General features: G+C 44.1%; 2 protein-coding genes, 1 long non-coding RNA gene and 1 other non-coding gene across 6 annotated transcripts; 1 reads left to right on the top strand and 3 right to left on the bottom strand.

Moving 5' to 3' along the window:
* Positions 1-6,864: 6,864 nt before the first annotated feature.
* LOC128455216 (neurturin) lies at positions 6,865-16,719 on the bottom strand. Of its 2 annotated transcripts, XM_053438899.1 has the most exons (4): positions 16,584-16,719; positions 16,005-16,475; positions 10,096-10,387; positions 6,865-9,713 (listed from the first exon to the last, which is right to left on the bottom strand). In XM_053438899.1, exons 3-4 carry the CDS (start codon positions 10,358-10,360, stop codon positions 9,277-9,279), a joined length of 702 nt encoding a protein of 233 aa, XP_053294874.1. In that variant the 5' UTR covers positions 10,361-10,387; positions 16,005-16,475; positions 16,584-16,719; the 3' UTR covers positions 6,865-9,276. The 2 variants fall into 2 exon arrangements, with proteins under 2 accessions (XP_053294874.1, XP_053294873.1); XM_053438898.1 differs by lacking the exons at positions 16,005-16,475; positions 16,584-16,719 and adding an exon at positions 10,862-11,550.
* Positions 16,720-23,445: 6,726 nt separating this feature from the next.
* LOC128454056 (receptor-type tyrosine-protein phosphatase F-like) lies at positions 23,446-179,670 on the bottom strand. The gene is given in 35 exon segments (XM_053437215.1): positions 23,446-23,830; positions 24,737-24,872; positions 25,186-25,340; positions 26,406-26,531; positions 27,691-27,817; positions 31,017-31,195; positions 32,986-33,271; positions 33,792-33,946; positions 34,716-34,835; positions 39,747-39,922; positions 40,208-40,331; positions 43,860-43,957; positions 49,220-49,332; positions 52,976-53,121; positions 59,620-59,841; positions 61,022-61,100; positions 62,704-62,951; positions 64,065-64,165; positions 64,872-65,444; positions 65,766-65,883; positions 68,971-68,997; positions 73,953-74,146; positions 76,110-76,415; positions 79,551-79,695; positions 80,259-80,392; positions 80,681-81,262; positions 82,153-82,422; positions 89,317-89,427; positions 93,525-93,650; positions 93,653-93,712; positions 112,582-112,723; positions 113,706-113,851; positions 125,386-125,560; positions 179,233-179,322; positions 179,469-179,670. Coding segments are annotated over 33 exon segments (5,694 nt in total). The 5' UTR covers positions 125,486-125,560; positions 179,233-179,322; positions 179,469-179,670; the 3' UTR covers positions 23,446-23,761.
* Positions 117,780-178,576, top strand: LOC128454057 (uncharacterized). 2 transcript variants are annotated; one of them, XR_008341594.1, is made up of 3 exons: positions 117,780-117,909; positions 121,186-121,247; positions 178,252-178,576. It is a non-coding gene; the product is annotated as an uncharacterized LOC128454057 (long non-coding RNA). The 2 variants fall into 2 exon arrangements; XR_008341595.1 differs by lacking the exon at positions 178,252-178,576 and adding an exon at positions 143,962-144,085.
* Positions 179,671-185,386: 5,716 nt separating the features above from the next.
* On the bottom strand, positions 185,387-185,459 carry trnat-agu (transfer RNA threonine (anticodon AGU)). Its single transcript has one exon. It is a non-coding gene; the product is annotated as a tRNA-Thr (tRNA).
* Between the last annotated feature and the right edge of the window lie 42,754 nt (positions 185,460-228,213).

Below are 228,213 nucleotides of genomic sequence, written 5' to 3'. Positions count from 1 at the left end.
TTGCAAAAAGTAAGTTGATTAAATGTGTAATGTTCCCAATATTCAGCTATATTCGGTGAATATCTCACCAACACTGACGAACAAATGGATATAGTTCAAATACTAGAAATCTCACTTCAGCACATATCTCCACCGAGGCCCAACAGTCCCCTGAGATTCCATCAAGCTGCACCAGATTCCAAACACTCGGTGCTATACATGTTTGTTTGAATTAAGATCCATTAATCACTCCTGAAGAAAGACGGTGAAAAGTTTGAAAAACGCCCTTTGTCCTGCATTGTTAAAGAAAGTGATTTTTGCATAATCCAGTTTACAAACAACCGACGGGGGTGAAAACATAACCTCCTTGGCTGAGGTAACATGCGTGATTCCGTTTTGTGTAGTATTCCATTTGTTTATTATATTTAATCATTACCCCGTGTCATTGCTTCACCTTGCTCCACTCCTCCCTCTGATCCAACCATCAAATCCTGCCACTCCCCATCCCAGCCCCGCCCCAAAGCCCCTGCAACACTCACACACTCACACACCCAACAACACACACACACACCCACCAACGCACAAGCAAAAACATCCGGCAATGACCAGTCCTTTTTCTTTGTTTAAATACATATCTGACTGGAATTAGAAGTATTTTTAAACCGGAGTGTAAAGGTGTCAAAGTGCAAAGAGAGGAAGTGGAAGAAGAATCCTGAGGCAGAGATAACCGTCAGCTTCCCTACTGAGGCCTGACGTATATCTCTGTGTGGCATCAATAACACGCTGATTTCTGATTGCTCAAAAATGCACCCGTCTGCTAATGGTCCAACCACTCTTCAGAACACGGGCTTATCAGCTGCATCTCCCAAGCAAGAGGAACCAAGTGGGACTGTTTGCAGGAACTCGACCAAAGGACGTGAAAACCAGAGGACAGTGGATCCTCTGTTCAGCCGCGCTCACAGAATGACCGTCATTCTTTTGCAGCAGCAGAGACGGTTTCTTATGAGATCTATTTAGAGACGAAGCTGCCAAGTCAAGCAGCTTTTGCTCCTCTACCACCGCGGCCTCGAACTGAGAGCGGCCAGTCGGAGATCTGAGCTGCAGCAGCATCTGGACCCCGACAGACGATAAATTCACCCTGTTCACATGTCTCACATGACAGTCGCCCATTATGAGCGGAGCTGTAGATTGAACAGTTCCTCTCTTAGCGTCCATTCATTAACTGCACCACTGATTCCTGGAGGGTCGCGTGCGGCAGCTGGAGCCAATTGGGCGAGAGGTGGTGTCGTCTGGACGGGTCACCAGCGAATCACAGGGGCCAGCGCACTCACGTTCATGCCTCATCTACGTCAAATCACAGTCTGCGATCAACCTCATCCCAAATCCAGTCAGTTAGAACTCCACGCTGGACGATATGGGATTCGAACTGGGAACCTTCCCGCTGGGAGGCGACAGTACACCATGCCGCCGTCTCTATGAACTATCATATAATTTAGGTGAATTATAAATTTCTATCTAGGTATAAATGTATTAAATATGAATTTGTGACATAAATGAACATGAGAAGTCAACAAGTACGTTTCTGTGACCTGTGCACATCTCCACTTTTAAACAATGTTTCCACAACCTTATGTTTTACAGTAGATTCTTCTACTCGAGTTAAAGGGTCACGCCCCAATGTTTTAATGTAATCATGTCTGGGGGGGGGGGGGGGAAACGGCCTAAATGCATTGTGTGAATGAATCTCTGGGGAGTCCCGAGCTGCTCAGGAGGACGAGAGCCACCTGCTCGCTGCCGTTGTTCGAGTCCTCCTGAGTCACCGCTGCATCCTCCGTCCCCGCCATCTTTCTCCGAAGACGTCTCGAGCTGAGGCAGCGAGCTGCAGCTGGACATGGGAGGGGGGTTTTGAAAAGTTTGGCATGTTTATTGTAGATCTTGTCAGCGCTGTTACCAACAACAGATGTCCTGTATACACTAACTCTGTTATCCTCCAACACGCTAGGATGTTGACACGGATATATCGAGGGGGTTTCCTATTAAACCCCGCAAACACAAATAATCATTAATTTTGCCCAGAATGTGCTTTTTCCCCCCCCGACAGCTCGGTTTACAAGACGAAGGAAGATTATCCAGGAATCCTCACGTAAAACAACGGAGAACCCAACTGGGACGCTAATGGGCGAAGGGGGTTCACTGGGTGTTGCTGGCGTGGGGGGTTCACCCTGTTGACGTGAAGTCCTCCGGAGGCAAAGAGTGTCACCTCCTTCAATTTGGACCTTGTAAACCCCCGCTGGCCAGAGGTCTCACCTTCTATTATCACCCAGTGAAAAGAACGTCAGGAACAACAAATAACTGTAATGATTTATTTTTTGTTTTTTCTAAATGTCAAACCACAGAATGCCTCAGATTCCTGGGGATGAATCATACTTTGTGATCAAATGGCTGCCATGTGTTATTACGCTGTATTTTCTTACATGTGTTTCTTTTGATCGTACTTTCTTCTATCCCCGAACGTCCCCTGGATCTCAGCCGAGCCTCTGGGGACATTCTGCTTGAAGAACATTTACCACAGTGGCAAGTAGCGGAAATGTCTGTTTACATCCCAGACGAAGTAGTTCCACTTTAAGGCAGCTATAAACATTTTAAAGCATATTTTGGGCGCTTTGAGATGGAAGGAAATTACACATAGAAAACAATGTAAATAAAACCTGCTGGAGGAATGCTGTCCAGGTTTTTCTATTCCCCCTGGTCACTGGTGTGAAAGTTTAATTTCAAGAGGAAATTCTCCATTTATCAGATTTTCAATTGCTCCGAACGCAGAGTGTTGAAATCATTTCTCCTCCCGCAGCTGCAATAAATACAGTTACATCACAGTCACATTCAAACATGTGCTCCACTTGGCCAAATAAACGCCAAAGGGAGAGGATTATGTTTTCACTCACAAATACACAGCAGTTTAACAGGACCGAGCCGCTGCCACGTCGTTCTGTGTGACCTGTCTCTGATCTCTAAACTCAGATAACTCCCGTGCTGCCGCCAAACGCCTGCAGCCACCGTATAAACTCCAAGGTGGCGGTTGTCTTGTTTTGTTGGGATTCGTGTCTGCGGGGCGTAACAGGCTCTTCATCTCCTCGCCTGTGCACCTCAGGAGGAGGCTTCTCCTGCTACCCGGGAGGTTGAAATATTGCGATAACACATTAAATCCCAGATAATTTACATCTGCAGTGCAGCAAAGTGAGCGGATTCTTTGCAGGGGTGGGCCGAGAGGGAAGCGAACCCTTTTACCCACGTCTCCAAGTCGGGACTGGCATCTGCAGGGCGGCATATAGCTCAAATAAATAGTGCTCTTGAGTTACCTCCACATGATTTATTCCCAGAACACACAGTGTAGGACAGATGTATTGCTGCTGTCACATGAAAACACTCAGACTCGAGTTTTGCATGTTTTATTTTGCCTTTAAGTCAAAGCCAAATTCCTGCTCGGATACTCACACTCTGTTATATATATATATATATATATATATTATTAAACTGCGGGGAATGTCTTGAAGTGCTGTCATTAGATTTCCTCTGATTGGAGCACATTACCAACGAACCCGCCCCCCCCCCCACCTCTTAGTGATATCCCAGAGTGCATTTCAACACAGCAACAGACCCCTTTTCCGGACAAACGCGTTGACTGTTCCAGGTGTAACTAATTAAATCAATGATGGGTTTGTAGCGTGTCGGTGTGTCGGTGTGAGTCAGCGGCACAACAACCTGAGCCTGACTCACATGAAAGGAATGCAGATACAATTAATGATATCAATTACACGTATGCTTTACCTGCCATGACACGTTTAAATGTCTGCAGTGGATCAGACCTATAGAGAGTTGTACCTGGCGAAACCCCCACAGCTGTGCCCCTCAGTCAAAATACACGATGTCCTGTGCATGTGATTGTTTTCGCTTTGCTGCGTTTAGCCTCGGCGGAGACTTCTGTGAGTTGAAGAACACATCTGACCGTCCTGTGTAATTATATGCTCGTGCTAATTTTCATTCTTTCGTATAATTTCCTCCCAGTCTCATGTCAGTTGTGTCTGTGGCTGCATTTATAAAAATCATGTTAAAACTAGACCGGCACTCAGTGGAGCTCGAGCCTCTGCCAAGGCCCAATACTCCCCTCACCTGCGCCAAAATTTAATGCATTCTTTCTTGGCCCACGTCCCATCCTCCCACCAAGTTTCATGAAAATCTGTTCACGAGTTTCTGCATAATCCTGCAGAGAAAGAAAATACAGACGGGAGAAAACATAACTTGATTGTTGGGGGTAAGAAATGTCACTTACCTCCTGATTGTTCCTGCAGAATTACAGGTTTCGATGTTTCTTTCTGGGAAATTGTTGCCTCAACCCAAAACTATTTCGTTTGTGATGCTCACGGCATCAGAGCAATTACATTTAAATCCAGGTCTCCATGACACTTTGGAAAAGCTCAGCTAGAAGTTCATAATAAACCTTAAACAAAGAAACCTCAAATCGAACTTCCAATAGGGAATCAGCATCGACACACAGAACATACTTGGTCAGTTATTACCCTGATACCAAGTTCTTGCATACTCTTCAAAAACTCTATAATCTCAAAATTTTTATCAAAAATATTTCAAATTTAAGCCAAAAACTGCCAATCCAGTGGAAAATTATTAGAATGTTTTCAATTCTAGTTAACAATTCTGAGATCTAAAGAATTTCTTAAAATCACAACCTGAAACTGATAATCTAACTCTAAATTTCTTAAATCTAAACTACAAACTCTTAAAATCGATACGAAAACCCTTCAAATCTAAAGTCACTATTTAAATACACTCCTGATCAAAATCTTGAGACCAGTTAAAAAATTGCATGAATTTGCATTTTGCACTGTTGGATCTTAGGAAGGTTCTAAGTAGAGCTTCAAAATGCAAAAAGAAGAAATGGGAACAAGAGACCAAAAGTTCTGAGCAGGCAATTTATTGAAAACAACAATTTAACTCAAATAGCCTGTTCATCAGCTGATCAAAAGTTTAAGACCAAAGCCTTTAAAAGCCAAAATCTGTGCAAAAATTTGGATTCCATGTCATTTCCTGTCAAGTAATCACACTGTGAAGATCTCTTGATGGCAAAGGCAAAAAAGCTCACCGTCTTTGAGCGTGGTAGGATTGTTGAACTGCATAAACAAGGCCTCTCACAACGTGCCATCGCTGCTGAGGTTGGACGCAGTAAGACAGTCATTTAGCATTTCTTAAAAGATCCTCAGGGTTATGGAACAAAAAAATCAAGTGGTAGACCCAAAAAAATCTCACCGGCGCTGAGCCGGAGGATCCGAATGGCTGTCCGTGAAGACACGGGACGATCCTCGTCCCAGATTAAGGCCATTACTGGTGCTGACTGCAGCCCAATAACCATCAGACGGCATCTGCGAAGGAAGGGCTTCAAAAACAAGAAACGTCTTCAAAGGCCACGTCTCCTTCAACGCCACAAAACTGCCCGTTTAGACTTTGCAAGGGAGCACCAAACATGGGACATTCAAAGGTGGAAGAAAGTTTTATTCTCTGACGAGAAAAAATGTAACCTTGATGGTCCTGATGGCTTCCAACGTTACTGGCATGACAAGGAGATGCCACCTGAGATGTTTTCTACGCGGCACAGTGGAGGGGGCGCCATCATGATCTGGGGTGCTTTTTCCTTCAATGGAACAATGGAGCTCCAGGTTGTGCAGGGGCGTCAAACAGCAGCTGGCTATGTGGAGATGTTGCAGCGGGCATCCCTCAGGACTGAGGGCCCTCGTCTGTGTGGTAACGACTGGGTTCTTCAGCAGGACAACGATCCAATTCACAATGCCCGTCTGACCAAGACTTTTTTCCAGGAGAATAACATCACTCTTTTGGACCATCCTGCGTGTTCCCCTGATTTTAATCCAATTGAGAACATTTGGGGATGGATGGCAAGGGAAGTTTACAAAAATGGACTTCAGGTCCAGACAGTGGATGCCCTTCGTGAAGCCATCTTCACCACTTGGTGCAACATTCGCACTAGCCTTTTGGAAACACTTGCATCAAGCATGCCAAAACGAATTTTTGAAGTGATCAACAATAATGGTGGAGCTACTCATTACTGAGTCAGTTTTTGACACTTTAATTTCTGTTTTAGGAGGTTTTTTTTTTTTTTTTAGCTGTGGTCTTAAACTTTTGATCAGCTGATGAACAGCCTACTTCAGTTAAATTGTTGTTTTCAATAAATTGCCTGCTCACAACTTTTGGGCTCTTGTTCCCATTTCTTCTTTTTGCATTTTGAATCTCTACTTAGAACCTTCCTAAGATCCAACAGTGCAAAATGCAAATTCATGCAATTTTTTAACTGGTCTTAAGATTTTGATCAGGAGTGTATCTCATTAGGGTTTTAAATTTCATTGAAATATCTTAAAATCAAAACCAACAATTTGTCACATTTCATCGCAATTCGTCAAATCTAAACCGAAACCTGTTGAAATCTAATCAAATTTTTTAGATCTCATTAGAAACTAATTGGATTTCTGAAGATCCTCTGGCACTCCACCCAAATCCTATTAGTTCCTTCTGAAGATTAAAATCTAGAAAAGGAAGAAACTAGGGCGGGGGCTGGTTTCATTCACAAAAAGACGCTCAGTGGTTTCTTTGGGTATTTTTTTTTTTTTTTTTTGCAAAAGCTTGTCAAAATAGACTAAATGGGTCATTTGTCTGGGACTATTTTCTGCTGCGGATTAATCCAGTGAGTATTTCTGGACAGTGTCGTGTGCTATGTGGTATTGACTCTAAATAAACTTCAGTGGCTGTTTTCATGTCAATGGAGGAACACGCAACTCGGTACAATGACGGTGGAGATTCAGGACAAAAGGTGTAACTTGTGTTTTTATTCATCAGTTCATCCTCCTGCTGCTGTGATCCTCACACTTCCTCACAGCGTTCACTTCTTTATTAACAGGATGTTGCATGATAACATTTTTATTAATACGTATTTCTTTATTTATTTTAAATACAGTCTGAGTACAGAATATCTGACACCCAAAGATCAATAGTTTGGGAGAAATGATCACTGTCATACCTCTGAAATAACGTTTATTCAGCAGTCAATATAGAATGTTAGATAAAACATTTTTTGGCACAGTTGCTTAATGATAATAAGCTGTCCCTCTTCTGTGTGGTAATCTAAATAAATATGCAAAAACCATAATTTACGTCCCAAATAAATACAATATAAACTACAATAAAGATGCACCGCATCCGCGCCCTGCACTGCACCTCCTCAGGAAAAAAAACAGAACAATATAATTTATCGTACTTCAGGCAAACAGTTGCAACGGGTTCAAACCAAATAATGATTGAAGGTGAAAAAAATGCTTCATAATTAATTTCAACAGCTTAGTTTCCCGCTAAAAGTCTACGAGGCAAAACAACAAGGAGGCATTCGATTGGCCAATAGAAGGCTGCTCTGATCACAGCAGGCTACGGGGGGGGGGGGGGGGGGATTAGCGGCGCCAACACATTTCAGATCACGTCTCGACTTCATAGTTTACTGTCAGCAAGAGAAACACAAAAGAGCGTTCTCCTCTTTCACACGTGAGACTTTACAGAAACTCTGTGTAAACATTCACAAGTTACAACCAGAGACGATCACAGAGGTGTTAACACGCGAGATGTCACGATAGATGAATTAGTCATAAACTGTTTATAAAGATGGACGACAGGTCTCCGCCTCCTCCCGTTGGGCAAAGATGAAGTTACAGTGGTGACGCCATCTTGTTTTTTAAAACGTCGAGTCCTGACCAATCGCTAGCTGACGGTTTGTTTTCATAGCCTCTCATAACTAATTGAAAACCAAATTTATTGGAGAACGAATATCAGTGTGACACATGGCACCGAAAACAACAGAAACAATCTTTGAGAAAAAAATGATTTAACTTTTACATAAATGTTTTTGTAAGCTATGAATCAAGCTTACCCAAACTTTTATGTAAAAGTTAAATTGTGCCCAATAATTTGTTGTTGTTTTTAGTTGCAGCATCTGGTTGGTGACGCTTCCCAGTCAGCTTGCTCTCATTGGCTATTACTGGCTTCTGTCGGGGCCGATTATCGGAAATATCAACTAATTCGGGAGTTTCCATGCTATTGCTACGATTTGGATATTTATGATTCCAGATCGGGAGGCTCTTATTCAATCGGTTGTATTGAGATTATTTTATGAACTTCCAACACGTGAGGATTATTTGGGCAGATAATTGTCTGAATATCCTCTAGTGGGCAGCAGCCTCAAAACGGAGGAAGCAGGGTTGATGCTGTGTACCGCAGCCAGCCACCAGAGGGCGATCAAGAACGCTTGGTGTCCCTTGTGGGCAGTTTTCTCGTCGTCCATCTTTATAAACGGTCTGTGATTTAAGTTTGTGAATGAATTATGCTCGTTGAAATTGACTTGGTGTGTTTTGGCAATTCTAGGGGATTATGGGTAATTGTAATACTGGGTTATTTAAAAATAAAAAATAAAAAAAGGACTTGTGATTTACTATGAAGAGCAAATGGTAGCAATGTTCATATTGTTCACGTGTGTGTTGTGACGCAGGTCCTCGCTGTTAATCTACAAATCATCGATATACAAAACATTTATTAAAAGTGGGTATCAAACCTTGAGCTATAGAAAAAAGTATTTTCTTTCATCATCAATAACACTTCTTCTTATACCTGTGTAATAACACTGCAATCAGTAACAGGGATGCAACAAACACAGTCGTGCCCTGTGTCAATATAGCTTATCACGAGAAGCTATAATTAGGTCAACGGAGCAAACTGTCCCGCACAGAACTTAAAGAAAACCTTGATGCTTTCAATGTATCTTTGTTTGCTTGTTTGCTTGTTTGCTTGTTTGTTTTGTTTGTCTGTTGACATTTGAGCCCTTTCTTTTGCCTGAAAGGTGATTCACTGAAATGCTGCTATGTTGTTGTCAGACCACAGTACACAGTGTTACTACACAGATAGAAAAGATGATAAAAAACGTTGTCATGTTCTGTCTTGTTTTGGTTTTACATTGGAATCCACACAAACGTCCCGAGTTGTGGTGACAGACGCATTCAAAGTCTGTCTGTCTGTCATGGCCGCCGTGCAGCAGCCAAGTACATATTCCCTTCTTCTCCTCTTCTCCTTGAGTTTATATTCCAAAGATTTCTGCGTTTGTCTTTTAACAGCATCCCTGTTTAACTCATCCACCCGAGGCCGAGAGCAGCATGAAGAAACAACACGTCCGTTTCTCTGGGGTCATACGCAGCCGCAGTTCTTCGCCGACACGTTGTGTATCGTGTGGTAGCGGCTGTTGTTGTCCAGGAAGGAAAAGTCGTTTTCGAACGCCGTCGGCCGGCAGCAGGGCCCGTTGCCGACCTTGTCCTTGCGGCCCTTCTTCCTGAAGCCCGTCCGCATCATGTGCTCCATGGTAATGTCGTAGTTGTGCCGGTGGGCCAAGCACTTGCCGCTGCAGTAGCGCAGCAGCACCGTCTCGTCGCTGTCGTAGCCGAGACCCAGTTCGCTCACGGTCATCTCCAGCTCCCTCACGGAGCAGGGCTTCGGCCGCCGCGCTCTCTTAGTCCTGCGGGCCTGGCTGTCGCCCAGACGCCAGCTCTTCCTTCTCTTCCGGTCGAGCAAGCTGCCAACCACATGCTGGAGCTCGCCCTCGGTGAAGCTCTGGAACATCATGGTAACTGAAAGAGGAGATAAGTCGACCATTATGGACAGGTGACGAGCGGTGTATCTGATTTTCTGTGGATAAAGTTCTCAAGAAAGTCAAGGTTCAGATGATTCACAGATAAAACATGTTGTCGTTGGCAAAAAGGTTCAAGGAACAAAATGTTTATCGAGATCATTATCGGAGCTTGTGATGAACTTTTGATGTATTATCATCATCATCATCAGAACAAGACACCTGCAGAATGTAATTGACAGCAGGTCACAGTAAATGACATTAAAACCAGTTCTCTAAACCAAACAGTCAGGTTCTGAGTGTTGGGCCTGAACCCCGGAGACCTCTTCACACGACACCTGGACAGGAACAGGAAGTAAACAGGAAAAAAGTGTTTATCTTACAATCAGTGAGGAGAGAGTTCACGTTGTCCGCCGAGCGGGTTCTCCGATGGGATCCGCCCATCTGCCGGGACAACACCGCCGGTGGCAGCGAGGTTCTGGGCGTCGATCCTGACGATGAAGACGCTCTCGAGGAGGATGAGGACGTGTGTGGATACTTTGTCTTGGGTCTGAACTGTCCGACGGCGGCCATGTTTCTAACGAGGAGGATGGACAGGGCTGCGCCACAGAGCATGAAGGCAAAAGTAGCACCTTTCCATAACTTCATCTTAGAACACGGAGGAGCATTGAAACTCTGCGGAGAGAAAGAACACGTGAGCGTCAGTCGTCCGGAGCGTCCAGAGCGGTCACTCATCCGAAACCAAGTAAACCAGAAGTCACAGGAATCACAGAGAACGGCGTCATAATTGATTTCGTCTGTGCCGTCACATTTCGGTGACCCCCCCCCCCCCCCGAATCCACGTCTCTCAACGGCGGCTCTTTATTTGACTGTCAGTTGACTTTCTCCTGATTCTGCTGTCAGCTCGTTTTCACACCGAGCTCTGAGTTCACGATCTGTGGGCTCCACATCACTTGCTGACACCTGAGAACGCAGTGTGTGTTTAAAGTTGCATCGCCCGAGGGCAGAAAAACATCTCGGCAGATTTTTTTGGATTCAAACAGAAGGATGAGTTATGCAAGACCCCCCCCCCCCCCCCCCCACCACCACCCACCCACACACCCCTTCTCCCCATGGAAACCTCTTCAAAGCTTGTGTCATTTAAAATACCTGATGTGAATTTAAGCGTCCTTTCATGATTCCTGAAGAAAACAACACACCCTTTTTGTGCAGATTTTTAAGAAACGTCCTTTTAAAAAGAGGGAAAATCCATTCCTGTCTTTTAAGGAATCTCCTCACCGCACCTATTTCCTATGCCGTGTATGATTAGAGCCCAATGAACATGTGGGCTTGAACATCCCTTTATCACAGCCCCTCCCTCCCAGTGCACACGGCCCTGCTCACTTATTCTTTAGGTTTTTCTCTTTCCTCACGGTCAGTCCGCAGGTATTTGAGACGTTTTACAACCTGACCTCTTTGTATTTGTTCGTATCATGTCACCAGTGAGCAAAACATTTCCCCAGAGCCGGAAACGGTAAACGGGCAGCGGCTAACAGCAAATCCAGACCGGCCTTGTTGCAAAGTGTTTTACCAGACTGGATCCTGGACGTATACAGACCGCTGGATTGTTTACAGTGGGACAGAATGTCACATATCTCTGTCGGGTATAGAAACAAATAAGCTGCAATGAATGATTTCTGCACTTTTGAGCTGCTGTTTGGAAAATGTTTTGGTTTTTCTTGTGTGATTGAACCTTTGCCGGGAAGTAGGTTAGAACTATAGGAGAGCTGCAGTGCGTGTGAGAGTTTTGGACGCGGCAGTGGGAAAATACAAAGACGCTGCACACACGAGCTGCAGTGGTATAAACAGTGTATAAACAGGTAGGACCAGTCCTATCAGTCACAGCTTGACTCATCTCTCAAAATTCCATATGGGGTTTGTGAGTGGCCTCTGCACAATGAAGGGGTTTTCATTTGAAAGTCAAACATTTCAGCTCACGAGCTCGTCTGGGAATCAAGCGTGGAACCACGGCTCCTGCAGAAAGAGACTCGCCGCCCGGCTGCAGCTCGGTGGAAACTTTCCTTTGGTTTCTGTCGGTTCGGCACCAGAAAGCTTCTCGTGATCATTTCCCCAATTAAAACAAAGAGTTTATTATGATGTGAAGCGAAAGGATGAGGTCATTGTTTTCTTCTTCTATTAATCGCTCAGTTTGGGATAATTACTCAACGTCCTGAGCCCGTTCGCTCCGAGGCTCATCTCGATAAAACAATTAGCTCGCAGAAGACAGATGAGTCCTCCGACGCCTCCGACACTGGACGGTCGTGATCTCATGTCCCTGAGGACTCTGTGATTGTCATAATTGCTCCACTCTGAAACACATCAATTCTATCTTCAGTCGATTGGCACCAATAAAAGTGCCAAGGAGCATTCTGCCGCTCGCTCAGATGGTCGCAGATGATTAATCAGGGCAGACATTTAATATCCACCACTGGCCCCGGCTCCCCAGGACATAAATACACAGATATCGATAGGGGGAGGGAGCGCCAGTGTTTTTTTAGGTGAGCAGCAGAGGGACACGAGGGAGGAGGAGGAGGAGGAGGAGGAGGAGGAGGAGGAGGACGCTGCTGTTCTCCAGCAAACAGACAAGAGCATTAACAGAGGATATGGTGGAGGCCCCAGAGGAATCGGCAGCAGAAGGAAAAGCCATCGACAAACAAGAGACATTAAAAAGTGCAGACGAGCCTCAAAGACAACCGGAGCAGCTCCCACGCAGCCGCAGCTTGTCTGGCCCGGATGTGCCCGTGCACGCCCGGAGGCCTGGTCAAACGTGTGAGGGCCAGAACACAGAAACCAGTCTATTCACTGGGAGAAAAAGGCAAAGTTCACACGTGTGAATTCCCCACTAGGAAGTTGTTTTGATAGCGAGAGTGGTGGTGAGGAGCAGGTATGTAAGAAGCAGCACACCTTGTGTTAGCTGTCAGTCACACGTCACCTGAAGGAGCTACCAGCTGAAGGAGAACAGGTCATTAAAGCGTTTGAGGCAACGCGGGAAAAAAAATGCTCGGGCCAAGAATTCCCCCAGTGGCTCAAAGCCATTCCTCAGACATTCTGTATCCTCGGAGTCATGCGTCGCAGCCGGATCCTAAACCGCGCTCTTGTTGCCACTCAAAGGTCGCATTATATCAGATCACACCAAAGAAATGAGTGTTTTCAGAGGAGTAATCGGGTCAGTGGCCGTGGCGCTGCTAAGCTGGACGTTAATGTAATTACAGTAGCATGGCACTGGAGTCCTCCCCTCCCTCCAGCGCCAGAGGGGGACGCTCAACAGAATGCCACGGCCTATATGGAAGATGAAGTAGAGATCTGTCACCATGAGGATAAGGGGCGTCTGTGGTTGACACTTATGAATGAAGCTGGCAGACAGGAGGTGGGAGGAGGGGGGGGGGGGGGGGACATGTCAACTCGCTTGGATCTGGACCAGTGTGACGTGATGACAGAGAGGAGATCACAGATCGGCGCCAATGAAGAGCATCTTTGTGCGAGATACAAACTTTTTATGTGCCACCAGCTCTGTGGCGTTTAGCTGCCGGACATACAGCCGGGTCTGTCTGGCCCCCCCCGCTCCCACGCCGTGACTCACACACGCCACCAACACACATGCACGAGGCTTCACTTCCCCCCAAATCACACGACGCGCTGATTGTGCAGCGGAGATTCAAGGCAAAGTCCAATCTTCAGCCGTTATCCAGACACCCACTTCACTTCCACTTCCACAAACACACACACACACACACACACACACACACACACACACACACACACAAACACACGCTCTCCCTGCAGCACCATCACATAACACCAGATAATCCAGTTTACATAATGCTGCTGCCACTTGATGTCTACAAATGTCCGCTGGGGCGAACTCTGCCCCACCTGAGGCGTCCACCTGGAAACACACGACTGCCACCGCCACTGTGTGTCCTCGGCTCTGCCCATGTGACCCGGCTGCCTCTGAACACACCCCGCAAATACCTGCGCCCAAAAGATAACAGGAGCGTAACAAACAGAGGGGAAAGGCACCTACTGTGTCGTTGTAAGGAAACAAGGTGCTTGAGTGAGTCCTAGAGGGGCCCTGGTCTCGTCTTCCCCCTCGTAAGTGAGCATCAGGAGGCCTGGGGACAGCTAGAGAGTGCTTGGGGAGGTAATAGGGACATATTCCAAAGATCAGGGCGGGATTAGCACTAATGCCTGCCGGCTTTATCTGCAGTCACGTGGGTTAACACCTGGCTGCAGCGTTGGTGGCGGAGCCCAGGCCCTCGCTGTGTGTGTGTGTGTGTGTGTGTGTGTGTGTGTGTGTGTGTGTGTGCGTTAATCCACCAGACACCTCAAACTCAGGGGTTAGGCCAGCATGCAGAAGAGCACTTCTCATTTTGTCCATCTGAAAACAGCTCTCCCTGCCTCTCATTGGAAATAGTGCCGACGGGAGAAAGCGACATGGTCTGCGGGCGAGGGGCTGTTGTGGTGGCACCGTGGGGGGGGGGCGCAACAGGGCCGTAAAATAAAGTGGATGCTCCGAGCTAGGATTGGCGGTTCTAAATCCAGCCCCGGGTTCTAATGCAACTGGGGAAAAAAGGCTTATAGGTTAGAAAGTGCTGTAATTTTTTTTCGTTGGGCATCCACTTCAGTCGGCTTGCGGCTGTATCACTCAGTAACCATAGGATAATTAAAGCAAGACCGGCTCCTTGTTAGAGAGAAAGCTGCTGTTCATTATTGAAAAGAGAAAGAAAAAGATGTGGGAGGAGGAGGGGGGGGGGGGGGGGGGGACATGTGTGGGTCAGGATTTCTTACAAACATTCTGCGAATTCTAAACACGACTCCTGCATCTTATCAGCGTGCGTAGGTGCGAGGCTTCAAAAGCTCCCGTTTTATTTCGGAGGGCCTATTATTGGGTCCCTGGGATTTATACAGATTAATCCAGTGACCCGACAGCCTAACACGAAAACGCACAACTCAAAGCTGCTGCCCTCAGGGTGGCGTTCGACCAGGTGTGACGGCGAGATGGATTGCAGGCCTTTGACACCTGTCCCAATTTGTCTGCCCTCGTCACGGCCCGGGTGGAGCCGAGGTACCGAGCCTCTAAAGAGCTTCTCCTGATGGACAAGGAGGTTCTGCAGGGAGACGTCCCCTCACTTCATCGTTTTGTTTCAGCGAGCCGGGGAAAGAGAAAGATTGACGCCGCTTTGTGAGGACGAGTCGGCGAGCTGCTATTCTGGCTGCTAATCTGTCCGTGCCAGATCCTCTTTTAACACACCAGCGCCGGCTCTAAACCCATGTTCAACATGTTGATGTTGCAGCTACAAAAGGTTGACGGCCATCTGGCACACGTTGAATGCCGTTTCCAAATATGACCCATGCCGGCAAGCACAAGCAAGTACAGACATCTGAAGTATGATGATGTTTTACATCTTTAAATGTGTGTGGTTTGCTCGGTGCAAAAACAAATGTTCATTTTCATGAGTGCACAGTGTATATTTGAGGTAGAATCTTGCAAAATGAAAGCTGCACAATGAGGAGCGGTGCACGAGTGCAGCTTATCCCGTCAGGTTCCTGCAGTTATGACCAGCTTTGGCAGGTTATGAAAGTTGAGCAGCTCAATTGACTTTAGGCTTAACCTCGATCTGGCCTCTCGGGGCTCCGCGAGATACCGAATAATCTCTACGTATGATATGGGCTTAGTGAGAGGGGGATCATCACTTCAGTAAAATGCCCATAGCGAGTATCATCAAGCTTCCCCTCCGGGCACTTGCCATTATAATTTCAGATAAAAAAAAAAGTTTGAGCCAATTATTTACAGCATTAAAGGTGCAGCACTGCAAAAAGAAATTAAACCTAATTAAGTATTATTAGATAGAATTAGTGTTCGGTGAGACGTCGGAGTGGCGCTCGAACCTTTGGGAACAGAGCGCCGAGGCAATCACACTTGTCAATGATGAAAACCACCATCTTGGTTAAGTGTCACGAAAGGAAAATATTCCTCCCTGAAAAAATAAACATTGTAGCGAGAGATTCAAATCCTGTAAAAGAGATTAAAAGACTATAATTCATTTCTTTTTTCTCGTCGTTTTTCCCGACACCGGTGGCGTCATCGACATCTCGTGGGGGGGGGGGGGGGTGGCGCCTGCTGATACAGATAATCTAACGTGTGCTTTCTGCCACTCGAGCGGTCGAGCGAGGCTTCCCCCGTCAGCGGCACCTAACGCCTTCCCCATAAGCTGCTGGCTTAAACTAACAGAAGAAGATGTGGCGTCCTTACCGTTCGGCCGGCTAATCCAGACTTAGCTGCGTGGCTTCGTCTTCAGCTGACCTCCACAGGCAAGTGCTGGATAGGTAAGTCCATCATCATCACAGGCGAGGCGCTGGGACAGGAATCCCGCTTGTTCCCCAGAAAAGCATCACTACTCCCTGTGCCTGCAAGTAGGGGAGGTGTCCGGACTTGATTCAGGTCCAGGCTGTGTTTCTCTTTTATCACATTTGTACCTCCAAAGAACTCGGCTGTTAAGTGGCAAAGATCACTATCAGCATTCCTTCAGCTGTTGGCAAGGGGCTTCATGCCTTCATGGCTTCACGGGCAGGTTGATCCACTCAGACAGACGAGAGGGCGGCTGTTTAGAGAAGCCCCCCCCACGACTTGGCATCTGGTTCACCTCAGACAACTCCTGTCATCATCGCAGAACTTCTTGTCGTCCAACTTCCCTCCAGAGAGGAGCAGGCTGCGACGCAGGACCTGAGGAACAGTGTCAGGTAGGGAGCAGAGGACTTTTAAGATTCACTCCACGTGCTGGGAAACTCTCTCTCCTTCCTCTAGAAATGTTTTTGGAAAAAAGCTCCTTACCCTCTCTCCAGCAGCAGGTCTCCTCCTCAGCTGCAGCCAGGGGAACTCTGCGGGGCGAGAAGATGGGCGAGGGTGAGGAGGGAGAGCGTGGTGACTGTAAGTGGAGCACAGAGCTCCTCTGATGCCTCGGCCTGCCTCCCCCCCTCAACTGTTGCTCCTCCTCCTCCATAGTTGTGCTTGTGGGCCGAGTCGGATTACTCCTGACATGATAATCTCTCTGGCTCTAGCTCCAGGAGCACTAAAGGATGCTTTGGCCTGGCCGAGGGCTTACATTCACCTTCTGCCGCTCGAGAGGCTGCCATCTTAAGCGGAAGATTGATAATAGCCTCAATTGGGCAGATCGGTCCGTGTTTTCCAATCTTTTAGGAGGAATTAAGAAAGTGTACAATTGGTTTAATGGTGCTAATGCAACGTTAACCCGAGTTAGACGGAATTATCACAGCAGAGGTATTTCATGATGATTCAATCTACAGTTGGCGGCGGATAAAACCGCGGCTGTTGTTGTTCAGGATCTCACGTTCACGTCTCCTCCAATACAAACCAGAGTGTGAGCCCCTGAGCCTGGAGCGGCAAATGAGGAACAGATGGTTGTGCTTTGGGAAGGTATCAGCTCTCCAGACCCAAATCTAAATAAATAGCCCGTCCACGGAGGAAATGCGTCAGGTGTGTGGGGTCGGTCAGGTATGTATACAAAGGCCAAACTGATTGGGGACCAGCGGAGGGATGGAAGGGAGGCGAGAGGAGGGAGGGGGGGGGGGGGGGGGGTGGATACAGGTGCAGCTTTGGAGTCTGATGAACCTAGATTTACAATAATGACCCAAACACAACTGACGGATCAGATCTGAGCATAACACGCCGACACAAAGCAGGAACCTCCGGTGAAGGCCGCGTCATAACAGGAAACAAATCATTTGCTCACAAATATCTCATTCTGACGCCGTGAGTCACTCGGATACCCTGACGCCAAATTAAACACAAATCACACTGTGTGGAACACAAACCCACACGCAAACTCTGCACGACTTCAAATTCCTTCGGTGTTGACGAATCGAAAAATGCAAAAAGAAAAAGCGAAGGACTCTTTACCCAAACGTTGCCTCGCACAAGAAATGTGCGTTGACGGATCTGGTTTGTTATCTCAGGACCTAAAGTCGAGATTAGGTGTAAACCCCGAAGTAAAGCCGACTCAAATTCTCTCCTTCCCTTAAACCCCGGAGAAAACCAGAGGGGATTTTTGCTCTTGAAGTTCGGCAGGTGCACGCGAAAAAAATCAATGAAATCATTAGAGTTATTAGAACTAACTTGTTTGACATGCACCTCAATTATTGGCCAGAGGAGGCTGCGTAAATACATAATGACTTCCAGTTAGCAGGAGGTATCAGGCTTCCTTGGCCTTGAGACGGAACGTTCGGCACAGAAACATTTCCTGATACTGGGCCGGAACCTTTTCGACTCTATACATATTGTTCACAGATGTGTACGGTTTTCATAGGCCGACCTCGGCTGTAATAAAACCCAACAGCTGTTAATTGCCAAATCAAGTCAGAGACAAGAGAGTGATACATCTGATCCGTATACAACCGGGTCTCACTCGGCAGCTTCACTTGCATTAGTCAGGGAGACAGTCGGCATATACAAGAGGAAAATAACCCAACAAAGAGTGTTTCCATTTTGAACGAGATAGAATCCCATACACATCGAATTGAACCTTTTCCACTGGGCGTGGATGAGTGAAGAAACACATTTTGTTTAGGTTTGGGCAAGATTTTAAGGAAGCCCTCAATCAGTTACACTATAAACACTCCATTCCAGTGGAGGTGTCATTAGAACGGCTGGAAATAAGGCACAAATGTTGCTACTACGCTCGTCTTGCACAAGATGTGGTTCGCTGATTGGACGAGGATCCTTCAGCCAAATGTCGTCTCGGCGAGTGGAAAACTACTTTTCGGAGAAGCCGAATCTAAACAGCCGTTTGTGTAAAAGATGCACTCGGACAATGAGGGTCTCTTTTTTTCCTGCGCAGCGGTGAAAGCAAACACGTCCTTCTGGGAGAACGTGGTCACAAGGTAGAATCCATCCAGGCTACAGAACAAATATACAACGCAATTTGTGCAGTTTGTGAGCAGCCGAGTGGGGGCCCCCGGGAGGAGGAGGGCAGGGGCCCCTCGTGTTTCACAAGACGCTGGTGTTGATCCAGAGACACTTTGACCCCAGCTCGCCTCAGTTTGTGTTACAATTTGTCCCCTCAGCTACTTTCTATCATGCTCCACTTACATGCGTTGCGTTTACTTCACACACACACACACACACACACACACACTGGAGACATGTGAACCACGTGTGAGCGTTGGAACGAGATGCATGTGAACGCGGCTAAATGCTGCCCCCTCCTGCCAGAAACTCAGAACTGCATGTCACCCATTATAAAGAGCCTCTCACCATAGAGCCTCCAGAAGTTAAAAAAAGCTTTAATTGTGAATTAAATACAACAAATATTTTTGATTTGCTCCAGCAGCGTCACGACACGTGGCCGCTCCGTTAATCTGCCACAGTGACTCAGCAGCTCAGGTGGCTCCGCTCCGCCGAGGAGAGAGTTTGATCTCTTCTTCTTCTAATCTGCTGCGTCCTCTCTGCCTGGAAACCGTTCTGCTGCCGCCAGGGCCAAGAGGGCTGACGCAGCACCAGGAGTGCACGTACAGGTGTGCACGTGCACCGAGCTCCCAGTCTGCAGAGGCCACAGCTCATCCCACTGGACCCCTGGTCGCTGGAGCTGGAGGAGATCTGCCTGAAGCTTCTCTGAGGCCAGATGTTCAAAGTGTTCTGGAGCTGACGTGCGTCTCCCGTCTCCTCGTGAAGCTTAACTGGAGCAGAAGGCTCCACCTGGTCTGAATCTGCTGAGGTTTGAAGAGCATGTGTTTCATGCTTTTCTTCTGATGAGTCCTCCCTGCTGACGTGGTGCTGAAGGTCTCCAGAGGCTCCACACACACAGACCTTCCCTCTGGACTTTGAAGGCCTCACAAACTGCCACTCAGATGTCAGACCTTGTGACGCTGTGAAGTTCTTGTCCACTGAGCGTTTAGATGATTGTGTGTGAAGGTTAAAGTGACTCCAGGCCTCAGTCTCCTCCAGTTTGCTCCTCAGAGATGTTCCAGGCGAAGAGGAGGGAAACGTCTGTGTTGTCTTCACTTTCAGGAGCTCTGAGGACTCTGCTGCTGCTGGAGTCACGTGCCCGGCTGTGGCCCGTGTGAGGAGCTCGAGGATCTGCTGGTTCCTCTGCAGGTTTGAGCAGGAAGTCTTCAGGTGTGAACTGTGTCAGGTGACCAATCCAACAGATGGGCTTCAACAAGCAGGCAGAGCAGCTCAAGTTCACTCAGATGTTCTGACTCAGCTCCAAGACAACACATGACTCAGCATCAGGATGTCCTGCCATGTAGATCGTTCAGTCTCCTGTTGGATCGTTCACATCATCTCCTCAGGTTGAATCACACTGAGCTGCACGGGAGTTTGTTAGTGAAGGAAAGAAACAGCAGGTGAACCGAGAGCTGAAGAATCTAAATGCTCCACCAGTGATGATGATGATGATGATGATGATGATGATGATAAAGATAATGATGATGTCAGTCGGTTCCTTGGGATCCAAAACAAAATTGTAAGATGCTAAAATGAGAACTCCACATTACACATCATAACCCTACGAACTCACAAACAGAATCCTCTTTAAGAACCAGTACATTATCACGAGATAACTCGGGTGCATCGGGATCATCATCATCATAACACATCAAAACAACAGGATCAGTCATTTCAGTGAAAATACATCAGATACAAGAAGATCTGTTTGTTTCTATGTTTTCATCAGGAAGGAAAATCTTAATCTACAGGATTGGAGATAATGAAGTTTCACCACAAGAGCAGATATTTACATTCACTCTCGGAGAAACAGCGAAAGTCAAAATGAGTTCAACTTTGGTTCTTCTATTGTCAAAGTTTTAGACTCCAAAACTAAAAATATATACTTAGTATTTAGCGGTTAATATTTTTTAGTAGTATCCATGGCATCATAAGCAAAGAGCTGTTGTGAGGTTGTGTATGACATCACTCCTTCATTGAGCGAATTCCCTTTTGTTGCGTCATCAGCTGTTGTGATGTGAGGGTGAAATATCTAATTCCACAAAATGAGACTTGAGCTTGAAAGGATTTATAATAGAAAATACCGTAAATATCATTTAAAAATATGAATTTAAACTTTCAAATCTAAGAAACTAAAAAGGTGAAGTTAAATTACATTGTGTGAGTTGGAATATGATTACTGAGTTATTTTGGACACAGACTGAGTCGATCTGATCAATCAGGATTTGACACTATAAAGTAGTTGTGGTTAGATATTAGCATATTTAAGGTCTGATTAATGTGTGTTGTATTTTCAACAATAAAATCTCCTCCTCAAGACTTTGATTCATTAAATATTTTGTGTTATTTGAGTATAAGTTTATACACCAGGCTCCATTCGTGTGTCTAATTTTTAAGTTGCATCGTTGAAAGAAGTTCCAGAAAAGCCTTGAAACAAATGACACATTATATTGAAGTCAAATCACAGTGTTCATACATCAGATGATATATTCAGGCAGAATAACAGGCGACATTCGAAGAGATGAAGTGAGACTCACGGAAAAGGAAAAAGAACAAGTTAGAAATCAGTCAGAGGAGAATCTACCTCTGCACCAAAGTTCACACATTTATAAACATTAGTTCCCTTAATATTCCTTAATTGTCTCATCAGGATCCATGAATTATTCCTTCAGAAATCATTGAGAACGTCAATAAACGATCGTTGAAGAAAGAGAAAAGAAATTCCTGGATCAGCACCAACATGTTTTATGGGTCCTTCCCGGACTCAAACCACATCCTTCCACTAAGTGCCCTGGAGATTTGTTCACAAACAAACCAACAGATGGGTGAAAACAAAACGTCCTTAGCGGAGGCACAAAAATAAAAAAAAACAACAACAACAACACCTTGAAGAAAACAAAAAACCTCAGAAGCCGGGGATTTGTACAAAAACCGAATTATTTAACTTTATTAACATCAATGTTTTTTCTTTTTCATCAACAGTTTCTTTTTAAATTCCAGTTCTTTATCAACAAATAGAAAACAGACTGTGTGTACAACAGATCGAACCCCTACAGCACTAAGCATTCACAAGGTAAAAATGAACATTTTGTGTTTTTCGCCAGCGTTTTTCAAGTCCCCCCCCCCTTCTTCCTCCCATCGCCGCCTCCCCCACTGGCCGCCACAAGCACCACCGCGACATATAGGCCTCTTGGATCGGACGCTCCCTCCTCCTCCTCCTCTTCCTCCTCCTGCGGCAGAGGACGTGTGCTTGAGTGGTGCGGTGGCCTGTGCTGAGTGAGGAGCTGTCCGTCTCTTGGATGGGTGGAGGGTGGTGGTGGTGGTGTGTGTGTGGGGGGGGTTGTGCTGCTGTTGCTCATTCAGATGGACGACCAGCTGTCAAAGTTACTATGGTTTTACAGTAGATACAATGGTGTTTCCATTAATACACACTCTAGGACAGCAGGCTCTCTGCAGTGTCTCTAGTGTCGGTAGATCAGCAGAATTAATCCTTTTTAACAATATACTTTTGAAGCTGTGTATATATCTTTGTGTAATTGTACATATATATAATCAATCATCAATTATATATATATATATATTCATAGTTCTATTTCTGTATAAAATAATATCAGGTATTCAGTCCAAAGGGCTGAGTCTCTTTCCCTCGGGGAGGAATGGTTGATTCTGTACAGGTGCCAGCGTCGGTGGCTCCACTTCTCAGCCCATACGAACCACTCCCGCTCCGTTCAGTGTGTGTCTGTGTGTGTGTGTGTGTGTGTGTTTGTCAGTGTGTGAGCGTGTGTTGGTTCGACTCCAGCGAACTGTCCAGGCTAACAGGCAGCGAGGAGCCAGGGAGGGACTTGAAGAGCGTTAATGTTCAGAGATCAGGGAGTTTTCTTTCTCTGTCGACTACCCCTTGGGTATAAAAGTCTGTTTTCCTCAGGTAAGTTCTCCGCCGCGGAGCATGAAGGCCTCAATGCCATTGGCTTCTGATGAAAAACAAACAACAACAACAACCAAAAGGAAAAACGTAGAAATCATGTGCTTTCCATTTCTGTACACCTCTTATTTCGTCTCTCGTTAGCCAATTCACTTGGTTTTTTTCTAGCTAGCTACCAGGTTTGCAGAAGGACACCTTAATCAAGTTTGTGCTCGGAAGTCAATTTTCTCTGATTATAACTTTTTTTTTTTTTTTGTTAAATCGGAAATGGCAAGTGAAAAGGCAAATTGTTCGTGACGTGTTGAACTGAATAAGACCATGAAACACAACGTATATGACACACGATATGAATAAAACAATGATATGATAAAATAAATCCGACAGCAGCTCAGAGAACAGTGGTCCTCTTGTATTAGTATCTAGGAACGTGTTAAAAATACATGTCCCTTGTGCTAAAGTACCCTAAGATAAAATAAAAAAAGTACCGATTATGAAAATAATGCACGCCCGAGGCTGGGGCCGTTTTTTAAGACAGGAGAAAAAATGTCTGATGTTAAAATGATTATTAAAAACATCCACAAAATAAAAGAAAAAGAATAAGTATACCAAACAATAAGATAATGACATAATGAATCAATAATATTGACAAGTCGACTAACAGAAAGAAAAAGTGAGAGAGAGCTCTCTTAGTGCTACCAGTAGCCTTTGACAATCAGGGAGGTTTGGCTCGGACGGAGCCGAGCGGCGGGGGCGTGGCCCGGCGGGGGGGGGGGGGGGGGGGGCGTGGCCCGGCTCCGTCGCGTCTGTACAAGAGTCAGAGTCTTGGTGATGGTTCCGTTATTCTTAAAGCAAAAGAAGTTCACGTGGTTGGTTACAAGTCGTGGACGCGAATCTCTGTGATTGGTTGAAACCCGTCACTGGGTCTGCAAGCACGTGCCATTCTCCTCCCCTCCGGTAGCTGCGGGGGGGGGGGGGGGGCTATTTTTTTTTTCTTCGCGAAGGTTGGGGCATGGGGGTTGGGGGTTGGTTGGGTTGGGGGGGGGTCAAGTGAGTGGATGGTGGCTGAGATGGGACACTTGGCACACTCCTGAGAGGTCTGACCAGGGAAGCTGCTCGGAGGGAGTGGTTACGTTGCATAGTGGTCAAAGCTCCCCAGGTACTCCAACGCTGCCCTGTAGCACAACTGGTACTGGTCCTGAGGAGAGGAGGAGGAGGAGGAGGAGGGGGAGGAGGAGGAGGGGGAGGAGAAGAAGAAGAAGAGAGTGAGGACGTCTGTGTGCATCTTTTAAAGATCATTCATTCTTGTGTTTATGGATTCATTTAAGAAGGAAACCTTAAGTAAACACATTTTCATTCTGCGTCTTGGTTTTATTTCATACTTTTCTTTCTAAAATCTCATCTGACACACTTTACTTTATTATTGTTAAGTATTACAAGAAACAAAATGTCAACCCACATTTATCTTTGGGTTAGTTAAGATTAACCAAATTAATAGAGTGACTCTGTAACTTTAGGCATAAATGAAAGATCAGTTTCCTGCGTCTACATGTGTGGAAATAAATTTTTTGTATTTCATTTTCTTTAAAGTTTAATATCCCTCTGAATAAAATCAGTAGCAAACAACCTAGTTTCATGCTGACGCCTAAAATGAGTCGTCCTGTTTCTTTGAATAAACTGTGGATTTCTCCGGGTTTGAACCTTCTTGGAAACATTTAAAATAAACACAAGTTCCATATTATATCTTTAAAATGACTGTGAACTCATTTTAAATGAACACCATGACACTTTCCTCTGATCGGCTTTATTATCTCCTTTCCCTGTTTGCTATATAAAGTATTTATCAATCCTTAATTCCTAGAAAATAATAATCACAGCTGAGCCTCTGTGATGACACCAGATGAATTTGCGGTGTGATATCTGATCCGCCTCTAAAACCTCCATTAAAGAAGGATTTGTCTCTAAGTCTTTGTTTCAGAGGAGCTTTACACCAAAAGGACACTCAGATAACATCATGTTTACACATTCACAATATACAACACTGACTTTGAGAACCCGCCCCGTCACTGTGGGATTTACACCCTTGTCTGTGCGTGGTCCTTACCTCCGTCTGCACCATGGCCGGCCGCTGGGTGCGAAGTGTCTTCACCGTCTGGAAGAGGTCGACCACGCCCTCGTACCTCATCCTCTCCAGCACGATGCTGAGGGTGATGAAGACTCCGGTCCTGCCCACCCCGGCACTGAGGAACACACACACACACACAGATACTCATCACATATACTGTCGGAAGTTCTTTATGACTTTATGTTCAAAACACAGGAATTAATCCTCAGAGTACTTTCAAATAATGGATTATAATACCTAATTTGATTAGAAAACATCCTATATGTGTATATGAGAATCGCTGGATGCTCTTCATCACACCAATGGTATTTTAAGGAGCTCTGTGACATCAGTAACACGTGTGAGTCTGTTCAAAGCACCGGAGCTGCTTCCATCCATTGTGTCTGTCGGCTGTGTCTTAATTTCAGGATGAATCTGAGCCGTCTAACCTGCAGTGTACAGTGATTGGTCCGTCTTGTCCAAACTGCTCCTTGGTTTTGTGAACTTGTCCGATGAAATCAATGAAGCCCTCTCCAGTTTTTGGCACTCCTTGCTCGGGCCAGTCAGTGAACTGGAACTGGCGGATTGTTCTGGACTGGCCGTCCTGGGGGAGAAGGAGAAGTTTAAGTGCATTTGAAAGGCAGCGGAACATCCAGAGAAAAACTAGATTGATGTGAATTGTGTGTTTTAACTCAGCTCTGCTCACTTTACAATTTCCATTCATCTCTTTAATAAGATAAAACACACATCTCTGTGGCCTTTGCTCCTATGTGCACTCAACAAACACAACAAAACACCACAGCCGTGTCTCTCAGGTCGTCCCATGAGTGTGGAGCCCCTGCTGGTTTGTTTAACAGCAGCCATCTAATCACCTCATTAACACCTGAGATGTGATATTAATGAAGTTGACAGGCAGGAAGGAGAGAAAACCAGCGGGGCTGTGGCGTCCAACCACACAGCCCCGTTTCACACGTCTCACAGCACCGAGGCTTCAGCTTGTGGGACTCAAAAGCTTTTTTTTGGTACAAATCGAGTCTTTATTTCCAAATCTCCCTCTGTTTAAATGTATGTACACACAGTATAGATATGTAAATGTAGGGGAAGCAGTGGGATGAGTGTGTTGCTGCACTGGGAGCCTTGAGATCACAGTATATAGTGTATTTATATCTGGTGGATACTCCTGCATCACAGGGAGTTTCGACTCTGGCCCTCGGGGATATGAGGCTGTGCTTTTCATGTATTTTCACAGTGATCTCGAAAAAAAACACATGCACTTACACACACACACCTCCACAGACACACACACACACACACACACACACTGACACACACACATATACATACAATCCATGGAGCAGGCATACTGTTTACTAAATCTGGATAAACATGTTTGATGGCACATTCACTGGATGTCAACCTGTCGGGAGAAATAACATGCGATGCGTTCACATCATCTCCAGCTCGGAGTCACAGGTGTAATTCTTAACACTTAGAGCGACTGTCAGCATTTGAATGAAAACAAGAATTAGGATGGATTTGGGTTGGATGGTTGTGTTTGAGGGAAAATGTAGATATACCCTCATCCCCTCCCACACACCCACGCACACACCGACACACACACACACACACACACACACACAAACACACACGTAGAGCGACTCCAACATACCCTGGCATCTGTGACTTTAAACTCTCGGAGGATGTACTGGGGCATGTTGTACTCAGCCATTGGATCCACGACAAAGTACTGGTACCTGGCTGAACGCTCTGCCGGCCAGTACTGATGACACTTCTCCTACAAAAGAAGAAGAAGAAGAAGATGAAAGAAGAAATATTAAGCATTTCCATTTTAAGTTTTTTACATAATAACTGCCGGGGTGTTAATAGAGAAGGTTACTGTACGGTGTTAGTCATATTATCTGCGGCTGTGAAATATGGTCTGATTCATGTTCAGTGGGAAAATATTTACATAATTTGTTTGTGTTCTTAAGCGATGATGTCTTTTCATAAACTCTGATTATGGGATGAGAGGGTGATAAAAGCTGTGAAAGGCGGTCGAGTGCCGTCGGAATCACGAGCATTAACATGACAGAACAGCCCAGTCGGAGACATTATGGATTCAATCAAACAGGTACAGATGTAAATGCGCTGATGTTTGTTTTTCCTTGAAAGAAATAAAACGTGTAGAGTTCTGGGAGATGCGTTTATTTGCTTTTTGAGATCTGAGACCCTGAAAACATGAAGCTGGAGTCAGCAGCTGTTTACTCGTGGAACATCGATGTGATATCTCGCCCAAAGGTAAAAAAACATGTGTTGACTAGCACCTTCTTTGTTTGTTTTTCTTTTGGTATCTTAGCCTTTATTGGGCAGTAGACAGAGCGGAGGCAGGCAGGAAGCCACAGGAGAGTCAGAGTGAGGGTACAACATCCAGCAGAGCTGGAATCAAAGGGAAACCAGAAGAAAGTACAGGGATGCACGTCTGGCACACCACTGGTTTCTGCCGGTTTCCAGCAATTGTGCTAAAGCAAATTTGTGACCACGATGCATCGACTGCACATGCGTACAAAGCAGCTTTAAAGGCACATAAAGAAGTTCCCAGCTTTCATAAGAGCAGCATATACCTGTAAACAACTAATCTCAATTTTAATGAAAGAGTAATACAGCAGGAAATGACTCTATCCTTGGAATGCATAATATAGTGACAAATGGGCACAGTAGCATGTTTCAGACCAGAGTCATTCCCTCCATGCTGATAAGGTAGCAGATTTTTTATTTAAGTTACTGCTCAGAGCTGGAATGAATGAATATTTAAGCAGTGCTGAACCAACTTAGCATATAAACATCCTTATCTTCCATTGAAATGATCCAGTGGGTCTCATACGTGTAGGTGTTGCATGCGTTGATGTGAACCACAGTCGGCGTGTGTGTGTCTTTGTGTGTGTGTATTTATTTACCCGTCCCATCTCTCTTAGCTTGGTGAGCATGACGACGATGGTGGAGTTGTGCTCCCACAGCATCCTCCAGAAGTCCTCAGTGGTCTCGGCCAGTGGGCCCTGGGTGGCCAGGTAAGCCTTCTGCTGTCTGAGGACGCAGATTCACACAGAGGAGGCAGAGGGTTAACACATTGGACAGAATAATTACAACATTTACAGCACAAAGTAATGACCAGGGGAGGATTTAGTTGTTTAGGTGTCACTACAACCCTCAACATGATAAGAGACACACAGAGGATATGAGACGTGCAACTAAACTGACTATTAAAACGATCAAACACGTTCTGACACAGATCCATTCAAATACAATTGTAGCGCAGCTTTCTCTCTTAGTCCATTTTTTGTTCAATGAAAGCCACCATCTGGGGGATTTGTTATATATGAGGCACCTTCAACAGACCGACTTGTGGAAAATCTGATTCAAAACCCATAAAAGGCACGTTGTTAAAAGCATTCAGCTGCAAACTGACGATAAAGAAATGTTTCCGTCGTCCTTGTACTGTCTGTCAAATCGCCTCTGCCATAATGCGGACGACAAATTCCTACTCATTTAATGAAGATAGCAAATAATCCCTGGCAGCAACGCTCATCATTGAGCTATTTAAGCCTGTATAGATCCTCTCCCTCTTCCTCCTTCCTCTCTGTAACACAACCCAGAATGAGAGAGCCAGCCCTTGATATGCTCACAGAACTAGAGATGAGCTCATCCTCCGAGCTGCCGGAGATGTGCTTGTGTCCTACGTGACTTTGGTCCGGCCGAGCAGTTATTCTGGCAAACAGCAGGTGGCAGCAGCGCACCGATCGACAGCGAGAGAGAGAGAGAGCCAGCTGAGTAATCCCACACAAATGCATGCGTGGGGGCGTGCATGCACACACTCACATGTTTGTGGCACATGTAAGCTGCATCCAGGTGTGCGCCTCTATGCGTGCAGCAGTTTGTTCATGTATATTCAGACACGCTACCATGAACGCACACACTCGGTCACACACTGAGCCACGGCTGAACCACTAATGAAGGTGCTGCAGGCAAAGCTCTAATGTGGAACCGGGAGATTAGAATATCTTCAGGGCCTCGCTCGCACAAATAAAGAAACAACAGATCGGTGGAGAGGAGCAGAGATGGTGTAAGAAGAGATGAAGGCTGCAGAGAGAGGAATGGAATTTAAAAGATGAAAACGAGGGATGGAGTGTGGGGGGGGGGGGTGCAATGCAAAGAGTGGAGGTGGTGCTAAGTACAAAGAGAAGATGTAAGGAGGAAAAAACGTGAGGAGGTGAAAAGCACTGCTCTCTCAGCTGGTCACTGGAGTTGCAAAGTAGGACTGACTGCTGAGGAGGAAGAGGAGAGGAGAGAGGAGGAAGAAGAAGAAGCCAAGGGAAAGGAAGGGAATGAGGATGAGGAGAAGGGGAATTAAACAACAGAGTCAGGCAGTGAAGAGAAGGAGAGCAAAGCTGAGCAGGGGATGAATGCTTAATTTCAAATTGATAGGGTGGACCCCTCCAACCTCTCCAAAAAAAACAGCCCCTAGCCAAAACAAAAACAATTCTAACCGTATCACACAATACGGACTTCCCTGCACACATTGTCCCGACGAGCGCGCTGCCAAACAGCACAGAGCGCTCCCTGCATCATCCCACATGACTGTAGTGCTGGAGGACATCGTGTTTCATTTCAACCTCATTACAATGCTAAAACTCCAGCCTGCATCAGAGCACATCCAGGCTCGCGCCCCTGATAGCATAGCTGGAATCAATGGTTCGCCTCTCATTAGCTTAGCATATTATTGGCTTTTCTTGAAGGCGCTGGGGTGAAGGGCACTGGAGGCTCCTGTTTAGTTTTTATTTATGCCTGGGCTTTAAAAGCAGCTTAATTACACAGTGCCGCCGGTGAACACAACAGGTCCCCACCCGGATACGTCTGTCTCTGCCACGATGTCGGGATGGGAAATTAAGATGGTGAGTGGGAGAAGAGGGTGCCGGGAGAGAGAGAGAGAGAGTGAGGAAGTGCACAGAAGACAGATTAGGGAGGAGAATGGAGAGAGACAGAGATGCAAGGGAGTAGAAATAAAAAGGGAAAGGGACGGAAAAGGAGAAAAGCTGATGACATAGAGGAGGGAGGAGTGTAGAAAACACAGTTCATTACATCCTCTCCCGCTGCAATTATGCCATTTACACAGCAACAACAGAGGGTCGGCCTCTGAGGAGAGCCTCCTCTTTAACAACAGGGCCGGAGGAGGAGAGGGAGCTGGGGGCTGGGGGCTGGGGGCTGAGGGGGGTGGAGGTGTTGTCTCCGCCGCATCCCCGTATGAAGCAAAGCCTCCTATGGACTGAATGGCATTTCATGGCTGCTAAATCCATCTCCTCGCTGTACACTCCACCCGCAGAAGAGTCGGCTCTGTCTTGCTCTGCCTGTACTTATATAGATATAAAACAGAGAGCTGCCTTTTCATCTTCCTCCCTCTAGGAAGCAATTTGGACTCGCGGAGCACACGAGGACATGCGGCAGCTTCGATGTGAAAGTGGTAGCGGCTCAGCGGATGAGAGCCACATCAACAGAGCAAGGAGTGATTCTTTGCAACTTGATTCTGGCCACTGCAGCCTCATCCTCAGTCCCCTCCCATACATCTTTATCTGGTCCGCTGTGGATATACCTCCTGTATTTTTCACACCGGTAGCAATCTCTCAGAGAACAGACCTGTCACATCCACAGCAAGTGGGCAAAGTGTGTCAGGACAGTGATGCAATTTCTGTCGTGTCGAGTCTTTTCGCGTCGTGACATTAGACTTGACATTATAAAAAAACGACTTAGGTTAAATTGCTGACTCTCTGATTTAATTAAAGGATGTTTTGGCATTTGATCAGTCTCCAAACCCACACACATGAAAACCTCAAGCATTCATGTGATATGAGCAGAGGAGGAGTAACATTTCCCCGGAGACGTTTCCTGTGACCTGATGCCTCTGCTGTTCTGATTGGTCACTTTGAATACAGTAGAGTATTATCTCTCTATTTAAGCAAGCAATTTAGAAATGTATTCCAACCCCACTCCAATCTCTAAGTTACATTTTCTCAAATATATTCAACTGGAAAAAAAACTAAATATAAAATATCCAAAAAATCCTGGTTGAAATTCATGTATCCACAGTTACTCATACATCAATAGTTAGATATCCTTCCTTCTGGGTCATTGTCCAGTTTCAGATACTCACGTTTACATTTTGGATATCCAGAAGGAACATTATTTGGAATAAAGAAGTCATTGCATTCAGCTCAAATCTCTAAAAGTTTACCTGTAGCCATCGATGCAGCTGGCGTTGATGTAGTCGGAGCCCTCGACGCCCCGGATGGGCTGCAGGCAGACGCGGGTGGACTCAAAAGGCATAATGTTGACCAGGCGGTTCTTGAACTTGTTGCAGGGTAAGTTGGCGCTGATGAAGCGTGACGTGTGGGCTTTGGAGTTGGCCAGTCTCTGTTTATTTTTAAAGAAAGCAGACATGAAGAGAGAGAGAGAGAGAGAGAGAGAGAGAGAGAGAGGGAGAAAGAGAGAGAGAGAGAGAGTAAAATTTAGTGACCCGTGACCTGAAGTAAACAAAGACAGAAGTCTGACACGTTTCCCTGACAAGGCTTTATCCAGACGTAATGTTTTCCGTCAAGATAAATAAGAAATTCAGCCGAGGAGGAGGCATCGGAGTCGAGAGGAGGCGTGACAGCTCCTCTGTTTGGTTCACTCTGCTTTCTGTCAACACGGCTGCAAAGCATTCTGGGAGTTAATCAGCACTTTGGAACACACCCAGGTCCACTGTGCCCCAGACATTCAAGTCAGAGCAGCTGTCAGTACCAGGTCAGTCTGGACACATCCATGATATTACCTCATTTTTTGAAAATGCATCAACTCTGCTTCAGATACGCCTGCGCCCACACGACTCTGGAGTTTTAGAGACACTTAGATTGAGAAGTTTGGAATTGCTGCTGGCCCTGTTTTAGTTTTAAACTCATTAGATTAGGTCTGTGGATGTTTTAGTCTGACAACAACGCTTTAAAAGGAAATAGTAGAAGTTAGGATGTAGCCTCAGTCCTCCTTACCTGACAGCTCTGCTCTGTGGTTATTGTTTCCCTTTTCTTTGTTTGTAAAGCTCAGCCTACACTCGCTCGCTCCCAGAACGACAGATTGTTTTTCTTTCTGTCGTTTTGCTAATTTAATTGCGAATAAATTACTTTGTTATTTCCTACACCGCCTTTGTCTCCTGTTTTGGTGTTTGTCTACTAGCAATTAAATATCTACTGGAGTAACAACATGCCGTTGACTTGTCTCCCCAGGCGTCCCAGAGCTTCCTCGGAGGACTGCCTGCGTTACAGGGCTCGGTGCTGGCAGTGGACAGACCACAGATGGACGACACAGGAAGGAGCTCGGACAGTCATGGTTACGTCGGGAGAATTTGTGTGTTGTGTTGCAGCCAGACTGTGTGGGCACGAAAAGGCTGTGGCCCCCTGTACACGCCACAATCATCCTCTCGCTCTCTCCGTTATCCGTCTTTGGCAGAAGTGTAGATGTTATTATTACTTCAAACAGAATGGATTATGGACACAAGAGGGCTGATGCTGCACTGGGAGGAAAGTGTGAAATAACATCACAGTTGATGGCTATTGACAGACGGTGTGTGTGTGTGTGTGTGTCTGTGTGTGATTTCGAGTAACCTTGAACAGCAGCTGTGTGTCTGTGTAAGTGCCAGTCACGTTCTAATTCTCCATGTGTAGGTGTGTGGATGTGTTTGTGTTCTGGTGCCTGAAAAGTGTTTTTCTCCGTGTTCTGATGCTTCTGCTGTGACGTTACAGCACCGGTGCCAATACAAATGTTTCTGCATCGACTTTTTTTTGTTGGGTGTATTCATTATTTCTGACACTGAAGTGCGGTGACACCACACTGAAGGTCGGCCTCTGCAGTGTGTTGTAGTTTGACAAGTGAAGACAATGAAGGGAAGAGTCCAGTCTGCTGCTTTCAGTTCAGGGAAGATGGAGAGACCGAGGCAGACTGGAAAGACTCTTAATTATTAACACTTCCTGTCCAGCCTCACCCCTGTGAACTACCCAGTAAACTAAAATTTAAAAAAACAAGCTGTTCTTGAATGTGTTTTTGTTGAGTTACACGCTTCATTTCCTCCTGTAGGAGTCAAGGACACGACTAGTGGAGCTCATTCAGTGTGGACTGAATGAGTAATCAAACAGAGTAATACATGACTGAGGTGTGTGCTCGTCAGTCACCTTGAACTCCAGCTCCATGGCAGTGACCGTCTCGCCGGCCGGGGGCTGGGTGAGCTTCTGGATGTGTGCGTACAGGTTGCGGGCCAGCACCTCGGTGTTGCCGCAGGTGGCCGCCTCCAGCAGGGCCTCGTGGATGAAGATGTACTGGTCCTCGGTCTGGACCATGTAGTTCCTCTGGGCGCGCATGCACGTCACATGGCCGTAGATGTCCACGGACTTCTCGTGCTTCATGCGCTCCAGCATGGCGTCGATCACGATGAAGCAGCCTGTCCTGCCCACGCCCGCACTGGAGGGGAGAGAGAGATAGAGGGAGAGAGAGGAGGGGTTAATAATTTAATGTTTTACTTTTGTGTAGCAGGTAAATGTCTTGCGTCTGTTTACAAGGCATTATGAGATCAACTGAAAACACAAAGACAGAACTAGCTCTAAAGCACAGCGTTGAACTGCAAATCAAAAGAGTTAATAGAATTTAAGCTTCAAATAACATCATAATTATAAGGTGTTATTATTTAACTTCTGTAAGCTTCTCATCTCGTGTTTACCTCTATTGCAATTTAGGCACTATATGGGTGTCTATCAAAATCTGACTTCAATTATATAAAGTGTGATTGTATACTAAAAAACACTTTATTCTTTAATTTTCCTCTTCAAATTGTAATGGGACACATAAAATAGGTTAAAGGATAATTATGCTAAAGCTAACATCATAATTGTTATTTGCACATTTATATAATATTGAATTTACATGTTTTATGGCACCAAGAGATATTTTGCAAAAGAACCAATTCCTTTCCGTGGGCACCAACCTGCAGTGGACCACCATGGGCCCTGCATCTGAAGGATTGCAGGACTTAACCCGCCGCAGGAAGGACAGGATGGGTGTCGGGTACTCTGGCACTCCGTGGTCTGGCCAGGCCATGAACTGGAACTGTCTCACCTCTCTCTTCTCACTGGAGCCGTTCTGCAGGAGAGCGAGTGAAGCATGTGAGTGTGAGCTCGGTAGGAGACTGTGACATTGTGAAAAATGTAATTGGCTGCTTTTTTAAAAGGGAAACCTGTCATGCTAGGATCAAATGTTTTGAGCAGGTAGAGGTGGCTCTGTCTGATGAAGGGGAATAGTTACAGTTTGAAAAGAACAAGTAATTTAATTGTCAGAAATGGAGCTATTTTAAGCAAAGGTCTGGATTTGGCTCATAGCTTTGATAGCAGCACATTACGTGCTCTACTTTCATGGCTGTGATTATTCTGCGAGAGTAAGTGTAGATAAACGTGTGTAATTTCAGGGTTGAACTCCAAAAAAACAGTTCCGCGGCTTTTCACCACTCCTGATTGAAACCAAGCAACTGCTCCAGCTGGAAACTTCCTTTAATTTAGAATTATAATGTTTTTGAAATTATAAAGAAGTAATGGGAAGAGGAGGAATTAAAGGAACCAGGTATCAGTAACATCAGCGCAGCACTGAAGTCTATGAATCAAAGTAAAAAAAAAAGCAAATCTTCCGTTGGCTTTGTCGAGAGCAAGAGACAAATCTCGGACGTTAAAAACCAATTACACTGGTGAAAAAAAACAATTCCAGTGGTAATAGCCTTTATCGGCCTTCAGAAAAATAAGAAATTACATTTTAAAATATGACCCCATTAATGATGAACCGCAATTACCTGCTGGGAACACGTCCTTCATGACAATCCCATGCTCTATGTGCAGCTGCAAAGAGAAAGGCAGCACTGTACCTTGTAGAGGGCGAATGTACGAACGCTGTAAGTAGCCAGCTCCACGGTGTCCAGCATGGTGACCTGGATCATCCCATAGGTCTCGGTTCCTCGCACTGGCCAGTACTGGTCACACTTCACCTGGCAGAGGGAGAGAGAGAGAGAGAGGGCACAGTGTGAGGAGTGAACTGCCTCCCACATCCACCGTGAGGCAGGTGAGAGGCTCGTAGGATCACACTGATTAGCGAGGAGGGAACAGAAGAGAGGTCAGGCTTTGTCCACAGACTAATTAAAAGCTGGAGACTCTGAGTCAGCTCCTCTATCCTTTAAAAAAAAAAACAAGCACCAGCATATCAGGCGAGTGCATCAGTGTGTGTCTGCAGCTGAAGCAGGAATCAAAAGGGCATTAAAAAAAAGCCGACGTCGTCTTTTATCGGCCTGTGATCATTTTCAATGAATTAATTGTCAGGTGGTTTGCAAAGCCTTTGTGATTTATGCTTTTTGGGGCATTTGTGAGGATTGGCCTCTGCATAGTGGAGGCAGACGTGTCTCAAAGCCAGTTCTGGTCTGGGGTGATGGGACAGCAGGTTCAGCCACCTGGCTCCATATGAGCAGAAAACACATTTATCTGTTGAGATCCTCCAAACACTGGCACTTACTCCACTGTGTGTGTTAGAGAGTGACACACTGGCCTTTGCTACAATCTTTTTTTGACTCGTTGTGGTTGGCACGGCTTAATTGGCCACAGTCCCTACTCAGATATCTGCAAAGAGACCTTTTTCACCACAGTGATGAAATGGACGCCTGGCTGTCTCTGAAGTTTGGCTCCGGTCGACGGTAAAAATGTCTTTGCTGGAAACAAGCACACAACTGTGCTTCATTTGGATGTTTTTACACCTAATTCCATAGTTTCTCATAAGGTGAGGAAGTTTGAGTCGAGTGGCATCATTATCTGAACACTCTGCACAGCCGGATGAGCTCTGTTAAGTCTTCTGGGTTCAGAGCATATCCATGTATATGTCTTAAACACCAAACGGCATGGTGGTACAGTGGGTAACACTGGATCTGGAAGAATCAAACTGGTCCATAGGTGTGACTGAGTGTGAATGTGTGTTTGTCTCTGTGTGTTGGCCCTGCGACCGGTCCAACCCCCTCACAGGATAAGAGGTATAGACAGAGGATGGTCTTAAACACTTTTGGAGCTTCCATTCTTTCCCCTACAGATCTACTCTGAATAGATCTACTCTTTATACGCTCAAATCCAATTTGTCCGTGTAGAAAGTGGACGAATGCAGGCCCAGTTCTAATGTCAGGATTTCTGGGACAAGGACCTGCTGCTATCGATTCGGATCACATGAGGGGAAGAGATGCGATGCGGGTAAGCTAATCATATCCATACTGCAGCACTGAGCTGACATTTGGAAGGACCTTGGCTGTCTCGGCGAGCTGCTGCAAATCGACAGACACAATGCGCTGAAATTCACCCTTCATATTTCACCCTTCATATTTCACCTCGTCCGGTGACAAGCCTCCATTCAGAGGCAGATGGAGACATTGCAGGGGAAACTCAATTGACTGATAGGGGACCGCTCGCAGTACAAACATATGGATTAGCAGTCACCCCAGTAATGAATATCTCTGCGCAGTCTGAGGTTGGGTGGCATAACCTCCCTCGGAAACACACAAACACACAAACACACACACAGATTCTGCTTTGAACTTCTCACGTGTCATCACCTGGCTTTCTGCAGGATGCACAGATGATATGCACACACACACACACACACACACACACACACACACACACACACACACACACACACACATTTAGAGACACACGCCTCTATCATCGTGAGGACACTCATTGACATCATCCATTCCCTCGCACCGACCTGAACCCGAAAATCAAATCTTCACCCTCAAAATGCCCTTTGAGAAATTGCGGAAAAACAAAATTGTGAAATGTTCCCACTGGAAGGTCTGTAATTCAAACTGGTCCCCACAAAGATAGAAGTTCAGGTTCTTGGGACACAACACACACATAAGTGAGTAATATATTTGGTCTCATTTCAAGTTCTGACCTTTTAGGGGTTTTACTAACTTGTTATGATAGCACTGAAATCATCCTTCTTCCGGATCTTATCATGTTTGTCAAGCTCCTGCTCTGTTTGGCCCGAGACATCAGTCTGCCTGGGTGGTGGGAGGTTGACTCACTCACCATATGTGTGTGTGTCTGTGTGTTTGTGTGAGAGAGGGAGGATGTGTATTTATGGAAAGGGCCGGGACAAAATAGCAGGAATCCCTGAAAATGCAGCAATAACTGATGTTCTGTAATTATCTTATTAAATGACTTCTCATTATCAACTTGCAAACATTATTTGTTTGATGTAATTTGCATTTTGATAGCATTGCTCCTCTTCTTTAGTAATTATTAAATAATGTAATTTTCAACACAGAGTCAATTTAATCATTTCAATTCACTGTTTGTTGAATCGCATTACGCTAATTGACATTCAACTACACAATTACTCTTCAGAATAATGGATATTGTGAGTTTAATTAATATAGACTTTTGTTTAAAGAGTAATATAATGTACATATTGTAATAATTTACAAAAACGTTTAGCTACTAGCGTTAATTTATTTTATTTACAGTAGAATAAATATCAGCGATGAAACTAGAGACTGTTTTAAAGGATTAAAAACAGAGTTAGTCACCAGCTTCTGGTTTGGAACTGCTGCTGCCGCTACGCCTCGTGAAATGATGTCACATGAAAGATTTCAAAGTACTCAGATATAAGTTGGCAAAAATGTTTCCGCCCCCAGCAGCAGCAGGGCAGATTTGGTTCTTTGAGTCACTCTCCATAGTCCCGGAGAGCCAATTGATTTTCAGAAGTGTGTAGGAAGTAGGGGACAGGCCGGGCAAATGTTTTCATTTCAAGTCTCCTCCGTGTTCTGGAGGGTTCCATCGTTTTGTGCCCGTGGAAAGATGTGTGCGGCTGTGACTCTGGGATCGAAGCACGAGCGCTCGGTCCTGCCACTCACACACATTACAGACTGTACACAGAGGGATGAGAGGAGGCTGTATCCTCACTGAGATTCACTGAACGTGTAATAAAGGTCGTCCTATCTGGCCCTGCAGGTATTCTCAAAGGTGCCACTAAATGAGCTCTGCTCCAACAAAGACTCATAATTTGACTTATTGATTGATATCATCAATAACTAAAAAAAAAATTAAGCTGAAGATTGTTTCTTGAAGGATTTTGAATCTTAACTTGACACTGGGTTTTTTATTTATTAACTCACTTTAAAGGAAACTCAACTTTAGGTAAAGATTTTTCTCCCGACATAAAAAAATCAATTTCTAAGACTCTGGAAATTAAATCTTTTATTTACAATCTCTATTACTTCCACGTCTTATTCTGGGGACTGTCTTCCATCAGGGAACCGTATGCACTCACTAATAATGCACCACACACTGGCAGGGACCCACGCTGATTTATTACCTCCAAGGAATTCATGAACACGGTTTTGTTGGTGGTAATTAAAAATTATTTTGAATCTCAAGTCGCCCGTGTGCTCCTTTTTTAAAATCTGCTTTTATTAACTTGAATGTATTTTAGGATCACACGTGTTATTGGGTGACAATACTCTAAACTCCAACTTCAGAGTTTTCATTATAGCTTTCAAGAGCCAGATTCAGAGAGTGCACACAGACACACTCCAGATTTATAAAACTTTGGCACGGTGCTGCAAAGCATAATATGTAACAATCACGTTTTGAACTCTCTGTGCAATTATCTAAATAATGAATGAAAGATAATGTGCATTATTATGAGCCTCTCAATATAAATACAATGTTATATGCATTGAACCATCTCCATACTCTCAGTAGAGGGTATGTGAGTGTTGTCATCACATGCAAGGTTGCAGTGGTTAACTCAAACAAGTAATGGGGGGGGGGGGGGGAGATACTAAAAAAGCTATTTGTGCAATTTTAGTTGGCAACAGATTGAGAAGGAGTTCATGGAGAAGTTTTTAGAGATTGCTGGAGAAGAGAAGCAACATGAAGCGATACTGTCCACAGACAACCACAACATTCTTTGAAGTGTTTGTGACTTTGATCAGGCTGACAAATCCTGCTTTAAAGTAGGGCTGGGGGTCTGGATGCCTCCAGGCTTTGTTGGGTCTAACGTTACTCCTCTGCTGTCGAGCTACATCAATATATACACACCATGTCAGGAAACTCAATTTCTGGCCATATTTCAACTCTCAGTGACTCAAATTGTCTAATATGTCACTGTACTGTCGACTTCAATGGTCTTAAGTTCTACATGAAAGTAAATTTGTTTTTCCTTCTTTTGTTGCAGCTGTCCTCATTCACTGCAGCCTCCTGGTGTTCGGGCTGAGTAACAAGGTAAAGGATGTTGTATCTCATGCAAGGTGACATAAAATAATACCTTTTTTTATCATCATCTGCAGAGAGCAAGTTTGTTTTGGTGACATTTCCACGACAGGAAATGTATTTCTGGTTTTTCTTTCTTTCGCTAGTTGATTACCAATCTCACAAAATCCAGACCTATCACCAGGGCGCTGGAGAAAAAGGTCTGGCTGCATCGTTTTATCATTCTGCTCTAAGGAAACAAAAAACCCAACCTCGCTTGTTTGTATTTCTTTCACCAATTACAGTCTGAGGTGACGCTAATCCCAGGACGCAGGAGAGATGCCCCTGTAAATAGTGTCGGGGAGGAACTCGTTTAAGTGGAACATTTACAGGGAGGGGAACACTGTCAGTAAAATGGCTAATTCACTGCAAGGAAAATGGTGTAAAAGATGCTTTTCTACTGAGTAACTGCATAATCCAAATGTGTTGGTTGCTGGTTCTGAGGGGATCTCATTGTTTACCCCTATCAAAGGGGATTTTGAGTAAGTTTCTCAATAATAAATTATGCAGTAATCATTCATATGTTGTTATTGTTGATAAATAATGTAAGTAAATCATTTGAGTGTGTGCAAATCAATAAATGAGTGCATCAAGGGGTCTCTGCTTACCCGTGACTTCTCCTCGAGTCTCGTCATCATGACTATGGTGTTGGATCTCTGCTCCCAGACCATCCTCCAGAAGTCGCTGAGTGTCTCTGGCAGAGGCCCCTGTGTGGCGATGTAGGCATTCTGCTTCCTGTAGCCGTCGATGTAGTTGGAGTTGATGTAGTCACTGCCTGGAACAGCTGCGACAAAAAACACACAGGGCGTATATCACATATGGTACACAGTACGGTTATTTGATCTGATAATATTGAACTGGTGGTGAGTACTTTTACGCTCATTGAACAGACAATCGGGCTCTGAATGGTATTTTCCGATCAAATCAAAACACTCTGTATCAAAGGGAAGTGGGCGCACGGGAGATTTCTGAGCAGCGGCTGCTTTTCACACACAGTGTCCTTGGAACCGGTGGAGGAGGCCTCCGTCAATGGCCGCCTGAGGGGTTAAGTGGTTACATGAGCTCTTACCGTCAACGGAGGTGAGCACCACTCTGGAGTGGTCGTAGGCGATGACGTTTGCATAGCGATTCTTTGGCTTGTTGACTTCCATGTTGGAGTTCTCCCAGGTAAACTGCTGGCCGGGATCAATGGACTGTGAGGGCGGGCGGGGATGAATAGAGGGGGAGCAAACAGAGAAGATGGAGAGAGGACGATTATAAGAGAGTGAGTGGACAGAGAGAGACACAGAGCAAAAAAAAGAAAAGAAGAAGCAAGGGGTAAGATTAAAAAAGCACAAAGGGAGGCTCTTGTGTTTAACACTGGTGGAAGGGATGGGACAAAATTACACCGCTGTCTGCTGTCACCACTTCTAAAGCAGGACAACAAAGCCTTTAAAACGTGTCCCCCCAACGTGTCCCTTCAAAAGCCACAGAGGAGGGCTACAGGTAAGTGGTTTTAAATTGTGTGGGACACTGTGCCCCGGCTGAAGCCATCAGTTAACAAAGTGCCATATTGCTACACGGCGTCTGCTGTTGGTGCATTAGCAGGTTAATTATTTGCACGGCACTCGATGTCTTGAATGCTAATGAGGCAGAAATATAAGAGCACTCGTGTTTTTTTACGCTCTCACATCGTCTCCATCAATTGAGCCGAGAGAGCCCGATGAATTCCTCCAGCTTCCAAACCAACATTATGAGAACGAAATTAGGTTTAAGCAGTTGCAGGCAACCGCGAATACTTATTCTGTCCCTTTAGGATATAGTCCTACTGAATTACACGATTCTCCAAAGTCACATGCCTGACTGCTCGCGGTAACCACTGTTCTTCTCATACTGTTTTCTGTCTTTTCTCATTTTTCCTTTCCTTATGCTCTATTTTTGTTTCACCAACTCCCTTACAGCTCCTCTCTGCTTTTAACCCTTTCCATCTGATGTCATTTGTCTCTCGGGCTAAGACGACAGCCGACTGCATACCTATCGATCTAGGGGGAGATATGTGACGGCCTCCCATCTCTCGGCTCAATAAAGTCACAGTCTCTTGTTATTCTCTATCGATCTCCACTGGCTCACACCGGAACCTTGTCCACTAATTCCCCCGGACCTTTTGACTCGCAAATCCAGCAGGACTCGGAACGACTCCTTTTGGAACTCTTTCACTTACTTGATGTGGCTGAGGCACTACATTAATTATTAGAGATGATTGTTTTTTGTCAAAGCTTGACAGATAAAACATAATAATTATTATAAGTGGATAAAGGATCGAATAAAGGGATCAAGGTGAGGTCCGGGGAGAATTCAGAGCCATGTTATGATCAGTGAACCAGCACTATTAATGGTGTTGTCCTGGTCTTGTTGGTTTGCCCGTCTATAACAAGATAGAGTCACGCACAGCAACGTGGCCTCAATACTATTGTACAACAGCAGTGCTCATTAATTTATCCTACAGAGTACAGTGACCATCAATAAGCGGTTTTAGATCTGACTATTTAAGTTACCAGAGAAAGCCGTGTATCTGCTATTTGACTTTGAAACAAGATGTGAAAAATGTGTATGAGTGCTCATATTCAGGAAACAGCTCCAAATTGCTCAGTGGAGAGAGTCATGCGGGCATAGGCCTATTGCTGCTGATGAGCTCGGCACTGCCAATTTCTCTGTCCATGCCTGCCAGCGTGAAGAGAAAGATTAAATTTGCAGTCAAAACGTGTCATATCCATATGAGAGCTCGGTGAACACAGCGGGGCACACTAGCCCGATGACAACTAGCAAACAAGTAAGGTAGAGGTGGTAGGAGGAGTAGAGAAGCAAACGGCAAAGGTATTCTCGCTCGTACACTGGAAATGCTTTCAAATGAATATAATGATGGCGTTATGACGAGTGCAGCGTGATATTGCTTCCCGTCAGGAGGAGCTGCAGCAGGCCTGATTGACAAATCCTGCTCATTACCCAGTGTGCACATGGCTCAGTGTGCTACGGACTGGCGTTGGTGCTATAGGAAGTGTCAGGCCGACTGAAACATCAGGGAGACGTAGTGGTGCAGCCTCGACAAATTCCGAAGCCATGATGGTAAAGCACGGCGGGAGCAGCCGGGCGAACGTGAGTGTGACAAAGCACCATGAGCTCAGCCACAGCGCCTTGTTTGGCGCGGGGACGGGTGACCATCTGCCGGGCATGGAGGGGGTCTTCCCTGGCTCGGAATGACTGGTGCACGGAGGGAAAGGGGCCAAGCTGGTGGCCTGCAGTCAGACAAGCCACTTCTCTGGCTTGATTCGTTTACACTAACTCAACAGGCCGTGAGGGCAAAGTGCTGGAGAGGCACTGAGCAGCACAACCAAGGCCTAATTGTCTCCCCAGTTAGCTGCTCGTTTCACAGCCAACCACATCAAAAATCATTAAAACAAAGTGCAACTCGCCATACATGGATAAAACATATATTCTAACACGTCTTTCTCAAGCATTATAATGGCCCCTCTCAGATTTGAAGACCAAAGTTTTATTCCGTCTTCATTGATATAAATGGGGTGGATGAAATGATCATATCAGTATAACACAATACAGCTTGACAGCACAACAAACCACATCCTCCATAATGACCATGAAGTTGAATAAGTATCTCTAAAACTAATTTAACAACCTTTGTGAGGGTTGGATTTATGCATGGTGGTTCCGTTAGAGCGCATTAGATTGGAACTGAGAATGTAATCACATCTCAAATCGGAATGAAGGTCTAAATCATGTGCGAGAAAAAGCACAAACATGAATTACTAATAAAATAAAGTACCACTCACAGCTGTAAATGTATTTTTTTTAAGTGCGCAACACTAGTTAAATGATAGAACAGTTATATAAGGCTTTCAGATGGATGTTTTTTTTTTCCCCACAGCACTGGACAGAGCAGAAAGCACAACAGTTATGAAATGTTGGCTAAAGTTTGAGGCTTGTAGTGATGCTCGGGGAAAGGTCACAAGGCCACTAAAATACATTTTCTATTTCTCTCTGGAGTGTGAAATTGCACTGCCAATTTCATACTGTAGCAACACATGCTGGTCACAGACAGAGGCAATCGAGTAACCTTTTAGGTGATGGTGAATATAAAGAAAGATCTACAGTCACTCCAGCTGCCTTGTTTCGATCCATCAATCTAAGGGATAGACTTGATCAGACACAACGGATCCAACGATCACAGCAAATAAATAAAAGACGCCCCCTTGTTTTTCTGCATTCAGGGATGCCTCGTCTCTTGATCTGGCCTCGCTTTAGTCCCCACACCAACCATGTGCCACTTTAAATGCAAATTTGCTCCCTTTTTTGGAGGAAGAACACTGACAAGAGATAATCCCTCACAGAGCTGCATCGCAGAGACCGCCTGTGAAATAACATTCTTCGGGGAAACATCAGGACGCACACAGATTGCTTAAGCAACTCGCCACCTGCTAGTTTTGTGAAAAAGCATCTTGCAGCATTTAATGTAAGTGTTGGTTTCCTGGTGGGATCGGTAATAGAGCTGTAAAAATGACTGAAGAATGTCTGCGAAAGACGTCTTCTATAATCCATTTGAATACATGCATATGGGATCAAAGAGACATAAACACAAAATGTCCTCCCAGACACAATAACAAAGAAACACATTTATACGCTTTGCTAGACACTGATACGCTATGAGCATAATAGCACACGGCTCTTACCTCATACTCCTGGGAAAAACGGAGGCCGTCGTTCGCCTTGAGTCGCTCGATGTGGTCGGACAGGTCAGCGACAGTGATGGGCGGGTGCTCCCTCATTCCTGGGAGAGGAAGAGGAGGAAGAAGAGGAGGGAAAAGGACAAAGAGGAGAGTGAGACCAGGCTGTTCCTCCTACATTAGACATTCACACTGACACACACAAACATTGGTTGGACCACAGGGTGAGTGAGGCTGCCGGTGGGACCATGAGGTGGCTGTATAACAGTGAGGAGAGTGCACTTTGTTCAACAATGCATGAAGAGAGGGAGAGGAGAGAGAGAGGGAGAGAGAGAGAGGACACAGGTTGAAACAGGCTGGTGACATTTGGTGATATCGTCATGCTAAGTGAGGAGGACAGAGGTGGGGCTGGCTCTGCGATGCACATGAGTGACTGGGTGAGCATGCTCCTGGAAGGAAGCAGGAGGCAGACATCTCTTGACTCCACAACGCTCAATCGGTGGCAGAGGTGGGATCAGAGCAAGAACCCACAAGTCTCTACAAATCAGTCACACTGTCACTTCCCAGGGAAAAGGAAAAAAAAGTCACTGGTCACCAGCCAAAACTCATTTCTTTGAAAATCCCTGTCCCTACAATAGACTATCTTTCGGCCCAGCCTGGAGCGCTTGGGCTGGATTAATTTCAAACAACCCCCCCCCCCCCCCCCCCCCCCCCTCTCTGCCGCTCTCGAGATTCCTCATCGCCGGGTTATTGGATGATTTATTGCTAATCTACCGACACAAATTCCCCCTGTGCCTCTGAACTTGGCAAGGCTCGGTGCTTAAACGGATTGCCGGGAACTTGCCTTATGTGTAAAAAGTTAACTGTATGACACGCATGAAGACGCCCCCAAGTTATACATGGAGCATCATTAACCTAACATAAAGCCTTGAAGTCACACAGAGATCAGGATAACACTTTAAAAAAGTGGAAATATTAACATTAGTGCCTTTGGCTGAGCGCTTCTGTGAGGTCACGGGTCACGCTTTTAGACTAGCCAGCGCTGAAAGCTCATTATAGCCGCAATGCTAATGGCTAATGCTCGGTAACTACAGCCACTGCACAAAATGAGACCTGACCAATTAGATTAATTTAATACTATCGCATGGGGGCACAAAAGAGCACATTCACATTAGTGTGTATGTGTTTGTTCGGCCAGGTCTTTTATAACCACGTTGTATGCTAAATGGCGAGTGAAGTCATAGATAACAAGGCTAATGTACAGCGAGTGTAACTGTCCGTATTGCTCAACCATCCGTGAAGCCATCTAGTCTTGTGCATTCGCACCAAATAGGTGTTGAGGGAAGTTCACGGCCTAGAGTGGACCTCGCTGCATCCTTGAAGTGCCAGAGGCATCAAGCTTGTGGGCTTGTGATGTCTGTCAGGATTGCGACATGGGAATGGGATCGGGGGTGAGTGAGAGAGGAGAGACTGCATGTGTGGGAAATACACAGTAGGTGAGAGAGCAGACTAACTTGGAGTGTTGGGGCAACGATGCGAGCTGGGACCTGTGGAGAGAGGAGAGTGAAGGAAGGAGGAAGAAGAACACTCAATCAATGGGGACGGCTCAGGATCAGACCAGGGCCTCACAAAATCCGCAAATAACCTATAAAAGCTGGTTTGCAGCTATTAGTGTTCGCTCTCTTAGGACAGTTCAAGCAGTGTATATAAGGCTGTGACACAGACACGCATACAAAGCTTGGATTTGTATGAGTCTTTTTCACCTTGTGAGACTAAGAGAGAGCCTTCATAGCTAAATGTGGCTAGTGGAGTATTTGGGTGTTTTTTTCCATGGCAAGATAAAAGCACAAAACCTAACAGGAGGTCAAAATGAGGAAAGGTGTGGTCCGAGCCGAGAGTACAAAGGAGTAAAGTCCACTGAGTACACATGGGTCAGCACGTCCCCACAAGTGCACTTTGTCCTGCATCCATGACTCCTGCTAATCTTTATCTCCTCATGACGTGATCCAGTCATCTGTCAGGTATTTTTATTATCTTATATCTATGATAGTAGCTATGTGTATTTTTTAACGCTTGGCTGCACCTCAATGACCTTTAGATGGGATAACACATCCGATGCAAGATGGTCTCTCATCACAGAGGGCAGTTTGGGTGATCGTTTTACCTTTTGACTCCAAATTTGACTAATCTGGTTGTTTATTTCGAGCCTGTATTACCATCTGATTGGCTGCATTATTTGCTCCATTGAACTTGGTGGGTACAACCTTATTTTCACTGAATGAAATGATGCCCAACACTACGACCCAGGTTACGAGAGCGGAAATTCCTTTTGAAATGCTCCCCTGGGAATACTTACTGCAAATTGCCCCATGCTGTAAATGGCCCTGCACGCTTTATCTGAAGCGTTCAAATACATAGTGATCCTAGTTAGGTATTTGGAAAAAAAAATCTGATCCAGGTCCGGGAAGGAAGAATCATTTATTTATAAAACAACATAACTGCTGCTGGAGAGCCAGAAGCTACAGCCCAGGTCTGTTTAAAGGATAATTCTGGTATTTCTACACCAGGGTCAAAAATAATAAATCTGTCTGGGTCTAAATACTATAAATAATTAATGAGGAAAAAGAAATGTTTTGAATGAGCTGAATATTTAGTTATAACCTCAAAAAGACAGCAATTTAAAAGTGCTCTGATATGTTTAGATTTTAGAGTCTGGATTCCTCGAGATAAATGTGAGTCTCGTTCAGGCAGAAATCTCATGAGAGTTGAGATTTTGCAGGAAACTCACTATGTAAACGTGAGAGAGAGTTACAGAGGGCAGGCTGCGACAGAGCAGAGTAACAACACTGAGTTCGAGGAGGCGTAGCTTACTGCTGTTGGAAAAAAGACTGACCACAAAGTTTGCAAAGCTTTCACAGGCTTATTTTGGTCCATAGGGACATGTTGAAGTTGTGGCTACTTGTGCAACAGGTCCATACACTACACCTTTGTTACCATCATGTTTGCAGTGTTTCCACCACTGCCAGTCAAACAGGAGAAGAAATCCAACACTAAAGCACTTACTCCTGGAGGAAAGTGCGGTTTCAAGAGCAGAGAGAAGTGCGGCAGGCCCAGTGGAGGTAATGTTATTAGCTTAAGATATTCTGTTGACATGGCATCAGTACTTTGACGTGGACAAATGCCCCAGGGGATTACATTACAGCCGCTTCGCAGTTTCCATATATAGTGGTCCTGCTCAATAAAACATTTTTATCCCTATTAATCATTTACATCCAGCAATGGGGAAATAGAGCTCACGTTTAAAGTACCAGAAATACCCCTTAACAAAACCAACATGCTGGAGACAAGAGCTACAATCTGCCGGAGCACTTAACAACAATCAGAATCCGAGCAGACATGTTCACCTGCTGCGGGCGAATCAAAGTGAGAGAGGAGCGAGAGACAGAGGGACGGCCTGTTCAATATTCACTCAGCTCAGTCTCAGACATGAGATTTTTCATAGTCACAAAACAGGAAGGTGGACAGGGGTGAGAAAGAAAGAGATAAATGTTGACGTGTGAAGACAGAGAGCAGAACAGAGAGAGAGAGAGAGAGAGAGAGAGAGAGAGAGGGAGATGAAGAGAGAGGGAGAGAGAGAGAGAGGGAGACAGAGAGGGAGAGAGAGAAAGATTACCCTACAGGGAGAAATGGAAGACAAAAGAGGAAAGAGGTGGAGTGGGAGGATGGAAGAACAGGCCTCCTTTAGAGCTGCAGCATTGCTTAATTCCTTTGCAGGGGTTCAAAGGGGTTGTGTGTGTCTGTGTGGTTGTGTGTGTGTGTGTGTGTGTGTGTGTGTACGTTGAATGGGATCTTTAAACACACAGAAGTGCACAGACGCTTGTGTGCGCCGGGGTTGACATTTTCTCTCAGCTCCATTGTTCCCTCTGCCTGGCTCACCTTGACATCGGAGGCAGCAGGACTCATTACCAGCTGGGTGGAATGAAAGGAGCTCATGGAGGAGGGAGGAGCGAGGACCGGGGGGAGGGAGGAGGAGGGAGGAGATCGGGAGGAAAAATGAAGAAGGCTGATGCTGAGGCGGACAGCCCCCCCCCCCTCCATCACCTCCACCAGAACCCGCCCCACTTCAATAACGCACGCGTTTGGAATCTGAATCATTCGGCCGGACTCCACTGATTCTGATCAGAGCTGAATATGATGGTGAACACGATTCGTTTATTTTCTCTCCTATCAACCCATTTTTCTTTTGTGTGTTTTTTTTTGAGAACTGGTCGGATTTCTTTAGCCCACGGAGAAATAACAAAATAAGCAGGACACATAAATTGCACACAGCAACATCTGTTACAAGGCACTAATAAACAAGAGACCCGTCTAGAGAAAGAGGAGAGGAAGGCAGGTGTTCATTGCCGAAGCAGATTGCTTCTGGAGAAGCTGTTTAGAGTTTAGATGAAAAAAGAAAATGAAATGTCCAACCATTAAAAAAAAGGGTGAAAATAAAATATATTAAGGAACACTATTATAGTTACGAGTCACCTTTAGAAATCATCTGTTTTTAAATTACTGCCTGATGAATTTCACGTAGCGATTGTGTTTTCAAATCCCTCGTCACAAAGGCAGAGTACTTTTTTATTCATTTTTATGAAAGAACCGTCGAGTGAACCTGAACTCTTCTCCAACACTGCTCTGATTAAAATTCACAAACTGAGAGTACACAGTCACACATTTCAACAAACATGCCCAGTACAGCAAACTTTTCTCACTCGCTCTCCCATGGACATATATACAGGTTCATGGGAGGTTAACTCTGCATTCACGTCCTGCCTGAGCTACTGTTATTATGAGTTTCCAAAGTTGCAATCATAATAACCGGTCAAGGCAGATGGCCGCCCACACTGAGTCCGGTTCAGTTCGAGCTTTTCTTCCTGTTTAAGGGCTAGCTTTTCATCTCCATTGTTGCCAAGTGTTTGCTCAGAACAGTTGGGTTTCTCTGTTATACTGAGAGCTCTCAACATTACCGTGCAAAGTGCCTTGACTAGTGAAGCGTTAACATCAATTTCCAAGTCCTAATTAGGGCTGGGAAACAATATATATATATCCGTGTTGGCACTTGCTTCAAGTACATATATGCCTCACTGTTGTTCAGTGTCATTTCATTTTAATGTAAAGTCAACCACACAATCAGCTCTTTAATCACAAACTGTCTTGGTGATGAACACAGTCCTGAAGATGGGACTTTCTCCCGTCCCTACCATCAATCCCATATAACCTAAATTCAGCAAGAGTTCATTTCTCAGGGGCAGTTGAGGGAAAGCTTAGCAAACTGGACCATGCATAGATAGAGCTATGATTGTTAGACCATCGTTTGTTACCTGGGGTCTGGTAGTTGAGTCTTCTCATCTCCACGGGGTCGGAGGAATTGGGCAGCAGGGAGTCCTTCACCCCACCTGAGTGGTCGTCTTTGGGTAGAGGTGACGCCCGTTTCCTGTGGTAGCAAAAACAGGAAGTACAACGTTGAGGACACTGTGGCGAGACAAGCTAATTGCTCAATACAGGGGCGGTAACATGGCCGTCAACATTCAAAATTTACTAACTGAGAATAAATTCATGTTTCTTCTAATTGGTTGGAAAACAAGACCAACGTCTTCACTGTGCTGCACACTTGATGAGGTTAATTGCATAGTTAATGGTTCTCAAAAATTATTTTCTGAGGACCAGCAATTCAAGAGACAGTAGGTAGCAGGGCATTTCCCCCCCCATTAGTTTGCCAACTGGAGTTTAATGTGTTTGAAGAAACGCCATCATTTTCCTGGAGTGGGCTAAGTTGAGTTTGTTTGTTGCTGGATAGGTGACAGCTGCTGTGTGGGAATGTGTACTTGAGCGTGTGTGTGTTTGTGTGTAGCAAAGATCTCAAAGTGTGATTTTCTTTGCTGGGTGTGTGTGTGTGTGTGTGTGTGTGTGTGTGTGCGAATAACCACACATTGTGTTTACTGGCTTTCCAGATTGAGAGGAAAGATGCTGTAATTAGCTCATCAGCTGGGTGGCACAACACTGGGTAATTAGACTGGTTCTGCAGCACCTGCACTGCCAGGCCTGGCCCGGCTCAGTCTAACATAGCACAGACACGAGAGTACAGCTCGGCCTGGCTCAGCTCAGTCGGCCGTGAGTCTGTCCATCGGGTGGAGAGGGGGTATAGAGAACCCATCCTGCCTTTAGTCGGATGTTCAGACAGGCAGCATCTGTTGACATACACACACAGATGTACGCTTTCCCACCTCTCTCACTTACAGCTGCAGACTCACACAGATACAGCTGCAGACTCACACACGCCTCCTGACTGCAAAAGGAAATGGGCGGAAGAAAGCAGCAGGGTGCCCTGTGGAAATTTCACAACTCATTGCACTCCATTTGCAAGTGGCGAGCGTGGGTTTTTAGGAAGGAGCGGGGGCCTCCTGTTTGAAACCCAGCGTGGTGAGAACACATAAAGCTGGGGGTGCACACGCAGCCTTAACCTGGTCCACCTCAGCCATCGGGGCCCTGGGCCTCTCTGCCACCTGTTAACTTTTGCAGCAAAGGCTTAAGCTAATGCTAGCAGCGTGACGGCTAATCTATGACAAGCATCTCTTCCTCTCCAGCCGAGAGCTGAGCCAGACCGTATCCGGTTCTCCCACTGCTGGTGCTGGGGGGTAGCTGCGTGTGTGTGTGTGTGTGTGTGTGTGCGTACGTGTGTGGAAAATGTGGGCATCTGGGATCTGTTCTCCACAACCCTCATCTCTAACTCTCCCCCAATCAGATGCCAATCTACGTGACACTTCAGTGCTGGATTTAAGTAAACATAGCAGCCTTCTCAATGGGATTATTCTCCTCGGGCTCGAAGTGAGGGTTAAGACGTGTAAGAATGTAAGTACACACAGACTTATACACAGTGTGTGTGCCGTACGGGGAGCACTTAATGAGGGTAGGACAGGGCCCTTTGTTAAGACTCCTGCTATGAGGAAGCAGGCGGGGGGGGGAGGCTAAAAGTGGAGGAATGGGTCTCGGTGGAAAATGTCAGCTTAAGAGATGGGAACATTTCTTTTTCAGCAGTTTCCTCATCTGGCATTTACTCCACAATGGCCCTTTCAGCAGCAGGTGATGCCTTGGCATATTCAGATGGGGCCAATCTTGAAGGGGTGCGCTGACACTGGCTGGATAATGAAACACAGCACGGAGTCAAACCATGGCAGACAGGACGATCTGAGGGGGAACACTGGCACTAGATGTGGAACATGCACTGCTACACAGACGTGACCTGGGGTTCCTTTAACCCCAGTTATCAAAGGGTGCAGAGTCAGTTGCTCCTCGTGTAATTCTTGTAAAATGGGGCAAATCAGATCAGGCAGAACAGTTTGAAGACGTGCCCTTGTTTTTATATTTGAGTGATTATTTTTTTTGGAAGAATAATTGAAGGAGAGAGAGGAAACTGACTCTGCAACCATTAAGGGCTGGTGGACACCAACAACTTTACAACACAAATGAAGGGGTCTTGGGTGGTGGTGGTGGAGGGGGGGATGAAGTTGTGACTGACATAACAGTAACAGTACCCACCTTTCCTGTTTGCTGCTTTCATAGAGGACAAAAAGAAGGGGGTGGGGGGGTTAATATGTAATTCTTTCTCACATGGACCGATAACTTCCTCACTTTATGCTCTTCTGACTCTGTGCTATTTTCAGAAGGTTGAATTTACTTCCTCCAGAAATGTAAACCACAGCATAGAAAAGTTATCCTAATAATTATTGGAGACTTTCTGAACACAACCTCGTGATGACTGCGGTTGGTGCTGGTGAATATGCAGGTAGCAATAACAATCCAAGCTGAGAGAGTGATTATTCCTTTGCACATTTGCTGCCAGTCCACTGTGACAAGGGCACACAGCCACCTCCCACAGTTCCTTCTGTCAATCTGTGTCTGTGTGGAGAAAGGGCTTCCAAACAGAGGACGTGCTATTCAGCAGTGAGCTGTCTCCAGACCTATTATTAACCAGTCCCTTTTCTCAGTCTGCTGGTGATGGCAGCCACACGGCTGTCTGCGAGGCTGTGGATGGCAGGCTGGAGGCTCGTGTGATGGGAAATGGGACATTTTGTAACGGTGCCATTAAGAGAAGATATGCAGGTGGGACTTAATCAGGAGGAAGTCCAGAGGTAAATAATGGCTTACATGTAGGTAATAGATTCCTAAAATGGTATTTTTTATAGTGTCTAAAACCCATTATGTTATCGTTAATGAGGTGATATCAACATAAACAACTGTTTTATACCAACAAGCCCAAATAATGGATGGTTGTATTTAGGTCTGCAACAAATGATTATTTTCATCTTTTATATATCAATTTATCATTTGGTCTATACATTTATCTTGTTTTGTTTATTTTGAGAAGTCACCTTGACATTTTATCAGCAGCAGCTACAAATTATTTCAAATTTTTTGTTAATAAATGACTTAAATAATTATTCAGTTATCAAAATAACAAAGAAGATATTAACCAACTGAATAATGAAGCATTTGCTGTATTATTTTAGATGTATAATAATATCATTTGTCTGTGAATCCCCAGTTCTTTGTCTGTTTGTGTGTCAGCTGCACACGGGCACCTGAGGAGCTTTTAAGAGATACAGCTCGAGCTCTTAGCTAAGCCCTCTGTTGCAGCCTTCTGTTTGTTACCTAAAATGACCAGTGGGGTTGGCTGAAGCACACTTCCCACTCCAACCTAAAAGTTACCGACAGCCGAGCTATACTTTTCATTAAGAGGTCAATGTCAGCTGCCTTTCCAGCTGACACCTCATATAGTAGTTCTGTTAAAGAACAGCCAACTGGGGCCAGAATCCTTCAGGGAGAAATGAGAGTTTTCTGAAAGACAAATCAATTCGCCTTTGGCTCCTTTGCAATTACACCGTATATTATTGTAAGGAAATTGGATGTTACAGTGTGGTGTGTGAGCAGCCTGGTGCGAGGGGCAGAGGGGAGCATGTCTCATTATTATTCCTGATGCAACTAAAAGAAATTTACAATCACACGTGTCGCTGCAGCTCGACCTCAAACAAACACAGAGAGGAATAAGTGAGGAATGACACATGGGCCCAGCCTCTTACTTCTTAAAGAGCAGGATGGCGATGACGATGATGACGATGAGGACCACGGCCAACACTGGGCCCATGACCCACAACATCTCAGGCTGCTCGCTCAGACTGGCTGGGACTTGGATCGGGTCTGAGTAGGGACTGGCTGAAAACGTCATCTGGGAGGAGACAGAAAACAGAAGGCATGAGACACTGTATAGTTTTTAATTGTAAAGGAACCATATGAGGTCATTTATGGTATAAAAATTTTGCAGTTTTGATTTGATTAGGTAAAGAACTGCTGGTTCTTAATACTAGAACACAACCTCCTGCTCACTTATATATCTAAACGAGAGAAAAACACAACAATTTATCCCAAAAATGTAATAATAGACATTTATTTCACAGGATCTTCTGTACCTGTAACAATGCTGGAAAAAATTGTATTTCCTGCCCCCGGAAAACGGAGTTATTTCATGTTAATAATAGAGCCCGGTTCATGGTTGCTGCAGAACAATACATAAAACTGTCGAGAAAACACAAAGGACTCCTTCCCAAAAACAATAAGCACCTCGGCTAATGACGTTATTATTATGTTTCTATTAAAGCCTTGCATGACATTAGAGGAAACTGCGACTGCTGCTGACAGAGCAAGTGAGAGACAGGAGAACCAGAGAGGTAGAGACGGAGAGAGGATTAGTGTGCATGTCCCTTGGCCGCTGAGATAAATGGGGGCACAGGAGAGGACTCATCTCTTCTTCATTAGTGTTCACACCGTGACGGAAGAGGAGGAGGAGAAGGAGGAGGTGACTGTGAGGGTGCGTTTCCACCTTGGCTGTAAATTAGACATCTCCCCCGCTCCTTCATCTACAAATGACGGTGCGGGGGGGGGGAGGCAGGGGTGTGCAAGTGTGTATCCGAAGAGTGGGTGCACGAGGCAACGCAGCCAGTGTGGCGTTTAAAAAAAAAAAGTGTTCTGAAAGAAGAGGGAGTCCAACTGGGGGAGAGCAAGGTGACAGGTAAAAAAAAGAAAGAGGGAGGTGCGAGGCATCTGTCGTTTAGAGCTCAGCGTGCCTCCTATTGAACGACGATGGGAGATGTAGATTCGGGGGGTGTGTGTGTGTGCGGAGGGGCATGGGTGACAGATCGCAGCCCTCGAAGGGAATTGGGCTCACAGCATGCAGCGGGAGTGGCGGGGCGGCAGGCAGCAGTAATCCGGATCATTAGCCGCACAGCAGCCCGCTCCTCGGCACACAGGCAGATATTAATTAGAAAGATAAGCTGTGATGAGCTCAAAGACCCCTGCACTCTGTCACATAGTTGTGTTATCTCTCTACTACTCTTGGGCAAGTGGCAGACATTTTTTAATGGTACAGCATGTCTCAATCATGTACATGCAAACCGGCACACTCTGCAGGAGGCACGGACGCAAGATAACTCGAGTGAGAGAATGAAAAGTTTCACATTGGTATCATAAAGCAGTAGTTTACAGCTGCAGTAGTTTTCCAGTTGTCTTTTACACACACAAATACACTCATCAGGCACATTAGACCAGTTCTCTCGGGATCTGCGTGCCTCCGGGAGGAACCCATTATCTAAGAACAAAGAGAGAGGACACCGCGGTGGGACGACACCACAAGGCTTCCTGTTCCTTCGGGACGGCCCAAAAAAGGCTGCAGGATGTGGCCCTGCTGGGAATCCTGGGAAAAGAGAGAAAGTTTTTTTCTTCTTCTTCTCCCGTCGTAACAAATGACTGCAGCTGTGCTTTCAGAGAGGAATATGGGGCGGACGGGCGAGAGGAGAGGGCCCGGCAAAGAGAGAGAGGGCTTTTTGTCTGTTGGTCACGGAGAAGTACTGGGATCATCCATTTGAACGGCTCTAATATCTGATAAAAGCTCAGTCACGCAGCTCCGAATGCTTCTGCCCTCGCAGGGCGGCATCACAGTGGAGCGATGGTGCAGTGATGGAATGTGTGAGGTTGGGAGTGAGTCAGAGAAAGTGAGAGACATTAAAGTAACGGTTATATGTGTGTGTGTGTGTGTGTATTTTTGTGTACAGTAAGCACGTGGGCAGGTTGTGTGTATGAGAAGCAGAGTCGGCTGCGTGTTGATAAAATACCTGGATTCCTTCAGTTCAGAGGACAACAAATATAAAATCTCTTTAAAATACCGATAGAGCAGAGAACTGAATATAAAAGATTGAGGTCATTCTGCCTCGAACATTTACTGCAAGGTGTCACTCAGACAACAAAAAGTGATGACAGATCTCTTTTTAGAGTTTTGCATTATCTCTGACCTTTAACATTTTTTATAATATTTTTTAAGCAACTTCATTTAAACAGGCTTCACAAAGGAAGTGAATTAAATTGTTATGACCTATAAAACAACCCCGTCCATGATGAGAAGAGGAGAGAAATGAGCGTTCGGGCTCCAATTGAGATCTACCACTGTTAAGCAGATGCTGTATATTCAAAGCATTGTGCGTGAATGATAGTAAAAACGTATTTGCATGTGTAAGGAAGCGTGCGCATCTGTCAGTGAAGGAAAGAAAAGGTGTGTGACTATGTGTTAAGACTAAACAAATGTGTGTAGGAGTGTGTGTGTTTGTGTGTGTGTGTGTGTGTGTGTGTGTGTGTGTGTGTGTGTGTGTGTGTGTGTGAGGATACACAAAACACCAGCTTTTCTGAGCCTTTTTCTCCAGCTGCTCTGAAACTCCAGAGTGTTTGTGTTTGTCGGGGTCGCAGCGGCTCAGAGTCGTGTGCGTACAGGTGGGTTGAAAGTGTTTGTCTGAGGCACAGTAAGAGAACAGGAGATGGAGAAGGAGAGAAAAAGAGTAAGAGAGAGAGAGAGAGAGAGAGAGAGTGTGGGTGATGAGAGATGGCAAAGAGTGACGAGACAGAGAGGCAGAGAGAGAGAGAGAGGCTGAGGCAGAGGTGTTGTGGTAGCAGCAGTATTTCAAGTCTGCTATCTGGCCCGTGGGCTACACAACTTCCCCAGTCATCCACTGCGCCGCTGTCCCCTGAGCATAGGATCCGCGATGTGCAGAACAGGCACATTAGTTTCAACATGCCTCTGACCTCAAGCGCACGTCTCTCCCAAAAAAGGCTTGAATTAGCCGCAGGGATGTGCGCCAGACAAACACACAAAAAAAGCATGCAAGGATTCCATTATGTATCTGCTGTTGTCTCTGCCTCCACAGGGAGGCCGAGGAGCCAACGTCCTCATCGGTGCTCAACGTAGGCAAAGGGAAGGGGAGGAAGAGAAAGCAGAGGTGGAAAAGCTGAATGGGAAAGATGGTGTGTGTGTTTGTGTGTGTGTGCGAAGAACAGAAATGTAGCTGCCGGGTCTAGTAGTCTATCCTGTAGGATGACCATTCTCCCTCACACTCCTGCACTTCTCTCTTCCTCCCTTTCTCTCTGCTCCATTTTATCCGAACATGTCCTCCTTTTCCAGATACTGCTCTCCTCCCTCCTCGGCTGTCTGAATACAAAGCAGCCCAGATATCTCGAGGCATAACTAGAGGGAGAAGCCTCCAGGAGGAAGTGACAGAGCAGGTTGAACAGAGGATCCTGTCAATGTTGCCTATTTTTTTTTACCACCCTTGGAGAAAGGTTGGGCTTGAAGAAAACACAACCATGATGCCCATTGATATTGTTTGTCAAAGGCTTTTACATTTAGGATGAGCCAGTTAAGGGTGTTTCTGAGCCCAGGGCACCGACAGACATTAGAGCCACTAAGCCAAATCTTGTTGAGAATGAGTTGAATATAAATTCCTGGACAACGATACAAAAGGAAAACGTTGGTGAACACATCTGAACACTCTCTGTTTTTCCCGGTTCCTCTCCGTTCGCCCCACTCTCACCTCGTCCTTATCAAAAGAAAAGCACACATAGGCACAAATCTACCCTTCTTCCACAAGTTCACTCTCTCTCTCATCCCGGCTTCACACGCTGGACGGGACACAAGACAAAACAATCTCTTGCTTCCCTCTCTTCCTCTCTCCAGCACCACCCTCCCCTTCGTCTCACATCACACAATATTTCATGCTACCTCCCTCCCTCACTCTCTTCTTGCATTAAACGATACTGTTTATACACACCCAGCATCTATCATCCCATTTCACACTTCCCCCGGCTTGTTTATCTGCCTTGGGTGCTGGGGAGACATGAAGGCACACTCACTGTTTCTTTCTCTCTCTCTCATCCCCCCTTTGCCTTCCTTTCCTTCTCTTCCTCCCTCCAACCACTGCTGGCTGCTTGTGGCCATTGATATACGAGGGCTTATTAAACCCTGGCGGTCGTTTTGATCTGCGCTGGGGGAGTTTGGGTGGTGGCGAAGAAGTGCAGTAAAGACACAAGTCATTTACTCCACTACTTCTTGTCTCATTCTCCCGGGTGTTGAAGATCCTGCTCGAGGCAGCTTCTGGCGACTGCTCGGTCTCCCAGCTCGCTGTTTTACCTTCTGTACTCGTTTGTGTTTGGTAATAAATGTTTGCAAGTGCCGTGTTGGGGGTGACAAACACAAACACTGCTGTGGTATCTGAGATTCCCAAAGAGTGCGTGTTGGGGGAATTTGTGCAGCAATCAATGAAATCCTGCCTGAAGTTGCCACATCGAGAGCTAAGTACATTTTGATGTAGAACAAAAAAAATGGTTATTGGGAGAAATGAGAGAATTAATCTGTTTACATGCACTTTAATAATCTTGCTACTGTAAATGATGTGGTTATTATACTGTATGCAGCACTTATTGGATTTCATCCCATCTCCCAGAGTATTTTTGAACCAACCAAGTTTAATTTCTCTGATCTGTCGTTCAATGGGAGTTCTCTAGTTTTACTTCCTTTAAACATAGATGCAATGGTCTTGGGTGTGGAGGCACTACTACAAGCTAGGACCCCTCTTTCAATCCTTGTAACAGCATCTCCCTCTATCTTATGGTTTGTCCAGCAAATTATGATAATTTAATACCTTGTGTTAAACTCTAAACTGGGGCTGCAAAGATCTGTACAAAAAAGGAAATCACGATTTTCTCCAGGGTTTTTCTCCTGGGATCATTTTTATTCACGCATCCATTACACAAACTTGTCTCTGTTTTTCCTCTCTGTCATTTGCTATTTCTCACTTGGTCTATTTCATGGCTGGTTTTCTGCCATCAGCATCACATGGGGGAACAGCATGTTGTCATTGGTGGAGGGAGAAAGCTAAGATAACGTAGCATTACGGGGTATTTTAGGTTCTTTGGAGAGTGGCATTTGTTTTAATGCAGCTTTTGCCTCTAATTCAAATGCAGCAGAATCTTCCTTATACAAGATAACACATAAAGGTGTTATTAGAGATCAAGATTTTAATGAGCTGCTTTCTCGGAAACCAGGAGTGTTGTTTACACGAAGTTGATTAAATTGGGTCACTGCATAGCACCCAGCGCCGCCGATAACCAGGTTACTGAAGTGAAGGTAAACACACGGACTGACTCACTGAGCGAAGCCTGATTAATCCGAGTGATTAGGTTTAAAGGTGGGAGGGTGCTGCACAGTTTAAGGAGGGGGAGAACACAGAAAGAAGACAAATGGTGAGCGCCGCTGATCCAACACGGTGCGTCTGGCAGGTGCAGGAACAGTGTTGTGCTGCAATGGGGTTTAAGCATCTCCTTTGAAGTGGAGTGTATCATGGCTGCCCACTGTAGCCCCCTTCGCACCTCCCTAACCCACTCAGAGTGAAGGAGTGGGGGATTAGGGGGAGAGGGTGGGGGGTAGGGGGGGGGGGGGGGGCTGGTGGTGGCTTTAGAGACATTTAAAGCAGCATTTCAAGGGAATCAGGCCTGCTTTACAGACTCCCTAGGCCCTGTAACCAGGCCCTCGTCCTCCTCTTAACTCCAGCCGCACTAATCAATCTCCTCTGCTCTCTTCACGGTGGAGAAAGATGGAGGGAGAGGGAGAGCGAGAGCGAGAGCGAGAGAGACACACAGATAAGCACAGAGCGAGCGGAAGAAAAATAAAGAGAGAGAGAGCGAAGTGGAAAGAAATAGGTGAAATGTCTGGGATTTGGCTTCGGACACGGAGCACTCGCTCTCTCTCCCTCTGTGGCTGCCCAGGGCCCAGCTACTGAATATGCATGTCCGGGGTAGCGGAGGAGCCCAGAGCAATCGCAGAGTCTCATTCTCCGTGCACTGAAGTTTACCCCTGACCATCCAATGGAGAGCCGGGCCTGCGTGTTATTGCTGTTTGATGAGTGTATGAGGCCTCCACTTAGAAAGCCAAGAGTCTTGTATAAGCATTGTAAAGACATCTGCACTGGGGCCTGGCTGGCTGCAGAAATGGCCGAGCCGGATCTCTGATTTAATTGTCCACTGATAAGGGAGTTATCAGGACAGGCTGCAATGCCTTTTATAGGCAGCAGTATTAAAGGCTAAATGGTAGTAAAAAAAAAAAAGAACAACAATTTGGCTCGCCACTGCCATTGTGGAAATGCTTCAGGGGCAGTGTAGTTACAGCCTGAGGACCGGTGATAAAACCTAAATAGTTTGTACGACAAAAGAAAAGGTGACATATGTACTGAAACGGATCAGATGAATTAAATAAACCCAAACTCTCATATGAGGCATGATGTTCAAAGAATGATTGTCTGTCTTAGATTGGTAATTAGATTTTTTACTTAATGTATGTGCATGTGTGTCTTACATAATTTGCAGCGTCCGTCCCGTCGGATCGCAGCATGGCCAGGACGAAGCAGAGGTACTCCTGTGGACTGGTCAGGGGCTTGTTGTAGAAGCCGTTGTACCTCTTCTCATCCCCCAGGGTGAAGCTGAGGGGCAGCGCGGCCAGTTTAGCAGCAATGTAAGGTTTGGAGGAATCCAGGTGGCGCCGACGCCTCAGGACGGGACCTTCGCTCGCCATGAGCAGCTGTGGAAAACATCGAGGCAAAGGTTAAGGTCAAGTTTGGTGACCTCTAATTTCTAAAGCAAGAAAAACATTTATATCTAATCAGAATAAAAGCTACATTTATTGCATCACATGGTGACGTGGAGGCAAAGGGTTAATTATTCACAACAATCACTTTATGGCACACATAACAATTGTGGGTTGTGTCAAAATCCTCAGTTATTAATGCACAAAAAAGGAACTGGAACCTCAAACATTAAATCTAAATCTTAACTACATCCAGGTCTGGGTATTACAATGACTCCAAATTCGATATAATGACTCCACACAGCTAAAAATGTCCCTCTGCTCTTTGAAATAAGTTTGCTAACAATACAGCCAAGCTACGAAGTGAGCAATCAACACTTGCTCCATCACACAATCTCAGCATGACTGCCAGCCTGGTTAATAAATGAGCAGGAGCACACGGCACTGCGGCATTGTGTTTTCAGCAGCATTTTGTTTTCTGTTAGTGATGTCTCACGTGCCGCTTCAGATGTAGCTTTATTAAATCATTATGTCGGGGGGGGAGGAGACAATGGCCTGCTCAGTGTTTAATGACTCGGGGAATCCCATCTCTCTCTCCCTCTCCTGGTCTCTTCTGTTATGTCTAAACAATGCTTGAACAATGGCAACTCAACCCAGCGATTGCGGCAGTTTACTTGAAAATCATGCTATTAATATTCAGGAGTGTCATTAACTTAAATTCCCTCATGGACCAAGAAGATGTTTATTCAATAGAATAATGAAGCAGCAATAAATCTTTATCCTCATATCCTTGAATACCTTGTGCAAAACTTTGTGTGGAGTTGGCAAACCCTGACTTATAAAAACATTAGGAATTACTGTATTAAAAAGTGCCACATAAATATAGTTTATTTCTGGTATACAAGGTTAAGATTATTCTCTGACCAATAAAAGTGCTGCATTCAACAGCAGGGCACTGTCTTCAGACCTGGCGTCCAATCAGGAGGCTCTCCACCCACGCCAATGAGTCATGGTTTAAAATCTCTCTGCCCTGCCAACCCCCCTCTTTTGAGCCCAGGAGGGTGGAGCTAATTAGCTGCAACCCATGACATCCCACCCAGTTGGAAAAGAGGGAGATACTATTGGAAACCCCTGACCTGGCACATTAGCCAATCAGCCCCCAGCTGGCACTCACCTCATCCAGGTCCATCTCGTCTGGATTCTTCCACTGCCGCTGTGACTGGGATACTGGCACCACCACAATGTAGTACCACCTGCCAAGAATAGTAAAGCGTGTGTTTAAGACAGACTGAGTAAAGCACACGCAGGGTAAGATCAATGTTGGCCGAGCACATTAACAACGCAGTCAAATCCTTCAGGAAGACATTTTTTTCACTTTGTGGCTTGCTGGGCAGATTTCAAAACTTAAGTGCTACACAAGTTGGTACAACCAAGGTCGAACACCAGCAGACTGGCGCTGCGTTCTCCAATTAATGGCTAATCACTGAGAACATCTGCCATGCATACTGGAACAAACAGTATCCCAGTGAGAAGAGCCTTCAGTTAATAGAGATCCCAATGGGATTCCACAGGTTAATAGGAGCAGCTATGTGACTACTCATGTGTATTTTCACTGCCATCATTATTAACACCAAATTTAGAAGGAAAACAGAAGCGGTAGAAAGACGTTTAGTAGTTTGTGTTCAAAATGAGAAGTTGCGTGTTCATAATGTACAAACATCTGTGTCTGTGTTTGTTTGTGTGCTGGCTCTCTCTTGCTGTCTCGCTCGTGTTCTCCCCGAGTCGATCCCCTCTCAGCTCTAAGTTTTTCCCCACTGCTGCATTCAGCCACTTGTAAAATCAGCTGCTGCTGACAGTGAAAGCAGCTGCTTCACTCCCCTTCTCTCCAGGCCTCCACTCCGATTCAACAGTCAGTCAAGTCTGGGAGTGGGAGAAGACATGTATAACAAGACTCCTCATCCCACCACTCTTACCCGCGCGCGCACACACCCCTCCATTCCCACAGCCTCAATCACCCGCGCTCTTTGCCTGTCAATCCAAGCCAGAACTTGGCCAGCCCTGACAGCTCTGTAATCTTTTTACCAATCAACCCTGTGCACTCCCCACCCCTCCCATGTATCTGTGCATGTGTGTGTGTATGTGTCTATGTGAAGCAAAAGCTTTACTCGTCAGGGTCAGCCACAATTCTGCTCTTGACAATTTGAGTCGAAAGATAATACAGCCCACCCTGATGTTAAAGGTCACAATTATAATCAGCTGCTGTGTGATAAAAGTTGGCTGAGATTAGAAGCTGCAACTTAAAGTTTGAAAATAGGCTCAGTATTGATCAGGTACAATTGTGCCGCTCGTACTGTGGCTGCAGTTAGAAAGGTCGTTCAGTTTTCAGAGTTGTCTGTGATTTAGTTCCACAGAGAAATTACACCCTAAATTCCCTCCGTCATTATTATGTCTATATTTACTAACTCACTCAATTTGATGTTTTTATAGTGATTATATATGTTTACTGTAAAAAGACCAGGTGATGTATTAGTGACTAACAGCTGTGTGATTGTGGTTCTGCAAAAATAAATTAATGTTTTCTAAATTAAAAGTTCTAACTGCCACCGTGTCGGTTTGAGACGATAACTGTCGATTTAGCAGGAGCCTGAATAAACCACAAGACCCTTCACTAATCGCTGGAGGAAAATCTTGGGTCTCTGCATCAGCCAAGAATCAAACAGGCATAAAGCTACGTCGTCCCTTATGCTAATTTAAGAAAAAGGTCGTCTGGCTAACAAGAGTCATGATCTGTCGGTGGATCTGTGCCCAGTGTCAGAGCAAACCCGTGTGCTCGGTCCAATGCCTGTGATCACTGACCTGACGCGGGTGGTGGTCTGCACTTTGGGCAGCTCGATGGTCATCTTGCCGCCCTCAGCCTGATGTGTGCTGGGCTTGGTCTTGATCAGGTCAGGAGCAGTGCGTATGGACACCTGCTGCTGCAGACCACCGGCCATGTTGCCCCTGCTCGTCAGCACAAAGGAGTAGTCTGTGTCCGGCTGCAGCTGCGCTATCAGCTTCCTCTTCAGGTTTCCCTTCACTTCCACGCTTTGCTGGTTATATAAGATCTGCAAGCACACGAGGGGAAACCGTACGAGTTAATGGTGAAGGGTTCTATACATGTAAAGCACATCTCTTAGGCAAACACAATCCTGTCATTCACACATGGACAGAAGCAGTAAAGTCTTGAGGGAGGCGTCCATCTAATCAGACACCTCATCTCATCTGCGTCAGGGTCCCACTTTCCCATCGGTGCATATCTAATATTTTCTTACACTTCAAATTGTCTTTGCTCCATTAACACAGAGTGAGAATTGATCGATCATTTTGACAGATTTTTACACCTCATAAGTGAATCTGAGTCTGTTTTTCTCCTTTTCTTTATTTTTTTATATTTTCAGGCAAAGACACTCTGGTGAAAGTGCCAACCACTAATAGTGTTCATTGATGTTACGTTATGTAAATGTGCATTTTCAAGTTCAAAGTTACTTTCATTGCCACATGGTGGAATTAATATCAGTACAGATGGAATAGCTGTAACATTAAACCACATAAAGACATCAATAGTATCAGCGTAAGTGCAAACGTCTGGTGCACGACTCCACATATGAGAAAAACTGTCTGTTGTGTATTTAAAGAAGCTCCATTCTCTCCTGCCTCCGAGTGACCTACACCTCCTGCCTGTACCTTGAGGGAAGAGGCTCATCAGTCCTGAGACGGAACACTGTGTGTGCAGATGGAGTTCAGTGAGAGGAATTAGCAGACCATGATCTGTGATGCTCTGATGATAATTGTGTACATTTTCTTCTATACACCCTTAAGTGCATTTCCACATCAGATAGCAATTTAAAGAGACAGGATGCTCTGGATTGTGTGAGTGTAACATTAGACAAGCAGACTCGACCGCACTGTGTTTATTGAGTTGTCTCAGTGGGCTGAGTCTATTTTGCATTTTGGTAATAATGACAGTAATCGTATTTATTTATTTTTTGTAGTTAAAAATATGTATATCTTACAATCCCTTACTGCGATTGGTATTATTCAAGGGTAATAATTAAATTAATTGCAAAGTATAAAAGTACCTGAAGGAAAATGTTCATTAATTTCATGGTGTTTTCAAGTAAATAGTGTTCAAGGTCAAAGGTTGTACCTTGTACTTGAGCATTTGGAAGGAGACTCACCTTGAAAGGCACTTGGGGTTTGTAGTTCGGTGGCAGGTCCCAGCTGAGAAGGACGGATGTTTTCATCACAGCCTTGACGCCAAAGTTTAGTGTTGGGAAATCTGGGGGTGGGAGAAAAAATTGTTTGATTAATATCTTAACTGAGACATCTTGTACACCACATTGTAATTTCTGTGTGTAATTGAATTTCACAGCACTGTACAGCATGTAACCCTCTCAGTAAACAATGTGAAGAACGGGACCAGGCTCGACAAGCCACTGGCAAGTTGATCAAGAAAATAGCCTGAAAATAGCCTTCATCTCCATAAGCCTTCCACTTATTACACCGCTTCCACAACAAGATATATGCAACGAGCCGAACTCAACAACATTATTACTGAGAAATGTATACTGCAGCGGGAAAGGGCAGCGTGTGTCTCAAAATAGGCATCACACACAACCGGTTATAAATAAAAAAAAACCATTACATTTATAAGATTATAAAAGAGGAGGTACATGCCGCGTACGCGTTAGATTTGTGTGAAGTGGGAGGGAGGATGAGGAGGCATGGTAATGTGACTGCAGCGTGTAATGAGATTAGTACTCTAGAAATCAATAAACAGTGCTGTACAGTACTGAGTGGTAGATGAGGAAGACACGCGGCTGATAGAGACAAGAAGAAGAGTCGGTTAGTGAGCATCAGCAGGCGAGGCTCCAGTTCTCGCTCATGAATGTATGCGGGGAGGGTTTGTGTAAATCGAAAGGTTATGTATTCAAATCAAATACCTCAGCTATGTGTATATACAAATGTTCTGGCAGTTGTCCTACCGTTTGACATGGTCCTACTCTGAATGCTCGGGCTGAGGGGTCCCCCGCCCTTGCTGGTGTACGCCTGCACCCGGATGTCGTAGGTGGTGTCAGGATTAAGGCCCAGGATGGTCATGTGCGTGTCCGACGTGCGGTTGGTGCTGTTCTGCTGACTGTTAATGTCCCTGTACACCACCACGTAGTGCACGATTTTGCCGTTCCTCTCGGCCACCAGCGGCGGCTCCCAGGTCAGCTGGGTGCTGGCCTGAGTCAGGCCCGTTACTTGCAGGTTGAAGGGGAAGCCCGCGGGCACGTCCTCTGGGGTACTGATCTCCTTCACGTAGGCCTCGCCGATGCCTGCGCGATTGCGAGCACTGAGGCGGAAGATGTAGGTCGCTCCTTTGTGCAGGCCGGTGACAGTGTAGTGGTCGTCGATCTTCCTCAGTTCGCGGGAGGTGAAGGTTTCCTCGTCGGTGCGCTTGTACTGCAGCTGGTAGCCCATCAGCTCGCCCACCATCTCCTTGGGAGGCTGCCACTGGATCAGCGCGGTGTTTTCCATGGTGGTGCTGATCATCATGGTCGGCCTGCCTGGCACTGAACAACAAATATAAGAAAACAACAAATTAATGAATTTTAGGATCTATTTCAAACTTCACTCAGATTGAAGTAGACAATAAATCTGCCTGATACAACATCAAAAACCTGAAAGGGAGCTAACACCATTGTAACAGCAGTTCTAACTATTGCAGCAATCATACGTGAGGCTAACACACATGTGATAGACAGTCTTCTAATGATAACACTGTCTTGAATGAGGAAGACAGAGGTTTCAAGCCTAAAGGATAACACCACTGTATTCATTGTACACAGATGGCCCACAGCCAGTCTTTTCTCATGATATAAACCAACTCTGACCTGCCCCCGTCGTGGTGATGACTTTAGCTTTGCTACGGGCTCCATCCCCCTTGGTGGTGTACGCTGCCACAGTGACAGAGTACGTGGTCTCAGAATGCAGCCCGGCAATGATGGCCTCCTGCAAAATGAAAAACAAAAAAACCACAAGATCAGAGGTTAAAAGGAATCAGTGAGCAGAATGACACCGCCTCAGTGGCATTCCGCCGACCCCCCCCCCCGCCCCCCAGTAACAAAAAAAGAGAAACCCTTTTCACACAAGCGCCTAGCCCCTGAAAAATCACACAGCACCAAAAGAAGCCATGATAGGATTACAACCCCTTTCTCCATCCACTGGAGGCTTCTTGATCAATTTGCCTATTAGGAAAAAATATTAGGCATTCAATTACTTTGAAGGCGCACAAACACAAACACACACACACAGGACCAGGACCAGGAACTTTTCTTAGTCAAGAAAAGCTCCTCATCCCGAGTCTTAAGGCACACGCATAACCCGTTAACCAACAAACCAACCACATGAACCAGAACGTCACCGGTGTGTCAGTGTCCGTGTCTGCTGCGTGGATAAGCACGAGATTATACCCAGAGGATTTTAGGATCATCACTACACACTACCCACAAAACAGAACACGTCTGACTGTGGGACGTGTTTTAAACTCTTCAAGATTAATCTTAAAGATGAATAAACATCAGAAATGTTGTTTTTAAATCCTTAAAGTTACACTTAACGACCTCTGGATTCTCAAGTACGGTAAAATAGTCACACAGCTCGAACACGAAAACAGACACACTGAGTTGGTTGAACCAATCAGGAACTCAGCAGTGAGGAACAAACAACTGCGGTAACACACTGTTATTGGTAACCTGCTGCAGTGCTGGCACTCACTTCACCAGACTGCATCAGACTGAATAAAAACACACCCACACACACTGAATTAAACACCCTGAGCTTAAACAAAGAGCGTACGCACATACTCACCTGTGTACATTATATATACTGTATATAAATACACAACTTAATATACCAGTATGCACACACACACACACACACACAATGATACGTGCAGACGTGCACACACTCGATACAGAGAACAAATTAGCGCCTGTGGCTTGAGCACACACACTGGAGCTGCCTGTTTCTCACTGGGGCCACTGGGAGGACGAATGCACTGATGCCTAAGAGCCTTCCTGTTGGAACTTCCTGCAAACAACCCACACCCTCTGTAAAATGGTATATGGCTCTACCCTAATGCGGTTTCTCCAACTAATCAAGTTTAAATTTCCTGACCATAGAAGAACATTGTCTGTATAAGCCAGCTCTGTTTGACAATGGCTTTTACTGCCCCTCTCTTTAAGGGACATTCGGTCCTCCCATACTCGCCTTTAAGAGGGACGGGCAGAAAAATGCTAAATTACTGAATCATAAAACCATTTTAACTTTATGGAGAAAGTCTCATTACTTTAATCATACAAAATGGCTTTCACAGTCTCAGCCGAGTCGGCCACAGAGATATACTTTTCCTCCCCATTCTGGCAGGAACGAATCTGGTCCAGTAACACTTTTAAAACTCAGCAGAAAATAAAAAAGCGGGGCTTCAAAGTTTCCTTCAGAGCAAATGCTTAGAGCAGCACCAAAGGGCATTACAGAGATTATCGAGTCGACTAGTTATAGAAATGGATTCTTCTCTACAAGCCTCCCTACACCATGATCCTCACTGGGGTAGAAAGTGCCGGGGGAAAAATGGGCAGCTTTGTTCAAACACATACATTTGCTTCAGATAAGCTTTTGCCTAAGCCCAACATCTGATGTTCTCCATGTGTTGTTTGCATTACACCTGCCATAATTATGTGAAAGATGAATATGGCTTCAATTCAATCAATTCTGTCCTCTGTGAAGCAGCCACGGGTCGACAAGACATGCTGTTGTTACCACTGGTCTGCAGCTAGTCACACAGAATGATTCAACTGGCTCACAGGCTGCTATTGCCTAAACATGGCTGTTAAAGAAATAATACAGACGTGTGAACAGATGTCTTCCTCCGACGTCTCTGTCTGTCAGGTGTTAATCAACACATTTGGAGGAGAGGCAAGCCTGACTCACGCAACGTGGGTGTAGCTGGAGGAATCTGGCCATGTGTGCCTGGCATCCAGATTTTTGTATTTAACTCAATGTCATCAGATAAATAAAATGATCTGCACGCATCCCACTGGCGCACTTATACATAAAGAAAAAAACAGATAAACAGATAGAGCCTCCATCAACCTTTACAGGTGGGCACCAATCGGATTAATCCTTTTTTCTATCTTTAACTTCTTAAACAATCCATCTGCCCCAGTACGAATTCTGAAAACAGCGTTTGTTATTCTGGCAGGTTTTTGGATTGAATTCCTGACTGGGAACAGTAAGTGACTGCATTTAAGCTAGTGCAATCTGACGTCTGGGAAGTAATAAGCCATAACAAAGGGCTATGTGACAGCCATGGAACAGTGGGCTGCCATCCAGGCAAATGAAAAGAACATGAAAGGCTGGTGGCAATCTTGGAGATGTGTGGAGCTGATAAAACACACAGCTCCTCCCCTCAGATAGACATGTCATCTGGAACAGTGGGGGAGACAGCAGGTTAGGTGAGCCTGATTAATGTCAGTGCCGCACTCGGATAGTGACACACAGCCTTCGACTGCACCGTGCGCTCAGTGGGGGTGGGGGTGGGGGGGGTAGGGGATGGGGGGTGGGGGGGTAGGGGATGGGGGGGCTCTGCATGCTTGGTGCAGTAAGTGCCTCCCATCCAAGTGACTGCCCAGCTGTTACTTCGAGCTTGTCTTGCAGTAAAATGTTTAAATATTAGACATGAATGCAATCAGCAGTGAAAAAAAAAATCCTCATGCTCGGTGGTTGACGTATCTCTTTGAGAACATCACACACACACACACACACACACACACACACACACACACAAACACACACACACGAATATAAAAACCCGGAGCCATTAGAGCACACATCTCTTGCTGTGGTTATGATGGGGTTATGATCTGTCGCGAGGATTCACACCGAGTGGATTACAGGCACGGCTTGCACAGAAATAAACACACACACAATTCATAATCCAAACACTCAAGCACACACAAAACCCCCTGCAAAAAAACGTCAGAGTGGATAAGGCCTGCCCTGCAAGACAACCCAGCAGCACACATGAGGGTTACTCACATGCTCGGTGGACTCCTCAATATTCCACTGATGAGAGAGAAGACACAGGACACAGGGTTGGGGAGAGAAATGAGTCAGAGACAACACAACAGACACGGAAAAAAAAGCACTGGTCTTTTTTTTCGCTCGGAGACAGATGAATGTTGGTGTCAGAGTCATGCAGTGTAAAAAACACAGAGAGAGTGTGATGGAAGAGAGGGAGTCGGGGAAAGAATGAAGACATGTTGAGTGGCATAAAACAAATTGTGTAACCAGAGTTGAGCAATGATTGTGAAACTCAGTACTGTTTACGATGCACTGCCTTGTTTCTCATTTTCCTATGAATCAAATAAAAACTTCCCCCATTCCTCGGCTGCACAATCACACTGGAAAAAAACTCGATCTCACTGGACATAAACCAAACGCAGAATCTATGAAATATCCCCTCTTTTGTTAGAAAATCGGAGAGTGGGGCTTTTATTCATTTTATTTTAATATGTTTTCAAGTGTTGCTCCTTGCTGTGCTTGGCCGAGTGATTCCTGGGGGAAGTGAAAGCCCATTTCTGTGCCGTGGGGCTCCGTTGGTGCAGAGCGTGAAATCCTATTATCAGTGCCGCTATGCTAGCCCTGTGACATCAAACCCCATCGATGCAGAACGCCACTGCTGGCGTTTACCAGCAACTCGCTCTGCAGCTCGGCCACTGCAGAGGCGCTCGCTGATGGGTGGCCTGGCTGACAAGGGGCAGTGGGGGTGGTGACACCGGTGACACTGATGAGGGACAAAAAGGAGGACGGGATGGATGGTTCGGGCGGAGGCGGAGCGGTGGGTGAGGGTGATGATGGAAAACATTTTGATTTGATCATTAGGGTGCGTAGCTGTTGTAACAGCTGCCGGTGGACCACTAGGGACACGAGATGGAGTGGATTAGTGAGTGATAATGCTGGGACATGAGGGGATCACAGGAGGAAGTGGGAGAAGTTACGAGACCAGAAACTGAATTTTAACCGTTGAGAATTCTAGGTAAAGGGCGAATTACCAACAAACACATTTTTCACCGACCCCTGGTGGTAAATCGAGGCAGGACGGTTTTCTATTTACTTTGATTTAGAGATCTCTGGGTCTCTTGACTCTCTAATACAATGAATGACATTTTGCTCATTGCAGGAACAATCAGACTGTAATTAAGGCATCTATTTGAATTCTAGGTTCATTTGAGGATTACTGCAAAAATGAGAGCACCAATTATTTATCATTAGACACGTGCCCTTTAGGACAAGACAAAATGCTTTTGGGATCCTTGCTTTTCTCCTCATCTATCATCCCCCTTCTCCTCCAGACCAAACACGGGGAACGAGCCTCACACACTGTTGATCCATTGTGCTTAAGAGAGACTGCGTTCATCATCCTCCCATTGACTGTTGGGATATGAAAAGACAGAAGACCATAGCTTCTCCTCCCAGCTCCCCACGGATGGGTCTTTATCGCCAACTGGCTAACTGAAGCATGAGCTAGGACTCGGCGTGGTCCCTGCTGCAACTGGTCGAGACACCTGGTGCATCAGAATCTGCTGCCTTATGCTCCCCTGGCTTAGCGGGACATTAAAGAGTAGCATTTAAGAACAGCTGCTACTTAACTCCATGAATAACAGTTTGCGACGTGCCTAATTGCTTAATTTGTTTACCGTCGACTCCACACAGTATGTCAACAGATCAGCGAACATGGCTCACATGAGTTCCTGTCTCATTTGGGCCTAATCCCTTTCTATTGCAACTTCTTGAGCTTTTCGGCCTATATCCACGGGAGAATTATAAATTATCCTTCATTTATATTTCGATTGCCGACGCAAGCTGAAGACACATCATTGCTGATAAGCGTCATTTGCGGGAAAGTAGCGGTATCATTTTGCAGACGGGCGAATGCAAATGTGATGACATGGGCGGAGATGTGTGGCTATTAAAATGGGAACGAGGAGGGAACGAGTGATGTGGAAGAGAAGGAGCTGTCATGATTGATGGAGTGAAGCAGGCTGAGGTGCTTCTTCCCCCCACCCCCCATTCCCATTCAACTCCAATCTGAAGGCCTCAGAGGTAGTGGAGCATTACCTCGCTTTCCTCGCGTGCACACAGACACACACAAACACACCGACCACAAACTAACGCATGAGTGGTCAAACAAAATGAACCTGGAAAAAAGGCAAACCTGTGCAGTAAAGCAAAAGTGTACAGAAAAAATGTATAGACGCCGGCTAATGAGTTTAAACTCGATCATGCATTTTGACCCTGGTTGTATGGATGACTGTATGAAAACAGGAGCCTGGAGGCTGCTCTGACTCCGCAGTGATGGAGTTGGCCATGTGGTGCGGTGTTGCCCACTCAGGGTCAGGCCACTTTTCCCAACAGAAATATGGCTGGAGAGAGGTCGATACCATCACACTGTCAACATGGCCTCTGGTTTAAATTTAGCAGGGAAATGAGGGCGCTGTGTGGGCTTCTGCTTGAAAAGAAAAGAGGCGCTTAAACCGCCCACGCACAGGCAAGCTTTCCTCGCTCTCCTCCCGGCATTTCAGCTAACCCTGAGAGAGTGTGAACCGGAGAGAAGGAACAGTGAGACAAAGCGAAGGGGAGAGGTGGTAACGATTTTGACAGAAACCGCAATCAACTTAGATTTTGTGATTGAAGTCTCTGGTATGTTGTCAATGCTGAAAACTCTGGATTCTTCTTTCTCCTGCCGGCAGGCATGCTGTGTATCCAATGCAGGTGAAAGGCTGGCTATGGAGCTCATTTCACAACACATTAGGTAAATTACTCAGAGAAACACTATGGAATGTGCCAAGATGGAAGAAAAGGGCCTTTTCTTTCACCATCAATTACAGGTGTGCATTTGAGGGATTTGCGTGACTCAAGCATGAGTCATGAACTCTTCTCAGCCAGCTGGAACGCCTACCACTAGGTTGATCTACGCTGAGCATGTTTGCTCACGTTATCTGCTTTGTTTTTCCCACTTGTTGATGTGAATGGAAAAATTATTTGAGAAAAGTAAAGGGATTGGACTGAAACCAGTTTGTCAAACATGTACGATGGAGCGTCGGTGGACTGTGACATCTGGGCAGGTTGGTGCAGGTCGGTTACGCAGGGCCATCCCGCAGAAAACAATTTGTTGAGGTGACGCCATCGAGGATAACAAACTCGCACGCAAGCCTCTGGTCATTACTCAACTGGTTTGTCGGGAGTGCAAAAAGACGGCTGGGAGAGAAAGGGAATGTAGATGGAGGGAGGGAGGAAAGAAAAACACTAGAAGGGAAGAGGTCTTCAGGTTTCTGCCTGGGGAGGGGACCGCGAGTTTGAGAGGTGTCCTGGGCGCCGAGCTGGAACATGAGAGCTATCCTGAACACCCAATTGCAGCGTGTCTTTGTGTTTGCTGTGTGAACCCAGCACAAATGAGACATGGCTGGGACTATTGTTTGCACAACAAGTCGGGTCATGTTCATGTTCAGTTCACTTTTCCCAACGCAAAACAAAGTCATGCCGAACATGTCGACATGAAGAAAACACTTCCAGGAAGACAAGCAGCCACCGTGTTGTTCTGCTCTTCCAGACCAGAGGATGCTGCCCTGGCTGTCAAGCAATCCACTGTACAGTTAGATAACAACCAACTGTGGGAGAAAGGTGCCAGAAACCAGTGCTGTGAAACAAAGGGGTTGGACTGGGACTCTCTCTCCAGATGTAGAGACAGAAAGTCACTACAACCTCTGTTATACTGTTATTCAGCATCTTAAATTCACTCAATGTTCATGTTATGCCCATAAATTAATATTGAGTCTCAGGTGAGTTGACTTGAGTCACTTAACAACTTTGTTTTCTTCTTGTACTTATCGCTGACTTCCCTGTCACACAACTGAACTCCTACTTTGCATCACTTGGGATTTACCACACATGACACATCGGTACAAGGTGACTTTGACAGGCCTTCCTCTTCTGTAGAGATAAGACGAGAGACAGTGGGGGGTTGGGTGTGGGGGGGTTACCAACACAAATGAGGGTTAATAGCTCCACTCAAGGACACAGCAGTGTGCACTGCCTGGAATCTGAACCAGCAACCTGCCACTCTCCCTGCAGCTGCTGCTCAGTATTTATCAGCAAACATACAATGCTGCTCTGTTTTTTTTTTCTTCCTGTGATGCTCCTGCAGCCAGAGAGTGTGTACTTGTTCAAATTAGATGTTTTTGTTGGAGGCCATCCAGGGTGCGAGTGAATGCGTGTTCGCGCAAATGTTACTCCCGGCAAACAATCAGAAAAAAGGCTCTTAAGCTGGTCTCTCCTCACCCAAAGAGCGGGAAAAGTAAGAGTAGGGTTTTTGGCTTTAAGATATTCATGAATCTGAGAATCCTTCTTAAGGATTACAATCTCTCAGCCATCTCACGACGTTGCACAGCTTTGGGGCGATTCAGAGCCGCCTGCATTAATGTGTAAAGGGACGGCGTCAGGAAAATAACTCTAAATTATAAACATGGTTACAAGGCAGTGCATATGTATTACTGCTAAACTCGCAACGAGAGGTGCATTGATTCCACTAAGCCCCGTCCTGATGTAACACATATAAAATATTTAATAGCTATTACTGTAGAATTAGAATGGATCTTGTTACGACAGCTAATCCAAAGCTGTAGGAGCAGTGTACCAATTTAGAGTCGAATGTCACATGTGGAGAAAGATGGAAAAAAAAGAGGGGCGGAGGAGTGTATGTGTGTGGTGGTGGTGAGGGGAGGGGGGGTAGGGGGGGGGGGTGGGGGGGGGGGGTGGGGGGGGGGGGGGTGGGGGGGGCTACTGCAGTCGACAGTAAGAAAATTCCATGTGTGTCACCCAGTATGGGGGAAATGAAGTGTGAACTCGGAGAATAGGGGAGCGGTGGAGAATGAAAATAATGGGAAACGATCATAAGACAGATACAGCGAGTGAAAGGGAGACAGAGAGAGACTGAACAGAAGTAAGACATCATCCAGTACCTGTGCCTCTGGCAGAGCAACGTCCATGATGTTAGGCTGGCCTCGAGGTTCCCCGTTCTCCAGCCGGGAGAAGATGACCTGGTATCCTCGGATTTGGCCGTGTTGCTTCCCCTGCAGCGGCGGCTTCCAGGTGACCCGGATGGCTGTGGAGTTTATGGCCTCGACCTCCAGCTTCCTGGGGGGTGCTCCTGGCACTGGAATCAAGAAAAGGGGGAGAGGGACGGACGGCAGATTGCAAGAGTAAGACAGACAGCAGAGACAACTCGCTATAGCTATGTGGAGAAGACCCCTCATTAGGCCAGCTTTGCTTTTTCCACACTGAGCCAAACAAAGCCAGAATAGCGCTGCTCCAGGGTCTGATTTCAGAGAGCATGGTGGCACTCTGGAATCAGAGGCGTGACGTGTAACGCAACAGCTTCCGAGTCTGTTCTGCCTTCTGCACAGACATCGATGTGCTTCTGTGACTACATCTGCTGCAGGCATAAAGGCAACGATGCCCCCCCCCCCATTTATACAGAACTGGAAGACAAAATAAAGGTTTAACATTCCCGCCTAAAACAAGCGCTGTGAAAACGAGGCTAGCGAGGGAGGGAGGAACGAGCTAAAATATGCCGAGCTAGTGTTTTTCCCTAAGTTCCATGTGTTTTGTGATGAGGAGCCAAAACTATCAAAAACAATGACTCCTGAGATTTTTATAGACTCTGGTGCTCATGTAGCAGGAAGTGCGACAAGAGCTGGCCATGAATCAAAATGATCTCCACTCAAATTCAGACCTTCTGTGACGGCCGTGTCCTGAAAACACCCCGTGCGGTACAGCATGGGGTCTAGCGATGTCTGTAATGTCCTTAATTCCGGTATGAAATTAGCTGTGTTGCAGCAAACTTCAAACACATTAATTATAGACGATTCCTCTCTGAGGAGCAGCCGCTCTCGATCACACTGCAAACAAAACGAGGAAGGAGTGAGAAACGGAGGGAAGGAGGGAGAGTAGTGCTCCACTTCTCCTCCTCGGAACAGAAGGAAGAAAATAAGAAAAGCATTTAAACAGTGAGAGTGGAGTAAAGTATCGCCGAGCCGAGGCCTGGGGGGTGATTTCAACCTGCCACGGATGCAAAGTGTTAAAGCTTAAAAGCAGAAGCTTGAAAGAGGAGAAAAAAGAGAAGTTGACCCCATTTTCCAACCACCGCCGCCTTATTTACTCATAATTGATCAACAGGACAAAGAGAAATGTGCAGTGGAAGTTGAAGAGAGCGAAGAGAAACAGTGACAACAGCCGAGAGCCAGAGTCTGAGAGCACTCTGCTTCAGGAGAGGTGTCTACGGAGTCAAACAAGGGTCCCTCATATTCTGAGCTGATGAAATGATCCGTCACATGTAATCTCACACCCTGCAGATGTTTACAACCCATTGTGTGTGTGTGTGTGTGTATGTGAATGTGTTAATTTGTGTGTGTAGCTGTAGAGAAGTTAAATTCCCAGTATATTTTCTAAGGTAATGATTCACAATGTTTCACAGACCGATGCACCCATTTCCTATCTGAGCCAATCGGGACGTTGCCCTCGGACCGTTCAATCAGTCAAACCGTCCAATTGGATCAGAAGACTTCAGGTGCAATGAGCTTGTCAGGAGGAGAAGCGTTCAGCTCCATCAGCGCACGTTGTTTCAGCCGCGTGTCCTTTGTGAATTAACACGAAACACTTGTGTTTACTGGGAACCATCAACGAGGTTACGTGATAGTGTTGTTTTCTTACTGTTTCGTGCTTGAACACATTCAACCTCCTGACACCGAGGCCACATGTTAACAAAGGAAATCAATTATTTGCTTTGAAGTAGTTTATTGAAAGAGTAAAAATACAACTTTCACAGTGTTTTTTACCAAATAAAGGTCATAGAGAGACACTATTATGACACTATTACTGGGTTTTTTAATAGCTTCACATTTAGCAAAAAACAGCTAAAGTGCTGGGAGCAGAGCCTACAGAGCTTTTTAACATATCTGTAATTACGTCTGTGCAAACATGCTTATATGTGAATTAATGTGATACATGCATACAAAGTGTGATTTACAATTGCATGGTGTGAGATTTGTGAAATTTCTTTCATACACTCTGTGTTAGATATTAGAAACCCTCATGTCTCTCAACAGGTGTCAACATACCATCCTCTTTGGTTTTCATCTTCACTGGGGCACTTTCAGGGCCCGGGCCCACATCAGTGTGTGCCCTCACCCACACCTGATACTCAGTCCACTTCTCCAGGCCCACCAGCACAGAGCTGGTGGCTTCTGCACCGATGCCAGTCACCTCGTGCCGCTCTGTGTCCTCTCCAGCCAGGCCCTGGTAGCTGACTGTGTAGCGCACAATGGCGCCGTGGCGGCTAGCGGCGGGCGGTGCCACCCAACTCACCTTGAGACTGGTGGAGCTCAGGCTGACCAGGTGTACCTCTTGAGGGGGAGCGGACGGGGCTGCAGGGAGGGTGGGAGGGAGGGGGGGAGCAAAACCACACGGAGGAGGGGCATGGATCAAGCAAACGAAAAAAAGAAACTAAACACAGGCAAACATAAGGCAAAACTGTGGAAGCTGTTTGTACAGTGGTCAATATAAAAATGAAATGTCAATATACGTATCAGGTTATATAAGAAAACTGAAAGTGCTAATTTATTGCATTGGACATCTCTACTGAAAGAGACAGATATCACAAATTAAGCTTTGGGTTCAATGTCCAATCAATCTATTTCTTATTTGAGACACCTTCTCTCGATGCATACTGTAGTTGATAAATTCAATAATATTAGACTGCAAAAGCCAATATGACATTTCATTTTTATGCTGAATACAAAAAGCTTCCATACTAAACAGGGTGCTGCCTCTGGACTGAGAGACTGGCTGCAAAAACACATTACCAGGCTACTGCTGAAGCTGTGCTTGGCACTGAATTTATGCGAGAGGCCGTGAAACTACAGGGTGAGCTGAACAAAACACAAAATGTGCCAAAATCTTACAAGGCAGCGTTATTTTTTTTTTATAAAGACGTAATTTGCCCTTAATCGCCCTCTCTGCTGCCTCTCTCAGGGCTCAGAAGGGGCATTAAACTGACCATAGATGTGCCCGTGTGTGAACAAACGCTTAACCGTGTTAAACGGCGTTCACACATCAATGCCGAAGCTCTGAGTTTCCTAACAGTGGTGTCAGACCCGGTCAGAGCCGCTGCTGAGACACACTGAGCTACTACTGAGGTTATATATACATAAAGCTGTAATTTCATAATCAGCAGTTACAATTCAAGCCACTATTATTATTATCTTTATGATTATTATTACAAATTCTCATTTTTTGGGGGACGCTACATTTTTTGGGACTCAGTTATAGCCTGTCTACCTCATCCTGTTACATTTTATAATCATAAACTCTTCTGGAGCGCGCCCCCAGAGATTGAGTTGGCAATCTTGTGCTACACCTCCAGTCTGGAATAATAGGATTACCAAAAAAAATACAAGATTTATTTATCAGATTTAAAAAAGATTCAATTATTATTCAAATTACAGCTTAAAAAGGCAGTAAGGAAAACATGTCATCTCCCAAGTCCAGAGGAAAAAGCAGAAAATAATAAACAATTCTAAAATGGAACACAAGTACAACACAGAAAACAAACTGAACAGCATTCATGAATTCCATGCATCTAACACAATCACAAACTTATTCAACTCGACTATTAAAAAAAAGGGGATAAAATGAGAAACTGAGGAAAGGAGAATTCGAGGCCGGGGGTTTCTCACAAAGCATGCCCATGAAATTTCTCTCCTAATCAGCAGAGCAGTGGACAGTGAGCTCAAATGCAAATCCAATAAACTAATGTTAGGACATGGAACTCTACCTTCTCAGTATATTAAGGCTTAACAAAAGAGAAGAGAGTCACATCAGGTGGTCGCTGATCCACGAGAGAGAAAACTATCAAGACCTGAGAACACCGCGTGTTTCTGTTCATCACAACAATGGAGATGAATCGCTCAGGATGTGTAGAAATCCAGGTCCTGGTGAATAATGTGATAGATGAGGGGATGGAGTACAGAATAAAGTCCAATACATCTCTTTGACCATAATGTACATTTAAAGTATGGTCACATAATTAAAGAGTTTAAGTTATATATTTCTTTTTGTTTCTCAAGTATTGATCTCTTTTCAACGGTAACGGTTAACACTAAACACTGATGTACAATTACTCATGTATAGTTGTTGTTCAATGTTTGTATAACTGATAAGAAGGTTTGATTACTTCTAATTTCTTATGATGGAGATAAGGTTTGTTTATGTTACTTATATAATCTCTCATTCAGTTCTAGGTAATCTCTCATGGGACTTGTCCACCTGTCGAGTCACTTCCCTGAGAGGTAGAGTTGCAGTTTGAATAAAGCTCAGTTATGTTCAGTGCTCTGAATCCTAATAAAAAAACAAAAGTGAACATTTGAAATGCAGCACTTTGGAAAAAAAATGTCCCTCTGTCCCAGCGTCTGTTTGCTGCTGAGCCTTCCTGAGGCTTCGCTGCACAGCGTCCTACCGTCGCATGTAAATCCACATTGTGTGACCTTGTTGCTGCGGCTGGCAGGAGGCACGAGGACACAGGCTCATCACCTCTCTTGATCTTGATTGACGGTTATGTGACTCTGGGGTTGGCAGAGGTGTTAGATTTTCAATGATTTTGTCTGGCCTGATGGGGGGGGGTGTTTTTAAAAAGACATATCCAGGCACCCAGTTCCGATCTTTTCTCTTCGAATGGTGCAGCCACAGCCATTACGCTCCTGACTGGAAATGGATTGTAATGTGAATTGTTACCGTCCATCTGGTATTTTGGAATTTCTTCGACACCATTGAATAGTTTTCTTTTTGCAGAAAAAAGGCACCGATATAACTTTAGTTTTTTTTAAATTACAGTCTTACAGTTTAAAGTGTTCCCCGCTAATTAGAACACAGTGTGTACCAACAGCAATACGTGTTATTACACACTTCTTTTGACAGTATCACACTGTTTACCAAATCATAAGTTGCAGAAGGTACAATTATTCTTTTTTATTTTGAACCTCCTTATTTCTGAACAAATTTACCTTTGAACAGAATGAGCGCAAGAATAAAAAAACTGCAAAAACATCAGCAGGGAGGTGGCAGAGGGACATTTTGGGTGCCTTCTCTGTAAAAGCACATAATGATATGAGGTTAAATAACGCAGCCCCGCTCACAGATGTATGACCTGGACACATTAAACGTACCTTTGACAGTGAATAGGGTGCCTGCCCTCACATAGACGGACAGGAGGGTTAGTGTTGGTGACAGAGGGCAGGTGGTGGAAGGGTGAGGCTGGCAGCGACGCCTGCACTGTCAGCACTTTACTGTATGTCGTGCTGAAATTGACTTGACATTCAAGTTGCCCACAATCTCTGTCTTTTTTAAGCTCCATGAAAGTCCACTTTGTGCTGCTCTGAGGATAATGACCTTAATCTGTGTCAGCCGGCTGTGGGTGACCGTCCCCGTGAGAAGTCGCTGGTTAGTGGACGAGGAGGAGAGGAAGTCAGAGGAAGAGGAAAGAGGAGAAGATGGTTGGAACTTACTGGACTGGGCGGTGCGGGCCTCCACGGGCTGTGTGTAAACGCCTAAACCCATCTCAGAACGGGCGGCCAGCGAGAAGCGGTACAAGGTGTCAGGCTTCAGAGCGTCCACGGAGTGAGAGCCCGCCGGGTTGAAGGTCACGTGTATCTGTGAGGGGGGGGAGAGTCGGACAGAACCTTGCTGATGAATTACAATCAAACACAGTTAGGTCACTTCACATCTTGAGCTACAGGAATAATAATCTTGGACTGAAATCCTAAACTGCTGGCTCTCCGACTCTCATGCAGCTACATTTGAGAGCATCACAAAAAAAAACAATTTGTCCTCTGGTTGACTGTTGGTGCAGTGGTCCAGCAGAGTTGAATGAAGGGCAACAACACTGCAAGACAGCACTGAACAACCGGGCTGTCTGTTACAATACTGAATCCTTCTCATCAGCTGGGGAGCCGACTGCAGAACTACAATAACACTTCTCAGCCGAGGCTCCCTCATTCACAGAAATTGCATCATAACAGGCGAGATTCATTTGTCTTCATTCGCACAGTAAAATATGAGACGACCACAAATGAGACGGAGACAGACAGAGAGACGGACAGATATATACATAGATGGATAGATATATAGATAGACAGACATACAGAGATAGATTCAGTGTGCTGTAGAGAGAATCAGGTCATGAAATAATTATAACTTTGTGTTGTTATTCTAACCTTGTTGTCTGAGCCAGCCTCCCAGTACTGCAGCTCATACTTTGTGATGGGGCCCTGCACTGGCCACAGCCATGTTAGCATGATGCGGGTGTCCAGCTCGGCTTCGGCCTCGAAGCTGGACGGCTGCGCAGGGACTGGGTACAGAGGGGAGAGGGGAGAGGGGAGAGGGGAGAGGGGAGAGGGGAGAGGGGGAGAGGGGAGAGGTTAGAAGAAATACAAGAATAGAAAGCCAATGTCAATATTAATAACCACATCCCAAAAACTGATTGTATAGGAAGACTTCTGTAAAAAAAAAATATATTTGAGGTTTAAATTTCAACCTTATCTCAAGTTATCTGAAAGTATATTTGATACAAAATAAGGAAAGACATTTTAAACCACACATTAACACACAGAACCATAAACAGAGGCTGGCTGCTCACCTCCCTGCTGCGTTTTCACTTGCAGGACGTCAGAGGGGGGTCCGTCCCCGACAGAGGTGAAGCCCAGCACCCGCAGGCTGTACGTGATATCCGGAGTCAGGCCGGAGATGGTGGTCAGACTGCTGTCATCTGTGTTGTGCTTCTGCCAGGCGCTGAGCGGAGCCGTCAGGTCCGAGCTGTAGTACACTCGATAGCCCCTGATCTGCCCATTGGGTTCCTCGGGCGGTTCCCACTGGACCAGCATTGTGCTGGCACTTAGCATGCGCGCCTGGACGTGCAGCGGAGGTGAGGAGGGGGCCTGTTCACCGGTGCGTGTCTCCACCGGGTCGCTGGGCGGCCCGCGGCCAATGTTGTTGACAGCCATGACGCGGAACTCGTACTCGGAGTAGGGGCTGAGTCCGCCGATGCTGTAACGGGTGGTCGCCACACCTTCCACCTCCTGGAAGCCATTGTCTGAGGACTTGGCTTTGTATTGGATCATGTAGTAGGACACTGGTTCTGGGTTCCCGGAGTCCCAGGTGAGTGTCACACTGGTGGCTGTGGTCTCTGTCACAATGAGGGAGGCTGGGGGCTTTGGCAGAGCTGAGGAGTGAGAAGCAGGGCATTAGCTTGGATATCAGAAATTGTCTTTTAGGACGTGTGGGTAATTTGATAAAAAAATTGGATGTCTGACACATTTGACAGCTTAACTCTCAGAATCCAGACATTACGGCTGAATTCGCTCTTGTGGAGCAAAGACACGACTCCATAATGCTCCGCTCTGTAACTCATTGCACTGAAATGATTGTTTTAGAAGCTAATCCTTATAGTACCCTCAGCAGCCATTATCCCCAAATGAAAAGAAAAGCTAGACTGAAATCACAATTTTGTGTTTTATATCCGGCCGGGGCCATTACAAACAATATGAGACAATTGCAAGAGTGGTTCCTGTTGTGACTGAAGGACAACGTGGGGCGGGGGGGGGGGGGGAAACAGGGAATCTTCATTATGATTTCCTTGAAGATGGGGGGTGGGGGCTGTAATGCGGTGGTCCCTCTAAATGGCTGTGACATTCAGTGTATCGATCAGCCGAGTGGAAAGTGGGATACATTTTTTACGACAACTGATAAGAGAGGCTGCAGCGGGTAGACAACACAGTCGCATCGTCACAGACACACACAGGCTGGGAAAAGCCACATTAGCACAAACACTCGGGCATCGAGCAAGAATAAAAAAAAAAACTGAACCAACATGAAGACAGAGACGCATAAAAGACATCGATGCTCATTGACAAAGAGACAACGCACAGCAGCAGAATGTCATTTTTACCTCTGAGTATAAAGAAAAAACACAGATGTTTAAGTTTGAGTCGACTTAAGTGGTTTGTTTTGTTCCTATTACATTTCTGAATCTTATCTGGATTTGAATCTGAGGCTCAAATTAACAGAATTCCCATTAAAGCAGGATCCTCAGTGGAAGCTTGACCCTCTCACCTTTGACAGTGACCTGGGCGGTGGCCTCGATGATGCCCAGAGAAGAAATGGCCACGCACGTGTAGTTGGCCGACACGCGGATGTTTGTGACCTCCAGCACGTTGCGTCCCAGCGGCATCTCCTCCTCCTTGGTCAGCTCCACCTGGCCCGTCGTCCACTTGACGTAGGGCATCGGCGAGCCCACGGCCACGCACGTCAGGTTGATGCTGCCGCCCGGCATCACCTCTTGGTTGGTGGGCGGGATGGAGAATCTCGGTGGGACTCTTCTCACTACAGAAAGCAACAGGACAAAGGAGTGAGTACGTTGGATATGTAAGGTGCATATATAATGTTCAATGCTAAACTCCGACTCAGAACAGCTGACAAAATGGAGGGGCTGATTGCTTTTGTCCGAGTGTGTGGGCGAGCACAATGGGAATAATAGGACTGTCACAAGATGGCTGTGGAAACTCCACAAGAAAAACTTAAGAGGGGGGCGTTTTATCCGCTTGCCTACAAAAAGGGAATATAATGAGAAAAATAGCCCAGTTTTTTGCTGGAGACTATGTCTGGCCCTCTTTTGTCAGAGTGTCAAATGGTGGCGAGAGTTGCATCATCGAGGGACCCTGTGGAGATGGCATTGTTTGATTTCTCCTCCTGCTCCCTCTCGCTGGCTCCTTCTGCTCAGCCTGTCGTTCGCCCTCGCTCTCTCCCTCTCTCTCTCTTTGTGCAGTTCCTGATATGCAGATAGGCTGACATTAAAAAAGGGGTTCCCATGGAGACACGGAGGGCCCGGTTGACGTCGCCAGGGACGAGGCAAACACCGATGCAGAGGCTGAGAAGCTGGCCCGGAATAAACAGGCAGCCGGCATTTACATACCACTTGTTTTCCATCTAAATAAAGACACCCAGGCATTGCTTATACACTTAAAGATCTTCCTCTGGTAAGTTTTTGGCAACGACAGCCGACTTGCCTGACACGGTAAAGCAAAAAAACATAAAACTTGACGCTGCTGTGTGAAGATCCATCAGTGTCAGACCTGTTGGATTTATGACATGCTGAACACTGCTGTAGTGTGCGACTGTGACATGTAGGCAGGAGGAGCTCTGACTTCTTTGACCTTGATTGTGTCGAGAGTGAGGCCAAGCCAAACATTAAGCTCCCGAGTGAGAAGCCGTTATTGCCACCTCACTACTTGCTGCTTGTATGTATTCAAAACATCGAGGCACGGAGCTCTCCCTGCAGGATCCATGCTGCTTGTTTCCCCTAATGCACGAACAACATCTCTGTGTCTCTCTAGAAAGAAAAAAAAAAAACACCCACTGTAATTGCTCTTTTGCTCCGGTCCCCATGAAAATGGATTTTAAAATGTGAGTCTCCCTCCACCGTCCCTAACCGCCCCCCCCCCCCACCCAACCAACCTACCCTTCACCCCTCCCTCCCCTCCCGAATCTAATTTGAACCGGAACGTCATTACAGCCATGCTTGTTATTCCCCCTCATTATGTGGTGAAATGGAAAAACACAAAAGCACGTTTTGAGATTCCAGTCAGGAAGAGGCTGGTTCTCGTGGACTGCGCTGTAACAAGGAGAAGGACCTGCTTCCCACTCCTCAGAATCCCCCCCCCCCAAATAATTGAGTGGATGTATTTAGACCCTGAAGCTGGTTTTTAATTAATACAATCATGTAGGCTTGAACTTCTTGGCTCGATATGTCAGTGTCTCAATATTAATATTCCAGGTCTGTGCCGCAAAACTGACAGACTGATACAATGTCGTGGAATTAGGTCTTTCACTTACTTTTCGACAATTCCCAGAGTAAATCAAAAGTAAATGTATTTCTTAAGGACTTAATTATTCAGGGAGATGTGTGGCAAATAAAAAACCAAAGAGTTCAGCCAAAGTTGAGGTGTCAGTAACGATGGCAGTTGACTATTAATACAGAATAAATGATAAAAAATCATCTTAAAAAAGTTTTTAAGATGACTCAGTGGACAGGAGGGGAACAACTTTATGAAGTTACAACATCATGTCGAGGGATTCATGCAGGAGTAAAGTGACACACACTGACAGACAGACTAACAGATTATCGGCCATGACATCAGCTTTCTGGAGTTCACAGGGACTGAGATGATTTGTTCATGCTTAGATGGGACAGGTCGACTAGTGTTACCAGCCTGGGAACAGGGCGAGGACAGCATTCTCAGGAAGAGCATGCAAGGGAAAGATATGGGACGGGATAAGAAGCCTGCGCACGCTAGGGGCAGAAGATAAAGGAGGGACTTGGTCCAATTTTCTCATAAAAATGAGCGAACATCTGATTTCCACAGTGACTAATGCACAACAGATGAGTTAGTAAAAAGGCTTCGGTGTTCCACTCATGCCAGCCACCACGTGTGTCTTCTCACACCCTGGCAGCTTCTCCGAGTGCTGCTATTTTTCACAACATACGCTTAACATACGCCTTATGAAACAGTGAAACCGTGGAGAAGTAGACTAAACAGAGCTAAAAGCAGTCAGTCAATGGGGCCTGTGTATATCGAACACTTAATGTTGTGAATAATTCATGGCGTGCGGTTAAGTTTGGAGAGGTGCTGTGGAACAAAATGACTAGAGGGCAGGTAATTGTTATCGATTCCCCCGAAGCCTCTCTCCTGTTGAGAGCAGCTTGAAGAGACGAGCTCCAGGACTCTATCAAAACCACAAAATAAGCCCTGTCTCCACTCTGCCTGCCCGCTCGCTGGATACCTATAAAATTTAACTGCCTTGACAAAGTGCCCAAGGATAGCAGAACCTGTTCGGTGAATCAATATCTGTGCAAACTGGCACAGAGTCAGCAACCTCCCCGGCTTCCTGGCAGCAGCACTGGGCAAACCATGATGGCTGATCATCCCCCTGTCAGCACCTTGCCAGCTCATTCTTAAATATTCCATAGGTCAGCTCTTTGTGGGGGCTGTGTTTTGGAGATGGTTCTGAGTGAAGAAATCACTTCCAAAACATAACCTCACATGGACGGTGTCAATGTCGTTATTCATTAACACTAAAACAGAGATTCCACTTGTTTACATGTGGATAAAAGGAGCAAAGACTATCAAATCAATTAGTTATTTTTACAGTAACTTCAATAGAGTTTAGGTTTCTTATAAAAAGTTTTGCAGCAACACATCATAAACTTGTCTTTCCTGCTTGACTTCCTGCGGCAAAATTACAAGGGAGATGTGGGGGCTGTCCTCTCATTACACCAGCATGCACCCATCACACCTTCAGTCTCTGGGTGGAGGACATCCATGGCAGTAAAGAAAAAGAAAAGACAATCTCTTGAGAACAGCTTTGTCCCTCCTGATACCTCTGTCTCTCAGGAGGAGAGCAGGGGTGTTGCTGCCTAAATACCTGACACGTCCCATTGCCGTCTGAATACAAGAGTAATCTATTATAGGCTCCATGTCCCTGCAGGGCTGGAAAGTCTGAGAGTGAAAGGAGCTATAGCTTTTGGTGCATGACGCTGACAGTGACACTGAGGGTGCGGTTGGAAAAATACGCAACACAACAGAGATCTAATAATGACTGAAGTAAGCTGCGCAGGGACGGTTTAACAAAGACTAATCACAACACGGTTTGAGGGAGTGACGATGTGTAGCATGCAAGAACTATTCAGGGTTTCATGCAAACATGTTGACAACACATTTAGGAGGGTTAGGGGAGGGGAGCTATTTTTAATTCAAGGTTCAAGGTTGGAGTATCTGTGTCTCTTGATCCGAGGGGCTGGGAGGGGATGGGCAACCTAACTCTAAAAATCTGCATCTAATTGAAGGGAAGGGATTGAAAGTGAAAATGACCAACCTTCCCGCTGATCTGTTTGTGGATGAAGTGATTTGGATGGAGGTGAGCGATGGAATGAAAAGACAGTGGGGAGGAAGACAAGACAGTGAAACCAAACAGTGTTTTCCATAGACCCAGTGGAGGTTAGTGACATGGTACAGATATTAGCAGGAAAATGCAAACATACAGAGCCAGGGAGGGAAACTCACTCATTGTATTTATTGTTTTTAATTTAAAAAAGCTATATTTTGTTTATTTATTTCCTAAGTGGAACATATCAAGACCTTTTTGATTATTCCAGATATTTGTCTGATATCACACTTGTACAATTACTGTGCTGTTTGAAATGCTATTGCTCCACTAGATGAGCAAGGTTATAGTATTATGTTTATCTGAATAACCTATATGTATGAATCAGAGATCAAATAAAAAAGTTCCTGATACTGGACTCTTTATGCCTCATGCACAATGCATCCTTCAGGAGCACTTGCTGATGTAGGGGTCACTCAATCTGATCCTGTACCTCATCTTCTTCCTCAGAGAACTTATTCAGATTGATCACATTTGGAAGTTTCCCTCCCTGACTCCCACACACACACACATAGAACAGCATGAAGACATTTTGGTAAAGAGAGAAGCCCAGCTGCAGCACTTTATCCTCTGTGACATATTGACATGTCACATGGATATATGAGGGAGTGCCGGCAGACAGAGGCTGACATCCCTCCTCCGTTGTGGGATAAGCGCTTGACAAATGAGCGCTCATGCACAATCACAGTGCGCTTGTGATTCTGCCACTGTTGATGGAGTCCTTCTTAAGAGGGGGGGGGGGGGGGGGGGGGGGGGGGGGGGGTCACCGAAAGCAACCCCGACACAAACAAGGCACCCGCACACCTACGTAAACATTCACGCGCTCTTAACGGATGAGAGGTGGAAGGACAATTAATAGATATACAGACAGGAAGAGAAAAACAATCCACGAGCAGAGCAGACCCCCCACCCCGCCGCCCGCCTCCCCCCCTCCCACACAGAAATATGAGGACATTCATTCTGTGGCGGCTCTAAAATGTCAGGAGAAGGTGATGGTGGCGGAGGCGCTCGCAGCGTGGTAGTGCACCTGCAGACAGGAATTGGATCAGGTGAGTGGACGGCTGAAACACTTTCTCAGACACCAAACCCATAACGAGCCCATTTAATGGAAGTCTGACAGGGATGTATGTGTGGGCGGGTGTTACAAGGTTGTTGATGGAGAATAATAACACCATTCTTTCTCCCTTGCTAATCTTTTCATGTCGCCTTCAAGTTGTGGTTATTGACATTTCAAGGCAATAAATGTGGGGAGGAAGATATTTTTGGAAGGCAAAACATATAATCAAGTGATAGATTCTTAAAGCCTACACTAAAAAAAAGTGAGACTGGAATATTGAAACAGTCCATCTGGGCATTAAATGGCGATGGCGTGTGCATCACAAGGTATTAAGAACTGTAACTCTATTGTTTTTTATTTGTTTAAAACCCAAACGTCATTTTAAAATTGTATTAAAAGTTCTATTTTAACAGCCTGCTGCCAAACATCAACGCTGTAAAACGTGAACAGTTGTCCAATGACTCGTTTGCTTCCAACGCTTGTTATGTTTACAAATTGGAGCAGACATTGAAAGCTTAAATCTTCCCTCTGGTGTCTTTCAATGAAAAGGAAGAGAGTAAAGGAAGAGTCGCGTCAAAGGCCACTTGTCTGGAGTCCCTCATGTTTTAAACCCAATCAAGCAGCCCAGTGATAACACAGCCCCGGGTCTTGTCTCTTCATTCTTGCAGTGGCAACAAAGACCGAGTGAAAACATGGCTCGAGCCTTTGTTCCCCATTGCAGACAAGAACACTTTTAAAAGGTTACGGTTGGTTTGATTTCTATCTCTCCACTGGTGTGGTGAGGCTGGTGGAAAGAGCCGGTGTCGGGGCCAATGGGTTGACAGCTACCTGGGTGGTGTGTTACAGACTAGCTGGGCCCCGGGGCCCTGCTGGCGCCACGCCACACAACTACTGTAATTACCTCTGTGGAGAAAAAAAGGGCCATGTCTGCACCTGTGACAGACATGGCCTGATTAATAGACGAGGCTTACATCCATCCCTCGCCTCTGCTGTTTGGCTGACTGCCTCCCTCTGTCAAGATTTAAGATCTAAACCTTCTGGAGCCCCTGGGGTTTAATCTGTAAATTTGACGCTGCGATGGCCCTTGAAGATGATTTTACCTCTGGTTCCTCTGATCCAGGAGCAACTGTCGGCTGAAAAAACATTTCCCCTGGATTTTCTTTTTTACAAGGTAAATACTGATACTACTATTAGAGAGGGGGGGATTTGTCTGGAAAAGATCGTCATCTTGATTCGAGTCATAGCTGAAATGTCTCTTTCTTCCCCCGACACTTTCTCACACCCAACTCCACACACACGAACAACTGGAGCAGCTATTGTGTTTCATGTCTATCAGACAGGGTGGTGTTATTCACCGGGCCTGACCTCGACTATTCTCTCCCCTATACTAGCACTTTCCAGGACGGGTAGAATGGTGCCTTTGTCCTGCATTAGTCTGCAGACACACCACAACAAAAACAAACCATGAAACTCCAGGCACCTCCATGCCTTTTGGTGCTGGTGGGGGGGGTTAATGGAGCCTTTCGATACAGTCAGAAGGGTAAAAAAACAAAAAAGAAACAAGGCCTGTCACAGCTCCCAGTGCCAGCAGAGGAATCTGTTTCCATGCAGCTGTTTTCACAGAGACCGCACCTGGTCGAGTTCTCGGCCAAACAGGACGTTGAGGTTAGACAGTTGGTGAGAATAATGGCAGTGCACGGATAATGGTGAGAGAAGCTGTTGAAGGTGAGCGGAAGAAAGAAGAAGTGGTATAAATGGGGCGATTAGACATTAATGAAAGGCCCTGCACGCTTCTTTTTCACTCATCCAGGAAGATTCAAGCTCTGCTCAGGTTGAAGGTGGACAGAGGGACGTTGGGAATTACCCTTTGCACACATCACATTATTATAAAGAGTTTTAGTTGTGCCACCCTGGCAGTTGCAACACAGCTAGCAGGAGAGTGAGGAAAATGTCAATCACACACTGCGACGCACTCCTGAGAAGAGCTTTAATCACCTAAAATCACTAAAGTAAAACAAATCACACAAGTAGCTGTACTAACGGGATTCAGGGTCTTTAAAGGGAGATTAGACACAGAGATGCATGGTTGTTGGAGGTGAACAACATTTAGAATTAAACAGCCAAGAATTTTCAAAGGTTAACACAGCTCTTTGTATTTTGCAAGGACATGACACAACAGAAATATTAGAAGTGAGAGAGAGAGAGACGTTGGACTTTACCTCGTACGTAGAGATTGGCAGGAGCAGAGTAACGAGTCCCGGCACTGTTCATGGCAACGCATTCATATTTCCCCTGGTCGGACTCCTCGCTGTTCTCAATTTGCAGAGCTCCTGCATGGAGGATTAACAAATTTAGCTGTCTTGACAGTTGTGGAATATGAGATGTAACTTTGCATGAAACCACAGCAGATATCTGTACAGTGACTCGCTTGAGAGCCTGTAGTCAATTAGTATGACCCAGTTCGTGCGTAATTAAGTGTCTCAGACACGGACGTGGTTTTGTCAAAAAAAAATAAAAAATGCTTACAGCAACATAAGTCTTTTGCTTATTGGCAAGTTTACCGGAGCTGCTAACAGAATATTTGCTAGTCGTGTTAAGGAGAAAAAAGACCATGACTGAGGGTCAATTAATCATCTGAATAACATGTCACAACAATCACAGTCTGATTAGGCTTTCTGCTTATGGAACTAATTGACAACCAAAGTGTTTATGTCACTGAGGGTTATCTAGCTCAGCCAGATGTTAGAGCCCCAGCTAAGCTGCACTGCAGCTGTACTGCACGAGAGAAGCAGCAGAATTTATGTTATATCTTAAGAAGCCATCAACCGCTGCAGCGTAATATCAACAACTGTGCAAAATGTGTTTAACACTGTTTTAGCAAGGGGAACATTATTTAGACCCTCAGGAGGGACGTTACTCTGAAGTGTTTTGAGCTGAGAATAATGTTTCCAGAGATGCTTAATGGTGACATTAAATACAAATGTGACCATATTTAAGTACAGCACAAATGTAAACATAACAGGAGACATTGCTCCAAATTGCCGCCAGGGCAGATATACTTCCTTCAGCCTGTGAGTACACATTTAGCAGTGGAGGCCATTTCAGTGTTCTTTTCATTACAAACTATCTGACCATGTCTCACTGAAAGCCTCAAGGGGGGACACTCCTCTGCCAGATGGCTTGGATTAGAATTCACAATCCCGAGAAGCTGCAGTGATCACACAGAAGGCTAACATGTTGTTTCTAACAAACCATGAAAGCCAGGAGTCCTGTCTGTGGTGGTCACAGTGACACACCGTGTCCAGAAGCATCACGGATCATTGCTACTGATTTACCAACGGCCATTTATAATTTGACAACTTGATAAAAAGATCAACAACACCAAACTTACCTGGTTTCCCTCGATTTAACAAATACACATTTAAAAAGAAACTTTTCTCAAAGACCAAAGAAACAGTCATCATGTCTCAGACACAGCATGGTACGAGGCAGTCAGCCACCATGCAGTTTGAAAATGACAAAAATACTCAGTGTACGATGATGTCAGGATTACATATTTTTTTCCACATCATGCAGTATGAGATGAATGCAACAAACAGGTTCACCACCAACCAGTAAGGACTCGAATCAAGGCGAGACCAAAACAAGGAGGAGCGGAACAGGGCGGGGCAGTGACATGTGATAACACCACCTCAGATCTCATGACAACACGTCCCTCCAAGGTGTTTGCTCCGCTTGCTGAGCTCATCGCTGACTGATTCAGCGCTGACATGCAACTGCATACTAATGCTGGTGTCACGAATCTGTCACTCTACCCACTCTCCCATGGGAAAAAACAGTGGAAGTACTACTGGAATGTAGAAGGCTGCTGGTGTGACAGTTTCCAGAGCTGAAACACTAAACTCCTTCAATTACTCCCAACTACAGGAACGCTGGATCTTCCACAAGGTCATTCACCGAGCAGGAGGGACCCAGAGGCTGTCATGAGGCTATCATAACTCATAAAGAGTTAAACAACTTATTGAATATGGACTGTATTAGTTGCTGTGTATGCAATAACACTCAGACAGACTGCTGGCGGTCCCAAATGTATGCAGCTTGACCCAGACGTCCACTTTTTACCTCTCTGTTGTTGATTGGAAATCATGCTTTTACTCTGGAGAAAAGCAGGATTTCCATAAAAAGGGAACCTTCGCCCTTAACAATCTCCAGCAGGCATCCTGTTCCCATGCTGGGGGGCAATGCTGCGTCGGCTGTATGCAAATGCAGCCATTTGAATTTACATTAACTGCATGGAGGAGGGCAGGTGGATCCTCTAGTGGCGACTGTGGCCTTTAGTTTAAAAATGCAACTCCTTGCCCCTTTTTAACTGAAAAAGCCAGAGAAGAGGCTGCAGCAGAGAGATGCTTTGTTTCTGGGTGAACGTGTTTGTGTGTGTGTGTGTTTGTGTTTCACTCAAGAACAGGGTTAATTTCTAACAGCAAAACAGGAGACTGGAAAAAGCTAATTTACGTAATAACACCTTGGACCATCTTTTTGCATTTCCATTCTCCTGCATCAGGGTTGGTGATCATTTGTTTGTTAAGGAGCAGACAGAACATGATCAGACAGAACATGTTGGGGTAGAGACGAACGGGGGGGGGAGTGGGGGGAGGGGCGGGTGGCTGCTGTAACAGCGTGAATGAACCTGGTAATGTTGGAACTGGTGGGGATGCAGGGGTCTGATGTGGGGAAATGGTCTGAACGTGATAGTTTGCAACACACTTTATTCATCATCCTTACCTCTAATTGGTGTACCACCTAGGTGGGAGTAATTTTGATGCAAACAGGTTGAGAGATTAGTTAGTAAAACATGGCTTCGGCCACAGAAAAAAATAAACTGATGCAATGTGACATAGTATTTCATCAACGCTATGAAGGAGGTGGGAGCTTTTTTGGACTGTACACGATGTCTGTAAATACCGGAAACTACACAGATTTAGATTTTCTTTGCCTAGTGCAGCTTTGTCCCTTCACATGTGACTTCACAGCAGCATTTGAATGGTACACTAAAATAGATTCCCATTTTAAGATGACCCCCCCCCATTATTTTGTGCAGATCGCAGTTAGTGAGATGGGCAAGAGAAAATGAATGACAGCAATACACAGCAATTAGAGTGACGCAGGGCAAAACGTATTCAGGTCAGAGGTATTAGATTTGGATGGCGTGAAAGAGAGAGACTAATGTGTCTAATGTGTGCTAACTGGAAATGTGTGATGCAATATGAGGAACTGGGCTCCGGCTTTCCCATTACACTGTGGCAGCAAATTAATGCACTTCTAATTTCAGGTCATGTGGCTGATGCTGATATGGCGGCAGATGTCAAGAGGAGGTGGCGGATAAGAAAGAAGTTTGAGGGGCATTACATATCAGCACGTTTTCAGGACACTCTCACTAGGTGCAAGGAAGAAAACTAATTAAACGTGTGTTGCCGCCAGTAAAATTAAAAAAGAGAGAGAAAAGACTGTATTATTAGGCACAATTTATTCCTTGCTATAAAAACATTATCAAACAATTAGTAGATTTGTTAGTATCTAATTGGTGAGGAATCTAATTTGGGTTGTAGAGAGCCAGGATTTAATATTGCGAGAACGTGCACAGCCCAAGTGAGCGTGCTCCAGTGACCTGTATTCAGCCTCCACTGGGCAGCTTAGCACCTGGCTTCTTCTGGAGTAGCTCGCCTCTTTAATCTTCGGGGCCTCAGACCCGCAGCCCGGCCTGACACGCTCTAAGTGAGGTAGATTTAGTAAGGAGTGACAAGACCGAACCTGGTCAGAAGCCACTAATCTTTCAATCTGATCCAGGTCAGGCGAGCGCTGTTTATTTATCAAGTGCACTGATACAGCGAACAAAGGGTACCTCATTGATTTTTGTATTTCTCAAGGTTGAATCCGAGCGAATGCATCACCGGCTGGCCTCATTGTGACCCAGCCGTATGTTTAAGAGGGGATTACAGAATATTTAATGCGGTGAGGAATTCTCTTTCTGTACTTTGAAAGGTTACAAGCTCATGTATCACTGTCGGATTGCAGGAACGCACGAACAACCTCATCGCAATTTTCTGTGCTACTTTAAAAAAGTGGCTGCAGCTGTTGTGAGAAATAGAATCGTCTGAGAACCCGGCCAACTAATCGCGGCGACAATGACAAGCTGTGTAAAACTTTCATGTGCTTGGTGATGAAAGAGAATAAATTAAGTCACACATGACAACAAAGGCCCTTTGTGTTTTCACATCAGTCTCATGTCTAACACGACTATCAGTGTGTCTGTTGGCATTTAATGTCATCTCTTAGCCTTCAACATGCCTTTGCTATAATTAAACATGTTCCATATGTCATGTAGAATAACATCTTGAAAGAAAGTGAACCAGGTGGAAATCAATTGTACCTGAGCGGAGCTGTTTGATTCGCCCGTTGCTGCTGCTGATGTCCACAGGAAGCATGTCCTTGAACCAGGTGATCTCTGGGTCTGGGTTTCCACCGGCAGCGCACAGCATGGTGGCAGTTCTGGTCTTTCAACCACCTTCAGCTGGGGACCCATGTCGATGGAGGGGAAGCCATGGGGGACCTGGTTCTCTGAAAGTGTGCAATGGTAGAACTTTAGTATGGCCGCAGACACACACACACACACACACACACAAAATAAAAAATAAGAGGAAAAACAAGATTGTGACAGAAAAGGCTCTCAGGTGCTGCGTTGAGAGGAGGATGAGAGAGAGAGAGAGCAACTAGGTTCAGGTGCTGGAGGCCAAACGCTGATCAGGAAACACACACACGTAAACATTGTGCCCGACTGTGGAATGGTAGATCTGATGATGATTGTTTAGATTTGGAAAAAACACAACTAAAATTGGTCCCCGATTGATGATCATTACAAGCTTATGACCCAGCATGGGGAGTCTCAGGTTTAAACAGAGGAAGGATGGTTGCAAACTGCCACCCTGCATTAATGAGCCGCCTCCACAACCTCGACCAACCTATTTGAATAATCCAACTCTTCGTATACAGTGATTCAGCTCGGGGATTTGAGTTATTTGAAATAGCCGTCGCCACTCTGCCGTTGTTTCACTCTGTGATGGCGAGTTGTGTTGCTGTGTAACATCAGTCACGTGTTTTTCAGCAAAGGGAAACAAACGGAGGCCTCACACTCATAATGAATCCCAATTTTCACCTTTGGACAACCTTAATAAAGAGGAAACCCGATGGCCCTGGCAAGGGATCATTATCAGCTTGCTCTCGAACATGTAATCTCTTTAATCTTCCTCCTTGTTTGTGGATGAATTCTCGGTGTGGTAATAACACGCTGCTGCCAATACGGTTCGGCATGAAAGGATATCTCACTGCAGGTTAACATAAGCAAGGATTAGTCCCTTTGGAAGGACTAATAACATTAATACAAGGAACCATGAGGGAAATTGTGTCTAGAACAGTTTTACAATAATACAAAATTAAGACTGAATGGTTATAACAGACTGGTCTACTCAAAATCAACTCGTGATGATTCAAAATTCAAATGTATGTAAAATGCTGTTTTCTTTCCATTCACATGGGAAAACACAAAAGCTGTTTTGATCTTGTCTGTTGTCAGAACTATGTGTCAGGAGCTCAGTGATGTTTTAACTACACACACTGCTCCTTTGTTAGTGGGACTGTCTAAAGTCTGAGCTGTTGATCAGAAAACCAGCAAATGCTTTGTAAAACATCTATTGACTCATTCACAAGTGTCCATCTAATTAGTTTCATTCTACTTTTTAGGCCGACGCCAACAGTGTATCGTCTGTTTGTCTGGGTCGGAAAAACCCACATGTAAACACACAGTAAACTATATGGCTGGAGTGTGAATACGAGTGTGTGTGATGTTCTTTGTTCTGATCTCCTGCAGAGCAGTTTGTTCTTCCCTTCACCCTTGTGTTTGGCCTGCAGCCCGGATCGTCTCATATTCAAATGTAGTTGACAGATCGCTGCGTGGCGTCTTATCTCTGTGGCGAGGCAGAACTTCCTGTCTGACGATACAGGATTCTTTTTCTTTTTTTTTATAGACATCCAGACCGAAATCAGGATACCTCGACAAAAGTCACAACTGAAGGCAGAGTGAAATTATAGAGTACAATTTGTCACCGTATGAATAATGGTAACAGTAGAGCGCCCTGTGTTCCTCTGTGGTTTGTGCTCTCTACAACAGTCAAAGAGAGAGATAGGGAACAAGGGCAGAGAGGATGAGAGATGGAGACGGGGAATGGAAAAGAATAAAAAAGAATATTTCCTTGTAGATGTGTGTCTACAAACTGTGGGTTTGAGGAGGAGGAAACTATAGAATTATACCAAACCAGAAGGAAATACACCTCAGCATCACCTGCTTATAATTCACTTTAGATACAGTGAGTTCATAATAATAATAATAATAAACTTTATCTATATATCTGTAAATTAAATTATAATTAAGATAATAAACTACCAGACACTGTCACTGCTATAGTGATGTGAACTCTTTGTGTACATCACCTTTGTTCCCAGTGTTCATGTATCATCTGACACCTGCTGTTCGAGCATGTGACACATGATTGTGCTTCCAAAATTTAAGAAATGCAGAAGAAGGTGCAGCTTCCACTCGGGGTCGACTACGTATATAAACTACATGGTGGAAACCAATTGAATGAATGAAGCGTGACACTGTGCTGTCAATCACAGCGTGCCAGTTACCTGAGAGAGTGTACAGGAGAGGTCAGGAGAGTCTGACATACCATATTCATAAGTTGAATGTTTGAATATTTGATTTCCTCCAGAATATAACTACAGCTTCTTCAATGGTTACAACACAGAGTTATGCGCAGAAAGCAGAGTCGTGTCTTACAGCTGGGAAAGGCTGTTTATGCAATGGTGCTTTGTGTAACTGTGAGAAGGGCAACAACTGGAATATCAGGACACTTCTCACCAAAGCCACGTGTTGTTGGTGCCTATATGAATATTTATGATTAGGATTATTGGCAAATGTTCCGGAGCTGTGAAAAATGCAAACCAATGGGAAAGCAGGGTGAGAGACCCCAAAGGAGTTATTACACGAGTCAGCGGCTCTGTCATATCAGGAAAACGGGGAATAATTTAAAAGGCAAACAGCTGCTGCACAGCTTCTATATCAATCTATCCCCTATACAGTACCTCTGCTTAATGTTTGCACTGCAGGTGAACTGTTATTACAGCAGCTGGACATTTCTCTCACAGTGTGTCTGATTAGTGGAGCCTGCACCACGACTTCGCATGGTATGTCCACTCTGGGACATTATTGGATTAAAGTGTGGCTGCGCTGTAAGTACGGTTATATAAAGAGAGGCAGAGAGGTGCTTGTTCGGAAACGTCCAAAGTTAGTCACTCTAGGTCACTCTTGTTTTCAATATTAACTGCTAAGCTGACTTTCTGGCCGCCTGTCACAACATAACACTGTGCTCTCAGTGGCCGGGCCACAGACCCACGATGATTAACGCTGTGACACGCTGGCCTCCCACATGTTGAAGCACCCTGCCAGCAGAGCCCTGGTTTGCACAATCACTGATATTTCACTCGCAGTGAAATTACATACTGTCAAACTGTAAGAAAATATGTTTTTTATATATTTAGTATGTGATGAAAGGCTGTTTAAAAACACCTATAATAAAACCTTTGGAATAAAAAGTTTACAGGTAATCATTATAACTTGGTTCGACTGCCGACGCGGTGCTCAGTATAGAAAGGTGAAACTATACATTTCTTATAAACATAGCTTTCTAATACTGTCCCTGGCTTTTAGTAGAAAAGGAAATAAATTCAAAGTTCTCTCCAAGGCGTTTATCAAAGATATTACCGAGCCATTGTGTGAGGTTTGAGCACTGCCTGTCTATTCCTGCTACTCTAACTCCTGTGGCTGGCCTCGTCTGCCAACTTGTCATCCCAGGAAGACAAAGATATGCCTTTGTTCAGTCCTCTTTAATTTGAAAGGAAGACAAAAGGCACGGGGAAATTTGGAGAGAATCCAATGAAATAGTGTGGGCAATGCAGTTTGATGTTTGTCAAGATAGGGGGCATTTTTAATAAAACAAGGGCCCTCTTGTGCTGGAGGGTAATTCATCAGCTCCAGTCCTCTGTCTAGGCAGGGCAAGAAAATACGAATAAGGCGAAAATCCGGCGATAATGTCACGTAGGCGCTCCATTACCAAGATGAAGAGTGCTAGAGGAGGGGGGGGAAACAACAGCAGAAAATAATACTTGTGTCATGTGTGGTATGGAAGTAGATTATTGCGTTCTGCTTCTCAATCTTACTATCACAGCGGTGGTTTATTTTGTATATATGCAGAGTGAACAATCCGGCATTGCGCAGGCTGCATGCAAACCATTTTTTCCACTGCTTAACTAATAAAGTGCAGATGGTTGTTAGCACAGAAAAATAGTGGAAACGCCCTGGGGTTTGCAAATGAGTGAGGCCACAGGCAGTGGCAGAAACACCTCGGAGGTAGAGACAGGTACGCACGAACTGGTTCCTCCATGATTTGGAAGGTAAATAGGACCATTGTTCTCCCTGCAGCAGTTTATCACGCACAGTCCAACTGCAATATGAGCAGCTTAGCAGATGAACTTGTTTTGAGAGGTTAGAGCGCCGAAGTGGAAAAAGATGGGGGCAGAAGGGGGAAGTCTTAATGTGGTTTTCTGATGGCACTACTCAATTAGGAAAGCAGTGGGGGCCGTAACTATACACAAGAGCCATGGGGAAACACTGGCAACATCATTTGTAAAGAGAAGAGGCACTGGCAATATGGTAATTGGTAAAAATTAAGAAAACATGATACCGTAATCATAAACTATTGTGTCAAGGAGGTGTGCCTCTGCTGTAACAGCCACAGGCAGGTGAGGTGAGATTTAAATGAGAGAAGAGGGAGGAAATAACTAAAAAAGGAGAGAGGAAGGGAGGAGAGGAGGAGGGGTGCATGCCAACCTCCTGCCAGCTCCAATTACCAGTACGAGTGGAGCGTGGCAGCTAGGGCGATGGGTCTAATCAGAGCCCTGCTGCAAGAGACCCATCCCTGTCCTCCCGTCCCACTGGGAGGCTGCAGGAGCTCAATCCCACACTAACATCAGCCAGCGATTTCTCCCTCAGCCCAAACATACTCATCTCAATCGGGGGGGGGGAACACTCCAGACTCCCCATCCCCTTCATAACAGGGGAGCCCCCGACACACTGCCTCAAGATACAACACTTCTGCATAAAGAAAAATCCCTGCCTCATTTCCATTCCAGTGTTCCGAGGCGTCCTCTTCCACCTCACGCTCTCAAGTACACAAAGTGCTGAATGATATGTTCTGCCATGAATGTTTTAAGTGAGGGTTTCACTGGGGAGGCGCACCCTTCGGAGTGAACATACATTCATGAGACATGGGGGGGAGCACACGGCGTGTCTGGTAATATTCATGAGAAAACATCTCTGATACATGCTCATAAACTGCCCACAGCATCCCGCTTTGCTCTGTATCAATAGTTAATCGAATTCGGCGTCAATGTGCGGCATCAAAAATTAAAGCGATACAGTGAGTCTCTCTTAAGTTATGCAGATTAAACATTGGAGTTGAAATAATTTTTTTTTTTTTTTTAAAGGAGTAAATGGCCTTGTGATCTCCACGTGTGCCAAGTGATGGATGACAACAATTACAGGTGAAACCTCCTTTGATAGAACAAGTCAAAGGACCACAGTGGCAGCAGCACAGGCACTCGCCTCATGAAATATTACTGCTCTAAAATCCCCCTCTGTTAAACATACATCAGTGCACTGTCTTTATTTGGGGGGGGGGGGTTATTCAGCTCTTGAGAATATGTCGGCCATTTTTGGTATTTCCATTTGCCTGCGTGTGTTTGAAGCTGTGAAGCTTTTAGCTCTAAAGTGATCACTAAATGTTTGAAAGCAGAATCTGTTCTGTTAAATTTGTTAGGGCGTGAGAACTCCTCAGTGTTTTTTTTTTATTTTCAACCGATAAACGTTTAATCATCCAGCCTCTCTGCTCGTCCGACCGGAGAGGGAAACTAAATACAGAGCAATAAAAGTTGTGTCTCAACTGGTCCTGAGTCAATCTGGCTCTGGGATAGGCAGACAGGTCGTCTGCGGAGACAAAGCGAGCAGCCCCCCCGCCCGCCCGCCCGCCCGCCTGCCCGCGGCTGTTTCTCGCGTGGAACATCATCAACCCAGACATCTGCATCTGCCTGAGACACGGAAGAATGTGAGAGGTGTCAGCGGCGGCTGGAGGTGCTAACAAAGAGCCCAAGCTAACCTGAGTTTCGACTTAGGAAGCTCTCGGAATAGTTTGATTATTGACGTGTGTAAAGAAAGTCAGCAAGTTCACATGGGGAATGTTTAACCACAAAGGGATTGAGGAGGAACACAAAGGTAATGGTTGTGTTTGACTCTGCTGGACAGGGGTTATCCATTAACGAATCGGGAAATAACAGCCTTTTCCTTTTACTGTAACATTACGTTGTTCCTTGTGAACATTTCCTGTGGTGCAGTGTGTGAGTGTTTGATACACTGTGTGGTTCTTGCAGTTGTTTCTTTCTGAAATCCTTTGACATTCCGGCAGCGACTGAGGCAGGCCCGACCCCGAGTGGTATCCATGTAACTACCTCTGCCTTCTTTGACTTGCAAAGCATCGGCGGGCAGGGAGTTTCCTCACATGTTCTGCCATGAAGGGCATGTGAGCAGGACCCTCCTGCACTTCAGAGCAATATCGCTTGGCAGAACTCCCACTGCAACATCAAAGACCCGGCAAAGGAGGCCATTGATGTAACTCTGTTGTAATGACGTGAAAATGGCGAAAATCTCCACGGGGGGAAAAAAAAGAAAGAAGAGAAAGAAAAACAAAGACAACAAGATAAAAAAAAAGAAACAATCACAGAGTCCGTGTGAACAGTGACGTCATCCACAATTACACAACAGCAGCTTTTTTTTTCTTTTTTTCCCCAGGCAGATGAGTGTAGATTTACTACAGATGGGATTAGGCAGCGAGAAAATGAATGCAAATGGACAATGTGCTTTGAAATGTGCAATCTGATTAGTCTGCGCTCCTTGTCCAGCCTGTTGTCTCCGGCACGCTATCTCCTGGAGCAGGTGTTATGGCAGTTTCCATGGAGATGTTGGTGCATCGGGCAAACAGTCCGCGGTGCGTATCACCGGCGTGCACAGACACACACCCGCACGCAACGCACCATCGCAAAAAAAACACACAGCCATAACAAAAACACGGCTAATGTGGCTGTTCAGACGCTTAGTCCTACATGCTGGAGGAGGAATCGGGGGTGCTGTTATTCTGCTGTTTAACCAAGCGTACTTAGAGTAAAAGGCTGTAATGCATGCCATGACCTTTGAAATAATACACTTTTTTTTTGTCTGGCTGAGCAGAACATTTGCCCTGACTTTCTTTGCCTACAGGCAGATAATCAATAACAGACATCTAATCCCCCCCCCCCCCCCCCCCCCCCCCATGCCTTCCTTTCCTTTTCTTACCCCCCTCGTTCTCTTTTTACCATCTCCACTTTCCTATTTATCTCCACTTCTCCCTCTTTCTCCGATCTGATATCATACTTCCACTGTCGTCAGGATGATCTACGGCCCTGCCAGATGCCCCGCGCCTATTATTAATGCCGCGGCGCACCGGTTAGTACATAACCATGGCCTCCGACCCATTACTGCAACCCAGGGGTGGTCTTCTGAATTCACATGGTTCTGCTGACCGAGTCACCTTGTGGGACGAGCGCTGCTGCACAGAATCACATCCTCCATTAACTACGCTCTAGCTGTAGCACAGCTGTAGGCTTTCATTTTGAGATTACAGCTCTACTTCCTGCCCGGTGGTCCTACTAACAGCAGTTTGATTGAAGACCCTTGAGATTATGGTATTACAGGGTACACGGTTTGTGGTTTACAGCTCATTTTAATGTAACTGCCTCTGAGATGGTAGAGTCTCGGGGCTCATGGTAAATGTCTGTGGTAATGCGATGTGGCTAATAAGACAGGTTATTCCTCCAGGTGTCAGGGAAGAAAGAAGAAAAGGGACAGGACCAAAAAAATCAGGAAGCGTGACGATTAATGAAATGGGTTCTACAAACGGAAGCAGTGCGGCCGTTTGCAAATAAATGAATTAATTGATCCTCTCCACGACTCAAATTAATCATCAGCAGAGCTTTATTGGGACGTGTTTAGTGTAATTACGACAGATAGGGGTGGCTTTTATGAGTTCTGAGAAAGGCAGTGGATGAAGTGAAATGTGGCAGGTTCTGTTAATTAAATCCTCACTGACTGGGCTCCTGTGACAGCCTTTACTTATTCCCTCCGTCACAGATAATGAATAATACACAGAGTCTGTGAGTCAATGTCGACAGCCTCAACTTTGATTATGTAGGGGGTTCGCTGAAGTGCTGGGTGTTTGCAATTATCACATTGCAGCCTGTTAAGTGGTCACCTCGAAAAACAAACTGGCAGGGTGCAATACTTCTTGCTAATGCTGATCATCAGTGGAAAAGCCGAGAGAAACAAGACCTTTGACCAGGTACACATTTCTCGTTATAGCAACATCTACAAATTATGATGGTTATGTCAAAAAGTGATCTGACTCTACTGCCTGTGGGGAAGCCCGACATGTTTTCATGACTGTTTTCTGACGCTGATTCGATCACCATCTTGGTTCTAATCTCACCACAATTGCATCAGGGACTTGTTTTCCCCAACAGTCACAGTTGATAAATGGAAGAATACAAAAAAATATAAAAGGGCCTCGTTCTTGCCTTAGAAATAAAGACACAGGAATGTGCTCGTCCCACTGACTGGTGAACATGCCCCGACACTGTGAGTGTGGAGCAGCGCAGCATACCGGAGTCGGAGTGTGCTTGTTCAGTCAACCTTCCCTTCGCAGAAGAGGTTAAGAAATATTGATGCAGATGTAACGCATGCAAAATCAACACTGCCTTTGACAGCTGTAAGCAGAGCGATCAACCACAGCCTTGAAAAACACAGCTTAGCAGCTTAGTCAAAATGGGCCCATGCCTCTTAAACATGACAAAAATGTCAAGCGTTCGCCTGATGGTGAGTCAAGCCCTTCTCCCCTTCTGTCTCTGGCCCGGTAGGTAAGCCAGGAGGGCCTGGTGTGCAAATGTGTGAGGAAAAGAGGTCAGGGTGAAAGGACTCCCATTAGCCAGCTCATTGAGTGTAGGTATACAATCCCCCTAACATGCAGCAGGCCCATCCATCTATATCTAGTCAGGGCCTGGGGAGTCGTTGACTTGTTGGCCTGCAGAGCTGCAATGAGGACCTTGCTCTTTACCTGCAGGAGCACAGGCCCTGGCTCTTATTATTAACCAATCAATGAAGAGAAAACTGTCAGGTGAGACAATATTTCATTATTCTTGTAGGGAAATAAAAAAAAAAACAATGTGACAAAGATGCAATATGAGAAAAGCAACTTAGTAGAACCCATACCTCCACCAAGGCCCAACAGTCAACTTGAATTCTATCAAGGTACATCAAATTGAACAAATCCATAGATATCAAATCTCTAAATGCACTTACAACAAGAGTACACATCTATAGGGGTTTATCCTGCAATTCAATTTGAAATAAAAGTCAAATAATAGGGAATGATGTCACATTTTTTATGGAAATGTATAATTATTAAGTATATAATGATAATAAAAGTGTTAGTTTGATAATTTCTGAGGTTGTGTGTGTTTTAATAACAAATGCGCGGGGGGGCAAAAGATGAGAAACACCTATAATTGACGATATAAGTCAATCAATTTGCAGAGCTTTATATAGGATTGCTAATTGTGCTCTATTGTGCAGGGATTTCTATTTTCCTGGTGTGAGTGTTTTCTAATCTTTGGTTCCGTACGACTCAGAGGAAAGGAGAAAGCCGCAGGCAGCTGTATCCAGCGTCTATATGCACCATACAATGCAGCGTGCAATTATGAATCAAGACTAATAAAATAAAGCAATTGTTCGATAGCATTGAAGCCAAAAGTAATTTTACTCTCAGGTCACCAATGCTCATGATCAACATGCAGATGAACGTCAGAAGTATTGGCTCTACAGCAGTATCAGATTTAATATGGTTTCTTATTCTGTACTTTTTCAAATAGTCTGCTTTTCTCCAATGTTCAGTCATACCGGTGCCATTCTGATTCATGATTTACATTATTGTGGTTTTCTTTTGCCATGGAGAGGAAATTGAATATTTAAAACAAATAAAAACTATTTATTAACAACGGTTACCAGCACCAATTTTGAGAGACAGCTTGTACCTTAGCTGTGCACAAACAATTTTAAAGTAAGAAAAACAGAGTGAGGAAATGAACAATTGAATATGATGCAATATTGCACTGACTGTGGCTGCCTGCAGGGTTAAGAGCACTCATACAAAGACAGCATATGACTTTTAACCCCTTAAAATATTAGTGTGATTAAGGAGTCAGTTTGAATGCATGCATGGTGAAAAACACATCAGACATGCTCTCACAAACAAATCTTGAGAAAAAAATCTGTAATTGAATAATGAAAGCCTGTTGCAGTTGCCTGTGGCAGATGCTTAATAGCAAATGTCAATTCACGGACACTCTATTCTGCTCCTGACAATGTGCAGATATTAACAGATGTGCGTGTCTTGTCACATCTCCGATATATCTCCTCAAATGCAGAGACAACGTCCAGACGAGCGGTTCAATATGTCCTGGCAATCGACAGTGGCCATAACTTCAAGTCTGAACACTGACAGAAGACATCTCTGCTCCGAGTAGATGTATGACAGCAGCCAGAGAAGACACTGGGTGACAGTGCTCGTTATGTAGAGTGGATATATCAACAGGAACCCCTATGCAATACTGTGCAATACGGTACAATAGCTTTGCAAGAGGTATTACCACTACACAGCTCATAATTGTTATGGCCACTGATTGCAGAGTTATACTGGTTATGTACATTTGACATATTATGAGCATATTCTTGCTTTTCTGCACTGTTATTGTCAAACAAAGGGGCTGTTACACTTCTTCCTAACATAGATCAGACGAGTGGACTCTCGACGATAGAGCACAAATATTTGTCCAGATAAACTACGAGCGCTGAAGCGTGATGATTGGATGAGATGTTTTATGAACTGCTCAAGATGTCTTCCTCTGAAAAAAGAGTTTGTTTGAATAAATTCTCCAGCTTGTGAATTGTTATTATTTAGATTGGCTCTAATATAGAGTGACATTGATAGATTGTGAGAAAAAAAGAGTTATCTTACAAGCTAACAAGCCACTTGTCAGGTTGAAATTCACAGATTTAAATCTTTGACACCAGGGCGCCATTTGCTTTGTGGGTTTAGTGACGTAAGGAGAAGGTTCAAACTCTCTCTAACACTGAAACATTCTGGTTATTGCTAACTAGCTTGTCCACATCGCATCATGTGAGGACTCATGTTAGTCTACTTGTGTACACAAGAGACAACCAGTATACCTATAACTTAGTCTGGAGCGAGTCCACCAAGGGGACCGGTTCTGATACTTTACAGGAGCTGATATCTGTATCATGAATGGATCAGGTTACAAAAAGGATTTCATCTGTGCTCATTTTGCATTTTTCTCACTTCAGCTTTCTGTAGCCAGTGTGTTCTTGAGAGACAACTGTTACAGCACTCTTTGAAAATCATAGGCCCACTTAAATTGGGATTAATATGTCCCAGCGTGAGGTTTACCTTGACATATCAGGAAGTTCAGTGAGTGGCACAAAGTGTGGGATAAATTAGAGAACTGTAAAATCACAGTTTGGTTATTTCGACAGTCTGCAGATGTGTTTTGAGGTTTTGAAACAAATTACATGCAATCGAAAATTTCCAACGATTTAAAAAATGCTGGGAAACCATAACAAGCTGCGCAGCTCACATGACTTTTCTTAGAACAGCTGCAATTCAATGCTTGTGCTAAGACAAACAAAGACTGTGCACTCTTTGCACTAATTTCCACACTATTTTTCTGGGTCCTGCTATTCTAGGAACGGCTTTTCTTTTGCTGTTTTTTATTCATTGACCTCTCTCTCCCTCTCCCTCTCTCCCCTGAGGCTACAGACATGATCAGCACTGACAAAGCAGACATACCAGACATCGCCGTCTTTACAGATACACCTTTGCAAAAAGCACGGAGCAATTGATGGACAAGTACAGATGATAAAATGCTGCCTCAAAGGAAGAACGACTTCATCCAGATGTCTTACATACAACTCGCAAAAAAAAACACAGCCTGGTATCAAGTTGTGCAGGAGAGATCGAGCAGCCAGGATCAGTGTGGCTGGCTATTGATCAGTTGAACGTTTATCATCAATCATAGCACATCCATCGCACCTTTCAACTGAAGATAATAACCTTGAGGGGTCTATTAAACAATTGAGTTTAGTTGTTTTTTTTATGATAATTTATCGATCACACAGAGAAGGAGTACAGCTGAAGGTCTTAGAGCTTCAATGTCTTGCTCAAGGACACTTCGTCAGGGTGGCTGCTGTTGATTAAAGCCACACAAAACATGTTACATCAACGCCAATTGTGAAAATGTTCTTATAAGGAAGCAGAGACTATAGTATTGCCAGAAACTGGTATAATTGGTTCCTGGGAAACCCTTAATATCTTGACAAACCGGTTATCGATATGACTGATCTGAAGGACATGATTGGCGGACCCGGGACAATGTCTACTATATTATATATCCTATAATATTTCAGAGACAACCAGACCTGAACCAAACTAAAACACTGTTTGTCCTCCCTACAATGCCTGTCCTTGGAAGCGGTGATGTAAGGATGCAGATTGGGTGGCCAGCACAGTGATTTCACCTCACCATATTGTGCGAGTCCTTGAGAGAAGCACGCAAAAGACAGATGCAGTTTGTATCTGTCAGCCTGGATATGATCTACGACGCTGGGCCTCCAGCCAGCAGATGGTGGGAGAAATTAAATCTGTGACACCGACCGTCACAATGGAGCTTGGAAATACAGTGTTTGGGAGGTGGCGGCAGTCCACCTGCAGATTGGTGTGGGAGCGTGTGTGCAGAGAAACACGTCCCTGAGTGCTTCTGTGTGCGTGCAACTTTGTTCCTCTGTTTCCCCTTCCCTGCCTGTTTGGAGAAATAACAGCCCTGCCTAAAATGGAAGCCAAACCTGTTCCAACAAACCTTCACACCCTGCACTACTGTCATCAACAACCCACAGTGTTTAATGTTAAACATGAACCGAACACTCACCTTTTTTTTTTTAACAGAGTGAGGGAGCTGCTATTAAAACGGCAGCTCACGCATTACTGAAACCCACGAGCATTCACAGAGAGACTCAGAGAGAGCGGGAAAAAAAGTAATGTGGGGGAATAGCCGTTACACAACAGACTATATTTTGGTCCTTGTAGATGATTTGAATAGCGCAAAGAAAAGGAGGAGATTAAGTTGTCGGAGGAGCATGGCGTAGTATTAAATCATTCCGATATACAGTAGCTTGTGTGTATTTATCTTTCCTGGCGAGAGGAGCAATGAGATTTCGATGCTGTTTATCCAGTCGGGTTTGTTGTCCGCACTCGCCTGGCTCCTGAGATATTTATTACTGGCATTGTGTCGCAGTCATTTTCTGCCTATGCACCCGGGACCATAATGCATGCCAGGCAAATGAAGGTCTTCTCAAACCTGTGAGGCAGTAATTTGTTTACTGCCACCAAACACAGGTCCACTACAGCAAACACAGGCAAGACATTAAAGCTAAACTAAATTCAATTAAGATTTCCTTTTGAAAACAAACAAGTTGTCAACACTGGTGTTTAGTTATGCTGTTCATTCCCTTCTTAGAATTAAAGAGGTGTATAATGGACTCATATGAGCGCTCTCTATTAACAAGGGGCAATTATTTGATGGTTGACATATTTTCAACGAGCAAAGGGCTGTTTTTTTTCAAAAGGAGGATCTTTGAATTCTTGCATATTTCTTGTTTGACCTTTAAAAGCATTAAAAAAAAAAAAACGTTCCCCTCGACATAACAAGTTCAGGAAAGGAGTTGCCAGGGAAATTCAGCAAAAGGTGTGCAGCTGGTCTGGAGGAGAAGCTTTCTCATTCACATTCAGACAGTGCAGGATTCCAGTAATGAGGGGGGCTTTTGATCTGGTACCATTAGATAACATTCCTCCTTTCCGGAGACAGGTCCGCTGTCTCCCAGAGGACAAGCCCATGTTCTCCAGCGCAGCACAGAAGTCATGGAGTATATACCTAGTTTCTGCTCGTGTTTGAGGAATTTCCTCGAGTCACAGCGAGTTTCGCAGCAATCAGTTTGACAATTTTATTCTTGTTTGAGCTTTTCTATGTTGTTTTGGAGAGGCTTTGCCAGAGAAACTTCCCAAGAGAGCGAGTCAGCAGGTGAGGGTCAGGACGCTCACTTTCCAGGGGTTTGACGGGATATTGGATTATTGAAATGACTCCAATCGCTTTGGCTGGAGTAAAGATTTATGGCTTTCAAACACTGTGAAAATACAGAAGTAATGCAGACCAAACAGTAATGTGAGCCATTTCGTTCTCATGCCATAAAGGGGGAAATAAAAATCAACATTTGTGTCCGAGCAGCGTTGATATGTGACCTCCAATTAAACGCTTGTGTCGAATCCCCTCACTCGGAAGGATTGTTTTGTTTCACTTGGAAAATGTGACTTATTATTTTTAAGATACCAGTGACATTCTGTGGAGACGTTTCCCAGGACTTGTCAATGCTGTAATTCCCTGGTTGCTGATAGAGGCCAATTAAAACCTTGTTCTTTTATGGATTTCTCTTCGAGCGGTTTCACTAGAATCTGACTGTGGTTTTGTGAAAAAGAAAAAGTGTCGGCGTCCATATGTGAAAACAATCCCTCAGTACATTGCACCACAGAGCCCTCATCAGTTTCATCATCACCATTAGTGTTGTGTGATGGTTCTGACACCACCTCAGTCATTTCTGGATCTGAGTCATTGCATTTCGCATTTTTTACATGCTCCTCAAAATGTTAACCGCGGTGAAAATATGAACCATTGCCTCGACATGGAGAGGCCGGCAGCACCCTGCTTTTAAGACTGATGTCGTGAGCAGAGATGTCTTTTTCTGGCCGGCAGTAGCTTATTTCATACATCACAGAGACAAGCGCCTTTTACCTGGACATTTACTGAGGCAGCTCAATTCAAGAGGGGCGCTCAAGGTCAGAACATCGGCATCGTTACCCGAGTAATGAGTCATTGTTCCCTCTGGTCATCTCTCTATAATACTCTACGACGTCATAGCACCACCGCCACCACACTGTCCACTGTGTTTACCAAAGATAGGAGACACAGGGAATAGATGCAGGGGTAGATACACACTGGGAAAAAAAATGTTATAGAACAGAGGAGGCAGAAATAGATTTAAAAGAGAGGGGGAGAGAAACAGACATGAGAGACTGATGGGAACAATATTTCTCCATCACACCTCCTCTCTGGTCTCAGAGGCGTCTGCATCATTATTTAACCATACAGGTCAGACCTGCACACAGCTGACTGACTCTCTCTCTCCTACACACACACACACACACAAACACACACACACGCACGCACACGCACACACACACACACACACACACATGTTTGATGGTTTGATGAGTGGGTTTTGCACGTAGAACATTTTTCGAAACAAAACGATGATTATAGACCAGAATCCTAAGATGTTGACTTGGGAACGTGTGACAACTTTAAAAGAACACAAGTCACAACTCGGTTCCACCACACACACACAATAATGAGGAATTGCTGAGCTGACTTTGGGCCTGTATGCAAGTCTAGGTGGCGTGACCTCGCGGGCGGGGAGGGGGGGGGGGGGGGGGGCATGAGAACAACGACTAACAAAGAGCGGGGCTGTTACGGCGTGACAGAATTACAGAGTGACTCGAGACTCATGACTGAAAAGGTGCTAAAGCTTTCAGCTGGTATGAAAATATGCCTGAGCAGCTTCTCGCAGGTGAGCGACGGGCCAGACTACACAGCCTCGAATCATCTGCTCAGGTTAGGTAAACAGGAGAGGCACCATCCATCACCCGGAGACATCTCCTGCGGGGGCTACAGTCAGGAGCAGGCTCAGTATAACAAGTATTTTCACTTTTATCCATACACGTATACAGCAAGTGAAATAAAGTAAATAGATGGTGTGAAACATTATAACTGATTATTTTAGGTGGACTTCTTGGCCCCGGTGTTACATACGCAGCAAACACAAAATGATCATAGATGCATTGAATTAACCAAAAAATTACAAGCAAATGATCGAGACACTCAAATACGTTTCTGAAATGAGCCTTCCTCTGAGACGGCAGTGAAACCCTGTGTAACGCTGCACCAGTGTGTCATAATCCATGTTTTTGCATGATTGGCATTACAAAATAAAGAGCCACTATATGAAATAATCATAATTAATGTGCAATCTGCCTTTGCTCGGCTAAAACCTATAATCCAGATCGACTTAGTGGTATAATGACTTTGCCATTCTTATTGTCTCTCTTGATCGTGGTGGGGGGGGCTCACTGACAAATTTTTTCTGCAGATGCAGAAAAAAATCATGTGCACTTTAAGTCGCTGGGGGGGGGGGTTCATTTTTTGAATGAAAAGGGACATTTTTCAGTCTTTATTTATTCAGGGGAGGTTGACAGAGAAGTTGCATATTTTCAGCAATCCTCAGCTCCTTTTATTTTCCTTCTTCTTCTTCTTTCCCCTCACACGAGAACACCTGGAGAGCTCCCTGCGGTTTCTTCTTCCCTTTCCCCAGAGTCTATCACTCTGTCCAGGATCCGAGGCAGACACATTCTGACGTGACTTTTCAAACCTCCAGGCTATCACGAGCCCATTAAGGAGGCGGATCATTAGTCTCAGGCGGTTTGCTGCTGCCCCACCGTTTTCTTGTGTAGCTCTGCTGATATGAAACTTGATGTATCGCTGCGTTACAAACAATAGTCTAAAAATAGAGCCCAAATGACGCCAATGCTCAGTGAGGCAGTGCGAGTCTGCATGATTGTGTGAGTGAATATATAACATGCATGGATGTGAGTGTGTGTGTGCGTGCACGTGTGAACACACTCCAATATGTCCAGCACATCCTCGGGGTTGTGGGTGAGCCGATTCAAGGAGTTGTTTTGATTAAATATGATGTGAGGTTCTTTTCCGGCCTCTGTTGCTGCATTAAATACACAAGTCTTCCTCGAACTGAAAAGTAATGACACATTTTTTACATATTCTATTTGTAATTTAAAGTAGGCTATGCTAATGACCACTGACAGCATGACTGTCAAATAGTGTGTATCTGTTGCTAGCTGATGAATACAATTACAACAATTACATATAATTACACAGACAGTTACAATCTGTGTGCGGATATTTCTGCAGAAAAGATTCAAAAATAGAATCACAGCAACAGACCTTTAAGATTATTATTATCAGTTTTGACAGGTTGTTTACTTGCGATGCACATAACAAGTTGACACTGTCCTCTTAGCCTCCTGGTGTGGATCTAACTTTGCCTTGACAAAGCTTCAACACAGACGACAACTCCACCAGCCACTCGTTTGCTTTGGCTGTCTGCCATGTCACCCGGTGCAGGTAGCGTGGAGGGGACTTGCCTGAGCTCGTAGGCTGAGCGCAGCTGTCCACAGTTTTTTTTTTTCATGAACCTACATATTATGGTTTGGAGAGATGAAAACAACGAGACTAAAAAAAGTGTCTCAGCTCTGTGTAGAGGAGCCCAGTCAGGTGATGATTATCACAGACGGTACTTATTAAAGCAGCTTTAAATATATGTATGACATGAAAAAAACTAATGGGGAATGTTTTTCTTTTTGTTGAGAGATTAAAGACTGTGTAATAACTGGAGGGTGGCACATGGTGGTTAGCACAGCAAGAAGGGTCTTGGTTTGAATCCCGGTTCGACTGGGGCTGGATTCTAAAATAACCATAAGAGTGAATCTCAGTATATATGTGTCTTTATGTTGTACCCTGCCTCTCGCCAATGTCAGCTGGGTTGGCTCCGTCACTCCCCTGCCACCCTCAAAAGAATAAGCGCTATCGATAATAGATGGATGGATAATACTTGTACTTGAACATGAGGCCCAGGCCAAAAAACTGAGAGCTTTAGGGTGTAGCCATGGTTAAAAGTATAAATACACAGTGAACGTGGAGCATAGTGGCAAAGCCCTACAAATAGAAAACTCCATCATATGGCATGTGTCGGTATGTTACTTGACTCTGAGATTAGCAGCTCCAACAGTTGCTCCCTGTTGAGTAAGACACTTGTGTGTCTTTCTCTTGCACTTGCAGAGGGAATGTGTACTTTTCTCCTACTTTGCCCCCCAACACTACCACTGTGATTAATCTCATCTCTTTCTTGTGCACGACATGTCATGTTAGTGCTGTTTGCTTATGAAGACAGCTTTACTCATGATACAGTGCAAAGGAAGGGAAGAGATAGAAAGAAAAAAAACTTTTCTTTGTGCAAGAGAAAAGTCCCTTCGGGAAGATTACGCAAGCCCGGCCAGTGATATCATCAAATCAGCGTGGACGGAAAGAAAAAGAGAAGGGGGGGTGTTATGAGGACAGAATTCAAACTGGGGACAGAAAGGCTGTATCTGAATGAGGGGTGGATCTGCTTTAATACCAGTGTAATGGCTATGGACAGCTGTAATCCTCCCCCTGGCTCGCTCTGGAGATTCTTTTTCCTGAAAGTTTCTAATGGAATCAACTCCTCTGGTGACTGGCGCCCACATGACAAAATTACAATCAATTAAATGGGAAATTCCTGTCCACGGCTCAGTGATATGGAAGGCTGAGCAGGGAGAGGTGCAGAACCCCTGTCCACATGAATCACATACATTAACTTGTTATGGGTGGGATGAGGATGAAGGTCTACAGATGTCAAAGCAGCCTGCAGGCATGTGGGGGGGGGGGGAGTCCTAGGGTGGAAAACACTATAAGAATTGTTTATATGGCGAAGAAGAGCATTTTTCTTTAAGTTCTCAGTGACACAGACTCACATATGTTACTGTAAGGATTTAGATGAATCAATTTATTCACCCAAAATGCTTTGTATAGTTAATGTAGATTCAGTGTCATACATGTGCTTATATAAAATATAGTTTTAAAACCGATTCCATGCGTTTTTCTCACCTTGTAGAGTTAACATTAAGAAATATATGCTCCTCTAAGACACCTCCAATACAAGGAATCCTCAGAGTTGGCAAATGTTTATGTGTGCATCATTAACGCCAGCATCAGCTTTTGAATATAGTGGAATGAGAACTTTGCAGCAGCAGCAGCAGCGAGAGAGAGAGAGAGGAAGAAGTTAAAGAAAAGAGTGAGACTGAAAGCAAGATGGAGGAAGAAGAAGAAAAAAAGGCTTATCTTACCTTCAAGCACTGTGAGCTTAGCACTGGTGTTGATCTCGCCAGCGCTGTTGGAGGATGTGCACTCGTAAATGGCTTCATCTCGGTGTGTGCGCAGCGGCTGGATCCGGAGCACGGAGCCCGAACCGTCATCAAACTCAATCACCTGGGAGAACCAGGGGAGAGCAAACGGGCAGGAATGTTATTTCTTGTCCAAGTATATCGCTTTATTGCAAAATGTAGATAACATTCATTTCTACCCTCATGTGACCGTATTGCTGATATTATTGTTTCTGATATGAGAGCATTTTTGTAACGTTTGCATATGTTTCGGCTTGACCAGTTTCTTAAAGGCCTGTTTTCATTTCCTGCAGCAGTATTAGATTTTTCAGGCAGAGAGTGGAGTCTGTCTTTTCCCTACAAAAAAATTGCCAAATGAAATTATTTGTTTCCCAAAAACGTTCATTTTGAACACAAGAGGGAATCAGTCGTGATATGTAGAGTGAACGATGATATGAAATCTAATACAAAAATATCGATGCAGAGCAGAACCACAAGTTAGATCATATCCAGGAAAACCAACCAGGAGCTTAAACCAATAGTCCTCCCAGCTGCCATGGCTACATTACATTACAGAGGAAACACTGGTCAGAAGCAGTGTGAGATCCCACCTAAGGCTCTTCCTTCTCCTCCTAGGAGTTCAAAAGGGGGAGGGAAAATACATCAGGTAATACATCAAGGGGGCGCAAGGCCAGAGAGGGTAGAGCCGAGCAACAGAAGGGGAAGGGTGAGGGTGTGAAAAGATTGAAAGAGATGAAGCGGACTTTATAAATCAAGATGGGAGGAGATGGTGGGGAAGGGAAGCCTGTCTATTCTTGCTTAGAGAAGAGAAGAGACGGCGTGATGCTCAATAACCGGGCAATTGAGTGTGTGTGCTGAGGGAGAGGAGGCTTTGTGTGCACGCTGGGAGCGCATGTGCATGTGTGGATGAACATGTGGACTAGTTATTAACGTGAGAGGGTTACAGAGGCTGTCTGACGCCCCAGTCTGTACAATGTTTTGTCACGTGAGCTGTGTTTGTGCGTGCCCCGTGTTTACTTGAGCACCGGGAGTGTTCAGAGATCTGAGAATCACGCATGAGTGCTCACCTCAAAGCGCTGGGAGCTGACTTTCTTGCCTTTCTTCATCCAGGTGATTCTGGGTTTGGGGTCCCCAGTGGCCTGGCACACAAACGATGCAACTCCGCCCGAGATACCCGTCTGGTCCTCTGGGGATTTCACGAAACTCGGCATGCCTGAGGAGGATGGAGAAAAGGGGGGCAGAGGGAATTGGAGAGGGAGGGAAAGAATTCAATGAGAGGGAGAGAAGGAAGGACAAAGGAGAGCAGAAGGGAGGGGGAGAGGTGAAGGTGATGTTAGTCACGTCATTATATAAAACTTGGTTATATATTATATTTCTCCTCACAAATGAGGCAACCTACGCAACCTACACATACGGTCCCCTTGTGTTCCTGCCTGTCACTGTAACACAATGAATCTCTTACTCTTGCTTCAGCATCAATTAAAACACGACAAATAATCAGACAATACTCTTCCCTCAAAATGTATAAACTGCTTGTGAATTCAACATTTTCAAAGTTAACCATGTTATTTGACAGGATGTCGTTGGATCCAATTAAGGCATCTATTGTGATTTGGTTCTGAAATGTCTATTGGTTTACTCTAGATACTGTTTGTTTATAAAAAAACACTATAGATTACCTAGGTGAACCTCTAACCGTGGTTCCTGTGTTTGCCTTTAGGGTGATTCTACCCGGCACCACACCCAACGTCATTGTTCACGGGACAATGGCGTGCGTGTTTCAGTGACAGCCCCCGTCTTAGTTGACATGGGGCTACAATAAGCACACCTATGCGCCAAGCTGTGGTTTCAATGCTTTATGCTGTATTTACACCCTCAGATGTGCATTATACAAGCCAGGCTTCAAAAACATAACTCGGTGTCCTTATTACCAGCTCTGTCAGCTTGTGTTTCATCTCCAGAGTCATTAAAGAGGGAGGTGGGGAACACCTAACCCGCAGTTATGACGAACAGACCGCCCCGTAGAGACACACACAAACGGGTGAATCATTATGCTGTGTACACAGAGGAGACGCCAGCCTTCCCTCGCTGAGCACACGCTGGGGAAAAACCAGCAATGGCTGCCACCATTCTTTTCTTTTTTATGTCTTCTACTATAACATCGGGTAGAGGTGGGGTGTCGGGTCAATATCTAGTTGGGATAACACTGTACTAGGTTGTGGTATAGATGGGACTGTTAGTGAGGACATTCTCCAGGTCTTATATTATCACCCCTCTGCCCTTGGTTGGCTGTAGAGAGAGTGGTGGTACTTGCTGCCTTTTCTTAAGGACATCTCTGAAGAGGAGCTTTCAGTGTACAACAAAAGGGGGGGGGGGGGGTGCAGGCAGTGAGGAGTGTGCACATACATAACCCTTTTTTTATGTGAAATGCTTATACACACATGAATGCAACTAGATGCACGGACAGATGTACTAACAGAGATATGAAACGGGTTGTTACCTCATGTTCCCTCTCTAGAATAACAGCTAGCCCAAAATTAGATTATATTAATTTCGTAATATAACGACCTTATTGTCAAAATAGGAGATTATTTCCCCTATAAATGGTCTTAAAGCTCTGTGGTACATTCAGACATACACAGGCTTGCCAAGCACAACATTTTTGGCAGTTGTCTTACATCTAAAGCCACATTAATTGCCGACACCTGTATCTGGACAGATCTGTTGTCACATGTGATTAAAGATAATACACGTAACAGCAGGGATGCACTGAGATACACCACCTCTCCCCAGCTTTAAGAAGAAAGTAAAATGAAAGCATCTATCTGGCATTATTCATTCTGTTAATAATCTGTCTTATGTGTCAAAGCCACTGTCAAATAAGTGTCACATTTGAGAAACAGATTAAAGCTAATGTGGTCTTTTTAAAAGCAATCACGATAAGCTAACCAGGACAAACAAAAACACTATCAAATCCACGTCATCGTACAGGACGGTGATAAGGTGTAGTGTGTTGCAGTGCGGTTGCACGAGCCTGGCGATGCACAGTAATCCAACACGTTCATCCACCCATCGGTGACCTGTGACCCCGCATAGTTCCTAATCCCACCTGACATTTGAATGATATTTTTCCCCTGCTTCTCCCGGGGACCAGATTTAGACGGCGAAAGCACAGTAATGAATCCTTTTTCTACAACGTCAAAATGTGACTGGGACGCACACACACACACAGCCGGCAGCACTGCTAATGATTCAGGCCTGATAAGCTTTTAAGAGTGTGTGCCTGAGAATGCATCAGCGCATGCATGGATGGTGAGTTGGAATCCCCGAGACCTGATTATCAGCAGTAGTTCCTGCTAACATCTGCCCCTAACCGGGGGGGGATCAAGCAGCATTAAACAGTTCTCGGCACATGCTTCAAATTAAAGGATGCAAACTCATGTACTGCCACAAACATTTAACTGAGGGAACCAGTGGATGTTAAGAAATGTCAGGACTTTAGGGATAAGCGGAGGAAAAGGGGCAAACTGGCCCTTGCTGAGCCTTTCCTGTATTAATCCTCTTAAACAAGCTTCCCCTGAATTTTGATAGTTGACCTTTGACTCTGAGGCGAAACTGTGGCACATTCTGAGCTGTCCTTTGCTAATACAGGAACTGCCAGGCATCAAATCACAAGATCTCAAAAGGGTCTGCGCTGACCCCAAACCCCAGACTTGTGGACAGGGTTAATAATGTCCTTACACACTTGAATGGAAGGGCAGACGTATTTATTTTTTCGACAGCGACTCGGCTGAGTTCCTCCGTCACTGTGCCACCACTGGTGGGTGAGGATAGTGAACCGTTGGGTTTGTCAGTTTCTTTTCTTAGAGAGACAAAAATCCAGACTCTCGCCTTCTTTTCTCTGCCTGTGTCCCATTTTCCTGGCTGTCAGGCAGTTGTCACATGAAAACAATGGCAGGGACGAGGTGGAAAACACATAAGCCTACCTATGCAAATCCCTCTCCCTACCAGTGACTGCAAGCTTTGAGCCACACTCCTAAGCTTTGATACGTCACGTTGAAAACTCCTGTCTTGACACACAAAGCTTGAACGCACGCTCTCCTCTCACCGGCAGAGTGTAGAAGGGCTGCCACATCTGTCAGGCCCAGCGCTGGTTGCGAGGTGCTATGGATTTCAGGGCTGAGGTTATCGACACGCGAGTGCCTCATGCTCACCATAGTAATTTATTCACACCAACCAGATCAAGGGATCACTCTAATTACAGCAGCTATCACGTAAACACCTAAACTGGGTTATCTTCCTCACTATCAAAGCAGATAAACATGTCTGAATTACAACTCAATCATTGAAACTACTGGTTTCAATTAACAAATTAATGCAACAGAAAGATCAAAAAGTGATCCACATGCAAAACAGTAGACGAACTGCAGCATGAAGAAAAAAAACACAAACACATTTTTAACGGGAGCAAAAAGGCTTTCATGTTAAATCTAATGAATGAAATTAATGTTTTAATCTAGGCAAAAACAATACAGAGTGAAAACCCAATTTTTAGGGAGGGACTAATAAGGTGTTTTCTTGTAGGCTACAGATTCTTAGTCTCAAACTAATTATTGAGTGATTTGGGAAATTAATTCTAACCCATGTTAATGCTTAAGGTTTAAAAAACTTAGAACAAAATGAGACGGTTTAGCGTTCATGTTTTAGTTTGCGTGCCAGAGGCAGGAGTAATACCCCTCATATCAAATATGCATACGTGTGCTCTGTTGACATGGAATTCAAAATTTGACCTAGAGGGCACGGTATTGACAAGTGTGTATAGATTCTGGCTTAGACAGCACTGAAGGAGACTACAGAGCGGCTGACTGCTCCATGTGTGGGATTAAACAGCTTCTCTCAGTTAACCCCATGCCTTCAGTTCTATCTGTGGGGTTTCAGATCATTAGAGCGATGAAAAGATGTGGGGGGGATTCCCAGACTCCAGCGTTGATACAGGTGTGCTTTTCTTCTAATAGACAGACAGACACTGCACGAGACAGGCAGGACAGATGGTCAGGACAAACTGTCCCTGTACAGCAAACAGTAGATGACCTTGTCAAGGGCAAATAAACTGGCCTTGTGTAATGAATTTGTTTTCAGGCCACACACGACAAGATGAGACTGCTCTAGCTAAGGGAGCTAGCAGCCATTAGCCGGTAAACACAGGAATCAGGCCTCTCTCCTTGCTGCTCTGCTGTGGACGTCATTCACTCGAGAATGGAGTGAAGACGGGTGGGTTCCTGTTTCTTCTATTCTTCTTCTACTTCCATTCTTCTTCTGTCTTTGGTTGTTATTCTGCGATGAGTACCTCACGTCTCTGTGTGTGTGTGTGTGTGTGTGTGTGTGTGTGTGTGTGTGTGTGTGTGTGTGTGTGTGTGTGTTTGGGCCTCTGAGCAGGGCTAGTAATAAATGCAGAGACAGCAGGCAGAGCCAAACAAATAGCTCTTGTGTGGCTTACAATTAGTGTATTCCCAAGCCCGCCACAGTGCCCGGTGAGAGCTGCTGTGTGAGTGTAGAGTATCAGGGATCGATACACACGGGGCAGAGAGAAAACCATTAATTCTTATTAATAATGAATCAGCAAGTTATCATTTTCACGAGGCAACACTTAGTGGGAATTTGTCTGATGGCATCAGCAGTGGTTGTTTTAATGGAACTCTTCCATTAACGCCTTTTCAGGCCATTAGCATGCAACTTGTTTGCAATTAATTCCATATAAAGCTGCCTCCACTGCGAGTTATTTACCCCGGTAAAGTCAACTGCACTTCAGGCTGTTTGTTTAAACCAATAAACATCATGTTTGCTATCTGAACTTCTGTTTTACACCGTGGAGCATTGTTATTATTTTTTGTTTTTCCAAAAGACACGTGTATATGTGCACAGATTTTTGTAGAGCGACAAAAGGACTGAATCATTTCAGGGAGGGTTTCACATACTCATCTCACTTTAGTTGAGGGATTTCAGGTCAAGGTGATTTATTTTTATTATCCAGTTTTTAAATTTTAATATCTTGAATCTGTTAAATTGATATCACCTTATAAAGAGTCATAAAGAGCGATGCAATTGCAATGAGCGGCCCATTCACCGTAGTCCATCAACTCCTCCGCTTGTTTTTCGCTGAGTCAGCCTCGCTGTGAACTTGCTGAGCGTACACGACGAAAGGTGACTGAGAAAATAACTTCAGTCTAAATATTTGAAGTTTGATCGGAACTTCGGTGAAATCACAAGAGCAATGTGATTAGTCATCACTGGGATACTGTACTTAAGACAAAATGTCTAAACCTGAAAAGGAGAATATAAAAAAAGGAAAACCATGAAACTTTCAATACCCCGTAGACCTCGGAGACGAGCTTTCTATCAGGCCTTCAAGCCCTGTGTGAATTATTCAAGACAGTGGAGAAGAACAGGAACTCTAAGTGCAATTACCCTTCACTCCTCTCTTCCCACTGTGAGCAACATTAATGTAATGGCTTTCATCTTCTCAAGCCGATTATGAAAGAGCGAGGCATCTCTCAACTCTGCACTCTCTCTCTCCTCTCGTCTGTCAGTCAATGGATGACTTTTATTTTTTTTTGAAAACCACAATGTGCTTTCGGTGACCTGAGCCTGGAGTAGGCTTTTAAAACGACTGTTTAACAAACACGCGAAGAACAAACGCTTCATTGTGTACTTTTTTTTTGATGGTGCGGATTGTGGGTGTTCCTGGTATCACACGATTGGGAGTCTGAGGTTTTATATTACCTGTGGTATTTAAACTGGCGCCCTACCTAGATCTATTCAAAGATGACTCACTACCTGTGGCTGCTTTCAACCCACCTCATTCCTTAAGGGAAAGTCTCAACAGCCATTAGATAAAGGCAGACACAGCTCTGGGTTTTTCTTTGTTGTCCGCTCTTAAGAGAAAACCACTACTTGTGTTGTTGCATTACACATTGAAAAATATACAACTTCATGCTGTTTTTGAAATTATGGTAATAAAACGAGGGCAAACTATACTTTACATTTTACGGGTTTCCTTTTTTGCGATGCAACCACCATAATTGCCTGCTGGTTGGAGCCCCACCATATAATTAACTGAAAAACAACCCACTGTAAAGACTGAAACACAATGTGGAGAATGTAAATGTGAAATGCAAAACCAAATCCGTACTGTATGTGACCCGAGCCTCCAAGAAAAGCCTGCTAATGTGTCGCCAGAGCCGCGGAGCTCATCTGCATAACCCTGGGGCTACGTCACCTCCGATGCTCATTTAGCTCGCTTGATGAAATGTTCTCATTTGCGCCGTCGTGATTCTAAGTGTTTTTTCCATCTAGAAACTGAAGGACGACTGACTGCCGCATTTGAAGGCATGTGTGGGCGGCTAGCTGCGTGTCGATCTGGGGACACTTGCATGCAAAACAAAATATGAAGATGGGGGAAGAAGTGCATTTTCAATACGGCTTGAATATGGAAATAAAGCATCTAGTGTGACACCGTTGTAATGGAAATCCAAACCACTCTGTAAAGCTGCTGTGGGAGTTCGAAAGGAAGACTCAGGCAACTGGTGGGGGGGTTTTGTTAATGGTGCAGCGCCAAGACCAATGGTCACCCCGGCCTCGGACTCTGACATTAATAAACCAGTGTAGGGAAAATGTTAAGTGTGCTAAGCGATCCCGGGAGGGGGCGGGTTAGGGGCTAAGCTGCGGAGATGCCTCCCTGCTTCTTCTGAGCTTCCATTTTGGGGTTAGCTCATCATCCATCACCACGCACCCCCCTGCGACCCCAGTAACCTCATTAATTTACCTCCCCTTGATTACCCCTCCCTCTGAGACCACAAAGAAGCCCCGCCATTGTTCTCATCTTCTCAGCCACACAGCGCAGAGGCCTTAAGTAATTCAACTCTCCGCAAGCTAAAATTGAAGAGGAAATTAAATTATGCTACTGTAGGGACATAAAACAACAAAGGAATTCTATCTTTACAGGCGCCAACAGGCTCTTTCTAGCTCCCCTTATGATTTAGAGCTTTAAAAAAAAGTTAAGGTGACCATTTATCCGTGAAATACAGGAGATCCCACTAGAGACCAGACTACGTTTTATACTGCACCATGTCCTCAGGCTGTTGGGGTTGAGTTAACTGCCTTTAAAAAGTACCTTAGAGGAAACTGCAAAAGTAAACAATACATGGGTGCTTTGTTCCAAAAGTATATTCAATTATGCCCTATTTAACGGCAGCTATCTTGTATTTCTCTGAGAAGAATCTGATCACAGATCGGGATGCGTATGGGCATCCTTTGATGCTTCTAACATTTCCCACATAATATCTCTCAACCCAAATTAAATCCAAATAAGTTCTTCCAAATCTCTGCTAATACTGGATTATACCAATACATATACCCCAAGATTAAGTGAGCACGTAATAAACAATAAGTTATAATTGGCAGTGAGGTATTTAGTCGCGTTTTGTCAATAAAGCCGTCAGTATGAGCAGAAAATTAAAACGTCTTTCCCCATCTGCTCTTTTCTGGAAGGACACTGGCGCTTCTTGTTGTCCTGTGGCATCGCCGAAACCGGGACAGAGCCGAGGGTTTGGGTGAGTGCCTCTGGCCGTGCCACTGAGCTCCCTAATTAAACTATTAATCTCACATCATTAACCCCCTGTGACCCCTCCCTCCTTCTATTCTGACACTGCTGCACTGGCTTATGAAAACAACTTCCCATCAAATCTCTACCGCTTCTAAATTGCATTCCTCCAAAATATTATCTTGCAGATGTTTCCCTCTCATATATATTGCTTTCTCCCGCTGCTTCCGAGGAGAACATCTTCTTTTGTTTAGCTTTATCTCCTCCTCAGCCTCCCTCTGCGCTACTGTCTGTATGATGTGTGTGGACCACAGCTGTGTGTTAACTGTATTAGTCTCCGAGTGGCTCTCCAAGGTGGATATGGTTACTTTTAATTAAAAAAGAATCAATTCCTTTTCCTTTCAGTTTTCTGAACTGGGTGACCATATGGACACTTAAAAATACAATCCAATTTGCAGCCACCCAGTCCCAGTCTCCCCCGTCTGTCCGCTGCTTTCCAAACCGCTTTGGCACGTCCATCACGTCAGTCCGGTGAAGTCGCTTTAGAAATTGCCAGATCAATCCATGAACCTTGTTTTATGGGTTTGTGTAGTACATGGCAGTTTTCAGGATTCAAGGTGTTTAAAGCCCTTTTTCTTGTTAGAATTCTCGTAATGGGAACTTTATTAGTTATTTGGGGATATTTCCGTTAACAGACATTTATATTTAGCATAGCATCCCCATGGGACACCTCTTTGTGGGCTACTGATTGGATGAAGTCACACAAAGGCTAAGATATTGTCTATAGAAGTAAAACAAACTGCCAGTAGTCTATTTGTGATACATAGGGGAACACAAATAATATGCTAAAAGAGAGTCTTACTGTGGTTTGATACGAAAAGTCACTTTAAACTTAAGACGGCCTTGCTGCACCTCACATGAAAAGCCGCCCGAGATCACAACATGTGAGGCACGTGAAGGCGCCACATACATCAAAAGCTTATTAAAGCCAATGGAATAACTCACAATGACAGCACTACAAAAAGATAACCATTTCATTTAAGTGCTGGCTCTGTGTGACTTTGAGACTGACCTTGGGGGCCAGTGGCCTATTGTGTACCAGGAGGCTGTATAAGGAGCTGGTTGATTAGGCCGAGCTCCCCCGGGATCGATGAGACGTCTGAGATCAGCACTCGCAGTAATCACACTGTATTCTGAGCTGACTTAATGGCGATAGAGGATCAATGATGTCACAGAGCGTCACTGGTGCTACTGGTTGGGGCACTTTCTGTATTCGTGGTGTTGATCATTATGAATTGTCGCAGCTTGGGAATCGTGCCTAACGAACAGTAAGACAACAACCTCTGAAATGTGGCCTTCCTAAATCAGCAAACATTGCACTGTAAATGGAATAACCTTTAGTTTTTTATGAGGGGAGATGGCTCAACCCTGCTCGCACATTTGCCATCTGTGACAGCTTTTGCTACGGGGAGACAAGGACACCAGACTGAACCCATGTAATCAGAGCCTTGCCAGGCACTATCCGCCCATAATATCTGTCTGGTGTCTGCCCTGTAATACAGGAAATCCAAACCAGAACTATCAAGTTCACATAACTAAGTGGCATACAAATTACAGACCCCAAACGCACACAACCCTGCCATTAGTGGTAGGTGTTATTTTTGCCCCCCAACTGTCTTATTTTAATTCTATGTCTGTTGGCTTTACAGAAAGACTCCTTTATCATAATGGCAGGTCTACATCTTTTTCCAACATGTGCTTTCATTAAACTACAACCCTAGTTTAACCTCAGAACAGAGCCAGGCTTTTTAACCAACTTATTATTTCTTTTATCTTCCCTTTTAAGATGAAATTCCTTTTCTTGTCCCCCTATCCAAGTATCAGTGTCCCGGAGGTTCCTCAGTAAAAAGGCTCGTCCCAGCTTGTCACAGCACGACACAGCAGAGTATCTCTATCTGTTAATGAAGAGGCTGGTTCTGTGTTTTTATAGGTAAATGGTACGATTACTGAAATTAGAGACCGGGGGGGGGGGGGGGGGGGGGGGGGACTCTGCTCTCACGGAGACAGAGAGCAAGGATTAAGTAAAACATTGTCCACAAGAAGCCATTGTTCAAAGGCGGGACACAGTTAAACGTTTTGTCCAGCAAACTACAGCATGTTCAGGTGTATGTGTATATTTAACTCTGGCAAATGAAGTGTATATATTTAAAATGTCCTGAAGGCAGAAAATACTGTCACAAAACATGTCTTTCTCATAATTTAAAGCTTCGGCAGTCCTGCATTTTTGAAAAATAATTATCTTTGGACATTATAGACTAAAAAACAGCCCAATAGCATTACAGCTAAATAATCAAGGTCGCATCCAAACTCTGCACTGTGCATCTGACAGAATCAGCACTTTTAAATAATGTATTGGAACCTCCTATGCCCCCGACAGTACCTTTTCCTCCATAATCTCTACACAGCAAATGCAGCTGAATCAATCTTGTTTCCTCCCTTGGTGGCAATTAAAATGAAGGTAAAGAGGAGCACAGGTACACATCATAACATGACAATAAATATGGTGAGCGAATAAATAAATGAATTACTGACTAAGCAGATCTTTTTGCAGATTATTTGCTTTGTCAAGAGAAGCAGGATGCCTCCTATTCATAGCCCAAAGAATATCTTGCAGTTATTCAATCACTTTATGAAAGATTATTAATCATCAGCTATTCATACTTAATGTGAATTTTAAAGCGATTCAGAGTTTGTTATTTTGAATCAGGGAAGAATCAGAGGTTTAGCAACACACTACTGTGGTTTTGAGCGCACAGGGAAAGGCACTGCCAACGTACCTGAGTCAGATACATGGCACTTTCAACTCTAGGTATGAAGTAATCTCAGGGCAAATCTCCTCGTCTTACTTGACCACTACTACTCCAGTCAAGGTCGGATTTGGTCTAATCCCATTTAGAGCAGAACAAAGACAGTCTCGCTGAACCAGCAGAACAAAGACAGGAGAGCAAAACATTTCTACAAGGTCAGGTTCACAACTCTAAACTGTGCAAAACTCCAGACACACTGCGAGAGACAAGGGGCTGAGTGAGAGGAGGCAAAGGGTACGGAAAACAAATCCTATTGGGCCCATGTACGAGAGTACAGGGCAGTTGGCGTGGCCGGGTGGAGGAATGGGAGGGGTCGGGGTATAATTGAATTACAGTGACCCAGTGACAGCACTATAGGTGAGGTCATGTGTTGAATTAATTCTGTCCCTGACCCCGTCTTTGGCAGAGCAGTGCCCCCGAGACCCAAAGGCACGGGAATGGCGAGACATCTTTCTGAGAGTACTCCTTCCAGCCAAAAGCCTCATTCAGATTGACAGGCGAGCACAGAGGCCGGTGGAGCTTCACTGCATGCACTGTACACTTATTTTTAGTGCACATGGTAAGGCTCTATGTACTCTGGGGCATGCAGTGGAGGGGGAGATATTTCTGTTTGCCTGGAATCCACCAAAGACACCTAATTTAAATATAATCTGTATTTTATTTTGAATTTGCATGAATCCATAACTAGAATGGCAATTTGAGAGTGCATACATATCTCTCAATATTAAATAAAGTAAAAATAAATCCTGAATCTGCCTGTTTATTCAGATCCACTCAGAAATGAAACAGGTTCTCCCTTGGGTTGTATCCCTTCACAAAATGTCATGGATTTGGTGGTTTTTGAATAATCCGGGGAACTAACAAACAATGAAAACCAAAACCAAAGTGCCCACACTAGTAAATATCTGTCCCCTAACCCTGCCAGATCTTTTTACATTAAGATCCTATAATTAGTCTCTGAGAACAATGTTATGTCTTATATCTCATGATGTTAAAGAAAGTGAAGGAAAAATAAAGGATCCTTCCTCCTTATCTGCACCAACAGTTAGTGGATTCTACCTTTTTATAGAAATCCCTCCAGTCGTTTTTTGTGTAATCCTTCTAATTTATAAACAATTTATAGATCAAACTTGATTGTCTTAGGCAACGTATTAACATGATGTATTGGGTTACGTTTAGCTTTGATAATGTTGGTCCCTGCTAAAAGAAACTAGTGCAAAGTGCAATTTATTAAGCCTATTAAGCGTATTAAGGATTTCCTGTGTGAATGAATTGACTTACTCTCTGCCACAGAGGAGAACACGATGCAGCTGAAGAGTAGCAGGAACAGCAACGCCCCTCTGGGCAGGAGGGGCACTGCCAGGTGAATATTAGGCACCATGTTCCAAGTTGGCACTGCTCCCTCCTCAGTCCCTTGCTCGATGCGTCCCACTCCGACAGGATCAAAGACTAACACCTGCGAGAGCAAACACAGGCAGAGAAGGAGAGAAAACATTAGTATTCAGACTCACCGTACATTTGCATATATTTGAATGAACATAATAACACGGTAAAGCAGAAAATATCAAAAACAAGTCGCAAGGCAGAACCAAAGCAGACTGGAATTTTGTATACTTGTAAAGAAAACAACAGCGCACAACACTGGGGATCTTTGGTCGCGATAAACAAGGCACCCAATAACCACAACAAAACCCTGCTCGGGGCAGAGGAAAATACAAGTGGAGCGAATGTAACACGCAGAGACTACATCAGCACAAGAGTTCCAGAAGAAACGCAGGGCAGCGCGAATTCATGGGAAGAAATAGCAGGGACAAAGGGGAGGTCAGGACGCGGGATTAAGCTTCTCAGTCATCCTCTCCCGGTGAGGATCAGTCAAAAACCCAGAGGACCTCCTGAACATTAGTCCCACGGGACCGCCGCCCACTTAATGTTCCCCATTAAGAAATTGAAACTGTGTCTTCCAGATGGGCTCGAATCAACAAAGTGCCATGATCTCATTCAATGACAACATGTATGCATACATAACCAAGCACGCAACACAGCCCAGGGGACACACACACGACTGGTCAACAAAGGAGGAGCAGGTGTACGACAAATTAACCCTAACTGACCGAGCCATAAAACAGAGAGCACATCTCCATCACTCTAAGTAGAAGGTGGAGACAAAAACAAAAAAAGGCCATCCCTCAAAACAGACAGCACACACACTGATTCTGTGTCTTTTAAGAAATTGGATTTAATGTAGGAAATGACGAAGCCCACTGATAAGATTGAGATCAATTACCTCCAGTTTGTTATAGCCTGCAGTTTAGATGTCTAATGCTGTTACAAACAAAGTAACTGTGCATCCCCATAAATTCAGCTAACTAAATTTCTTATCCCGACTCTCTAGCCCATGGCCATCTGTGATGAGTCATCATAGCAAAGTCAAGCAGGCCGCTGTATGGTAAAGATAGAGATCTCTCTTTTGATGGAATTAAAGCAGTATCTCCAGAAGACAACAGAAGAAAAAACGAACCAAAATGAGAAAAGTTTCAAAAGTTTCAAAGTAGCCCTACTTTTGTCTTCAAGGGCTCCGCGACAATGATTCTGTACAGAGCTTTTACAAGAGGCCTGTTGGAATGGAATTGAAGACTTTCTCAGCTCATCTGTTCAGTTTCACTGCCCAGTTTATAGTGGCTGCCTGAACAATACTGATATTTGTGAAAAGAGAAAGAGAGGCGCTCACAATGTGCAATATCTCCAGGCTTGCTGGGTGGCCGGTCAGCTTTGGTCTATTCAATTCGGCTAAATAAGTTGGAGTGTCAGGAACACAATGCCCCCAGTATCTAGTGGAAAAAAACCTTTCCATTCTTAAGCCTGTGGAGGTGTTGAGCAGCCCATTACTCACGTGTTTTCAATGTGTGATGTGGAAACACACCGACACCTCTTCGACCACCCTCTTTGTGAAAGAAAACACTCAGTGAGGCAAGGTTCTTGGGAGCGCAAAATCTTACAGGCGCTGTATGTTCGTTTTTCCCCTTTGCCAAATGTGTGTTTATGGCCGGGAGAGGGTGGTGGTGATGGTCACTTGCCATTAGCTTCAGCAGTCTCTGCTTTTAAAGGCGAGGAGGTTACAACGCGCCCTCTGAGCAGCGTTTCTTCTTCAGGGCGGACTGGCTGCTGTGGTGACTCACTATCAGAAAGTGACAAGATGCGCCAGGGCTAACGGGTTAGCATGCTAGCCTTTTTTAAATAAAAGAAGTGATGGAAATAGAACCCGGGGGAACACTGACTTTGCTTTAGGCCTCTAGAAACAGATCTTGGAGAATGAAGAAATTAAACTGTTGATGCTAAACTCCCCGTGTTTCAGCTGGTAAACAAGTCGTGGCTGACATTGGCTATGTAGCAATGTACCGTTCCGTGTTTCATTATCTTCATCTGCAGAGAAGTTACTTCAGTTACTTGGCAATGGAAGAGAAAGACACTGCTGAGATGATGAGAATTCCTCACATGAGCAGCTGCAGACAGGTATCATTGACGGCTACATCTTCATCACTGCTTGATCCTTACAGGAACGGGCCTCTAGGCTTCAGGTCTACCGAATCTATTTCCAAAGCAACCTGCCTTGCATCTAATGAATATCAAAAACGGTGAATGCAGCCAACATCATCTATTGTCAGTGAAGGTTCATGCTGTGATTGTATCAATCAGTATTACACTCTTCCCTGCATGTAGATGTTCCAGAGGTACTAATAATTTAAAACCTCTAGATAAAAACCTTCCATCCGTGTCTTCACCTTCCCTGATAATGAGACTGCAGCTCATTGTTGCTGTGTTAAGCTGTAGCAGTCTGTTGGAGAAAAAAGATAAACATAACCCCGGTCGGGGTGCCAAAGAACTGGATCACACCCCCACTCTGCAGCCAGATCTTAAGACATTCAGGCCCCATTTTTATTTAACGTTTATGCCCTAAGTTTGCTCTGCAAAATGAGCACAACTCACATCAAGTTTGTTGGCTGACAAATGTGTTTTGACACTCATTTTTATGTATGCCAGTGTTGCGTTGGTTCACGTCGGTGGGTAGATAGAGTGAGCGGGGCTGATAGAGCTGGCTACTTGCCGTGCTCCAAACCCTTGGCTGTGGAGGGATATCTTTCACAGCAGATGCCAGAGAGAGGGAGATGCTTTTCATCTTCAATGAGACAAATTCCTAGAGCGAGGTTTATTCTTTATTTATTTAGCTACTTATTCATCCCAGTGCAGCTCGGTGCCTCCCAGACCCACACAAACACTACGGGACAATGCGTGCCCCCAATGTGCATTTGTGTTGCGGTGGAGGAGCCGGGGAGGGAAGGACGGGGCATCAACGTGGAAATGGTGCAGTTTGATCCAAAGAATCAGAGCAAGTGGCTCAGAGCACAGGAAGACACTGTTTGTCATTATGTGGGAGAGCGAGAGGAAAACAGTAAGATCACGTAGGGGTGGATGTCTGCCCTCGGAAAAAAATTGCATGTGTATGCTTATGTTTTGTAAATGATTTATTCTGAAACCTGTTTTTTGTGTCAGAGTAAGAGAGGGAAATGTGTGGGAGATAAAGAGTTACCCCGGTATAATTATGGCTAAAAAGATCGTCCTGATTATCTCGCAGAGACTCAGACCCTGATGAATAATTAGTCAGGATGAATTCAGGAGCTAAATTATTTTACAGCTACAGTGGATGATCTTAATTAATAGTTTAAAACTGTAGTGCACAACTAATATTTTATAAATAAGCGTTTCACAACATCTGCCAAAGACTTGCATATTTTCAAAAAGTGTAGTTTAGTTAGAGTATGCAAACCCAATTAGATGATTACCCAGGTTAGAGGGCCCTAATATAGAAAAATAAGAAAAGGCAAGGTCAAAGATTTGTTTGATCCATCCACCTCATTATCACTTAAGCCTTGGACGTGTATTGACGAAACAAAGGGGGAGGATGTGTTAAATAAATTCAAGCCTGGAGCTTCGTAGCCCCGTTAACCGCTGCTAAGGAACAGCCATTCACAACCTGCTGCACCGAAATCATTACTCTGAATTGCCAGACAAAAAAATGTGAGATGTATGTGGTGTTTCAGAGGTTTGCAACCAGGCTAAAAACAATTTATGGTGTAGCTCTGGGGCTTCAGTCCAATTTGTCAAGATGTCAAGATCATATATCCTAAACATATATATATATATATATATACAGAGAGGGAAGGAGAGGGAGGGAAAGAGAGAGAGAATTCTGTGGTGGCAGTGTTTACTCTAAACACAAAGACACTGTGGAAGAGATAAGAAGGTAAATAGGAAATAACCCTAAATGTCCAGTCACTGGAGGGCATCCACTCTCCAAGTCCTTTAAGAAGAGGCTTTGGAGTCTCGAGTGTCTGGGGAGTCTCCATATTGCAGAGCAAAACATACACACTCTATATATACAGCATAACAGGCAGAAGACGTTTAGTGAGCATATTAAAAGCAGAACAATGGATGTTGAACATTATAAAAAAGGTGAACTTTAGAGGACAATGGAGCTTTTGTGGGCGGTATAATGAAAAGTACACACCTATGCCATTTGCTTGTTTACCACACACATCTGGTGCCTGTCATTCAAGTTATTACCCTGTGTTTGCGAGAGGCAAGGGAGTGGCCACCCAACTGGAGGTAGTGGCCCACAAACAATGCAACAGAGCTACGCACAGAGCACCCAGAAGCTGAGCAAACACTACTATTACACTAACTACAGGTAGTATCTCTGCTCTCCACAGTTCCCATCCCTCCTACTCACGTTGTCTCTCTTTCTCCATCTCCATTTAATGGGTCATCCTGAGCGTGGGGAGGTGGGACGGTGGAGATATATGGCTGGCAGTGTGTGGAGCTAATCACGGCCATCTCTGGAGGTGATAAACCAAGACCAGCGAGGTTTGTGTTGGCACAGACTGCAACGGCTCCATAAACACAGTTACAAGCTGAATTTCGACAGCAGTGTTTTGGCCCTTGATTAGTTCTCCATGCCCTGGAAGGCTCAGCCTCACAAGTCTGTGCTCTCTTTTTTTTTGCCTCTTTGGCGAAAGCACACCCCAAGACCCCATGAGAATAGCTGCAAACTAGTGAGCCACATACTGTAAAATGAAAAGTGTTAAGTAACCAAATTAGGTTTTCACTCTTACTCTGAAAAGCCTCGCTGTATCCGCATACTCAGTGGTGCATGAATTTTTTACAGAGCTACGCTGAAATCCACCTAACAAAGGGTAATGTCCTGAGACCTATTGACTTCTAGAGCACTTCTGTTTACAAGCTGATTCCACTGAGTTAATTGTTAACGCTTTACTGCCGAGAGGAAGATTGAGAAACTGAAAGACGCCCGTAACAGGCGAGTGCACATCCTCAAGTTGAGCAATAGAAAGTAGGGAGTGCTGATTATGGTGACCTACAATGAAAGCTCCCATGTTATAAATCACACGGGTAAAGTGTCTGTCTGTGTGGATGACTCAGAGAAATCAATCGGGTTGTTAAAATAGGACACGTCAATAATTATATATAACTCACAACTGCCATGTGAAATGTAAGCAGATATTAAGAAGAAATGACCGAGTCAACATGACGCACTGTGACGTCAACTGTGACGTGTGAGGGTTGAGTCGTCATGCACCATGCTCCTGATAATCTCCTGATACAGGCACAAACTTGCCTCTCAACAGAAAGCAGAGACCGTGGCATTTTGGCTCAAAACCATGTGATTCGCCGTCGATCAGCATTTAGTCCGGTCGAGTGAACATTTAACAAAACTCAAGCACCTTCATAAATTACCTCTGAACTGAACTGGGGGATTTACAATCACCTCTGGGGGGCTACCAATCTCTGCGGCTACAAAACAATCTGGAAATGAAAGGTGATATGTATTACTCTGATGTGTATTACACAGAGTAGAAGAGACATACCAGAGTGCCACTTCCATTTGAATTTATTGGAGAGCGATTATTGGAGTTGTCGGGCTGCGGAGCAACGAGAAAATGGCTTGCACTACAAAGTGCTGGGCAAAGGGCCGGCAATAAATCAAAAAGCAGACTCAATGCAAAACAGACATTCATCAAATAAAAGCAATGCTGTGTATACCTGGAACAATCGACTGTATGAAGCTGCTCATTGTGAAGTGATACCGATCTTAGAAGCCATGTCGACAGAATATAAACCAGTTTGGTTTAAGAATACTTACATTCCAATGGTTTTTGTATGGAATAAGAATGTTGCTCATACAATTCATCCTATTTGTTGACTTGTGTACAGGATTGCTTTGACACTTCTACTTATATTTAGGTATTATCATTACTGTATGTATACATTTTTCTTTATTACTTATCTGTCCTTTTATGTTATCATTCAAGCTAATGTTTAATTCTTCAAAACTAGAGCCTAAATAAAACAAATGGAGACAATTACAAAACAACAAAGCCTTGTATTAAGTGAAGTTCAGGGTTTCTAAAAGCCAATAGCTTTGTCCTAGTTCACAGACTGGAAAAAAAGATGAAACCTATTTATTAAATTTTTGCTTTAATTTGACAGAACTTAAAAAATTAATAAATGCATAAGTAGGGTTATGTGCTATGGCCGAATATTAAATTAGCAATATAAACCGAGATGCACTCTCAACAGCAGATGTGCATATATATATATAAAGGAAATTCACGCTGTCATGCAAGAGATATGGGCTAAGACGTCGGCACTCGACAGTTTGCTCCTGGACAGATGGTGCCATAAAATGACTAAGCAGGCAACACAGAAGGCACTGACTCCCCCCCTCCCTTACACCAAAGAGAGGACCTCAGCCACCCCCTCCCTCGCCACCTCCTGGGCAGAAGGCCTCGTCTCCGCCAGTAAAAGACAAACAGTGAAGGTATGTGAGCAGAGAGACTGGCAAATACAGGGCTTCATAGATCAATAGCTGGCCAAACACAGGTAGTTGTTCGGGCTCAGCTCAATCCGCCGATCTATCACTGGTGGATTTTCAGCAGCCGGAGAGAGCTGACGTATTAGAAAAATTAGGCACTGGAGAACTACAACGGAGCATGGGAAGATATGGAATACAATACACACTGTGCAAGTATGTTCTCTCGGTGGTATTGCCCAACTTGAGTGAAAGCTTTCCCTTTATCTTCAGTTTTAAGCGTATATTTCTCACAGGTGGCTTCGAGGTGAGAATATCGAGCCTAACTTTGTGAGTGAGCATGCGATGGGGCTTCGGAGGGCTTCATACTCTTCAGCAGGTGTCTACACTGTTCTAAATCAATTACCTCTAGTCAGCCAGTGCTTAGGGTAGGGGGTATTATAAATCAGCTTGGTGTCAGGCCAGATTAGTGACTGTAACGGCCTGGGACAGAAGCTCTTTGGCCAGCAGGGACCCTGCAGAGGCTGACATGTGAAAGAAGCTGTGGCCTCAGTGCTCGCTGACAAAGCAGCAACTCGTGTGATTGTTTGCCACAGTACTTTGCACTGGGGCTTGGGCTATTTCAGGATGTATATTGTGAGAGTGTTAGACATTTTCCCTGTGGCCTTTCTATTCCTTTAATATGCATAGTCATTGCAAGAAAATGATGCAAATGAAATAGCATAGCCCTCTGTCACATACCGGTGGGCTATGCTATTTGATTTCAGGTATTTGGACAGAATTATACTTTATACCTTGATATGTGCATTATTATATTTCTACAGAGATTAGAACCCATTACATTGTATTACCATTGAACTTCAAATGTGGAAATGAATGGATTCGCCAGAGCGCAACTATTAACTATTCGTCAGATAGTCGAGATGATTCACTCATTCATGAGCACTGGGTGGATTGTCTGTGCTGGTCCAGTAATCTTGAAAGCAGCTCACTATCTCACTTCATCCTTTTACACAAATCGTATTCCCTTCAACCACTAAACACAGAGATGCGTCATGTAACTCGCTGACATTCACTCTATGACAGAATACATTTTTTATACTACACTGGATTGTTTGTCTTCCGTTAGAGATGAAGTGGATAAATATAGGGCCAAATCCGCCCTGGTTTAAGGCTACAGAGGAATAAACCTAGTGTTTACACAGGGAAGGGATGAACTAAGGCAGGCCGGGCTGAGAAAAGCACCTCCTCTATAATCAGGCATCTGCGGTGAGGAACAGAAACAGTCTGCCTGATGGTGTCTGAGGCAAAGCATACGGTCGGATTTAGAAAGGAGGACCCCTCGACGAGAAACGTGTTTGGAGGAATTAAAAAAGGTACACAAACAAATGCTGTTGGGGGACATAAAAAAAAAAAGACCCTATGTATTACACAAAGAAAAGATAGCACTGGTGTAACTGAATCAGTTAAGTCCTAACAGATTTAACATGGGTTAGTTGCCTTTGCAAATGTAGAAAAAGAGGATCCCTGAGGCCCTAATCCAACTCCTTCCCTGCCTTCTTTTCCAGGCAGTTATCCTCTCAGTCCCTGTCTAACTAGAGAAAAAAGGCTGATTCTAATAAGCTGTTCTGTCTTTCTGACAGTGTTTCTCTCCATCCCCCCTGTTTCCTCCTCTCTCTCTCTCTCTCTGGCCATGTCTCCTTCTCTGTCTCTTTCTCTTTGTGTGAGCCATGAGCCAGTCTGTTGGAGCAGATGGAACCATATATCCCCATCGCTCTCCGGAGGCCTGAGGATTTAAAATGTAAAAGAGATGAGTGCGGCATAGGCAGGGGCTAGTGGATGAAGGGCGAGAGAAGCTGGGTGTCTCTGCTTAGACCACGATCATCAGACATCTACAATGCCTCTAACGACTGCACATGTGCCCAAAGAGAAATAAACTAAAGATGCAGACTCTTAACTTGGCATTGCTGTCCTCGCTGAGCATCTTCGGAAAACTGTATTTTGCTAGTAATGGAATTTATTCAACAATTCTCTGGTGCTGTGGATAGAAAAGACAACAACTACAAATTTGTCATCAACTGAAAAAAAATATGACTGGGAAGCTCAAAATTTCAGAAATTCGGTGGTTGGTACAAATACCATTGAAATTCTATGATTGTCAAAACCAAATTGGATACAAGAGCAAAATGTCATTCAGTAGAGTGCATACTTCCGCCAGGGCCCGACAGTTCCCTCATGAAATCACATTTTAATTCTACAGATTAGGAATTTTATTTCAATCTGCACGGAACTACACACACTCATAGATATCCGTTCCATTTAAAATTAAATTAATTTTTTAAGATCCAGGAATTATCACCTGGGAAACCTGCAAAAATGAATGTAAGAAAATAGTTGGGGCTACAAACACAATGCACTAACAACTATATTTCCTCGAGTGCAAGGCCGCCCCCCCCCCCCCCCCCCCCCCCGACGTAGAATTTAAGCATCAACTTGGAGCAGATGTATCGGTTCTCAAGACATCGCTAATGCTGATAGTGACTGGCCATGGGCAAAAAGGAAAATAAATAAATAAACAAATAAGGAATCAATTAGGATGCTACTCCGGTGGCTTTCTGTCAATGCTTTCTGTAGATGTGGAGTCAGGCCTGCCTTCCTCCACATCTTACCCCAGGCCACCTCACAGGTAATGAGAAAGTAACTGCACACTGTATCTGTCGTCTGGGGGACGATTCTGCTTCGTCCTCAATCTCAGCATGGCAGGTTGACAGACAGCGAGAGCGAGGAACAACAGGAGGACAAGGTTGTGAGCAATACGATCGATTGCCAGCTGACTAGCCAGGTCCATTATACTGACAGGCCGGAGCCACAACACGACGACCTGCACTCCTCCGATGGCCTCATTACTACCTATGAATCTCTCACCGTGGCCAATCTCTCTCCATCGCGCTCTCCTCTTTTTTGGCTTCCTCTTGATTTCTCTCAACTGTACATCCCCCCTGACAAAGCAGGGGACTTAATTTTACTCAAAGAATCTGGTGGAAACAAAAGCCACCTCTAAGCTCCTGCACTTTGCTTTGTGTGTAGGCAAGCAGTGGATACAGAACAAAGAAGACCTGGGCTAATACTCTGTTCTTCAGAGCGGTGTTCTTGAGAAAATACAGCCTCAATGTACATTTAAGCCGGTGCTATCCCGGAAGAAATTTTAACTGCCTACGAAAACCTCATATTAAACATTTCTCCCACTATCTCTCTGTCTTTCAGCTATGCTATCTGCTCTTCGTGTCCTCCCCCCTAGCATCCCTCTAGTTATTCTGAAATCCTTAGTCCTTGAAAGACTTATTTATACTCCCTTTCCTTCCCCACCCCTCTGCCTCCCAGTACAGCTGCAGATAGGATTTACCTGCAGCTGAGACAGCCTCCAGACTATCAATTACCACCAGCGTAGAGTCGCTTTTCTGTAGCTTGGCTAACAAGACAGTCACACACACTCTCTCACACAGTGTACATGCACACGCGTGCACACACAAATCTCTTCGACACATCCAGTTAGAGAAATTCTGGGTTGATTGTGAGTCATAGGATTTTACTGACTAATCAAATAGTTAGATGAAAATCCACTTCATCCAAAATCTACATAAGAGCTTCTTTAGTGATTCAGTGCCGGTGAAAATTCATCCAATCAGGAAATCTGGTGTGTTTTAAAAATTCAAGGGATTTAATCATTGCAAATAAAAACAAGTGGCATTCAAGGACAATCAGTAACACTTACAAATGGGGTCACTTGAAGCAATAAAATCACATTGTTGAAATGTTAATCATCAAATAATCATCAAAATCAACTTGTGCTGTGACCCACCAATATGCATATGTTGTTCAAGGACGTGTAAGAAGAGTCGGGAAAGTGTGGCGCTCGCATTCGGCAAAATTGATTACAAAATCAAAAAAGGACAAATGTGCAAAACTTTGCGTCCACACCGCAGCTCATTTGATTAGTGGTGATGTTTGACTGGTCTGCAATGTGCTGAAAACAGAGATCTCACCAAATCCTTCCTGACATATCATCTAACTGCCTGACACTGATTAGAGTGAACACCAGGCCGTTACACACACAGAAAGACACGCAGGGACAGGACCCGTCACTCACCTAACCAGATCCACCCTGAAGCCTAAAATGCCTCTGTCAGCTCAACAAATGAGAAGCCATCACAGCCACTGTTGTAGTCATCAAGTTGAAGTTATTTCAGAGATTGGTTCTTCGCTGTCTCGCCAGGTGCAGTTAAACCTGGCTGAGCGTGTTTGGGCACAAGGCATCAGTTTTTATTCTCAGGCTTCGTGTTTTGTTGATGCACCATCACGGGAGGGAAGCAGACATCCAGAAAACAGAAACCATGTAAGGGGGCATAGGCTAACATTTCCTAATAAAAGTCTTATGAGGACTACAGGCGAGAATCTATCGGTGCTCAGTCATGTAGTCAGTCCCTACAGCCCAGTGTGAGCCTGTGAAGAAAGATCTGAGGAAGTGGATTCCTTTTAAGTGAGCCATCATTTCTAGCCGTGACAGTAGCACACTGATCATTAGGATCAAATATTTGGGTCAAAAAGAGAATGAATGTGCATTAACAATGGACTCTGTAAAGCTTTGAGATACTGGCAGCTCACTTACAATCCATAAAAATGAAAACTACCAGCCTCGTAAAGGTACTCAGCAAAGGGATTATTTTTGTCATGCTAAAACCAACATGTTCTTACATACATTATTGACTTAATTTGTATATAAACATCGTCTTCACGTGTTTACTGGAGAAGAAGTAAAGGGCCTGTCCTATTGACTAAAAAGGGGCAACTGGTGATTTCTCTCCTTCCCCTTCCCTTAACCATTCCCCTTGTCTGACAGTCAGCCAAGGCAGCCAAGTCTCCCATGTTTACTAATGTAGAAGCAACCCCTTTATCAGGGAAGAGATTTGTAGGGAAGAGGCAGGGGATTAGCCATCAAATTACCAGGCAGACAGCATCCCTGCTCCAGGGTTGTGAGGCAGTAATCTCTGAGGCTGAAGGGGGAGATCCAGATAAAGGTTTGGGATTGGTGCTGTGGCACTCCAAACTCCAAACTGTGCACAGGTAAAATATGAAAGTGTCTTTTATTTATTTTTTAAATCAAGTTCTGCCGAATGCTATTTTTGTGATAACGACATTCATAGGACAGGATAAAATTATATAGTTTCTCCCGTGTTGCTGGGGTGTTAAGTATCATTACATGGCATGACACCCCCACAGTGCCAGACTTTTTGGTAGGGTACAGCTCTCAAGCAGGAATGCTGTAGCTAGGGCAGGGCTGGTAGAATTAGATTTCACTGGCCTTGCCCGTGGTTCTTACATTGTCACCCGGCTGCCCTCCCTTAAACAAGCAGTGCTCCCCTCAGAGAATACCCCCTGGACACAGGAATGTTTCATCAACGCCTCAGCCCCCAGCATCCTTACAGGGCCACAGTGGGCCAACAGGCGCTGCAAAGGCAGGCTATAAATAAGTCAGGCACTATAATGAAACAAAATGAATCTCCATCCATCTTCCCAAAACAAGCCAGGGACCTCTGAAGGAGGTAACGTCATTGTCTGTGTTTCAGGATGAAGAGCAAGAGGAACGCAAGCTAAATGTTAAGCTGATGCTGAACGTCACGCTCTACAACATGCGACACGCGTGCTCTGCTCTCAGGTGCTAGTATGACTACATAGCAGCCTGTGTATAGCAGGACCATTTGATGCCATCTTATGGACAGCGAGAGGCAGCAAAAGTCATAATCCAGGAGAAAGTCAGAGGAAAGCGGGTAAAGTAATCACATAGAATGCCATGTTTAAACCAGACATTTGAAAAAATAGGGAAGCTGAGCAAACAGTGGCGAAGGGAGAAGTATAAATCAACCACACGATGATGCTCCCAGAACGAAGCACCGAATAAATCATGCCTACATTCAATTTTATTTGCTTTACTGCAGTTTAGCATCGCAGTTATACCCTCATACTAAAGACCAAGGTAAAGCAGCAACCTTTAATTCTATTGTAACACCAGCTCACAGGCAAACACGCTCACCTTGTATTTCTGCAGAAGTAAACTGTTAAGGTATGAGATATTAGCCTTACATTAATTCACTTATATAAAACCAAGGAGGTAAACAGTGTCATGCAAGTGACCACTGAGCAGTGACCCAAAGTCGTCTCCTGTGCTCAGAAAATACTTTGAAACAAAGCAGAATATGTGAGTTATTTGTCATGGTCCCTGTTTGTCTCCAACCTGCATCATTGCCCATTTCACACACACAAGCACAAGCTTTGGCCTTGTCGTACATACAGAGCACATAAAAATGCAGCTGCCCCTGAAAATGGAGGCTGTTTCAATCAATGTGGAGGCGTAATGGGATGATGTGGAATTGAAATGAGTTTTGTGCAAGGAGGGAAATGTCCTCTCTGACAAAGCGGATTTGTGTTCCCATTGAGGAACTCATGGCTGTAATGCATAGAGCTAAGATTTTAAATGGAAGGTGGAAGGCTGTGAGCAAATAACAGACCTCTGATGGCCGGCTAGAACCGGGCATAACATGTAGACGGAAACGTTTAAAAGAGAAGAATAGAATGTGTAGTAGAAGAATAGTAAAATGAAGAGGGCTGAAGGAAAGTAAGAGCTGAATATGATCTAAGCCTGAGCACTAAGATCCACTTATTTTCATATCACTTTGAATAGATGGGAGCGGAGGCTGCACTCCTGCAGATATAGTAGGTTTTCACAAGACAATTTCCAATCATCCCTAATTGGCAGCAAAAATAACACAACATACCTTTAAATAAACCTGTCTCGCTATTTGGATATGATCTCAAGCCCAAGCCCTAACCCGTGTTAAACAAGCTAGTGTAGATGTCAAAGCACAGACCTAGTTCTATCAAATGTGCTCTGTGCTCGGGGCGGCTGAGGAAAAGTGTTATTGTCAAAACAACAGTGCTTTGGAAAAAAAAGAGCCCCATTTTCTAATCCTTCTCCTCAGCACCTGTCACAATGAATGATGGACTGTCTTTGAGAGAGAAGTGTCACAACTGAGCCCAGAAAGTGACTATCAGCGCAGCCAGCACTTCACACAGGCGGTGGCCGCTGAGTGACATTGCACATTACAAGGGACGAGTCCTGCTCACTCACCCATCGCTGCATAAACATGTTATTTAGCAAAGAACAGGGGATTGACAATTAGACCGTGTCATCATAAAACATCTACTCACGACCTTGTCCCCATCAGGCAACATCTCCTGACAGTCGGACAAATGAAGAGAGAAAGAAAAGGTCCCAGGTCTCCTGGAACTTTCTTACAAACACGTCACTACAACGACAAAGCTTTGAACTTTAATATCTGGCAGAAGCTGGCAGTTTTTTTTGTCTGCTTACAGTATGCGTCATAGACAAAATGTCTGGCTCCTCTGACACAATCGCCTTCAGAGACATTGATCGGTGATTGTAAGCAACCTCTTTCATGTCCCGGCTGAGACGAGAGTGATTAAGAAGATCCATCATGCATTAACAGGCCATTACACATCAACCAATTCAGCAATTATGAGAAATCAAGTTCTATGGAAAGATCCATATGTTCAGCCAATAATTACTTTTGAGCAATCCGATGGGGGGGGGGAGAACGAGTGATTGACTGTCCCATGCAGGGTAATTCAATAGGAAAGACTTTAGCCAAAGTAGTCATTAAAGAGAAGGATCATTTGTATGTTTGCTGAGTGAATATAATAAAGAGCAGTGGTACACAAATGGCCGTGGTTATTTCCTCAGGTCACATCGTAGAAATCACTTAATGCTTCTCTGGATCGTTGCCAGTGACGAAGTGACTGAGGCACAGTCATAAAAGTGGAATGGGGGGGGTCAGTGGCCTGCATGCTAGAGGTGAAGGAGGACGACCTGCAGGTCAGCAAGTGTGGACAGGAGTTGGCTTTATTTGAGCAAATAGCCGTGGCCGACCGTCTTTTGTCTCGTTTGTTTATGCTGCCGAGCAGCTGAGCAGACATCTTAACACTTGAGTCCATAAGAATTTTTCCTCAAGATTACTTTACTTAAAATCAAGTGTGGGTTACCCCTTCAAGTCAAGACTTGACAGGGTGTGTTGCGCAGTGAGGTTTGTAAAACTGAATCGTTAACTCAAAAGGAATATATATATATATAAACAATAAAGAAAGAATTCTTTGGTTTGACTGGAAGAGAAAATACAAAGTTCTCATTGCAGTGAGACAGACCTGTGGGGAAGTCTTGTAGTTTCAACAGCCAAACAAAACCAGACAGATATGTTGGCTACAATACGTTCTTTGAAAACTTGAGACGCCTTTGATGGAAAAGAGCAAATTGCTAAAAGGATATTTTTCGAGCTGACACTGGCTGCTTGTACTTTGTACTGTGCAACACCTGCCATATTTATTGTGTCTACGAGCGAGGTGAACTCATTGCAAAAGTTTCTCATGGCTAAAGATTTATGTCGTAGTAAAAGAAGATACATGGGATTTAAGACTTCATTAAAGCTGACGGGGACATTTAGAGCTGGTTAGTTCTTGAATGTTTTTACGTGTCTTAGGTCGAGTTGTCTGTTCATTCCAGTAAAAGAAAAACAACTTTAAACCTTTTGGTAGTTCAAGAAACAGGACTAAAAAGTTGTACTTGTACTTCTGAAAGGCACAAAATCATAATTTGTGACTTCCAAAAGTTGTGCTCTACAATTATGTGGGATTTCAAAGCCTTTCAGTGTCTCCTTCAAGCTGGAATTCTTGTCGCTGAAACTTTACCCTCCAGATTGCCCAGGGAGATAGAGACAACTGGAAAAACAGGTTGTTTGGCCTTAGTGTAGGCCTAATGCAGTAGAACGGCAGGGAGCCTCACCTTAGCAGCGGTAGCTAGGGGACATTCTATGGCCCTTCTATTCAAAGTCCTCTGAATACGTAGGGGAGGGCTTGCACCAGACAGGGCAATTTGCCAGAGAGCCAGCCAATAGAGCTAAGCCTAGACGAGGTTAAACTATTGTTTTGGCTTAACAAGCAAGAGTGAGCAAGGACAAAAGACCAGCGGACAAAAGAATAGTAAGAAAATACCTGACCATTTAAGTGTAACACATCAACTTACTTTGTTACTTTTATTGTGAGAGGAGAGAAAGGTGTATCCCGAGATGAAATAAAACACAGCGGCAGATAAAGACAGATTAAGTTCACAGTCGAGGGCAACTCCGTCAATTTCCAAGAATGTTCCATGCCTCATTTGCTTTTTGAGCAGCAATGACTTAATTTTTTTGGCACATTGCAATATTGCTGTGGTGCAAAATTCACACTTACCAATGCATATCAATTAGGTCCACTTATAAATAAATCCTCCAATTCCTTTTTAATGTGAGGCTCTTATTCCAGAGAGGGAGAAAGAGAGAGGGAGAGAAGCAGTATCCAAATCCTAGAAAAGACAATCCAGCAGGATCCAAGACAGTTTATCCCTGAACGACGTTTTATAAAAAAAAATTGTTTTAAGACAAAGTAGTCTCCGGTTCCTGCTCAGTTATTCCATTTTCAGCGTTTCAGGAACTGTCTTTTGGCTCCCACAGCTATATGTTTCCAGCTGTGGCTGGAGAGTGATATGGCTTGGGGAGAGATCCTTCAGAGGCAGAGCTTGTTCACACACTGAGCGGGTGTTCGGGGACTGCCTGAAAGAAGCCAAACCCACCGTGTGATGTCACAGGAGTCAAATTTCAGAGTGGAGAGGGAGGAGGCTGAGGGGCCTTACCTTTCGAACCTTGACCAATGAAAGATAACTTAGCAGTTCACCTGCATGCAGAAGAAAAAAAGGTACACGTGATGTTATGTATTCCCGCTGCTTAGAGACTCTATCATGGCTTATCTATTGACCACCTTCCAGGGGAGGAATGTGACCTTATGTGCGCTCATATGCCATCCAATCAGAAACCTGACAGCTGGCTGACATGGCAAACATCTCTAATTCGAATTTTAAATGGAACTCCTGCATGTATTTCAAAATCAATTTGCCATGTCATTATCACAGAAACAAAGGGGTTAACAAAGTTTGACCTTGAAACGTTCATGTATTCCCAGGGGGGCGTGGCAATTTAACACATGTCCAGCAACACACTTAGTTTGCTAATGAAACAGTTAAAAAAACAAATTTGGCCTTCGCGCTCTCTTCCCGAAAGAGGTTCGTAGAAAATAAACAGGAGAAAATTCTGGTTCTTAAATCAGCAAGGCGTTGAATATGCACACGCACACACACACACACACACACACACACACACACACTGCCTCTCACTCCCTGCGGTCAAACTAGCTAGCCATGGAGCTAATCATCCACAACAGATGTTCAGAAATGTTCAGTCGGATTTATGACGGAGCTCAGAGGAACAGCCAAGTCAGCCCCTGGTGCTGTTTTTTTCCTCCGCTCTATAAGGACAAGGGATTGCACTGAGAGAGGATGTCAGCACAACCATTCTCCTTCCCCAAAAAAATACCCTCACTCTCTGAGATTCACCATCCGAGACGACAGCGCCTTAATAGATCACAGGGCCGCGGGACCTTGGGGAGAGGTTTGCTCATTTATCCCAATAATATTGTGTGGACTGTAACTCGCCCTCCACATAACAATGTTATTTAGATGTATCCGTGGCGTTGCTGACGCTGCAAGCCATGACCCAGACCGAGACCAATGTTCTTAGATGAAGCCATACTTGGTATTGTTGTGTTGCATTAATAATTAAATTATACATAACAACTACATAATAATATGTTGGTACTTTCTGAACGGGGAAATCATCTTTTAGCATTACTACACTGTTGAATGTATTATTGGCTTAAACTAGGAAATATAAAATGGCAAACTGAAATGTGTTGTTCATTTTTCTTTGTTGTTAACAATGGGAGACATTTTACTGGAGGCTACAGATCTGTGCACACAACAGACTTTTCAGCAAGAAAAAAGAACAGTTTTATCTTTTACTTTCATTCTTGTTTAGTACAAATGGGATTTGGGTCATCTTATAAAAAAGTAATTCAATTTGAACAGCCTGAAATATAAATGAGATATATTCCAGCTGTCCTGCAATAATCGTACCACTACAAATGGAATAGTAAGTAACCACCATTGACACAAACATCCTAAAGTTTAAATCATAACTATCTGCAAAAATAAAAACGGAGGGGAAAACCAATCTGGACATTTCTAAAACCAATCATCCTTTGCAAACTAATGAGATTTTAAGGGAACCTTCAGGAGAATAATTATTTCACCTACACGCCGCTGAGGAGAGGAGAACAAGTATTTTTGTGGGGGGGTGGAACCAGTCTGCACCGGCTCAAATGTCACATTCATTTGAAAATCAAATTGCTGAACAAATTGCACGGTACTAATAGGTAGAAGTAAAGATTATTGACTCGGAGTCTTAATAGCCGAGTGGAAGAGAAACATGAACAGTGGGATGCAGTAATGTTAGTGTAATGTGTCAGTTGCACGACACGACTTCCTTAATTTTTACTGTGATTTTACTGCTGTTAAGTTCAAAACACAGATGGAATTGAGCAGTCACCCCCTGTGCAAGATTATAAACTGTTGCCGCGAGCCACTTCTTCAAGCCCTGGCAGTTTTAAGACTTATCTTTTGCCCCACCCCCCACATGCTTGAAAAGAGTTGAAAACACCCCCCCCTGCCAAGTCTGAGAATTTATAACACTGTGACAACCACCCATCCCCCACTAATTTCATTAGACTTAAAAAAGGTTGACAACCTCTTCAATCTGCAGCAGCCGGCCTCTCCCAGACTTAAGCCAGTGTGCTAACAATACACAGTTAATAGATTCTAGTGAAAGCTTTGATTCGTTGTGCGATCAATGTTTTTCTAGCTTTATTTTTCTGAGTTATTGCACGAACAAAATCACTTGTGTAGCTCCAGGGTTTTCTTGCAGGTGTGGAGCACCTTGATCAAGCCAGACACCAACAGTCATCATCCGCTGGGAGAGTGCACTGGCTGCTGAAGATGAATCATACTGGCCCTGGATTTTATCAATATAACTGTCTGCACCATCGAACAAGTCTGCCAAATACATTTTGGAAAGTTACAGCATTGAGGTAAGAAAGTGGGTTTTTTTGGTGCAGGGACAGACAAGCACATCGACTGAATGATATATACGAGTTACCGAGCACATACTTTGTTTTTTGTAGTTTGAAACCCTGCAGTCTGCAGTTGTATAGAAGAACCACATCTCAGCGCCCAATTGTCTATTATCTATAACGATGAAATTAGAAAAAGGCCTCCTTTAAATGGCATCCAGATAGATGTGTTTTATCTTCCCATTCAGATGGGTCACTGATAAACACAATCCTGGCTGCAGGCCAGTGAAAAAATGCTGACCTGTGTCGTAAACACTGAGCTGTGAAAGTCAGTGTGCTGCTGCTGATGGGCTCTTAAGACTTGCACTATGTCATCGTGTCCAAAAAGCACAGCTGGGCAACACCTGTTAGCTCCCAATTCCCAGCCCACAATTTATCGAGACTTGGCTGCTGCTGTTGTCTGTTTGTTAACTAATTTACCTCCAGATTGTAATCAGGCTGTTATTTATTCCACATGCATGGGGCAGGTTATGACTGACAAACATAGGTTGGAAGAGCACAGGTTACAGGGATTGGAGGAAGAAATTACACATTTAAATGGTTTCTCACTTATTTTTACCTTAACCAGCTAAATTAGCATCCATCACAATATAAAGAGAGCAGCAGAGTAGCGAGAGTATCAAGTTAAGAACCTTTAAATATGCCGAGTAATGCATCTCTGTGCAAAATTAATAAAAATGTCAAACACTGTGCACATCATACATCGAGCTCCACATTCCAAACTCGAGCAGCACACTTTAGGCACTGAATTTTTCTCAGGCCTGCAGATAACACTGGCTCCAGCACCGCGAGGGAAGGGGATGGGACATGGCGACAGGAGGTGTGAAAACGACAAGGAGAGTGGGAAACAGAGCACATAAAAACACAGATAAGATTGGCTTCACGGTGATGACCTTCAGCGAGTGCTGGCATGTGTGCGTGCCTGTTCAGATATGTGACCGTGTCCTGAGGCCCCAGTCACTATATACGTCCATTCAGGTGGACGTGCTTGTATGCCTGTATTGACATGTTAGTTACACGCAGGTGACAAGAAAACAAGTGATCGAGCAGGGTGCCTATTTTTGTTCATATACTCATTGAAAGTCTAAAACAACGAGCACTCACCATTACACTCTGTTGCTGACAACTGGCAGGGCACGCTCTCTGAGGGGAACAGCAGAGCATGCCGCAGAATGCATGAGACAAATCATTTTTATCTGGGACCCCGGCGGGTATTGACAAACCGGGGATGCATTTAGATAGCCCAATTAAAACGGGGAAATGAAGCGACACTGAGGCACTTTACAGCATTGTGCCCCCTTCTCTACCCTCTAGCCCCCCGCGCTCCCTGGACCTCTCCAGAGAGCCACTTCCTTGCATACTGCACTCAGCGATGGGTACAGGGTGACAATGAATGCAAAGAAGCGGGTGGCTCAGCAAAGTCGCTTTGAGCTGAAATATGAAAAAAACGGGGGTGGTAATGTTCATAAGAGGCAAGCACTAGTGATGTGGTATCATTTTTATTTTGTTCCATCTTGCATAGCTAATTCTCTGCACAGTCCTACAGTAGAGTGGGAGTCACCGCTCCGGCACTGTGGAGATCCCCAGGGTGCTCTATGCCAAGGCCCAGAACCGGGTCAAGAACAGCGAGCGAGAACAAGGGGACTCAACGCAACTCTGTGCAACTTCAAAAGGGTGAGCTGACAATCAATGATATGGATGCTGGCTCCATTTATCCAAACATGTCTTAGCGGTTGACCTTCAATGTCATCCACGCCCTCCCTCTCCAGCCTGCGTGGATCAGCCCACTTCTTCTCTCACCTGAATATGTCTTCCTCTGCTCTATTTACCGAGATCTCGCTTTGTTTTTTCTTGATCAATGATCAATCCGCTGAGATTCCTGTCAGGAGCATTTTTTTCTTATTTCTGAACTGACAGCCTGACAGCACCGGCACACAACACGAATCTCATTCATCTGCACCCCCCTTCAAGTTGACTAAAAGTGCTCCGAGACTAGGATAACATAAAACATCTCACCTTCTGTGGGAGCGAAAAGAGTGATAGCGAAAGCAGCCTAGTTAGTTCTCCAATCAAGGAAAAGCCACAGAGCAGCTGTTGAGCAGTGTTACATTTCACAGGCTACTGTCAACAGTCCTGCAAAGATGCAAGCTGTTTCTACAATGCATCCTGTTTTGAGAGGCTATTTTCAGAGAGGAAATTGATACCTCTGCATCTTTGTGAATGTATTTATTCCCGAATGTTTGCAAAACTTCGTCTTCACCCAGTGTTTGAAATTGTCTCCTACAAATAAGCAGTTTGTTATATGACATCTATAATTTACATTTTTCCAGGGATCTCGAGAAAATGAAAACAGTCAAGACCAAACAGAAAAAAATGATTAACAATGCAATTCAAAAGTGTTTTCAGGTGGATTTGACTCTGGAGCAGATTAGAATCGAGGTGGATATGACTCAGATACCAGCAGCAAACCTGCAACCTGCACAGAAACTCACTTTGTGCTAAAATATTGGATGTAAACAGAGGCCACTACTTTGTGCAGTGCCTCAGACGGAGTAAGTAAGAGTGTACAGAGGAGACTTTGATCAATCTGAAAAACTTTCATGGAGGTTCCTAATAAAAGCCCCACAGAACCAAGCCGGGGAGGCTACACTTTGTCTCTGACAAGACAGCCCTCCAGATGCTTTCCCTCAATACATTTCTGCCACACACAGAGGATAAGGTGCTAGCACTCAGGAAGATAAGTAGCCTGACCGGCTATAGTGAAAAGTGTCAACTGCTTTTCAAATACACTCTAAGCTTCACGGATGTTCGGTGTCAATATGTATTATACTTCAACCACACAAAAACAACAACATACGAGTCCGTGAAGAGCTTTTAGAAATTCTAAGGACTTATTTTTTTCTTCTCACAGAACAAACTGGTGCAGTTCTCATAAATGTTCTAATATTATAATAATGTTCCATTGGCATTCAGAAAAAAACCACTCGGACACAAAGGGAATGCATTCAAAAACACACAAATCAACTTTAGCATTGTTAATGGCTCTCATTAGGAAATCTCCCAAAGCTTTGCACCAGAGTGCATCACTTTACTGCAATCAAAAGGATGGGGATATGAAATTATTCCCTCTGTTGCAGAATGCTACTTCCACAGCTAAAAGGAAATAAACTACAAATTACGAGCTAGCCTCTTGCATGAATAACTGAAGATGGGCTGCATGCTCATGGCTTGGGCTGTGTAAATAATAGGGATATTCATAACCACTAATTTCAACTAAACATAAATGTAAATTTAGACGATTTCCGAAATGGGCAAGGAGGGACTGAGCGAAGCAATGGTGCAAACTACTAAGCCACACAACTTGTATATTTATATGAGAGGTGTATAAATATATTCTGTTCATTATGAAACCGTGGTGGGACAAATTAGATCGTCTACTGTGTCAGGCCAATAACGTCTCAGTAATTAATGGAAAATAATTAGGTCAACAATTTTATATCGGCTTGCTGAGTGTGGCTAATGCTAGCATTGCTAGCATCAGCAGTCTTCTTTCCTTGCTGGTCAACATGATTGTGCTGAATGTGGTTACTAATTAAGTTTATTTTGACAGAGCCAGCAAATAAACTTAATCAATCAAAATCTGCCAAACCACTTTGTTTTATGGGATATTTTTAGTGCGGTGAGAGAGCCCCGCCTAATGGCAGGCAGATGTGTAATATATAAAACACAACAGTTCACTGGCATTTGCAGGAATAAAAAGTATTTCTAGTATGACTGGCCAGATTATCGAAGATTATTGTTTAGCTGAATAATCACACAAATCCACTAGTTAGTTGAAAAAATACCAACATAGTTAGACTATCCAACTGTAAAATAAATATATTGAAATAAATTATGATAATTTTCATACAATGAATAGAAGAGACTGCTCTCAGTAACATCAAGATTTTCTGTCACATGGTATTCCTCCCGTGTTTAGTAATTAATCATTATATAATTTAAAAGTAAACAATATAGTTTTCTTGTTGTTTTTTTGCAACATCAGCGACATTTTGGTTCTTCCAAACAAGAAGAAAAAAATCGAAGGGATACACTGCGCCAACAAATTTTCCAAACAAACACAAACATGCATGCCTGAGCGCGCACAAACACACACACACACACACACACACACGAACACACACACACACACACACACACACACACACAAAAACCATTTCAACAGATGAAAAGCCTGCCAAATAAAAGAGTAATCCATCACTGGTGCCATTTTGCATTTGCAAGGTCCCTCTCTTCAACAATGGCTTGACTGACAGGGAAAGATAAGGGCCCTCTGTTGACCAAAACAGTCGACACATGGGGGAACAATGGCAGAGTCATCATTCTACTGCACAGGGAAACTAAAATTATATGACGTTTTGCATGTAAATTAATATTATGCCTCCAACTTTATAACAACTAGTGTTAGTAAACAACCAATTCAAAGAAAGAATGGTGATTTTTTTTAACTGCTTTCCCTGCTGCCAAAATTGTAAGTCTTAACTTTGAGTACAATTCATGGTACTTATTGGTGAGACTGGATAGCATTAGGGAATAAGTTTCCTGAAAAAAGGAAAACACAAAGTTTAAATACACTCAATAAATGACTAAATAGCTTCGGCTAAACAGAAATCCGAGCCGACCACAGCTTTACTGGAAATGTTGGTGCTTTGCTCTTCATTAACCATTCATAGCAAGGCGTAACAAATGGACTTCGACTGGCTGACTAGAAAGCTAGCCCAAAATAATTAAGGAAATTAAATATTCAACATAAACTTCCTTATTATAGCATCGGTGCCTCATAAATTTATAGAGAAGAAACGAGTGGATTAATTTGAGTGCTAATGGAGAAGAAAGACAGTAATTTCCCTTTTCAGCCATTCAGCTTCATTTAGCCCTGTGAAGAGTTACACCTTCTCTTTCTTATCTCAGCGATTTCTGCAGCGTGACAGATCAGGAGAACTCAATTCAGAGCGTTGGTCTCCATGTTTAGAAAGAGAATTCTGTGGCTAAAGAAGCAAGCTCATAATGAAAAGAGAATGTGAGCATGAGTGCTCCAGGAGGGGAAGAACATTTTTCTTTTCAAATAGTTCAGAGATCTCTGTGCCATTTTTACCTCTTGATGGGGAAGTTTTGCTAAATGTAAAGTGCTAAAGTGCACTGCTCTCTGAGGCGCAAATAGAAATGGAAAAAAAAGAACTATGTACCTCAGAGACAGTTCTGCCCCTGGAAACCTCGTCTGGGAAAAATACCTGCACGTCCCAGCCTGACTTAGCAAGAGGATTCAAACCATCAAGCTTTTAAGGGATTTCCATTTTTTAAACACACCAAAGGCATATCCCTCTACTAATACTTGATGGCTTTCACATCATTTCATTTGCAAATTTATCATGGAATCAAAAACCTTCTCTGCAGATTTTTGTCCCCCTATATGTGTGTCGTCTCTTGCTTTTAGCAAAGTGTCCCGGCTTACAAAGAGCTCTGGGACATTGACAGCAGAGTCAGGACAACTGTCAGCTCACTCTTCACCAGTGGATCATGTCGGGGGGGGACCTAGAGATGTGATCAGCAACCCAAAACACAAGTTAAAAGAAAGGCAACACTCAAAAACTATCTTATGTTCAAATGACTGGTTCACTTACATGTTATCCTTTTGTTTCTCTTTCAGAACCTAACTTTGTGTATAGTGAGGTTAATATTTAGAAATAAACTAAAGATACAACACCATTTAAATCTACTGTGAATCAAGTTCTCAGTTAAATTCCTGAGGACAGAAATATTAAACAAATTCAACATTTTAATGATCTTAAGGAGACGTAATGAAACTAAACTTTAAACTAAAATTAAGTAGGTTCGTTTTTATCGCAGGTTTTATAGTTGAGTGTTCGCAGTGGGTGCGGCAGAGGGATCAGCATTCTCAGAGTTAGTAAATTCCATTAAGGCTCCCTACTGTCTGACCCACCAGCACGGCATTAATGGGGCCACCATGCTGGTAACACTGAAGCATCCCAGTACAATCCCCCCCCTCTTCCCACAGTTATCAAATATTTCAGACTGAGGTCAGAGCAATACTCTAGGTCACGCTGGGGGGCTGCGAGCCAGTAAACACAGCATGCCATCATGATCACAGGTCAGCTTTTAAGAGGTGCTGCATGTTTAAAGTTAGACTGTCCAGAAAGGTAAGGCGCCTACTTGTTCCACTAGTCGTTGGCCCGTGCTCTGAGCCACGTGGCTGATCCCATCGGACAGCCCCAAACTGAAATGGTCGGTGAACCGTGATGTAATTTCCTCCAGCATCTCCTGATGCGTTTCGCCCGGTGTTCACCTATGAAGAGGCTTCCCAGCAGGAAAATGTTCACATCACTTCTGATCTCAGTAACTGGTTTTGCCACTGCAGTTATATTTCTGACAATACTAGGAACAGCGCTGCCGTGGACAAATGCCACCTTTCCATCAACGTGGCCTTTGGGTTTGGAAACTCGTCTGATAATAGCTTTGACATGCAAATGTGAACTCAGCATGTGGATTTATAATGCGATCTGTCCTAAATACAAATACTTGTTGCCACATCTAGACTCTCCACAACACACATTAATAAAACATAGTATGGTAGCTAACAACAAAAATACAAATGTAACAACACCAGTACAAATTTGTACATTATCTGTATATAGAGCACATTTTATTTATTTACTTTATTCCAAAAACCCATTTTCAACACCCCCTTTTAAAGATTTTAGAAATAGGGGCAACTTGCTAAGAATGTAACAACCACCAGAGGACTATAAAATAATGAAATGATCAATATTTTGCTATGCTGTTCTCATGCTGGAGGGCTCAGCACAGAATCATATTTTCTAGTGCAGCCGACTAGAATAATAAATGCTACTTCGTCCTCCCATCACAAACATGCAAAGGGATAAATAAAGTGAATATCCTTCACACGACTGACATGCACACATGAAAACCGCAGCTAATTTGGACCATGATAACAGAGTGTTTACTTTAGGGCTATTGTGTGAGTCTCAATTACACTATACAGGTGTTTGTGTTCTGGTGTCCACCCCCTCTACAGCACCATGGTGATACAAATGCGTTCTTGAGGAAAATAACTCCTTTGGAAACCCTCTGCCTAATTTTCCTGGGGAGCAGTTCCAAAATTGTGTCACCAGATGGCCAATGCTTGTGGGCGGACAAGCCACCATGGCAGCGAAATATGTTCACTGCAGAATTAAACTAACCCTGTGTCCCTAAATTGACTATGCAAATTAGTCTACATGTCAAATACCCTAGACTAAATTGGCAATTTAAATCAAGCAGCTAAACTGTAACTAAATAATACAAGTGTGGGAATGAGAACAGTCTCCGGGGCAAAGTATGACTCCGATTTTGAGTAGCAAGTTGGTCACATCACATTTTAACAACTAAAACTGACAAGGGAGTCACATTATCTTAATATATATTTATTTCAAGGGTAAACTATTAGCTTATATCATTCAACCAGCTATTTCGTGGGATATGATAAAATCTAATTTTCATCAGTTTAAATCAATGTTGCTTTTAACCCAGACTTATGGGTTCCTTCTCTGTGAGCAATTTATTTCTATTCCCACATGTGATTCACACATTCTCCTTTCTGAATATGCTGACAGACTCAAAACCCTCTAGCTTCCCCTGAATAAAACAACACACATTTGCAAGAGCAAACAGGTCAGTAAAATCCAATCAATACCCATTATTGGCTCAGCGACGGCCAGGATTTGTTAGAAAACAAAGACCCAGTCTGACGGGGGCGGGGTGGGGGGGATCCTTCAAACCCTTTTAACTTGAAATGTAAAATGAACATTTCCTGGTCACTTGAGTGCACACCTTCTATTTATCATTTATGTCAAATGGAGACCGCACTACACTTTTCCAAGTGTAAAAGCTAAATGACATCTGCTTTCCACGGGCGCAGCACCCCAGTTGAGGTGAAAATAATCAGAGCAGACATGAAATTACAAAAACATGCTGTGACCTTTCAAGTCTGAGGGGGGAAAGGCTGTGTATACATTTACAAAATGTGAGGGGACAGTAAAAAAAAAAAAAAATCCCCATCACAGAAATTGGAGTGTGACTAATGGTTAGTGAAAGAGCTGGTCTGTAACCTGAACTCTAAAATAATCTTGCCCAAGTCTCCATGGCCACTTTGGGGGAGCAGTGGGGGGTTTGACAAGGGGAATGGCGGACCACCTGCACAACCAGTGGAGCCAGCTCTGTACTGGCACCACCATTTGTTACGCTCTGGGTTCCCATTACTTTAGAGCTAGTTTGGCTGGGAAATCCATCTCCTGGTGTCAGGTTTATCAAAGCTCGACACAAACGGCAGAGGTGGAGAGTGGAAGAAGAATCAAAGTAAAACCGAGTCTACAGACGATAGACAAGTCCTAACTTAATGGGCATGAAATCCAGCGTGTGAAAGTATGCCTCGCTAGCTCGTATATTGCATTTTATTATAAATATTAAATATTATAACATGATTTAAGGGGTTGTGTGAGGCCAAGGTAACAAGCCTCCACATTGAAATTATGAGTACGGGGGCTGATTGATAAATTCACAAGGTAGAAGGACACAATTCTAGAAATACAACGTTTATTTCCCATAGTTTGTTCTGTAATTTACACACGTACTCAAGATGTCAAGGAGCGTATGGATCTCATCTGTGTAGAAGTTGCCATCTTGAACCTCCAGAAAGCGGAGGCCACTATTTCACTGAGCTGTAAGATGGGGCACCCCCCCACCCCCCCTCTTCGTGTTTCCACCATGTCCTCACAGACCTCCTCGGGTGATAAGCCCTTGAGACCGAACGGATGACTGCACGAAGGCCGATGTTGTCCATTTCCTCAGACAGTGCTGACTTGCAATCTTCAATTACTCGAAACAGAAATACCACAAAAGTTATTAACTTCAAACTTTACGCACGATCACTCAAAGAGTTGAATTGCGAGTGCATGTAACAGGAGGGGTATAACTCATCTGCTTCTACCTTAGGCCACGAACTTATCAATCTCCCCTTATAGCAGCATTATATGCATGCACCACCAGCCGCAGCAAGCCTAGTGTCAGTCCTGAATTTAATAGGCAGTGAAACACGAACTGAAAGCGACTAATAAAGGTAATGTATGCTGTGCGCGTTTGAATGCTAGCTTGGAAAATCAGCAGGAGGAAGTCTTCAACCTTATTCATTTCATTTGAACTGATCACTGTATACAGTGGAACACTACAATTACAGGTAGTGATGCACCGGATCATTACTGATACCAACCTAATTAAGGCTGGTATTTGACAGTCATAGAAAACCAACCTCCTGTAAATACTGTTTCCTGGCCAGAAAGTAATATAACGTTAATTTTATTCCTGAAATTGTATTATTCAAATCATTTATGTGGCCATTCCTTCCAATATATTATTGTTAAGCGAATATCTTTGAGTTCAGGAATGCTGATTGGACCAACCTTGAAATCTGACAACGCAATACTCAGATAAATAATCACTTGATTACTCAATAAACCCTTATATTTTGTTGTTTGATCCTTTTGACTCATAGTTAAGTAATGAGGGAGTATACCAATGTGAAAAGAACATATTCTAAAGATTAAGAAAGAGCAATGGTGTTAGATAAGATTTTGGAATCTCATTTTATGTGCTGTAATTAGCATTAGGATCCCTACTTCCAGATGTAAATGTTCGTAACACTTGATGCAAACTGGGAATTGCATAGAAGTGTCTACCTACCTGCTCTGTCCTTTTTACTTGGCAAAAGGATAGAAAATAAGGGCAACAGAGGTTTTTCTACTAAAGACCAAAATCCTCGAGGCCGAATCTTTCTGCATGTTTCCCTGCATCAATAATACGGACTGACGTGCACAAGATACTCTCAAGGAGAACCAGTCGGTTTGTGTCACCAGACTGCTTGCCATGAAATAAACAAATGAAAACTGACAAGCCTTGTGATAGTCCTTACATCCTCATGAACAGGACACATCCTTGTCCACGCTGTCCACCCCTTATGGATTTTTTACATGCAATCTGTTTGGCTCCATTTCATACAATAAAAAAGACATGAAAGAAGCACCACCCAGAAGATATAAAAATAGTTAGCGCTAATTGAGGGTCCTTTGAGTTGTGTGAACGGCTATGAAATACAGATCCGATGCACTGAGCATCTGGGAGTGGTGGTGGCACGGAGAACGTGAAGCAATAAAATGTCTGTCAGGAGTTGAAACAGACCTTGAAGAGTGCAGAAACTGTACGAGCTGCAACAATGGGCAGCTTCCAGTGGGATTTTACAACAGAAGTGTAGAAAAGAGCAAGGATGTTCTCCATAAAATGCATTTATCTGTACCGCTAATCTACTGCACTTTGTATGAGAGTGATAAAAACCGCCCAGTGGTGCTACTGGAGGCCTAGATTTCCCTGGGGATCAATAAAGTATCTGTGTGTCTGTGTATCTATGTATCTACTTATCTATCATGACACTGTTTACATCATTACGTCCAAAAGATGTTAAAGTAAACTTCAGGACCCAGGCCAGATAAATTTGTCTGAAAATCTCGAAGTGAGAATATTTTAATACCATTCTGCCTGATTGGGGGCAAGCCATGTGATATTAATTTGAAAAAACTTCACATTAAAATGAAAATTACTTTAAAAGTAATTTTTTTTAGTACCAAGGTCTCCTGGTGGAGGTGCCAAGGTCAAATCTAATAAAAATGTAAATTTGTGCAGTTAAAAGAGCAGATCATTTTAAGTATACAATATTAAATAATGGCAGAAATCTGGGCAAATTTGGAATCTGGGCAAACACAAGTCGATATTGGTTCACTTGAGTTCACAACACATTAATTCAAGATTTGTCTTCTCCCGCTGATAGTCCAACATGTCTCCTTGTGAAGCCCAGCAGATTGTCCAGCCCTATGTTACCAAGGAAACTCATGAACAGTACACGCTTGTTAAATTACAGATATAATAAATACAATGCGTGGTTTCTTTGCTTTTTGAATTATGTGACTAACATAAGGTATTAAGGTTTGTATTTATGGGGCATAAAATGTTCAAACATTTCCGAGGATTTGATCATTTTGCAAAGTATGAGACTACAATTGGAGACATTACCTATAATAATACAAAATAAGCAAAGCCTTTCAGGTGGAGTTCACTTAAGATGAAAACATTTAAGGCTTTTAGTGAAACGTAAAGGGTAAAATATGAGAGAATACAGTGAGCCTGGAAATTGAGGACCAAAAAGGTAGTCATATGACGCATTTCCACAGCTTTACTCTAAAGCTCCTAATTAGTTGAGACATTTTGCTTAGTGGCTTGGCATTTTAGCCACGGGGGGGCTGATACAGGAGATTGTATTGGACATGCTAGCAGAAGGACACAACCTGAACGGCTGATTCAGGTCCAAATCCTCGACTAAAGCTCTCCTCTACTAAAACTGTGCAAAAGTTTGCATTAGCAGAGGAGTAAATGTCCATTCTTCTCGCAAAGTCATTGTATTTTTAATCCAGGTGTGTAAAATAGGCATCAAACCTACCAATAGGACACTAGCAATTTCCAGATACAAGCCCATTACCCATTTAAATTGTCATGCAAGTTTAAAACTACATGCATTTGTTATCACAGGAGTTATTCAACAGAAGCGAGGCCTAGATAGAGATGTTCATTAGCCTATTGCTGAGACAAACACATTTGATGGATTAAACAGTCAAATATAACAAGATGCTTGAACTGCTGTCCTGGCTGTTAAGGGAGATCAAAGTGGGGCCTGGGGGTCTGGTGAGTACGGGGAGCAGGATTGGTTCAGCAGAGCTCCAAAAGAACAAGTGCTGGACCGAGGAGATACGACATCAGACGTGCGCACTGCATTCCCCGAGGCTTGTTCTTTCTGAGCTGTCAGCCTGCCCTGCACCAAATGAGCTGCAAAGGAGGAGGGCGCAAACATTCTTTCAGAAAGCACTTCTAATCTAACAATAAGCATAAGCCTCATTTGGTAATCTGCCATCTTAGTGAAGCTGGTTGAATACGGAAAAAAGAAAAATTCGGTTATTATTATTTTTTTTAAATGCCGTCCCCTATAAATTATCATCCAACTGTGAAAAATGTGACACGATTCAGAGAGAAAACTATAAAAGCAATTATAGTCCCACGTTTCACAATAGGTATGCTTTCAAAAACCCATTTCTGGAATCGAAGAATAAAGAAATGATTAATTAAGTAATTAAAAAATGTATAATAACAACAGTGAAATGCTGTTCAGCGGTAAAAGCCTTCATGACATATTAAGGTTGGAAGGAGAGAACCCAGGATTTGAATTTCAAGCCAGGAAGACCTAACGTTGCATGTGGACATAAAAAAATATGGATGTGTGTGGCACTCGCTCTGCTGTCGGAGTACTTTCCTCAGTGACACACACTATATTTGCCTGATGATGGATTGCCTGTCTGCCTGCACTAGTGCACACACGGTAAGGAGACAAAGTGCTGATAAAATGTTTTTTTCTGCTTGGCTTTCAGGCACATTAGAACACGCAGGCCCAGTTTGTCACTTTCTTCAACATTTCAGAAACTCAATATGATCAAGTTTGTGTTTGGAAAAAAAATGCAGGTTCAAGCATTTGAAATGAAGAAGGTGTTGACTTTCCTGTCCTGTTAGTTAAGGGCCAGACTGTCTGAAATCTTTTGTCCTGGTGGAGGTTACAATCACTGCCAAGTCAGTTATAAAGCTGAGCTGCTAAATATGTATTGGTTTGATCTTCATACAAGTGGGAATAGTTTATCTCTGGGTTTAAAAGAACAAAACATGCTAAAGATGTTGATGTTTGGCATATTTCAGCATTTCTTGACATTTTATTCAATAAACTATTGATCAGTTAATGGATGTGTTGTTAGAATTATCAATAGATGAATTGACAAACAGATGGATCATTAGTTGCAGCCCAACGACCCCCACACACACACACACACACACACACACTCTTCACTGCAGCCATTCTGAAAAAGTGTAACTGCATGCATTCCCAACATGGTGGATGATGCAACTTACAGCTTGTTCTCTTCCAAGTTCTTTCCCAGACTTAGAATTAGTCATCCTCTCAGTCAGCAGTTGTACTTTCAGTTGTACTTAAGACTAAATTGAGGAGGAAGCATAAGGCAAAGAGGAGGGGTATAGGATGTGGTGAGAGCGTCAGCTGAGGAGCTGTTATTGGTGCGTTGCCTTGACACGCCAAATAAATCTCTTAATGTGTCTAAATCCACATAGGAATGCATGACGATATGTCTGAGAAAAAAATGGCACCCAGTGCTGCATTGTTGCCATAGGAGGACGTGTTACCGTCGTCCTTGTGCAGAGTGTGACCAATCGATTTGACTTCCGCCTGAAAAACAACACGGCGAGTGGGGAGAATCGGCATCTGCTGTGTCCCGCCCTCTCTCATATCTGCGGACCATTCAAAGACATATGATATCATACAATGCTCAGTTTTGAGACACTCGAGCAAGGGGGCAAGAGAAGAGGAGGAAACTGTGAGAAAGGGAAGGAGAGGGAGGCTTTTGTCTCCCCATTTCTCACGGTGGGTATCGGAAACAGCCAGATGCTGTCCATCACAAGTGAAGGCCAGAGAATAGGCTGCCCTATTTATCTAATGAAGAGGTCAAGGGATGGGGGGGTGGGAGGTAAGTGGGGCAAAGCCAACGCTGTCATAATGCCAAAGCCGAAGAACTTCCAAGGCCGCCAGATCACCCATCACATAGCACGGCAGTAGATTTTCAATGTATACATAATGGGTGGGAAAGCCTTCTCCCCAACGAGCCACTTCAAAAGACAACCCTCACGAGCAACAACGACAAAGTGCCGTTTGTTTAGGGGAAGGATTTGCTGATTTTGAACAGTTTAAGCTGAATGAATCTGTTGCAGTGTTGTTAACGCCAGAGAGATTTCACGGTTCATCAGATTTGGGGTCACAGTCGGACACAGTTTTAACACTGCAGTGAAAACAAAGGAATCATAGAATCTGACTTTTTTTTTCTAAACGTGTAATGATGACTCACTGGCCACAAATCTGGCGGTTGAGCATTTTGATTGCTAGTGTTTCAGGACATGCGCCCAACCTCCTTTCAACATTGTGGACGCACGGTCTCGGTCTATCAGTAGCCGTAGCATACTGGGAAACCACAGCGCTCCAAAGTGACACTGGAGGCTCTTCCAGCTCTGGTTTCCCTTGGGCGTTAATCACACCAATGACACTCACTGTATAAGCTACAGTTACATCTGACCCATCTAGCTACTAGCATGGCGTAGATGTACTGTAAGAGAACTGGCCCACTGCAAAGATACTGAGTGGATCACTGACTCTGATTTGTACCCAAGCTTAACTGAATTCTTTGGGAATAATAAACAAACTATTTTTTTAATACGGTGGATTGGTTTTGTTTAATATTTTTGTCCGTTTAGTTTTGCTTGTTGTTGCCTGTACTGAAAATCATACAGGTTGTTTAAACATATGTCTAATTGGGGATGTGGAGGTCACCATTACCACTGCTGTAATCATATGGATGAACGACTCCGGGGCCGTGGTGGAACACAATGTGCATTGATTGGTTTTGGAGAATGGATAAAGTTGCCAAAGGATTCCTCTGAAGTCAAACCTCCTATAGTCCTGTTCTATAGGATGGTTGGATTATATTCACATTTCACAGAGACCTTCCGTTAACAAGGCAGAGGAGTGGGTACCAGCCGTAAATAGCCTGTTGGACTCTCACTCTCACCTTCTCAGGCTTGAGGCTACGACTCTGAATGAAAACATCTTGAACAACCTCTTTTGAAGCAGAGACACTCGACTAGACCTTTGTCATGACTATTATCACCAGAGGGTTCAATACTACACAGTACTTAAACCTAGCCATGCACAGTGTGAGATCCAAGTTGTCTCCAGCAGCCACTCGTCCGTCCAAAGGACAAATAGAACATCTGTGTTAGCGTGCTCTAGTTTATGTTCTGCAGCTTCAAAGCCAACAAACAGGTGCTAGGAGTTTAGATGGAAAATAAGTACAGTATAAAGTAGAAAAGAAAAAAGTCAAGGGTTAACGCTGCTCTGATTGTAATAACTTGGCCCTTCTACACAAAAAACTATGATTGGATTTCTGATGATTGCTCTGCAAACCATGCGTGAAAATTACCATTAATAAATAGCATCCATAGAATGTATTGGACTTTCACAGAATTTGTGTAGTTGCTATTTGCACAAAGACTGATTTCCAAAGGCCCTGGAACTCGTGTGTGGTATTTGTGCGACCTCTCTAGGTGTGACATACATTTCACTACAACATCTGCATAATGGCTAATGCTGTTACCATAGCAGCACCTGTGATTGATGGCTTTGTTAAGAGGAATAGTTACACGCCATTAAACTGGTGTAATAGTGCATGGCAGTCATCTCAATAACCAGGGACAAAGCAATTAACAAGTCGTTAAAAAAAAAGAGAACAGACTAATAAAACACGGTGCACACAAGTATGAGTGACGTGCCTTGAGATCCGCCTGTGTGAATATTTAACTTTCAGAAAAAGTGTTTACTTGTGTGTACAAACTGTGTGGGTTTAGTTTAGATAAATGCTTATTATCTGTGCATACTGTATGTAGATTTGCGCTGATATCACCTACGCCAAGGGGGTCACATTTTTACCCCCGGTCCGGTTGATTAGATTGAGCTACCGAATGGATTTCCACGAAACTTGGTGGAATGATGTGACAGGGGAAAGAACCCATTCGATTTGAGAGCAGATCAATGCATTTGTATATGATTTTCTTAAAAAAATGCAAGAAGGGATTTTTCTTTGTGACATTTTCACGGATGCATGGATCTTTATGAAAAACTGATATCAATGAGTGTGTGCAGTTTGGTGCAGCTTGATTGGATATAAGGGGACTGTTGGACCTTGGTGGTGGTTTGCGCTCTACTGAGTAATGTTCTACTTTCATAAATGTGAAACAAAGTTGGCCTGCTACTTCACATTTTCCTACGTTACCTCGTCTTACGCCACATATGCTCTAATGGTGCTGGCTTGAATGCTCATTTCCACTGGGATTACGCTTCGCTGTGCCTTGATAATAAGTTGATGGCCAAGTCAAGAGTACTTGTTCACAGGAACACCGTCCTCCTCTGACGCCCAGAAGCTGGGAAGTGAGCACAGCAGCACTGGCAATGATTGAGAGAACTCAAAATTCAAATGAGAGAGAGAGAGAGAGAGGAGATGGAGTGAAACAGATGTGCTGTTGTTCGCCGAGAGCAGCATGCATACAGGGTAAGCACGCACAACCGCACACCACCACACATGAATCTATATACACGTGCATAGACAGCCGGGCCACTCCATCATCCTGGTTGAGGGCCAATCCATCTATTGCTGGTTGACTGGGATCCAATCACCATTCCCAACAGGGCCAGAATGAAAGAATGGCAGACAGCCTGTGAAGAAGCCCACTCTCACATCGCAGATTGATGGGACAAATCTTGGGGCGGTTCATGAGGCGTTCCATATCGAGACGAACATACCATAAAAAAAATCTCTGATGTCATACGGCACTTGAAAACAGGCCTTTAACCTCACTCTGTGTCAGAGCGTGGATCTGTTGCTTGTTTCGTTGTAGATGAAGGTTTTTCTTTTTTGCCATTCAACCATGAGAAGCCCATTAGGATGTGTCATGAGTTTCAGTTTTATTTGTCCCCAGCGGATAACAATAATTTTCTCGTGTTTAATGCTGCAAAACATTCTCATTTCTTTATTGAAATGAGAAAGCGAATTGGGATGAGCGTGAAGTGGAGCGACAGTGGACATGAAAAGAAGCTTAGCAACGACTCAAAGTGGAAAAAAAGAATAATAATAAAGGAAAACAAACTTTTGTGAATGTCAAGTGGGGGATTATAATGCTTTCAGTGTGTTAGCTGGGTCAGCTCTGCAGGATAATTATATTTGACTGGTGGACAGAATAAGTGAGTGTGAGACTGTTGCTCCCGAAAGGAGAACAACAAATGTAAGTACACATTGAGTCACAAAAACATAATTCTGAAAAAGAAACAAAAAAACGTGTGGCGCATTTATGATGGAGAGCTCTAATGGAGAACTCAAATTTTAACTACATTTTTTGTTCTGGGTCGGACAGGCAACAAACTGATTTAATAATTTTTTTCTAACCAGAATTATCTTTTCATGAATTACCATTCTGCTTAACATTAGCTGTTTTACAGGGCAAAGCAAAGCCTTTGGGGGGAAATCCCTGGGAAAATCCCTTAGTGTTCCTCTAACTGACTCTGAATAATTTAAAATGTATTATTTTTAACAACTCCATAATATTAATTGGCCCCTTGCAGAACATTTTGTATTCATGAGTGAGCCCTCTTACCTAATAGAAAGAAGCCTTTCTCTAAATGTAATCAGCACTAACATGGAGAGAAACCACAGAGAATAGCTATTCAGGCGGGCGGTTAGTCTTCACATCCGTTTTTGCCACAACATTAATGGGTCCTGATGTGAGGGTGCGTCAGAGCTCCGTTGCCAAACTAACAGACTCAGTGCTGCTGGCTCTCATTACACCGTGGCCATTTAATCTGTGTTTGTAGTCCTTTTTGCAAAAATGTACATGATACCTTCCTCCACATAATGTGAAGACGGTGATGGTTATCGTTTTAAACCTGACTCGTGGTTACACAATGAAACAAACAACACACACTAGTTATTTGTGTTTCAAAGTTGCTTCCTGACATACCATCAAGTGACTCACTCCGAGGTGGCATCCAGAGAGGCTGTCAGAACAAATTTCAATATTTAAATCTGAGCCTGATGGGAAAAAACACGTCATATTAAACCATCTCAAAATTAATTGGAGCTCTTTTTATTTATTTTATGCACATCCGCCTCCTGGTTCTCTTGCAATCACACAGTCTGTTTCTACAAGTAACAAGACACGTCCTTTCCGCTGTAGATGGCAAAGTAACCTAATACAAAGTTAAAACCCTTCATGAAAATAAACTGTGGAAGGCCAAGTGTGCAGATTCAACTCTATTTATAACACGTTAAACATTCATTGTGTCTTGCTTCAATGCATCACTAGCTAAGGGACATTAAGTCCAGAGCAGCTTGCATGAGTTTCATCCACAGAATGAAAAACATTATAAATTTCATTTCATGCAAGATACTGAATTTGTTCCTTATTAAATTGCAGTGACAAAATAAGCCTGTAATCCTGCAAACCCGTTTTTTGATCATGCAACAAATCATCAGTGCTCACACAGCACATGGAATAGCATAACCTACCATTTACCAGAGTAATTATTTATTAAAGTTAAAGAATAATTGAGCTTCAGTGGATATTCTTTCAACTTTAAAAGTAGGTCGGTGTGGGGCTTTGATTGCAACACCCACAACAGAACCATAATTAAAATCTACTTAATAATGAATATGCATAATTGAAACCAAGCGGGATGTGTGGATTATCATTATGGAGGGTGACCATGGACAGATAAGATAATTATAACTGTGGAGAGCGTCACCTAATTTACCTCAATGGTTTATTTGTAAATATATGTAATTTCATATGAATGTTATATAGATTTCAATGACCATGTAAACTAGGTTAAATGCTCATCCCGAAAATAGTTTTGAGTAATATTTTTCTGTGTAAATGGAAAGCTATCTAATTACTGCCTCACTAAACTCTACAAATTATAATCAATAAAAGGTCTGACACAAGCAGGAGCACGACCTGTCGATTTGAACTCGTGCTTCCAGCTCGAAGAAAAATGAGGTGAGGGGCATGAGAAGGTCTGCAGCAATAAAATAAGGGGCCAGGCCGAGTGTCTCTTTGACTTGTGGTTGAAAGGTACATAAATTACACTAAAAATATTAGTGTTATCTAATAAATGCCTCCTGGGTACAAAATAATCCTCCATTACTTTGCACTGTTTCAGAATTTCTGAGACAAAAATGACAATAGTGAGCACATGAATATCACAAGTTTCAGTCAGTTCCTGGTCAAATTTAACCTTTGAGACAATTGCATTATAAATCGATGCAGTGTTTTGACAAAGGATAAGAGGAGGGAGTGGGATCGTAGCAGTTTTATCACTGGGCAAATATTAAAACCAAAAACCTAGAGCAACTGTCCCCCGAGCGACAGGACCATTCTACCTGTCACACACTGCTGTTGAGTCTAATCCCTATTATGAAGATCAATAACAAATATAACAGCCAAATTGGACCGTATTCTTTTGAGTTTGGCCTCGGGCAACGCTGCTATTTTTCCTATCTTTCTAGATTGACGGGAGAAACATAACCCTCATCTTTTCCGGCTGTTTATTGACTTGTGCTGGAGGATCTGGTCTCGTGTACTGGTGTCGCCCTGTGTCAGCATCACACACAAACACTGTGTTGGCCTGTTAAGCAGTTCAGTCAAATGGCAGCTGCAGCGTTGCTCTTGCTAATGCGAAGAAGCACATGCTCACATTAGAGCAGCGCACCAGAGGGGAGAAGAGCCTCTGGTCGGACACCTACTGAGCTCCGGTCCCGTGGCTGCAGCAGCGCTCTTTCATATCCAGCGTGAACCCTGAAGTGTCACTCTCCTGTCGTTTAATGACGGAGATAACCTTGGAAAGTATCACACAGATGAGGAACTGTTTAATTTCACGGCTTTTCCTCTCTAATTTGGATATGGGCAATTTGTCTGGTGCTCAACAGGCTTTACAGGATTTGTATTCAGTTCATATTTATATTCAGATCAATTGCAGCCAGCGCCAGAGAAAATGCTGGGTAATATGATTTATGAATTTCAACTCCCTTCGATGGATATAACTATTTCACTGAAAGGGTTTATTTGGAAAACAGCTTATTTGTTAGTCGATGATTGCAGGAATATATACTCTATAATGAGTAGACTGCTGAAAAACATTTTAGAGCGGGTTTTTAAACAAAAACATCGGTGTGATCTCTGAGCACTGTTATTAAAGATGCAACAGTGAAGAAGAAGTAGAAGAAACAATGAATTTATCATTCTGCAGCCTGGGGTGCTCAGCAGCACCACAGAGGGAAGCACTCACCCAAAATGTTGAGTACCACATTCACGTCAGCATTTCCCAATGAAAAATACAAAAAAGTGTTTCTCCAGTCACAGGAACTGCTCAATCAAAACAGCCGGATATCATCCCATTGGTTGCAATTACCTGCTGAAATTCCATTATTGGTAAAATAATATGTCGGTAATTACATTTTCTAGTGGATTTCCTTTGTGGATAATTTATTGCTTTTGCTTTCCCATGGTACATATATATATATATGGATGTCCAAGCTATCTCTTACATATCAGAGCCTCTGTGGAGATAAAAGGATTGAGCTAGAAACTACAGTATATATTAAAGCAATGCACATATATATTTTTCTCCTTGGCTAAAAACCAATCACTTAAACATTTCACATCTTATGACGGTGACACTTGATGCTGATATCTACGTTGTCACACATGCAGAGCGACACATGCCGTATATTCATCAACCCAGATGGACTGACATATTATTGACAAACATTTACTTGCACTTAAAATCTGTGACACACCAAAAAAAATCCTGCATATACGAAAGGCCTGAGGGAGACAGCTAATTGGCAAGACTCACATCGCGAGTCAAAAGGCTTGCTTTTCCTTCAAACTTCAAAGAATAATAAATCCATTGATCTGACAAATCCAATTAGGTTATTAATGCATATTAAGCGCTGATTACAAAATAGACACAAAGGTGTTTGTTGTCCTAATTTAGAACAAGGTCAATCACTGCCATGGTTCTCTTTGAAGCTTTAGAACTAAGTGACTGCTCATCTGCTACCACCACAGGTCAGGCTTTCTCTAATCAAGTGGCTCATCTCTTGCTGCAGAGACTCATTGGAATGCTACAGAGGCTGTTGGGTGGAGGTATACACAGTCCTTGACCATGATATGCTGCATAAAATGTAAATGAACCTCTGAACGATGGGACAAGTCAGCAATGAATATGCAGACGATGACAAATTATTTTTGCTTATCTTATAAAACAATATTTTCTGTCTGTTTGCATTTCGGAGGAGACGGTTTAATTCTCAACCGAAACCAACTTAATTCACTTAACCCCGAGATGTGGAAAGTTCCTGTGTCTGCGACCTTGTTCCCATTCATGACTGGAAAGTTTCCTAATGCATCACGAATGGGGTTAGGTTCAGACCACTCCAGCTGCACTCAGACGCAGTCAGGATTTCCTCTGTGGTTAGACCGAGGCCCGGAGTTGGGATCAAGGCCTCTCCAGCCACTTTTTTAGATGGGTCAATATAAGTTCCATAAAAATATATCCATTTTCACTCTTTTCAGTGTTTCTTGTACACTAACTGTGAATAAATACCCTTTTCAGTTGTGCTTACGGAAATTGGCAGCATGAAAGTTCTGATTAATTTAGTTTTTACTGATTCCAAACCAACCAATTTGGATTTCTGGATACTTGAGGTTGTTTGTTGGTTGGAATTTTGTATTGTGCTGTATTATCTGAGGACTAAGACAAGAACAAATGGTCTAAATTCATAGGATTAGACTTGGTAGAAAACATAGATGCAGTTCTGTAATCTGCTGTTTTATATCAATTAGGAATCTGATTAACATGTTTACAGCTGTTACCCTTTTATCAGTTAGTCTCTGTTCTGTGTCGTAATGGGTTTCCTGCTTTCTAATCTGATATCAACCAAAGGTTCACCTCATTAACACTCAATTAGAACACCAATTAATATTTCAATTAAAATAATCTTTGTTATTTCCCAGCCAGCTAAACTTTACCTTGATATATGTTTGTTGTGTTGTGCTGCTTCCTTCTGCAGATAAAGTTTGCCTTCGCGTTGCTTTCAGATCAAATCAAAGTGACCTGGCTTTGTGCAGATATAAAAGCATAGATAAGACTTGCAGTAAACAAAAGTGAGAAATTGTCTTGTTATTAACAGCTGTACTTGTCTTTGCCGTATGTGTGTTCATCGGTTTTTAGAACAAAGACATTAATACAAAACAAAGCCTGGTGTCGTGACAGTCACCGAGAAATAAAGAGACAAGGACAAAATCTTAGAAAACATTTTTAAATGCTTTTGAAATATTACATAGTTTTTTTTGTGAAATCAAAGATTTATGATCTTCACCCTTTGACGGGGAAGATAACGAAAACTTCAACAGCTTTCTTTGTTTGCCTTGGTTCTGTCTCTTGCACTTCAAACCCCATCTTTTTAGCTTTGTATGGGGGGGGCAAGTCTTGACTTTTCACTCTATTACTTCAGAGTTTCATATATGAGAATCAATCTCAAATACCACTACCAATGCACCTCTCCGTCTACTTTTAAAATGTTCAATGAAAGCAAAAATGTAGCACACACATTCCGCGATGTGGTATTCTTGAAAAGTTTTAGTACCTGAATATCGCTGAATGCACCTTTTTTTTTCAGCCAATTATCACGTAGCTTTGTCTTATCTCCAAATCACCATACTCAAGGGTGAAGTTGCCAATTATTGTCTTGCCAAGCCACAGCTGGCTCATTAAAAGGTTCAAAGTGATCAAACATGAAATGCAAGATAGCCTGAACAATAAACGGAAAAGTGACAATGTAAATACAAATTAAACACCTCAGAGTATACCCTCTGTAGAGATGAATACAAAAAGATCATTCTTTTCTCTAATTTGTGCACACAACATGCGGCTAGTCGTTACTCTATTGCATTCACTCCCATTCGAGACTTAAAGGGATTAACCATTCCCTGGGAGTTCTCTACCTAAATCACATGAGGTAAGTTAGCACAGAAGACTGAACAGCAAAAAGCAAGGAAAGCAGAACAAAAACAAGCTAATCATCATGCAAAGACAGAACAACCAAGTGAGTTCAAGTCAAGCTGCAAAGCCATCAGATAAAGATCAGTCTGACACGCTGCCTTTAAATGATCCACTTTTAAATACACCCTTTAGAAACATTAACATCCATCTTGGGAGAGGAGATTTTCTGGTTGGGGGCGCAGAATGTTTCAAAGATGGATGACAGTGTGTACAGACACCATGGGGAGACCTACGAGACACACAGCCTGTAGATGTCACTCATTAAAACCCAAAGCGACTGCTGATCCTCTAAGGAGCTCCAGCGGATCTTTGGAACGACGGGACGCTGGCTGCCTCTCTCCAGATCTTACGTAACAATGGTGAGACGGAAGAAGGGGTATTTGCTAATGGGATGGACTGCAATACTAGAAGCAGGTGATGTTGGCTAAAACATTCCCTGTCAGTTTGCATTTTAAACGCTTCACAAAGTACGTCCGAACCGGTTTGTGCAGCCCTTGTTTGCAGTCTGACTTTCCCACCCCCTTGTTCCGCCAGGCTGTGCAATTCTGATGAGAACAAGCTAAGCACAATCACAGGAGATCATGCTTGATGTGAAAACATACCGGCAATTCCGTCGTTGCTTACACTCTATTGCTTACACTCTGTCCGCTGGTAAATCCTTGTTGATTTAATAATGAGCCTGATACCTGCTTGCATGGGAAGCATAAGACCATCAATGAGTAATGCGCAGGATCCAGCTTGGGAATCAGGAGTTTGTCTGATTTATAAAAGGACTAGAAGATTCTCAGCCCCTCTGACAGGGCTCACTGAAATTGTTTGCCGTGTTAATTGCTTCGTGACAATCGAAGGCTTTAAATAAATCTGAACCATTTCAAGTGACTAAAGCTTTTTCAAACATTTTCAGTTTACTCTGTCAATTAATTAATTCCAAAATGTGGGCCATATTACCTTGCTGAAAGTGGGAAATGCAGAGCTGCTGGGAGGCTCCGGAGCTCAGACAGGGATAGAGAGCTTATTAGGGAGGAAGACAGACAAAGCAATCAGCAGGCTTTCTGAAGGTTTAAGTATCCGGCAGGGACTTGACCAGACTATTTCAGAGGGAAGACTTTTCTCTTCAGATTTCAGATTAAAAGGAACAATTTTCAGGAGGCAGTTCCTATTTTTCTGACAGTGGTCCTGCTTCAAGTCACGGATAAGGCTCATATCTATATATAAGCCTTGACAAAGAAAGATAAAGTGGGGAAAACTGCTTATCCTTGGGCGTGACACATTAAGAACAATAGGGCTACTTCTTTCACTCTGCAACTTTGGTGTCATCAATTTAAGTCTTTCTTTTTCTTCTTAATATATGGCCGGGACAAAGTTAAACTGATGATGCACAGATTGTGAGCAGTGAAGTGGGGAGGTGTGAGCAAACATGTGAGTTTGTGTGCATGTTCAGGCATGCTGCGGTGGTGGGGGGGGCATACCTATGCTTGGAAAGAGAGCGTAACTGCTCAGTGCATCTTGAGCTATAAATCAGTGCCTTGGTCAACCTGGCCAGGAGCATTTTCAAACCCATTTGCAGAAGATAATGCCAGCTATTCCTCCCAGCCCCAGGGACGGGGGAGCCAGCGTCATGAATCATTGCCCTTTTAGAGGAGCAGCAGCACGGATCTCACCTTGCTGCGTCCACAGGGTTCTCTTGACTCTCCCTGGTAGGCAGAAACAAAGGCAGTGACGGAAAATTTTTGAACTGTGAAGAAGTACTTCCAAAAGGCGCTGTCAATAACCAGGTTCTGGTTTGTAGTTTATCGCACTGCCAACTGTAAGTTAACTATAGTCAGTTGACACGATACAAATTTAAAATCGCCAAATACCTTAAGGGGAAGTAATTTATTTCAAACCTCAGAGAAAGTGCATCCATAATTAGTAAGGATGTAGCATTAGCTAACAACCTGGCAAATCTAAAGATAAGTCTGAGATCATCTACCGTCACAATTGAATAATTGAATGGTTAGAGCACCTACAAGTTAATAACCAAAACTGCTCAGTCTATAAAAACTATTTAAGAGACATTTATTTAAAAATGCTTCTTTCAGTTGTGTCTTTATATTCCTTTTCAAGTTTTTAACTCCAGACTAACTTTATTATCTAATATATATATATTGACTCTAAATCTAAAACTATTTTGCAAAGATGAAATGACTGCATGCACCTTTTTAAGATGCTATATAACCATGTGGTTTTGGGATTGAGAGTTTGTAATATCTCAGTATGGCCTTGGTCTAAAGACATTATATACATTACGTTTTAATACTGTCATTAAAATTACAAATGCAGACTTGCACACTATAAATGTGCACGTGACCAGGTTTGCCTAAGGTGTGGTGATACAGTTTAACATCTCAGCATTTCAGGTTCACTTATTCTAGGTAGATCTGAGGGGACTTGTAAAATATCCTTTCATATGACATTCCTTTGGACAGACAGCTTGTTTCTTCAGGGTTTCAATATGTGGAAAATCTTCTCCTGCATAACTTCAAACCTGTGATCATTTTCATTCCAAGTCTCTGAATCTGATCATGCAAACAGTTATGGATGATCAGGTGTCATCCCTTTCAATTTTATAAGCGTTTATAACACATTTATATGTTGTATTTTATGTTTATGTTTATAGTTTCATATTATGTCATTTGTCAGGCTCTGTTTATGTATTTTCTTTTAATAGAAATTCAGCAATAAACATTCCTAATTAGCTCAGGCTGTAAATGCTGTGATGTGTGGTATTAGCCATTTTTAATGGAAGTTCCTTAATTATTCATTTGTCGCAATAAAAATAAACATAAAAATGAAAACATGTATACTTCTATGGAGGATCCATCACATTCATTCATGTGCGGCAATGGCAAATACACTGTAGACGCTGTTGAAATGGAAAACAGCCATTTATCCAGTGTCCATAAACATTAAACATATAATAAATTCCATTTATTACAGTAAGAGCCAAATGAGTTTCCCTCCCTCCACCAACAAAGCGCCTCCATGACCTCATGCTGTGATATTCCATTACTTTCTGACTACAGTCGGGAAAATTCCACATGATCTCAGCTCTGCACGGTGGTGTGTAACCTTGAAACATAGTTATTGTCAGCCTGATGAATGCTGCTTATGTGCGACTGCATATTGGGTCATTTATATTATCATAGCCAATATTTATATACAAACAAGATACGGGAACCAACTTATCATTTCGGTCACTGCACGGACATTCCATTACAGCAAGATCAAAAGTTTCAGTGCTTCTTCATTCGCCGCTGCTTCATTTACTCGCAGAGATTCGAGAGTGGGGCAGTAAAACCATGCCCCCATGGAAAATAATAGGGATTTCAGCCTTATCTCTTGGCAGTTTTCTAAGTAATATCACTTTGGCTTGACATATAACTGGAGTATAGTGTCTTATTCAGAGAAAGGTATAAAAACAAACCATGCAAGGGGTGATACATCACAAATATTGTTGGGCTTAATGTACAAAAATATTTGAAATAATGAGTGTAACGAATTAAATTCAGTGTTAGCTTAAGCATTCATAATCCCACAACAAAATATTTACATACTTAAATACTCTACTATCCTTTCTTTAGTGAAATGCTTTAAATTGATAGGTCATCAAGGAGAAGAGAATAAAACCAAAGTGCATGTTTGGGGCAAATTTGTCTGGTCTACCGCGTAAAATAGAATTTAACTTGATAAGACCACAGAGTGTGAAGGTATATTCTTCTTTGCAGTCCGACCATGTGGGCATTCTTCACACATTTCAGCATTTGAAAGGCACTAGCTCCACCGGATCCCACAGAGTAAATTATTTACAATAAGTAGCCTCACACTAAACTCCAAAAATGTCTATGCAATCTGAGCCTAGCTGTGAGAGCACCACTCTTTTCAGCCTTTCTTACCCTTAAATCAGCCGCTGAATTATTGCATTACTTGGCTTTAATAGAGTCACTCATCTAAGGGTGAGCAATGCTTAAAAGAGAAGTGTGAAAGCCGCACTCTTTTTGGCTTTGCTCAACCTTACATCAGTCACAGAATGATTGCATTACATGGCTATATTGGAGTCACTCATCTTCACTTGTGTCATATATTTGGGTTTAATCAAATCACGCCATCTTGAAAAACATCTCCAACACGAACTGTGAAGGCTCGCTGCTGAAAGCAAAGGCCACAGGGCCACGAAAGCACTTGGACAGCCGAGAAAATATCCCAAATGAGGCATCATCTCTACAGCACATATGTAAAGCTGCTGTAGACAAGAGGGCAGAGATCGTTCGACTTCCATTAACAAAATCCCATTCATTTCCAAGTAGGCTATCTTTATTTACTCTTCTTACTCATTCGTGGCTTCCCCATGAGGTCTAGTGTGACACAATGACATGCTGTCAACCCTAATGGTCTCTGATGGCGTCAAGGCTCTGACGACATGGTGGGCGCTCAGAGCCAAGGCCATCAGTAGCCCTCCATGGAGGAAGAGCTGTCATCTCTGCCCCCCCCATCTCCTGCCCCCCCACTCGCTAAAATCCCATCCATCTGCCATACCAGCAGGGCAGACAGAGTGCAAGCGTTGCACTTTTCTGCCATTCACTGTTCCGCTTTAGCACACCCGGCTACTGGCAGCCACGGTTCCTGTGTCACAGTCTTTGCTTGCTACAATCAACACATGAGCTGTCATTGTTGTTGTTTTTCCTCCCGCTATGCATAAAAATTGAATTTAGGCCGTCTTCAGTTATCATAATGCTGCCAAACTTAAGTGCTCCAGCTGCCAGGCATGAACTACCTTGCACTGCTTCCATAAGCTAAAAGCCACCTGGTGGAGGGTCCCCCGAAAAAAAATTCTCGGTGCCAATTTCAAATCCGTTTCAGTCAGCAAGATTTTTTTGCACATGAAGTACTCAGGAGAACCTCGCTCGATTTGCTTGTATGACTGTCTTCTCGCCAAAACCGTTAATGGCTCGGACAGATATTCCCTCTAGGACAGGAGCTTTTTTAGAAAGAGGAAAAAATAAAACTTGGAAAAGCTTCGGTGTGCTGGCATCGTTCCAATGAAAGACGCTAAATCAGCCAAAGGTCATGATTCTTTCTCCTAAAACAATAAAGAATAACTATATGGCTGTCACATTGCAAACATTACAATCCCATCATCAATTATGCAACTATTATGTTATGCAAGTATGTCACTATCAGTGAGTTATAGGGTATGTAAGATTAGAACAACATGTTTCCCATCTCTCAAAGGATATTTTTCCTAGCATACCCTGCTAGTATAAATGACTCCTGATAACCACCCAGGTCAAACTATGTGAAGACTGTCTCTTTCTTCACTGCAGTCATTGTGTAATCTACATAACCTATGTGAATTTGTCATCATCCTTCCATTTTGAAGCATGGAGTGTGTGACATTTAAGTCTAGCCTGATAAGACGTCTGACTGTTTGACCTTCATGTAATGGTCTGCATCAATTCCGGCAGAGCTTGTGTCTCTGTGTGTGCACGTGTGTGTGTGTGTGTGTGTGTGCACGTGTGTAAGCATGTTTTAATTAGATGGGAACCTGAAAGGGATAGGTTGACAATGCCAAGGAAAATGAATGATGGTTGCTGACGCTCCAATCGACCGTAATGAAAGAGTGCGTCATCTGTGCACATGTGCTGACTGGACAAATGCACGGCTAAGGCACCAAGGTCTTGCATGTATGTCACATGTTCACACCCATCTACTCGCTGGTAAATTTGCCAATACACAAGATGTGATAAAACTGTCGTGTGTGCCATAACCCGAGATGAGCATCCATACAGAATCTATGTGAGGACCATAAACGCAAGATTAAATCACACACATTAGACAACTGTAGAGGACAAGAAGCTATTTGGGATCTAATGATTCATAAAATTCACAGTTGGATCTGATGCATTACAGTGGCATCACAGTTTTACATATTTCCGACAGTGCAGAAATAAGAACAGCCTGACACGATCCTCACTTTACCTTTTTTTTTTAAACTCACTATAACACTCAACTTTCGGAAAGTATGAAAATACAACATTCGAGAGCAAAAAAATTAACAATGGATATTTGTCCCATTTCAAGTGGTTTCCCAGCAGGATGACACAACACAAAAGCGGTGCTTTACAATGCAACAAAAGCCGCCCGACGTGGTGTCAAAACAGGAGACATCACTCCAGCAGAACGATCACGTGACTTCATTGTTGAGCAGATATTGAGTAAATGGAATGGTCAATTGTTGGATTCATCAGATTTACCAGATCAAGCACAGTGGAGGCTATCCCTGGGTGATGCTCAACTATTAGACCACATGGATGCACGCCATTGTCATTACCAGGTATTCGTATTTTCATGCAAGTTAAGGCCCAACCAATTTCAGAATATTGCCAATATATTCACTATACAATAAGATATTACTCAGTAGCAAAGTAAGAACCAGTTTTTTTATCAATTACTAAACTTTTCTGTTCATTAAATTTCATTAAACTACTTCTCCAGTTATTTAAGCTCTACCTTTTATTTCATTTTAATTGTATGTAATAGAAACATATAAAACTGCAATACCTTGATGAGAAAATATGTTCCTACACTACCAGCAGCCATGTTATGAGTAAGCACCCAACGCATCAGAGCCCCTCAAACCTGCAATTACCATGTTTGGACAAAAACAATCATTTATGTTCACATGGTTGAGCTAGCAATGCCACTGATGTCAATACTGGTTTGCTAAACACACTGTTATTGATACTTAACTATTTAAGCCTCTGTAATCACTGACAATAATAGAAAAATAATAATAAAAGATAATTATACCATCTGCAGCTGAATGAAATGATTCACATAATTACTTTTAGATGCCAGTGGAGAGAAATATCACAAACGGTAAGACATGTATGCATCCTAATCTGGAAAACATGGAGGAATAATACAAAAAAACTACGACACCTTAAGGAATTGACTACTATGTGGACTATTTGGTGCTTTTTTTAATTAGATGGCGTCTGTGGTAAGAATGCAAAGCCATCTTGGGCCATCTGAGATCACAGGCACGACAGACGAATAGCAACAAACTCTACATCTCACCCCAGACTTTGTTATGAATACCAATGGGCGGCTAACTGCACATTGAGTGCATGATATTCCACAGTCGTCTGAAAGTTCCATTTCTCACATCAAAAAATCTCTCAACGGCGAAAAAAAGAGAGAGTGAGCAGAGCTTTGTTTGAGCTGTCGGCAAATAATAAACTGAGGACTTGAAACTACTTACTTTTTCATCTCAGATTTTTATACTGTGAACGTACATGAAAAACCCAATTTAATTAAGCAAACATGAATTCTTTCTAATGCCGGCTGCTGTTATATTAACAATGGTAACTGCACTTACAAAGTGGTTATCAGTTCACGAAACTAATAAGGGAAAAAAATCCAAATGGAGACAAAAACTCTTTCTTTACCAAACCAACACTATTCCAAACCTAATAAAATATGTGGACCCACTAAGGGCCATGGCTTATTACATTACATACTTATATTGCTTCACAATAAAGCCCTGGTCAATTATGTTTGCCAGACAGCTATTACTGTAAAGCAGCTGCAGCTAGCTAGTGTTGAGTTTTAGTCAATAACAGTGGCTGGTACTGACTTCCTAAAACTAAATTCCCAAACCCTTCGCCCATTAGTCTTTTACAGCTTTTTCTAGAAAAGTCCGCCAACCTCTTGACTCTGACAAGTTTTGTGTGTTTGCAAGACTTAGGTGGTAAAAACATAATTAAGGCTGCTGGGTCCATTTGCCTAATGGCTGCCTCCTAACAAATGTTGATAGAGATCAAGTGCAAAAATGTCCCGTGCAGACACAGCAATTTGCCTGAGGCAATTTTCACAGAACCCGGGCGATAGTTCTGATTCAGATGTACTGAACACGCTTTAGCACTTGCAGAAAAGGTTGTATAATTCAAAGCAGAAGGTCTCCTATATCTAGGAGGTCCTTGTGCTTAAATGAAAACCAGACAGAACTGATTAACCTAACACATGACCTTTCAGTTTCATCCATATTCACTGCTTCACTCAGCAGCACTAACACTCTTTGAGGTAAAACAACAAATCACACAAGGAATGGGTAAAAATAGGCCTCGCGTGTTAGCGTGGGCCATTTTTAGGGCTGCGTCTGTTTCCACTTTGCCCATAGCAGGGTTGTCCTATAAAACACTGGTGTAAATGGTTTATAATGCCACCAGTGGACTCTGAAATGAGAGACCTGGTTTCAATCAGCAGTCAAATTGCTCCTATATTACCCTGGTAGACAGAGTAGCAAATCACTCCTTGCCTCTATGCTGCTGACGTTAAGGAACAAGCATTGTTAAAACTCCACCAAGCGTGCGGCTAAGAGCATCCTGTCTCCAAGTGGGGATGGGTTGGTAAACAGGACAATAGCCGTTGCTCCAGGCCCAAAGATGAACAAGTGAAACATCCTGATGTCTCAGCACAAACTCAGCATATTTTGCGTCTGCAGCAGAATTTGATCTTGAAACCTACACTTAGTAGCAGACTTACATGCTTGAGTTCAGCTTATAGCCCGGGTCCCATGTAACCCTCATGCCTGTGTCCTGTATCCCCCATCAAAACCAGTTGGAGCCAGATTGTTAAAAAAGAGTTCTGGTTTCTCTGTGCCAACGCCCTGACAGCGGGCCAATGCGAGGCATCTCAAGAGCAGCTATAATCCCCCATAAAGTTGAGAAACGTAGATCCCACCCACCACAGACCAGCACCCTGTGGGCATAACCTCTCATTAACTCCAGGGCCCTGAAATTACTAAGATTTTACCCATATGGAAAGCATGAGAAAGCGTCAGCTGGGAAAGGGTTGTGCCGAGTGGTTTTTCAGCGTGTGGCCACAGAGGAGCTGGAGCCCTTTAACAGTGCCATTCACCCCGGCCCTTGCCAGGGAACGCAGACGTATGAGGAAGCTGAGGCAGATGCCCTGGATACTTTTCCTAGACCACAACCTGCTAGGAAATACCATCAACAAATACATACAAAGGCTCACCCAGATCAAGTAGCAAGAAGATTCAGCCTTAAAACAATGAGAATTATCTGGTTAAATGTGTTACCTAATTAACAAGTCTTTCCGAATATGGAAAAACAACCAACAAGGAAACTGTGATGGTTTCTTAAGCTGTTTGAGGTTTATTCACATCAGAAATGGTTGTAAAAAGAAGATATAGCCATCAGGCCAATATTTTGGTTTATTAGCATTTCAACAATGAACAATCTGTTGAAAATTAAACTTGAGTTTCTATCTTTGCCAGAATTAAACCACAGTCCAAGCATGTCTCTCCACCGATGACTGGTTATTGTTTCTGTGTAACCGAGCTTTTCCCAGTATGTATGCCAAGCAGATGACGTCACCAGCAACAGGCCCAGGAACTGTTTTAAACTCCTCTAACAGAAAACACCAAATTAAGTGTTGACTCATTCGGCAAGAAACAAAAAGAATAAATATGCACTGATCCATTGCGGGCTAACCTGTAATCCCCCAGGGTTCATGGGGATTAGGTCAAATACATCAAATAAATGAATCATTCATTTTGGTTTTGAAGTGGCAGAAGTATAAAGTATGCCGCATAGCTTGAGATAATGTGCCAAAATTCAGCAAATAAACACGAGTGCTTAACATGGTGAAAAATATTCTCTTTTTACAAAATAGTCAAAGAATAAATATGATTCTTTGTATAATGTCTTTCACAGCCGACAAAAATGGAGAATAAACAGGAAGATAAACCAGAATGAACACAGTGAGGAAACCCTGGAGCTTCCCTGCAATACATGGCCCACATGATTGAAGATAACCATAATGCTTCAGCAGCATGGCACCGAACAGGCCTGTCCACACGGGTTGTAGTGATAAAACGTCTCTTACATGTACTGATCCACTTTTTTTTTGCACTTCAATTCCAATACCTGAGTTTGGATATCTGACATAAGAGGCTCACACAAGAGTAAAATAAATACAAACTATATGAAAAATAATATGGTAGCTCATTTAATATCTAAACTTGAACAAATCAAGTGCATAAATAGTAGATTTCCTTGCATGAGTTCAAAAGCACTAACAAAATGGAGGCTCCTGTATCCTAGTAGCACAGTTTTTATTACTGATTAGTTAATCAAGTTCAACCAATTTGTTTTTAATTTTGCTTACATTTTATGTTTGTACATATATGATTAGATTATACAGCAGACTATGGAATCTGGATCAGTGTGTGGTTGATATACATGAATATTGACAATATACGATAGTGGATCTGATCTCCTTAAGTCTGAAAATATCCATTCCACAGGTAACCATGAATTCTTGATTCACAAAGCACCAGGGAGAGTTGTCTGCTTTATGAATAAATTAGCATATTTCCATTAATCAGCATTCATTCTTTAGTGTTGATGAAATTGCATGTAAAAACCCATAATGCTTTACAGTAGACTGACACTCATGTACAGTAGCACAGTGGGGGCTTCAGCCTACAGGACAGTTTAATATCAAATTACCCTCAATCTAGACTAGAAATACACCATGACACCTTCTTTTCAACTTGCAGGAGCTTAAGGTTAAAAACCCAAACATGCAGCGGGGCCTGGGGTTTATTTGCAGTAAAGCTTCTGATGCAATTCCAAGAAACTAACCCACCCTGCATCATCCTGTTACAGTTTGGCTCGTGGTGAAGGTCTCTTCATTGTGCCTGTGACAGCTATAATCGGATTCGTGTATTGATAAAGGATGGCCATGAGGCTACTTCGGCATGTCACTCGCCCTGCAAAATTACTTCCAATCCTGTCTTTAAATAAACTCGACAGGGCTGCGGGGCTGGATGCAACGCTGAAAACCTTTCTGTGTATCCACCAAGTGAAAGACCCCCCCCCCCCCCCCCCACCCCCCTCCCATGCACCACCACCCTTTCAGATCCGTTCAATACCTCAAGAGGGATTTATTGCTATTCAGTGAAGTGACACACCTTTCACAGGCAAACTGTTTGACAACTGAGTTCTCTCGCCGATGATTGCTGAAAAATGTCTCTGACCATTTTCTGTCTTTCTTTATTTTCTAGCCTCAGCCTGCAAGGGGCCCAGTCATGGCATCAAACCTGTGTGTGCGCAGCCGGTGCTGCAGCAGCAGCAGCAGTGGGGATGTCCGAGGGCAGATGAATGACACATGCATCTCATAGGAGTGTGTGTGTTTGTGCATGCTCCCTGGACACAGAGAAACTCAGGATGCATGTGGTGTGTGTGGTGCGGATTAATAAAGACACTGCAAAGACTGCATGTTCCCTAGGGGGGGGGGCTGTGGTACCTTTATGGCGACTCGTTTTTCCAATGCAAGGCCACAGATGGAATGGGAAATTACAACAATGCAATTAAAATGCAAATATAAAAGGACGTGGACGTTACTGTTGATTTGTTCGGGATCATTTGTGTTTTTTAATTCTGCACAGATTCTGCTGCATGACGGACGTGAACACGCACCACAGCTAGACGTGCACCTCCAGAAAAGTGCACGCGCTCAGGAAAAGAAAAAAACACACTTGAGAAAGAAGTGACGAACACTCAGCATCTTCTTCTTCATCATCTTCCTCACACACACACACACACACCTTCATGTTGAAATAACGGCTACGTGTGTGTGTGTGTGTGTGTGTATATGTGTGTGTGTGTGTGTGTGTGTGTTAGAGCCTCATTAGCATCTGCTCTCATTCGTTAATAAAAGTTGCTAGCTTCGCACTCAGAGTTACCGCAATTTTTTTATTTGTATTTTAAAAAAATAATAACAAACGGTGACTCCGGACTGTGTTCGCTGCCGCTGACGTTAGCCGGAGCCCGGTTCAGCCACAGAGACTCACCCGGGGAGCTGGCGTCCATGTCTTTCACACGTTTACAAAATAAAAGGCAATGTCTTATTCAAAGTGTGTCCAGCTCAACACGACACACACACGCACACGGACACACAACGTTAGCTAACCCCGGTGTCACAAAGTTAGCTGCGTCTCAAGTTCAATGGGGGACATTGGGAGCGGATAACGGGTGCAACTCACTCAATCTCCTCCGTGTCACCGCCGTGGGCATGTCTCTCCTTCCCCCCGGACCCGCTGCGTGTAGTCCCGGCTTCAGTTTGTAGAAATCCACTTCGTGTTTAAAAAAAGAAGAGAAACCAACAAGGGGGTGTGAGCGGGACTGGGAAGGGAAAAACCAGCCCCCGGGAGAGAGAGGTGGAAGGAGGGTGGGTGGAAAAGATACGAGTCCAACCGCCGGAGGAACACGAGGTCCTTACCCTGCTCCGCCGGCCGGGGTCGTGGATACCGGATCTATTCGTGGCAGCTCCTCGGCTCACGCGCTCACGTCAGCCCCGCTCGAGAGCTCCGTGTGGCGGCTCGAGCGAGAAGAGAAAAACACGACAGACCCAGAAAGGAGGAGAGAGCTCACTTCTTCTCTCTCTCTATCTCTCTCGCTCTCTATCTCTCTCTCTCTCTCTGTCCCTCCGCAAGTAAATTTCAAGTTGTGCGGCAGAAGTCGGTGCGCGCTCGGCTCCGTTCCTCCTCCCCGCAGAAGGAGCAGTGGCAGGCAGGCAGCAGTGCGCGGATCTCCCCCCCCCTCGCAGTCACGCTTCTCTCTGCCTCTGTGGACAAAACAAACACTGGTCGATCAGCGGGATTTTTTTCGGGTTCACTCGGATGTGTTCGATGCCGTGGCCCCCTCGACTCAACTGAAACCTCGGGGGACCTCGAACCTGTCGTTTTTTATTTCTGTTTTCGCACCAAGCACCTGCTGGAGAGAGGCTGAGGAACTGCGTGTGCACGGTTTTTCATTTTCTTGAGGAAACACTGCCAGAGATCATTTAGTTGGAGAAGCATAAAGCAAAATGTTCCACGACTCACAATACGATACAATACATGATACAGGCTAGATAACATTACTATACATGACCCAGGATATGATACAATGCATGATACAGATAACGATAACATTACGATACATGTCCCAGGACGAAGATACTATGCGATGCATAGTGATAACATTCCGATACATGGCCAAAGATAACGATAACTTTACAAGACATGAGCTAGGATAACGCTAACATTCCGACAAATGGCCAATGATAACGATTACATCATGATACATGTCCCAGGATAAAGAAAATATTACAATAGATGTCCCATAATAACGATAACATTGCGATACATGACCCAGAATATCGATAACATTACGATACATGATCCAGGATAACTATAACATTACAATACATGTCCCAGAATAACGATAACATTATGATACATGTCCCAGAATAACGATAGCATTACGATACATGTCCCAGGATATCGATAACATAACGATACATAAGCAAGTATAACGATAACATTGCGATACTTGACCCAGAATATCGATAACATTACGATACATGATCCAGGATAACTATAACAGTACGATACTTGTCACAGGATAACTATAACATTACAATACATGTCCCAGAATAACGATAACATTACGATACATGTCCCAGGATAACGATAACATTACGATACATGACCCAGGATAACGATAACATTACGATACATGACCCAGGATATCGATAACATTACGATACATAACCAAGTATAACGATAACATTACGATACATGTCACAGGATAACGATAACATTACGATACATGTCACAGGATAACGATAACATTACGATACATGGTCCAGAATAACGATAACATTACGATACATGTCACAGGATAACGATAACATTACGATACATGTCTCAGGATAACGATAACATTACGATACATGGTCCAGAATAACGATAACATTACGATACATGTCCCAGGATAACGATAACATTACGATACATTTCCCAGAGTATAGATAACATTACGATACATAACCAAATATAACGATAACATTACGATATATGTCACAGGATAACGATAACATTATGATACATGGTCCAGAATAACTATGACATTACGATACATGACCCGGGATAACGATAACGATACAGTCCAGAAATAATCTATGGATTGCAAGACAATTATCTAATGATACATTCTGATATCTAACTGATCACATATTAATCACATTGTGAAGAAATATAGTATTAGTGTTCTTTATCGATCAAGACATTATTTTCAATTCGCTGTAAGAAATAAAACTTGTTTTACCAACATTTTCACAATGCGGATGTTGTACATCAGACTGCATATAAAATTCATCTTCCTCCTCTAGACATCGACCATGTAGATTTGTTATCGGCCCATTACAACGCACCACTGTATAATGTACAAAACCCTTAATCATGTACATTTCAGTTATCGATGGGGCCTTACTCGTCCAATTATCTGTTGAGACACTCTATGCAGCTCTTCTTCTCTGTTCCCGCAGTCTTTCAGCCAATATCCCAGAAAGCATTTATGTTAAAAGCTCCTTCTAATTTACCAGCAAATATTTCATCCATATCATCTTTCCATGTGTTCAAAAAATGCCTTGTCTTCTTATTATAGGACTACCTAATGCCCCCTATAATAATATATATTATAATAATAAGTAGGATACTTTTCTATAATCTCTGTACTGATCCATTTTATTCATTTATCTTTATTCTTTTTTCATTTTACTTGTTCTGTTTGTATTCTTTGTGTATGTGTTAAATATGTACTTATTGTGTTGAGGACCTGGCATATACTGAAAGACTTTCATCACTGGGACATTGTCGGGAGACTCTTGAGCTTTAGGGTAGCATGTATGTAGTTGTTCCCACTTTCATGTACACGATTGTGTGTGTGTGCAGCGGAATATAGTCACATCCATGTATCATGGGCAACACAGTGATGCAGGGGTCACTGGGTTCCTGGTTCTAATCCCAGGTCGTTCTGGGCCTTTCTATGGAGTTTGCATGTCCTCCCCAGGTTTTCTCAGAGTACACCGGCTTCCTCCCACAGTCCAAAGACATGTGGGAGTGCACATCGGGGTTAGGTTAATTGGAGATTCTAAACTGACAGTGGAGTGTGAATGTGAGTGTGAGGGGTTGTTTGTCTCTCTTTGCTGGCCCTGCAATATGCTCGCCACCTGTCCAATGTCAGCTGGGACGGGCTCCAGCTCCCCCAACGGCCCTCACAAAGATAAGCAGTATAGATAATGAATGGATGTATCGTGCATGCATCTGTGGTTCTGGATGCCTGTGTGTGTATATGTATCTTATACCATCATGTACCACCACTCCCTCCAGATTGTGTGAGTCAATGCCTCCTGTTTAAATTGCAAAAACTATTTATTTAATATACTGTGAATGAATAAAAAAGAATGATCATGGAGATATGATGGCAAATAGGGAATATTAAATACAGAATTGTTAAAAACGTTCTCTCATTAAAATAGTGGAATAAAACTATTCCTGGTTTTCCTGGGGAGCCCCTCCAGCTCATCCAGGTGGTCCCCGGGCCCCCACTATGGCCACCTCTGCAATAAGCAACTTCATGTATCATCCCTGAGAATAGAACATTTATAAATACTGCCCTATTATCCTCATTTTCTAGAGCAAATAAAATGCATCCAGCCCCCGGTCCTCGCCCTCATCCTTGCTCTCACCTTGTGAAGGCTCAGGACAAGACTGTAATCTATAATTTATAAGTGCAGGCCAACTTTCTGGCTCTTTCGCCAGGACTTGAAATTGTTTTTTAAGACAGCCTTGGGAGATGGTTGCAGGAAATATTCCCCCGCTGTTCAGTGACCAACACCAACATGTTAACAAGCTGTGTGTTGACAAGGAGAAGTGTAACGACTTTGCAGTTTGCTCACGTTCAAATGTTAAGAAAAGCTCGACCAGAGACCATTTGCTGCACAGCCCCTGCAGGGAAAACGCAATTTGGAAATTTGAAGAAGGTATCAATACCTACAAATCTAGATTTGGCATTTCAAGCTGAATCACAACTGACAGGCAACCAAGGCCGGATTCCAGTAACTGCAGAATACACAAGTGAAGCAGTGTAATGGGGACAGAGAGAGGGCTCTGCTTACAGTGCAGCTTGACTGTTAGTGCATGAGCACTCAAGCGACTCGGCTGAACGTGCAGGGCATGGACACTGTGACCCCCGGTAATGAGGACCTGAATATCTTTAGGATTCTGACAACCCGTCTACTTCGCCTTCTAACCTCTCCATGATCAATCGTTAGCTTGGCAGAGCCCCCTCTCTGAACTGTCGCCCGACTTTCCACCACACCTTCCATAATAACGGGGACAAATGACATTTACACAAGGTTTCACCCTGTCTTTAATGTCTCCTGCATTTGGGCAACCAGGTAGGTCCTCCATTCAACACACATACACACACACACAAACACACACACACACAGGGACACATTAACCCCTGATTCATGTCACAAAAAGAGTTGCTATGCCACCTCAAAGTGAATGAAAGAGAAAGTAATGTACAGAATTATATGAAAAGAAGGTCTTTGACCAGAGCCTTGTATAAAATGTTCTTTATCGAGCGACAGCCTGCAGGAGTCTTCTTTTTCTTTGAGTATAGACAAACGATAACCTTGTGCAGGGCACAATGATACAGGAATAGGATCCTCTCAGACAAATAAGAGGTCGAGGCAGCACTGTTACACTTAGCGGGAGGCCTTTGTTTTGATAAAACGATCGTCAATATGTAGGTGCCAGGCAGAGAAATAGGCGCATGTGCTCAATAACTCTGATGCGCATTTCTGGTGGCCAGAATCGTGACGGTTTTTCAGCTTCACACATCTTATGACACTTGCAGCCACAGCGCTAAAGAGTCCATCGAGGGCCAATCAGGTTCCTCAGAACTATCCTCGTATTGAATGTAACACAGGAGATATGCTGCTTCCGGCACAGGGATGTTTCATTAAGGAATGAATGACATATAGAATAATGAATCCTATTTTCCTCAGCCAATTAAAAAAATTATATCCATCTGAGTATTGGAACAATACTTGCACATTTAACTTTTTCCTGTTATTAATTATTGCCGTAACTTGGAATAAACGGTCGGCTAAATTACTGCAAATCCAAAAGAGGCTACAGCACCAAATCATCCTCTAGCCATAACACTCCTGGAATGAAGGCTCATACATGGGTCCCTTTATCAGCTGTTCCTCCTTATTAATTTTTTATACCGAACTCTATGGGGAAATCAGACGAGAGAAATTACTTGTAAAGAGATTCATTCCTATCGAGAACCCCCTCAGTTAGTACTTGAAGGTTTGAAGGCGGATTTAATACTGGTGCATTTACTTTCCTGCTGAGTCGTGGGGCGGCTGTGGCTTGGGGGGTAGAGCGGGTCGTCCACTAAGTGCTCGGTGGCTCGATCTCCGGCTCCTCCCATCTAAGTTTCCTCTGTCAAAACACTGCAATCGCTGTGGAGAATGTGTGTGAATGTGATTCATGGCTTTGAGAGGTTGTTGAGAGAAGAAAATACATAAAGCAGAAACTATAGCGTGGTCTACAGTACAGTGTCATTAAAATAGCATATATACTGAGTAAGAATCCTAAGGTGATGCAGAGAAATGATGGGAACACTGGCTTTTAGTGACAGTTGGTGTATTGTGTATAGTTGTAATTTTGAATGGATTATCTGGCACATGTTATCGTTTGAGGAGGGATATCAGATATCTGCCTGTTGCCTGCGTTCACTGGAGGAATGTGGATCAATTTAAGCATAAAAATATTTAAACGGACTTGGAGGAAGAGGAGTGGAACATATAACCTAAAATATAGTTATTTATTCTCATAATACTATGACTTGCCCATTAAATTATGACCTTATTCTTGTATTATTACCACTTTCTTCTCAATTTGGACATTATTCTCGTGATATGGCCACAATACTCATTCAGGGGATACATTTTCAAGACCGATTGCGTCACAGTGGTGCAGCTAGACCCATTTCAAAGGCTCCTCCAGACAAATGCCTCCTTCTTATCAAATAAAATAAAATCAAAGTTTATTGTCACATGCACCAAATAACAGCGTCATCAGAGCAGTGACATTGTTATGACCTGGCAGGCAACATCTATCAGTAGACGGGCATTCCAAGATAAAAAGAATAACATACAACATAACATATTACATATAACATGACATGAAACTCGTGACAAATGACATATTGAAACAATTTAAATTAAAACGAAGGGCTAGCATAAGTTTACAGAGTGAAGGAGTGAGAAATATGAAATAATTTACCTAAAGGCACCGCTGGGAATTGAACCCAGGATCTTCTGTTTACTAGACAGACGCTTTACCAACTAAGCCACGGCGCCAGATGAGGTAGCCCCTACCGGGTGGATTTATAAATACCCAACATATCCCATGAGTCATTGCGCTGTAGACTCGGTCCTGAAACCAGAACATACACGAGCAGCAGAAGTCAGTGCTGATTGGTGGTCAGATTATCGTTTACTTGTGAAATTCACCGGCAGAGGAAGTCATTGCCTGTGGTATTTCGTGTGGTGATGATATTGTGTACCTTGTTACCCAAAAGATAAATATGACATACACAGGTTCTGTGTACTGCCATGAGAAATTTAAGAAATGTTAATGAAACCTGAGGAATCGAAATAGTGTTGAAAATCCTGCATTTTTATTAAAACTGCAAATCTTTCACTGCATCAGAATGGATTACTGACTTCTATTCAGTACTTTCTCTCAAGTAGTCGTGTTTAAAAAGGCTTGTCCATCAAACATTTGGGAGTCAACCTTGTTTTTTAACATCGAGCGGCGGGGCCAAGTCTTTTGTTTACACTTGAGTCATGAGCTGTATAATAATTGTTTCATTATTCCCGGTTTAATCTGCTTCAAAGTAAGACAAAAGGGAGAGAACCAGAGAGCACACAAAGATCTGCACCTGTGGAGGCTGAGCTGCTCTGGGTAGAGAACCACATCGACTAATATTGAAATCTGAACAATGAGAAAATGAATGAAATACGTGATGTAGATTCATGTCGCGAAAATATGTAAAACAACACTGGAGTGATATTCTGCTGTCCAACATACAACAACAACATATATTACCAAGCGGCTGCTCCTGTGGTTTGTTCTGAAACCAAATTGCATAGAAAATTACTAGTGTGAAGATGTTTGTCACTTGTTCGCCGGTTCTATCAACACGGTGATAAGTTATAGGCTTTCTTACATTTATCTATAGAAACTGGCTCCAGCATCATGTGGTATTTCACAACAGAAATGACAACCAGCAGTTTTCATGTAATAACAAATGTGTCCTGCTGCATAATGGGGAGAATAATGATGTGTTTTTTTGGTCAAGTTAACATGCATTAATGATTTTAAGGCTTTTAAGTAAACATATTCAGTTTTCATGGTCTTCACTGGAGAGAAAAAACATTAATTTTTCAATATTTGAACAATATTTTTGGATTATCATTGCAATCTGTTCTACAAAGGAAAAAGAGCAACTGTTCAATAGATGTCCTCGGTTAATCTCCCCTTCGCCCCAGGATTCCCATTAAACAGCCTTTTCAATTTATCCCTTTTTTGTGAGATGGGTGGTATTTTTTTCTCGTTCATATTTTTTCTCAGAAGTGGAATTTAGCTCATTTCAGCTCAGGGAAATCTTTGTTTCTCAGCCGTCTCTGCCAATTCTTTATTTGTATTTTGTTCGTGGAGCATCTCTGCTTTTAATCAGTTTATTAAACCGAGTTAAAAGCTGCTTATTCCGTGACTTCCTCCTTGATTTTTACCAGAAGATGGTAAACCCAGGAGACCGCCTGCAGTCGTTAGCGTGTTACCGTGTTGCAGCCCATCTGCGTTTCATCAGAAAACATTTGGTCTCCCCGGTTTAATCTAATAAATGAATTCTCAGAGTCAGCAGACGTACACTTACACGTCTGGCCGTGGTTATCAGGGAAAATTTGAATCTAAGGAAACAGCTCTGAGCAAAACAAACATCTTGGATTGGATGTAAAACCTGAGTCTGACTGTTAGCTGATACAAACTGGCCAATATGAGCCCAGCACTAACGTTCATTTTAGTATTATTATTATTATTTATAATATTTATGGTTAACAAACGTCTCTTGGAAACAAATATGTCAGTTTATCTACCATGTTGTTAACGTCATAAATGCATTTTGTCCTCTCTTAGACTATAAATTAATTTTAAAGTAATAAAATGTAGTTAATAATTGATTTAACATTCAAGAATAAGACAGTTTATCAATATATTCAGGAAAATATTTGGCAAATCTTTCTTTTGCCACACGATCAAACCTTTTTCCCCAAAACACAATCTGTAATAAAGGCCGTGCTGATATCTTTCTAAACATATTTCATGTATTATTAATTGGATTTTGCTTCAAAGGTGTTTTGCTCAAAGGTTAAACACAAAAGTCAGAAATGTTGTTGATACACAATGATCAAGGGACCGAACACAGTCTCCAGAGCAGGATGCTTTCATCTTACAACTGTTGCACAATTAACGCAGGATTCAATGAGGCAGGAAAACAGTTAATGGAAGTTAATGATGAGAACACACAGAGCTTTGTATCATTAACCAACACGCAGTGAGACATGGTAATGATTGCGGTTACTGTCTCAGCAGTCGGACAGAATGAAGACCCACTTTGAAGTGAGCACTCGTCGAGCCGCTGCTGAACCTCCCTTCCCTGAGAGGAAATGGTCGGAGGAATAAAAGTCACACTCGCACTCGGTTGCAAATTGCATCGAGCAGCTTGATAACTGGACACGATAATGTGGTTTCAGTCTCACAGTCGGGGGCCGTGAGGTCGATGCGTGTGATGCAGCAGCAGCAGCAGCAGCAGCAAGGCAACACAAATGAGCAGGAGAGATGAACATTGGAACATTCCTGGTGTATCTGCATGATGTGAACACAGTTAAACTGTTGTTCCTTGACAGATTAAAGCTTTGAATTCAGTCTGTGTTGCTGCAAATTTCATCCGTCTTTGATCAGCTGATGCTACGGATCCTCTGCAAGGCTGTTGATGATGAAATACTACTTCTACTACTACTACTACAACCACTATCGAACAAACAGTGACATTATTGTGATAAAGGTGCACGATTTATTCCTCACAGCAGCAGTAATATAGAAAAAATAACAATAATGAGACGTTTTTAACTACAAAAAACCTCTGCAAAGGCCCAGTAGTCCTGTTAAATTGGTAAAGATAGATAGATATATAGAGAGATAGATATTCTACGGGTCCAGAGGGAAATTTAGTCTTCCAGTAGCACACAAAACACATAAAACACAAGAGCGTAAGAATGATAAAAGGTCAAAATTAGTCAAGAATAAGTTCAGTTCAGTGAGATGAGCGTCTAAACCCACCAGAACCACTATAAAGCTGTCAGTGGAGAGAACGATGTGCTAATGGTGATATTGACCATACAGATGTTTTAAATATAAGGAGATTGAAAGACACAAGTAACCGAGGCAGAGTACTGAAGCCAAATCTAAATACAGTTTAAAAGATGAATACCTGAAGCTTTACAATGTTGTGCATTGGATGAACATAGCTTGCAAAATTATGGTAGAGCAGATGTAATGTGTATTTAAAAACAGTGAGAACAGAGCAACAGTAAAAATTTAAATACAGGACTAGAGATATTTAAATGAAAACGTTTTGAAGGGGCTGAATTTCCATCGAAATGTTTTTTTTTTATAAAACATCCTATCCCGAAAGGAAGTGAAATTCCTGCATCAACCCCCCCCCCCCCGATCTGGATCCGCACCAGAATTGAATAGGTTCTTCCCTGAATCATGCCACATCCTTCCACCCAGTTTCATAGTAATCCATCCAGCAGTTTTTGCGTAAAACCAGTAAAGAGAACTAACGGACAGGGGATGGAGAAAACATAACCTCCTAATATTCACTCATCAAAAATCTCTATCATTTTACCATCAGAGGAGGAGATATGAGTTTTATGTTTTTCTCTCAGTGATCACACCAATTTCAAAAAGCTCTTCCTCTCTCTCTTCCATGCTACTCACGTCCAATATCTATAATATATTCCTGTCTGATATCCACCGGACTGATTTATCAGCTGAAGGCTTGAGATAATATGAATTCCCTTTAAGAGCGCTATTACATATGAAGTGATCAGCAAAGACAACATTTCACTGCATCACAAGCGCACCTCTTAAGCCACGAGAGAGAGAGAGAGAGATAGAGAGAGAGAGAGAGGGAGGGAGAGAGACATGAATGATCTGAAACACTCCTTCAAAGACTGGAGCTACAAGAAACACACAGCATTTTCAAAGAAGCTATATTTAAAAAGGGGAATGCAGAGAAACGAAGAGGAAGAGACAGTAAGAGAGGCCGAGAGAGAGAGAGAGAGAGAGAGAGGGAGAAAGAGAGTGGTGGGCTGGAAATGGATGAAGGACACGTAAGCTCTCATTGAGTTGGCAACAGTGAAAAGAGCCCTTGGTTATTGAAAAAAAGAAAGAAATCAAAGGCAGAAAATTCCTGCAGAGGGACGGGGGCAGAGAAACAAGCCTGTCCTCTTCTTCTTTGTGTCTTTTCTCTCTCCACTACGGTAGCCAGCAGGTTGCCCAGGCCCTTGAGCACAGAGATCTGAGAAGGAACGGGAGACGACACAGCACAAATGTGTTTTTTATTCTGCAATGTGGAGGATGGTGCTGAGTGTCGAACGCTGCTGACACATCTGATGCCACAAACATGTCAGTCCTTGTGTCCCTTGCTAATTATTCATGAAACGCTAAATATATCTATATGTTGCATGACACGGCAGAACATGCAGCGTGTTGCGTGAGGTGTGTCGTGTCACGGGAGCACATGTAAGGACACTGACAGCAAGGTCGTGATGCAGTGCTGCGCCAAACGCGGCACGGAGTAATGTGTGCAACATGACAGCACAGGCATAGACTCCAGTTTTATGGAGGAGGTCATCTCGCGGTAGCCAGCTGTTAGAGACGTGAGTCGGTGGTGATGGATGTGATGGACGGGCATTATCCCTCCGTCTCTTCCTGCCGTCCCTGTCAGCGTTTTCCCCTGCAGCAGATTGGGTTCCACAAGTCATCCCTCCCAGAGCAGCGCTGGGGGAATCTGCTGTTTCAACCTCGCAGAGCATCCCGTCAGACAAATGGATATTAGCTGGTTAATTTTTAATTCCTGAGATGCAAGGGAGCCGCGCTCTTTCATGGCTGGAAGGAGAGCTAATGGTCCCGGATTAGGTATCACGGGCGGATATCTGGGAACAGGCCCACGGGAATGCAGTGTGGCTCTCTCCATTGAACACCATTAGGAGTCTTGGAGTAAGGAAGAAAGCCTCTCAAAGACACACTGTCCAGCTATTGACCTTTCAGAGGCACAATGGAGGTCCCCACTGGAGAGATATTGAGTGGATGCTGGGAGCGGTTCATTAAGCCATGGTGGGAGTAAAAACCACTGTTGTTGATAAGGTCTGTGCCCAATCCAACGCAGCCGGAGATAGATTTCTGTTTTCCACCAACCGACTGCCCGGGCCCACCAAGAGAGATCAAAATGAAGGATCTGTGTGATAACACAATGGCTGGATCACTGCGAGGCGTTGTTTTGCAGGAGAACCGCCCCCCCGCTGTGATCATCGACGTGTTTGCAGCGGCATAAACACAGAAGATTGCGACTGTAATGGGCTGTGGGGCTAAATGCACATCAAGACACTCTCTGGACAGATAGATTGAAATGCTTCAGCCCTGTTTTCCTTGACCACCTAAAATAATTTCCTTGCTTTCAGAAGGATTGGCAGTGATGATTGTTTTTATTGACTCTGATGTTCCATTAGCCGAGGAGCATGCTTGGGGTAAATGGCTCCTGACAACAGCACAGAGCCGGCTGATGATACCCCGTCACCAGACCTCACACCGGGGTTATTAACTGTCCGCCACTGCTGCACAGCACCAGCACTCCCCCCCCCCCCCCCCCCACCCTGACAGTGACACGTACATGAATGAAATATAACACGGTCCTCGGGTCCCTCTCATCTCCCAGTGGAGCGTGGGTGAAGGCAGAGGACTGATGACGCCATTTGGAATTCAAAGGAGGTTTAAAGACAGAAATTAACTGAGATCTGTGAGAAAGCGTGTTGACTCCCTTTCACTGGTAACGTCAGAGTCAGAGCAATTATGATGAATAGAATGTGTTGGCTTTGCAGAAATATGTCCCCTCCTCTGTTGTTGTCTATTCTCAAATTGCCACCAACATTGAATTGGTGGAATTTTACCTGTGGAAACGAGGTGACGGGGAGAGAGAGCGGAAATGGGATCTGCATAAACTCTTAATGGGCTGCAATTAACAATTACTTTTTATCTTTGATTCATGTGTCAATAAATGTTTTAATGAAAGAGTTGATTGTTTAGTCTATAAAATGTCAGATATAATTGTGAGAAATGCTCGACTGAGCCCAAGGTGACGAAAGATATTTTATCAGTTAATGAAAAGGTATGAAAAAATATTTTTTAGCAAAAAGCTGCAACTCAATTTGTGCGAGACTTTTAGTAAACGAGAAAAATCATGGACAATGAAGCCAATAGTCTATTATATAACATCTTCACTGACAAAATGTTAAAGGACTCAGAAATACAGGACGACAGCATCATCTAAATGAATCCTTCACAGAATTTGTTGAAGTGAAGTTTGGTCAAACAACAAGTCACAGCAGAGAGAGAAGCTGCAGAAGAGAAGACAACTGCAGAAGAAGAACTATCATTCGGTGCAGTCTCATCATGGAGAAAGAAACTTTGGTGACAACTGCAGTGGAAACCTGTGGTTATGTCCACGGCCGTTTCATGTCAGAGTGTCAGCTACAAATCGAAATGCCAAATAATGCGTTCGCCGGGATGTCACCTTATCCTGTCAGCTGAGGTCCACCGGAGAAAACAGACAAGCAGGTGTAATGCAGTGGGTGACAAGGTGCACGGCTGATCCAATTTGGAAACACACACACACAGACACACACACACACACACACACACACACACACATACACACAGGCCTCGTCAGCATTTTTTAAATTTGCACCTACACACCCAGCAGAGAGGTGCTTGTCACTCCAGGAACACGCCACCTGTGTGTGCCAGCCTGTGGCTCCAGATAGAGCCATGCAGTCACGCTGAGGTGATTAGAGCCTCCTCCTATAATCTCCCTCCTCTGTCCTTTCTCCACACATCATTACAGTAATACAGCAGGCTCTATTACCCCTCCGCAGCCCGCCAATGCCCCATCGCCACCGCCCCCCCGCCAGCCTCCGAGCAGACCTCGCCGGGGGTGAAGGACCGAGGTCCCAGCAGCATGGCAGTTTTAATTTCACGCTTTGTTAATGTCGCCATTGCGAGTGCGTGTCCCGCCCGACACCCTCAACCGGGCCGCCCCAGCAAGGGTCGCGTCCCTGCCGGCTGCCCTCTGGTCGGCTCACGAGGACAGACAGGAGCCCTCCTTACCTTTTTATTTATTTATTTTTTATTTTCTTTACAGCTGTCGGCCATTTGTTAGAAACCTCTCCCTCACAACCTCCCGCCCCCTGCTTACCTTTTATCTTACTCTCCACCCGTTGTGCACTCTGTCACTGTCTGTTTCACTCTCGACCGCCCCTTCTCTCATTCCCCCTCACCCACGTCGATTATCTATCTCTCTTCTATCGCAGACTCTTTCTCGGTCGCTGGCTTCCCCTCTCTGGTGAACAGCTCTCTTCTCTCTCAGCGCGGCCCACTCTCTGCCCATCCACTGTATCTTCCTCCATGTACTCTCACTCCACCTCGATTGCCCCGCTCTTCATCGCCTTCCCTCGTTCTGTCCCATTATCTCCCCCCCTTTAATTCCAACACACTCCGTTTTCACTCGGCTCCGCTCGCGATCTCAATTTGGACGAACACGTCTCATTGCGTCGCTCGCTCCTCTCTTTCCCTCTGTGTCGCCGACCTCGAGCCTCCATTTACACACTGCACCATCTGTATTTGCTAAGCACTGAGAAGGCTTGGGAATCATCAATCTGTCAACCTGCTCCCGCTGCAGTCGCCAGCCACTTTCAGAAGTCCCAAAAAACTGCTACTGTAAGCACAAACTTGTTGAACTGCAGTTTTTTTTTACAGTCAGCCTGAATATTTCAGCGCGGGGGGGAAACAAAGCCTCGCGACCTGCCGCTCCACTCTGTCATGAAAACAGTGTCCAGAACCCTCCTGCTCTCTCACCTGGTTTCGTCCATTGTTCCTTATACTGTGGTCAGGGCTTTAACATTAACACACTGGAAAAATAGATAAAACAGACCGTTTTTCCTTTATGTAACTGGGTATAAATATATCTATAGCCCAGCTGCTCCCATACAGAGTGCTGCACTGAACGAGGTGCTTGTAATAATTCAGAGTAGCTGGTTGACTCCCACTAGTAACCTGTAAAAGTACTGGTATACAGATTCTAATACTGTGATGGCACCTTAAGGGGATAATTCCATGTGATTAAAACATGCATGTTATTCTTTTGTAGCGTTAAGGCCATCGTGCATCATCCTATTAGTTTTAATAACAATGCATATATTGAGTTAATTGCTGATATCCAACAGGACAGGTCAACAAACGAACAGTTTAAAGAGCAGACTGATTTAATTAGAAAGCTAAATTACTCATTTAGATGAGAATAGGAGAATAAAGTATTTATTACCCAAAATGGTGATTGTAAACACTGGGGCAAAATTGCTTATATTTCATAATTACAGTGGTCAGCTCTGGCGCCTCACAGCAAGAAGGTTATAGGTTCAAATCCTGCTTTTTCTTTTCCAGTACAAAGACACACAGACTGGGGTGAATGGAGAGTCTAAATTGTCCATAGGTGTGTGAATGGGTGTCGATATAGATAATGGATGGGTGGGTAATTATCTTCATCTCCATGTCATTATGTAAAAATAACAAATATGCACTCAGATAACGTTATCATAAGCTAATGATGCAGTAAGCCTATAGAGAAAACTCTTGATTACAATGTATGTACTGGGAGGTATCATGGTGGTCAGCAGCTCACGGCCGACCCGGGTCTTTCTATGTGAAGTTTGTACTTCTCGCCCACTGTCAGCTGGGATTGGCCCGAGCTCCCTGCGAGGATAAGCAGTATAGTGGTTTCGAAAAACCATGTATAAAAATACTGTTAATACGTCTGAGTCGCTGTCTCACACAACTTCCACCGCTGCACATGACAGCATGACACGCCTGCTTATACTTCACCTTGTTGCTGTTAGTGCGAAGCGACAACACAACATCGACCGGCCGCGTCATGTTAATTCAAAACGTGTCATTTGGAGATAAAGTGATGAAATTAGACGTCAGTTTTCATTCAACTCGTGAAACCTGATCGATATTTTTTCACAGCTGCACAGGAGAGCAGCACCCGGGCCCGGCAAACAGAGGGACACAATAACGACACATTAATTAAAATGTTAAAGATTTCAGATTGGAGTTAAAGGGTAGAAAGGCCCACGGTTTCGGATGGGAATCATTTAGCTGGGGGACAAGTGCACCTTTTCACCGGCTGTTATTTCCTGTGTTCTTCTCCTTCCTCTGTGTGCATGTAGTTATCAGTCGAGCTCTTCCAACAGATAAGCGTCCAACACAAAGGACTGGATAATGAAATGGAGGCTCCCCAAAAGGAAAATGGCTGAAAAAAAAGCCTCTTTGGCTTTAGGAGACTTTCCGAGGGTCTTGTTTCCGAGACAAAGGAGGGGGGGGGGGGGGGGGTAACAGAATATCTTTGTAAGTGAAGTCATAGGGTCTCCTGCGGGAGGGCATTGATCGGAGGTGAAACACTGAGGGAGAAGGGGGTAACTATCAGATTCTACCCACACATCACACACACACACACACACACACACACACACACACACGCACACAAACACACACACAGACACACAAAGAAACCAAAGTTTACTCATAAAAGCTGTTAACACACACGTATTGGAATTCAAGTCCATTAACTTTTCCTCCTACTCAGCACCACACACACAAACACACACATACACACACACACACGCACACACACACACACACACACACACACACACACACACACACACACACACACACACACACACAGTGTTCTTATGATCGCATGTCTGTGAATGTAAACGTGTGGCTTTACGACATATTTTGTCACGGGCGACACATTCACGAACACACACCTAACAACGCGAATCAATAAACCATTTGTAACCATCTTTTGATCATTGTGTATCTGGAGGTGCGCCAACACGACAATAACTCACAGCTCCAGCCTCGGCTAATGGTGTGGCAGAAACAGCTGAGCCATTAACACCACCATGATTGTGTGTCTCTGAATCTGACTTGCCCCTCTGTGCTTAATAATGCAGCTATTGTTTGAATTCTCTCTAAGCCGCTTGTTGCTTGGTAACCGGCACTTATCAGCCCCCCCCCCCACCCCCTTTTTTCTTATTGTACTTTATTTTATTGCATATGTATTAAGTTGCTTCATCCCACAATCGCCACAAGGCCTGTTCCACATTTGGAACATTGTCTTTTGTGGTTACTGAAACGCATGCCAGATACGCTTGCACACTTCAGGCTATGGTGCTGTGACACATCAATACTTAATCTTACATTATACTTGTCGCAGATGATCCTCTGCATGGCTGTTCCCGGGTCTGTTTGTAAGCCTGGCTCCATGCAAATAAATGTGTGCGTGGTGCAGACAGAGAGTCCAATCTCTCATGTGAAACAGGGAGCAGGCAGTTTTTTTTATCTCCGGGAACATTGGAGAAAATATTATCGTTTTTTTTTCTTTGCAGAACACTGGAAGGATCCGCACTGAGTTTATCAGTTTTCTGCTATTTATATTGATACACCCCGAGATGCTGCAGCAGGTGAGATATATGGCTACATGAAGTATGGCTTTGTCCATAGTGAGGAGGCACTGAGCGCTGTTTTGTGATGAGATGGGGACCGGGCCAAGGTGACCCTTCAGTAATATATGGGCTGCGGCTGTCAAGGCCTCCCAGGAAGGTATTTGTCATCAGTGTCCCCCCAGTGTAAGGTTACTAGCGAATCAGGTTATCAGTCTACTGTTTTTGGCAGGAATGGCACAAAAACACAGATTATCTTTTCAATATAGCCCAGCGCTGCAGAGAGAGATAAAGATGCACAAAATAAACACATGCACACACACACACACAGCCACTGTGTGTAAAGATAGCCCGGTGGTGTATGTTCATGCATTAACACCCTCAACATTACATGGTTAACCCTGTACTTTAACCCCTAACCCGATTCTACTGTAAAACCACCCACTACACAGTATTCCTACTGGCAGTGACCTGATTGCAATGATTGTAAGTCCATTACATTTAAAATGTACGTGCCTTTAGTATTCCTGATGTAATCTGCTGTTTGTGGTAAGAATTCAAATTTTTAAAATCTAAAGTCGACACAAAACAAAGGTTAAAACGGGTCAAATCAATGTTGTTAAAAATAAATAATGTGCACTCCAGTGTAACATCGATCTGAGGTCGGCAGAAACTTTAAGACTTTTAAAGATCTGACAGAATATTCAAAGCCTCCCTCTGTTAAATCCTACTTAACACATCATTATTGCCCTTCCTGGGAGCCATTGATCGCTGGGTTGTTTCTCCTGAAGTCCTGCAGTGCGCAGACACAAAGGATAATCGCACCCAAACCGATGTTCTGCTTTCATAACTGGGAATATGTAAAAAGTGTTTATTGAATAATGAATGCTTCGACCAGCGAGCGCGCCCAGCCTGCACCACCTTGTTGCTATAAAAGTGCGGCTGCCACTCGAGAGGGCGTGAACTCTCCTGCACATCAGCGGCCCGGCGTGTAGGCGGCAGCGGGGGTGACGAATGTGCAGCATTATGTGAGAGGAGGCAGGAAGCCGCGCAACATGTCAGGACACAGCCTCTGGTGATGTATATCAACCCACAGGTTTAATTGTGTTTGCCTTGAAAATAACAATCTGCCTGCTCGCCCCGGTGGCAGCGGAGCAGGGGTTAATGCAGGGGTGAGACGCTTCCACAGTAAGTGCTACATGGAGCTAGTCAGGGTTCTGCCACTATTAAGTTACATACCGTGTGCACCGTGTAGAGGTATCCCATCATCATGAGTAATTACTGCATTCAACACTATTATTTTTACAGAACACAGTCGGCAGAGTCAACATAAGTTTCATTTATCAATGCCATTACATACACATGTGCAATTTGAAAGAAAAACAATTCGAGATATTATATATGTGAAAAGTTGCCACGACTTTTTTTTGGCATTTACTCACTTTCTTACCCCTCTCATATCTGTAGAGAGGAAGAATCAGGAGGCTATTAGCTTGGATTAGCTTAGCATAAACACTGAAAGTGTATGAAATAACTAGCATACGAGTCAAACAAAAAAGAGAGGAGATGTGTCAATTGATGAACTTCTGAGCAGTTGGCGTTCGTATTATTTTGTCTTTATATAATCAACTCTCAGCTCCAGCTCACATTTCAATAAACTGCACGTGAATATGCTGAATCTATGAGGCAGGTAAAAAGTTTGTGTGACGAGCAAAAGAGGCGGAACATAAGTACAGAGATGCATCGGCTGTCGGCTTTTTGCTTCATAGCTGAACATTATAAATTGGCCAAAATGTCTTCTGGGCCTAGAAATAGTATCTCAGCTTGTGTGTGAAGCCCCAAAATATTAGCCTTTGCCTCTAGAGGGTAATTTGTCTCCAGCCTTTGGACTCTGCGATTGATCCAGCTCCAAATTTTGATGCAGAAATATTACACTGGTGTCAAACTTCTAATTAAACTTCAAGCTGTTCCTTCAAAATCTATAAAAATCGCTCAGTTATCTCCCAGGACATTTCAGATAGTCCACTATGGCCTTCTGACGAGCTTCAGGTAAAAAACAAAAGAGGCCCCATGACTTTAAAAATCTAAATTTACCCACAGCCAAACCTTGATCTCTGTCTCTCCACCACAACTGCCAACCCAGCAGCCGAGGCTCAACAGACGCAGCGGGCAGCCCCGGTGAGCGGCGAAGACACAAAGTCTACGATGGCTTTTGTCTCTCCGGGGATGCGAGCCGTGGCAACCTAAGTAAGGGAATAAGCCCCTTTTGCGAGCCAGAGCTGACTCAGAGCCAGTGAGGTGACGGACCTAAATAAAGACGAAAGCTGTCAAGAGGCTTTGTGATGAGCAGCTGACCGTACAACCGACAGACGGGCTGCTGGGCCAGGTCGTCTGAGCGGGTCATGAGCGGGGCAGCCATGTGTGTTTTAGGGTTTGTTTGTGTTCTCTCCTGAGGTCAAGCTGTGGGAATAGCAGGGGAGGGAATAGCAGCCTTTTGTTGTTGTTTACGTGCGGCAGGTAGCTACAGTCTCCGGCTGCCGCTATTTTAAAAATGAGGGTTGAGAGGCAGATAAGAAGCCGAGGGAGACTTTTAATTAAATATATATCTATAACGTTAAGCGAGAAGTGAGTAAATCCCTGTTTAAAATAATTGTATTCCTGCTATGCCCCGGTCTCTCTGCTTTCAATACAAAAATATTACAGTCGAATATTTCTCAACGTGCTTATACCGGGGGTGATATTATTCAGAAAGTGGGTAGCGGCGCTGGAGTCGAGGAATATGTTCTAAGAGGCTTGTGGAGATCCTATTAAACACGGCTTGGTGACACCTGCTCCTCTCGGCTCCAACCAGGAAAGGACCGGCTCTGCTGACCTGGATCTTCATCACACGCGCCTGAAGAGTTTTGTCTCGTGCCGCTGACCTGCAGATGAGGAGCAGCTCACCGAACGCATCCGGACGAGCACCAAGCAGCTAAAGCCAGCATTTCATCAGAGGCGCTACTCTGCACTTTCCTGATCCCACATCAGAGCCTTTCTCTGTCTGCGTCTGTGTGATGAAATTGAAAAATCTAATGGGGTATTGTTAAGCCCCTTTGAAATGGGTCTTTATGGAAGTAGGCTGAAATGGTTCTACACTGAAAGAAAAAAAGAAACTGCCAAAGCTAAAGCTGGAAAAAAAAAAAGCTTTGAAACGCATGAAATCATCCAAAAAGCAGTCATCAAAAAGTTTAAGAACAGCCCTGAGTCCTTTATTGTGATTTCTCTTTAGAAAACGCACTTCCATCAAGGACCTTCCTTTTTTTTTTAGGATAGCACATTTACAAATCCCTGGCACAGCACAGCTTGTGAATTAGCGTGACATCAAGGTGCATGTGGAAGAATTCGCTGGACTGAAAAACCTCGAACTCGTCCAATTTATCACATCCATCCGCCTGCAGCACTTTCCTCCGAGCTCCGGCTTCGTTAGACCTTCTGTTTGTTTTCTTGACATGTCAGTTTTCCCTTTACCACCCTTTACTCTCTATAACCCCTCTCCCACAGGGCACGTGTGTGAATTTTGCACAGGCGGTCGTAACAAGCTCTGTTTCCTCCACAAGCGCTATTATGAAAATTGGCTTGCAGGAGGCGAGACCCAAGATGGCGGGAGCGGCTGCATGTGGAGTCTCTGTACCAAGGCCCTGCCGCGGGGTTAAGGGCGGGATGAAGTGACTCGGAACAAATAGGAATGGCGGGCTCAATGTCATCAATGTCTGCCATAATTGAGGCAATGACATATTGATCTTTGGGTTAATGAAGACAAAGCACACGAGAGATAGGGTGTTTAAATCCACCATGGTTAATTCCTCGGAATCCCAGCGTGAATCTTAATTCTTTCACCGTGCATGGATGAGTGACTATTATAAAAGACAGACATTTCTGTCCATGAGGGGGAACTGCAAATGGGAAGTGGCTGGCACATATTGATCATGTTTTTATACCTAATGCTGCAGTTGAAGTTGAAGGATTAAAACAGGATTCTGCTTTGTTCAAAGACTTTTTGATTGTGTTTCTCTGTGATATAGAAACACTGGATTCATGACCACAGTAACTGAAGAGATGTGGAGACATGAGATTATTCACAGGGGTCGTAAATGAGCCAGAAACACTTTAAAACTAGATTATACAAACCACTGTATTTAGAGATGAGGCCTGAAGCGAGTGCAATACAATAAATATTACGTTAATTGACAAAATTTGATACTTACCTCCTTCGAGAAGTTTTTGTCTGTGTTGTTGTTTGTTTGTTAGTTTGCAGGATTTTAGGCAATTAAGTACATACATGTTTTATATAGGTTAATTTCTTGTTTTCAACATAAAATGGTACTTGGTACAATAGAGGTGGTGAAACGAATGAGCATTATGTATGCAGAAATATGCTCTTTGCATAAACCTTTAAAATGTGTGGATCATTGATGTGTTTTGCACAACAATCGCTCTGACCATAAGGGGACACAGTCAATACAATCAGTAGATTGATTGATTTGATCGACACTAAGGAAAATATTAAACATCACACCAACATACTCATTTGTATATAGACGTATAATCGACTTAAATGCTCTTGTGACCAGTAAAATTTTGTTAAAAATAAGAAAACTGAAACTGAATAGTAATAGAAGGAAATGGTGAAAGGATTCTTCTATGCTCGGCCTTTATCAGAACTCTACGCTGAGCGGGGGAGACAGACGGCTTCCATTTCCACCACACTTGCCCACATCCTAGCACATGGCTCCTGTCACCGGCTGAGAGCTGGCCAGTGAAGACAGTGTCACAGAGCGCGGCCGTCCACGGAGGCTCCGAGCAGCCGGGGCGATGAGACGGAGATGAATCACGGCTGATGTCCATTCCTGCAGCTTTCAGCGGGGAGCGGCCCACGACTTATTCCCCTCCTTGTGTGACTTCAGCTGGGGCCGCGACCTTCAAAGATCACAAATCTTGCAAGTGTCACCAGTCATTAACCGAAGCAATATGTCCCGAGTCCTCTGCCTGTGGGCGCGTCCGCAACAGTTCCCACACGGGGAGCCCTGATAGCCCCTGTCAAGCCGCATCCATCTTTTCCAAGTCATGTAGGGGCGATATAATGGGGCGTAAACTCTGACCTCCAGCCCTCCATCACCGTGAGGGAGTACAGCCCAGAAAAGAATTTGTCAAAGTTGTATAACTTGCACCCGTGTGATGGTTTTCCCTCATTTTATGCATCTTATAAAGATTTACATCGGCCCCGAATTGGTTCGTTCCGCAGCTCCTGGAGTCAATTTTCTCTTCTGTGCTGCAGTAAAACATTTTTAGAGACATATTCAAATTTGCCACATGATTATTTGTCAAACCACTCCTTCGAGCTTCATGACCCCTCAAATATGAACAATCTCCTAAACACGTCTCATTAATAATTCATGCAAGATATTCCTAATCAGTTCATCACACACTGCAGAGCTGAGGTCTGGCAGACGTGAACCTGCTCACACAGCACAGGCATTATAATAAAAAGCAGGATTTCACCAGTGTCAGTAGCCCTGTGGTTTTGTTTGAGAAATTGCTGCCTTCCTCTTTTGTGCCTCTTTTAATGAACTGTTTTGGGAAAAGAGTAAAAGATGAGAGCGAGCTGAGGGAGAGGAGAGAAAGTGTTATGTAACCCTTTCATCAATATTTGTCTGGTTGTAAGATGCTAACATGGACATGAAGCCGGACTCGGACTGAACATCATAGAAAAGACGTTTCACAAGGAATGATGCACGCATGAAAACACACACATACACACACACACACACACACAAAACACAGGAGCCTTTATTTCTCAAATCCAGAGCCCGTTTTTTGGGAGTCTATTGATTTACCTCCTCCCACCTCATGAAGGCAAAGACACACATGTTGAGAGCCGCGTCTAATCCAGGGAGCGTTCACCGAGGGGTTGGATTAAGACGCGAGGTCGACGTGTTGGATGCTCTCCACCGAGCCGAGCGGTGGGTAGACTCCGTCAGCTGCAGATAAACAAGCCTAAACAGACAGAGCACAATGAGACTGCCGTGATGGCAAAACACAGGAAGATGGAGCCAATCCGTACCTGCTCAACGAAGCAGGGAACACACGGCAAACACTACCGCTACTTTCATTACACCTTGGGTCTTAAACAGATGTGGCTGCGTGGTTTTTCGAGTGTATGATATATTCAAGGATACATTCAAGGATCAGCTGCTGTGTGCAGAAAACAACTAGCATCGACTGTTTGGTCACAATCTTAAGATGTGCTCTGTTCGAATATTAATATTTTTTTTTTGCCCCCGACTATAAAGACATTGGGTTCTTAGCAACTGCTGCTCCAGGGAACAGTAAAACTATGATAGCTGTAAAATGACAGCTCTTTGTGTATGTGTGTGTGTGTGTGTGTGTTTGTGTGTGTGTGTGTGTGTGTGTGTGTGTGTCTATGACAGACTGACTCATATTAAAACTAAGCAGTAACCTTCCAGCTTCTTCCAGATCCTCAACTTTTACACTTTGTATATTCAGTATCTTCAGGAGGTCTAGGTTCGGTCACATTGACTAGACTATGTTTTACAATGCACAGGCCAAGGTCAATGTGAAATATGATGACTAAGGGTTAGTGTGATTATCATAGGTAGGTTATGCACCAATGGGTTGTGTGTGAGTTGTATCTGCTTGTTTCGGTTGGAGAATTTGTTGGACATTGTATATAATTTATGTATTTTTTGCAGAAATAGTGATGTAAAAATTGTTGTTTCAAAACAGGTGACTCACTGTAACTTTTCCTTGATGGACATTTTATAAGTCTTTGTGGAGTATATATATATACAAACAAAACTCTGGGGAGTCACAGCCAACTTTCAATCACCAAGAACTAGCACATATCAGCACATAACTTCTGCTAATTCAGATTTGTCATTTTTAGAGATTTTAAAATAGATTTTTGTAACTTTGGACATAGCATTGGTAGTTCTTTGGTCGGTCTTAATGCTAAGCTAAGCTAATTGCCCGGAAGCAACTTTGATAGTCTCAAAAGAAAAGAACAATGCAAAAGACTAAGTTTTTAAAAGGATATTGAAGTTTTTCTTCTTTATTGCTTCTATAAAAACTGCCACTTTCAGGTAACGATACCTTAACAACATTTCAAGAGCTTTACTTCTTCTCTTCTCTTATAATGATAAAACCCCAAAGATTTCACCCCTGGTTGATTTAGCGACGCCAGTAAAATAAGACATGAAACCACAGCTCTTTTCCATCATTCTGTGGATAACTGAGATCTGACTGCACGACAGCAGGAAGTGCTAACAAGTTGCATTTCCTGACACTACTTCATAATAAAAGTCTAATGGTCTTTCACTTGTTCAGCACTTTTATTGTGAAGCTGCAGCAGCAGGGGATTTTTTCATAAGCAGCAAATTACTGCAGCATTTTCCTCCAGGAACATTGACACTAAATTCCGCCAGAAGAAATGTGCTCGATCACCATCATGTTACCTCGAGTGATGATGAATAGTGATGGTGATTTATTCAAATTAAAATCGAGATTGTTTTTCAGTCTGAAGTCACATTACTCAGTCGCCCTGAGAGGGGGAGAAAGTTGTGAATCACAAACTGCTCTATAATTAATACCAATAGTTGCCACAGTGACTCGCTTGTAAGATAATTACTTTTCCCCTCCAGTGGGGTCAGACAATTTCAACAAAGTGAAAGATTTATTTGTCTGTCATAACCTTGTACCTTCCTCCTGATTGCTGGGAACTTTCTGGGGCCTTATTTCTTTCTTTTTTTTGAGCCTCGTGAGCAAAGTCATTTCCTGACCATTCTGGCCGGATAGGAATCGAAAAACCCTCTTCTCCCCTTGAGGCGGCTGTATTTCAACTGGCTGGTCTCGTCAAACTGATGTGTGCTGAGCCTCGGTAGAAGACAAACCTCGGTCCAGTAAGAGGAAGACGGACGTGTGATGAGGGACGGACGGAGACAATGAGGAAAAGGGAGGCTGGGAGACAAAGACACTTTTACTCGTGTGTCTAACAACGAAAGCGAGAGGAGCTCAAAAGCTGTTTTTAAAAAAAGCAACTCGCTTGTCAAAACTCACACTGTTGCACTGATGTGGGATCAGTCAGGGTCACCAGCTGGTTCCTCTCTGCCAGAGCTGGATTTCATGTGACAGGCCAGTGTAACAGGTCTGTTTCCATGGGAGCACATGTGTCACTTGTGCAGAGCGTGGCCAAAGCGTGTTGGAGGGGAATCACCAATGAGGTTTGTGGGGACAGGAGGGAAAATGAATCACGCTAATGACAAATCAAAGTGGAAACAACTTCCGCTCCTTCCTCTTGTGAAAACTGAAATCTGGCCATCTGCAACGGGGCTTTCCTCTCAGTGAATTCCCCGCAAACATAATACTCTAAAATAATTTGATGTGGATGCTGGGAGTGAAATAAAGCCTGCAGGGCTGGTGAGAGATGTGAGGATATCGCGGTGGCAGTTTGGCTTTGAATTAGAGAGGAGAAGCAGCGAGTGGAAAGATGTTAAAATCCCTGGCACTAACTTTATTCCAGCTGCAGCTCGGTGAGGAGCACCGCTGTGCTGTGGTGAACGCTGCTCTCTGTTCTGGAAGTAGAGGCTGTTTACTGTTGTGTGTGCTAGTAAATCAGGGCTATTTATTTATAATACATTTATATCTATTTTTCATTTCAAACCATCACATAAAAGGCATTTATTTATTTATCTACTTTCAGAGGCAGATCCATTGTTTTTGTTTTTGGTGCTGATGGAATATTAAAGATTGAAGGAAAATTATGTTTAAATAGTTCAGTATAGTTGTAGAAACATCAACTGCACAAAAATCCTGAGGAAAATCAGATTTTCTTATTCGTAAAAAAGAAACTTTTACTTTGACCTTGCTCTTTTTACTTGATTTGAGGGACAATTCAAATTGGTCCAGCACTGACCCTCCTGTTAAAGTCGCTATAGCAAAAATGTTAAGGTTTATAGGCAGTTAACAGAAAAAAGTATTGGACATAATTTGAGGTGATTTATGGCAGAAGCGGAATTTTAGCCAATCACTGATGAAGCAGTTGACCTTTACTCTGTGAGTTAGTTAAGAATTGGGTCTAAACTTTTATTATTACCATTTGAATGGCTGTAAAAAGAGAAACACACATGAGTGCTGTGAGATTCAAAATGATAATAATGGAGATCTGGTGAATGTCTCTGTCCCTGGTGTGAAACAGACATATCTCATATCTATGTAAAGGCAGCTTAAATGAACCTCATCTCCTCCGGACACATGTCCCACTGACGACTGAGGAATAAGGCTAAAATACTTTCTGTGAACTCTAGTATTTAATTATTAAGAACACATCAAATTGAAACTGTTTTCAGAGATGTCTCTAAGTAGCCGAGGACGAGGAAAAACTGAAGTTTCGGGGGGAAAGTCAAACCAGGTAAAATGTCTTGTTATCATGACCTCTGATATGTAACAGTTGAATCCTACAGGACTGGTGTAACACTGCCGGCAACAAGTTTGTCCAGAGTGAAGTTTTTCCAAAGTAACCTGTTCACCCACAGAAGTGCAGGAGTCAGCCAGAGAGATACGCTAACTCTGCCTACAGCTACTCCACGTTAGCGGCTCCTGCTCCAGCAGACATCTTGTATTTTTGGATTTGAACAGGTGTAAAAAATAATAAAAAGACATCTTTGGTTCCCAAGTTTTTTTTTCCTCAGTGCAGCTCCACAGCACTTAGACATGTGGAGGAGAGCTGAGCTTGACAGGCCTGTCGCTCCTTGTTACAGCTGCTGTGCTACGACTGAACAATCGCTGCTCGGTGAAGGGATTATCACAAACGGTCAGTGAGACGCTCACACACATCTTCTTCCTTTTTCTCTCTCTCCTCACTTTCACTTTCTTTAAATTGAGCTCCGGTAATTGAAAAAGAAGATCCACTTAATTGTTTTTGCCTTGTTTACTTCTCGACACCTTCTGGCTTTTGCACAATCAAGCTCCGGTAAAATCTGGGTAAATATTAGCTTGAACCGATACGCTCCCTTTGAAAAGCTCAGGGTAGAAACCCCCACAAGAGAATGAAGAATATATATATTTTGTCCGTGAAAAGACAAATTGCAGTCTCCTACTGTACATGAGAGGTACCTCGGCGACACAGATCTAAACCTGGCAGCTTCTTTGGTTTTTCATAATTTATCCCGGCCAGCTTCGCAATATCCGAGTCCTTCAAGGCCATTTCATCTTAATGTGCGTCTGTCAGAAAGTGGTGCTCCCGACATCGTTTGGATAGCACTCAGAGCCGCCAAGTGCAATCAGCTCCGTAACTCTACTGTCATTGTCCTGCTGTATCGTGTTACCCCTCGAAGACACTTCACCGCTTGTAGAGCCGACGTGCATTCATTATGTATTTGCGTGTAACTGATGCTAACTCTCCATATTAATGAGGGGCAATTGTCATAAAGCAAAGCGAGCCACGTATGCTGCACGTTTGATCCGTGAATACTGAGCAGGAAAAAAAGAAAGTTTTATGCTCTCGGGCGTCGCACACGGAAAGAGGCTGATAAATAATTTATTGAAAGCCACTGAGCTGACCATCTGGATGGAGTCTGTCCTCCACAGTGGAGCTCTTAACCGAATCGTTTCCGTCCTCTTACCATTCCTATCATCTCCCTCTCCATGTTCCTACGCTGGCTGTTCTCGAGGTTTGGCTTGGCACGCCCGCACTTTGGCGTTCCTTGTTCTGCTCGGGAAGAAAACCCTGGCATTACTTCCAGGGACTGAGATTCCTCCCTCCTCACTCTGAGCCCCTCGCCCCCCCCTTTTCTCCCATAAGCCCGTTCTTCTTCTGTGGCACGGCCGGGCTCTCCAGATTCCTCCGTTTGGTGCTGATGAGAAGTGACTGGGAGCTGCGCTGGGAGGGCGGCTCCGTGGCCCCTCTCCAGGTGCCGGGCCTGCCAGGATCCACAAGTCTTCCCAGTGAACGTGCTGGTGCCAGGGTGGATGGGGGTGGAAGGAGGAGGAGGAGGAGGAGGAGGAGGAGGAGGAGGAGGGAGGAGGAGGAGGAGGAGGAGGAGGATGAGGAGGATGAGGAGGAGGAGGAGGAGGAGGAGGGAGGAGGAGATGGTGGGCGCAGGAAGAGAGGGTGGAAAGCAGGCAATAGGATTCAGGGATCACTTCACTGTGACCCATATCCCTCCGTTCTGCTCTGAATGCCTCAATATGAAAACAACCCAATTACTGTTGACCCTTGCACCGCCTCCAAAACACAGCAGCAGTGACTAATTAAAACTGAAAGGGTTCTCATTCCCCCCTTTGTTTCTGCTCAGTGTGTGTATATGTGTGTGTGTGTGTGTGTGTGTGTGTGTGTGTGTGTGTGTGTGTGTGTGTGTGTGTGTGTGTGTGTGTACTTGTATTCAGCTAGAAGCTCCAATTTGTGTGAGTATCTGCATATTTCCGAGTCTGGGAAAAAAATATATAAAAAAGAAGTAAAGACTGCACACAGGTGTTTGAGTGAATATACGACGTGAAGTTACAACCCACCTGCTCTGACAGTTTAAAGGCAAAAAGGTGCACAGCCATCCAAACGGGCTGTTTCCTTCTCACCAGCCAGTCCCTGGGGGCCCGGGGCGACAGGTCGTCAACCTGCCGACGTGCCTGGCAGTGACAGGAGCTTCCGACCCGATCTCTATTTCATCCAGTGATCATCCCCTGCAACAGGCCCCCCCGCGCTGCTCGCCCTCCACAGGAACTTGTCTCGTGGCGTCGTGTCACTAAATGAGCTTCAAACTGATTTTCTCTCGTACGCCCCCAAAAAAAACATACAAGAAACATTTTCCCTATGAATATATTAATTGTACGATGTGGGAGTTTTTTAGATTTAATTACTGAAACCAACTGGACGAGAAAGTCTGTGATCTGCGGCAAAAGTTGGAGCTACTCCATTGACAATTAATTGGTGCCTGCAGTTTGTTGGCTCGCAGAACGCCAGTCTGAGCTTCTACACCCAGACAACTTCACTGTGGAGCTGACGGTTAATAACAGGAGAATGTGCCCATTTCCCATCACGGCAGCCCCGGGTGGCATCGTGGTAACTGTGAACTCGCCTCCGTAGACGCTGTGAGATGTCCATTTCTCTCTCTCTCTCTCTCTCTCTTGCTGCACAATGAACAGAATCTCTATTGTTTATTAAAATAATTGTCTCAGAAGCAGATTCACCCTTCTCTTTCCAGCAGGACTTTGTTTACCATGTGATAATGTCCAGCCAGCCATTATCTATACATTTCTCCGAGGAGCGAGCGAGGGGGATGGAGCAGATCCCAGCTGAATCAGGCGAGAGGCTGAGCACAGCCTGGACAGGACACTGGCGTATCATGGGGCCAGTAACTAATCCCACTCACATTCACACCTCCGATCCCTTTAGAGTCCAATCTGCACGTCTCTGGACTGTGGGAGGAAGAACAGAGACACAGGGAGAACATGTTAACTCCAGAGAGAAAGGATCCAGCCAGGATTCAAACTGGGTTTCTTTCTGTGAGGCCACACAGCTAATCACTGCACCACCGTGACCCCTCAGGTGAAGATGTATATGCAGGTGAATGTGTACATGCTGAGAAGCTGACAGGTGTGGTTTGACACTGTACATCACTTTCGTTTCATGCATTTTTACTGTGACTGTCTCAACTTGTGAGTACTTTTCATCAGGCAGAGATTTAAATACTGTTTGGCTGAGGTTTGGTAATTTTACTGCGATATTCACCTCCTCCAAGAGGGTGACTGGACAAATAAATCCCGAAACACGGTGGAAGGATGTGGGACGAGTCAGGAAAGAACCCATTTGATTGAGGCACGGATATGAATAAATGAACAGACCCAGAAGTTTTGTTTGGCTTTCTCTATATTCAACTTAAGGCCGTGGTGGGGGTGCATGTGCTCTCCCACAAACATCGCTCTAACGTGCAACAGATTTTGAGCTACAGGTGCAGGCTAAAGAGTGAAAGACAGGTTCTCACGTGAGAGAGAGAGAGAGAGAGAGAGAGAGAGAGAGAGAGAGAGAGAGAGAGAGAGAGAGAGCAGCATTGATGCCACTTGCAGGCACCTCGAGGTCTGACTGTCTGCGTGGATGGTAACGACTTCACGGATGATGGCGCGAGCAAGCAGGTGGCAAATAGCTATTCAATGCAGCAACGTTGCAAATCACTTAGCAAGAGAGCTCTTATGTTTTTATGCAAAGAAAATGTTTCTGTTAATTATGAAACTATGGCAGGACAAATGAGAATATGGAGAGCGGCCAGTCTACTTAATTAATGGGAAACTCTGCTTTGACAGGGGGGGGGGGGCAGGGTATTGGCCTTGGGCAGTATTTGCTCTCAGATCACCCAGCTAGTGATAAGTCTGTCTTATCTTAAAATCTATAATCAGGTTATTAATAATGAACACGATGGATATAGTCAGCTTTTTTTTAAACCTGAATTTTCATTGCAACAGTCCATTTAATCCTTGCTCCTCTACGTCTGTAGTTTTAATGAATCAAATCAAATGAATCCAATATTGAACTTGTTTGATTTCAAAGTGTCTTTAATATCAAATCGCATTTGTCCTCTGTTCTTTGTTGGTGTGTTTGCTTGTCCTCTCCCCTTCACCCCCAGCAGCACCTCTGTCCTCTGGGAGACGTCAGCTCTTCTCTCACCCAGCAGATGGTCAAGGTCGAGCCCCTAACACGACTCTGAGCCGTGTCTTCATCTTGAAAATAGAAACAGCATATCACAGCCTTCTTCTTTGAGAAATATCACTTCCTGGAGAATAGGTTTCCTATCCTATCTTATTTAATACAAAGTGTTGAACTCACAAATAAAATTGTTGTTTTGAGACACATCTTCAGACTTTAGATGGACAAAAGCAAACAAATCTGTTGTACTGGCAGATTCTTCCTGCGGCTTCGCTCTTTTTCATTTTGCTTGATGTGCCGGTGGGTCAGAATTCAAGATTTTCCAACAGTGGTAAAATGAAAAAGAAGCGAAGTCCAGGAAGATGGAGAAAAAATATATTCTCAACAATAAGGCCGTGCTTTCGAAAAACATCACTAACACCAGCTCTGCAGTTTGAGGAAGGAGACACTGCTCATCTTGAACCCGCTCTTATTTAATGTTTAACATCGTACAGCGTTTCAAACTAAAACACTGAATCTCACAGCAGTGGTTGTTCGAGCACGACCTGCAAACCTGTAGCTTGTCACACGTCTCCTGTTGGCTGAAGGACGGGAGGAGATTGCCTGAGTGTCAGATCGGGTCCAGGACCCCAGGAGCAGAGGGCTCACAGAGCCCGGGGACGACAGCCACATCAGGGCAGCCCTCAGACAGCTGGCTCCCACACATGATGCATCGGCCTTGGCATCCTAATTGGCCCCAGTGCCTCAGCCAGGGGCCCTGGCGTTTTGTGGATGTGTGTGGCCATGCTAGTTCCTACAATGTGTCAGCCTCTGTGTTCTCATGGTGCACTCAGCGCTGTGTTTATATTCACTTCTCCGGAGCATCTGTCTGTGTGTGTGGTGCACATCTGCACTCTGGATGGTAGCTTTTTGAATGTGTAAAAATGGTTGTGTTCAAGTGTGTGTGTGTGTGTGTGTGTGTGTGTGTGTGTGTGTGTGTTTGGGGCGCTTGCTGTCCCTGTCTTTTTGAATGTACACCACATAGAATGCTTTGGGCTGTGGCGTACCTCCACTGACCTTTTAAATACTGCAGAACCTGCATGCAAACACACACACACACGGACACACTCACACACACACACACACACACAAACACAGACACACACACACGTCTCCATGAGTTTAGAGGACATAACATTGTCTTACATTGATTTCCTGGAGACTTACTCCAACTTTGACTATAGTTACTTCTCACCTAGACTGAACCTCACCTTAACCTGAACACGTCTTAAAATGCATGTTATGGGGGACTTGCTTTTTGACATAAGGAAGACAAGTCCCCATACGTTTATGAGTAAACAGACTTGGACTACACACACACACACAGACACAAACATATATGCATGTAAATATGTAGATTTAATGTAGATACATGTCTGTGTTTGCATATTAGGAGTGTTTATTGTATTTATTTATTATTTATCTCCCTTTGCCGTCACTCTCATTAATGTATGTATAAGCTGTAGCAACAAAATGTCGCGCCAACAAAGCTTCATTGAATTAAAATGAATTAAAAAGAGAGTGTGTGCATAATTTGCCTGCATGTGCATAAAACATTACGCATTCAAGTGTCTGGCTGTGGCATTAGAGTGTGTGTGTGTGTGTGTGCATGCGTGTATGTGCACGCACACTCGCTGTCATAACTAATATCAGTCAACTTAAGGATTATAGGCGGATATGACATGAGGCATTTACATTATCCTGGACTCTGTAATAAATGGAGTTAATTATTGTTGTCATCCTGTCTGTTACAGAACTGCCCGCTCACTTTATGCGGCGGCGTTGGCGCGGCGGGGAGAGAAACTGTCTCGTGAATGAAAAGGTCACAGGTCCAATACCAACAACAGTTTATGTGTGCATCACTGCAGAGGGAGGACAGTCGAGTCGTGCTCGCCACGGGGGGGGGGGGGGGGGGGGGGGGGCTCGAGGACGCATCATGCATGTGCAGCCATCTCAGAGAAAGAAAAAAAAACACACACACCACAAACGCTCCTCAATTACTGGAACTCTGCTGCTCTGTATTCGCTGCCCAAGCTTTTCAGGACTCAAAACAGAAAGTGCATCAGTCCTACATGCATCGATATCTCCCAGTGGAGCGCTGTGATCACTGCTGACGAGAAGCACCCCCCCGTCCCCCCCCCCCCCGTCCCCCCCGTCCCCCCCCCCGTCCCCCCCGTCCTGCTCAATCTCAGGGACCCCCACAGTGAAGCTACAGGCGGTAATAGCAATTTTAACATGGACCAATGTCGACTGACTGAAAAATAGGCTCGGACTCGCTCGGAATTGGAAGTGTATAGTGGACCAATTACCCCCGTGGTGATGGCAATATACGAGTGTAGCTATAGGCCGGGGCTGCTGCGGGTGTAATTGATGTTGCTAGGTGACTGCCAGAGAGGTTGGAGGCATGTAGACCACAGAGACGTCTCCTCTAATAGGCCGAGCCAGGGGTCACGGCTCACACTGCACACCAAACCACTTAAAAAGCTGACTGGCTCTCTCCCGGTGTCGCCGACAATACCCACTGTACACAGGTGTGTGTGGAGCCCGGCTGTCGGGGGGGCACACACCCCCACCGCAAACCCGCTTGACCCCACGTTACATATAAAACAAAGTTGGCTCACCTCCTCAGGGGTAATAAAGCTGCATGATCTCAGACGGGTGGATTTGAAATCACTCATAAGTCTTCGCAGATTTGAAGTGAAACGGAGAGTTTGTCTCTTTCCAGAACCAAACTGCAGACAGACAAGTTCCCAGCAGCTCATTGGTTTTCAAACCAGCGCACAGACTCATGTAAAAATGATTTGTGGGCATAAGGGGGGAGTTTGTGCTGTTAAAATATCTCAAACCGGCATTAATTGATTATTTTTGACAGCTCCGGAGAAGCATAACAAGTTGTAAACACAACTTTTTTTTAAACTTGTTATCCCTTTTTTAAGATGATATAGTGAAAGTCCAATATATATATATTTTTTTCATTTAGCTCAGCCTTTTAACTCCTGAGGAAAATACAGAATCTGTTCTTCTGCTAAATGCTCCACTAGCCTCAGTGCAGGTGCATTTCCACACATCTTGTCTTTATCACTGTGTTTACATGTGATCTGGTTCGATGTTATTTCAACTCACGACCTCATTTCCTCTCCCCTCGACTACTTTAGCTGCCTCTTAGTGGTCTTACTCAGAAATCAATCCACAGTTGCTCCAGAACGGACACGATCTATCAAATTCAATTAAACCACGTCAACTTCCTGGTTCAAGGATGGATTTTTTAATTATTTGTTATTACTTTTTAAAGGCCCTTCCCTATATTTCAGATAGTTTGTATCTCCCTACGAGTCAGGAGCCTTTGCCCTGAGGGCCCCCTTCACTTTGGAACAATCGACCAGGAGAGATTAAACCAGCAGAATCAGTTACCTGTTTTATTTCTCTCATTAGGTCACATCTCTCTAAAAAAGCTTTTATCGTGTGTTTTTATTATTTTTATTTTAATCTGCCTTGAAATCGATGGAACAAAGCAGAAGAGTCGCAGCCTGGAAAACCACAAGGATATTTACTTCACAGATGAAAAAACACTTACATGAATAATTTAATGACACTCAAATCGTTTATCATGAAGTTGTACAAATTTCCATCAGAGACAAGTGTTGTTGTTTCTTAAAGAAAGTCTTTAATGATGACAGTTAGAAAACATGCAATTATGAAAATGATGCAGTGCTTGTGATTTTCCAGCTTCTTGATGATGATAATTATCAAGATGTAGAGGGAGACAGCCTCAGACTCAATTGGATCTAATTTGGGGACGATGTGGTTTGTGCTGCAAAGTGCAGAAAAGTATCCTGCAAAGATAACGATGCACCGGCCGTCTCATGAGGACATGAATCATCTGAATACGAGTCCATGATGGACTGTGCTTATGTGGAACCTAATGAGCCACAGATGATAGATATCGCGTTCATTAAGAGCAAGCACATCGGAATAACTCGTTTTTTGAAAATGATTGATTTCTCTCGGAAAAGAAAACCTCCACCTCAGGGTTTTACAATTAAGATGCAATATACTGCACCTTGGAGAGCGTTTTGCAGTTATTGGCTGAGTTCACCCGGGGGAAGTCTATAACGCTATAAGAGGAGTTCTAGACCCTGGTAGCTGTGAGGCAGGTGGAGGGATTCGGTGAAGCCCGGTGTCTGTTCAGGGGCAGACGGATTGAAGGGGAACGGGCCTGAAGCGGTGGAAGAGTCACGTCGGACATCGAACTGGAGCCGGACCCACATTTGTTACTTCTCAGATTCTCCCCCCTTACCGATCCGAGGCAGGTCAGGAGACTTCAGGTGCTACTTTGGTCGGTTTCCACCAGCGTCGCTCATGTGTGTTGATCTCACACGTCACTTGTCCAGGAACTGTTTTCATTGAAGCCACTGACCCCTGAGTTAAGTGCTGCATATGGTGGAAGGGCTTTTAGTTTGAAGTTCAGAACACGTTTTTTCCTGGTGGAAGGAATCTCAGCCGAAAGGCCACAGAGACACGCAACAGTGGAAAACATCACAACAGGAACTAGAAGCAGAAGAAGGATTCGTTTCACTTTTTTCTTTTGGCCGTGCGCAGACGTCACACGTCCAGATTTAATGTGAGGGAAATGTTTCTGCAAATATGGATCCATGTGGGGTAATACTGAGAAGCTGTACAAGGAAAAATGTACTTCATCTAAAATTAGGGCAACTTTTAAACTTTTTACGAAACAAAAAAAGTAGGCAACATACATTCTAATGCAGCTGATATAGATGAAGTCAACCTGTTTCCACCCTGATGAAGAAAAACCTGCTGGCTCTTCAACTAATGTCCCCTGACTAAATGAATGCTTTAATATAACGTCTCTCACTGCTTCGCCCGAGAGCTTAGGAGGAACTTTTTTTTTTTTTCATTGTCATTGACAGGGATTTAGATTTTATAATACATTTTACTCCTGATGAAAAACAGTTATTTGACATTTGTCATTTTGTTGGTCCACATACTTTTCAGGTAGTTTATTGATCCACAGAAATCTTTGCTGGATCAGAGTCTCATCTCTGTATATTGTCATTAATTCAGGATATTTCAGGAATAAGCTTCTACTAATGATATTTTTATGATCATGTAATGATCCCCCCCCCCCCCCCCTCACTCTTGTGATCACCTGTGGTTTGCTCCTATTCTGTGTTACAGGCTGAAAAATGTGAACTTCCTGTTATGATCCACCAGCTTTTATCCTCCTCCCTAATTATACTCGGCCCCAAATATTGTTGTTGTTGAGCCTTAGATCGTTTTTCAATTTGTCTGATTACATGATCAAGGAGAGTCTAACTTTATCCTGACGTAAAACTGAAATTCAGGTCACTCTGAGGTGACGCGGCTCGGGGGGGGGGGGGGGTCTGCATCTCCACAAACTGCTGATCGCACCAGGACGCTGCTTCTGTAACGTGTCCATCAAACGACTGGCAATGTGACTACCTGCTGCAGATTGATGGAGATGTGAGGAGACGTTTGTCCTTCACAGCCCACGACCTGCACGTGAGAGGTTTACATCATAGACTCTATAGAATGTAGACATATAGGCTGTGTGCATGTGATGTTGTAATGAACACGTTGTGCGTTACACATTCTAAAAGGTGGGATAAGCAATTTATAAATACCACAAACTTTTCCCGGTAACTTTTAGAATTGATTTAAAGATTGTTTCTCATCCGTAATGTGATCTTCAAATTGCTTTGCACTGTTTCTTATTATTTGCTTTTCAACTGTTTGCCTTCAATCTTTCCTTTTTAACTTCTGGAGCACCTTGTAATTATTTTCTTAAATGCGCTACAAAGACAATGTTAATCATTTATGATATTTTTTTACAAATTCTGGTAAAATTTCCTCATGAAGCATTCTGTGTGAGTGCTGGGGGGGGGGGGGGGGGGAGTGACTTCCATAGTGACAGTCATAGACAGTCACATCCCAAACAAGTTTATAATTTCTCTGCCTTCCACTAACCAGAAGGTCGGCGGTTCAATCCCCGTCTCACCTTATTCTACCTGCCAAAGTGTCCTTGGGCAAGATGCTCAACCCCAAACCAGGAAAAAGAGTCCTCAAATAACTGTCTGTTCCAGAATGCAACAACTACTGTCAGCCCCTGAAAATACTTTTCACGATTCACTTCATAATCGTGCTCAAAATAATATAATGAAATGGCGAAAGGACAAAAACGTTGAAGCGTTTTAACCGTGGAGAGACCACCGAGAGTTGACCTGGACCAAAAGGGATGAAGAAGTTCCTCTGATTCTCTTCTTCTGTGTTTTTCCTTTTTGCTAACAAGGGGGGGGGTGGGGGGTTAGTTCAAAAGTCAAAAGTTGTTCCCCAGCATCTCTAACCCCACCTCTGAGGCTAAAGTCTCATTTTCAGTTCTTCTAAGGTGCTTTGGTCAAACATATAAATATTCTAGAAACACAAGAAATACCTGTTTACATCTCTTGTGGGAGCTCAGCGGCTCTGACCTCTGTGTCCGCTGCCGTGTTTCTAATCGGAGATTCAGACCTCTGCTGCTCCGGCCCTCGGCGAGCGACTCCCCGACGAGAGCCAAAGTTGAAACGCTGGAATATAGAAATGTGATTTGTCGACACGAGAACCTTATTAGGAAAGTGGCTCCTTGAGGAGAAGCTTTGTCAAACTGGGTTCAGATCGCCACATGTTTGGATATAGTTTGTTTTCAGCGGACGTGGCGAGGAGAGGACGCCTCAATTACCTCGGCATGCTGCGTTCAAGACTTCCTCTCTCAAGCCCTCCTGCGTCCTGCACTGGTCCTCATTAGCATTTCACTGTGGTGGGTGACCCTGCCATTCATTTACAGACAATTGCTTCCTGACAATGTTTTCTTTCCCCCCCCCCCCCCCTTCGTCTCAACGGAGAACGGCCCATTCTCTCCCGAATGTTAATGCCTTGTAAATCCAGAAGTGAGGCGGGGGGGGGGGGGGGGGGGCAAACCACCTCCTCCTCGTTCAGCTGAGCGTTATTAAAGAAATCAATTAGGGCGCTGAACCGTAGACGAGAGAAAACATCAGGGCGGCTGTGATTCTCTTCTCTCAGAACACGTCGCTTTCTCTCATCTGAAAGGGAGACATTTTCCAGGTTGGCAGAAGATCTAGGCGACACACACACACACACACACACACACACACACACACACACACACACACACACACAAAGGGATCGATTCTCAGTTGTCTGCAGGGTGAATTTAGAATCAATGTCTGTTCGGGGGGGAAGGCTGTAACAGTGGGAAAAGGTGCACACGTCAATAAAGATGTCTGCTTGTGAATTCCTGTGGATCCAATCATTATCAAATGCCCTGTTTTTTCTTCATGTGTGCAAAGTGACTTGGAATCAATGGCTGTGTTTGCACCGACACGGAGCGCTGTGTGTTTTCAATTTCCATAAAGACACTGAGAGACTGTATGCGTGCAATTAAAGGAACTAAACTTCAACCCAAGTGCTGTACTACTACTACTTCTACTAGACTGTATCTCAGAGGGAAGTACTGCACTCTCTGCTCCACCGCTTTCATCCGACAGCCGAGGTTGCAGAATATAATTCCACGTACAAAAACATACTAGTGGCTATAAAACGATTCAGCGCTGCGGGTTAAACTACCCAGCAGCCTTATAACGTGGCCTGCTCACACAACAATGGTAATAACAATCCAATAATACTCCATCACGAAACATAGACGGAGGCTGCTCGGCTCGGTAATGAGCACTTTCACCAGCTGAACGCTCTCAATGCAAAGCGGCAGGAGAAGGAAATGTTCAGCTGTAACTTCTCACTGCTCTGATCGGGTGTTAGTGAAATGAGCAGTGAACACTGAGGCGCTTTCCCCTGAGATCAAATTAAAAAACAGTGATGCTGGATTACAAACACGCGTCGACCCACGTGTGTGTGTCTGTGTGTGTGTGAGTGTGTGTGTGTGTGAGTGGGAGGACGATTTGAATCCACCGCAGGTAAAAGCGGAGTCTTCTCAGCAAACAATTAAATGTACGGCAGGTAAAGTATTTATACCTGAAATTCACCAGACTATCTTTTCTCTGTTGAGGGAGAAGTCGCCCGCTGCATTAGAGCGCGGCTCCGGAGGCAATTTAAAAAGATTAATTGACTTCAACCCGTCAGGCGTTCTGTCCAAACCCGACCTGAGAAGAATGTTTTCCATCACCAGCCATTATGAACTTTCAATATCACATCAACAGTTCTGACCAAACTCAACCGGACGGGTCTCAACGGGTCCCGACAGACGTGGGTCAGGTCCCGACACTGATCTGTGGCCCATCTGCTCTGGTTGTACTTTACCATGATCTTGTATATTTTACATTTGACAGTCATCAGGGTTTCACCTTTTATAGAAGAACTGTATTTCTTCAGATCTTCTGTCCCAGCTCACCTCTCACCTCTTGAGACGTCCATGCCTGTGCCTCTTCTTCACTGTGCATGTGGGAAATCATAAAAAATAAAGTGGCAATTGCAAAGAAAAATGTCAACCACATTTGATTTCCCTTTAAAACGAAGCTTCAATTTGCAGATAAGGCTTCTGTACTCAGACCTTTCACAGACTTTCCACCTGCAGCCGAGTCTGTCCAGAGTCTGGCGCTTCCACTTTTAATTAAGCAAATGATGTCGACCATTTGTCTTCCACCGTGGGACACGCTGCTTCCTCCCAGTCAAGGTCAACGTGATAAAAGTCGGCCTGTGCTGACTCACAGAGCCATCACACCTCCCCTGCTCTGCCCAGCCGCACATGATGAGCCCAGCGCCGACGACTTCAGCCGATCGATCACGCTCGGTACTATTTCCATACAACAGGTCGATGTGGAGCAGTGGCTTGTTGTTCACAGGTACTCAGAGGAACACAGAGCCGACCTCCCTCCAGATCGCAGTCTGCTTTCCCTCTGGTTGGGTTCCACGACACATCAGGCGATGCGTTTATCCCGCCCCAAATTACCGTGGGGGCAGGAAGACAGATTACAGGTGTACTGCATGAAGAACTTCTTCATAACAACAGGAAAATGACTATACAAAGCATATTGAGCTGTGGAATGTTTATGGAGCCAGTGAAGGCCACAGACGCCCGTTGCCAAGTTGCTTTCACTATATATTTTATTTTGTCTGGTCGTTTCCCTGCACCTTTGATTCCTGCTATGCATTTTGTTCTGCCGGTGCAGCAGCTGACCGGGAGGCATCCTGCGGCGCCCCTGCCAGATAGAGCCGGTGCTGCTCGGCTCACACAGGCCACACTGGATAAAAGATAGCGTCTCTCTCTCTCTCTTTTCCGCTCAGTCTCTCGCCCCCGGCCAGCCTCCTCATGTCCCTCCTGCTTCCTAAACCAGTATGCCTCCTGGGGGACGTGGTCAGTCAGCCTGTTGCCGGGTAACCAGAGAGGATTGTGGGTCAGAGAAATTATCAGTTGAATACCAACAAGAAGTCCCCCCCCCCCCCCCCCCCCCCCGAGCGGAAGGAGGGATAAGAAACCTGCTCTTGATAACGTGAGGCTCCCACCTGATGCAGATGTTTCATGGAGCAGAGATGTGTTAATAGTGAGCTCCCCCCCCCCCCCCTCCATTTCCCTATTATACTTGTTGTTGTTCATTTGTTTGTCACAACCAGGAACTTGTTGTTGTAACGATACACACTGATATTTCTGATCAGTTTGGTGAATGCATGTTAAAAATCCACAGCCCCCAAAGGAAGCACGCCTGCCCGGGACTGTGTCCTCAAATAATCTTTCATCCAGTTTTAAGATAAATATTAACATTACACTTTTTAGAGCCTGCTTGTTTAACTCACTGTTTATATATTATAAACTTTAAAACAGTGCCTCAGACCCACGAGGGGTGGTGCCGGGGCAGAATCAGACTGAACCACGGTTCGGTTTGTTTTGAGATGTTAAACTTTCTTTTGAACAGTTCAGACTTTCAAACCAACTGCAGGAAGTTTCCTTCAACAAAAGAAGAACAAGAGGAAGCAGCTCAAAGGATTGTTTGTTGTCTTCACCTCCAACAAGATAATGCTTGAATGAAGAGGCAGTTTTTTCTATTCACTTTATTCTAAAAATATTAACGAAAACAAAGACCAAACTAACAACAGACCGATGTCAGACACACAGTCGTCTGTGAACCAATCCAGGGTCAGGTACAGGTCGAAGCAGCCCACACAGGTGATGACCACAGGACACAAGAGTCCTTAGTTCTGCATTGATTACAAATTGAAACCAAACCTGCATCAAATGTCAACAATGCAACAAAGACCTGAACCTTGCTTCAGACTTCCAGGTGTGAAGATGTCCTGGATTTGAACGTATTCAGTCTGAAGCCAGACTCCTTGTTTCTGTTACCACAACTAACTCTGTGGTTTTATACCAGCGCTCACCTCTCCTCTGCCCTGCAGGCTGTCAGCTGAGTGAACAGAAATCCCCCAACTTGAAAGTCAGATCATCCGACCTGAGCGACTCCAGGACTCACTGACCGCGGAATAACAACACGCTCCCCTGGCTCGGTCCCTCTGCTGCCGGTGAGTCCGAGCTGTCGGCCGACCCTCCGAGCCGACCTCCTGCTCCTTCCAGAACCTGGACTGTCCACCGGGTGACAGGAAATAAGACAGGAACATAAAACCTGAACAAAATGAAAACAGATTCTGTGTTTATCTCATGAATCACACATTCAAGTACCTCTTGTCATCAGAATTGAAATATATCCAGAAAAGATGCTGCTGCTGTTTGGTTTATAAACAGCAGCGAATCAGCATTGCACCAGTTTCCTCTCCACTCAATCCAGCAGAGATACGAGAGCTTGGCAGTCGTCCATCTCCGAGTTGGTTGGTTAACACATGTTGAGCTGTGTCAGAGCGCGAGATAACAACTGATGCCCTTAAATAAACGTGGATAAAATGCAGTACTGTGCCAGTGATTATACTAATACAACTCTGAGAGGGCATCAATTATTGACAATGCGTTGCTGGTGGTCGGGTCAGAACCAGCTGAATAATCCCGGCGTTCACAATGCACGTCTACAATCACAGGGCTGAATCGGAAAAGAGACTGACAAAACTCGAGCGAGTGAAATCTCCCTTTTCAAAAATACATTTCACAGCTCCGAGCTTCGACAGAATAGATTCCTGTAGCTTCCCCCAGTTCATTGGACGATGTAATCGGGTGGAGGTGATCTACCTCTGTTCAGGTGACGCTGTGCGATCTCTCTGTGTGAATAAATGCACATTAGCACTTTCTCTCCAGCCCTGATAGACATGTAGAAACCTGACAGATGGTAGAACGAGGACTCAGCACTTCAGGTACCAACTGCAGGAAATGAGGGTTTTTCGTGATTCAATCAAAGTGCTTTACAATATAAACTCACAAGCATTTATAATAATGAGTAGACATCACATGATAAAAGCTTTTTATGAAGAAGACTTTATCAATCCCATTTATGTTTGTATTTAAGTGACTTGCCATTTTCAAGATGAAATAGATGTTTCTATTGAATTATGTGTTTCTGCTTTTATCCTTTTTTTACTCAGCCTTGTATTTTAAAACAGATCAGATAAAGATACATCCAAGGGCTTTATCCTTTTAGATTAAATGCATTAACTGTGACTGGAGCACACACGCCTGTTTGCAAAGGGCTGTTTGCTTTGTCGGTGGTGATGCTGCTTTATTCTGAAACTATAAAAGTGACCTGCAGCCACTGAGCCGTGGTGAGTAGAGACCAAGCCTCCGCTGGTCATCTCTCTATTCAAAGTTTATTATCCCTGAACTTGTCACATGTCTAAATTTCACCAGATTCTACCCTGAGCTTCCTTCGGCTCCTCAAGATACACGTGCTGAGAATGACGTCCATTGGATGAGCGGCTCTCCAGCTACAGGAGCCACATACACACAGAGAGATTTGTGGAAGTAGTCGATGGATCAGTGTGAGGTGCTGATACAGTGAGATGATCCTCAGTGAGCAGGAGGATCTACAAGTGGATTCAACACCTGCTTATTATCTCAACTCCACTCAAACAACCGTCTCGATTTCACGGTGATTTCCCTGAAACGTCAGAGGAAATACACAAAAGAGAATCAGCCTCAAAATGAATTTCCTCCCATGTTGCACATAAACCGAACACACAACGACAGGGTCTTCAGCAGCTGAAGCCAGGCTATTAAAAAACAAGATGAATCCATTTCTCCATAAGCATCAGTGTCATCATTTAGGAAACAGAGCAAACCAGACATAGATATTCGGCTCATTCACCAAAGGGAGACGGCAGAGCAGGAGCATCAGAGCAACGACGGCTTAGCACCAAATGTGTCACCATAATGAAAACAAACAAGTTCATTACCACGTTGCACCCGGACGCATAAGCTCTCCCCGACACAATATGTACTGTAAGCTATTGCACCGAGCTCAGTGGGTTGAGAGGGACACAGACACACGGAGAGAGATGCTGGAGCCGGGGGAAGGTGAATCATCCGCTGATCCACCACGGCATTCTAATCAGGGCCCCTGGAATTGGTGATCCAATTCAGGGTGCCGGGGCTCGGCCAAGCGCAAACGGCCGGGGCCCACGTGACTCCCGGGCTGTTTGAATAGAAACGGCCGCGGCTCGGCAGCGTGCCACTGAGCCCAACGTCTGCGCATCAGAAAGGGATTGTGCTATTTACCACGGCCAGATCCACTTTGCTTTCTAATTGAGCTTTCGCTGGACACATTTGGGTCAACCGTTGAAAACACTTTTCACCCTCGATGAATGAGCGGAGGAACAAAGCTCTTCTGTTTCCTTCCAGCAACCAAATGGAGACAGAGACTGATGGAAATCGAGGCCGTTCTTTTTTTTACATCGGGACGTGCGGCTGCAAGTCATCATACAACGATGGCATTATCGAGTTCTCTTGTGGATATTTGATGGTTTGTGCTGTGGAGGCTGCTTTGTTCAGCCGGTGAGGGGAAAGAAAGATGGTGGTTTAACTTCCCCTGTGCAGATACCAAGATTAATGAGGCTGACTGGAGTTTCTCTTCTTTCTTTTTTTTTATTGCGACCAGACCACAAACCACCGGGACTCTGAACTCCTACCCACTAATTACTTTGGGAGTGTGTGCACGCATGCATCTGTGTGAATGTGCATTCCTGAGCGAGCGCACGTGTGTGTGTGTGTGTGTGTGTGTGTGTGCATGCTGCTACGTGCACTGAGCAACACGGACAAGTGTGTGTGTGTGTGTGTGAGAGAGGAGAGAGAGAATATGATAATATTTGTCTGAGTCAATGAGTTACTCACCAGAGTTACTAAAAGCCTCCCAGCTAAAGCGTGGGCGGCTCCACTTGTGTGTGTTTGGTATGTACAGTATGTACAGATAAGGATGTGGAATGTGTGTTATGTGAATTAGTGTGCGTGCGTGTGTGTGTGTTTGTATTAGTGGGGGCGTTCGGGAAGGGGGCCCTGCTTGGTGAAGCTGAAAGAGGAGAGATGACATGCTGTCAGTCCGAGTTGACGGTCACCGCTCAATGCTTTAGTGCCTCCTGACACTTTCTTTTCAGACCAGAGAGGCCGCCGAGCGCCTCAGGCATGCCGAGGGATCCCGCCTTTTAATTGAGCCTTTACCCAAGATTCATTTCACTGTGCACCTAGGGCCTCACTGGGAGCAGACAAAACCATGAGAGTGACAGAGCTGGGTCTCGCATTGTTCGGGCTCAGAGGCCGGTGAAACCTAGACCTACATAAGAAAAGTTAACCTTTAGAGACATTATCCCAGTTTCCCAGGCGCAGAAACCTCGCTTATCTAAACCCCTCAGAAACTGAAAGTCATTTTTATAATCAGAAGACCCCGGTTTAATGTGGTAAGACCTCTATTAGCAGATATAGCTTTATAGTTAGAGTCAGATCCCACGAGTCAGAAATATATTCTTGATAAAAGACAAATAAAAGGAGGAGACGACCTTGGGCAATGTGCCCGAAAAATGCAAAAATATAAAGTTTTTAACATAATTTCCTGTGTACTTTCCAAAAATGTACCAGGAGGTTCCCTACAGAGAGAAACAGGTAATTTGGTTTTGTTAGAAAACAGAGTTCATTTAGCAACTTCTAGATTAATTAATTCCAATTAATTCTTTCCTTATCCTTCATTTCTAACAGGTTCACTGAGAGCACAGGAATTGGACGTTTCCACACGCGCATAAACAATTCATCAAACATTAAAGTCTCAAATGTGAAACACAACTAATGAGTGAATTTGCAGTTGGACTCACGTGAAGCAGGTCGAGGTTATAATTGCACAGCTGCTTCCCAGGAAAGGCTTCTAGGAACGTGCAGCCCTGCTCCTGGTAATTCATAATATAAATTATATAAAGCCGCACATGTTAGTTGGTTCCAGCTCTTTAAATGTCAGGCAAAACAAGTAATTTGAAAATGTCCCCTTGGGCTCAGGGAGTTGATTTGTGATTAGTTTATACGAATATATATATATTTTCAATTTGTTTAGACGAGAGCGATCAATTTACAATAAAAAAAATAATCACTGGCTTCTTCCCTGGTCTGAGTGTCAGAGTCAAAACAGGATTAGACCACAAATCCTTATTACTCACTGCAATACTGGCATTATAAATTTTTTCACAATGCAAACATCCTAATTGTAATTGTTACATTTATTGAACTGTGATTATCACTTTACTGAGTCGATGCCACTTTACACTTCATTGCAGTCCACCGGTCCATTTCTACGATGGCACATTGTGGCCATTGTAAGTAAATAAACAAGTAATACAGAAGGGGGGGGGGGGGGGGGGGGGGGGGGGCTCATTGATGCTAAACGTTATATATACAGAACAGAGCAGAACCACTGGGGATGGTGCCAGAATCTGCTCTGCATTTTGTTTAACTCATTCAAACAGAGCCGAGAGTTAATAAGTGAAGACTTCTCGGGAGACACGAGGGCTCTCATTGGCCGAGGGTAGAGAGGGGGAGGCGGTTTGCTGCGAGCGAGGCCGGATGACTGGCCGGTCAGCAGGGGTACGAGCCGAGCAAGGAGGCCCGCAGGCCGAGCTCCCAGTGAGGCCGCATGACTGGACGAGCTGGGAGCGAGCTGGGGAGTGAGCTGGGGAGCGAGCTGGGGAGCGAGCTGGGGAGCGAGCTGGGGAGCGAGCGTGGCTGGAGGGAAGCTGGAGATCGGTGGAGCTGGTTATGGAGAAATGTGGTGAGCGCGGCAGGAAGAGAGACATGAGGTGATCCTGTGGCTAACGGGTAATTGACAAATCCAAGTTTGATTGACCCTAGATTAACCAGCGCCATCTTTAAATCTGTTCATTGTGTTGCATCAAATCTATTTGCACATTTCAGACGAGCAGCTCCGTGGACATACTTGCAGTCTGATGACGTGTGTGTGTTGACCCTCGAGTTCTTATATAACTTCACTTCAAAAGAGGAAAAGGAAAGAAGCCGGATCTTCACATGAATTAATCTCTAAAGCCTGTTCTGACAGAGGAGGCACAAAACCCTCTGACTCCTCCCGGGCGTCATCCTCAGCAGCTGGAGAGAGGAGCCTCCAGGAGAGAACATTCATTATCCTCCTCCTGTGATGCAGGTCCACTGTGATGACTGATGTCAAATCATTCTGTGGAAACAAACACACTGCGAGTACAACTTACCTGCTCGTTTTTAAACGATGATCTAATTTATGCGAACAAAGCGCTAATTGAGAGAAAATCAATTAGCGCTTTGTTTGCGTAGATTGGATTGTTGAAAAGCACCGAGAGCTCATGAAGTGAATCTGTGTTGATGACACATCGGGTGAAGTTAACACAAAGATAAACAAGGGGAAAAGTAGACCTGTAATTTAGAAAATTGGCAGTTTTGCAGCTGCTATTTTACACAAAATAAAACGCGTGAATATGTATTTTTGTGATGAGTCAGTTCCCAGAGAACGAGTCAAGGCACCTGAGCTCTTCATGATGAACAGATGGACAAAGAGAAGAAAGAACCAAACAAACAGACAAATGGAGAGTCGCCCTCTCCTCAGGTGAGAACTGATTCTTACATCTGATGAAATGAGGAAAACGCTGGTGGAGATGAATCTTTTTTCTTTTTTGCTGTGTATGGACAGCAGCAATCTCCCTGATGACGGACAGCTCCACACTGATCCCTGTCTCCGGGTCTCAGTGTGTGGTTCGACTCCCTGCCGGATAATGAGCAAACCTCCCCACAGGCACAGCTGGCTCCTCTGCTCGCCTCGTTACCAAGGTCTGTGCTGTCAATACTGAACCTAATGGAGTGGCCGGGATGCACAATGCACAGCGCAGGGCTTCTGATTGCACGTACACTGCATACTGTACACATACTGTACATATACTGTACCATGCAGGAGGCAAACAGAAAATACAGACGTTAATTAAATGCAGGTCCCGGTTCTGTGAGGCTGTGCAGCAGTGGTTGAAACTGATTGCTTATGTCAGCATGATAACTTGATAACACTGTGAATATGCTGAGGTGTGGAGGGGAAGGTAAGATTTACCACACTCACTGTTAGTTTGGCACTTCGGCATTCTCACATTTGCTGAGTAGCACTAAGTAAACAGCTGAGGCAGATAGGAGGCAATTAACAAATCCCAGTTTAGACAAAACCACACAATAAAGTCACTGGGATTCCTCCTGGGGAGACTTTACGTGTTTGGACAAACCTTGAAGGAAATGGAACAAAATTCTTATTTAAGTCTGTCACCTCGAAGCCGACAGTCCAATCAACAGGAGACGTAACGTGACGCACAGACAGGACATCACGTTTAAAGTGGATTCATCATATCGTGATATTGATTTGAAGTCATATCGCCCCATCTGTTCCTGACATGGTCTCATCTGAGCTTTCAGTCAGCTGCTTCGTCATCCTCTTCGTCATCCTCTTTGTCATCCTCAGTGATGCCAATTCAAACTTTTTCATTGTATCTTAATAAAACCTCTGACGAGTGTAGAAATAGAGCAGACAGAGTTGACGTTGTAATCACAGAGAGAACCAGTGACTGGACATCAGGCATGAAGACGTCAAGTCTCTCTCAGAATCTGCAGTGACTCATGTTGATAAAGAGCAGCAGGCGTGAGTTTGTCATTTCTACTGAAAAAATTATTAAATGTTTTCCCTTGTTTGTGTTTGTTTGTGTTTGTTTTTGTTTGTTTGTGTTGTGCGATGACAGTTTAAAGTGTAGTACCACGCCTGTCTAACACCTCTTCTCATTATAGGGCTGTTTGTTTACGCTGTAATGAACCAGGGTTATCTACAAGTGTCATTACTCACTTAATGAGGATCTATATTAAAAAACGAATTTAAGTCATTAACAGTTGTTTAATTAAGCAGCAGATACAAACTGCAGTAAAAAGGATTTAATCCTTAAATTGCCTTCTTTCATTTTCCTGAAACCGATGATGAGAACTGATCCCGTTCTCACAAACGCTATCTCCCAACCAGAGTTTGTGACCTTGCTAATTACTTCATTTCAATCCACATGTGAGTTTGAACTTTTATTTCCGGCTTTTATTATTGTGTGAAAAACCGAGCCCACTGTTCCGAGTGGTATTTCACTTCTGTAATGAAACTTTTCCTCTTTTCGATACCGCACAGACTTTTTTGGCGTGAAGATTTTTCATTATGATGAGTCATGAGGACGGGCTGTATCGGTCGCCTGAGGTGCCGAGACATTTCATGAGGATATGAGAGCTTTCCTCGGCTAACAGAAACAGCAGGTGAAGCAAAATTCCCTTTTCCCCTTTGTTTTAGCAGATTCTTCAAAAAAAATATATGCACTTCCCGCTCCCTCGGCACAGATGAGATTCTGAGAAAAACACAGACGCCAAGTGAAAAAGGCAGAACCTGATGTATAGCTGCTTGTGTAGAGTCAAACCACGCGTCAGCAATTAATAACTGTTTGCGTTCAGATGCCGTGTTGCTACACTTCTCCAGATGAATTGGTTCGATTCACTCCCTGACCTCTCAACCACCTCTTAGACTCAAATAAATCCTTCCTCTGAAGTTAACCTTAAACCTAAATCCTGAGCACAAACTAATCCCTCAAAGAATCCCTGAGAGGACACTTGAAGCTCGCCAGAAGAAAAATAAGAGCACAAACACACTCTTCCTCTCTCACACACACACACACACACACACACACACAGACACACACGTTCATACACTGTGATGCTAATGCAGCGTGGCAGTGAGAAGGGAACAGAATGACGGAAGTGCCTCGAAGCTTGCATTGCCACGGTAATCGATTCCCGAATCAGTATTCACGTACTTTATTAATATGTAGTAATACTTATTATTATTGTATATGCATTACCACGAGTCCCACACGCAGGGAGAGTTATTCAACCTTATTAATTATGCATTAACATTAATTACTTCCACCGGGGAGGTTATGTTTTCACCCCTGTCTGATGAGATTTAGTAGAAGGTGGGAAAAGAA

The sequence above is a fragment of the Pleuronectes platessa genome, chromosome 13 (assembly GCF_947347685.1).
Source record: "Pleuronectes platessa chromosome 13, fPlePla1.1, whole genome shotgun sequence".
NCBI classification, from domain to species: Eukaryota; Metazoa; Chordata; class Actinopteri; order Pleuronectiformes; family Pleuronectidae; genus Pleuronectes; species Pleuronectes platessa.
Note: the sequence above shows the minus strand (reverse complement) of the source record. Positions and strands in the feature narration are given on the sequence as shown.

Excerpts from the sequence above, each read along its gene's own strand:
- LOC128455216 (XM_053438898.1), bottom strand. The coding sequence starts at position 10,888 with ATGAAAGGACGCTTAAATTCACATCAG. Across the intron at positions 10,388-10,861 it reads GACGCTTAAATTCACATCAG|AGTTTCAATGCTCCTCCGTG; the intron begins GTATTTTAAATG and ends TTCTCTCCGCAG. Across the intron at positions 9,714-10,095 it reads GAACTCTCTCCTCACTGATT|TTACCATGATGTTCCAGAGC; the intron begins GTAAGATAAACA and ends CTCCTCTTTCAG.